Below are 288,358 nucleotides of genomic sequence, written 5' to 3'. Positions count from 1 at the left end.
GTGAAAGAGGAGTTACTTTATCTCTTCATCTTTCTTTCTAATATTGTTGCATAGAATAAATATCCATTTCCTGATTTCACTGTTAATTTGGCTCTATTAATTGTCTTGCTGAAAATGAGTGGATGGACCTGGCTTGTTGGGGCATAAGATGTGACATCCCTCCCCACCCCCTACATAAGCCTATGAGAAAGCATAAGATGTGAGGAAAGTTTTCCTGTTCAGAAAAGCAGGTGCCTACATATTATCACCCTGTCAGTGAGGGTGTTGTCTTTCTTCATGCTGGCTCAGCTATATTCTGGCTTGCTGAAAGCAAAAGGGGAAATTAAAGAGCATGTGCTGGGTATTTTGAGGCCAGTACTGAAGTGACTGCTCTCATTCTATTCATATTCTATCGGCTCAACCCACTACACTGTGAGTGGATCCAAGAGTATATATAGCAGAATCAAGTCTGCCTTTCCATCATGTATTCTGCCCAGGACCTGGGTGCTTCTAACAACACAGAAAGGTGGAAATTACAATATGAGGAGAAGAAAGTGTTGGTCTCCAACTTATTGGGATATCATGACTGTTTCTTCTTCTTGGAAAAGAAACCAGAAATATAGGTCAACAACATCCTCAGCCATTTAATTGCATCAACAAGATGTTGAAAGTTGGGATGCATTTGATGTAAATAATCTAGTAATTATTTCGGTGCCAATTGGCCTAGTGTCTATTGCTTGGAAAACTCAATGCTAAGTTTTAAGAATGGCTTTGCTTAATTCTCCCTGCAAAGAGTGATGAGAAAACATATGCCCAATCCATGCCATCTGTTGGTGCTGTTGATATAAATGAGTGGCAGAGTTCCCCTTAGTGACCCATAACTGTAATTTAAGCTAGATGCCTTGTGCAGCAGTCTAATGCTCTTTACAGACATAAGATAACATTGGCATTAACCAAAGCTATACATTACCTCACTGAGAAGTCAGTAGGAAGAGCAGAGGCATAAACCTGATAATTCAGCCTGCCCTTCAACATTCAAAGGAAATCACTGGAAAGAGACAAGAAAGGGAGTCGTCTGTTGTGCTGAAGTCAATTGCTCCTACTCCCCATTTGCACTTCGCACTTAAGCACTTGGTGTTATAAAGGACTTCCTGCCTGGCTCTTGGCCTTTGAATCACATATTAGGAGTCATTTCCTGCTGCCTCGTTGCTTTAACTGGACAGTGATGTTGGTGACATCTTTCTTAATGGCACATTCTCTCTTCTAGTAAATTCACTTATGGGACACAAGAAGGAATTAGTCAAATTCTGTCTTCGCTAATAGATGAAAGGTCTTTATAAGGCAAACAGATCTGATAACTTCACAGTAGAGAATTAAAGTCTAAGTAAATCATGAACTACCTAAGGAAATATAAAGAGATAGAAAGAAGAAAGGAGCAAGGTAAAGAATGTTCAAGTTTTTTTAATTTTAATTTTTTTATTTACTTTTCATTTTCTATTTATTATAATTGATTCATATTACATTCCAATTGTTATCCCCTCATTCTTATCTTCCCATTTCTACTCTCCCTCCCTCTTTTGTCCTATTTTCCTTCTCCTAGACCTCTGTCAGGGGGTCGCTCTTCCCCCACTGTCTGGCTACAGCCTATCATATCTCAACTGGGCAGCCTGCATCCCCTTCCTCTTTGTGACCACAAGGCCTCTCCGCCAAGAGCCAGTGATCAAATCATGGGTACTAGAGTTGTGTCAGAGGTTCAGCACCAGTCCACCTCCCCCCACATAGAGGATTAGCTGAACATAGGCTACATCTGGACATGTGTCTGTGTTCTCTCTATGTATTGTCCTTGGTTGGTGCATCTCTTTGTGAAGTGCCCCCTTGTGTCCAGATCTGCCATGTTTGATTGTCCCCCTGTGGAGCTCCTGACCCCTCTGTGTCCTTCCATCTAAAGGTCACGCTTCAAAGAAAGTACGGAAAGAATGAGCAATTTCTCACAAAACAAACCAATAAGTTTTAATGAAGAAGGGACAGATAGGAAGAAGAGCCAATAAATGGTACCTACAGTTACATATTTAGAATCAGGAAGTAGAACTGGAAAAATGTAAAAGTCGAATAAAGAGTTGTTGAATGTTGTAGAGAGCAGTAAATTTTGAACTCAAAGAGACCCACCATTATTTTTTAATTGAGAAATTATTGCATTCTTTGTCTTTATGAGCAACTGCTAATAACATCAAGCCAAGAACAATATAAAGACTCTACCCGGGCTTACAAACCAAGTTATTTATATGTAGAATTTTTCCTACAATGCAATGGAAATATAGTGATTTTGCTTATGGTATTCTGCTGATTGTATTGAAGTGCACCAGCTTTATTTATGAACTTTAAAGTGCTAGCAATAAGAAGAAATCTAAGCCACATAAACTATGATGGCAGTAAGCAAGATGGTAAGGAGAAATAGTAACACACAATGAAGCCTGTGAGTGTTGTCAAGACAGGCAGGATTTACACACATTCCTCTGTCCTTCTTCTGTGAAGTCTAATATTATATTTGTCCATACAAAAAAAAACATGTATTGCATCATGAAATGATGTTCCTTTGAGTGCATGATTCTAGCTCTTGTACTTATCTTATATTTATCACAAAACCTGGAGGTAAGTTCCATTATTACTCTTACTCAAGGCAAGAAATATATATCGCAGAGATATTAAGCAACTTGCCTAAGATATATAAAACTAGTGTTTAAGTATTACAGAAATTCCTTCTGCATAGTCAGGTGAAAAATCACATACATTTTAAAAGTAAATAAAACAAAATATAGTGTTTTGGTGGGTCCTTATTAATGGTTAAAACTTTTAGCTTTATGGGTGTTCAGTTAAAGTTATTTAATACCTAGACAAAATAATTAAATCTTCTAAATTAAAAATTACTCAAGAAAGAAACTAAATCTATTTTGAAGTAAAGCAGCATCTTTTTCTTTTTGTTATTTCATTTCAAACTTCCCCCTTAAAAGTACCTTACATAATCAAATGTATCCATCATTGAAAATAACTTTATATGAAAAATATTTCAGAAAGGATTCTTATTGTTCTTGATTTTTATCCCTATTGATTACCTTCCCTGCACATCAGTCATGCCAATTTCTTCTTGCTATCCTAACAAATTACCCACATATTTAGCAGCTAAAAATGATAACAATTAATAACTAGAAATCCAGACAGCATAATTCCTCTTTAACTCTGTTTGGAGTCTCACAGTGCCAAAGCCAAGGTGACAACTGTGTTGTCCTTGCTGGAGGGCTCAGCCTAGGGATAAGTCCTTCTCCAGGGTCCTTCAGGGTGTTGTCTAGGTTCTGCTTCTTATGGCCAAGTGACTGACAAGCGTGAGTTGGAGGACACGCTTTGTTCCTAGACCTTGCCTACATTTCCTGTGAATTCCATGTGGTCATATCTCTTGAAATTTCTCTGGCATTTTATATCTCTGAATTTTCCCACCACAAGTCTGTGTCTCTAGCACATGAGGAGTTCTGCTTTTAAAGGTTCATATGATTAGATTGAGACCACCCAGGTAAAACAGAATGCTATTTCAGTTTTATAATCAATAATCTGATTACATCTTTAACGTCTCTTTCTCCAAACTTGCTTATGCCAATATTAGGACATGAGCATCTTGGAACGCATAGCATGTACCTCCTACATGTTAAAAGTATCTTTTCTCCAGCTACCGAAGTAAATTCCAGACCTATAGCTTCTGCTTTTTCCTTTGTCTTCTTTTTATACCTACAAGATTGTACTATTATTCTCTTACTTTGCTTTAAGTGGGAAGAGAACTTCTTTTTTTTTTTTTTAAGTTAAGCTAGGATAATAAATCATTATCACATGATGACAGATTTTATAATAATATTCTGAAATTCAAAAGTATAATGAAATTTTCTTTGTATTTTTCCCTTACTGTATATTCAGAACCCTCCACTGTCATTTGAGAGGTGTTTAACTCACATAGCACAGACTCATTTTTCATGGAGTGACAGGAGTCTGTCTATAATATCTATAAACAGAGATGCATTTCTTTGGAAACCATTAAAATAAGAAAACAAGAACTCATTTTAGGCAGTTTTTAGATTATAGAATTATTTGCTATAGTGTCAATTTGATACCTGTTTCCTTCCCGTTTTATTTTGGTTTGTCTTTTGTTTTTAGTTTTTGGTTTTGGTTTGTTTGCCTTCATACTACTAAAGCATTACTTTACAGTGCAGCCCATTCGTTTAAGAAAGAAAACAGCGGTCTATCGAGCAGAGTTTTCTTGAATAGACCCAGCTTAGCTCGAAGGTCATTGTTATTTTTCATGTGCTTGCACCTTCTCTCACATTCCTCCAATGGCTTTTAACTGAAAAATATTTTCCAGTTCCAAGTTTTCAATACTTTTATCCTAGTTCAAGTCAGCATCACCCCCAGCCCCAAGCGTGCTAACTTCAATAACTTTCTGATTGCTCACCTACTTTAAGACTTGGTTCCCTAAAGCTGTTCCCTGCAGAGATTTCCCAAATGCTCACCAGGTCTTATAAAGTCCTTGCTTAAAGCCCTCCAGAGAGCTCCTGTTGCAAAAGCAAGTCCAAACTCCTTACTGTAGTTTTGGAAATTTTTTATATTGTCTACCTTTCATGAGCAGACAGACACATGCATATACGTGTGTGCAAACACACACACACACACACACACACACACACACACACACACTTTGCACAGAACTCTGAGACAGATGACTTCCTTCTTTTGGATTAGTGAGGATTAACAAGTCCACTCTGGCCTGACCTTTTTTTCCTCTTGCCATCTTCAACTCAAATGTCATCTAAGGCAGGCTGCACCATCCTACTTGCTCTCTGCTTCTTTACACAATAATGAGCCTTTCATAGGACAATTATTCTAACTTGTTCTACTTTGGTTTACATTTTTGTTGTTGCTTTCCCCCATAACCTGTTTCTTCACATCCCCTAGAATGGAGCACTTTGAGGACAGGGAACCCAAATAACTAGCTTGCTACTTCCTCCCAGCTTGTAACAACATTTGCCCTTCATTGACTACGTACTGGCTCAAAAATGACTTCCTGGTTTTAGAGTGATTCCTATTCTCAGAGTAAGATCAGTAATAATAATCACTAATGAATTATGTGCTTACTTAAAGTTACTAAACTAAATAACTTGAATGCATTACCTTATTTAATCATAGCAAATGCCTTGAAGGGTCTACAGGCAATATTTCTCTGTAGTTAGAGATGAAAAAAACTAAAGTTTTGGAAGGTTGAATAAAAGTTTCCATCCAAATAAATGCCTCATATTCAAACATTTTTTACTTAAAGAAATATACCTTTGCATTTTAGTCTACTGTCATCCACAGTTTCCAAATTCAATATTATAAGACTTCTAGTTTTATGCAATACATGACTCTGTAATAAAACACAGAGTCGTTATTACAAGCAAACAGATCTTTAAAGAAGAACACGGAGCCTTGTGTATCACTAATATCACGGGTCTTATTTATACTGAGTAATAGTATAGTTGACATTAATGATAATACTACAAATCTTTCCAGCATTCTATGCAGCATGTTAGACGTTATGCCTTCCTGTTCGCACTTTCACATTGCTGAGGAAATATTTTTATCAGTAGTGCAGAGGGTCCACAGGATCTGAGACTTGGACATTCCTCAATGCTGTTGCCACTGATGGCATCATGTAATGATGACACTTTGATTTGGTGCTTTCAGCTGCCTATGACAAACAAAAGGATCACAAGCCTCCAGTGAACCATTTTCATAGCAAAGGAACAGAATTTCAAATGTCCTCAACCTCTCTTTCCTAAGGGCCATGCTAAATTTGTCTTACTTGCTTGCTTTCTAAATCAGTTTATGACCCTGGACTGTGGTGGTTATGGAAAGGATTTACTAAAATATTTGTTCCTCTTCTATACTACTGTAACCTTTAGAATAAAAAATAAAAAACACATAGCAACATCTCTGGTCATCAGAGAAAAGCAAATCAAAACAACTCTGAGATTCCATCTTATATCCATCAGAATGGCTAAAATCAAACATTCACGTGACAATACATGCAGGCGAGGATGTGGAGAGAGAGGAACACTCCTTCATTGCTGGTGGGAATGCAAACTAGTACAGCCACTTTGGAAAGCTATCTGGTGCTATCTCAGAAAAAATGGGAATAGGGCTTCCTCAAGACCCAGCTATTCCACTTCTTGGAATATACGCAGAAGATGCTCCAGCGCACAACAAGAAAATTTGCTCAACCATGTTCATAGCAGCCTTATTCATAATCGCCAGAACATGGAAACAGCCTAAGTGTACCTCAGCAGAAGAATGGATAAAGAAACTGTGGTACATTTACACTATGGAATACTACTCAGCTATTAAAAACAAGGAATTCCCGAAATTTGTGGACAAATGGATTGAACTAGAAATGATCATAATGAGTGAGCTAACCCAGAAGCAGAGAGACTCAAATGGTATATACTCACTTATAACTGGACACTAGCCCAAGGGCAGGTCCCATGAAAGTCTGCACCTACCAGGGAAGTGGGATAGAGGTGAGAACATCCTCTTGAGACTCTAGGTGAGAAAAATATAGGGGATAGGGAAGTAGGTGGATCCAGAGGGTCCTAGAAACCTACAAGAGGAACATTATGATGGGTGGATCTGAGCCCAGGGGTTCTGCTTGATCTAAGGCACCAACCAAGGACAAAACGTGCAGTCATCATCAAACCCCTACCCAGATCTAGCCAAGGGACAGAACATTCTCCACAGTTAAGTGGAGACTGGGGACTGACTTTCACAGGATCTCTGGTGCCCCATATTTGGCCATGTCCCTTTGTGGGGGAGGCCCAATGGCACTCGGAGGAAGGATAGCGGACTACCAAGAAGAGACTTGATACCCTAGCACCATAATCAGGGGGAGGAGGTCCCCCTCAGTCACAGTCATAGGGAAGGGGATTGGGGTGAAAGAGGGAGGAGGGAGGAATGGGAGGATGTAGAGGATGGGATAGAAAATGAGATGTAATATGATTATTTTATTTTTCAATAAAAATGTGTTAAAAAACACATGGAGAAAATATTTAAATCTCTTGGTCAAACTAGAATCTAAAGCAGACAAGAATTTTTTTAAAAAGGTACCTATTTATATGTTTGCTTTTGACAGTTGTGACAAAATATATGTTGGTTGGGAGCAGAGGGCAGAAATGGAAAACATGAAATTCAATACAATATATATATCAGCAGGGAACTTTTTACTAGGAGAGCACAAGAAAGTATATACAACTACAGAGTATAATATTTGGACATTTAAACTTCTTCCTAGAAAACATCATTTTGACTTCTAAATATTCAAAAGTTGGTCTATCTCTTAGTTTCCCAAGAAATCTCTCAACAAGTATCAATTTTCTTAATACTACTTTGTGGTTTTCTATGATACAGTTTTCAAAAAACAAAGATTTATTCATAGTATCCAGAATACCAATGTGAAGTTCAGGGGTCAAGGCAAATGGGCTGTTTACTTAAAGCACTCACACCACTGAATCCTAACACACTCACTCTTCCCTGCTCTGATGTGAAAAGGCTGGAGGCCACACTGAACCTTCAAACACTCAGAAGCAGAGTTCTTGGACTGAAATTACAAATTGAAGGGTTCTGATACATGCTGCCATTTCTCTCCCTGAATGAGGAGAAAGTTCTCTTCCTTCCCAGAGGCCTTTAAGCCTGCAGAATATGAGAGTGTTGTCTTCAGGGATCAAAGAATAAGACCCCTCTGAACTATAAATTCATCAAAAATAGGTCTATAGATCTCTCCATTGAAGATGCAGCTGTGTTCAAGTATCGTAGTTCTCAGTTGATCTTTGTACCAGCTTCTGGCTTTCCACCTCTAGTCACTGAAAGCATCCACTTCTTGACAATAAAATATCAAAATATTTAATAAGTGTGACTTTGTTTCCAGATCAAATAATTGTGCTTTAAAGTACATAAATCAAAAATATATTGAAGAAAATTAGAAAGAGTTTTAGCCCTTTGGGCAAAAATATTTGTATTGTATTTCTTGATGAGAATGACAAGAAGTTAAGTTCATATAACTTTTAAAATGTATAGATTCATATAAACTTTTCCTTCCCACTGAAAGTTAAAGAATGCCCTCAACAATCTGAAAGTAACTTTTGTTCTAAGATGAGCTGTGTACAGCTTGTACATTGATATCCTGACCTATCTGATGAAAATGTGAAATTATTTTAACTGATTTAGTAAAATAAAATATTTGTCTCAACAGTCTTTACACAAAGGAGAAAGAGACATAGAGGGATGGAAACTGAATAACGACACAAAGAGGCTATTTAGCGCTCCTGAGGGGCCTGTTAGGCTTCCCCAATGCGGTCCTCAAAATAACTTGAGCTGTCCAAGTTCAGACTCTAGAAATAATGAGGTAATGATTCCCATCACCCAATATGTGGTAATTGGTTATGCCACCCTAACTAATGACTATAGCTACTGACTACAACTCAGTGATGATGACAAAACTGCAAGCTAAATTCTAAGAGGCTGTTGTCAAAACCACACTAAAAGGAGAATGGTTGTAAAAATGTGTTTCTATGAAAATAAGGATTTTTTAAATTAAAACATTTATTTCAGACCCAGCTATTCCACTCCTTAAAATATACCCAGAAAATGCTCCACCAAACAACAAGGACATATGCTCAACCATGTTCATAGTGGCCTAATTCATAATAGCCAGAACCTGGAAACAGCCTAAATGTCCCTCAGTTGAAAAATGCATAAAGAAACTATGGTACATTTACACTATGGAATATTACTCAGCTATTAAGAATAAGGAAATCTTGAAATTTGTGGACAAATTGATGGATCTAGAAATGATCATACCCAGTTAGTTAACCCAGAAGCAGAAAGTCTCACTTGGTATATACTCACTTATAATTGGGCACTAGTCCAAAAGGCATGTCCCATGAAAATCTCCACTTACAATGAGATTGGGATAGATGTGAGGACATCCTACTGGGACTCAAGGTAAGAGAAATATAGGAGATGGGAAATAGAAGGATCCAGAGGGTCCTAGAAACCTACAAGAAGAACGTCATGACTGGTGGATTGGGGCCCGGGGGTGTCTTCTCAAACTATTGCACTACCCAAGGACAATACAAGTAGTAAACATTGAACGCCTACTCTGATCTACCCAATGGACAGGACATTCTCCACAGTTATGTGGAGAGTGGGGACTGACTCTGACATGAACTCTGGTGCCCCATATTTGACCACCTCCCCTTGCTGAGGAGGTCTGGTGGTACTCAAAGAAAGAATAAGCAGGCTACCAAGATGAGACTTGACAGCCTATGACCATATAGTGGTGGAGGAGGTCCCCCTCAGTCATAGACTTATGGGAGGGGAATAGGGTGAAAGCAGGAGGGAGGGAGTAATGGGAGGATACAAGTGATGGAATAACAATTTTGTTGTAATCTGAATAAATTAATTAAATAAAAATAAGAAGAAAAAAGAAAAAACATTTATTTCAGACACTATGGTAAAATGAAATTTCATTATATTAAAAATAACAATAAATATATATATATATATATAATAAGCATCAAAGAATTAAAGAGAATAAAGCATTTAATGCAATAACGACTTTGGAAATATCTTGGTATTGTGCTTAGATAGTCGGTCAGCCAGAGGAATGCCTGTCTACAAGCCTGAGTATCTGATGTTCAAATCACCAGAAGCCATGTAGAAAGCCCAAGTAGGCACACTGAAACCCTACAGTAGGTGGACATCTCAGCTGAATCGATGAACTCCAGGCCCAGTGAGAGACTAATATATAATATAGCCTCAAAGATGTACTTAATGGCAATATGACCAAGCTGTATTACATATTGATGTTTGATGGGTCATAGTAACTAAATTCTGATGTCTAGCCTGAGTTGAGCATCCATAGAGACAAAAAGGAAGAGATTAAAATACCATTTTATTATGGTGGGGGAGGAGGTCCCCTTCTGTGACAGACCTGGGGAAAGAGAATAGGGTGAAAGAGGGAGGGAGGGAGAGAGGAACAGGAGGATACAAATGAGGGGATAACAATTGAGATGTGATATGAATAAATTTATTTTAAAAAATAAAAATAATATAAAATACCATTTTATATGGTATGCTGCCCCAAACTGGTCAAATAGCCAAACTAAGAGACTTTTTGTTTTCACAGAGTAGATGCTTTCTTAATATCTCTTCATCTATGGGAGCAAAGTGGCATTGCAAGGGTCTCTATGTTCACAGACTTTAGTGAGAACCACAAACTGCAAAGCGTAGATGTCAGACTGCTACCCATCCTTTAAGTCTCTCTTTTGTCTCTGTTGAATAAGCATAATATCAAACACTTAAGAAAGATTTTATATATATATATATATATATATATATATATATATATATATATATATTAGAGAATAAATTTTCTTCGGAAATTATATGGTCAGTAAACCCTGGCTCCAACGATTTCCCATCATCTTCCACTCTTCCATTGATGCCTTCCTAATATATGCATCTCCCACCTTAATGAAGTGCTTGAGCATAGAGATATATTATTGTTTATGTTCATTTGCATACTTGATATCAATATCTTTTGAAAGCCTTTAGGTAAACCATGATAAGTGTTACTTTCTTAAGAGTAAACCCAACTTTCCAAAGGACATTAGAAAAATACAAGAGACTGTAAAACAGTGATGTACTCTTATGCCTTATATTTCCCTATGGTTTTAGGAGATAAGGTTTGATGAAAGTCCCAGAGGGATAATTGTTAAATAGAAATAAATAGCAACTGAACTTTGTAGGAACTTAAAAGAAAAAAGGAAGAGGTAAATAATGAATTTTCTATTTAACCCACTCATGGGTCTGCAGTACAAGATAGACTGTGAATATTTTTTCTCCCTGTCTGCTGAGATAGTAAATTTTATGACCCTGTAAGGAGGCCCACTATGGTACTTCAGAATCTCACTCCTAACATCATCATTCCTATGTATCATGAGTCCCACGTGGTATTTTAAGTTTCTTATCTTGCATCTTAATGATAGAACCATGCATATTTCATGGTCAGGATGTTTCTTACTTAGCATGAGTCATAGGAGATAGTTGCCAAAAGCAACTCAAAACTGACTACAGTATTTTTTTTTTTACTTAATTATGAAATGGAAGATACTCTAAAACTGGCACACACAGAGGAATCAGTCACTTCCCAAGGGCAAAGAAGGAAAGAGAAGAAGACATTTACCAGGAATATAATCAGAAATCACTTAGAAAGTCTCATCAAGGGCCCTTATGTGAGAAAGGAAAGAAGGAACAAAATCTGATGCCTTTAATAACATTGGTAAGAAATGGGGAAAACGGAGAAAGAACTAACAGACTAGGATTGTGACAGTGAAACTATCGAAGTATGAATGGATGAACAGATTGGATTATGTCATAATTTTGACACATCTTTGTATTTGTTATGTATTGTTCTACCTACATTTAACCAAAATCATTAAGTAAAATAACTGAAATCCTGCAGCCAAAATATGTTAAATGTAACTGGACTCATAAAATCTGGTGTGATGATGGCATGTAATTTATTCTTTGGCTCATGTTCTTATGTTTCTTGAATGTCAAGAGTAATCAAAATCAGAGTTAGAATTGTGCAGTATAATTACCCATACCCTATCAGATCCCAGATACTAAAATATCACTAGCTCATGCAAATGTAAAGCAGGAACTCATTGTAAATTTGAAAGGCTGTGAATCTTGGTAACTAGAGCTCCAAGATCCCAAGGAAGCAGATGAACATTGGTGGGGCACTTCAGAGAAGCTGTCCTTGATGGAGTCACCATGCTCACAGACTTCCCTCGTGTGAGCATTACTGATAACATAAATTCTACACCGGAGAAAATTGTTATAGGAGACTCTAGGACAGCAGTTCTCAACCTTTGGGTCTTGAACCCTTAGTGGGGCCTGAAGGGTCACCTGAGACCATCTGCATATCAGATATTTACATTATGATGCATAACTATAGCAAAATTGCAATTATGAAGTAGCAACAACAATTTTGTGGTTGGGGTCACGACAGCATGAGGAACTGTATTAATGGGTAGCAGAGTTAGGAAGGTTGAGAGTCACTACTGTATGCCTATTATTAATTCAGCAATCCTAGGGCTCTCATTCATACACAGCTTATCTGGCTAAAGGGGTTGTGCTGGCTACTTGACACACCTTGACACAAGCTAGAGTTATCAGAGAAGAGGAGCCAACATTTGAGAAAATGCCTTCATAAGCCTGGCATGTTGGCAAGTCTGTGGGGCACTGTCTTGGTTTGATTGATGTGGAGGGCCCATCCTGCAGAGAGGGCCACCTCTGGTCAGAAGGTTCTGGGTGCTACCAGAAAGCAGAATCAGCAAACCATGGGGATCAATTGAGCAAGCAGCATTCCTCCATGGCTTCCACTCCCCTTACTGTCTCCAGGTTCCTGCCCTGACTTCCCTCAGTTGATGGACTGAAAGTGTGAGGGGAAAGCAAACTTTCCCTCCCTGAGTTGGTTTTTGTCATGCTGTTGTTTGTTTGTTTGTTTTGTTTGCTGTTGTTGTTGTTGTTTTCTTCTATCATAGAATACATCCCAACCACAGTTTTACCTCCCTCCATCCCTTCCACTCTCCCAGATCCACTCCTCCTCAGTTTCCCTTCAGGAAAGAGCAAGCCTCTCAGGGGTATCAACCAAATATGGCATAACAAGTTACAATAAGACTAGGCACAAACCCTCATATCGGGGCTGGATTAGGAAACCCAGCAGGAGGAAAAGAGTGCCACAAAAACACCAAGCTAACAACCATAACCTGTTTGCAGAGGACCTAGTGCAGACCTATTCAGACTAGGTGACAGATGCTTCCATCTCTGCAAGCCCCTATGAGACCTGCTTAATTGATTCTGTAGGCCGTGCTCTTCTGGTATCCTTGTTGGTCATGGTATTTTATCACAGCAATAGAAACAGTATCTAAGGCAGGGGGATAATGAAGTGTTCATTTACTTTGTACTGAGTAGATATATAAACTCAAGTCAAACTCTCCTGTACTCCAAGAAAAGAAAAGGAAAGGAAAGGCAATGTGCATGTAGATTAATTAAAATATTTCACTGGAGTACATTTAGAGACTTGTTACATGTCATATATTCTTAGGACTGGAAACATGAGAATCATCCAGAACCTTAGAAATCAGTTGCTGAGCTTACCCACCAAAGACTCATCTACATTTTAACAATTTCCAGGTGAATTCTGAGCACATTAAAGTCTTATTCTGCATTTACAAGAAAACTATTATTAGCCATTTATTGTTAGCATTAGATAACTCAAGGTCAGAACTAAATGATAGCAGGAAAATTAACTGATGGATTCTACTAAAAGTTTATTTTAATGCTGTAAACAATGTTAATTCTTGTCTTGGAATTACAAATATCTCTAGTTTCAGGGCAGACAGAAAATATTAGGTACTTAAAATGAAAAAAAAAATTTCCTAAGAAGAACATATAGGGGCTATAATAATATATGATAGTTTTAAGACTGTTACAAGAAACAAATATTCTGATTTAATTTTAATAACTCTGTCTAATTATATAATGAATGTATTGAAACTTAGGCAGTAAGAAATGAACAGGACTACATTTATATGTTAAAAGATGATGATGATACACAATTGGAGTCCACAAAGAAAAGCCACTGAGAATCATGTGAGTGGGATAACAATTGGGGGAAGGGATGATGTTCATCATAAACTTAGCAGGTGCTTTCCAAAAGAAGGGAACAGTGGTCGACTGTACAGTATTAGCACCTCAGACTACTAGGAGTTCATATTTTAGTCTAAGTTCTCTGTGAGGGCTTTACTTCTCTCCCCTATCAGTTGTTAGCACGTAGTTATCATAGGAAACTTATTGACAAGCTCATTTCCGAAACTGAGTCAGAGAGCATGCTAGTAGTGTTCCTGATGGTCCATGGCTGCAAAGTGACAGGTTTTCTTTTTCAAATTAGTCTTTGTACTGGGATTCTAGAGTCGCCTGAAAATAATAAATGCTTCAAGATGGAGAGCAGGGACTTTGTCCCTGCAGGAAAAGGCAAGGAGGTGAGTAGGCTGGAGGTGGCTGGAGGACAGGGAGCAGAATGCCATGGGTAGTCAGGGTCTTGACAGTCATGTGATTATGGACATCATGAGTAATAAATCAGGATCCGAAATTGTGTAAATCTGGCAAAAATCAGATGGCAAAGCATATTTGGGGAAGCCAATTCCTAGCCGCATTACCCAACCTATCGTTTGTGGATCCCAAACACTGGCCTCCCTGAACCTCTATTTCCTCCGACATCCTCTAGGTGAGAAGTGTTTGAAAGCACTTGCTTGGAGGTATTTCATCAGCGCTGTTTAAGTAGGGACCGTGACTTAAGTAGCAAAATCACAAAATCCTAATCAGTTTGTATGAGGGGACGAAGTGACGCAACTTGAAAAATCTAAGTTCTAACCAAGTCAAGTCTGACTTGTGTCAAAGGCTCAGATGCCCTATGTAGCAGGCAGAGACATCTGAACGGGGCTTCTGCCTTGCAGTGCTCTGAATATATTTGAACCAGGACTGGTAAAAGATGACGCTTGTAGAGAAGCCATAATAACACTAAACGGCTCCTTCTGTTCAACTGGCTCCCATGCAGAGTTACATGTTTGGAAATACAATTAGCGTGGGATAATTACAAGTCATACAATTGATGCCAGAAGACTACTATTGTGACATTCCAAAGACAGTGTTTGCAAAGCATTTTCCTATAAAGCCGATGTAAGTTAAATATAGAACTCTGGCTTGGTTCCACATAAATTATGGAGTTGGTCAGTCATGGAGACAAAATTACATTTAGAGCTCCCTCTGGCATTAGAAGAGGTGAAACTGAAAAGAGCATTCTCACCCACCATAACAGGTGCCCCAGATTCTTAATGTTGTTGTTTTCCAAATCGATTCCAAGTCAGGAGTTTCAAAATGAGCCCTCCAAAGCTTGAGAGAATTGTAGCAGTTGGCTGATAAGTTTCCTATTTAAGGGGCACTGTGCTTTGGCAGTCTGGCTAATTAAAAAATGATCATATTTCCTGGGATCTAATTTGAGATCTACACTCATAGCTGCATTTGATTTAATATCTTTGTGTGTTCTTCATTTTAGAAATCTTCTATCCATACTGGCTATGAAACTCACATCATAACTGGTATTTTCTTTCATTTTCTCCTAAGAAACAAATTTGTCTTCAACAATAAATCATACATATGCTGGAAATAATATCTACATTAATGATAATATTTTTAAGTGTATTGTTTTTATGTTCAGGTTATATTCATACTTTGATATTTAAGAAAACTAAAGGTTATTCGAACACTCTTGAAGATGGTAGTTCAGTCATCGATGTACAGTGGTTAGGTCAGTTTTTCCTAGAACTGAAGTGAGTTACAATATAGTTACCATGCAGCCTTTGTCCACTCATTCCAAAGCCAGCGGCACAATCAGCTTTAAAGGAGGACCCAGGTAGAGTTATGCCTTAAGCCAGCCTCAAAAGAAAAGCACAATTTTGTACCATTTCAGTTCTTGTTTTCTTTATTTGAAGAATATGTAAATAGGGAAAAACAAGAGGGATTAAAGGGAATAATGTACCCAAAATTAGCTCATGAGAACATTTACGTTCATTCTTCCAGTTTTCCATATTTAAATAAATAACTCCTCTGAAAATTGAAAATACACATTATTTTTGTTCATGTCCAATAAACATTTACAAAAATTGTTCTAAAAAATTACTGCTAAAACACAGTGTGAGGAAGACAATGTAAGAATGAGGAATATACAAAGTAGCCTAAATCAGTTAATGTAGTCCAACTGCTCTCAACCTGTGGGTCACGATCCCTTTTCCAAACTCCATCTCCAAAAATATTGACGTTACGATTCACACAGTAGCAAAATTATAGTTGTGAAGCAGCAACAAAAATAATTTTATTATCAAGGTCACCACAATATGAGGGCCTGTATTAAAGGGTCACAGTATTAGGAAGGCTGAGAACCACTAATCTAGTCAAAAAATGATCAGAATTGTTTTTATCAAGTCTTATTAACTGGGTAATTACTCATTTTCTGGCAAAATGAATTTAATATTACTTAATTTTTTAATTTGATTTACCCACTTCTTAATTTCCCTTCAAAATAGAAATGATACTTACATTTGAAATGCTGAGCATTAGTATACATCTGAAATCAGGGAGACTGTCATTCTTCGCATAGAATGGGAGCTCCATGTACTTGGAGAGGGAAGTAGAAGTGATGGATAGTTCAGATCCCTCAACATCTAATCCCAGGGAAGCAAATCTCTGTGAGTTCCTACAGTTCAATTAAGAGAAAAGTTGGTTTTGTTGGGCTTTGTTTTTGTTTTTATTGTTGTCATAAAATTATCATTGTGCCCTGTAATATGCCTGTGGCTATAGATACAGTGGAAGGGATTGTTTTAGTGCATTCACAAACCTGTTAAAATTGCTATAATATTCTGTTTTCTTATCCTCTCAACCTTGTGTGTAAAACCAGTGCAACTGGATAACTGGGGTTTTTTTCTCACCCTTTCCCTTTTTTGAATATTTTCAACTCCAAAAGAATAATAAATAAATAAATAAATTTTATGGACATCCACCTTTCATTGATCAAGGTTTTTGAAGGCAACCTTTTTGTCCTACTTAGTCTTAGTGAGCAAAAGAGCAGGCAGAAGGCACCAGTCACACACAGTGGCTATCAGCAGATACTAATGAATTAAATATCTCGATGCAGGTCGTATAGGTCTGCTGATCCCATTTCTGTAACCTATCAAGAAGTCTACAAAACATTTCTTGTGACACAAAAGATTTCTTACGATAAAGGATGTTAACAAGGCAGAATAAGCTTACAAGACTGTAGTTTAATTCCAAAATATTTACACCTCTTCTTGACCACAAACGCACTGACGAATAAGTGAACGCAGCATAAGCAGAGCTTGTTATCATTCGAAGCCTTGAATCTAGCTTCGTGATTCCTCATCTCTGTCTTTTTCTACAGGAGCAACTTAACCCAAATAGGGGTTGTTGCTTCAGCTTAGACGGTTGAGTAAGAAGACAAGATGAGCTGACTGCAGTCAGCAAGATATAAATAATTTGTGAGACAGCAAAAATACATGCTTGTTCTTGTAAGCCCTTGGGATTTGGGAGTTGGTTTGCTATCACAGCAAAGCTGGCAGCATAAAGTGACACCTAACACCGAAATTTTGCTATTCAACAAAATGGTAACAGACGGCAAGCTATATTTAGAGTCTAAAAATGGCTATAATCAGGGCATTATGGTGACCTGGAACACAGAATACATGTAGTGAACTTGAGACTTTGAGGCCAAATATTAGTGACATGGATTTGTTCTCCTTTCCATTGGATAGAACTAGAGGGAAAAATCACCCTATTTGCAAGTAGATGTCAAAGAAAAATTCACAGACACTCTGAGAATAGTAGAACTTGAAGATAGGGTGCTTTTAATTTACTATGAAAAAAAACTTAAAAAGAGAAACCCATTGTGCTGTTATATCTGATTAGGACTTATACCCAACATGACTAAACCTCAGGAAAATCATCTCTTACAGAAGCCTCTGGTTATTTTAAGATATACATTAGGTACACATATGTATATTTTTAGAAAAAAGGAGATACAGGTATGGTTATTGATCTATGGCCCCTGATGATATCAGAGTGCTCCTTTCCACTTTTGCTTTAAAGATTGTAATATCCGCTAAGATCCATGAATCCACTATCCCTGTGGAGATGGCTAGGATTATAGAACCAGGTGTTAGTTCTTTCTTGTTGATCTGACCTTAGGAGCTATTGGCTATCTCTAAGATCTGAGCATCACTATTGCACCTATAGACACAATTTTACACTGATCATTGTTGTTGTTCACAGCTGGGTAGAAATGTTGGTTGCTTTCTTCCCTTGGAAACTTGCATAGCAGCTTCTGGCACCATGAAAGCTAGTCTTCAAAGAAGAAGCCTTTAAGTCATATCCAATTTGTGTCCTCTGGGTCATATGTCCTAAGTGCATGATGTCTTCAACAATAAGAACTTACCTCCCACCTTTGGGACTCTAGTAAATTTTGAAAGTCTACTGCCACTTTCTGAAACCAATATATTACTAACTGCATTAAAAATATTTATCCTTATTATAAACACAAATAAGTGTAGCTCTCAGACCTCATCAGAGGAACTTCTTTTAAAATATACTCACCAGTTATAATTTTCTTCCTGCTTACTGTTGAATAATCTTGCCCTTTCTAGATCTTTCTGAATTCTGGCTGGCTGGTTCAACTCAAATGAGGCTCAAATTCCTCCCCAAGCTGACTGACTCAAACTGGCTTTTCTTTCACTTCTAACTGAGTTGCTCTACTTTGTTTGAAAGTAACCCTAGCAATCTGTTCTAATCTTCTGGCTCCTTATTCTCTGGCTTCCCTGCCTTTGCTGATTTGTACTGAACTGCATGAACTCAATGGTGCACGGTGCTTCCAAACTCTACTGTACTGTCTCCACAAACTCTACTGTATTGCTGTAGTGCACTTTCTTCCTCCTGTCCTATCTGTCCCTTTTGTCTGTCTGTCTATACTGTCTCTCTTCTCTCTTCCTATGATTACCTCTTTATTCTCTTGAGTCGCCTCTCTTTCCTGCGCTCTTCTCATGAGAGTTGGGCATAACCCTTCCTGTCAATTAGTGTAAAACCAGTGTTCCTCTTATTGTTTGTGAGTTTAGAAATTTCAAGAGATTTTCCTGCATGCCTAAGTTCATGTATCATTTCCCTTACATTTTATCCACTATAAATTCAGTTTTATATGTGATGCAAATATATCATAGAAAGTAACAAACAAAACTATAGTACTTTTCTGTAATTAAGTATGAAATTTCAGGTAAAGATCATTTATCTCCCATGCTTGGGTGTACAGTGGTAAGTTTTGAAACTAAAGATGCAATCACAACAGTGCCTTATCAATTATATGTTTGGCAGCATGGAGTATCACAGTTATTAGCACAATAAGTTTCTCCTACAGGTGCCTGCATTGCCTTTCATTTTGAAGAAGACACTTTCATAATCTCATTTGTTACACTTGACTAATACCTCATATTGGCATAGAAAAGGTTGGCCAATGACATTTGACTTAAGATTTTGCTCCATTAAAATTCAGCATTGCTTCTTATGTTAAAAAAAACTATCAGTTGATAAGTTTCCTTTTTTATTTTTATGGTTTTTGCTTATTAATTAGTTTATTCTGATCACAACGCAATTGTTCTCCCATCACTTATATTCACCCATTCGTCCCTCCCTCCCACCCCCACCCTATTCCCTTCTACTAGGTCCATTATCAAGGGGGATCTCCTCCCCCACTTTATGGTCACAGGCTATCAAGTCTCATCTTCGTAGCCTGCCTATTCTTTCTTTGAGTGCCACCACAGCTCCCCACCAACGGGAGGTCATCAAATATGAGGCACCAGAGTTCATGTCAGAGTTAGTCCCTGCTCTCTACATAACTGTGGAGAATGTCCTGTCAGTTGGCTAGATCAGAGTATGGGTCCAGTGTTTACTACTTGTATTGTCCTTGGTTAGTGCAATAGTTTGAGCAGATACCCCTGGGCCCTGATCCACCCGTTATGATGTTGTTCTTATAGGTTTCTAAGATCTTCTGGATCCTTCTATATCCCCATCTCCTATATTTGTCTTACATAGAGTCAGGAGTTGCGGGTATCTTATCTAAACAACAACAAGAAACACACCACAAATTCTTTGACTTTACTTAACTTGCAATTCTGTCTTTTAAAGAACTTCAATGAGTCATTTAACTCCTTTCTGCTTAGATTCCATGTCCCTGTTTAATTAGTGAAGTCCTAACTCAAGGTCATCCCACCCTAGACAATAAAAACAGCTTTCAGCCATCTTTGGTGAGCAGTCTGTTTTTTAGTAAACCACATTTTCTAAGCAGGCAAAAACAATTTATGTTGATGTTATGGCAACTGATGAGATTCTATTTGTATCAAAGGCATAAATACACATGATGATAAAATTTCTTTTGATGTTGCAATTCTTTCAAGTATCAGCCTCTATTGGTCTTGACCTCATTGGCATTGCACAGAAGAAAACCTTAGCTGTGGCCTCAAGTCAGGCCAAAAAGACTTGAATAAGTGAGATATTAAAAACTGGATTCTGGAAGAGATTTTCTTTTTGTTGGTGGTTTGGGTTTCGGTTTGTTTGTTTTTTTTGTTTGTTTGTTTGTTTGTTTTTTGTTTTTTGTTTTGTTTTTTTTTTTTTTTTTTGCATGACTGTTGAAGAACCAAACCATGCAACTTTTTTCCATGGTCTCTGTTCTTTAATTATTACTATTACATGTATATTACATATTAATTTTTAATTCATGTATTTATTTATTCACTTTTCATCCTGGTCATAGTCCCATCCCTCCTCACCTCCCAAACCCACCCTCCCCATCCCCTATTCCTCAGAAAAAGGGAGCCCAACTTCCAAACCATGCCATCTCATCAAGTTGCATTAGGATTGAGCACATCTTCTTCCCCTGTGGCCTGGGAAGGCAGTCCAGCTAGGGGAAAGCAATAAAAAAGCTGGTAACAGAGTCTATGTCAGAGACAGCCCCACCCCCCTTACTAAAAGACCCACATGAAATCTGAGCTGCCCATAGGCTACATCTTTGTAAGGGGCCTAGGACAAAAGGACCTAGAGGAAAGAGGAGCTCCACAAGACCAACAGAGCCAACTAACTAGGCCCCACAGGGGCTTGCTGAGATTAAAGTATCACCCAAGGACTGTGCATGGCCTGAACCATGCAAACTTTTAAACACAAATCTGGGAATCAGAACAAGAGGCTTCTCCATTGTGTATCCCTTTCTCCCATCTGTCCCTTCAACTAAACTACTATTAGTATTTCGTGATTAAAATGCCTCTAATTCCCAACTACAACTTCAGTTTAGTTTTGCTCTTTATCCTATTGCTCTTCTCTGGTGTCACTTCATGACTTGGTGGCTAGACCTCATATTTAATAAACTATTTTAACACATAAAGGTGCTAGTTAATAAAATTATTGTCATGCCAACATTTTTGTATCTTTTTCTTTCTGAAAATTAGCATAATTATAACACCACAGCAAGAAAAACCAGACATATATTGAATTATCACATTTAGAAACATCTTATAAGTAGAAACCAAAAAGATTTGATTTTGTTATATGCAGAATATGTCTCTGGGATACAATATTTATTCATATAAAGTAGGACGTTGAATGGAAAAGTCCCACCTAAAGGGATATGTTGAAGACTGTGTGCTTTAATATGCATAGATACTCAATACAATAGCACTTTAATCTCTGGCAATATTGATGTACAAGTCTTAACTTGTAATCCATAAATGAAATGAAATGTTATTCAATAAATAATGTAAAATCATCAGTCTTATGAGTACCAATTTCTAGAAGGAATCAAATTGAATCTATCATCTTTTTAATGTTGGAGGTCACTATCTATGTTTCTCTTAGCTTCAACAGACACATACATGCTCATCAAATACTTGTCATAGATCTAATTTTTTTATAATTTTATTTTAAATATTTATTTTTTATTAATTTATTCATATTATGTCTCAATTGTTATCCCATTCCTTGTTTTCTTCCATTCCTCCCTCCCTCTTGCTTTCACCCTATTCCCCTTTCCTATGTCTGTGACTGAGGGGGACTTCCTTCCACTCTATATGATCATGGGGTATCAAGTCTCTTGTTGATAGCCTGTTATCCTTCCTCTAAGTGCCACCAGGCCTCCCCATCAAGGAGACTTGGTCAAATATGGGGCACCAGAGATCATGTGAGAGTCAGTCCTTGCTCTCCACTCAATTGTGGAGAATGTCCTATCCATTGGCTAGATCTGGTTAGGGGTTCGATGTTTACTGCATGTATTGTTCTTGCTTGGTGCCATAGTTTGAGCAGAACCCCTGTGCCCAGATCCTCTTGTCATAATATTCTTCTTGTAGGTGAAAAGAACTTCCCCAATCCCACATCTAACAAAGGACTAATATCCAGTATATATATAGAACTCAAGAAATTAAACACCACCAAACCAAATAACCCAACTGAGAAATAAGGCTCAGAACTAAACACAGAATTCTCAACAGAGGAATAGCGAATGGCTGAGAAACACTTAAGGAAATGCTCAACAACTTTAGTGATCAGGGAAAAGTAAATCAAAACAACTCTGAGATTCCTTCCATCTTATACCCATCAGAATGGCTAAGATCAAAAATTCAAGTGACACCACATGCTGGCGAGGATGTGGAGAAAGAGGAACACTCCCTCATTGCTGGTGGGAATGCAAACTTGTACACCACTTTGGAAATCTATCTGGTGCTATCTCAGAAAAATGGGTATAGGGCTTCCTCAAGACCGAGCTATTCTACTCCTTGGAATATACCCAGAAGATGCTCCAGCACACAACAAGGACTTATGCTCAACCATGTTCATAGTGGCCTAATTCATAATAGTCAGAATCTGGAAACAGCCTAAATGTCCCTCAGTAGAAGAATGGATAAAGAAACTGTGGTACATTTACACTATGGAATACTATTCAGCTATTAAAAACAAGGAAATCCCAAAAATTTGTGGACAAAAGAATGGAACTAGAAATGATCATAATGAGTGAGTTAACGCAGAAGCAGAAAGACTCAAATGGTGTATACTCACTCATAACTGGACACTAGTTCAAGGGGCATGTCCCATGGAAGTCTTCACTTACCAGGAAGTTGGGCTAGATTTGAGGATCTCCTATTGGTACTCTAGGTGAGAGAAGTATGGGAGAATGGGGAAATTGTCACAGATCTTATGGTTGAAAAGAATGAAGTTAGAAATTGTTAATCTTACTAGAAACTGCTTGTCTACACAGCAAATTCACTAAGTTTTAAAACTGAAAATAACAAGATCTGAGGTAACTCTCTTATTCTATTTTATGAATAATAAAACTGTCATTCAGAAACATTGTAACTTACCTAAAGACAAGACAGCTACATTTAAGAATAGGTATCAGTTTCCTAGTATCTATTTTATTTTAAAGGCAAGAAAGAAATTTTGCTATTATCCCATAATATTAATGTTTCTGTTTGGCTTATTTGATTACAATATCTGAAAACTGTTTCTACAAGACAGAAAATCTCTGCCTTCTATTCATTTACTTTTCCAGCTTTACCAAGAAAAACACTGTTCAAACATTTACCTTGTCATTACTGCAGTAAACATAATCACCTCAAAGATGTGGCTTTTAGATTGTTGCATAAATGTAGCGTTATTGTGAAATCTGTTGCAGAATAATTTCTGTGTGTCACATTTGTGTAATGTTTCTTGTTTGTCTGAATCAAATTTGGGGCACCAAAATATCAATAAATATAAATTGTGTGTTCTTCAAAGAAATTTATACTAAACAGCACTTAATGTATACATGTTAGGAAACTGGAATGTTTATATGAATTCATCTACACACTCTTCACTTGAGTTTAAAATGTGCTAAACTGATAATTATATAATTATATTAGGGGTATATTGTAGATACTACTTTAATAGTGATTTCCTAGTTTCAGACACAAATAAGTTTTAAAATTTTATATATTCATAAATACCAAATAATAGAAGATGTGTTGGATTCCCATCCCAAGCAAATGTTTACTTGTGCTCTCTGCTTCAACAAATGCCCTTCATGTGGACATTGATTGAGAAGGCAATATTTCTTTATGCACATAAGCCTTCCTTTTTTACAATTTTTATTAAATATTTTTTTACATATACATTTATATTATTTTAAAGAGTCTTTACTTGTGCTCTGAAAATTCTCTTTAGTCAAAGAAAGCAGGACCGCACATTAAAAAGCAAATATCTCTCAATGGAAAAGAGCTGGCGGTGCCAGCATGTTGATGTATTTGCCCACTGAGCTTGGGTAAATAGGCCAATGGCCATGTGAGTTTGCAGGAACTGCACTGGGCATTTTTTCAATCCAGTCCTGTGCCTGCCTGAGTAGATGAGACTTATGAAGGCAAGTAGCCTACGTGTTCAGAATATATTAGTTCCCAAGCTTACAATTCTGGCTTGTTGTTTTACTAGGGTAAAATTAAATAAAAAGTTAGAAAACTCTACATTCCATTATATCACATTTCCTTGTGGCTCCACCTCTATAACTTCATTCCGTATTTCTCAGTCCACTTGCTCCCCTTTCTCTTTTGTCCTGGTTCTGTGCCACACTATAGGGAAAGGGGAAGGTCATGTAAATTGATTATTAAAGGCTTTGTTAGGAAGCCTTCATGTGACTTCTCAATAAACAATAAAAATCAACAAAGTATATGGAAAAGACAGGCTGTCGATTTTTCAATTTTTCCCTAACTCAACATGTTCTCAGCTCTCAATTATAATGGAGAATCATCCATTGATGCACATGTTTATTAAAACTCCAGTAAGAAATGTAGATGAAGACAATAGAGTTCTGTCACTAGACCTGTTGGATTTTCCATTACATGTTGCCTGAAAACATAATGATCAACACGTTACACTGAATTATGTGTTGAATTAAGTAATGTGAAATTCAATAACCATTTCCTCAAAGGTATGTAATTATTAAATCTGAATGTTAACTCTTCCCTGCTAATGAACTTATCTATTTTACCCCATCATATTCTAAAAGCCCCATTATTCCTGTCTGAGATGCAAATTATTAAATCTGACTGCAAGTATTAAATAATGTTAAATAAGTGACAAATATAGAATCAAGATTTTCAGTAATAAAAGAAAATGTACTTAGTTTCAAGTGGGTGGGTGGTTAAGTAGTGTGGTTTAAAAACGTTGAGACAGACCCTGAGAAAGGAGCAGAATTCTCTGCTGGGTGGAACTGTGTAGTCAGAGTTTGGCTGTGTGTGAAGTAGCCATGTGGTGAACACAGTGGACCGTGCCTGGAGACCAACTTTCATTCACTTTAACTCTTATATTTAGCCTCACTGGGGTGCACAAAGTGATACTATATTTGTGAAAAAAAGAGCTGAAATTGAACAACTTATCCTAAAGGTTTTAAACATAAAACTTTGGTTATCTTCAAGGCCCTGTGAGTATTTCAAGGCCAATCTGCACCATGTAGCTAGATGTTAAAGCTAAAATTCAACTTTATTTCACAAAGTCATCTTTATATAAGCACCTTTGCTTTCAACTCTATAGATCAGTTATATAAGGCTCAGAGTCTAAAGGACCCATATGGATTTCACAAGAAGCACTTCAATAAAACATTAACTCTCTATTTCTTTAGTCATTTGTCCTCTTTTTCCATTAGGATCTTTGTTATCAGAGTTATTGAACATTTTTACCTCATTAGCACTCCTCTGCTTAAAGTGCTCTCTCCTCTGTAAATGTGTCTTCTGGAAATTTCAGGGCCGTTCTTTTTTTTTTTTTTTTTTTTTTTAATTTATTCTTGTTACCTCTCAATGCTTATCCCATCCCTTGTATCCTCCCATTCTTCCCTCCCTCCCATTTTCCCATTATTCCCCTCCCCTAGGACTGTTCCTGAGGGGGATTACCTCCCCCTGTATATGCTCATTCAGGGCCATTTATAATAGCCATTTTCTTCCTGCAGTTCTCCATGTTTAAGATTGCTCCCCACTTCCTCTTCTAATGTATTTATCTATAAAAGTCAGGTGTGTTCCTGAACCTAATACTTTGAACTTAGTGGTTGAACTTAGCACAATCCAATCTACTTCTGAGTCAGTATAGAATTCCTGCTGATTTCTCTTTCAAAGACTTTATCAAACAGCACTTCCAAGTACCTTTTTTAGAAGCAGAATATGAGGCAGGAATTTGGACACCTCTGACTGATGATGACAATATTGTCAGAAGGAAGAGCACGGGGGAATCAGGCAAGGAAAGGAAAAGAGCTAAGCAGAGGTGGGCTTTCCTTTGGAGACTGGAACCAGTTTGATTCCATGTGGCCACTGCTTCAAGAAATGTTGACACTGGATCTTTAGAGCTAGGAGCTTGCCTTCCATACCTCCATATCTGTCATTGATTTCTCAGGAAGAACACATAACATCCCATACTGCCCCACACTGCCAACAGCAGTGAAGCCAACAGCTGTGAGTTATCAGTGATGGATGCTTGAGTCCTCCAAGGGGCATCTGGGTGGAACACCAAGACTGTCCATCACCATATTCAATTGTTGATTATAAACACAGTGACCTTCACTTCAAACTTTCTCAGTTGTGTTGAAGAAATTCTTATTTTAGTAATGGATTTAGAATCCATTGCTCTCAAGAACATACTTCTATTGGACAGTCACAAAGTCATTTAACAAATGTTTACAAAATCCATTTTTACAATACTGTACCATACATAAAAATGTCAACTATAGCCATAAATATCTTTGAATGATATGTTAGATGTTATAATATGGGGCAAGCTGCTTTCTGAATTTTGATTATCAGAACTTAACAATGTTATATACAGGGCTGAGGGTGTAGGTCAGTGACAGTGACACATGGTCACACTACTGTGAAAAAATACTACATATGTGCTCAAATGTAAATATATATGCACAGAATATATACACATGCATTTAGGCAGCCACACATACATACAATCTAATATAGAAATGAATATTTTGGTGCTTCCTTTGTAGCCATCAAGGCCCTGGAGGAGCCAAATAGAAGAGCTGGGGGTTATTTTGTTGTGGAGGAAATACTATTTAATGCAATATGAAAGCAGCTTGAGAAGATAAATTCCTCAATTCTTGCTTTGCTGAGATACTCTAAAAAGCAATACCTGTTGTGATTTCCTAGGTAAGCTCTGTGAGCCACAGGGGCATGCCTGCTGAGAGACCTGCTGGCTCCTTTTGAAACAATGGCTAGATGTGAGGATGTATCCTATTATTTCCCTCCTCATATTCTCCTCTTTCTTTCTTTCTTTTTTCCTTCCTTCCTTTCTTTCTTTACTTCCCTTTTCATATTGCTTTGAATGTGTTCTTGCCAAATGAAGTATATGTTTTTGTTTGACTTATGCTTTGTTTGTCTTATTACGCTTTCTTTCTCCACAATAAGTATCAGAATGTAAGTTCATGTACTCTTTCAATCACTGAGAAATTCTTATGATTTTTCCAAAAATCCACCTTTCATGAAAATACACACATAGTATATAGGTAGAGATATATAGATGATTGTATACATGCATACATATATACATACATACATATAGAGAGAGGGGGCATATAGACACAGATCGGAATTATCTCACATGGGGAGGTAATGCTCACATCAGAATCCCAATACCAGAAATCAGATAGTTCCTCTAGAATTTTTAATCTGGAGATTCTGAGAGACCACACCCAAGTACTATAGTTTAGGGATTGCCCTCAGTAGCTTGCCAAAACTTGACAGCAAGACCCTATGATTGACACCATACACTTTAGTCTCCCAACTTAGATAAATCAAGCTGGTTCTGACCCAAAAAACAACGCCCCTGGATTTTAGCTCTCATGGTGTTAGAAGGTGCTTTACAAGCTGTGTGAGGAGAAAACTTATCAACAATTCTACACAGCTGTAAATCCAATGATGTAATAGCTATCAAGGGTAGCCATCAGCTGTCTGATTGGACTTAAGGTCCACTCATGGAGGAAACTCATGTCTTTTACTGTAAACCTAGCGAATGGCACATGGTTGGAGAGATCACTAACGCAAGAGGAGAACTGAATAGTAACCTTTGGTTAAACTGGTATAGTATCCAACTGCCCTATAAATACTTATCCTTATCCATAGATAAGTGCTGCTCTCTCCCTCACCAAAGAAGCTTCTTTTCACAACAAATGGAGACTACTGTAGGCAATCACAGTCAGTCAAAGTGCACAGAGTACTGAGGAATGTCCATCCCCAGATGAGAAATCTGCCAATGTCCTTGGACCCAGAGTTCAGGGAACACTATGAAGGTGACAGGGGGAGAAAAAGCCTGAGAGCCAGAGGACTGGGAAGACTTCATCAAAGCAGTGTCTTCTGGACATGATAGAGACGTTGTACCTATGAACTCTCAACAGCCATGGTTGCCTGCAAATGACCCATAGAAGACTACAGCAGTCAGCATTGCAGCATGAGTAGAGGAAGGGCTCACAAGGCCCCACTACTTGAGGAGCTATAGGCAGTTGATGGATGCTGAGTCTTTCTTCAGGGAGTCTCTTTAGGGATGAGCCCCTTGACAGGTTGTCCATGCCAAAGTGGACAGCACTAAACACCTACATATGGGCAATATGAAACAGACTCTCATGGGAGCACACGTGGGGGGGGGCAATGGCTGTGTAATTATAGAAAAAGAAGACATAGCTGTGAGAAAGCTATGGGGATGGGAATGTGTGAAGAAATAGAAGAGGGAATGGAAGGACGAGATGATGAAAATACAGAATACTCAGGAATGAAATTCTCTAAAAATTTTTGTTTGTCACTGCAAATGGAGTAATCAATTAAACACTGAGCTCAGTACTGGCATCTTGGTACTAATTTTCTATCTCTTTGTGACTGAAAACAACTGTTACCCAATTTAAGTCTATGAGGAACTCTGAGAAGCTCTATTTCGTAAGACTAAGGCAGAGCCACATAGCCCCTTGTAATAACCTTACATGAATCACATACTGCCAAACTAGTCAAAAAGTATACTGGAGAACTTCCGCATACATTCCTTTCAGACAACTCATTGAGACCCAATAGTCATTCACTCCTTCAATAGCAACCACACTGCAATTGTCATCTATTGCTCAATCCTTTCCATAATCTTTCTAATATTTCCTGATGTGTTTTTTCTTAACTATGTTTGTCATGGGGGCTTCAGAAGAAAAATATTGATGGTAGGTATCTTGTGACTTATAGAAATGTGAAATAATTCACATTATCAGAAATTTACTTTAAATTAAGAAATTGGCCAGGCGTGATGTTATGTGCCTTTAATCCCAGCACTTGGGAGACAGAAGCAGGCAGATCAATGGGAGTTCAAGGACAGTTTAGTATACAACGTGAGTTCAGGACAGCCAAGGTTATGCAGAGAAACCCTGTCTTGAAAAACCAAACAAACAAACAAACAAAAGCCCCCCCAAAAAAAAGAAAGAAAAAGAAAAGAAAAGAAATAAAAGCAAGGCTAAATTATTCCTTTCCAATTTTCTAAGATCTTTCCATAAATATCAGCAATACCCATAATAAGCCATAAGAATAAAATAGCACGTTCATCAAATGAAGTGTCTTCTAAATGTAGTTTACATCAAAATAAAGCCAAGTTTTTATATCATCAATGATTAATGCACATTTTTTCTACTGAACTAATGTCATTTTACATTATAATACAGAAATACATAACAGATAAAATAAGAAGTGATATGACTGGCAGATAAAATGAAGTTCACTGCTTTGTCATTCTTAAATTAAAATAATTTCTACATTAGAACTGTAATTGTCAACTCAAACTTACCTTCATAGTCTAATCCCCTTACATGGAAGACTGACAAGGTTTAATTGTATGTAAATTGTAAATTTTGTGCCTTATGAGACCTGTGTATTTCTATAATGATGTTTAATGTCATGTTATATACAGTGAAAAGTCTACATTAATTGTTATATTGTGAATGTTTTTCTGAAAATCACTTGTTTTCATTTTCTTATATTTTGAATATTTAAAAGTGATGCATTGATCAAATTTATTTTAAAATCTTAATAATATTTAATGCAATTAACATACTATTATTTTTAACCTGCGTCTTCACTGGTAGATACTTAATTGCTTCAAGATAGTCTCTATGTCAAGCAATAATGCTGTAATAATCAATAAACCTGTTTTTTTAATTATGGATTGTATTATGTTAAAGCTGGAGTGCCACGGCATGTGTTGTGTGTGTTTTCCACTTAAGCAGTCCCTGCCAAATTGTTTTTTAAAGTCCATCTATAGATAAAAAGCATATTCAAAGGCTAGCTCATTAATTCACATTACTTAGGATCTAACAGTCTGAAGTAATTCTAATATCATTGACCCTGTTATTTTATACTTATGCAACCTTTCTATAAACCATCATATTATTTTTCATTTAATTAATGTGATGGTGACCTAATCTCTAGCATAGTCATTATTTATGTGTTATTTTGAGTCTCTTTCATTTACATATGAAACATTTGTTTAACTAATGATGACAAGCTTTCCAGAGCTAAAATGTTCCAAACTCACTTAGTCCAAAACTGAAGCCACTCTAAAGATTCTGTTGTTCATGAAATGTCTCAAAACTAATTTAAACCAAAAATTGTTTTTAAATAAATATAGACTATATATAAAATTTTACTTAGATAATATTAAGCTTAATTATTATGCTTCCATAAATTCATTTGTTTTTTTCTTCAGTTAAAAAGATAAGTGTGCAGTATGGATTTCTCTTCTAGAATCTGAGTTATTTTCTTTTTTATTGCTGATCAGAAAATCACTTTTCTGTGACAACTGACACAAAGTAAATTATGAAGCTGTTGGTTTATAATCTTTAAAGTTTATGTCATTACTAGCATTGTCTTTTTTTTTTTTTTTGTTTTTCTGACCATTTTTTGGTTTTGGCTTTAGGTTCAGACAAAGTCTTATTTAGCCCAGGCTTCCTTCTGTCTCTGGCCACTGAGCTTCATAGATATGAGCCACCATGTTCTTCCTACCATTGTCATTTAACATTACCATCAGTTAACATGATGAGGCATTTCTTACACACTATAAGCCATGCTATGTGCTCTACAAACTGTATCAAGATGCACTTACTGGGTTATATTGTGCCCCTGTCCACACACCTTACATAATACATTATGATTTCCTGACCACTAACCAAGTACCAGTATCCAACATCCTTCCCCTTGGACTGGAAAAGATTTGGATTTCTTCAACACAACTGAGTAGAAGGAAGACAATATGGTTTCCAAGGCTGCTTCACATGGGATTTTTCCTCTGTGTGGAAGTCATGTGTTCACGACCATGTGTTCACTGGCTATGATGAAGCCAGGTCATAGGAAAATGATAGGCAGACTAGCGAGCATTAAGAGACTTCCAATCAGCCCATCCCTGGTGCCAACCCTGTAAGTGAGAAAGTCTTTAGATAATTCCAGTCTTGGCCATGTATTCATGTCTAGAATTGAGTCTCCCAAGCCCCAATATAGTCAAGCAAGAACTAAAACACCTTGCTGTGTCCTGTTCAAGTGTCTGGCCAGTGAATGGATGAACATCTTAGAGATTGTTTAAGCTGATAAATTTTAGAGTAATGTATCACAATGGTAATTGAAACATAAATTATACTTTTAAAGTACCTATAATATTTTTTCTGAGCTGGATTATGAATCTTTTTTGTTCTTTTTTAAACATATTTTATTAATTTATTCATATTACATCTCAATTGTTATACCATCCCTTGTATCCTCCCATTCCTCCCTCCCTCCCATTCTCCCCTTACTACCCTCCCTATGCACGTGACTGAGGGGGACTTCCTCCCCCTCTATATGATCCTAGGGTATCAAGTCTCTTCTTGGTAGCCTGTTATCCTTCCTCTGAGTGCCACCAGGTCTCCCCATTCAGGGGACGTGGTCAAATATGAGGAACCAGAGTATGTGTGAAAGTCAGTCCCCACTCTCCACTCAACTATGGAGAATGTCCTGTCCATTGGCTAGATCTGGGTAGGGGTTCGAAGTTTACTGCATGTATAGTCCTTGGCTGGTGCCATAGTTTGAGCAGGACCCCTGGGCCCAGATCTGCCCATCATAATGTTCTTCTTGTAGGTTTCTAGATCCTTCTATTTCCCCATTCTCCCATGCTTCTCTCACCTAGAGTCCCAATAGAATGTCCTCCCCTCTGTCCCACTTTCATGGTAAATGAAGACTTTCATGGGACATGCCCCTTGGGCTAGTGTCCATATATAAATGAGTATATACCATTTGACTCTTTCTGCTTCTGGGTTAACTCACTCGTTATTAAGTCAATGTGTAATTACTACTTTTTAAAAGTCTATATTACCAGATAAACTAAAAACAACACAACGAATGGCTTCTAGACATGTTCTGATTAGAAATCTCCCCACTGCCTTCATGGAACTCTTCCTTCTACTAGAATTCCAGAGGAATGAATATTTACTTATCAAAAAGCATTCCTATATATCTTTCATATAATTTTATGTTCTGTCCAGAAACCCACAATTCTGTCATTTCAAATGGTCAAAATTTTCTAAAAATAATCAACACCTTTACCTTCTGAGCACTTTAAATATATGGAGATTGTGCCTGAAATTAGATGATTCTTGTTCAAATTGCCACTTAGGAAAGTAAAATAACCACTAAAAGCCTGCCCTTTCTAATAAAGTACATTTATTACAAAGGTTTTTTTTTTTTCTGTAATCGCATCTCAAAAAGTAGGTTTAAGTATACTTTTAGTCTCCAATATTTAGCAAATGTAACATTATCATCAGTTAACATAATGAAGTGTTTCTTACATACTATAAGCCAGATTATATACTCTACAGCCTGTACAAGTTTGTCTCTCCAATATTTAGCAAGTGCCATTTAACTATGACACATTAATATGTAAGTGATCACCTCCAACATTAGACACACCTTGACCCTTTTGTCCATGGAAAAAAAATGTTTTTGTCCTTGGAAAATTTATAGTGACATGTGAAAAGTTTCTAGAGAGTTTGCTGTGGAAATGATACTTGCTTTTACCCTCCTAGATATGAGTGGTGCTGTCCTGAGCTAACATGACTTAGCATTAATAAGCATTTCTGTTGCAACCACACCTGCACAGTCCTGCCTTATGAAAACTCTGTGAACTAACTCCTCATGTCTATTGTTGCCTCATCAGCCCCATACTTATCAAAAGGCTGGGATTTTTAAGACATAGATCATGAAGAAATGACTAATGACCAATCCTGTTTCTGTTTTAAGCTTTTCAAGAAAACACTCCAAAAAGGAGAAGAGAAAAATCTCAATTTTTTGTGCTGTTCTGAACAGCTTCACATATGACTTCAATGAGGCCCCACCTACCCAATGCTAAGGAGTTCCAGCTGCACGCGCCATGTCTATCCATGCATTGTCCGGGCTTGCTCTTCACTGTGTCTTTCATGACTGCTTCTGTCTCTCCATCCGTTCAGCTTTCAAACATTCAGATCTGTGCTTTTTTCTGTCATTGGTGTATGGAACTTGAAATATGTTCCCGTGTCAGAGAATCCCCCTCACATACAATCCAAAGCAGCCCTAATCCTCAGACCACCTTTTCTCCTTGCTATCTGAACCTGTACTACTAATGTATTCATTTCCTGTTTTCTGGTTACTTCTAGTAGAAATAAGCTATATATGCTTTCCTTTTGCCTAGTAACCACCGTTTGAATGAATGATTTTTAAAATTAACAAATGACTTACTCGGAACAGAAGTGGCATGGGTGGACCACACTATGGAGAAACCGCCTGAATTAGCACAAAGACCAGATGGAGCTGTAATGCTGACAGCGATGCAAGAAAGTAAATATTTTCTTCCCAGACTGAGAACTAAAACTGGACTGCAAATTGAACTGAATCAACTAGGACAAAAGACAAGACAGAAGATAAAATGAAATGTTTCAAAATTGTCCTCTCTGAAAGGCAGCATGACCACACTAAGGAACCAAGGAATGAAGGCAGCAACAGCCTGAGTGGTGCACAAGGCCCTTCCTTCTTTACAGCTTCAGCAAAGATGGGCATATAAAAACAAAACCACATGTAAGATGTGTTTTTATTTGCTTAAAATTTTAAATCTATTTTCACATACTGATTATGCATGCGCTATTTTATGCCAGTCACTCATATATTTCAGCGTGATGCCTTCTTTGTGTTTAAAGAACCCCTTGTCGTGAAAAATTCTGCATCACTCCTCAACTTCATCCATCAGCATCAAAGGAACCATGCTTTGAAGGGTATAGGAAGAAAACCCTAAGTAATAGGAGTGGGTTTTTATTCTGATCCTGCATACCTAAAGTAAAATAAATAACTATTTTAAATGTGTAATCTTCATTTTTAAGTAGCATGAAAATGAGTTTTATTCAAATACCATCTGACTGTTCTACTGTCCAGCGGATAACACTTTAACTCTCACCATGGCCTTAGAGTTGCAGTAGTTTTAATATTCAAACCTCTTAGTGTATTGGTGCCCTAATAGATGCTATAATAAATTGCTGCAACTTGATTTCTTACAACAACAAGAAGTTCTTTTCCCAATCCTGTGGAGACCAGAAATCTATAAGTAAGATACTGTCAGGCTGAAGAGATGTCTCAGCAGTTGGGGACACTGGCTGCTCTTCCAGAGGACCCAAGTTCAATTCCCAGGACCCTCATGTCAGTTCACATCTGTCTGTAACTCTAGCCAGGCAGTGGTGGTGCAGACACTTAATCCCAGCACTCTGACAGCAGAGGCAGGTGGATTTCTGTGAGTTGGAGGCAGCCTGGTGTGCAGAGTGAATTTCAGCACAGCTAAAGCTGAAACAGAGAAACCTTGTCTCACACAAAGAAATAACATCAAAAACCCAACTGTCTGTAACAAAACCCTCACACAGACATATATGCAGGCCAAACAGAAATACATGTAAAAATAAATTATGAAAATTAATAAGATACTGTCAGGGCTGGGCTATCTTTGGAGTGTGTGGTGAGAACCCTTATTTCTTTCATCTTCTTTTTTAAACATTTATTTATTTATTTATTTATTTATTTATTTATTTATTTATTCTCTTTACATCTTGATCACAGTCCCCTCCTTCTCCCCTCTAGTCCCACCTTCCCACTCTCTTTCTCTTTCCTCTTTCCTCTTCTCTTCTCTTCAGGAAAGGAGAGCTCCCTCCTTATACCAACTCACCCCAGCGTATAATGTCTCATCAGGACTAAATGCAATCTTTTCCACTGAAGCCAGATAAGGCTGCCCAGCTAGGGGAAAGTGATCCAAAAGCAGTCAACAGAGTCCATGACAGAAACTGCCCTGGATCCACTTGTTAGGACACCCACTTGAAGACCAAGCAGCCCATCAGTTGCATATGTGTCAGGGGGGCTAGGCCCAGTCCATGCATACTCTTTGGTTGGTGCTTTGGTCTCTGTAAGCACACACGGGCCTAGGTTAGTTGACTCTGTTGGTCTTCTTCTGGTGTTCTTGTCCCTTCGGAGTTCTTCTATCCTCTCCCTCCACCTCTTCCTTAAGATTCCCGGAGCTCTACAAATGTGACAGGGTAAATATTATATCAAAGGTTTTGTGTATGGGTTGGTGTCTCTCTCCCTCCCCTGGAAGTCCTGCCTGCCTAAGAGGTGGCCATTTCTTTCATCTTGTGAGTGTCCATATTCCTTGACTTCCTACAATATTTTGATGCCTGCCTTCTCTTCTGGGTGTCCCTTGTAAAGACTATTGTCATTGCATTTATGTTCAAGGTAGCAATCTAAAATTGCGATATGTTGTTAATTCAGATACAAGACCCCCGTATATGGATGTGTTCCAGAGATAATGGCATATACACAGACGGTCAAAAATGGATATTATCAATCCAAAGAAAGGTAATTAGCAGGTAAAATTAAAATAGCAAAATTGTAAAAGTAACATAATAAAGTCAGTGCCAGATAACTGGAAGTGGAATTCCATATGACTGAATATTTGGTGCAATTAATTGAGATAATAGGATATAACTTGTGATACTAGTTAAGTCAATTTAAGTATAATTTGTAGACTGTGTCATTAATCAGTTAAGGTTATAGTGGGTTTTGAGTAAGCTTATAGTACCAGATGTGTTTTGTCTTGTGTGGAGCAGACCTCTAATATAATCGCAAATCAGTTGATTATAGTTGCGATAGTTAGACAACATTTGTAGCAGTGGGCCTATCTCAGTTGGAATTATAAGAAGGATGATTTATAGCCGACTGTTGAGTTTTCTCCACAGCAGCCTACATAGTGCCTTACAGCACCATGAGTGCTAACCAACAGGGATTGCATTTCCTGCTCATTTCCAACTTGATTCCTCTTTGTCTGTGAAAACTACGAGACAGAGCTGGGGGCAGATTACACAAAACACTATCATCTAGATACAGCATGGCCATTGCAATCCCAGCAATAGACACCTGCACAAGATTGACCCTTCAACATCCCATCAGTGATGGAGGAATTAAACAACGCTCATCCATTCCTACCGGAGGACCTGCTAGTAGCAACCACTGTGGGAGAGGGGTATCATTTTTTTCAGTTGTGTAGCTGCTGGGAGACTAGGTGGAGAGAAACTGAGAGTCAGAGGGAGAGGAGGAGGAGGGATAAAGAGCACAATAGGAAGTTTTGTATGCATTAAACTTTTAGAAACTAGCCCCACACACATGCACAAACAATTATAATGCAAGTTTTTAAAAAAAAAAAAAACTAATTTGAAGATGCACATGAGGGCATTTATTCAACGTAATTGTATTGTTGAAATAGCATTTAAAAACTGTGAGGAAGACAAAAGTAGTTCAATGTCTATGGCTAAAGAGTTATGATAGATTCATCCTATAGGACTTGAAAACAAAGTGGGTAGATCCATACTTATTGACAAAAAATAGATCGTCAAGATGTGTGAGTATAAAGTAAGTCAAGAAGTGAATGCTATCTTGGGCTTTGTTTACATCACTCTTTTAGCCATAAATATTATATTTTACTTGTTGAAAACTTTTAAAGCTAATAAAAACATAAATGTATTCATCCTTCTAGTGGGTTTTATAAATGTTTCACTTCATAAGAAAATAACAAGAGTACTGCAACTGCGGGGGGGCATGTTGATGTCTGTGGTTCTTGCTGCCATGAAGGATCATGTTTGGGTCCATCACCCTGGTACACCCAGGGGTCATGTTGACGCCTGTTGCCCTTGTTACCATCAAAAGCCATGCAGATACCCATGGTCAGTGCTGCTGCCTGAAGCCGTGTTGTTGTCCATGCGCTGGGCTACTACTGGAGACCATATTCATGTCTGTGGCCTGGGTTGACCTGGAAGCCATGTTGACACCCTTAGCCTGTGCTATTGTGGGGAGCTATGATGCAGTCCATGGCCCATGCTACAGTAGAGGGCCTTCTTGATGTCCACTGTCTGTACTGCCTCTGGAGGGTCATGCTGTGCTTTTATGCAGCAGTGTCAATGACTGAAGACTCACATGTTAGAAAGAGGGACACAGAAGGCTTCTGTGGCAACCCCTATCCCCACTTCATCTCAAAAAAGTAACAACCTAGACAAAAAACCTTTAAAATTGTGATGAGAATGCTGAAGTGTATGTAGCTCTCCACGATTGATGGATTCTGGCAGGGGTACAGGTTGGGAAGGACTCAGTTTTCCTTAAGGGATTGGCCACCAGGAATTTGACCATGCTCTGGGGAGTATACAGGCAACACAAACTGGACTTGATTTTTCCTCTTCTGTTTCTTTTTGAGGTCACAAGAGTGATGGGGCAGATTTGAGAGGACTGCAGAATAAGTGCAATCAGGTGTAAGATGTGAGATTCATAAATAATCAATAAAACTATTATGTTGAAAAATAAAATAACAGAGACACATTGAAGATATTTGACATAAAAATGGCATACTAGAATCAACTTTATTGTGGGATTTAAAAATCCTTAAGAAATTTAAATTATTTTAAAGTTTTTATTAATTTAATATTATATTAGAATATATATTGTATGTATGCACGTGTGTGTGTGTGTGTGTGTGTGTGTACATTCCCATATGTGGAGGCCCCTGGTGCTATTCCTCATAAAGCCTCTCTGCCTTGTTACTTTTTGATACAGATTGTCTCCCTGGGGCCTGGGGTCAGGGAGTTGTCGATGAGGTTAGGATGGCTAAGCCCGAAAGCCCATCTGCTCATCTCTACTTCTCCTGTGCTGAAATTTCAGAATGTACCTCTGTGCAAAGCTTTTTTTTTACATGGGTTCTGGGCATAAAAGTCAGATGTTTATTTTTGCAAAGCAAACGTTTTTACTAGTTGGGCTATTTTCCTAGCCCTAGGATGTATTTTCTTTACCAGGAAATGTTAAGAGTCTCTTCCCACTGGTGTTGATTTTAAAGAAAGAAACCAAATTTGTAAATGTAGAAGTTATGAAAAAACAGCTGTATGACTTCTCTTAAGTTTTTCTACATACACAGAGAGAGAAAGAGAGAGAGACAGAGACAGAGACAGAGACAGACAAACAGAGATTTCTCTTGCTCTATTATCATTTGCTTCCAGGGCACAGCACTTCAAAAGGCTCAATATAAAGAATGTATTAAACCTGCATTTCAAACAAATTACCTTTGCCAGAAATAAATCAACATAAAAATATTCTTCTGTGGAACTAAGTTCACGCAAAGTCCTGTGTCTTCAGTGCATACATACCCGTGGATTACATTAAGGTAAGACCAGAATATCACACACACGCACACACACACACACACACACACACACAGACACACACACACACACACACACACACACACACACACACACACACGGGGGGAGGGAGAGAAAGGAGGGAGGGAGAAGGAAAGGGAGAGAGAGAGAGAGAGAGAGAGAGAGAGAGAGAGAGAGAGAGAGAGAGAGAGAGAGAGAGAGAAGACTTTGATGTTACATTTTATGCAGAACTGCTTGGTGCATATCGCTGCTTTGTTGAAGAATATTTTCTATGTACAGTGTTTTTCTCTAGCATTTTGCTCAAAGCCCTGGCCAGGTTCCTGCTTCCTGTTGAAGACAAGTGGGAACAACTGCTGAGTAATGCCTAGCAGGCTGCACACAGAGAAAACACTTCAAAGCACACTGAGTTTTCCCGCTGAAAACGTTTATATGAAAATAGTTCGTTTTCTGACTTTAAGTTTAAGTGAGAAGCAAAGTGAATCTAAATTGGTGGGAACCTTGAAAACTTACATTTTTCTGTTTGTCATTTAATAAAATACAATTGTCATCTGTTCTTTTTTTCTATGTAGTCATACAATAAACAAAAATAAAATAATAAAAAAGATATATTCATATCATCAAAAATCAGCAGATTGTGCTCAGTGTCACAACTGAATTTTCTCCATAAGCCCTGTATAATTAAAAAATAATGGACATTTAATATATCTGCAAATGTAAGAAAATTATTTAAGGGTTATAATGAATGGCAAATTATATATTTAATTATTTTATAAACTATATGTATATATACACATATGTATATGCTTCTATGCTTACCTAACCACTGCTGAGTTTGGAAACTATTATTGGTTTATTAAAAAACCTAAAAATTCCTAAAGAAACTCAATTATGCATTTATAAAATCATCTCCATTTAGTCTATAATGCACAAATTCTCATATAAAATTGATAACTCCACTTTGAGCATGAACATTCATGCCTTTAATCCTAGAACTCAGGAGGGGAGGCCAGGAGAATTCCCATGAGTCTGAGGTCAGCCTGGGATACTACCTCCCCATAATATGGATGGAATGGCTTATTGGTTGACAGTAAAGGAAGAAAAAAATGAATCTAAAAAATAAAAAAATAAAAAAATAGAAGGTATTGAAGACAAAGGACATTGCCAACATTGTCAGCAAATGAAACATTTTATGTTGAATACTGTGTGTGTGTTTGTGTGTGTGTACTTGTGTGTGTGTGCGAGCACACACGTGCAAATGTTCATATGTGTGCTCCTGGGGAGCTTCCAATAAATATACTTCATTGTGAAGAAAAAAGGGAGTATTTTGTTTGGTGTAACTTTTATTATACTTTTATTATTTTTCTGAAGTAAAGTATTTAAAATAAGAAATCACTACACTGTGTTCTTTAATAAGAAAGGAACTTAGTCTCCAAAATTTTTTGTAACCAAAGAGCACATCTGGGTCCTTTCAAGGCCAGTGCAACTCTGCTCTGATTCTTACTCCTAATTTCAAAACTGCAGAGGAAATGAAAATGGCAGAGGCAAATTTAGCAGTTCAGTAGTCAGAACCCAGTTGCTTTGTCATCAAAATAAAATGAACTATATTGGCCTTACATTCAAACAACAAAATGCCTTCTTCTCATGACCTTATCAATTGAACTGGAAATTGTACAAAACATATAAAAATGCATGTTTACCAGCTAAAGTTTTAATCTTAATAACAATAACTTCTATTTGCCATCATCTAAGACTTTCAAAGTACCTGAATTTCTAAATTATAGGCATGCAAATCTCATTCCTTAGAATCTCACAAAATGAAAAATGGAAAAATCAATAATTTCTTAATATAGAACCATCCTATGTACATAAGAACTTGCCTTGTCCTAAGACTTGGGACTTCTCATTCCTTCATGTGTCCAGGACTTGGCACAATTCTCACAATTGAAAGGCACATTACATAATTTCTATGTAATGAGTCACTTAAATGAACAGGACACATTCTAACATTATACTTGAGCAATATTTTTCTAGAGTTCGAACAAATAACCAACTCTAAACTTTGTAGAGGAAGCGTAAATATTGGAAAATTACAAAGCAATTTTATTAAACTTAGAATGGATATTTATATCCTAAGCTAAGCAGTTAAGATTCAACCCTGAAGATGAAGCAGTCTAACTCCCTTACTAATAATGGCCCCGAATGATTCTGAGGTCACTTTAGGGTTGACATATTAATGCAGAACAAAGTACCTACCAGACTCATTCACTAGAATGAAATATGTTGGCCTCACCAGATTTTCATATTTTGTGGTATGTATGTATATATATTTGTGTGCTGGGGTGAATTTAATTGTGAGAAACTATTATATTGCTTTGAAATAATGTTTATAATGAAAAGAAAAATCCAGGCCTTTGAACAAATGGCTAAGAAAGGTAAAGACTATAGATTGGATTTCTTTTTTTCAATAACTTGCAACATTAATCTAGAAAAAGGATATAAATTGTAAATCCAAAGGCTGAACTTCCTGCTATAAAACACACACATACACACACACACACACACACACACACACACACACACACACACACACACACACACAAAACCACAAGAAGACAGTGTAGTACGGAAAAGGCTAGGAAACTCAGGTTTGCGGTATACACATGCTGTAGGAGCCTTCAGCGTTAGAGACAACATACAAGGAGAAGTATGGCCATTACCAACAGTGCTGTTGGAAATAGCTTCATTTCAGAGGGAAATGTAGAGGCAGAAGGCAGAGGGAAGTGTTCCTGGAGCACAGTAATTCCAAATGAGCCAACAGTTTCAGTCAAGTGGACTAAGAACTGCTACTAGTGCCTCCAACTTAAAGCAGAAAGGGCACTGGGATCCGAAGGTTAAACAGTAGTTTGGCTGTTATTATTATTATTATTATTATTATTATTATTATTATTATTATTATTATTATTAACAATAACCATTGAGATACAGAGAAGAAAACTATTTTATTAAGCAATTTTATGTCTATGATGAAGACTTAAGAAAACTCAGAAAAATAGTAAACCACAATCATTTTTAAGCCACCAAGGAATCCTTTTACTTTCATGTAAAAACAATTAGAAAATTTGCTTTGTCTTGCGTAAACTATATATGGTATCACTAGGTATATTTTGTATGTTAAATTACCAAGGTACACAGTGAAATAATGAAAGAATTTGTAATCTTGTAAAAGCCCTCACCTTCCCATCCTACCATCTTGCAGAAACAATGACTTGAATTGTTTCTAGTTTAGAGCCGATTCATACATCTACATGTGTCTAGGCTATATAGTGTGCTGCTTATTGTGGAATCCATGAGTTTTACATTAGCATTTGCTTTCTTATTATTAAAGATAAATATCTCACAGTAGAGTGGATGCCATTTTATTTTAATGACATGATCGTTCTCCGTTATCTTCACATGATTTTCACATCAGCATGTTGCCAGGCCATTTTATGGAACATGGCAAATCCATTACTTTTGGCTCTCTTCTTTCATCTTTAAACAGTTACCATTTACAATACTCTGGCCCCCACACGTCGATCACTTCCCCCTGCTGGGGCTGCCTTGCCAGGCCACAGAGGAAGAGCATACAGGCAGTCCAGGTGAGACTTGATAGGCTGAGGTCAGATGTTAGGGGAGGAGGGGTCCCTTTCTGAGGACTAGCGGAGGAAGGAGGAGGGATGAGGAAGGGAGGGTGGCACCAGCAGGCAATGAGGGACAGGACGACAATCAGTATGTAAAATGAACAAATAAAAAAAAAAAAGAAAATGTAAAGCCATTTAATGCTATCAAGTGATTGGTTTTTAAAGTTTATTATCAGTGAGCCATGTCAATATTGAATAATTTAATATTTTTAAAATAAAATGTTTTGTTGAGAATTGCATATGTTTACACAATGTATTTTGATCATATTCTTTCCCAGAAATATGGCTAATGGTTGGTCTGGAGCATGGTTGGCCTACTGACTCTACTGCCCCATGAAGCTCCTTAGCTAGTGGTAGGGCTCAAAGCTCCATCCCCGACCCCTCCTCCGTGCTGGATGGTTGATGGGCTAGACCTTGTGCAGGCAACCACAGCTGCTGTGGATCCCCGAGTGCAGTGGTCCTGCCATGTGTAGAAGATACTGTTTTGCTCTATGTCTTCCTAATCACTGGTTCTTACAATATTTCTACCCCTGTCTTCTGGAATATTCTCTTAGCCTTAGGAATAGGGAGTGTAATGCAAATGTCGTATTTGTGATTGAGTACTCCACAGACACTTACTCTTAGCAATCGTGACAGGCATAGTTTTCTATGTTACAGTCCACTGTACAAAGCGACGTCTCTGATGAAGAGATGCAGGAGTTTATGGGCACAGAGAAATGAATTTAGAGGGCAGTTATTATGTCTATTTAGCAGACTAATATAGTGAACCAATATATTTAAGTTATTCATCACCTTATTTATACTATCAAGTTTCCTTTACCTTGGATACTTCCCACTTAGATGCCATTTCTAGAAACTTGTGTCCTCCCAGTCAAGCCTGTGCTGGTTGCACCCAGCAGACACTGTGCTGCTCACTTCCATATTGGTCCTGATGGTTCTGAAAACTCAGAGCTTTTTTTTCTTGGATTAGAACAGCATCTACCAACAGCAGCTGCCTTGAGTGAGGTTCTCATTGTAAACATTTGGCGCAGATCTTCTGCTTCAAAACTGATGGTTTGCATATGGAATTTAAAATCAGAGACGTGCTCTCTGTTGATTCTAAGGTGAAATCTACAGCCCAAGCTTGAAACGAACTATCAAATTCTGGTTCCTTTGTAGACAAGTGTTTTCTGCTTGAAAGTTTTTAGGATTCAAGTGCTTGGCATGACTGTCAGGGTTGCCTGTTAAAAGAGGGAACAAGAAGCCAGATGCTGCCTGGAGTCCCAACTGCTTCAGGGAACTACTGGAGCATCATTTAATTCAAAAACTGAAAGCCAGCCTGAGCAACAGTAGGCAAAATCACCTCAAAAAATAAATAAATAAATAAAGGAGAGAGATGGGGGGGAGACAAGGGAAAGAGAGGAGAGGAAAAGAGATTAAAAAATCAAAATGTTATGATGATAACATTACGATGGGCAGATCTGAGCCCAGGGGTCCTGCTCAAACTATGGCACCAGCCAAGGACAATACAGGCAGTGAACTTTAAACCCCTATCCAGATTTAGCCAATGGACAGGACATTCTCCACAGTTGAGTGGAGAGTGGGGTATGACTTTCACACGTACTCTCATGCCCCATATTTTACCACATTCCCTGGATGGGGAGGCCTGGTGACACTCAGAGGAAGGATAGCAGGCTACCAAGAAGAGACTGGATACCCTATGAGCATATACAGGGGGAGGAAGTCCTCCTCAGTCATAGTCATAGGGGACAGGAGTAAAGGGAAAATGGGAGGGAGGGAGGAATGGGAGGATACAAGGGATGGGATAACAATTGAGATGTAATATGAATAAATTAATAAAATATATTTAAAAAACTAAAAACATCAAAATTGTAAACAGAGAGACCACACTTAACTGATACCTGTGAGAAAAATGAAACCAAGCAGATCATAGATTTCTACATCTTTTTTTCTCATTTACCTCATTATAAATGCTTATTAGATCTATTGAATTAGAAAATTTTCCATCTGGTCCCAAAGAGATGGTGCAGCCATTAAGAGCCTTAGTGCTCTTCCAGAGGAGCTACACTCAGTTCTCAGCACTCATTCTGGCCAGTTCTCAATTGCATTTAACTCCAGCTCCATGCGGCTGACCTTCCTTCTAGCCTCCCTGGGCACCCAAACACACAAGCACAAACATGCGCACACACACACACACACACACACACACACACACACACACACACACACACTTAAATAAATAATAAAATAAATGGCTTTTACGGGAAAATGTTTCATTTCCTGTGGAAATCTCCTGAGTTACGACCTTGACAGTCTTCCATCCTCTTTTTTCATTGTAAAATTCCTGGTCTTCCTGTTTAGACAGGCTGCTATTAGATTAGATATGGAACCTGCCTTTTCTTACACAGCTCCCATATTCCTACCTTTTCAGGTCCCCTAGTTTCAGATCACCAGTGTCTCTCACACTGTGATGCCTCAAACTAATATTGTAAGGCTAGGTCTCTCAAAACCATTTTGACTTTGTAAGTATGAAAGTTCCTGGACTCTCTCTCTCTCTCTCTCTCTCTCTCTCTCTCTCTCTCTCTCTCTCTCTCTCTCTCTCTCTCTCTCTCTCTCTCTCTCTCTCTCTCTCTCTCTCTCTGTGTGTGTGTGTGTGTGTGTGTGTGTGTGTGATGTAAGTGCTGCCAATTAAATACACAGACATGCTACACCCTATGAGTGTTACAACATAAGCTCACCAGGCAACTCACCTTTCTAAGCTACTTTCCTAAGCAGTAAAATAAGATAATAATAGCTTTTACACAATTGTATGGGGATTAGCACAGTGAAGACAAAAAATAAAAAACACTCCAAATATTCCCTGAGAATAAAATCAAGAGCTCTGTGTTAGCCAGGTACCAGTAGAGTGAAAGTCCCCAATTGCATTGGAGTGTACGCAGACATTTGGTTAGATTTTCTACCCTTAGTAACTGCATATACTTGGACACTTTTTACCATAGACAGGTACATAAACCAGCTGACAAGGGAAAACAAAAAGTCTCTTGGTTTTCTAAACAAAGCTTCATCAAAGTTCCTTTAAACATCTCCTTCACAACCGTTATTTATCCTGTTGCTCCAAGTGCACATGCAATGTTGGCCTTCTGCATTCTGTGTACTCAAAGCACGGTGCTAGTGATGGCACCTTAATGATCTGTCTTCACCTCCATCTTGGCAGCACATGCTCACATCTAGCCAGGAAGTCTACAGAACAACTGTAAACCTCGCCTCACCACCTATGGGAGGAGAATAGGGTGAAAGCGGGAGGGAGGGAGGAACGGGAGGATACAAGTTATGGGATAACAATTGAGATGTAATCTGAATAAATTAATAAAATAAAATTTAAAAAGAAAAAAAGAAACACTCCCCACACACAGCCCAATAGCTGCCTTTGCGTTCAGAAGCATATCGGGCACTCCATTGCCTTAACTAAAGACATGGTTACTCAGAAGAGACTTGATACCCTATGAGCGTATACAGGGGGAGGAAATCCCCCTCAGGAACAATCATAGTGGAGGGGAATAAGGGGAAAATGGGAGGGAGGGAAGAATGGGAGGATACAAGGGATGGGATAACCATTGAGATGTAACAAGAATAAATTAATAAAAAACTTTTTTAAAAGACATAGTTACTCAAAACAGAAATAATTTAACTGCTTAATAAGAACCTGATAAACCAGTGTGCAGAACCTTGAGTGATAGACGTGAGTAAAATCTACTCAAGGAGAGTATTTCCATGTTAGTTAGACAGTTTATGAGTTCTCAGGAAGCGTGTTCTGGACCTGGAATAACACCTCATAAGCTATATGTCTCATCTGGCATCCATCCATTGCCTTTTGGTGACAGCATAATATCTACCTATGGTAATTGCAAGCTGGTGATTTATTTTTAATATCTTTTATATAGTTTGGTTGGGAAATTTAAATAGATAATAACAGCATCGAGTCTTACAAAAATGTAATTTTCCCCTCTTTTTTTGACACAAGATGGTTGCCTTTTTCAAAATAGAAAAAGAAGAAAAAGAACTTTCCAAGATACTTGATAACGTTAGGAAAAAAGATATTTAATAAGCTATTTCCAATTGAGTAATAAATCTGTCCTCTAATTGTTTTACATATATATCTTATTATGTTTCTATCTTACTCATCCAAGTAAGGCCTCATTTTAACATATGGTTCAAATCAATAAAACGTGAAATTGCATTGATTTTGTAGTAAATTAAGCAATTTTATTTCTCCTAGGCTTATTTACACGATTTTGTTGTTCTTTTTAAATATACATTGATACTCATTGGGAGCAAATGGGAGCCAAATAAAAACAAATGATTAGGTTAGACTAGTAAATGTGTCTGTAAGAGGGGTCTAGATATCACTGTAATATGGGGTTTATTTATGACTTCCACTAAAAAATAAAACATTAAAAATATATAGTTGTAAGATGAAATCTGAGAATCATTTTGATTTGCATTTTCCTGATGACTAAGGATGTTGAGCATTTCTGTTAAGTGTTTCTCAGCCATTCAATATTCCTCTGTTGAGAATTCTCTGTCTAGCTCTGTAGCCCATTTTTATTGTTTTATTTTTCTTTTACTTTTTAAATTATACTTTATTCAGATTGCACCCCTATTGTTATCACCTCACTTGTATCTTCCCGTTTCCTCCCTCCCTCTCTCTTCTGCCCTATTCTGCTTCGGGGGCCTACCCACCAAGGGGGCAGGAATATCAGGGTACTGCCTCAGACATAAACTCTGGTGCCCTTTGATGGAGAGGCCCTGTGGGAACACAGAGGAAGGGGATGCAGGCTATCCAGATGAGACCTGATAGACTGTGGTCAGATGATGTGGGAGGAAGATCCCACCAGTTAGAGGCTAGGAGAGAGGAATAGGGCGGAAGAGGAAGGGAGGGTGTGAATGGGGATTAGCGAGGGGATTACATTTGGTATATAACGTGAATAAATTATAATAAAAATTTTAAGTATATGGGTTTGGGGGTCAGTAAAGAACACTTAATGATTTTTGCAGAGACCAGTTTGGTTTCCAGCACCCACATGATAGCTCACCGTCATGCAACCACAGTTTCAGAGGATCTTACTAAATTTTCTGATCTCCATTGGCAGAACACACATGTGGTGGACATACATACACATAGGCAAAAACTCATACACATAAAAATAAATAGATAAAATCTTCAGTGTGTGTGTGTGTGTGTGCGTGTGTGTGTGTGTTAACCATGCCTAGGTGTGTGAGGATGGGGTGAACTGTGAAGGCTTTTTAATGCTTCTGCAACTGTTACAGTAAAGGAGCCATTAGTGTAACACAATACTCATCACTAGGTGAATATCATACTCAAGATCTCTCCCAGAATTATGTTCATTTTACAAGGACATTCACATCTTTAGATATGACTTCTCTCCTTGAGAACATATGGATTTACCAGCTGACAGCTCCACTTTGATGTCACAGAAGTCATGCAAATCGCACAAACGTTTGGGAACCAATTTCTCCCCCCTTCTCTAGGATACTGTATTCAATGAATGATGGCTTCCCACAAATTACCTTGAGTTAGCAAACCATATGCCACCTAGCAACATAGCCAATGATCATGTCTTATTAATTCTACTTCCTAGATAATTTCTTTACTCCCTTTTTCTTTCTACTTTTCCCTGTCACCAGCTTCTACCAAACCTCGTTATTCTCTCTACTTTAGTACGATTCTGATTGCATGCTGGGAGTTTTTCACTCTTATTCTCTCTTCAATGCAAAAGTTAGCATAATGTTTCTTTAAACTTTATCCCTGTCACATTATTTCCTTAGACTTCTTGTTGTTCTAAAATCCCATTACACCTCACAAGATAATCCACATGTTGTCCACACATTACTCTAGCCATCACATCCTTGAGTGTCTAATTTTATAATTTTCAATCATATTTACTGCTTTTTCCCCCACTAATAATTTCCATTCATTTTTAAGTGCCATTTTCTATACTGCTTTTTAAGAAGAGTTTTCCCAAATAGCCCAAACTAAATTCCTTTTTAAATTTTTATACTACCTACCCTTGTAACCGTGAATGCCAACCTCTCCAAGATTTCTAATGTTTATAATGACAGAGAAAAACATGTCAGCCAGAACAAAACATAGCATTCACACTAAACTCTGGTAGTCACTCAGCTTACAGTTCTTGTGCTCTATAAGAAACTCTGGTCACTGAGTGTGGTAATGAGAATTTCAAAGAGTTGACTGGCTCGTGAATTTATTTTGCCCAGTAACCTGGCATAGACGACTTCTAATTTTCCTGAGTTACTGACCCATATGCTCAGCCAACTCTTTCTTAGGTATCTCTAATTGAATGTCAAGGTATTTTAAAAAGGATGACTCTTAGGAATAGTTAAAAGAGATATGCTCTTTGGATTGTATTTTAGGAATCTTAAATTTCAAAAAATCACCAAAAATATATCAAGTGGCATATGAGTGTCTCCATGTCTTAAACTTAAATATCTCCAAAAAACTACTCCATATCTCCAAACTTAAACACAGTCTCCATGTTAAACAAGAATATTTCATAGTCTTGAACATGCATTTATTGATTACTGATCATCAGAGAAATGGATCTCAGCATCTCAGGACTCTGGCTCTTTAAGCAAAATATGGCAGCTGTCAGTGCAATGGTGGCTTTTAAGTTCTGCTGCTACCAACTCAGTTATTTTTTAAGATTTAGCAGAGTGTTCCCAGATAAATAAACAGTGAATTACAGCCAAGCAATTTACATTCTTCTTTAATATGAGGCTGGAGAGATGGTTTGGTGGTTAAGAGCACTTGCTGCTCTTTCAGAAGACCAGAACTCAGTGGCCCACCCCCATATCAGACTCATAAACACCTATAACTGAAATCCAGAGCAGCAGCTGGAACCCACAACCTCTAAGCATTCCCTGGAGCATTTCTCTCTAGGAATGTCTCGAAGTGGAGTCATCAACTTCAGAATGATGGGAAACATCTGTACAAGGATGTTTGTTTATCCCATGTTCCAGCAAGAATCATTCCCTCCTCTAGTGGACAAACACCACATGTTCTCTCGCAAATATGTTTCCAATCGACAAACACCAAAGACCCTCACAGAAGTCTGTTCCTCATCTCACACTTAGAACCAAAAAAATAAAAGTTTACATCCACTACAGATAATAATAGTGATGATGATAATATTAATATAAATGTCTATACACAGTATGTTTTAAGCCTGTTTTATATATTTCCATATTGAACTAGATATTTAAAAGACAAGTAAATTCATAAGTGATAGTCACTTAGGTAAATTAAAGGTTTACAATATTTGCATGAGAATAACAATTTTATCGTATACAATTCCCTTATATGCTTTGAACTCCATTTATTTAAAATACGTTTTAATAAAATGTTGGCATTTTGTTTCTAATGATTCAAGAGGAATTTTGACATAATAAATGCATTTTAGGAAATTATCTAGAAATTATTTAGGATTATGTCTATTGGCATTAAAATCAACAGAACATAATTGACATGTGATAAAACTGTGATTACTGGAATATAAGTGGTGTGTTTTGGAATAAAATCAAGAGAAATTATTTTAGTAGAAATGTGCTTACATATGGATATTTTGGATGCTTATGAAAATAGACTTCCATATTGCTTTTTCCAAACATCTTTCCTGCTGGTTATCTCTCCTCCCAAGCCATCCTCCATCATCCCTTCTTTCCTGGATGAGCTCGTTATTCCCTTCCTTCCCGCATGTCACCTGTGTTCTTCTTCTGGCCTCCCTCCCAATGGTCTTATTCTGGAGTCTACAGCTCTTCTGAGGCAAATACACAAATCTGCAAATCAGAAGCTCTGAACCACAGGTGATAAAAAACCTCACTCCGTATGATTTCTTACACTTCACCGATTTACCTGAAAATTTCATGATTTCAGCTTTCTTTACTACTGAGTAAAATTTTACTGTGTGGCCATTTCTGTTATCTGTCTATAGGTTGATAGATATCTCGGCTATTTCCATTTCCCAGATATGATGGGTTCAGAAACAAGGAACTTTGCATTCACGAATAAAATTCTCAAAGAATAAGAGACGCATGGGAGAATAGCAAAATAAAAGGATCCAGAGGGTCCTAGAAATCTACAAGTAGAACAATATGATAGGCAGATTTGGGCCCAGGGGTCCCGCTCAAACTAAGGCACCAGCCAAGGACAATACAGGAGGTAAACTTTAAACCCCTTCCCAGATCTAGCCAATGGTCAGAATATTCTCCACAGTTGAGTGGAGAGTGTGATATGACTTTCTCACGTACTCTGGTGCCTCACATTTGACCATGTCCCCTGGAGGGGGAGACCTGGTGGCACTCAGAGGAAGGACAGCAAGTAGCCAAGAAGAGACTTGATACCTTATGAGAATATATAGAGGGACGTAATCCCCCTCAGGAACAGTCATAGGGGAGGGGAATAATGGGAAAATGGGGGGGGGGAGGAATGGGAGGATACAAGGGATGGGATAAACATTGAGATGTAACAAGAATAAATTAATAAAATTTAAAAAAAAGAAAAAAAAAGAATAAATACAAATATCCATTAAAAATATGGGCTCATCTTTACATACAAAACCAAAGATAATGCCTGCTTCTGGCTCAGCATCCATATGTAGCCAATAATTCAGCCATGGGGAGGGAGGGGGTCATGTGAGCCCACCCCTGCCCAGTGAATGACTGTGATTGACACTCTCCAAAAAAACAGTTCCCTCTCATTAGGAAAAAATCTTACTTCCCATTATAAATTTAATTATTAGAAATCAATCAAGTTAATAATTTGGGGAAGAGCATCCCTAAGCTCTTTTGACTAGTCCTGCGGCTTTCTTTCACTTTGTGTCATTGTGTGGCTTTTATAACATTAGTGTTTGTCTCACAGATGCTTTGGGCAAATTTTCTTTTTCTTCCGGTTTTCAAAATAACATAGGGTTTAATATTAGTTCTTTTTTATTTCGGCAGAAGTCTAATGTTACTCCATGGATTTTTAATTTTTTTCTACAATAAAAGCTTCAAAATAATGTCCTATTATTTTCACCAAATTGTGTTGTAAAAGTATATGTCTACCATTATTGCTCAGTACATCTGCCTCCTCAGTAAGAAAAACTACACAGAGCAGCAAGCTATATTTCTCATCAGCTTTTTACACATTACTGTCCTGACACTGCCATTTGAAGGTGATATTTTTTAAAGCCATGAAATAAACTCAGTTTTATTTTATTGCTTTCATGCTGAAGTAACTATTAATAGCTGATGTCATAAAATGTGAACAGTTCAGTTGCTAATGTGACAGTTAATACCAGGTAGACTAAACTATGATGATGCTACAGAACATTCCTTCAAGAAGCATTAACTGGTTGCTCTACTGTGTCGGGAAGGTTTTATAACTTTGACCTTCTGGATTTTGTAATTTGACATCAGCATACAAAAGAATATATTAAATTTGGGTTATTTTTCAAAATAGTATTAAATAGGTGTGTTTATCTTGCCCTTGTGCTTTGTGGCATCTAAGAAGGCAAATATGAGTGTTTGCAGTTGGTTTGTTTGGTTTTTCCTTCTGTAAAACTGAAATACATGTTTGGGGAAAATTCAGTTTCTGAGCTTCCTCCATATTTTTAACAATGGATGATATCCTCTTTTGCTCAACAGTTAGGAAACAAAATTGATTTTACAATAAACACATGTACGAAGAAGCATCGTATGTTGCAGTGATAATTACTGATTGCATGAGTTATTCTCACAGATAAAAGTAGGACAGAAAGACATACGAATGACTTCCCAGATCAATGTTTGGCACTGTGTTTCTCTTATGTCTGCAAGGCATATTTTCTTCTCCAGTTGAGATTGATTGAGTCCGAGTCTACTTTGCCCTCTTTTAAGAATATTAAAACGACCCATTCAAGGGAACAGTGTTAGGCACCAAACACAAAGTTTTGCTTTCTCACTCAAAAAATCTTTTGAAAAATAGTTGATATTACTGAGTACTGAGTTTTTTCCCCCAATAAACTAGGAGCGTCTTGGTGTCCTCAATGCTGTGCCCCTCCTATGCTCTGCATCAAGTCTAAATACTATTTACTTAAACACACAAATACAAAAAAAAAAAAAAAAAAAAGAGAGAGAGAGAGAGAGTATAAGTAAATTCAGTAAACTAAGAGAGAGAAAAAAAAAAAGTGTCCTGAGCAAACTGTGAAGGGACCAGGAAGCTAGGAATTGGCATTACTTTAAAATTAATGGCCTAACGCTGCTAACTAGCACTTCCTGTCTGCACAGATAATTAATTTTATTCTTTCTCAAGTCTCTGATGAGGTTGACGACCAGATTGTTTGAGTTTACAATTAAGCTTAGTTGTTTTGCGGTTAAGATGTTTTAGGTCTAGATGTTTTAATTTGATAAAGATGAGATATGATAGACATGGATTTAAATTCAGAATTTTAGGAAAGATAGGAAAGCTGTTTTCTTATATTTTTGGTTGTGAGCCTTGCTTTTAACTGCTCAGCCATTTCTCCAGGCCAAAAAGAAAAAAATGTTTTCTTAAAGGCTGTCAAATACAAGTAGCCAAAACAATATAAATGCAACATTTATATATTTATATAATTCCTGATTGTTGTGTGGTTCTTCTTGCTGTAGGTATTTCCTGTATATATGTGTAATAATATAATTGTATATGAAAAAAAAGAAATTTCTAAAAAATGTAAATAAAAATAATATAAATAAATAAATAAAAGAATATTAAAATGTTTAGCTTTTCATTTTATTGCAAAAACTTCAAGCATGGCCACAATAAAAATCACAAAGTTCTGCTGATGCTTTCACTAACTGTTAAAATGATCTATATTTGACTTCCCTTCATGTCATTGTCCGTTCCTTCACATGACAATAATGATGATGGGGGGTGATAGCAGGACCTTTAAAATGTACATTAAACCACATACATGTGCATTATTTGGTAAATAGATATTTCTTCAAAAACATGCCTCTGTCAGCTTTCTTTTTTCCACAAGTTTCCCTTGCTGTTACTCATGAGCAATCAACCCCTGAGAAACAACTACTCTTAAAACTTTCAAGGCATTACTGTCCTTCATTCTGGGATTCAAATGAACAGAATTACTAAGAACTTATTCTTTTGTTTTTAGCTTTTTTTTTCTCTCAGTGTTTTGATAGTGAGTTTCATGTATGATGATGTATCAGTCAGTTTCATATTTTTGCTCACTACTATCCTGTTTCACATAGACAGAAAAGTATTCTAACTTTCCTTTGTTGAAGGTATTTTGGGTAATTTCCTTTATGTGTATAAAACTTCTAGGAACATTCATGAACAACCTTTACATATATTTTTTCTCTTGGATATAAACTCACAAAAACATAATTGGTAGAAACATGGGTGTTATTTTTTATGTACATGTCCAGGTGTATGTGTGTGCACAGGTGAACATGCCCTGGTGTGAGTGTGTGTTGGGGACCAGATATGAACATCTGGGGTCTCCTTCATCTTATTTTTCATTAGTCCTTTTCTGTTTCTACTGAATCATATTTGTAATGTTAAATAATTTTTACATAGTCTTGTTCCCTCACTGGTCATATTCCTATTTTCCCATTATGCATTTTATTTCTCTTTTTCTTTTCTTTTTTATTAAATATTTTATTTTCACATATACATTTATATTATTACACACATATTCAATAAACTACCTACAGCAAGAAGAACCACGAAACAATCAGGAATTATATAAATGTTGCATTCTTTGTGTTTTGGCTATTTGTATCTGGCAGCCCTGAAGAACGTATCTTTCTTATCTTGGTTTGTCTAAAATTCTGAATATAAATCAATATCTATCATATCTCATCCTTATCAACTTAAAACATCTATCTAGACCTAAAAACACCTCAACCCCTAAACAACTAAGCTTAATTGTGAATCTAAACTATCTGGTCTTCAACTCCATCAAAGACTTGACATTTCTCCCACAGACAAAATTCTGCCTAAAAAAAGAAAGACAAGCTTGGATGCAGGCAGAGTCAATAGCCAAATTCTGCCAAGACAGAGTAAGCAAGTCCTCAATAGTTCCTGCCTCACAAATATGTCTGTTAGATATACTGGGCCCGAAGGCTGAAGATGATGCTTCAATACTATAGAGAGTTTTAGGTGACTGTTCAGGCAGCAAACTGTCTCTGTCATCTTTTCATTTGGGAAGCTGCTAACTTGCACTCCCTGTATACTCAGGTAAATAAATTTATTCATTCTCAAGTATCTGATGCAATTGAAGACCAGATAGTTTAGTTTTACAATGAAGCTTATTTGTTTAGGGGTTAAGATGTTTTTATGTCTAAATATATGTTTTAAGTTGATAATGATGAGACCTGATGGATATTAATTTACATTCATTATCTTTCTTGAGTGTTACTTGCTACTAATTTTGGTTTTAAACAGTTTCCCTATAAAGAATATTGGTGTGTAGGCTGGTGATACCATGTAGTAACAGTGTTTATTTGGTATGGGTGAAGCCCAGTGTTTTATGTTAAGTGTACAAAAAAGTAAAGTAAAAACAATGTTACACTTTGCTTGTCACTTACAGAGCCAAGTACACTATTTCAGGCTGATGTCTATACAGCTTTAAGATCAGGCTGTATTGACTAGTCTTTGTTTTTTTTTTTAATTTAAGTAATTTATTCAGATTACATCTCAATTATTATCCCCTCACTTTTATCTTCCCATTCCCCCTCCCTCTCTCTTTCATCCTATTCCCCTGCCCTAAGTCTGTGACAGAAGGGGACCTCATCCCACACTATAAGATCACAGCCCATCAGGTCTCTTCCTGGTAGCCTGCTTACTCTTCCTCTGAGTGTAACCAGGTCTACCCACCAAGGGGAAGTGGTCAAATAGGGGCACCAGAGTTTGTGTCCTAGTCAGTCCCTGCTCTCCACATAGTTATGGAGAATGTGCTGTCCATTGGCTAAATCTGGATAGGGGTTCTAGGTTTACTGCAAACATTGTCCTTGGTTGGTACAATAGCTTGAACCGACCTGCCTGGGTCCAAATCTGCCAGCCTTAATGGTCCTCTTGTAGGCTTATAGGACCCTCTGGATCCTTCTATTTCTCCATTATTCCTTACTTCCCTCATCTAGAGTCCAAGTAGGAAGTCCCAGTATCTATCCCAATCTCTGGCTAAATGAAGACTTTCAGGGGACATCTCTGTTGGGCTAGTGTCCAATCATAAGTGAGTATACTAGTCTTTGAAACAGTTTAATCTCTTAACTGATAATCCAGTTCAGCATCCTCTCCTACACCTGGGCAGTCACATAGGGTCTCAGACACAGAAGAGTTCCACACTCATGTAAATGTTTCACTATCTTTTTCTTGAAAATGTCCTCCATGAGTTTTATCACTGAAAATGCCCTCCTTAGTGATCTATGTCTGGAGACAGTTGCTTTGGATAGTTTGCCAAAAGTTTTGATGGTTGTACACAGTGACAGGAAACGTTGACTAACACAGGGTTTTTACACACACACACACACACACACACACACACACACACACAGGGGTGCCAAGAGGGGAGAGAGGGATGGAGATAGGGAGGGAGAAAACCACTGTGTTAATGTAGACAGAGATGAAAATAGAAATTTTTATGGAAGATTAGCTTTTTTCATTTTTTTCATTATAATTTATTCAGATAACATCCCAATTTTTATTCCTTCACTTGTATCTTCCAGTTCCCCCTTCCATCCCTCCATCCCTTCATCCCTCTATCTCTCCATCCCTCCCTCCCTCTTTTACCTTATTCCCCTCCCCTAGACCTCTGACAGAAGGAGACCACTATTTGGTCCCATAAGAAACCCCCTTAGACAAGGTGTGGTAGTGCACACCTTTAATCCTAATACTCAGGAGGCACAGGCAAGAAAATTTCTGTTAGTTCAAGGCCAGCCTGGTCAACATTGTGAGTTCCAGAAAGAAGCAACCTATGTAGAGAGATCCTGTCTCAAAACAAAACAGAACAAACCAACAAAATATTTTCCTTAGTCTCTTCAAAAGAAAAAGAAAATCACTAAGCTAACTTGAACTTACTAAAGATTATTTTTGAATTCTAAATACACATTTAGGTTAGAACATAAGAGTCTGGAGTGATGGCCCCACAGCTAAGAGCCCATGTTGCTGAGGACACAGTTCATATCCCAGCACATACATGATAGTCCACAACTGTCATAACACCAGTTCCAGATGACCAAACACCCTCTTCTTATCTCCCAGATCCTCTACTAGGCATGCATGTGGTTCACATGTATACATACAGGCAAAACTCTCTCACATACAATAAATAAATAAATCCATAAAATTAAAAATTAGAAAATGGAGAGTGTCTACCTTTGTACTACTACTTAATTTTAGAACTGAAATTCAAGTTTAGTTTCATCTGACATTCATAATGATAACCTTTTCTTGCTGTGATGTGTGTAATACAGATTTAGTTTTTTAAAAATTATAAACAATGTTTGACATTCAGTTTACTTAAGGAAAATATTTGTTCACTATTATAAATAAATACAAGTAGTTTTAAATGCTCTGAGAGATATATTAAATGTACTTTCAGTATTCTGAGATCCAAACCTTGTCCAGCAGCTCCTGTATAGAACTTAAGTAATAATAGAGAAAGGTAAATTGATTGATGGTGTGTTATTTACACACATTAAATCAGATATGGGGTTAATTATGCTAAATCTAGGAGAGAAACTAATTGCAGTTTAATTTCATTTATGTTCTTTCTTATAGTAATTCTATTAGCATGAGAGAGAGGCCTCCTTATCCCAGTTGAAATGGACCATGAAGAATACAATCTCAGTTCTTGCATTTGCATTTAATTATTTTCCCATCGTGGTATTCACTCATTTCGATCATATATCGTCCTAGAAAGTGTCTCTGTCAACCCAGGGAAAGTGTGTGTCTGCATAAAGCTTTGTGTGATTCGTTCATCTAATTTAATATACTTCCTATCTGGAGATATACTGCCTTCTTTATCCTTAAAATTGCTGATTTCTCCTTAGCTTCAGGATGAGGCTAGACGCAGGTCTCAAAATTATTGGTTTTCTGCTTGGTGTCATATGGCAGTCCTCTAAATCCATGTGTCACCCTTCCCATTTCTACTTTGACTTGCATGATACTTGACTATTTTGTTTTAAGCCTTTTGGCTCTTTTCCTTCTTCTTATGCAAAGTAATTAATTTCAGAATTTTTCCTAATTATTTTTGTCAAGATTCTCAGAGGGTTTGTGCTTATGCTTCTTAAAGAAATCATTCTTCAGTTCACAAATTTTACCAACAAAGTGGCTTTTTCTTAATGTTTGTGGTGTTAACGATCATATTTCATTAGATATTTTATTACTTTTAGATTTTCTTTTTATAAGGTGTTTTCCAACATGTGCATGCATGTGTGTCTGGGGCAGATGTGAACATGAGTGCAGTTTCCCCCAGAGGCCTGAAGAGGGTGCCAGACCGCCTGGAACTGGAGTTAAAAGCAGTTGTGAATTGCCTTTCATGAGTGCTGGGAACTCAACTCAGATCCTCTGGGACAGCAGTGCAACTTCTTAACCACTGTACCATCTCTCCAGCCTATCAGATTAATTTCTTATGTCTATATTTGTTTTATTTTTTGTTTTCATTCTTTTTTGCAATCTTGAATAGAAATAATGTGTGTGTTTTAATTTTGCTTAATTCAGAAAAGTTATTAAGGCATATGATCCTAAATTGTCACTTATGTTAAAATGATATGTATGTGCAAATATAATGTATTTTCAGTCTTGTGGTCTTGTTTTCAAAAGAGTTATGGGATTTCTTATAATTTTTCAAGCACTTACACACGTTTGAGGATCTTAAGGAAGCTTTAACATTTCTAACAGATGATTTCTTCCAAACCCTTTAAAGGACAATGGAGAAGTTAATTCTCCTAATAGCTTACAGCTAGCACATGGCAAACCTCTAGGTTTCTCCATCTTTGTATTTCCACTTCATCTTTTCATAGAGCAACTATTCTTAGCAGTTATCTACCTGTTTCATTTATATTTTCTCTCAAAACTCAACATTAAGTTTATCTTTAAGATAAACATAGAAACAAGTGCTACCTCTAAAAATATCTTTTCATGCAACCACATGTGTGTGTGTATGAGCCTCTTCCACCCAAGACCACCACAGCTATGCTGGAAGTAAGTTTATTGACTTGCAAGCAAACAAGTAACTAGTACTCCCTCAGACTTTATTTTCCCATGGGTGTTTCCCCAGGTCTGATTCTTAGTATGGATCCTCTACGGACTGCATACCAAGTGAGCCTTGAAACATCCCGAAATACAGTGAGAGTAGTGCATACATTATAAACCCATAGAATCTCAAAACATTGAGCTGTTCATCTGGTGGCACATACTTTAAAGAAAGCATGCAGTTCCCTAGAAGCGGCAACTGTTTTCTTGCTTTCTTTAACAAAGGGAAGACTTTACATGCAGAAGCCAGTCGTTTCTGTTCAGTGTTTTTCCAAACCATGGTTGAATTGATTCATGGCCCTGGCTGCTCTGCTTATGTTTCTTCCTGATAAATGTAATCACAGAAGTTTCCACTGCAGTGCCAGTATAACCAACTTTCCACAGATATTAATAGCAGGAGAAGTAACTGCGCCCTCTGGAGAGAATAATCCAGGCTATTTCCAGCACACAGAGTCAGTTTTGGAAAAGACAGAAGCCAGCCTTGACTCAGATTCATAGATAACCATTCTTTCCTCTAAATCTATTCATTTCCAGGAAAAGGGCTCGTTCATCTGGGATGGAGAGGAAAAACAGTCTATAAAACTAGTGATTATGTTAACTACTAGTTGTCAGTTCACATCATAGACATCTACAATTTTTGTACAGAGTTGAGCTCATCATATTGCAGGTTGAAAATAGGCCTGAAGCAGGACATGTGCTGAGGTCTAGGGACATTAAACTCCTAGGCGCCAGAGATAACTCTCAAAATCCTGAAGATGAAAGCTTGAAAGACAAAAGTATGGCGAAACTATGCCAGGTTTTCCCAACCATTCTGCCTATGGCTGACTACAAGTTCTCCACTCTACTTGTATATGCAGTCTCTTGAAGATCTTTATATATACATAATTGCTTTTCAGACCAACTAGAAAAAGAACTTAGGTAGTGAGTCAAATGCATTAGCATTTTTTTTAATTCCTCTGAAAAATGGAAATTGTCGATCAGTTTAACAATTCAATCTTGAACTTAATTCTAGGTACAAAACCTTTTTTAAAAGTCTATGAAATGATGCTTTTAACAAATGGTAGGTATTTCCAGAGCATCTGCTGTCCTATATCTCTTTGTCTCTGTAGAAGGAGATTGGACCAGGCATCAGAAGACCAAGGGTAATGTTGCAGTTGTCAGCTTGGAGCGGCCAGCTTGGGGCTTTCCTAATTGTGCTAATACGAGTTTGGATTTCAAATTTACACCTGACTGTACAGTACTGCATTTCACCTCTCTTTTTATTTTATTTTATTAATTTATTCATATTACATCTCAATTGTTATCCCATCCCTTATATCCTCCCATTCCTCCCTCCTTCCCATTTTCCCCTTACTCCCCTCACCTATGACTGTGACTGAGGGGGATTTCCTCCTCCTGTATCTCAAAGGCTGTCAAGTCTCTTCTTAGTAGCCTGCTATCCTTCCTCTGAGTGCAACCGGGTCTCCCCATCCAGGGGACATGGTCAAATATGAGGCACCAGAGTACGTGTAAAAGTCAGACCCCATTCTCCACTCAACTGTGGAGAATGTCCTGTCCATTGGTTATATCTGGGTATGGGTTTCAAGTTTACGGCCTGTATTGTCCTTGGCTGGTGCCATAGTTTGAGTGGGACCCCTGGGCCCAAATCTACCAATCATTATGTTCTTGTAGGTTTCTAGGACCCTCTGGATCCCTCTACTTTGCCATTCTCCCATGCTTCTCTCATCTATAGTCACCTCTTTAAAGAATGTCACAGTTCTGTCTTTAACACTCACTCTGTCATCCAGCATACTAAGAACATTCTATGTTTCCTAAATATAAAACAATGAGATGAGATGCTATCATAACTCTGAGTGTATTAGTTATTCACATTAGGAACAGTAACAAGGCCATTAGGGCATGACAATGCCTCACATTCACTCTACACTGACAGCAGAAGCAGAAGCAGAAGCAAACAGGCATGGCAATGCCCAAAGAATAAAGTCGAAGTCTAACGCCAGTGATGCCTCACATACATGTTTGGTAGCAAGAATACAAACTAGAACAAAGTTCCATGGTGTGAAAGAACAGGGCATTCAGGTGTGTGGTATCTCAGACTCCAAAGGAAGTTGATTATGAAAATCACTCTTACTTTGAGAAGATGCTGAAAAATCAGAACTACAAGAGATAATGCTAGATCAATACAAAGACAAAAGACTCAGTTCCAGGAGCATTACTAAAATAAGGTAAAACGGGGCCTCAGAAGCACTAGATTTAGCAACAATTTGAATCATACCATGGCACTTCAATGAAGCATCTCCAAATTAGAATAAAATTAGGAGTACTTTAGTAAAACACCACAAAACCATTACCTTGCTCTTTTGTCTAAGCTGATCCCCACAGATAAGAGATTAGTATACAACTTAACATCTCCCTGGCCCTGATATATGCACGTGAATCCCAGACCTTATTTTAATTTGAGCACTTTAATTTTCACTCTTTCCTGATCACTAAAATGAAAACAGATTTCTTGCTAGATCTGGAAAAGGGAAGCTGTAAAAATACCTGGGAATTCTTGCAAAATAACAGCAGTTCCTATCTCCTCCACTAAGCATGTTTCTGATTCAAGACTGCACCACCTGGAATAAAAAAGACTCAACAACAACAAACACATTTTAAAAACTGCAGGAGTGTTGAAGCCTTCTCTAAGGGCTTAAATCAGTGTTTGTTTTCTTTTCTGTGCTAGCCTGTGAGGAGACTGTTTAGGTTTTATTGTTTTCCTTGGGGTCGGAATATAAACTTGGGCCTCTGTGTGAGCTTTACCACAGACCTGGATATGCTTTGGAAAACAATAAATACAGGAAAAAAATAGAATGAAAAATTCACTTGAGGTCACATAAGAAAAATAAATTTATAGATAGATGAGATAGATAGATAGATAGATAGATAGATAGATAGATAGATAGATAGTGTAAACATAGAACTCAGAAAATTTTACTTCTAGCCTGACTATAAAAACTACCTACTGTTGAAGACTAGGTAAAGAAAATATGCTACATTTACAAAATGGAATATTACTCAGCCTTTGTTTTTAAATTATCATCAGTATTAGCTGTATTATCAGTATTCCTTATAATTGTCTATTATCAAGCCTATAATTATTGTTACTTCAGTATAACTGGCTAGCAATCAATTAAGACACAGACACTTGTTATATTTTAAAATAGCCTTAGTTAACCTGGGGCAGGTTAGATATCAACCCTCTATACTTCCTCCCATAGTGGGGAAGGTATCACATACCTGCCCCAATCCCATGCCATCTGCTTCTAATAATGTCTATCATGCTACCTCCCATCCATAATCCCAAATATTTGTTAGTGTTCTTCATGTGAAACAAATCCTCATCCACGCCAGCCATATTATTCTCTTCCATCTAACCCATGGCGGCCTTCTTCTCCTTCTCTCCTCCTTGGGACCCTCCAGTCTTTGTTTGCTTCCTCTTCCCAGGATTCTTCTCTCTCTCTCTCCCTGCCCAGGTGGGATGACCTTTTTTATTAATCAAAAGGTGGATCACAGAGACAGCAAGCAGTAATTAGCATCAAAATACAGTAGACCATCCCCCAACAACGACATCATGAAATTTGTAGATAAATGGAAAGAACTAGGAAAAAATAGTGCCCTGAATGAGGTAACCCAGACCCAGAAAGACAAATAATCGCACTTTTATGGCACTAATATCACTTATATGCAGATATTAGCTGTTAAGTCAATGATAACCAAGCTACAATCTGTAGAACCACAGAAGTTAGGTATAGAGTAAAAGACTGGGGGTGGGGTGGAGATGGGGCAGAAAGATCTCCCTAGGAAAGAGAAATGGAACAGATATTTAAAAATGGATGGAGGTTGCTGGGATAGGAGGATACAGGGGAAAGGGGGAGAAAAGAGAAGGTCTAAGGACTACAGGGAGAGGCAGTAAAGATTAAAGGCTACTTAAAGTGTAGTATGAAAACCTAATACAGTAGAAGCTTGACAGAAGCATCCCTTGTCACCAAATGAAGCTTCCAGTAGCAGGACTGAGTTGCATGTAATTGAGTTGTTGGCCAAAAATGTCCCATGAGACCCCACAAGCAAGTCAACCGATAGTCAAGACAATAGGTTGCTCTCCATAACTGATGGCATGTCCCCATTGCAGAAGTCAACACTTTCACAGCTCAGTGAACATGGAGACATTGACTGGTACCTACATAGAGCCCTCCCCGCTATGTGTTAGTGTCTTTGACACAGGAAGGTACTCTGCATGCTAGCCAACCCAGCCACAAAATTTGTTATTTACAGTGGTGTGGTGAGAGCATATTCTATGGTAATGGTGGCACAAAGTTTGTGGGAGTAACCAACCTATAACTGAAGGTGGCCTCAAGCCAGGTAAAGGTGAATTCTCTGTTTCAATCACAGATTGATTGTTCCAAACCACACATTTAGAGTGAAAACATAGAAAATAATCTACTTTAAACTCCTCTCACTTGCCTGCTAAAGTGCACAACTTTCTAAAAGAATGCCATTGTGAAGCTTTCCTTTTGTTTTATTCTATAAGCATCCCAATCCCTTTCCAATGACAAACTTTATATGTATTAGTGTTCTCAATCAAGGAAGAAGCAGTATGGAACAGACAGATAAAGACGGAGTTTATTAAAAGACTTACAAGACCACACATGTAGGGAGGTCTACAAGTCTCAAAGCCTGCCATCTGCAACTTCAAAAGTAGGAATGCAGAAAGAATAAAGCAGGCCAAGTCTATAAGCATCTGTAATCTATAGTCACAACAGTAATGTAGTCACATTAGTTCTTTCTCTGTCGAAAGCAAAAAGCCTCAAGTCCTGGAGAACATCTGATGAGGGTCCTACAAAACAAAGGCCAGAGAGCTTGGAGTTCTCGTGACCAAGAAAATAAAACCCCACAGCCCCTGCATCTTTTGTTCTGTCTAGGCCCTTGCTGATGATATGGTGCCTGCCCACGTTGAGAGCTTATCTTGCCCACTCTTTCCACTTGTCCCCAGCCAGTCTCCTCTGGGAGCACCTGCAGAGCCATACCCAGAAATGATGCTTTGCCAGCAGCACCCATGTCACTCAGTCCACCCAAGTTGACGTCTAAAGTTAAATATAACAGTACACTGCTAAATATTTCCTTGCTGTTTGCTTCATAAGATCATTGAATTGCAACCAACTGCCACTTGACATTTCATAGGGGAAGATTCATGAGGAGTCATCTTTCATTTCACTTTTTTTCTCTCACGCTTTACCTACAAATCTTATTTCACAGATGTGCAACTGCGAGTCTGCGATTGTAGGACTAGCTAACTGATGTCAGTAAGCTCTTCAAGTGGAATAGATTATAAATATTGTTTCTTCTGGTTAAATGATTTTCACATTCTGGTGGATATGTGAAAGCTCACGGAATAAGAATTATAGAAAGAGGTGAGGGAACCCAAAATAGAATCAGTAAGTGAGAACTAGCTATCATCCAAAGGGGTTTGTGCTCCTGTGTCAACCCACCTGCTACATAGGAGCAAGAGATCAAAAAACCCTCTGCCATTTTTTAAAGTATTTCTTTCTTTTCTTTTTAGAATGAAGGATATCAAGATTTCTCCACAACACAGCACTATGCTCTTTTTAATGGCTATTCTAATTCGGCCTCTGCAGGACATTGGGTTAGAGCCAACACTTAAACTTTCGAAGATTTCAGGAACCTACCAGGTCATTGAATTTGCAAGGGTTCTGAATAAGATCAGGGTGATGCTTGAGAAATTACTTGCCATGCAAACAATACCTCATCCTGATTCTAAAAGCAAGAGAATAAAGCATAAAGAACAGGCATGTTGCCAAAGGTAGGTTCTACTTAATGTAAATATGCTATGCTTACTGTAAATATATTCCAAATATATTTACAATCACCATGCATATTTTGTAAAATTTAAAAAACATGTGAAGGTACAAAAATGTTGAATTTTGGACAGTGAGATAATCTAAGAAAAGCATCAGTCTGGCACTACACAGGTCCAGATAGGCTCCCAGGACAAGGAGCAAGCGGAAGACTAGAAGCAAAGCACTCTGTCTGGAACCATTGGCCCTGGATGGGAGTGAGCTCAATACAAACAACCCAAAACAGGGGGCAGCTCTGGCTGTCCGGGTGAGGAGCGAGCCAAAGGCAAACGTCAGACCACCACCATGGGGCCTGGACAGGGGGCTAGCCTGAGATCACCACCGCTCTGGCACTGTGGAGGCTGGGGAGTCACATCATGCCTGAGACGACCCGTGCCTGGTACAATAACACACAAGCAGGGATAACACTTCAGAGACCACTCCTAAGATGACCCCAGGCACTCGGAGACCCTCGGTGCCACTAAGAGGAGCAGATAAGTAATGGAGAAATTGCAAAGAAAGAAAAACAAGAGGCTGTGGGCACAATGAAGAGGCACAGAACCTCAGACTCGAGGGTAGTAAGGAACAGCTTGGAGTGAGCAGCTGGCGATGGTGGGGTCCTGGTCTGTGCGGCCACTGGGGTCACTTCTTGGCCTGTGACCTGCAGCAGCAGAGGTCAGTTACCACCAAAGGCCAGGCAGATGCTCTGGGCTGCTGCCCTAGGACATGTTGTCTGAGGGTTGTGCAGAAATGGCCCTAGTCCTCACATGGACATCATGAGAGAGCTGGTCCTGGGGTCATGACAGCAGAAGACCTGACCCCACCCCTAGCCAGACACAGTACTCAGAAGAGCAGGCTGCATTTTACACACAATGTGGGACCTATGGGTGAGCTGGCCCAACACTCGTCTCTCATGAGGTGGTGTGGACAAGAGATACCCTTTTGCCCCCGTTGCCCTTTGCCATCTGCAAGACCTAGCCCTGGGTCCTCAACTGCTGTAGCACTCAGCAGAGTGGGGCTGCACCTCACCTGGGCAGCACAGTAAAGCTGACCATGTGGCGTTGACAAGGAGGGGTGGAGGAAACACACACACACACACACACACACACCAAAAAACACGATGCCCACAGGCAAGCTGCTCCCTACCCCACTTGTCTGTTTTGTAGCAACATGGGACAGATGCCCTCCCGCCCCCATGCCACCTCTAGCAGGCACAAGAGCTGGACCCGAGGCCATCAGAGTGAGAGAGCAGGCCCTGCATCTCACCTGGGCGGCACAGTAGAGCTGGCTGTAGATGTTGGGGTTTCGGGTGAGCCAGCCCGAGGACGTGAGTGTGCGAGTGCTGGCCTTGTCTCTTGTCTGCTATGAACGATTGGATGAGGACTGAACATTACTATCACTTTAAATAACTTTATAAAAATAATTTTGGCACTAAAGAGGAAAGAGCAATTTAATTTTAGCACAGAGAGTGTTCTAACACTAAAATTCAAATCGATTGACAAAAAAAAAAAAAAAAAAAACAATGTTTTTCACACATGAACTAAAACTTCTTTATTATGTACCAAAATGAGTAAAATTTATTTTTTGTTTGCACAGGTCGATTGTCCCAGAAAGAAGATAACTATTCCACAAGAATATGCCTTCATTAGCTGCTTTGAATTAAGCTGGGATGGCTCTGACTTTGGTTTTAAACATGGGACCCCAATTCCTGCAGCAGAGAACCCAGTGTTAAAGAAACCTATTGAGTTTTTAACAGAGGCTGATATAGTGTGAACATTTCTGTTCCTCGCACAAATTCTGCCTATAATTTTTCTAGATTTATTTTGTTAGTTGACACCCAAAGTTAGTGTATTTACAGGGTGAGCACTAGGACACAGATGTTAGGACCTGAGTGTGAATATCTGGAAAAATATTCAAGTTTCACATTGAATACGATAGTAGAAAGTGGTTAGCTGTGTTCCCATGTATAGGCTCCAACCAAGGGACAAAAACTACATTAGGTATCTTGTTTTTCAACTGTTAAGAAGCAGACTGATCTTATAGACACACAAAATTATTTTCTTTTGGCACCCTGTCTATCATGAACAAAGATCTAAACATCATGTAAGAATAAATAAACTCAAGATATCATAAGTTATACCCATATACATTTAAAAACATAATGGTCATTCATGTTCTCAACTATTATCATAAGCATGTAAGATGGCATAATCAAATCATATCTCTTCTATAATAATTATTGCTCTCTGTTTAATCCTTTGAACATGACTCTACCTTTGGACTTGGTGTTAATATTTTCCAAAAAAATCTATAAACTTAAGCAATGTCTAAAATGAGTATTAAAAGCCTAGTGTTGCAGGCTGTTTAGGATAAATAAGTACTACAGGTTAACTGTTAGTTGATCAACTCACGGTCACGTCAATCACTAGTCTACTTTTATCACAAGAATATACATCTTACATGTGGCAGATAGAAATGATTCTATAGAAAGATAAGGTAGGATAATTAGATATGGTCTTCAAAACCCTCAGAGACATGCAGAATATGGCATTTTAAAATGTTTTTATTATTTTAAAGATTCACTTATAATGAGACAAGTTAGCTCCTGGCAACACCCAGCCTACCTCAAAGAGGATGATGAGCATCAAAGAACCTCCTTATGGAGATGGCTTCAAATGTGGCAAATCAGCCACTGGGGAAAATGTCCTCATTTCTACCACAGACAGAATTCTGCCTAAAAAAGGACAAGCTTGGGAGCAGGTAGAGTCGATAGTCAGACTCTGCAAAGACAGGTTAAGCAAGTCTTCAATAGCTCCTGCCTCACAAATATGTCTGTCAGATATATTGGACCAGAAAGCTGAAGGAAATGCTCCAACATTATGGAGAGTTTTGGGTGACTAGTCAGGTAGCAAACTGCCTCTGTCATCTTCTCATTTGGAAAACTACTATCCTGCACTCCCAGCATATCAGGTAATCAAATTTATTCCTTCTCAAGCCTCTGATGGAGTTGAAGACCGAGGAGCTCAGTTTTATAATGAAGCTTAGTTGTTTAGGGATTAAGATGTTTTTATATCTAGATAGAAGTTTTAAGTTGATAATGACAAGATGTGATAGAGATTGTTTTACATTCAGGATTTTAGACACATCAAGATAGGAAAGATGTTTTCTTCAAGGCTGTCAAATTCAAATAGCCAAAACACTAAACATTTATATAATTCCTGATTGTGTCATGTTTCTTCTTGCAATAGTTAGTTTATTGTATATATGTGTAATAACATAAATGTATATGTAAAAAATTTAAAAAATGTTTAATAAATAAAAAAATATGAAAAAATCCTAGTGTTTAAGAGGGTTATACACAATCACCCCACACTGCCAATCGCTGAGGCTCAAGGAGAGTCAGGACCGTAAAGAATTCTTAGCTATGTCCTTTTATCATGCTGATTGGACTATCATCAATTTGGATCGGTAGTCATGTTTAATGGATGTGTTTCCATACATGCAAACCCTGATGGTTGTGACAGACATATCAACACCCTGCTTTCATATTTATATTCTGAATTGAATTGTGACTGCAAACAGAACGTTCCTTTTTGTCATTTAGTATTGAGCTCTTGTTCTGGGACAAACTTGCCTGTAGATTTTGCTATTACACTTGATTCATAGTCTATATAATTGTACACAACTTCGTAAAGATACTCAAAACAGTGAGAAAATTCTGAACTCTTTACAAATGCTGCCTTAAATAGATGCTGGGTAAAACCAAACTGAATTCACTTACTGATGTTGAAGTCAGCTTTTTTTAATTTTCATTTTTATATTCTTGTGTTCCTATTATATGTCTTAGGATATAAAGGGCCATATTAATATACCAATTAATTTCTTAGCTCTGTTGTTATCAGTGAAACACAGGAAATGCAAAAAACACAGGAAATCCAACTATCTTTCCACCACTCCAAAAAAGGCAGGTATCTACACCCATGTACTGGGCACTTAGAACTGACAAGGACAAAGCTATAGTTATTTAATACTCTGAAATCTCTATTTTGAAGACTTATGATATAGCGGTCAAAATGCATTCATTTTTGTGGTACACATTGGGAATGGTCTTTCCCTCTTTATAAAAGGAAACTGGACAGATGTGAAAAGGACTGTGCAAATTTTGTTTGATCCTATTTAAATTTTTGATAATATAATATAATTATATCTTTCTCGCTTCCCTTTTCCAGTGGTTCTCAACCTTCCTAATGTTGCAACCCTTTAATACAGTTCCTTATGCTGTGGTCATCCAGACCATAGCATTATTTCCATTGTTGCTTCATGACTGTAATTTTGCTACTGTTATGAATCATAATGTGAATGTTTTGGAGATAGAAGTTTGCCAAAGGGGTTGTGACCCAGAAGTTGAGAAATGTTGGCACAGGATATCAACTGGAAACTGTTCATACCAGGAAAAGAGCCTCTCCTCACAGCACATAGGCCGTGTTTATTAGGTTCACATGGAGAAACATTTCCATCTCTCCACATGTCACTATTGTAAAAGGGGAAGTTGGCAGACTTTGCAGAGAAAAGACGATAGGAGTTCATGCCTCACTATCTGCCTCATTGCAGCCATCTACAAGTGGCCTGGAAGTCAGACTGAGTGCTTTTCCTCCTGATTCACTCTTTATGAAAAATGAAACATGGGGAAGCAAATTTTTATAGGAGAGAACTCAGTGAGGTCCTTTATGCTGCAAGTAGGGGTAACTGGCGTCACAGTATAGCCTATACATATAATAAATGTATTTTCTATGGAAATTTTAATCAGGCTCATGACATTTTAATGCTTTCTAGCTCCCAGGATTTCTTTATATAAAGCATAAGAGGAGGCAACAATCCCTTTCCTCTTTACAGAAAAGAAACACATTTTATTAACCAACAAATGATCAATAGAAGGAAATACGTGATGATGCTAAATTAATTTGCAGCTAAAGAAGAAACACACTAAGTAAAGCGTGAATACTAAGACACAAAATAATTACATTAACAGCATAAACATATAATGCTTTTTCATTTAATTTAAATAACAGATCACTTAATCCCTTAAAATATTTACGAGGTCTATGAGCTACAGTGTGGAGTTACATTTTTTTAATTTAAATATGCTGCCATTTAAGGATCTATAGTGAGAAAAATAATAACATTTCTATAACTTAAAATGTGCATGTCAAATAGTTAGTTAATATTGTACTCTATATCCCTAAAAAACAGATACTTGAATTTTATGGAAAAAATAAAAACTGAAAATAAGCTTAACAATATACTTCAAAAGATAAAAGAAGAAAATCCAAACATGCAGCAGCATTGTGTCATGTCACACGTGTCCAAGTAAAGAGAGTTGAAAGAGTCAAGTGTAATGGTACACACTTGCAAACCTGAGATAGGAAGAGTGAGGGCTTAAGGCCATGGAGGGATATAGAAAGGGTTGGAAAACAACAAATGCTATATGCTAAGACCTTATCTCTACAATAAATAAAAACAATAAGTAGAAAGTAAATACAAACATAATATGAATGGTAGTTTTTCTGATTAAAAATAGAAATAGTCTAATTAAGTTTAACCCACAAAAAGGAATACCCACAAATAAGAAATTAATATTCTAATAATATGCTATTGGGGAACATAAGAAACATATTGGAAAACATTGGAAAATAAGGTATTAATTCAGTTTTGGGGTACAATGAGAAGTATTTAGAAGTGTTCGTTAAATAAAAGAAACTAAATTAAAATAATGTTGTTTGTACACTTCAGGATAACAACTCAATGTATAGTAAACAAGATAATGAAGGATATGGCATCAGTAAAATGCACATCAAGGAAAGCATCTTCTAAAGAACACGGACAATGTACTCACGTCCTTCAGAGGCAGCTCACACACACAACTCAGTGCTCCCAAGGTTAAGGCAGGACATTGTGAGGTCAAGGCCAGCCTATGCTACACAGTGGGATTTAAGCCAGCTTAGGCTTCAGGATAAGTGCCCATCAAAAAATTTTTAAAAAGGAATAAAAATTAATATATTTTAAAATGTAAGAAATAAAATAACATGTCTGTTCTTATGTTTTACTGACGCCTATTACAATTTTAATTTAATTGTAGGAAATAACATATAAACATTATCTCTCCACAAAAACAAAGGAATGTTTATATTTCCATGCCTAGCTCATGGTGATAAATTAGTTATTAGTATAGCTGTCTACAATAAATATTGCACATCAGCTCCTTATAGAAATGTTACTTGGCATAGACCAAATGGTTACCAGAGCCCATATAAATTAAGCCTGGTCTCTAAACTTAATTTCTAATAATAATTAACAAAACAAAAAAAAAACTAAATTCAAGTTCTTACAATAAAAACCTATGGAACATTCCAACATATACTCATATTCAAAATGATCAGATTGTCAATTATGTGTCTTAAGCACAAAATCATTTAAAAAACATCTTGTCTTTTCTCTGTTTCCAAACCTTGTCAGCACCTCAGATCCATAAAATTGCATTTCTATTCTTTCTCAATTTCATAAAAAAAACATATGTCACATTTTCTACATATCTTCCCTTATGTTTAAACTATTGTCATTCAAAACATTCCCTAGGGATAGTTCTATGATCCTTTGGATTTGAAGCATGTATTTTTTAGAAGAATCTCTATATTTTAGTTTGAATATTTAGTTGTTATATTGAAATGTCAGAAACTCCCAAAGAACTACTCAGAATGTGATCTGACAGCCACTCAGAAACTCGTCTTTACGGGTGCTAACTCTCCTTCAGCAAACAGTAAAAATAGTTTATTGGATGACTTCTGATAGATAAAATGGAAGGAAGGCCTATGCTGTTCTGTTAAATAATTTAAATAACTAGTTTTCCATAGAAGCCAACTGTCACGTGATAAGCAGACCAAACTCTTCAGCTAATGAATGATGCCTGTAACATATCCCTGAAAGGCAGATGAGCTATTTAAATGTCTGGTGATGAGATCCAAATGCCGTAAGAGAGATGACTCAGTGGGACATGCCGCACTTAATATACAACATAGAAAACAAAATGTGCTCAGCCTGTGGGTTACAGATTTCTTCCTTTCTGTCAGGGGGTAACTGATAATCAGGGCGATACCAGAAGATAGGCTCAATTTTCAAAAAGTTGCACCTGTGATTTCAGCTGCTGCAGGTCAATGGCAGACACTGGAACTAAAATTACAGAAGCTGTAAAACTGTTGACAGCAGAACTGGATTTTATTGCTTTCACGGTCCAAGTGGATACATGAAAGAAGGCTTAACCACTTACATCCCAGTCTGTAGAGACATCAGGAACATGAAGCCACAATGCTCTGGCACTTCTTTTCACTTGTGTTAGTAGCTTTTATTTGACTACTAGGCAACCTTTTACTGTCTGGTACATATGTGGGTGTTTACATTTTACCTGTATTTCACAGCTAACGATATGGAAGCTTAGAGGAAAACAAATACAACCTCTTCAAGTCCCTTCCACATTTGCACAGTGGTTTGAGTGGGCCCATTAATTTCAAACCCACAGTGTTATAACCCTTTGCCTAGGACAGTAACCCCAGTGCCAGGAAGAGAGACACTCACTCAGAGCTTGATAGACATTCGAAATCCAGACACCTCCATAGATATGTCAATCAACTCTGTATTCGAAAAGAACTTATATGTGTTGCATGTAGGTTCAATTCAGATTTATTTTACACCTGAGAAAAGTCAACTGAACACCACAAATCTCTCTTCTGTGTGATTTATTTGTAAACATGCATAAAGAACTGCAGCATCCATGCTTCCTAAGTGTTCCTGAAAGGAAGCATTCTAGAAGCGTGGCTCGCAAGTGGAGGGTATCATATTTGTTCTCATCATGATTCAAGTGTTTCATAAAGCCCAAACCTCATCACCATTGCTTCAGCAGCAAAGATAATTACATCGCCACGTTTTACTTAAAATCAAATGTATTCATCATCTTATTGTGACTTTATTCATTCAACAAATATTTTCTGAATGCTCGCAAGACTCATTTCCAGATTTTAGCTACGTTTTAAAAAGTAACTGAAGGGCTTACTGAGCTACGGACTGCTGGTCCCCATTTCTCAAACCTTCTGATACTTAATGTTCTGACAGATACTCAAGACTCAGTGATGCTATTAGTCCACAGCCCATACATGCAGAATTACTCTTCTGAAGGTGTTAGACATTACTAGAAGCTCAGAAGATTAAAAGTGGGCATATGACATTATTTTTGAAACTTAAACACTGATTAGATAGCTACACTAACTACACTAATATTCATAATATATTAAATGACCAAGAAACAATAACAATAGCAGAAGACAGCTCTGTCACTAAGATGTTTGCAAATGTAGGCATAAGGACCCCCATTCAATCCCCAGAAACACACACACAAAGTACAAGTAAAAGCCAGCCATCATGGCCAGCACTCCCAATCCAGGGCGTTGGAGACAGCTGGGTGGCTTCGGCTCACTGGCCAGCCAGTCTAGCTGAGTCAGGGAGGACCAGGCTACTGTGAGATCATGTCTCAAAAACCAAGAAGGGCATCTTCTCAAGAACAATGCCAGAATTTAACTCCTGACCCACACTTAACACACACACACACACACACACACACACACACACACACACACTAAAATAATTGATTAATTAATTAATTAAATTGTATCTAAATAAGTCATATAGCTAATCCCAATACAGGTACAACATTTCTAGATAAAGAGTAAAGTGGGGTTTGGACGAAAGGCATAGCTGTAGTTGCAGCAAACTGTGGAGAGACACTAGATCCACAGAGCTTTATAGAGAAGGATTTTTCGGAATAAGATTTGTTATTATACACTAAAGTCGAAAGCATAAGCTAAAGAGCAGCTGCCTCCAGTGGTTTGCAAAAAGGAAATAATAAGTCTGAAAAGGGGGTAGCAGATGAATAGTAGGATGAATTTCATGGTGATGGATATTCATTTTTTAAAATGAGGTGCTCAGTATCTTAAGGAAATGAAGATATAACCAGTTCTGTATATTAAAAAGAGTGCGTGCCTGTAATCTTAGCATTCTGACAGGCAGAGGCAGGTGGATCTCTGTGACTTCAAGGCCAGACTGGCCTACAAAGCAAGATCAAGACAGCCAAGGCTACATAGAGAAACCCCGTCTCAAAAAAATACATATATTAATCTGTGTTACTGCACCAATATTTCTATAACCAATGTGTTCTAGATACGACACTAGAAGCCCAGGCTTCCTAGACTGACATTTCATTCCTGCCTCTGTACTGCAGTACTATGAGCAGAAAATGTCTCACAACTAGCACATGATTCAGTAGGGCCACACTAGGTCGTCGGCAAGGACAGCTCAGCTCACATCTGTGGAGGTATTTGTGTACAGGGACATGCAGCAGGTCCTGACACCTCTTCTCTGCCTGGCTTTTCCCATCTCTGTGATGATCTCAGAACTCAACATTATTGCAGGTAGATTTAGAGAGCTTGTGGCAACTCCTTCTTTACACATTACGAAACTCAACTCAACATTAAGTCAGAAGACCGAATCAGAGAAACTATGCTTTTAAATTATCTATTCAGATATATGTTTAAATGTGTCAGTATCCCCTTTGAATATTTCTAATTGGACAAGCATGTTTTATGTAAACACACACGATGTGCCTGTAAGGTTAGACAGAGACCAGTGTAGACGGAGGGAAAGAAGAGAAGGAAGTAAGAAGAATAGGACCAATCCATACAGAAAGGAAGCTTACAACGTGCAAACCTGCAAAGCAGGTGTTCTCATGAAAAGTCAGCCGGCTTCCCGTAACTGAAGAGACACTGACATGAACTTTATCTCACTGTCCCTGGCACTCAAGGCTAGAATTCTAATGCTGGGATTCATCTGTTCTAAGTTTTACGGCCATTATTGCATTGATCATGAAATGATTGATTAGAAGCACTGCACACTAATGTAGCCAGAAGATTCATTTCAAAGACTTGTAGAGGAAAACGTGGTGGTGGTGATAGCCACATATTGACTGAAAAAAAAAAAAAAAAAGTCCCTCTGCCTGCAGAGCTGAACTGAGGAACTCTTCCCTCTGACTAGTGGAAGGCAGTCTTACCTAGCTCTGCAGCAGTGGCCAGGGGCTGGAAGGCAAGGAAGTAAAGAAGTAAAGAGAGAGAGAGCATTCTTTTTTAAAAAATATATTTTATTAATTTATTCATATTACATCTCAATTGTTGTCCCATCCCTTGTACCCTCCCAATCCTCCCTCCCTCCCATTTTCCCCTTACTCCCTTCCCCTATGACTGTGACTGAGGGGGACCTCTTCCCCCTGTATATGAGAGCATACTTAATAAACACAGTGGTGCTTCTACTCTGAAGTGTGCAGTGAGCATTTTGCTGAACTGACCGAGGAATCACAGATCTCCTCTAGATCCCTTGATAAGACCACATTTACATTAAACTATGAGTTTCTGCACCAAGTACATGTACAGTGTCACGGTCTCCTGAAGGTCCAGGGACTCTGCAAGGAGAGGATCTTTAATGCATAACCTGGTAATAACAGCAAACAGCAAAGGTCACAGCAGAAAACAAAAGAAACATCACATGACCAGCAGCGATTATCTGAGAAAACAAAGCACGTATGCGTCAAGTTAAGAAAACTAATATAGTACAGTTTCTGCTGCAGAATCTCAACAGTCCTAGAGACCTGCAGCATTAGATATCTTTGTAGTAAAGGAGGCAGGGAAGCAAAACTGTAGAAAAGTTTGGGTGGGGACTCAGTCTTCTCCTGGATGAATCCTCGGATAGCTTATCCAGTCCCAAGCTGTCAGCCCTAACACAGACATGCAACACAAAGTGGAATTGGCATGATGTGTGTATACATATACATACATGTGAATATATGTAACAACAATAAAGGAGAGGTCAAGAATTCGAGGAGGCGTCAGGTAGGTGTTGGAGGAGTTGGAGGAAGGTGAAGGAGGGTCCGTGATGTTAACTACATGGTTGCAAAACTCATGGCTGAAATTCTCAAAAAGAAAATTATATAACTGTTTGAGTAAAAACAATAAAATCAATGAAAATTATAAGCTGAAAAGGAATCAATACAATCACACCAGTTAGATCTACAATGAAGTAAAAGAAAGAAAGAAAAAAAAACAACAAATAGGCTATAAAAATCAAACTATTGACTGATTTTAAAAGGTGAACTCCAGCCAGGAGTGGTGGTGGTGCACACCTTTAATCTCAACAACTCAGGAGGCAGAGGCAAGTGGATCTCTGTGAGTTTGAGGCCAACCTCTTCTACACAGTTAACTCCAGAACAGCCAGGACTACATAGAAAGACTGTGTTTCAAAACAAAACAACAAACAAACCAACAGGTAAACTCCAATACCGAATGGTTATCCCTCAAACTGTGTGTGCCAATAGCATTATATGGACTCAACAGGTTATACTTGAGAATGTATGTACATATAAATGTATATATGCATGCAATAACAATTAGTGTTTTTAAAAAGCCATCAGTTTTAAGGAGAGTGGAGAGGTTTTGGAGGGAGTAAAGGAAAGGGGAAAATGTTGTAATTAACTTGAACCCTTATTACTGCTGTTAATAATTGATTGCTTCTGAACCCTAAGTTGTAGGTAGGTAGTAATTAAGTAATTTTGATTTTCCTTTCTGGTATTTATTTTCAACTTTTATTTTGAGTTTTGACACAGGGTTTTGAAATCAAAACAAGATTGTAGAATTCTAAGTGTTCTTCTCCAGGCTATATGGTGCCGAAGATATAGGCCAGGATGCTACCTATTTCCCGAGTGAACACTTCTGGTTTTAGAGATATAATAATATCAAAAATTTAATGGTGAACTTTACTTTTATTTGTTCATAAACAATTTATATTGAGCAGTAATAAATGGTTAGAAATGAAAACAATGCGCTCAAATAAATAAAATACAGGCAAAATTATCATAATATACACAGTGACATCCCGTTTGGTGAAACTGATTTTCCTCATGAAATTGGGTGAGTAGGGAGGCAGGGAGGACCTGGAGCAGTTGAGGTTGGGGAAAAACATGATCAAAACATCATAAGAAAGAAATGTTAATAATAAATAGAAAATGTATTATCATGATAAAATATCATTTCAGGAAAAAATATTTCAGAAGAAAAATAGAGATAAAAATTTAATGATAACACATACTATGTGTAAATGGTTTAAATATAGAATTACCATATGCAGCAGTAATATAAAAACCATGTATATTCCATAAGCACATTTAGGAATATAAAAAAATCTGTAAAAGCACAATATGATTTTTTTTAAAGCTACTATGTATCTCTTGAATGGTTTGATTTTTCCTCTTGGAGGCTATAACATTCATAAATAGCTTTCAGCCAACTTCAAGCCAGTGAATATTAAGAATAATTCAATATATGATGGGAAAGCAAGAACATTCTCTGTCCTCACAGGGGCTGAAACACATAGATCAAACATCAGAAGCACATGTGATGTTTACAGTTATGTTACACCTAAATTATTTATGCAAATTACATAGCTCCAAACAAGGCGTGCTCTAATAAGACTTCAAAGTGAGCTAAAACATGAATTTTAGCTTCTAGTTAGTAAAGAACAGTTAATACATAGCATCCTCTGTCAGTTATTTTCTATTGCTATAAAGAGACACGATGGCCAAGGCAACGCATAGAATGAGTCGGGCTGGGAACAAGTAGACTACATGGCTGCCTTATTATGCTCTGGGACTGTTGTAGACATTTAGGCTCAGACAAGGCAAGTACTAGGATTTACACAGAATATATACTCAGATCACTTGCCGGGGTTAACTTTTAGGGTGGCTGACTTCTGGAGAGGGAGCAGTTGTCCTGGGGCATGAATGGCCAGCTCAGGTTTGATTAAGAATCTGCTAATGCCATCACAAAATAAGCATCTTCGAAAGCATCATTTAATGATAACATTGAAAAAGCTATTAAAGCTATTTGGCAGTGCAGAGATTATGAGTGATGCAAATATCAGGAGTATGGCTGCTGCTTTGTAACCATTGTGCAAGCTTTTTCAGTGAGGAATTAACCATTTTTAGAACTTTATCTCTTATCTAGGAATTTTAATTGGTTGAATAATTTGCTTATATTAAATATTTGCCTCAGACAAAAAATTAAAGTGATGGGTTGAATATATTTTATTAATATTAGTTAAATATAACCATACTTGTTTATTAATCTATTCCAATTAGCTTTGAAGCTTTGCTTCTTGACCAGGTTGAGTGCTATTTCACTGTGAGAGTCTATATCAATGACATTTTACTTGTGCACAAGTGTTCAGCCTAAAATTCAGGTTTTAAGGCCCATCTTTCTAAGAAATAGCATTTAATTTTTGATAATAAAAATAGTATACAACGGAGGATCCAAGATGGCGGCAAGCAGTGTGGACCGTGTTTGGAGGCTCCAGTGAACAATTCAGGGAATTGCACAGATTTCTGAGCCAGGAACACCGAGGTCCGAACATCATGGCAGCGGGAGTGCTGCTGTACACGGGAGGAGCGTGGATTTTCTCTGATCAGAGTGGCAGTGGCAGAGGCAGCAGCACCAGCGGCACCAGCGGCGGTGGCTGAGGATTGCAGCTCATAGCCTTCCGGTGGAGGTGATTGGTGTGGTGGCTGGTGGGAGTTGCTGCGGGAGAGGGAACTCTGGGCAGGATTTGGGACGCGTGGAGCCTTCGGACCCAGACTGGACTCGGTGGACAGTTCAGCCCCAGAGTCCCGGGTACTGGCCCAGCCCAGCAAGCAATTCTGCCCGAGGCACTAACTCAGCTTCGGCCACAGCTCCCCTGCTGTGGCGCAGACTTAGTGGAGCGCCCAGTTCCATCCTAGGCACCACCTCAGCTCAGCGGCAGCTCCCCTGTGGTGACACAGTCTGGGCGGAGCACTCGGTTCCACCACCGGCGCTAACTCAGCGAAACCGCAGTTCTCTTGCTGTGATGCAGCCTGAGCGGAGCACTCAGTTCCAACACTGGCACTGACTCAGTAGAACCGCAGTTCTCCTGCTGTGACGCAGGCTGGACAGAGCGCTCGGTTCCACCAGCTCTAAGACTCTGGTTGGACACAGTGTGCAGTTTGAATCCAGAATTCCTGGCTGAGATTGGTGGACAGTTCAGGTCCTGAGTCAATAACTGACCACAGCACGCACTTTGGGCCAAAAGGCCCTAGCTGAGCTTGGTGCGTGTCCCAGCCCAAAAATTCTGGCTGGACCCTGTGTGCATTTTAGGCTCAGAATCCCTAGCTGAGCTCGGCAGACGGTTAGGCCCTGAGAATCTAGCTGAATTCAGCCCATGGTTCGGGCCCAGTGTTCCTGGCTGGACTTGGCAGGGAACACAGAAGGCTGTGGATACCTTGGCCTGACCCAACGCTCATTCAGAGACCCAGAACAATTGCAGAACCCACAGCACAGGGGGGCTGAAGATCACTGGCTGTGAGAGACCAGAACAACAGGGCTAACCTCATAACATCCACACCAGTGAAGCTTTGAGCTCCCAGCCTAGGGAAATCGTGAGAAAACAAGTGAATCTATCATCAGACTCCCTCCATCCAACTGTGGAAGCTACCCAAAAAAAAAAAAAAAAAACAAAGACGGCAAGATGTCTAAAGGACAGCGAAAAAGCATATGCAAAAAAACCCAAAACAACATGGCGTCTCCAGTTTCCAGCTATCCCAAAGAAAACAACCCAGAGAACTCAAATACAACGGAAATACAAGAAAATGACCTCAAATCCTTAGTAATGAGGATGATAATGGAGGAAACAAGTAAACTTCGTAATCAAATGCAGGAAGACGCAGACAAACAGGTGAGAGACATAAAAGAAGCACATAGACTGTAACTGGAAAAATTGCAGGAAAATGCAAACAACCAAATGAAAGAAATAAATAAAACGGTTCAAGCTCTGAAGACCTATAAAGAGGCAATGGAAGAAACTCAGGAATATACAAAAAATCAGATGAAAGAAATCAAAAAATGAGTTCAAGATCTGAAAATGAAAATGGATTCAATAATAAACACACAGACAGAAGAAAAACGAGAACGTGAGACCTCAGAGAAGAAGGCGAGCAACACAGAGGTGAGCTTTTCTAACAGAATCCAAGAGATGGAAGAACGAATCTCAGGGCTAGAAGATACAATCACAGATCTTGAATCAACCATTAAAGAAAATGCCAAATCTGGAAAACTCCTGACACAAAACATCCAAGAAATTAAGGACACCATGAAAAGAAGAAATTTGAGGGTAATAGGCATTGAAGAAAGAGAAGATATCAGACTCCAGGGCCCAGAAACTATTCTCAACAAAATCATAGAAGAAAATTTCCCCAATCTAAAGAAAGAGATGCCTATAAACATACAAGAGGCCTACAGAACACCAAATAGAATTGACCAGAAAAGAAAAACTGCCCATCACATAATAATCAAAACACAAAACATGCAGAACAAAGAAAAAATATTAAAAGCTGCAAGGGAAAAGGGACAAATAACATTTAATGGTAAACCTATCAGATTTACACCCGACTTCTCAGCAGAGACCATAAAAGCCAGAAGGGCCTGGACAGAGATCCTGCAAACCCTAAGAGACCACAGATGCCAGGCCAGACTACTTTACCCAGCAAAATTATCAATAACCATTGATGGAGAAAACAAAATATTCCATGATAAAAACAAATTCAAACAGTACCTATCCACAAATCCAGCTTAACAGAAGGTACTAGAAGGGAAACTCCATTCCAAAGGGTCAAGCTACAACCAAAACTACCCAGGAAATAGATAACTATCCCATCTCAAAAACACAACTACACAAACGCTCGACTGGAAACAACATCAAAATTAAGACTCTTAACAGTCACTGGTCATTAATATCTCTCAACATCCATTGTCTCAATTCTCCAATAAAAAGACACAGACTAACTGAATGGGTACATAAACAAGATCCAACATTCTTCTGCATCCAAGAAACACATCTCACCCATAATGAAAGGCATTACCTCAGTGTAAAAGGTTGGAAAAAAATATTCCAAGCAAATGGTCACAAGAAGCAAGCAGGCATAGCCATTTTAGTATCGAACAAAATAGACTTTCAACCAAAATTAATCAAAAGGGATGAGGAAGGACACTTCACACTCATCAAAAGTAAAGTCAACCAAGATGACATCACAATTCTGAACATCAATGCTCCCAATACAAGGGCACCCACATTTGTAAAAGTTCTGCTAAAAAAGCTTAAACCACACATTGATCCCCACACAATAATAGTGGGAGACTTCCACACCCCACTCTGACTGAAGGATAAGTTATTGAAACAAAAACTAAGCCGAGAAATAACATCATTAACCAATGCCATGGGTCAAATGGATCTAACAGATATCTATAGAACCTTTCACCCAAACAAGAAAGAATATACCTTCTTCTCTGCACCCCATGGAACCTTCTCCAAAATTGATCACATCGTAGGTCACAAAGCAAGCCTCAATAGATACAAGAGGATTGAAATAATACCTTTTATCTTATCAGATCACCATGCTCTTAGGCTGCAATTCAACAACAACAGAAATAACAAAAAGCCTACATGGACATGGAAACTAAACAACTCTCTGCTAAATGACACCTGGGTCAGAGAAGAAATAAAGAAAGAAATCAAGGAGTTTCTGAAATTCAATGAAAATGAAGAAACAACATACCCAAATTTGTGGGATACATTGAAAGCAGTGCTAAGAGGAAAATTCATAGCACTAAGTGCCTTTAAAAAGAAATTGGAAACATTGCACATAAGCATCTTAACGGCACAACTGGAAGCCCTAGAAAAAAAAGAAGCAGAAACACCCAAGAGGAGTAGACGCCTGGAAATAATCAAACTCAGGGCTGAAATTAACAAATTAGAAACTAGAAAAACAGTCCAAAGAATCAACAAAACCAAAAGCTGGTTCTTTGAGAAAATCAACAAGATAGACAGACCGTTAGCCAAACTAACTAAAAGGCAGAGAGACAGTATTGAAATCAACAAAATCAGAAATGAAAAGGGAGACATAACAACAGACACTGAAGAAATTCAAAGAATCATAAGATCCTACTTTGAAGGCATATACGCCACAAAATTTGAAAATCTAAGGGAAATGGGCGATTTTCTTGATCAATTTCACTTACCAAAGTTGAATGAAGAACAGATAAACAAGCTAAATAGTCCCATTTCCCCTACAGAAATAGAAGCAGTCATCGATGGTCTCCCAACCAAAAAAAGCCCAGGGCCAGATGGTTTTAGTGCAGAATTCTACGAGACCTTCAAGGGCGAGCTAATACCGATACTCTTCAAGCTACTCCAAAAGATAGAAATGGATGGAAAATTACCAAATTCATTCTATGAGGCCATAGTCTCATTGATACCTAAACCTCACAAAGACTCAACAAAGAAAGAGAATTTCAGACCAATTTCTCTTATGCACATAGATGCAAAAATACTAAATAAAATACTTGCAAAACGAATACAGGAACACATCAAAGATATCATTCATCATGACCAAGTAGGCTTCATTCCAGGCATGCAGGGATGGTTTAAATATATGGAAATCCATCAATGTAATCCACCATATAAACAAGCTGAAAATAAAAAAAACCACATGATCATCTCCTTGGATGCAGAGAAAGCATTTGATAAAATTCAACACCCATTCATGTTTGAAGTTTTAGAGAGATCGGGGATACAAGGCACTTTCCTCAACATAATAAAGGCTATATACAGCAAGCCAATAGCCAAAATCAAAGTAAATGGTGAGATACTCAAGGAAATTCCTCTAAAACCGGGAACAAGGCAAGGCTGCCCACTCTCTCCATATCTCTTCAATATAGTACTCGAAGTTCTAGCCAGAGCAATAAGACAACAAAAGGAGATCAAGGGTATCCAAATGGGAAAGGAGGAAGTCAAATTATCCCTATTTGCAGATGATATGCTAGTGTACAATAGTGGCCCTCAAAATTCCACCAGAGAACACCTAAAGATTATAAACACCTTCAGCCAACTGGCTGGATACAAAATTAACTCAAAAAAGTCTGTAGCCTTCCTATACACAAATGACAAGCCACAAGCCACATTAGCCACAAGCAATATAAAATATCTAGGAGTTACCCTAACTAAACAAGTGAAGGACTTGTATGAAAAAAATTTCAAAACTCTGAAGAAAGAGATTGAAGATGACCTGAGAAGATAGAATGATCTTTCTTGCTCATGGATCGGGAGAATTAACATAGTAAAAATGGCCATCCTACCAAAAGTAATCTACAGATTCAATGCAATCCCTATCAAAATACCTACACAATTTTTTAAAGACCTGAAAGTTCAATTCTGAACTTCATATGGAAAAACAAAAAACCCAGAATAGCTAAAACAATCTTGTACAATAAAAGGTGCTCCGGAGGAATCTCCATACCTGATCTCAAACTGTACTATAAAGCAATAGTAATTAAAACAGCATGGTACTGGCACAGCAACAGGCTGGTTGATCAGTGGAATCGAATCGAAGACCCAGATATGAATCCACACACATATGGTCACTTGATTTTTGACAAAGAAGCCAAATCCATTCAATGGAAAAAGGATAGCATCTTCAACAAATGGTGCTGGTCTAACTGGAGGTCTATGTGTAAAAAAATGCAACTGGACCCATATTTGTCACCTTGCACAAAACTCAAATCCAAGTGGATTAAAGACCTCAACATAAAACCAGAGACACTAAGTTACTTAGAGGAAAAAGTGGGGAAGAGCCTGGAACATATTGGCACAGGAGACAACTTCCTGAACAGAACACCAATGGCCCAGGCCTTAATGTCAACCATTAATAAATGGGACCTCATGAGGCTGAGAAGCTTCTGTAAGGCAGGAGACACTGTCAAGAGAACAAAGCGACAGCCTACAGACTGGTAAAAAATCTTCACCAACCCTACATCTGACAAAGGTCTAATATCCAAAATATATAAAGAACTCAAGTTGCCTCACATTTGACCATGTCCCCTGGAGGGGGTGACCTGGTGGCACTCAGAGGAAGGACAGCAGGTAGCCAAGAAGAGATTTGATACCCTATGAGAATATACAGGGGGAGGTAATCCCCCCCAGGAACAGTCATAGGGGAGGGGAATAATGGGAAAATGGGGGGGGGGGAGGAATAGGAGGATACAAGGGATGGGATAAACATTGAGATGTAACAAGAATAAGTTAATAAAAAAAAAAAAAGAAATTAAACACCACCAAACCGAATAACCCAATTGAGAAATGGGGCTTGGAACTAAACAGAGAATTCTCAACAGAGGAGTATCAAATTGCTGAGAAACACTTAAAGAAATGCTCAACCTCCTTAGTCATCAGGGAAATGCAAATCAAAACAACTCTGAGATTCCATCTTACACCCATCAGAATGGCTAAGATCAAAAATTCAAGTGACACCACACGCTGGCGAGGATGTGGGGAGAGAGGAACACTCCTTCATTGCTGGTGGGAATGCAAACTAGTACAGCCACTTTGGAAATCTATCTGGTGCTATCTCAGAAAAATGGGAATAGGGCTTCCTCAAGACCCAGCTATTCCACTCCTTGAAATATACCCAGAAGATGCTCCAGCACACAACAAGAAAACTTGCTCAACCATGTTCATAGCAGCCTTATCCATAATCACCAGAACATGGAAACAGCCTAAGTGTCCCTCAGTAGAAGAGTGGATAAAGAAACTGTGGTACATATACACTATGGAATACTACTCAGCTATTAAAAACAAGGAATTCCCGAAATTTGTGGATAAATGGATTGAGCTAGAAATGATCATAATGAGTGAGTTAACCCAGAAGTAGAAAGAATCGAATGGTATATACTCACTTATATCTGCATACTAGCCCAAGGGGCATGTCCCACGAAAGCCTTTACTTACCAGGAAACTGTGACAGAGAGGAAGGCATCCTATTGGGACTCTAAATGAGAGACGCATGGGAGAATAGCAAAATAAAAGGATACAGAGGGTCCTAGAAATCTACAAGTAGAACAATATGATAGGCAGATTTGGGCCCAGGGGTCCCGCTCAAACTAAGGCACCAGCCAAGGACAATACAGGAGGTAAACTTTAAACCCCTTCCCAGATCTAGCCAATGGTCAGAACATTCTCCACAGTTGAGTGGAGAGTGGGATATGACTTTCTCACGTACTCTGGTGCCTCATATTTGACCATGTCCCCTGGAGGGGGAGACCTGGTGGCACTCAGAGGAAGGACAGCAGGTTGCCAAGAAGAGACTTGATACCCTATGAGCATATACAGGGGCACGTAATCCCCCTCAGGAACAGTCATAGGGGAGGGGAATAATGGGAAAATGGGGGGGGGAGGAATGGGAGGATACAAGGGATGGGATAAACATTGAGATGTGACAAGAATAAATTAAAAAAATAGTATAAAACATTAGCTGGTTAATCTGTGAAGTAATTGCTTTTGTCTTTTCTCAAAGACACTGTTTTTCTTGAAACACATTTCAAGGGAGGAAAGTGTATGGTATGTGTGCATATGAGGTAGAATGCTGTACAAAAAGAAACTGTACCACTAAATGTACACATGATGCACATGCATGTCTGTTACCTTATACATTGTTGACTATTAATTTTCTAAATGCCTTAAAATTCCATTTCATTAAAGTCAGAGAAGCTTGTGCAGAATATACTTAAATCTGGGGTGTTTTTTCATGGTTTTTCTGTTATTGGTTTCAGACTATTTCTCTAATTGCTTTACCCTTTCAAAGCAATTTCATGCAAATAATTTCATGCAACAGTAATATTTCTTATTAGAATAAGACAGGCCTGGGATATTATAGTTCTATTACCAAGTTAGTATGGGTAATGCCATGATATTTCCAAATTTATTTTTATTTATATGAATGTGCGTATCTATGTGATTGTATGCCACCTTTTTTGAGTGCCTTCAGAAGACAGAATAAGGTGTCAGATTACATGGAGCTCAAGTTACAAGCAGTTGACATAGTCACCTGACATAAAAGCTGGGAAGTGAATTCAGGTACTACAGAAGAGCACATGCGCTTAACTGCAGAGCCATCTCTGCAGCCTTCCATGACAATTCTTTACAGGTCTTTTATATGGTGCATACACAGGTTAGTAACACACAGTCGTAATTAGCATCCCTGATGTCCAGTTTTCCCCTAAAAGTAATATAAAAGAAGATACTTTCAAGAGAGAGTGTTATCTTTGAATATTCTCAAAAGTTCAAATTATCACCACAGTAGAATATTTCCCTTTTCTAACAGAAGAGGGTGAAAATAATCATTGTGTAAATGTAGCCAGGAGCACCTTCAAATAGGCTTATGTTCTATCTGGAAACAGACACAGTAAAGTGTGATTTAGAGTAAATGCCACATGCAGCGTTTTCACATGACAACCCCAGCAACTTCAGAGCCTTCAGCTTGTAACCTTGCCACTGAGAAAGCTGTCCAGTAAGGTTTTTCGCAGTAATGCAGACTGAAATCCGTCCTTTCAAACTAGAGTAGTTTGCCTCTGGAATCAAAGTAGTGTGCTCGGTCAATGCCGTGAACATGTGAAAACAACGTGTTTTCTATTCATTTCAACTTTTTCCATTATTTACTGAAACAATGAATGTGAAATGACTTGTTATTATGCTATAAACAGACAGTGGAAAAAATCAGACCGAAGCACATCCTAAAAACTCTTATTAACTATCCAGTGGCATGCTGTGGCTTTCCTATAGGATAATATTATTCATAGATAATTCATGTCTTGCTGATCATTAAAATCAAAGATGCTAGGAAGGTTACTGTAACAGGTACACTAAGAAACTCCCAATTATAGCCACAGTGTAGAAAGAACAATTTAATTAAAAACAAGCAAACAACAAACCTATCCAGCTGCCTAGGACAGTGGAGGACAGTAACAGCTGCAAAGCTCGTGAGGTTTTCATATGGGTCTATAGCAGGAGGAGGATGCTCAAACACTGGCACAGCAAAGTTGTTCGGGGACTGTGTCGGGCAGGCGAGGTGCTGACAGCTGTGCTTAGCAGCATTCAGGCAGCCTAACAGGGCTTCTGAGAAATGCTTAGGGTTCTGTTTCCTGGAAGAGGAAAAAAAAACAGACAAACTAAGGTGGATATCAAGCTGTTACCCTAAAATACTGACATCAACACTGCCATTGGGGGACTGGCCTTGTGATCTAACAGTTTCCATGTTTTGAATGTTTGTGTTACCCCAAATTTTGAACTTTAGCCAGGAGTTATCACATTAGGATGTGGGGTGCCTGGAAAAGTGGATTGTGAGAGTGGAGGGTCATCACTGGTGCTACAGCCCTCATAAAACAGCCCCAAACAATTGCCCTGTCTCCTCCACCATATAAGAACATAGTGAGATGTACCACCAGTGAGCCAGGAAGGGGTGCACAGCTGGACGGAATTTCCCAGTACCTTCGTGCTAGGTTTCCCAGCACCAACAACAGTAAGAAATTAATTTCTGTGTGAGCTACCTAGATTATGACACTTTGCTGAACCTTCCTAATTCAAACATTTACTGGGTTGATTAATGCCTCCCTGAAGTGTATGTCCCCCTTAGAACATGCAAATGTGGCCTTACTTGGAAATAGGGTCATGCAGATATAATCAAGCTAAGATGCTGTTACACTTCCTTAAGATGAGCCGTAAGCCATAGAAAATCCTTTTCATTAAAGGAAAGGAGCCTTTAGATGTGGAGATGCAAAGGGGGGCAGGAGTTCCATATAAATATAGAGGTATACATTAAAACCATGTGTAAGCCAAACATTAAAATTAAATCATGATAAACAGAGACTGTCTGTAGCTACCCAAAGCTAGGCAGGCAAGGTGGATGAAATGTCTTCTTCTCAAGGTCGTCAGACAAACCAACCCCACTGCGACCCTAATTTCAAGCCTGGACTGCCCAGACTGTCACATAACTGCAGAGAAACACATATCTTTTATCCACCATCAGCAACATTATGCAGAGGTTTCCAGCACCTGAAACTGAAAAAGGCAGAAGGTTTTTCTCCCTAACCAGAAAGGTCCAATGATCGCTTGATGATCATCCCTCTACTATAGGTCAGAATAGAACTCTTCTTCACATGTCTGTCACATAACATTTGTCAAGAACCCTTGCCCACTCTTATACTTGTAGCTATCTCTATGATGGAGGAGCTGCTAGAAGAAACAACTGACTCACCCTCCACAAGTATCATGTGGGCAGTTTTATCTGAGAATGGAGTCATTTGATTGGAAAAAAGAGTGTACAAATTGATAAAAATTAAACTACTGTGGGCCGTTTATTACTCACATCTTCTCATGAGGCACAGACAATTTCTGAAACAGGGTACCATTGATTTTGTTATGTCACTGACACAGGTTTGGCGATCACAGTGAGTCTGCCTGAAAGTCACTTTGGAACTGAATGACCTTGAGAAAGTCATAATACTTCTCTGTTTTAGATTTTAAACCATGGAAGTGAACACCACTGCTAAAGTTAACGAATAATATCAACATGTTTACAAATTCTTGACACATGATAAAAACAGAAAAGTAAACGGGTAGTTCTTTTCATTGCTTCGTCTAGATTTCTGTAAAGATTTGTCTACATGTGTCTGTGGTGTGAAAGAGTGTACATTTGTGTGTGGGTGTGGGGAACAGAGATGATGTAAGGGCCCTCCTCTGCCATCCTCTCTTGCTTTGAGGCAACAGAAGATGGCAGAACTTGGGCTTGAAGTAAGGGCTTGTATTTTCTTGCCTAGACAGAAAGCCAGCAAGGCCCAGGGATCCTGCTGTCTCTGTTCAGCTCAGAGCTACAGTTTGAAGCCCACATAACATGGCCAACTTGTCTTGTGGGTGCTGGATCAGATCTCAAATTCTCATGGTTGTAAACTAAGCAATCTTAGAGGCTGAACCATCTCTCCAGCCCTTCACATAGCTTTTTAAATGACAAGCTGCAATGTCTTTTTGTTAACCCCTTACTGACCCTAAAGTTATTTTCATACAATATATTCTGACGATGGTTTTCCCTTCCTCATTTCCTCCCCACTCTCCCTCCCCCTTTCCACCTTCATGCCTTCTTACTCTCTTTTAAGAAAAGAAACAAGCAAATAAAAATAAAATAAAAAGACAAACAAGAATAAAACAAAACAATCAAAAAGAAACCAAGAAAGAGTACTATAAACACACACCCATTAAAAAACTCAAAATTGATTTCCAAAGTGGCTGCACAAGTTTGCACTCCCACCTGCAGTGAGGGTGTATGTCCGTCCCATTTGCTCTACGTGCACACCAGCGTGTGCTGTCACTAGAGTTTTTGATCTTAACCATTCTGACAGGTGTAACATGGAATCTCAAAGTTGTTTTGATTTAAATTTCATTGATTACTAAGGACATTGGACATTTCTTCAAGTACTTCTTAGCCATTAGAGATTCCTCTGTCGTGAATTTTCTGTTTAGATCTGTACCCAATTTTTAATTGGATTATTTGGTTTGTTGATGTTTAATCTCTTGAGTTCTTCCTATTTTTTGGATATTAGCCCTCTGTTGGATGTGGGGTTGGTGAAGATCTTTTCCCAATCTGTAGGCTGCCATATTGTTCTGTTGACAGTGTCCTTTGCGTTTCAGTTTCATGAAGTCTCATTAATTATTGATTTTAGTGCCTGTGTTATTGGTGTTCTGTTCAGGAAGTTGTCTCCTGTGCCAATGTGTTCAAGGCTATTACCCACTTTCCTTCTCTCAGGTTCAGTGTACCTGGGTTTATGTTGAGGTCTTTGAACTACTTGGACTTGGATTATCTCCAGGGTGATAGGCATAACAAGGCAAGATTTCCAGTGGAGGAGCTGAGATACCAACCCAGCCACAAAATCTCCAACCTACATTTTGTCCTGCCTACAAGATATGCTGGGGTAAAGGTATCACAGAAATTGTGGGAGTGGCCAAGCAATGACTGGTCCAGCTTGAGACCCATGCCACAAGAGGGAACCCACCCCTGACAGTGCCTGGAGGGCCTGAAGCCAGAGGCTGGATAGCCCAGAGGCCAAAGATAGAGCCAAATACATCCAGAAAAAAAAAAAGGAAAGAAATAAAAGAAAAAGAGAGAGGAAGGAAGGAAGGAAGGGAGGGAGGGAGGGAGGGAGGGAGGGAGGGAGGATGGAAGGAAGGAAGGAAGAAAAAATGATTCCTAATGATATTGTACTACACTTGTAGACAGGACCCTAGCATATTTGTCATCAGAAAGCCTCCTTCCAGCAACTGATAGAAACAGAAGCAGAGGCCCACAAATTGGGCAGAGTTTGGTGAATTCTGAGGAAGAAGGGAAGGAAGGATTGTAGGATACAGAGGGGTCAAGGACAGCATAAGAAAACACACAGAATTAAGTAACCTAAGCTCATAGGGGCTCACAGAGACTAAGTTGACCATCAGGGAGTCTGCATGGGTCTGCCCTAGGCCTTCTGCATATGCTTGTGTAGCTTGGTGCTCTTGTGGAGCTCCTAACAGTTGGAGTGAGGGTATCTCTAACACTTTTGCCTGCTTTGGAGAGCCTTTTCCTCCTACTGGGTTAACTCCTCATTAACATGACGCTATGTGCCTAGTCTTATTGCAACTTGACATGCCATGTTTAATATTCCTGAGAGTCCGTTTTACCCTTTTCTAAAGGGAAGCAAAAGAGAAGTGGATAGGGGTTGAGGCAGGGACTTGGAGGAGAGGAAGAAGGAGAAACTGTAGTGGGGATGGAGTATATGAGAGAACAAATTTAAAGTTTAAAAAAAAAACCCTCAAAATTGGAAATTATATAAGAGAGAAGCAAAAGACCAGTAAGCTTGAAAAACAAATGCCCACACAAAGGAATATGAGACAGAAAAAAAAACTCTAGAAATACCATTAATTTTATTTTGTCTTGGCTATCTACTGATGTGCATTGAGACTGCATTTGAGTGTGGCTTTTGTATCCACTGAAACTCTGCTGGAGACAATCGTTTGTCCTTTAGAGAGGGTTGTTCACTGGAGATAACCTGGTAGTTTGGGAATAGAAACCTGTGGCTATGTCCCCATGTGCATATGCCTGCTCAGACCCTATTCACGCTGTGGCAGTCTCTGTGAGGTCATCTGTACTCCCATCAGTTCTGTTGTGTCTGGAAGACACTGTCTCCTCGGTATCATCCATCTCCTCTGTTCCTCACAGTATTTCCCCCTTCTCTTCCACAGAGTTCCCTGAGCCCCAAGGGGAGGGATTTGAGGATTTGGTTCACTAGGTATTTGAGACTGTAAATATTTATCTTTAAGAGAGAGGAAAAAATGAAAATCTCTTCTCTCCTATGTGAGTCTAAACCTCTAAAAATAAACTCAACTGGGGAATCTATAAACCTACCCAAAAATCAAGATTCCATCATTATTTTCTGAGTATGCTTAAACACTTAACTTGTACTTTGTGACCCTTAAGGTGCTATAATTATTATAATTATTAATGATATGTAACACTATAACCATGTCTGTGGAAAGCCTTGAGGACATTACTGTGAGTCCTAGGCATCCCATTCTTCACCACACTTGTGTATGTGTGTGTGCTTGTGTGTACTTGTGTGCATGCGGATGTCAGAGGCCAACTCTGTTCTCTGCTTCTACATCAGTCCCAGGAGCTGGACTCTGCTCATCATATCCCTTTATCTCCTGGACCATCTCAGTGACCTTAGCAATACCCTCCTTTAGAAATGCATTGTCCATATTCTTGTCCCTTAAGACATATTCTGTTTACATTTTATTATTTATTCATAAATCATGAGTAGTATTGTGGTCATTAAATATCCTAATGTTTCATAACACTTATATAATGCATGTTATGAGAAATTTTGTCAACATGGTTTGGTTAAGAAATGTCTAAGATAATAGTGAAGCACACCCTTGGTGTGTCTGTGGGGACTTTTACAGACAGGATTAACTGACGAGAAACACGTGCCCTGAATGTTGGTGGCACTATCCAATGGACTGTGTCCCAGGCAGAAGGAAAGGAGAAACATAGAGAAAGCCAGGAGAGTGGTGGAATGTATCTCTGTGAGGCTGGTTTGATGCAAATACAAGAGGAAGTTTATTGGTCCTATGCAAGGCGACAGGGTCTAACTTCACCTGAGGAAGAGGCGACCCCAGGAACAAGAGCACTGAGTTCTTACAGTTCTCTTAAATCCTATTGGCTACTTAACATGAGCTTTAATTCTATTGGGTAGTTCTAAAACTATGCCTCAGCTCGGGGGTGTTCAGGGCCAGAGGGGAGCTTGTTTTAACTGTCTCAGGGTGGTAGAGAGTGGGGTAAGTTCCTGTTTGTGCAGGCTAGGACTGTCAGTTCGGCAGGATGGAATTCCTCAGAGCCTGTCCCCTCCTTGACCTTGCTTCAAAACGGAATCAAGTTGCATCTCTCATCTCCCTCTGCTTCCTAGCCTGCCAAGATTATGAGCAAGTAGCCTGTGTTCCTGTAACCACAGTGCCATACTGCCCCTGCTGCCATTCTACACTGCACCATCTAAGTGTGAGCAGGAGAAAGCCTTCCACCATTGGATTGCTTTTTGCTCCGTGTTTGGTCATAGCAACTAGAGACGCAACTACTACAGTTGGGCGTTCTTAGATTTAAAGCCTCAAGATTTAAACACCTCTTCAAATCTAAAAAAGTACAAATTCTTGTTCTTTCAAAACAAACTTGGGCAAAGCCTAGTGGCTCCTGCCTGACCTCGAAGCACTCAGGAAACAAGAAGCAGAAGTATGGTAAAGAATTTAAAGTAATCCTTGGGGTATGGTGTCAAACCCTGTCTCAAGAAATAAACAGACAAAACGTTTGAAAAAATAGTTGCCCAAAATTTATCTCACCCGTTTTTAAATTTATACAGCAAGAGACAGGAGTGATGGCTCAGTAGTTAAGAGCACTGGCTGCTCTTAGAGAGGGCCCTGGTTCAATTCCCAGGCCCCTAACTCAACCTCTCTGGTCTCCACAGGCACCAGGCATGCATATGGTGCACAGACACACATGCAAGCCAAATACTCACACAATACATAAAATTTAAATTAATTAACTAAAGTTATACAAAATACACTGAGATCCTTGTTAATGGGGCCTAAGGGTCTCACCACGTTAAGATCTGAAAAGGTCAGGAGATTAAGTGAACATAGCTATGTCCTCACACAGATCACTGTTGGCTCAGTCTCCTACAAAGGCATGCACAAAGCAATGTGTTTGTGGAGAAAGTGTATTCCCTTAGTTCTTTACAAGTATAGGACCAGGTTATGAAATTCAGGTCTAGAAGTTTGTGGATCTTTGAAAGAAAATGAAAGGAAACAACAAATATTATATGATCCTTCACTTCATCCTACTGGCTCACTATTTAATTATTATTCAGGGTCATTCCAGAAGCTATAATCTCAATTCCTAAAATAAAAATTCTGTTCACCATTGCCATGGCATTTGAGAGACAGTGACAGAATATCTACCTAAAATTGATCTGGCTTTCTCTCTTTTTTTTCCCCCTTTCATTTTGTGTGGGACCCAGGCCATGGCATGATGCCACCAGCATTTCAGTGACCTAAACTTTAGTTTCCACTTCAATGGCTTGTCATTGGAGAGATTAAGAGACTAGAATGGGAGAGGTGGAGAGGTGACGCTTTGAATTGTTTGTCCAGCACAAGACAGACATTTTCAGATGGACCATGTCAGTGTTGCTAGTAGTAACTAATAGTTCTTCACTAAGATTGTGCAGTGAGACAGGCACCCACTAATCTATATTTACACAGTGTCCATTTCCTGGGAAATGTGGTGTCCTTCATGCCTGTCCCCATGGCGTTAAGTAGGTGTAGTCACTGAAAGAACCCTCTATTTCTGTCATGGTTTTAGTCCTATTAACTGAAAATTACAAACAATCTTTCAAAAACTATAAACAATCTTTGAGCTGTGACTGCACACCAGTTGTAAAACCAAAGAAACCATCAATAATAATTTGAAGAAGGTCCTCTGGCCTCACTAACATAAGCCTCATACACCTGGGATATGATTTCAATATTTTCTTTGGGGGAAGAGTAAGGGGTCAGCCTCTTAAGATAAGCCTGCAGGGAATTTCTGTAAAGAAGACAGAACTACCAATAAATCATTGATTACATTTTCTCCCCTTAAATCTGCCCTCCAAACATCCTCACTGCTTTCTCTACTTAAACTATTTCTAAACTTTCTGCCATCTTCTTGTTTACTTATCTGAAGAAAACCTCCATCCTGTTCCCATGATCCCTTTACAGGATTTTGTTTGTCAAACACATACATGAGAGATATTTCTAAGGAAGAGTCAGTAGAACACAAAGATGTCTTTGCTATCAGAGCAAGGGAGAAAGTAGTGTTTAAAGAGCCAGAGTCTGAAGAGATAGGTGACTGGTGGATATTTCAGTGGAGTTTTTCCTCTTGCACATGTGAGCGATGTGCGGCACAGATTCCTTATCGACAGGTTTGCTGCCAGCATAGGGTTCAGGACACTTACCCAGACTTCTCCCTACACACGGGAGAAACTGCAAAAGGATAAGTCAGAGTTTTCTAAAACATCCTTTTTGTTTTGCTCATTTATTTTAAAGTGTTTTTTATTTTATTTTATTGGCCATCCAGTTTATATTTCCATCTGTGTTTTGCCTCGTTCTAAAAGGTCTTTTTTGACAGATATTTGTCATGCACTTAAAGCTAGAGTTAAACTATTTTCACTGGGAAATATATTATTTTCTGTTCTTATGCTTAAATTGATGCTGGCTGCTCCAACCTGCATCTTGTGGGTGAATGTGGCTCAACATAAAACCATAAAGTTACCTGAAAAATTATGCCTATTGATTCTTACTGTTTTTTCTATATAAAAGAAGCTATCACAGTTGAGGAAAGTTGATCTTTATTATCCAAGCTGGTAGGACAGAAAGGATGCTTTTTAAAAATTAAGGGAAAGTATTAATAAATATTTTGGTAAGATGACCTAGTCAATTTAGAAACAATTTTCATTGAATACTGAGATATAGTACCCTATAAGTGTCATTTAAAAGTTTCAGGGAAAGATGTGATTTCCTCAGTTTTATGTTTTAGAAAGTTACCCAAGCTATAAGAGGAGAAAGAATTTCAAAATCTCAAGACCAAATGAGAACAAGTAGTTCAGAAGTGTCCTTTCCCAAGACACGTATTTTGAAGATAAGAATGATGGGAGTGCAAGATTGCTCAGGGGGTTAGGGTTCTTACTACCAAGCCTGCAGACATGAGTTCAGCTCCCAGAAGCCACATGGTAGAAAAAGAAAAGTGATTCTTGATATTGCCCCAACCTTCACATGTGTGCTATGGTATATGTGTACAGGTGTCCCTCCAGCACACGCAAAGTCTTTGAAAAGAAAAACTAAAAAAGCTTTTAAAAGAAGTATTAGTACTTGAGTACTTAAAAGCACTTTCTGCTCTTTAAGAGGACATGAGTTCAAGTCCCAGTACCCACAAGATAGCTAACAACCACCTGTAACTCCAGTTCCAGGGGATCCAATCCTTCTTCTGACCTCCAAAGACACCAGGAATACAGAGAGTGCACAAACTCACATGTAGGCAAAATATGCACAGGCATAAAATAAAATAAAAGTAAGTATGAGAAAACAGAATTGTAAACTCTAAACAGTCAGCAACGGCACTGAGACTCTGAACTTTTAAACATGAGCAATACCTGCTACACATCCTAAGTTTAACAATTATATACTAATAACAAAGTTACTCACAGAGCAGAAACAAGTATTCCTGACATGAAGGACCTCATTCTCAAAGATGAAGGGCTTCCAAACACTTCAGTTGGCTCTCAGTTTATTTCCATGAGGTGCCAATGGTTCTGTGCCATAAATAAAATACATTTTGAACTAGCATGATGTTCCTTGCAGCTCTATTGATTTTGCTTTCCATAATAGCTGTAAATAACACATACAAGCATCTCCATATGTTTTCGCCTTGCACTGACAATCACCATCTGCTCTCATTGAATAAAGGTCCTCCAAGAATAAACTTCTTACTTTCAGAAGTAAATCTTTTAAATCTATGAAGCATGTTACTAGGCCTCACAATTAACACAACCAGATAGATTTGGTACAATCTCGGTCTCCTGAAAACACAAATAATTCTTTGGATATCGCATAGGCTCCTATCAGTTGATAAAATCAGAACAACCTTTTACTCAAGCAAGGGCTCTTCAATAACTCCGTTCATCAACATCTTATGATGAAATGGGATTAACTTATAAACTGAGTCTTTGCTTTTATACAAGTACATTATTGCAGTCACTATTCTTACCCACTGTCTTTTTCTTCTAAAATATCCCATAATCACATATGTGAAATTGCAGCTTGTGATTCAGTGAATTGTCCTGTCCTGTGGGACAAGTCGATCAGGGTTCACCTGAAAGAAGGGGTGTGGATGGAAAGAGGGGGAACAGAGACATGAAAAATATGGAGCAAAGACATTAAATCCTGATCAAGGCTTTCTTTATTCCATGCAAGGTGGCTTATAAGCAAGGGCAGCACATGCTCCATTACAATCTCACTTCCCCCTATCCCCCAGGCAAGAATATAGGTAGTCCTCTGAGTAGTTCCCTTTAAAAATTTACCTATTGTCGAAGAAATTTAGGATTGTAAAAACAACTTGAAATGCCATATTCTGTGTATCTCTGAGGCTTTTGAAGACCTTATTCAACTAATTTACCACATATATCGATAGAGTCAAATCTATCTGTTAGACTTAGGATATATATTCTTGTGTTAAAAACATGAGTATTTGACATGCTCATGTTTTGTATCAATATACTAAATTCTATAGCAATGACTTAGACATAACCTGCATTATAAGTAATAATTAAGGCCTTGAGTTAAAGAGTAGGTTCAATCATCTAGCTTTTGTTTTATCCTCCCTCTATGTTCCTAAATCTCCCTTTCTTTCCTTTCAGCTCCCATCTCCTTGCCTACATATGCAAGATAAAGGCAAAAAGAGACATTCCTGCTTTTCCCCTAATTTTTTCTCTGGATAAGACCAATAATGACTTATGGCCACCTCCCAATGAGAATAAGCATTTGCAGATCAAGCGAGCAAACAGCAACCTGCATAACCCCTTTAAGGGAATGGGGCATCGTTCTCTTAAGGTTTCTTCAGGTTCAAATGGAGCAAATAATAGCATGGAATGGGCCCCCAAAAATTGGAGAGAATGGTTAATGAGTCTAGTGATTGCATTTATGGTTCAGTTTCGACAACAAGACAAGTTAACTCCTGACAACACCCATCCAACTTCAAAGAAGATGATGAGCATCAAAGAACCTCCTTATGGAGATGGCTTCAAAGGTGGCAAACCAGCCATTGGTCAAAATGTCCTCATTCCTGCCACAAACAGAATCTGCCCAAAAATGGGCAACTTAGATGCAGGCAGAGTCGACGGCAGCACTCTGCCAAGTCAGGGTAAGCAAGTCCTCAATAGTTCCTGAGCTGCAAACAAGTCTGGCAGAGATATTAGGCCAGAAAGCTGAAGATGAGGCTCCAACATTATAAAGTGTATTCGGTGACTGGTCAGGCAGTAAACTGTCCTAAGTCAATTTGCACATTTTGGAAGCTGCTGGTTCACTCAGGAGTTTTAAGTTTTATTCCTTCTCAAGTCTCTGAGGAGCATTAAAGACAAGATAGTATAGTTTTACAAGCAAGATTAGTTGATTAGGGGACAAGATAGTTTTAGATCAAGATAAAGAAGTTAAGCTATTAGAGTTGAGATAGGATAGATATTGAATCTCATTCAGAATTTTAGACCCAACAAGGCAGGAAAGAGACTTACTTCAAATGGGACGAATGCAGATGGCCAGTTCACTATGAATGTGACATGTATGGAACTCAGTATTCTCATGATTGTCACATGGTTCTCCCTGCTGTATGTAGTTTGTTTTATACATGTGTAATAAAATAAAAGTATAAAAAATTTACTTATTTCTTTCAACAGTAAACAATTCAAAGATACCCTAAACACAGCGACCTCCTTCAGCAAAGGTTGACAACTTGAAGGTCACAGCATGCAGCCTAAGCACAGGATTTCTAGCATGGCTGATTTTTTCTAGTATGGCTTCCCACAGTGAATAGTAATAAAATGCCTCATATGGGAAGTGTACAACAAGAAATGACTGCAGTTCAGTCAGCTGAAATAAAATATTATCAAAGAATTGTTTCCTGTCTTTTCCACTATACCATCTTTAGCACATTAATTTATCTTATAAATACTAGATTAAGACAACAATTTCTCTGAGAGTATTCTGCCTGCTTGAGACGAAGAGACTGGGAGAAGAATGGGAAAAGATCCTAGCATTAGCCAAGAAGCAAAGCTCCTGTATACAGGATCATTTAGATCTCATTGGTCATCAGTAGCAAGAAGAAAGATTAAGAGAACAAAGAACAGAAATCTTCTTGTACTGATTAAGTCGTACATCATTATTTCCCAGGACTATGTCAGTTTTTGTCTCAAACAAAGTAAGAATAAAATGATAAAAAAAAAAAAAAGGAGATAGATTTAGATTTTTAGTGGGCAATAATAGCTGCACAAAACAAGACATTCTCTATCATGATTCAAGACTAAATGTCAATTTTTTTCAAGTTAAAAAGTGTAAGAAGTAGCAGCTCTACAATAAGCTCAAAATGAAGGATTAAGGTTCCCTTATACTTTGTTGAAACAGTGTGTGTGTGAGTGTGTCCATTTTATTTAGCAATAAAGAAGTTATTTACTCTGCATTCAAGAAAATGTATGCACCTGGAGATCATCATGTTAAATAAAGTAATCCTGTCTAGAGAGTAAGGTCAGTGGTTAAAAACATGTACTGCTCTTACACAGAAGACCCAAGTTCAGTTCCCAGTACCCACATTAGGCAGCTTACTACCGCCTATAACTCTGGGACCCGTGTCACCAATGGATCAAATACTGTCTTCTGGGCTCTACTATTTTACATATGCACAAATATCTCTGTGTGTGTATATATATACATATATACATATATGATAGATAGAGATAAATATAAATAGACATAGATGATAGACATAATGATAGACAGTATATATGTATATATTATATAAACTATATACGTTAAGTGTATATAGTGAGGGAAAACAGATGGGAAATGGTCTAATGAAGTGAACAAGACATGATAATGGAGGCTGAGAGCACAAAATATGACGTGTTTTCTCTTCAAACTATCAAAAGATTTCTAGGTTTGGGATGTCTGATTAAAGCTTGAAAGTAAACATCATCAAAATTCTTACAGAAAAAAATGCATCGGTTTGTTGAACTGTATGTTCTGAGATCGACAAACTGAACCTATTGGGTACAACAGATAGATAAGATTCTATAGAAAGATAAGGTAAAATAGTTAGATAAGGTCTTCAAAAACCTCAGAGACATGCAGAATATGGCATTTAAAATGCTTTTATTGTTTTAAAGATTCACTGACAATGAGACAGACTAACTCTTGGCAATACCCAGCCTACCTCAAAGAGGATGATGAGCATCCTTATGGATATGGCTTCAAATGTGGCCAACAAGCCACTAGGCAAAATGTCTTCATTTCTACCACAGATAGATTTCTGCCTTAAAAAGGGCAAGCTTGGATGCAGCCAGAGTCAATGGTAAAACTCTGCCAAGACAGGGTAAGCAAGTCCTCAGTAGTTCCTGCCTCACAAATATGTCTATCAGATATATTGGGCCAGAAGGCTGAAGATGATGCACCAACGTCATAGAGAGTTTTTGGTGACTCATCAGGTTGCTAATTGTCTCTTTCATCTTCTCTTTTGGGAAGCTGCTAACCTGCACTCATAGCATACTCAGGCAATCAAGTTTATTCCTTCTGAAGTCTCTGATGAGGTTGAAGACCAGATAATGTAGTTTTACAATTAAGTTTAGTTGTTTAGGGATTAAGATGTTTTTATATCTAGAGAGATGTTTTATATTGATAAAGACGAGATATGATAGATATTGATTTACATTCAGAACTTTAGACATGAAGATAAGAAAGATGTTTTCTTCAAGGCTGTCAAGTATAAATAGCCAAAACACTCAGAATGCAACATTTATATAATTGCTGACTATGTCATGGTCCTTCTTCCTGTAGTTAGTTTATTGTATATATGTGTAATAATTAAATGTATACATAAAAAATTAAAAATATTTAATAATAAAAAAGAAAAAAGTATTTGAACAACAGCGTTTAATAGGAAGGCTCTTAATTACACAGAAGCGTAATGCTTAAATTAGAGTACACCTTTTTAACAGTATTAATTTGCATGAAGCAGGCCAATATTCTCTTTTCCTTATTAATCCTTTTCTTTTTTGCCCAGCTCTCTCATTGTTTCATCTTCTGAAAAAGGAGGTAATTACTGGTTAGACTGGAAAGAGGCTCCTAGACTACAAAGCGCCAAAATAAAAGATTCTCAGCAGGAAAGATAGGGAAAGAGTTCACCATTTTTTTTTTTTTTTTTTTTTTTGGACTCTGTGTGAGCTTCTGACATGCTAATAAGAATGCTTTCTTCAAGGGAATAATTTGTCTGCACGACCTTGTAGACTGTGCACATGAAGAGCTACATTTTGGAGGAGCTAATTTTTCCGAGATTTTAATTTTTACATGAAAAACAAGTGGAAAGGTTTCCCACAGCCTATCTTAGTCTTAAGCATGCACAAAGAGACTTGTTTAGCTGATGGAATGACACTCTCCTAGTGTCACGACAAGACAAACAGTAGGAGACAATAAATAGTCTAATATAATTCTTTGCAAATACAAGCCATTAAGGCAAAGAAAAATTCAATAAATTATAAAAATTTAAAGGAATAATAGACCTGAGAGAACACTGAATTTAATTCTCAGTTTAATTAGGAAGAATCCAATATTTAAGACTATATTTCTGAATGGCAAAGGTCAGAGTACACAGAGGTGTTCCAGTGTAATGTGTTAATCCACTTTATTTTTGCTGTATGGTTTTAGAAAATACATATCTCTCTTGTCTGGGCTTAACATAATGATCACTGCCTATGAGAACAAATATTTATATAAAAATTTAAGTCACTTCAAAAGCCAGTTTGACTGATTTGCAATTACTCTAACTTGCCTGCTGGCTAACAGTATTATGAATTTTAAAATGCCCACAGTAAGTCAGAGTATGTGGGTTTTATTATGCATAAAATGTTATTTGCATCAAAATTAACTTACAAAAGTTTACATACTTGCCTATTAAATTACGATATGCATAATGCAGACATTAAACTCATAAAGTCTGTTGAAGTTAAGCTGCAGCTGGTGACTAGCGAAGACATGCCTCTTTGCCTTCACATTAATTGCAAATAACTTTCATCTAGAGCCGAAGATTGCTATAGCTTCACAGCCATTTAAAACTGGTCCAAATAGCATATGTGGTTGCCACAGACTAGGTGAAAAAGTTAATGTTTCCATTGAAATGCTATGTGCTAATCATCTGAAATATTGTGCCACCATGCCAACTTCTATAATTGCTCATCAAACCTCTTCCAAATTACATGGCACTATATGAAGAGTGGCACAATAGGTATAACATGGGTCTATGTAATTAGTGATTTACAACTTACTACAAATTAAGTAGAGTTTATTTTACTATTATGTCTCTAAATGTTTTATTTACAAAATTGCCTGACTGCCATTATTTTGGACACATAAAAACCAACACGAGATAAGATGTTGCCATGAAATCACAACAGCTGTGTTTGTGAAGTCATGGGCGTTTCTAAAAAATTCAGTGTTAAATAGTTTTGTGTTACCATGTGCACCACTCTAAATTTTTATATAGTACCAAAAACCAATAATTTACTTCTTTTAAATCCTTTTAATGCTAAAGTAAAAAACGAATGCCTTAAATAATAGGTTTAATGAGGTGACAGAAACTCACCGTTGCTTCCTTTGCACAAAAAGAAAAGCAGGCGGTGGTCTCATGTAGTATGAAAAGCAAAGCTTGGAGGTGCATAGAGTAGACCTCGGCACTGTCATCAGAAGGAAGACACGCTGCATTGTAAGAGAAGAGAGTAAAAGACGGGGTGGAATGCGAAGACGTGTAGAAAGGAGCATGTAGGCGAGCCCTGTGACAAAGGCAAAGATGTCTGCAGTGTGAAGGCAGTAGAGAGGCAGGTATGGTGAACGTCCTCTAGAGGCACAGGCGTCTTAGGGTGAAACTTTTCCCTGTGTCTTTGTGATTCTTTAGTTAATATCAGTTTCTGGGGATTTGGCTCACCACTGTAGCCTTAGGCAGCTGTGTAATAGCTGGCCATAAGCCGCTCTTCATAATTATATCATGGATGAATGAGATAAAGGTCAGAGCCATGTTACACAAGATACAGTTCCAGTACCAGGAGGACTGAAGCTGTCCTTATGCTTGCTAGCAATTCACTTTCAACCTTCATTCTACTTTTTTTTTTTTTAGTTTATTTATTTATTTATTTATTTATTTATTTATTTATTTATTTATTCACTTTACATCCTGGCCAGAGCCCCATTCCTCCTCACCTCTCAGTCCCACTTTCTTTCCCTCTCCCCTATTCCTCTCCCCTTCCCCTCCCCTATTCCTCAGAGAAGGGGAGCCCCACTTCCAACCTACCCCAGCTCATCAAGTTGTATCAGGACTGCCTGACAAGGCAATCCCTCCAGGGGGAAGTGATCAACACCCCGGTAACAGTCCATATCAGAGAAATTCCCTACTCCCCTTACTAGAGGACCCACATGAAGCCTGAGCTGCCCATTGGCTACATCTTTGTAGGGGACCTAGGTCCAGTACATGCATGGTTCTTGAGTGATGCTTTAATGTCAGCAAGCCCCTCTGGGCCCTGGTTAGTTAGCTTTGTTGGACTTCTGGTGGAACTTCTGTCATCTCCAGGTCCTTTTTTCTTTCCCCCTACTTTTTCACAACACTCCCTACACATTGCCCAATCTTTGGCTGTGAGTTTCAGCATCTGTTTCAAACCCCTGCTGGGTGGAGCTCCTCAGAGGACAACTCTGCTAAGCTCCTGTCTGGAAGCATAGTGGAATATTGTTAATACTGTCAGGGGTTGACTCTCTCCCATGGGGTGAGTCTTGGGTTGGGCCAGGCATTGGTTGGACTTTCCCTCCATCTCTGCTCTAGCCTCTCTATCTTTATCCCTGCACATCTTGTAGGCGGGGTAAGTTTTGGGTTGAAGTTTTTATGGGTGAGTTGGTGTTCCCCTTCCTCTACTAGGAGACTTGTCTACTTAGAGGGTGTACTCTTCAGTCTCTATAACCCCTGATACTAGAAGCCTTTGCTAGAGTCACTCCCAAATTCTCCCAGGAGCTAGGCTTCATTCTAAACCAGCTGTTCTGCATTGTTCCCTAAAGATGCCTGCGCTAATAGCACAGTGACCTAAGATGGTGGGCTTCAGGAAAGTGATTGGATTCTGAAAGCTGTGCTTTAGTCTTTTAACAAATCCATACTTTGCTGAGATTATTGTGAGAGAGCTGAGGAGGAGAGAACAGTAGATGACCAGGAACAGAGTCTCTCTTGGTGCTGTCCCTGCCTCCACTACCTGCTCCACCACTTCCATCACCATGCCTCACTACAAACCCCAGCAAGGAAGTTGAAAACTGTGTGCTGCAATTTCTTTTTTTTTTTTTTTTTTTTAATTTAATTTACATCCTGGCCATAGCCCCGTCTCTCCTCACCTCCAAGTCCCACCTCCCTCCCTCTTCCCCTGCTCCTCCCCTATTCCTCAGAAAAGGGGAGCCCCTCTTCCAATCCTCTCTAACTCATTAAGTTGGTACTGTCATTTCTCAAACTGAAAACCAAAGCCTTTCCTCTTTTAGCAAACAGATCAGTGTCGACCTTTAAAAAAAAAAAAAAAAAAAAAAAAAAAAAAGAACCTCAAATGATTCTTACGCATTTTAAAGTTTGAAAAACACTGGGATAGATTTTGTGTCCTCCCACCTTTTGATAGGCTGATTTATGAGTTCATTAAAAGTTACATGCCCAATTTGTTGACATGGACCTCTAGTAAGGATTATAACAAAAGTAGAAAGGTGAAGAACTCTAGAAAATGCAATGTTGATCGTACAAATAATCCTTTTGATGAATATAGAAATGTGGTTCTTAATAAAACAATGAAAAAGCAGTTTTCAATGACCTAATGTATTTAAGAGAACAGGAATAGTACTTAATATTTAATGGGAGTTTTATACATACTAGATACTGTCCTCAGTCCTGTATATTAATTAATTTACTTACCATTTATTAATCATTCAACTTCTTTAAGCTCATACAATGGAAGAGATGCTATTTTAATTGAATAGATTCAAGAATCAAGACACAAGAACTTGAATAAACAGACCAAATTAAATCTCAAGATGAATTATGGAGACTATTTTAAAATTCAAATTCGGGTAATGGCCTTTCCTATTAGTTATAACACAGGAAAGCTGGGGGTAATTGTACCATTTCCCAGTCGCTCAGCTAAAATGATTCTTGCTCTAAAACAAACAAACAAACAAACAACAGAACAGCAACAACAACAAAAATCCATTCTTTACTTTCCTTATAATTAAGTCTCAATAAAAAATTTAAAGAATGAGACAGTTTCTCATGGCTAAGCTAGCCACTTGTGTACATACTAGTCCTATATGCAGATAGTTTAAAAATCTAAAATAAGAATCATAAATGATAATAAAGCCTTAAAAGGAAAACATCTCGGAAAACAGAAAAATGAATTCATCTACAGAAGAACTGTCTGTCCAGTCTTATCCTAGTGTTGCACTTTATGCTAATTAGGTCTTTAAAGTATGAGACACCCTATATAGATCTCAATATTGAATTTTTTTTCACCTGTTCTAAATACACCCAGGAAAAACCGCAGACTACAGCATCAGCCTCCCCCAAAAATATAGAATGGGAGAAATCTTTAGAGTGTAACAGAGCCTCCCCAAGCCACAGACTGCACAGTTAAGTGTGACCAGCAAACTCTCCTGATACAGCAAAAAGACGGCTCCTAGAAGGAAGAAATTCCCGTGAAACATCTGGCATTTCACTGGCCCTGGTTCAGCAACAACCTAAATATAAACACAAGGCACCAGTTTCCACTTCCCCCTCCCACCTCCACCTGGCACACTCCGATTTTAGAAGGCCCAGAACAAGCTGCTCTAACACTTCATCCATCTTTGGTTTTGGATCCTTGTGTTTTTCCTTTCATGAATGAGCCAACAAGAGTAGTATCTACCCTAGGAATAGCCCCAAATAAAGTTGGAAAAGGTATCCAAAACAACAGATGCACAGAGTATGACACACACACAAACAAGAAGGATGAAAATAAAAGGCAATCTGATATCTACAAGAAATCTTGTGCAATTACTTAATCCAAAGTCTACTTCTAAAAATCAATGATTTCGGAGAAACCAAACAAGCAGATAAATGAACTAAACATAAACAAACAACCCAGGACACAGAGAAGAAAGCACAAATACAAAGGAGAAATTCAGGAACATGGATAATAAATTTAAAAAGAAAAATGTGATTGTGATTTTTAAAAAATCAAAGAAAAACATTGGAATTAGAAAGCTCAGCTAATCAAATAAGAATACATTGGAAAGTATCTCCAGTAAACAGGTAGAAGACAGAATACTGGAATGGAAGACAAGGTTGAGGGAAGACTATATTTAGAAATCAATAGGAAAAATGAACAAGAAAGACCCTAGTTACAAGAACCATGAGACAATATTGTAAGTATAAACCCTGAGATTCTATGGTGTGGAACATGAAACTGGCATTTATTCCTAAAGTCATTTTAAAAATCTACTTAATGAAATTATAGCAGAAATTTTCCCAAATCTAGGGAAATAAATGGACATTCAACTCCAAGAGGTATTTAGAATCTAAAATAGACAGAGAAAAACCTCTTCACAACTCAATTACATTTATCATGACCAAAATACAAAGAAATCATTGTAAAAGTTCTAAGAGAAAAATGCCAGTTCACTTACAGTGGCAACTCATCAGAGCAACCTCAGACCTCTTAGCAGGAGACCTAAAACCCAGGGTTTCCAAGCCCTCAGACTAAATACCTGCTGACCAAATTTACTGTGCTTAGCAAAGTTATCTTTGAAATTAATGGAGAAATAAACATATTTCAAAATAATCACAGACTACTGCAATTCACAACCACAAATCTAACATGCAGAAAATAATTAAAGTCTGCATAAAGAAAAGAAAGACATTTTACAAGAAAGAATAAATTTCATTCCAGAGAAAGTGCTAAGAAAAAAAATCAATAGAGCCTAACTCAGTATACCAACAAATCCTTAGTCTAACCAGGAATAAACAACAATAAAACCAATTATGATGGTTATTTTTCTGTTGGCTATGACAGGATACTCTGACAACAAGCAAGTTAGGGGGGAAAGGGCTTATTTTGGTTAAGAGTTCTATATAGTCTGTCACACTGGGGAAGATATGGTAGCAGACACTTGAGACCATCTTGGCAGCCAAAAGCAGACTGGTCTTATTCAGAGAGAAAACAAGGTTGGACTCAGAGGTGTCTCTCTATTCCTTTATCTTTCTTCCTTAGGTTTGGAAATAAGGGTTGAAAAGATAGAAGGGAAAATAAAGAAATGTATACGAATCCTAGGACAAAAAGTAGATTATTGAATTTACTCCTCAAATTAATGCCTTAGTTGTTACTCACAAGTTTATTTTTAATTCACTGGAATAGAATTTTGTGTATTGATGCAAAATAAGTCTAATTTTGATACATTGCATAGAATTCAAATTTAATATTATTCTTCAGACATTATATATACACATATATGTATATATTTCTACTCTAATATGATGTATCGTACCCATATGACTCAACTATAATAAGAGGCTTACTTCCAATACTTTGAAAGTGCTATTGCAGGCTGCTTAGGATAATTAAGTAATACAAGTCAATTGTTAGCTGAACAAATCATGGTTATGTCAATTACTAGTCTATTTTATCACAGGAATATATATCCTAAGTATAACAGATAGATATGGTTCTATAGATAGACAAGGTAAAATTGTTAGATAAGGTTTTCAAAAACCTCAGCGACCTACAGAATATGGCTTTAAAGATTTTTTTCATTATTTAAAGATTCTTTGACAATAAGAGAGTTTAACTCCTAGCAACACCCAGCCTACCTCAATGAAGATGATGAGCATCAAAGAACCTCCTTATGAAGATAGCTTCAATGTGGCAAACAAGCCACTGGGCAAAATGTCCTCATTTCTGCCACAGACAGAATTCTGACTAAAAATGGGCAAGCTTGAATGCAGGCAGAGTCAACAGCCAAGACTGGGTAAGCAAGTCCCCAATAGTTCTTGCCTCACAAATATGTCTGTCCAATATATTGAGGCAAAAAGCTGAAGATAATGCTCCAATGCTATAGAGAATTTTGGGTGACTGTTCAGGCAGCAAACTGTCATTTTTTTTTTTCATTTTGGAAGCTGATAAACTGCACTTCCTGTTTTCTCGGAGAATTAATTTTATTCTTTCTCAAGTCTCTGTTGGTGTTGAAGACTAGATAGTTTGGCTTTACAATTAAACTTAGTTGTTTTGAGGTTAAGATGTTTTTAGGTCTAGATAGATGTTTTATGTTGATAATGATAAGATATGATAGATATTGATTTACATTCAGAACCTTCGACGCACTAAGATAGGAAAGATGTTTTCTTCAAGGTTGCCAAATACAAATAGCGAAAACATTATGAATGTAACATTTATATAATTCCTGATAGTTTCACGGTTCTTCTTGGTGTAGGTAGTTTATCATATATAATAATATAAATGGATATGTAGAAACAAATGAAAGAATAAGTAAAAAAACAAAAAGCAAAAAATAAAAAGACAGAGTAAATTAATCAGGGCCAATGGTGGTTGAGAGACTGAACCACCAACCAAAGAGCATGAAAGGGCTGGAGGTAGGCTCCCTGCACATATGTAGCACAGGTGCAGCTTGGTCATCATGTGGGTTTCCTAACAATCAGAGCAAGGACTGTCTCTGACTCATTGCCTGCCTTTGAATTCCTTTCCTTTAGCTGGGCTGCCTTGTCTAGACTCAGTGGAAGAGGATGTAATTAGTCCTGCTGTGACTTGATGCATGGGTTGGTATCACTGGGGTAAGACAGGGGTAGGATGGTACTGGGAGGAGAAAAGGGAGCAGGGCTGCAATCAGGATGTAAAGTGAATAAATAATTCATTAATATAAGAAAACAAACTTTCTTCAATGTCAAAGGTACACCTGAAAGAGATATTTTAAAAAGAAAACCAATATATCAAGAAAATAGAAACCAAAACCAAGCAGGGATAGTTATATTTACATTGGGTAAAGTAGACATCAGGCCAAAACTAGTTAAAAAAGATAAAGGTTATTATATATTACTACAAAAACAATCATGAAAATAAAACAACTGTAGATATATATGTGCCAGACATTGTTGTACCTAATAAGATTTTTTTAATAGTGAAAATAAAAAGTTAGGCAGCGACCTTAATACTCCACCGTCTTCAATAAGTAGATTATCTAATATGAAACCAGCAAGGAATCTTTAGAGTTAAACAGCACCATAGATTATATGGTCATATCAGACACCTACAGAATATTCCATCCAGCAGCTACAGAAGACACACTCTCCTTTGTAGCTCATGGGATGCTCCATTAAATAAAGTATTTTGGTCCCAACATAAGTAGCAACAAATACCAAATAACTAAAAATGATTTCTGTACATTATCAGATGATAGTGATAAAACTGGAAATCAATAACATACTTGGAGACTGAATGACACACTCCTGATTGTGATGTATTTTCCCAGGTAGACGTATAATTTACTTTTGCCTTATTCAAAGCTTTGCTGCTATTACCTTTATAGTGAGGTCTTATCTTGCATTTAAAGGTCTAACTCTTCCCATCACATTACCTACTCATGCCAACCCTCCCTTTTTTCTCCACAGCAAGTGAGAAATTTCTGATTATGTAATAATTTATTTCATGTATGACTGGGATATTGTGACCTAGCATGTTTTTATATGCTCTTCCTGATTTTTCATGTCATTTGATTTTAGGTGAGGCCAATTCGGGTATACCATCTTCAAATACACGATTTGTCCTATTACTCAAAGTCCATGCCCTGCATTCTGGCTAAATGATAAGTCATAAAAAACTTAGCAGAGTCTCTTGCATTGCCCATGTGGTCAAGAAAGAGGCTACATATTCTGAAAGGGATAGTTACTGACTAAAAGAGCTTCTGTCAACTAGAGCCAATTGTGAGGACCATCAACTTTAAAACCCATGATTATGAATTGTATCCCCAAGTAAGAAGTGAACTTCTGTTGTGTTGTTTATTATCTCTGCATAATTGAAACTATGTTGCTCTTGTTTATACATTTTCTCCATTAAGACAGGTTGTCTTTCTCTCTTAATATATGCATTTCCAGAACCTCAAATAACTCACAATTTATAAATTAATAAATATGTTAAATGGTTGCATAAATAATACATGAGGGATTGGTATCCACAAATACATAATAATGTATTTCTGAGTAATTCAACCTGTACACAAAGGTTTGTTTAATAAGTAAACAGGACTGCATTCTCACTGCAATGTGTGCTCAAATTAAGTAGATGTCTAGAGAAGGTTTAAAAAGGCGAGTATGGAACCATCTGCTCCAGCATCAGGTAGATCTGTTCAAAGCAGGGCCATTAGAATCCCAGCTATGCTGGGCGTGGTGGCGCACGCCTTTAATCCCAGCACTCAGGAGGCAGAGGCAGGTGGATCGCTGTAAGTTTGAGGCCAGCCTGGTCTACAAAGCGAGTCCCGGACAGGTCAGCCAAGGCTACACAGAGAAACTCTGTCTCGGAAAAAAAAAAAAAAAAGAAAAAAAGAATCCCAACTACATCCTCTTGGTAGCTGTTTCCCTTCCTTGTGAATGGAAAAGCCAAAACAAAAAACAAAAACACCTATTTCTTCAGAGCTTTGAAATTTTTTTCAAACAAGTCCTTCACTTGCTTGGTTAGAGTAACTCCTAAATATTTTATATTGCTTGTGGCTAATGTGAAGGATGTGGTTTTCCTAATTTCTTCCTCTGCAAGCTTGTCATTTGTGTATAGGAAGGCTACAGACTTTTTTGAGTTAATTTTGTATCCAGCCAATTTGCAATCATAGGGGAGGGGAATGGGGGGGAAATGGGAAGGAGGGAGGAATGAGAGGATACAAGGGATGAGATAACCATTGAGATGTAATATGAATAAATTAATGAAATAAAATAAGAAAAATTAAAAAAAAAAAACCCTCAAATTTAAAGCAATGACCAGAACAGAATGTCCTTTAGTCAGAACAGACCTTCTTAAAAGTAACAAAGAACTCAAGGCATAAAATATTAAAGATTTAAGTTCAGAAGAAGCAAAGGTCAAGATGAAACATGAAGCTGAAGGAAGGGATATTGTAAAAATGGATTGAAGAGGTTGACAAACTTTTCTGTAAATATCTTAGATAGCAGGTGTAGAAGGCCCTGCAGTCATCCATGGCCCTCCTGATTGTTTGTTTTTCTCTTGTCTTTGTGTTTGTTTTGGTTTGCTTTATCTTAGTTATAGTTTTTATAAAATGTAAAAAAAAAAAAAAAATACAATTACTTTCACGGACATACAAAAGCAGGCTGGAGGCTAAGGGCAGAATTTTACCTGTAAGCAAATTCCCATGTGTGCTTCTCCAGTCTATGTACTGTGATTATTTTCTTCATCTAACTCTGGGGAAAAAAGGCTCACATAGGCAAATGGTTAAAAAGGAAGAATATTTGGTAGCCTCTTAGGATAGTTATAAATGTTCTTTATAAATATCCAACATGTGATAGCTTCTTAAATATAGCTTGTAGAATCAGAAGACACATCAACAAACTTAACCTCTGCTACATCAAAATGTACAAGCCTGCCTTACACTTTAATAGTCATTTTCCTCACACATACATTTATATATATTTTGTCCTAATTGATTTCTATTCTTGTGATAAACACCATGACCCAAAGCATGTGAAGGAAAGGGTGTGGCTTAGATGTCCCATCATAATCCATCGTTGAGCTATATCAGCATAAGAAACCAAGCAGGAGCAGGGACACCAGCCATAGAGGAAAGCTGTTTACTGACTTGTATTGGCCACGTTCCTATACAAGCCAAGACCAACTGCCCATGGACAGAACTGCATATGGTAGCATGGACCCTCACATATTAGTCATTAGTCAAGAAAATGCCCTACAGACTTTCTCACATGCCAGTCGTACAAAAGCAATCCCTGTTGCCAGATGACTGTAGTTTGTGTCCAATTGTCACAAGAACTAGTCAACACTCTGAAATTTTCTGGAATTATTTCTTTGGAATACCTTGTCTTACTAAGCTATGCATATCTATCAAATATTGATGTTCTTGTTACATAATATTTTTAAAATTACATCCATTTGTATCACATATGACCCAAGAATTAAAGTCTATCTAAATGCAGAAATTAAACAGCTTATATAAAAATAATATCTAAATTGATGTTGCATATAGGAGTTATGTTTTAGATCTGAAACAAATATAATTTAAAAGTGAAATTATGAAAACAGGTAACACCTTTAACAATCCAAACAAAAGCCAGAGTCACACTACCAATATCAGATAAAAACCCCCTAAGCTAACAAATATAATAATATTTAACTGAGTTTGAAGTGACAATTCTTTACGGGCAAAGAAGATAGCCCAGTAGGTAAAGTAGTTTATAGGCAAGCATGAAGTCCTGAGTTCAAATCCCAAAAACTCATGTAAAAGTCCAGACACATAGCACAGTTCCAGTATTCCTAGGGATATGAGAAATGGAGACAGGAGAATCCCCAAAATCTCATAGTCTGGAGAACACAGCAGCCAACAACCAAGAATCATATCTCAAACAAGGTAGAAAAAGAGGACAAAACCCCAGGATTGTCTTCTGACCTCCACACATATGTTATGTATTCACAATCACACACGCACTAATGTGGACACACACTCAAACACATTATACATATACCTTCACACCATCCACATACACACACACACACACACACACACACACACACACACAAATATATATATATATATATATATATATACACACACACACACACACACAAATATATATATATATATACACACACACACACACATCACCTGTCATGTACAACAGAAAGAAACTGGAAAACATCCTTCTAAGTTAAATAAGTTTGCACAAAGTAGAAACATCAGTGTCTTACCTATATTTGAAATTGAACACAATTGAATTGTTTGTTTCAGCAGAGAAAGAAGAGATCAGTTACTAGAGGCTCCAACTCAGGCCTGGGGGAGATGATAGCTAAATAGTACAGTGCATCAATTTGACAGAAGAAATAGGTTTTTTTAAAGTCTATTGCAGTGTGATGAATATAGTTAGCAGTAGTGCATGATATATTTCCAAATTGCCAAAAGTAAATTTCTAAAATTGTCATCACAGAAAGAAAAGTATTTGCGGTGATGAATATGTTAATTAGCTTGATTTAATACTACATGAAATTCATGAACTATGACATCACTTTTATCATACACATACTCAATTATAATTCTGCCATTTAAAAGCAACTTGTTTTGTAAAGGGCAGACCATAGCATTAGAGAAAATCTTTGCAAATCGCATAGCCAATGAAAGACTTATATCTAGACCATATAAAAACTCTTGAAACTTAGTTACAAGAGAAGAAATGACACAACTGAAAATGATCTAAGGAACTGGACTATTCTCCAATCGTACAGATGTCCAAGAGGCACATATGCCTTGTCTAAGATGCAGATGTCCAAACACCAAAATATGTTCAGGGTCATTTGTCATCACAGACACACAAACCAAAACACCAATGAAGCACCACTACGATAGATATTCAAAACACACACAGGAAAGCCAGATATGGTGGCGTATACCTTTAATTCCAGCACTCCAGAGGGCAGCTTGATCCACAGAGTGATTTGCAGGCCAGTGAAGATGATGTAGAGAAAGCCGGTCTAAGAAATTAAAGCAGACAAGAGTGTTTACAAGGATGTACAGGAATTGGAGCCTTCATATTAAATGCAATATAGTGCAAATGATTTAGCAAAACTCTGATGGTACCTGAACAGTCTAAATGCAGAGTTACCATGTGAACAGTAATTTCAACATTCAGATATAAACAAAAATATTTGATTATGCAAAAAGAATATTTTTTGTTTATTTATATATAATATATTCTATGGTCTATATATTACTAATAGAAGTAAAAAGCTAGAAATATTTCTATGTTCTTCACTTGATAAATGGCTAAGTAATGTTAGGTATAACCACAGAATAGAAAAAATAAAATTATACAATAAAATGGACTGAAGTATGGATAAATGTCTCAAAGTGGATAAATCTTAAAATGTTCTAAATAAAAGAAGCCATTAATAAAGTGCTGAAGATGATGTAGTTCCCATTACATAAACTGTCTATCATAGGCAAATCTATAGCGATAGGAAATAGATTAATGGTTGCCTGGTACAGGAGATTAAAGCATGCAAGATAGGCAGTGACTGTTAATAGATCTTGGATTTCTTTCAGGAATGATAAAGATATTATAAGATTAGTTGTGAAGGTGGTTGTGTAACTCTGTATATACTAAAATCCACTGAGCTGAGTCTTAAATGTGTGAATTGTATAGTATATGAATTATGGCCCAACATACCTGTTAAACAAAAAAAGCTATACCTGAGATATGAATGTATTATATCAGTCAAGAAGTAAAGAATTAGGAAATGCATGAAAACAGCACAACTGGGCATGAGGCTGAGCATCCAGGGATTTTAACTGATAAGGTTATTTGGAAATTGTGTAAATACTGAACAGAAACTTTAGCAATGCCTGAGGATGTAGCTCAGCAGTGGAATGCTTGCCTAACATTCATGAGGATCATGAACATTTAACTCCTAGTACTAAAATAAATATATAACAAAGTAGCAATAAAATTTAATATTTGTAACACAGTACCACACAACTACTCACCAAGACACCAAGGTGTCAGCAGGGTCATGGGAGATGACACAACCAGGAAATTGCTTGCCATGAAAGCAGAGGGACCTAAGTTGGATCCCTAGCATTCCTGGCTTTCCTAGCATTCACATAAAAGCCAGGTGTGGCAGCTGCAATCCCAGCAGGAAAAGGCAGAGGCAAGAGTATCACTGTTATTTGCTGTGATGGTTTCTGCCAATAGGTGGTTTTATACTGAAAGTTCTACAGTAGCATTATCAAATTTGATTACTTGTGTATAGTTTCTAAATCCGGGATCTAACCAGTCTTATATGAAGTACTTAACAAATAGCAAACATTTCTCATTATATACATAAAAATATGGGAAAAAGTAATCATAAATATCTGGTCATAAGTGCACCCTTCAAATTTTGCAGTGATGACAGCTGTAGCAGTAGTTTCACTACTAAAAAATTTTTCAGAGCATTGAAAAATAAAAACGGATGTATAGGAAATTTGAGGTTAATAGAAGAAAAGGTGAGGAAAAATGAGACAATATGCACTTGAAGAAATTCATTCTTCTTCTGTCAGTTTTAAAATGGACACTAAAAATGCAAAATTGACATATAAACTGTGTATGTGGCAATGTCATATCACAGCACATTACAGTACATAATAACACATAATTATGCTCTAACACTCACCTATTATATAGAGAGCTTCTCCTTTAACTTTGACAGGTTAATTAAATATTACTTTCTGTGCATTTGTCCAGAACATTTTTGCTAAAATGGCAGTCAAGAAATAAAATGACATTACGCTTAAAGGAATAAACCAGTAGAGGAGCAGACATACCATATTTGCTGAGGTTTGGGAAATTTGTGCAATGAAAGAAAGGAAATAAATGAGTAGTAAACAGCCCTGGTGCCTATGAGGTGCTTGACACTAGAAGGCACAAGACATTTTAACAGGCAGATGAAGCATTTGACCTCAAATGTATTACCAGTAATTCTTCTACAAGTAATGAAAGAAGGTTCTGAAAGGCTAGGTTCTGTCGCGTTTCTTGTAGGCAGGTGCTAACTTCTCTACCCTTACTCCAGCAGAGCTTTCAGGAGCAGGCACAAAATAACAGGAGGGTTTTTTTAAATCTATGTAATAATGAAGACTGGCATCTGCAGATGCAGTTGCATCTGACTACCATCAGAAGGCTTCCAGGAAAAGAACTGAAAAAATCTTCTCTGTAGTTAGTTCCTGGGTGCTCTTTCTCTCCACAGAATACCCATGTGGTGGAGTAATGCTTCAGTAAAGCCCACTTGTTGGGAGAAACATCTTGAAAAATTAGCTTTCTTGCCATCTTTGTGGCCACTAAAGGGCATCTAGGAATAGCAGGTGCTAGAAGACGTATTTAATATGTAAGGCAGAAAGCCTATTTTACACAGTACCATTGCATGACATGGTAGCTGTTGAACAACTTCTATCATGAGATAAATGTCATTTTTTTTTTTGAGAACAGTAAATGATGGGTTTCATTGAATTTGCAATTTAAAGTAAATGTATATTTACTTATGCATGTATCACAACAATTATACCACATCTTCTAATTAGGCAAATTACTAATGCTAAATAAAATGGCTTCTTAAAGCAGCTCAGAGTCTATAGGAAAATCAGCGGATGCACAGTCTCTTCCTCACACACACCATAATTACAGTGATATGATAAATGATATCATAATGAAATGGATATCATTGGAGCATTATTTAGAAAAAGGTTAAATGTCTAGATGATTCTAGTTCCCAAAACAACATCAAGATCTTTAAAAGAGTCACTAATACAAGTGCATGCGCACATGTACACTTTCTAAAGTAAGAGAGGAGAAAATTTGTAATTAAAGCTATTGAGGAAGTTTCTCTTTAAAAAACTTATATTTGAACCCTGTTTCAAAGGCTACTCATTAAGCATTCATTGTTAAGACTCTAGTTGTACCAATAGAGCTTACTCCTGGTGACCTACAGTCACAGTGATTCATGTTCCTGATCTGGGCTATATTGGGAAGGTAATTTAAGTGGTTGGGTGGTTAGAGTAGAAATAGACTCTTGTTTGAATGCTTGCCCATAGGGAGTGGCACTGTTAGGAGGTGTGGCCTTGTTGGAGGAAGAGTGTCACTGTGGAAGCCACCTTTGAAGTCTGATATGCTCACGCTCTGCTCACTGTGGAACACAGTCTCTCCTTGCTGCCTGCTGATCAGGATGGAGAACTCTCAGCTCCTTCTCCAGCACCATGTCTGCCTGCATGCTGCCATGTTTCCCGTCATGTTGATAGTAAACTAAACCTCTGAAACTGTAAACTAGCCTCAATTAAATGTTTTCCTTTATAAGAGTTGCCAAGGTCGTGATGTCGTTTCACAGCATTAAAACACTAAGACAGTGATTAAAGAATTAATAACTGCTACAATCAGCCAGGGCCAGCAGCCATCTTGAGCAACTTTGCCAAGGTCACCATTGATGGCATCTTCAAGACCTAGTGAGTGCACAGTTCCCTCCCCACACACCCTAGTGATATGATATATCACAGTATAATGAAATGGATATAATTTGAGCATTATATCCTGACCCGTGTGTGTGTGTGTTATGCTATATACATATATGTGATACATTATCCCATATCTGACTCTTGATCTCTGGAAAGAGACAATGTTCAACCAAGTCTCCTTACGAGGAATTCACTGACTATTTTTATGAAAACCCATACCAAAATCTGAATATGGGGTTCTAGCAGTGTCTACCACATAAGAGTTTTTACAGGAGAAAAATAAAGTGAATTAAGTCTGTTTCAAAATGGAGAAGGAGGAGCAAGAGAAGGAAGAGGAGGAGGAGGAAGAGGAGGAGGACGAGAAGGAGGAGGAGGAGGAGGAGGAAGAGGAGAATCATGGGCCTTTGGACAAGTTTCATTAAAAGCCTAAACGAGTTGCACTTAATTAAGCACCAGCAATACGTCAACAGCTTTATGAAGCTGTTAATTTGTCTCATTTCACATTAATGAGCAGCATGTGTATGGAGATATAATGAACATTATTTTTTAAAATAATCAGTTTTTTTCCACCAAGGACATATATTAGTTTCTTAAATAATAAAGATTCTAAACAAATATGTGCCATATTAAACACTCAGAGTCTCATTTCAGCTCTTTTCATCCTAGTAAAATTCCATGGCCAGACACTCATTGCACTCAAGCCTATTTTACATATGTTACTATGAGCTGGCAGTGAGTCAGCACCTGGTGTCTTGTTTACCTTGATTTTTAAAATCAAGTTTGTGTTTATTTCCCTTATCTGACCATATCTGTGTAGACAATAAATGCTTGTTAGGAAGACAAGAAGGAAAAATCTGCTCATGTTCAGTAGACACTGTTTTTATTGTTTTTATAAATTTTTTTCATCATACTCCAATTGATCAAGTACCTGCAGTACAGATGATCCCTTCTTGAAATCATCAAACAGATTAATGAATAAATGAAATTAAAAGCCAAATACAAGTCTTATTTTTTTTTTCTGCCATTTCTTGTGTTTGCTTCTTCCTGATACAAAGTCTGGTGAAGATAGCCCACAATGGGTTGGCATTTAATACATAAGGAGGACCAACCTAAAATTTTTGATCCTCCTGCTTTGCTTTCACACATATTTCGATTGCAGGCATGCGTCACTACATCTGCGTGGTTATTTCCATTTTGATGCAAGTTCCTTCAAAGCTTTTTTTTTTTTTAAAGATTTATTTATTTATTATGTATACAGTGTCTGCCTGCAGACCAGATCTCATTATGGATGGTTGTGAGCCACTATGTGGTTGCTGGGAATTGAACCCAGGAACTTTAGAAGAGCATGTAGTGCTCTTAAGCTCTGAGCCATCTCTCCAGCTCCATCCTTATCTCTAACTTTCCTAAGAATATCAAGATACAACATAATAAAGGCAATTTACAGGAAGTCCATGCCCAACATCAAACCAAATGGAGGAAAATACAAGGTGTTTCTAATAAAATTGCAATAAAATAAGGATGTTCACTCTCCCAGCCCCTGTTCAGCACAGTATTTAAAGACGCGCATGGAAAGACAAGAAACAGATAAAAAGGGATGAAAATAGGAAGAAAAACTCAAATTATCTTTATTTGGAGATGATGTGATTCTATCCATAAAAGACGCTAAAGATCCCACTCCTCAGATTATAAATAATTTTAGCAAAGAACAGAATATAAAATTAACATGCAAAAATCAGTAGTCTTCCTGTAGGCAAATGACAAACACATTAAGAAAGAAATTAAGGACGCAATTTCATTTGCAACAGCCTCAAAATTTTTAAGCATGTTCCAATAAATCTAACAAATAAAGTGACTTATACAATGAAAATATTGCCAGGTGTGGTGATGCACGCCTTTAATCCCAGCACTCGGGAGACAGAGACAGGTGGATCACTGTGAGTTCAAGGTCAGCCTTGTCTACAAAGTGAGTCCAGGATGGCCAAGACAACACAGAGAAACCCTGGCTCAAAAGAAAAGAAAAAGAAAGAAAGAAAGAAAGAAAGAAAGAAAGAAAGAAAGAAAGAAAGAAAGAAAGAAAGAAAGAAAAAGAAATTTAAGAATATAGTCTTGGGGATTGGAAGGATTAATATTGCAAAAATGGCAATTCTACCAAAGTCAGCAGCAGACTCAATACAATCTTTACCAAAATTCCAATGCAGTTCTCCACTGAAATTGAAAAAAGAATCTTCAATTTCATGTGAAAATAAAAATGAGGCAAAATACCAAAAAAAAAATCTTAAATAACAACTGCAGGAGTATCACTATGTCATATTTCAAGTTATACTACAGAGCTAAAATAAAATAATAAAAAAGCGCATCAATCTGGCATAGAAACAGAGTCATTGATCAGTGGAATATAATTTAAGAGCCCCATTCTTAACAGGCAGCTGATTTTTGACAAAGAAGCCAACACATGGGAAAAATAGACAATGTCTCCGTCAAAGATCCTAGTCAAACTGGACAACTCGACAAAGAAAAATGCAGCTTGATTCTTCTTTCTCACCCTGATTTTCTTGAATCACGGACCTCATCATAAGACCTGATGCCCTGAGTATAGAAGGAGAAAGCCAGGTATATTTGTGAAACTCTTGGCATAGGAAAGGACTTTCTGGACAGGGCCCTGATGGTGCAGGCATTAAAAAGAATTAATAAATGTAACTTCACAAAACTAAAAGTTTTGCACAGTAGGGAATACCATCATACAAGTGAAGAGGCTGCCTGTACAATGGGAAAACATCCTTATCAGCTATGTGTTAGTACCTTTAAAAAAAAAGAGAGAAAGCAAAATATTTAGTTTAAAAGGGGTCGTAGGACAAAGCATTCTCAAAAGCTGAAATACAAATGGCCGAGAAACATTTTTTTTAATGTTCAAAATCCTTAACCATTGAAGAAATGCAAATTAAAACTACTTTGAGATTTTTTTTATCTCACCCCATTCAGATGGCAAAGGTAAAATAATAATAATAATAATAATAGTAATAATAATAGTAGTAGTAGTAATAGTAATAATAACAACAACAAATGCTGGTGTAGATGTGGTGAAAGGAGAACACTAATTCTTTGCCAGTGGAAGTGAAAACTAGTGCCCTAGTGGACATCATTGTGAAGGTTTCTCAGAAAGCTAAAACTAGATCCCCCACGACTCGTGCGTGTGTGTGTGTGTGTGTGTGTGTGTGTGTGTGTGTGTGTGTGTGTGTTAGAGAGAGAGAGAAAGAAAGAGAGGACTCCATGCTCTACTTGAGATATCTGCTCATCTGTATTTATTGTTGCTCTATTCACAGTAGCCAGGAGATGGAAACTGCCAAGATGTTCATGATGGTTGCATAATGAAAATGTGGTATAAATACATAGTTGATTATTACTCAGTATTAAGGGTAAAATTATGAAACTCATAAGCAAATGGATAGAACTGGAATCAATCATTTTGAGTGAGGTAACCCAGACCAGACCCAAAAGAAAAATATCACATGTTTTCTCTCATCTATAGATGTTGGCTTTGAATTTTCAGATTCATATGTTTCATTAAGAATGCCCCCAGAGAGAGAGGAACACTCCTTCATTGCTGGTGGGAATGCAAACTAGTACAGCCACTTTGGAAATCTATCTGGTGCTATCTCAGAAAAATGGGAATAGGGCTTCCTCAAGACCCAGCTATTCCACTCCTTGGAATATACCCAGAAGATGCTCCAGCACACAACAAGAAAATTTGCTCAACCATGTTCATAGCAGCCTTATTCATAATAGCCAGAACATGGAAACAGCCTAAGTGTCCCTCAGTAGAAGAGTGGATAAAGAAACTGTGGTACATATACACTATGGAATACTACTCAGCTATTAAAAACAAGGAATTCCCAAAATTTGTGGATAAATGGATTGAGCTAGAAATGATCATAATGAGTGAGTTAACCCAGAAGCAGAAAGAATCAAATGGTATATACTCACTTATATCTGCATACTAGCCCAAGGGGCATGTCCCACGAAAGCCTTCACTTACCAGGAAACTGGGACAGAGGGGAAGGCATCCTATTGGGACTCTAAATAGGAGAGACGCATGGGAGAACAGCAAAATAAAAGGATCCAGAGGGTCCTAGAAATCTACAAGTAGAACAATATGATAGGCAGATTTGGGCCCAGGGGTCCCACTCAAACTAAGGCACCAGCCAAGGACAATACAGGAGGTAAACTTTAAACCCCTTCCCAGATCTAGCCAATGGTCAAAATATTCTCCACAGTTGAGTGGAGAGTGTGATACGACTTTCTCACGTACTCTGGTGCCTCACATTTGACCATGTCCCCTGGAGGGGGAGACCTGGTGGCACTCAGAGGAAGGACAGCAAGTAGCCAAGAAGAGACTTGATACCCTATGAGAATATATAGGGGGACGTAATCCCCCTCAAGAACAGTCATAGGGGAGGGGAATAATGGGAAAATGGGGGGGGGGGGAATGGGAGGATACAAGGGATGGGATAAACATTGAGATGTAACAAGAATAAATTAATAAAAAAAAAAAAAAAGATTGAATAACACAAAAAAAAAAAAAAAAAGAATGCCCCCAGAGGTCAAAAAATTGCTAAGGCATCATGCACAGTCTTTGTAAAGGAAAAGAGATAGCACATGATGGTATCAAGTATTAAAGGGGAATACTCGAACAGGAAATGTTAAATAGTGCTGAGGAGGAAGGAAGAGAGTATGAAAAGGAATAAATAACACTAAAGACACATTAAAAAAAAAAAGTCATATGGAACCTGTAAAAAGCCTGCCTAAAATATACAAACAGCAGGCTCAAATACTTACATACACACTCACACACAAAGAGTTAAAGTGGATTTATGCTATAACAGGGCAACAATGCCTCTGCTGGACATCAGATGCTAACTAACAAAAAGCCCACTGCCAGAAGCGGGTTTCTTCTTTTGGAGTCATTGCTCCATTGGGGTTCCATAGAGCCCTAAACACAGCTATTGCCATTGCTCTTGGGTGTATCCTCTGTACATACCCCACCTATGCTGAGGGTACCCCATACTTGAGTCATAAAACACAGAGAAATCAAGCCGGTACTCACCTGGAAGCACCATCCATACTGGCTGCTTTCCATAGTGCTACAAGGTGCTATGCACATCATCAAAGGAGAAAAGTAACCGGCAGTCATACCCAGCTATAAACCTTGAAAGCTACAGTACTGACTCGCCTAGCAAAAACATGCCCAGTGTTGCTGTAGTGGCACAACCATGTGGGGATGACCAACCACTTTCTCATTGGATTTAGGTACCACTCCACAAAATGAATCCCATACCTGGCACCATTATCAGGCCAAGTAATATAGCTATACAGTCTATGGACCCTAAGAGAGAAACTACTGCTATTATTTTGCTAAATGTAAACCAACTCCTCAGCACTTTTTGCTATACCCATAAGTCAATGCTTTTCTCAGCCCTCACCTAAGAAGCTTCTGTTTGCAGTAGCTGATGATTAATATGGAAAATCATTCTTAGAAAAAGGGAAAAGAATAAGAAACTGCAGAACGCTCAATACTAAACGGAACATATATTCTACACCTTTTCATCCCAAGGCTCAGAGGCTACAGGTAAGAAACTCTGCTGATGTCTCTGTTCATTCTGTTCACTACTGGTCAGCTTAGAGTCAACGGGGAGCTATCCGTGGCTTAATTGTCCACAGTGACAGATATGGAAACATCCTCTTTACCTGTCTTCCTTGTATCACATTGTTCGTGTCTAGTAGGAGGCATGAGTTTATCTGCCCTGGAAATTGTAATGATTTACACCACCAACCAGTCCAACTCATGAATCTGAAGTTCTGGTCAGTTCTTTGCATATAATACTCTGGAGAGTAGCCTCAAAATATTTTTTTATCTCTGAGAAAATAAACATCTTATCATAAGGATTGTTTTCTATCTATTGTAGAATTGTTGGTTTGCATGTGCTCAACAGTCTCATGGGTTTATGTTTTACTTTATTACACAGACACACACACACACACAAAGAAGGAAGTCACCACTCAATGGATTTAATGCCATGAAACCATCATACAAATTGTTTTTCTCATAAACTTGGGGGAAAGTTGCTTTTTGATTGATTTTATTTTCATGATAAGTCTTTATTACACTCTGCTTTTTCCAAAACAGAATATGGTATTTAAAATAATCTTCCAAAAAATAAAATAAAATAAAATAATCTTCCATCAGGAAATAGAAGGAACTGGAGGGGTCAGGATCTCCACATGGAGCCAATGGAATCCAGGCAGAGGAGGTGGGTGCTGCAGAGACTGATGCACCAACCAAGGACTGTGCATGATGAGGACTTAGACCTTCTGCTCAGATGTACTAGATAGACAGCAAAGTCTCCTTGTGGGTCTCATCATATGGGGAGCAGGGACTATTTCTGACATGATTCTGACCCCACACATTGATCATTTCTCCCTGGCGGGTGGCCTTGCTAGGCCACAGAGGAGGAGGATACAGGCAGTCCAGATGAGACTTGATAGAATGAAGTCAGATGTTAGGGAAGGAGGGCTCCCATTTCTGAGGAGTAGGGAAGTATGAGGAACAGAGGGAGAGACTGAGAAGCAATGATGGAGGGGTACAAGGGTACAATCAGGATGTAAAGTAAACAACTCAAAATAAAAAAATAAAATAATCTTTCATAACTTGACCTTGTGATATTATGGAAATACTCCATTTTCCTTACTCAGGAGGCATAAAACTTGGGTAAATCATCTGCCCATAGACAAATAACCCCGGAAAATATTACCCATTTCTGAAAAGGTTCTTTCACTTATGCCTGCACTCTCTGTGCTAATTGTGCCTGGATTTTACAATTATCTCATGGTTGTAGTCAGCTTAATTGAAAGGAATGACAGAACTTTATCTTAGCTATAAATTGTGATCAATATTACTGAAATAGTATAATTTGACCTTGGTGAAAAATCCCCCTTTGTCAAAAGAAAGAAATAGCATCTTACTCAAAAGATATATGCCTCTCACTACTCATGTTTAAGATTAAAAATAAACGTGTAGTGATGGTTTCTGTAGGAGTTTGATTTTATTTTTTGATATACAACCTTACTGTGCCGCTTAGGTTAGCTTCAAAGTTATCTACCACTTATCTTCAACTCCTGAGTGCTAGGCCTATAGGCATAGATCCACATATCCTGGCAAATTGTACTTACGGGAATTTAGTCCTTAGTTTTTGGGGTTTTGTTTGTTTGTTTGTTTGTTTGTTTGTTTTCTAGTAATGGATACAGAATCTAGGTCCTTCCATTCTGCTAACTGAGATAGTTTTTGGGGTTTTGTTTGTTTGTTTGTTTGTTTGTTTTCTAGTAATGGATACAGAATCTAGGTCCTTCCATTCTGCTAACTGAGATAGCTTGTTGGCCTTTGATTTCAAACATAAACCTTCAAAAAGAACTTGCTTCTGGAAGGAGTGGCAGGAAAGTCACCATGTTATTTGATACAAAGGAGACTCAGAAAGACAGACATTACACATTTGCTCTATAAATTAAAAAGATGAAAGTCTGGAAAGTAGAAGGAACAAGACACAGAAAAGAAAGTAGATTCACAAGACAGAGGATGGACAAGGTATCGGGTAATCATGGATATACAGACAATCAGAGCATTTTATAGACATGTATGAAATGAATAGGGAATAAATATACACTAATAAAAGCATCTATTTAAAACAAAAGAATTTGTAACCAGTCTTGAACTTTAAAACTGATTCTGATGAGATGCTCATGGAGATCCAGACCTCTCCAGTGTAGTTCAATATCTGTTGAAGCCACCTAAGCTGCTCCTGCTATATTATCTTCCATTTACCCAGAGAAACCTTGCTGAGGGCTAGGATGCTGTCCTGACTGCTGGCTTAAGTATCTGTGCACTGAATAACAATGGAATCCCTCTAGGGCACATGGTCCTACTGCAGTGTGCAAGGTGCCTCTTCATCACAGAACCCAAGCAAATCCCTTTCTTGCAGTAACAGCAATGGAGCATCTGCAAACTTAGAGCCCTTTTGTTTTATAGGTGTGAGCTTTTCTATACCTTTACTTAGTACAATCTGTTCCTGGAGATTTGTTATCAAATTGCTGTTTCCAATTGTACAAGTCGGAGTGTGTCATCTGAAAATACGCTTAAACTTGAGGTCTTCGACTCTTCATATTTCAAGCTGGTTCCCATTGCATTCTCAAATTGAAGGGCAAACCTATTTGATTCGTACATGTTCAGAAAATCTTCATTTATCTTGAGGGCAATGTCACTACAGAAACTGCCGATGTTAGAGACACTCTTAACCTGCTTGTTGGGGTGATACAACCTTGGACTTTACAGCTATCACTGACAAGATGTGCTGTACAATATGCTGGAGGTAAAGCCAACGTGGTCAACACAATAGCAAGGGAAATGACTGTGTTCTACTCTGAGCGTTCTACTCTGAGTCTCGACTTCCTATGGAAGTCTTTCCACTGTATTTCCTGAATTAGTAGCCATATATTTATAATGACGCATACATATAAGGGACAGGGGTTAGAACTATGTGATTCACAACACAGGGAAGTGAGCGTTGAGAAATATATGAAAGAATAAAAATGTGAAATAAATGCTAATGTTGATCTGAAATTGCCACAAGTCAGCCAACATTTACTGAGTGCTAAGTGCCAGGCACCTTGCCTATAGACAGCATCTTATTTAAATGTACGGTGCCAGGGAACAAAGTTGGCGTCACCAACAGAAGGAACATGGGCTGGAAATCACAGGCTCGGTTTATAAGGCAGATTTCTAAAAATTCTCTTTGGATCATAGGAAGTGCTGGCATGTGAGAGAGCACAAAGTATGATATCTCTGTGACAGGGTTTTCCCAGAAAGATAAATCTACAGTCAGCCCCAGGGTGCAACTCTGTCCTGGTTGGGTCCTCTAAAGGACAGTGGGTGTACCTCTGCCCAAAAAAAAGTCTGTTCCTTATCTGCTACCAATAGGGACCTGCATAAATCCTGCAAACTGTCTACATTCCAGGAAACAGGCACATTCCAAGGTCAGGCAAGACAAATTTTAGTAACTCCTGGCAGGCTGATGAAACCCCTGTAAAGGTCTATGAAACAGAAGTCTGGAAGAAAAAAACAAAAAACAGGGAAAAAAAAAAAAACTAAAACAGACAAACAACAAAAAAGGTCAAATACCCTTTCAAGGTCACATCCCGGGAAAAACAGTATTCTAAGATGTCTTTGGCATAAACCACCTGAGCTACTTTAGAAGGAAATTTAATAAACCTTGAATTCAGTACCTGTCCTCCTTCCTTTGCCCCCAATTCCAATATTTTTTCAAGAAACACCTACTTTGTGAAATTGTGGGTAAACAATTTCCACCCAGTAAGGCACTCTCCAAGACTGATGCCTAAAATGTCCCTATGTACGCCTCCTCTGACCCTCACTTATTATCCCTCCATCCAAAGAGGTTTTAAACCGCAAGCCTAGAAAGGAGTCTATCCAAGGATGAAAAGTTAAGGGAAACAAGATCGTTTTCTTTAAGCTGTTCGCAGAAAGGTGATTCGCGTCATTTCCAGATTCCATGAGCAGATAATCTCCAAGGTATCAGTGGAGTTAAAGGGACGGGACTCTTTCCCTCCCCCTCCCTTCTCCAAGCATCAGTCCTTGGGAAGGGAGGGCACGAAAGAAGAGACTGGGAGGAGGAAAAGTGCAAAAAGCTAGAAGAGCCGGGTGCTGAGGGGAACCCCCCGGGGCGTAGGTCCTCGGGCTAACTGGCGTCTGAAACCCTCCCTAGAGCTGCGCCCCAAGCTGCAGCGCGCAGTCTGCTCGCCGCCCAAGAGCTGCCCGGACGCGCCTTTGTTGCCAGGGCAGGATCGCTGGGGCTAGGGACCAGTGCCCCTGAGCTTCGCTCTGGTGAGTAAGCTATGCGGAGCTGCCCTGGGCACCCGAGAGCGCGCGCGGCGGCGGACCTCTGGAGGCAATCCTATGGGGATGGTGGTGTGGCCCCAGCCTGGCAAGCCTGGAGGTCAGGGCCTGGAGGCAGAGGCGGGTGGTGACAATTTTTCCCCCTGCTACTTTGATGAATCCACACAGAACTGAAGCTTGCAGCCTCTGCTTCCCTAGGGCTAACTTAGAGGAGCAGGCAAGATCCTGGGTGGAGCAGGTGGTCCAGTGCATGGAGGGACCTGGTCTCTGACCCTAGGGAGATGTGTGGATTCCTGACAGTATCACCAACATCCCATGGGTAGGGTGTGAGTACCTAGTGAGCTTGCCAAGTGTAGAGGCTAGGATGTGCAGGCACCCAACTAGAGGTCTGGAATGTCATTGAATACATCACTTGGTCCTATCTGGAGATGATCAAAATGAAAATGATAAGATCTGTGTAGGAGTTCCGGAAGGGTGTAGACAAGAAAGCATTGGTAGTTTTCCAACTTTACTTCCCTTGGGTCCCGATCGGTGAAGTAAAGCTCCAAACATCCCCTCACCTCGCCTCCACAAACTTCCTGGTTGCTGCCGGGGGGGGGTGGGGGGGGGGGCTTACCTAAGAAAGGTTTGTTGGTCTTTTCTTGTTTACTGGAAGGGGTAGGGTAGCAGTGCGAGGATATATGTCCATGTACCTTAGAGGGGCTGAAAGAACCTCAGCTGCATGTCAGAAGTTAAGGAATGAACCGGAAGGATGAGGAGCTTGTATACTGAAGGCATTATTTGCGCTGCCTTCTGTATACAATTTTGTTTGGCCAACAACATGTACTGCCATGCATTTGAGAAAAGACAGTGAGATAGAGACTTCGTTTGTTTGTTTGCTTGTTTTTTTCCTGCAGCTAAATAGTTCCTAAACACCTCAGTGATTAATACAAGATGATCTGTGACCATTTAAGAAGACATAAGCAGGTAGCCTTCCCTCGGGTTTTTCTGGAGGACCTAGGTAATTGTCATTAGACTGCATTTTAGAAGGTACTAGTGCCCAGACGAAGAAAATTATATGTTTTGCAATGAATTTTGTTTCTGTTCCATTTGCATACGAATCTGTGAACTTAGAATTTACTGATGAACATCATAGTGATATTTACATTTGATTTGCCCTAAATTTCTGTTTATGGGAAGACAGACTGAACTTGCTGTCTTCCCCTGAAGGAATGACAGTCCCAAACAGCCAACGGAGACTGAGGAAACAATCCTTCTCCATGGCTTTCAAGTACTCCTCCTCCTCTTCCTCCTCCTCCTCCTCCTCCTCCTCCTCCTCCTCCTCTGTCCTCCGACTCTGTAACCTAAAAGCAAATACTAATATCATCATTTCCGGTTTCCTCATGAGACAAAGTAATTCTTGCCTCTGTCCATCCCATTCATGTCTGCTCAAGGTCAGTTCCATAAAGGAAAATTGTTGTTCTCTTGAGTTGCTTCAAAGATGATCTACTCGTCTTTGTATCGGGTGCTCTTCAAAGAACTCAGATGTTTCAGGACAGATGTTGTGCCTGCCTAGTATTCATAATGAGCTCCCAAATGGACTAAGTAACTTACTTTCTCATTCCTTGGTTCAGATGTGTCATCAGTTCAAGCTTCATTCACTTAGGCTTATTAAAGAGCTAATGGCTGTGTGTTCTACAGAAAGTGCTCCACTCTGAAAGCAAACCAAGGGTTTGTTTATTAGGATGAAGACCTAAGGAACACTGCAGTGTTTGCCCTGGTCTCTTTGGGCAATCTCCATGCAGAATATTGAACAAGCTCCTTTAAAATAAATTTTAAAAACACTCAATTACTTTTCTTAGAAGTTCTTAGACACGTTGCTCTTATAAATATAATCACAGAACTGCTGATCATGACAGCAATCCCTGTAAGGAAACATTTTGTTTTCGTTTAAAGTTTGGCATGTGTGCTTTTTTTTTATAGGCTTTCAAGATTATAGCATCTTCACTGACAGTAAGAAAATATCAAAAGTTCTCTTCTAGTCAAGATGGTCCTTTTTGACATGGCTATTACTGAAACATCTTAAGGGATGCTTGAAGGGCCCATTCTAGTATATTACTACTAAAGAAGCAATGTAAAACAAGTTAGAAATTATTTTCCCCATTTATTTTATGTGCATGGGTGTCTGTTGATAATGGGAATGCAATACCCACAGAGGCCAGCAGAGAGAGCGTCAGATCCCCTGGGGCTGGATTGACAGAAGTTTTTGAGCTGCCCTATTAGGAATTGAACCATAAATCCTCTGGAAGAGCAACCACTGCTCTTAACTGCTAGGCTATCTCTCCAAGTCCTGAACATAGCATTTTTAAATCGATGGCAGGATTCTCTTATTCATCGTTAATTTCATTAGTGGGAGGATGCTTTTCTAAGTTGAGAAAATGTGATACAATGGTTGCTACCAGATCGAGAGATCCCTAAGGTGGCATCTGTAGTCATCCAACACAGACACACCTAGACACTTAGTCCCTGTGCTAAAAATGATCTATCCTCTTGAAAATGTAACAAGAAATGTTTCTGAGCCAAGGGAGGCACATAAGTAGGCCAAAATGACATCAACAACTACACTTGAGTATTTGAAAGCTGAGGCTGTTCGGATCCGACAATCTCCCAGTTCCTCCTGGGTCTTTATCTTCTCTCAGCTGTAACTTGTGGCCCTTTAACACACAGTATGAAATGTCGCTTTGTGTCTGTGTATGTGGGAAGAAATCGTTTTTCTTTTTTTACATCAGGAAGTTTTTTTGTTTTTTTTTTTTAACCAGGTTATGGTTGTTGTGACGCAAAGCTCATCTGTGGGGACATAGAATCTGCAAGGAGATTGTCAGGGTTTCTTAGCATAGTCTTTAACCAGCAGTGACAACAGAAAATGGTGAGAAGCCGTCGGGTTTGGGATGTATTTGGAGGTGAAAGAGGCAAGAATTGACAGACTGATATGGTTGGTGATGAAAGGAAAGGGATCATACATAGTTCACGCCCAGGCTTATGGGTAGAGCATCTGGAAGAATACAGTTGTCACTGGGCAGCATGAGAGACTGGCAGGGACAAGTTGGTTCCATGCAGCTTATTAGACATCTGAACAGAGGCTTCATGAGGGTAGCTGGGACAGAGCTCAGGGAAGAGGTGGAGTTGGACATGAAGATCTGAGTCACCCATATATAAATTACATTCCAAACATTGGGATTGAGGGAGGTGGGAATCAGAAGACAACACATGTAGAGGACCACACAATCTAGCATGGTCCAAAACATGAATACTGAAGACTGTAGGAGCAAGGAAAAGAAATTAGGTAGCAGTGATCAGAGGAGTCAGGAGAAATGCCAAAATATGTGGAACCAGAGACATCAAAAGAGAAAAAGTGTGTTAAGAAGGAAGAAAGTTATTAGCTATGTCCATGGCTCCTGAAGGGTTCAGTGATGTGAGGACAAATAATTATTTCAGAACTTAAATGACCCTCGGGTTAGTCAGCTTTCCATGACTGTATCAAAATGTCTGAGAAAAATCAATTTTCAGAGGTGTCAATGCCTGGTAACTGGGCCCTGTTGCTTTGGACCTGTGAGACGCGGTGCATCGCTGAGGGTGGAGAGCCCTTGTGGTAATACGGAAGCAGACAGGGAAAGAGGTAGGGCATCAATACCCCATGCAAGGAAGGGCACACTGTTCCTGACTTCATTTCTACTCTGCCCACCTTCTCAAGGCTGCACTGCCTCACAATAGCCCTTAACACCTAGACATGTCTTAAGGGATATTCAAGATTAAAACTATCTCAACTGACACAGGATAGTGGTGAGCTCAAGCCTAACCCATAGAGAACTCGAGACCAGGCTACAGTGTTCTTTATTTTGTTTAATTTTTGAGAATCTCATATATGAGTGTTGCGTTTACATTACTTCTGCCCTTCTCTCTCCTTTTCCTTCTGCAGTACTTACGGAAATGTTCACATGAGTCATTTCAGTCAAAATCATGATGATCATAATGATGATTAAATATTGATTCATAACACTGAACAAAAATTGTAAGCCTACTGCTTACAATTCCAGGAATCTTTCTTTGGCATGCAGTTATATTTAGGTAAATTAATATCTGCTCAAAGTTAAGCAAACAATTGAAAAAACATAAATGTCTATAAATATTAAAGAAGCAAAATAAATTATGACTACCCATTCAATGGAAAACCATCCAACAGTTAAAATTAAGGCAGCATTCCATGTATTAAAATGAAAGCTCTTCTGAGCACATTGGGCATGAAGAAAAGAATCAGACTTTGTGGCTTATTATTAACAAAGAAAAATAAGGTTATGCACAAAAACTTGTGTACAAACCAAGAGACAACAATGGTGTGGTTGCTTGAAGGGAGAGGAAGTTTGTGGTAGAGCATAATGGAAGACTGACAATGTGAGGAAAGGGGCTTTTGCTTTGTTCCATTTTATTTTATATTCAATTCGGGGGGGTAATGAACACAGCATCTTGTACTTGCTAGGCAACCACTCCTCCCCTGAGCAACACTTAATGCCTTTGAATTATCCGCATACAGTTACCTATTCAAAACCCTAAATAAAATTTTACGCATAATTCTGAAACATGTCATTTAAAATAATATGAGGAAAGAAAATATGTGGCAGTGAAAAATGAATACTATATATAGCACAAATCTCTGAAAAGTTTTCAAAAAGAACATTAAAGGTGGGTTGGAGGGAGCCATGGAGGTATGGTTTTTAAATGGCAGCTGTTAATGCCTAAATTAAACTACAACAGAGTGAACAATTGACTTTAAAAAACAATAATGAAAAAGACAACAGGCAAGAAGATCCCTTTAGCACATAGTAGGGGTGGCATTCCAGGCATTTATGAGAAAAAGCGTCCATGCCTAGGAGCACTGAGAAAGGCACTTTCTAGAAACCTTCAGGTGTGGATCATGCCACATGCCCAAGCCCAGTGCTGCCTGAGTCATCTGTATAAATGGTTCCATAGTCTCCACTTCTAATGCTATCTCCCCTGTAAGCCTCTCATCAAAGTTTTTCTTATCCTTGGTTGCTGCTTAGCATCTGGCCAGCAGCCTGTGTGCTCAGTAGAGATTTAGTTGGTTTATAAAGTAGCTCCTTTTCCCCAATCTCCTTCACCTTCAGCAGGATTCTTCTCTACTCTGAATTGAGGGGACTGAGCAGTCTCAGTCATGCATCTTCCACACCACTTCCAGGCCCTGTCAGTTTATCTGCTAAGCTGTTTTCCATCCCCTAAGTCTCCCCTCCCCTCCAAACTTTAGCCTCTTCTTCATTAGTGATTCCATTGTGTACCTGTGCTATTAACATGGGACCATGCTTAAGCCACTCAGACGAGCAGAGAGGCTTCACGTGATACAAAGCTCCTCAGCTACAATCCTAGCCAGTCTGGTCTTCTCTTTGTTGGCCAGCTTTGAATGCAGGGAAACTAATTCACGCTTGCTTGCGTCACCATCTTGCTATTAATTTCTTTTGCACCACTGTCTCGTTTGCAATCCAACCGCCCCACAAACCTTGTATCTGCTGACTGCTTAATGAGATTTAAGAAAGGAAACCATTGGAGGATGCTTCTCCCATAGGCTCTGAGATTCATCTCCTCCCTTCCAAGCAGAAATGGCACCATTCTAACTCACTTCCTTCACTTGGAGAGATGTTTGTCTCTCTCGGTGAGGAAATTAAAGCCATGCATTAAAAAAAAAAAAAAAAAAAGTCATGCAATGCATCACCACTGCCTGACTCTCTGTATCTGTTTTTAATTGTATACTTCTGATTAAGATGTCCTGGGTGCTGACACAAGCTGCTTTATGGTTTTCATATCTGAGTCTTTCATTGATTCTTCCTAATTTCTCCTTAAACTTAGTAATCTTCTGATAAGTAAATAAGAAATAAAATTCCTGGCACTTTTATTAATGAAAAACTGCTACTACTGAGAGCAAGACATATGAAAGAAAGACACATTACAACTATTAATTTTATTTATATATTTAGTATCAGCTAAAAGTCTTGAAATTAAGTTTGACTCTTTATTTTAGCTTAAAAATAAAGATTAGCTGAAAACAAAAATGTCCCACCAAACTACAAGCAACCCAGGATGTAAACAAAAAGCAAGAAATTTCAAAAGAGAGTAAGTGTCCCACTTTCCAACAGTGTCCCTTAGTGCTGTGCCAGCTAGTTACCCTGAGTAGCATCAATGGTCCATGTCCTATGTTTGAGTAAAGTGTCCTGTCTTCTGCCTATCACAAACCTCATTAAGTTAAAACCACTGGAGATCAAAATATGACCAGCTAGTGATCTCCAGTCTACAGGATCATAATTATGTTCCCCTGATTCTTTTCAGCATTTAAACCCCTTGTATGGCATCAAGGAAACTCCTAGAAAAGTGAAGAAAGAAAAGAAGGAAGGAAAAAAAGAAAGAAAGAAAGAAAGAGACAGAGAGGAGGAAGAGGAAGAGGAGGGAGGGAGAAAAATAGGGAGGGAAGAGTGAGGAAGGGAGAATGGAGAAAGGAGAAAAGGTTCTGTTCCATCTTTTACCTCTGCACATTTTGTAGGCAGGACAAATTGTGGGTCTAAGGTTTTTTTTGGCTGGGTTGGTGTCCCAATCCCTCCACTGGAAGTCTTGCTTGGTTACAGAAGATGGCTGGTTCAGGGCCCATATCCCCCATTGCTAGGAGTCTTAGCTAGTGTCATCCTCATAGATTCCTGGGAGTTTCCATTACAGTAGGTTTGTAGCTTGTCCCAGAGATGCCCTCCCCAATCCATACTCCCCTTCATACTCCCTCAGTTCTTCCCCCACCTCATGGGATCAGGAGACAGAATGAACCAAAAGAACTCTGCACAGAGTGTCTGAGAGAAACTCCTCCAATATCCATCAACAAACTACATCACTGACTATGTCACAACCACTCTGGGTAGGAATGATTTTCTAGAAGCTTCTGAAATATTTCCGTTTTCTCTGTGCAGGGGTAACTGTCACTGTATCATTTCAGTTCTCTCAGACTCGTTCATGAAATTAAGAGGAAAAAAAACTCAGAAGCTTCGTTACAGGATCTTCTGTGCCTACGATCTCCAAGCCAGATGGCCAGTTCTTTTATATAACAAAATCTTAAAGGAACAGGGGGAGGAAATCCCCCTCAGGAACAGTCATAGGGGAGGGGAACAAGGGGGAAATGGGAGGGAGGGAAGAATGGGAGGATACAAGGGATGGGATAACCATTGAGATGTAACAAGAATAAATTAATATAAAGAAGAAAATAATATTAAATAAAATATGTCAATTAAGTAAGGAGTTACTAATATATATCTTTTACAAATATCCAACTTTCTACTCTCCCCAAAAGCTCTGCCTATAGTTGTTTATTTATTACCTTTTATCTTGTAAGTAATATATTAGAGTACAAGCACACATACTGAGAATTAGTGAAATAAAGGCTTGGGGAGTAATTTAAGTAATTGGAGATTAGTATATGAACATTAAAAGTCAAGGTTTGTGTGCCAGCATTTTATATTTATAATTTATATTTAAAATGCCCTTAAAGAATTTTATAATTATGCTTTGATCTTCTAATGCTTTAATTTTTGAAGCATTTTTAATACTTTATCAAATATATAGTGCATGACTTTGTTTTCTAGCTAGCCTTGTAAGCAAGGTTTCTGTGTACTGCCTCAACAGCCAAATGACTTCGGAAGAGACCAGTCTCATACCCATAAGCAAGTTTATTTTTTTTTTAAGATTTATATATTTATTATGTATACAGTGTTCTGCCTACATGCCAGAGCCTGAAGGGGACACCAGATCGCATTTTAGATGGTTGTGAGCCACCATGTGGTTGCTGGGAATTGAACCCAGGACCTTTGAAAGAGCAGACAGTGCTCTTAACCTCTGAGCCATCACTCCAGCCCCATAAGCAACAGTGAATGAGTGAGGATTTTCTTACGTGGTTACAGTATAAATAAACTGCAGGTTGGGAAGGCAGACCTGGCAGTGCTCTGCCAGAGCCTCCAGCTCAGCCACTGCAGTATAGCCTCCTTTTAATCTTCTCTGGAGTGCAGGCAGCTGTGTTGGACAAGCCAAGGACCCTTTCATCCTTATCATTCTGGTTGAAGTAAAAGCAGTGGCGCCTTCTCCTTTACCTTTTATAAGTACGTCTGGCTTGAATGTTACGGGGAGTTTCTATTTTGACAAGAAAATCCTGAACTTTGGTGGCCAAAGAATCATTTTCTCTGAAATTCATCTGTGGCTCCTTCTTTAGTTCTCGAATTGATACAAACAATCACAATCAACCATTTTTTTTTAAATGTTCGAAGATATTAATTTTTTACTTTATAGCTGTAATACGAGAAAGGATCTTCAAATGAAGGGTTAAAATCCGGACAATTTCACCAAGACTAAGCTCAATTCGATGTACATTTCCCTTTCTCCCAAGTCAGTTCTCACATTAAAAGTAAATACAAATTCTCATTGAACATTATTGCTACCCTCAGGCCCTGAGGCTATAGAGAAGAATCTGGTAGAATTGCCACATTCTTTTCAAAGCATGTAAATTAATCATGATGTTTTTACATTGTAAATAAGCAATATGGCGGAGCCTAAGGATGTTCATACTAAAACCAACATCACTTGCAGGAATGTGATGTTTGTCTGGAAACAACTAACTGTGGCAACATGTAAGTGTGTAAAATTCCTATTGAAAGATAAGGAAGTATGCGCTTCCTGAGAGAGGCATAAAGAAATAGTTTCAGATCCCAACACATAAAAGGGAAGGCTGACCCTGCCCTGGATAGAACAGAACTGAATCACCACAGGAAGAATTTAGAATTATACTACCTGGGAAGCTATGAATACATACATAGTATCGTGAGAAAATCATGCTTGGTGCGTTTTGAAGCTGCTTCCAAATATATTATTACATTTTATCTTCCCAGTATGACCGGCCTAATTATCTTCATTTTGCAGAAGAGTGACAGGATTCCGGAGAATAAACAGTTCACTTCACAGGGGAGGGCTGAGGAATAGTTAAACTTGGGGCATAATTTATCATTTCTACTTGGTCCAATCACCTTTTACCTTTAGATCTTTGCTATATGAGAGGAAACACACGCTCCCCGCCTTCTGCTTTACTATGTGTTTGCACAGCTCACTGACAGTTAGATGTAGGGAAATCATGTGCATTAGGAAGCAATTTTCTGTAAGTTTTTTGCAATCATGAGGACCTTAATTCCATTGCCAGAACCCATGCTTTCTTTTAAAAGACAGCATGGTAATGAGGGGGGAGGCAGAGACTGGAAGTTCTGGGCAGGGGGGTGGCGGGGGGCAGGCGGCTGGATAGCCTGTTTGGTGAGTTCCTGGCCAAGGAGATGATGTCAGGAAAAGTGAGAGGTGGGGGAGGCAGGGAGACAGAGGGAGACAAAGAGGGAGGAAGATGACCACTGCATGTGCACACACATACACACACACCAAGTGAAGGTGAAGAAGAGAAGAGAGAAAATAATTGCTGTTTATACCTAAAACCAAATATATGTGTGTGTGTGTGTGTGTGTGTGTGTGTGTATTGCTTGTCACTTTACATGCTTTCAATATTTGAAAATGCGATTTTATTCTAACAACGTTTGCATAAAACATGACTATATGTTTTAAAGGATAAAATTAAAATTTTCATAGTGCTGTAAGAGTATCCTCATAGAAATTAAATATTATATCTTGGTGTTTTTTATGTTTTGCTGGTGCTAAAAAGTATGTATTTCAGTTATTCTGAGACTGTTAACTTCTTCACAGGATTACTTTTAAGGTTGACATCACTTTTATGATCATTTGAAGATCTCCAATTTGAATTATTTAGCTGTTTTGGTTTTTTGGGGGGGTGGTTTTGCTTGTATTATTCTAGATATTTATGCTTTACCAAACTTTGGTATAACGGTGCAGCCTTGTTGAACTCATTCCTTGAGATATAGTAAAAGGACCTACGCTTAAATTATGTCATTTGCCTTTGTTTTTACTATGGTTTAGTTTTATGGAAATTTACGTGATTACCTAGATATTCATGCTTCGGTGATGTTATTTATTTTTTACACCTATGATACTCATCTTTATATTTCATATGTGACTAGTTTTTACTTTAATAGTTTTGTTTGAGGCAAGCTCTCATCCATCTCAAGCTGGCCTCCCTCAAACTTACTTGTAGCTGTATTAGTCAGGAAGAAACAGAACAGATAGGTAGGTAGAAAGATAGATAGATGATAGATAGATAGATAGATAGATAGATAGATAGATAGATAGATAGATAATGTATTAGGATGGTTTACAGGCTGTGGTCCAGCTAGTCTAACAATGGCTGTCTACCATTGTCCAAGAATCCAGAAGTTGTTCAGTCCATGAGGTTAGATGTCTCATTTTGTCTTCAGTATATGCCAGATCCAGAAATAAGCACTAATGCCAGTGCAGAAATGGACTTGCCAGTGAGAGCAGGAGCAAGCAGGTGAAGAGGACAAGCTCCCTTCTTCCATATGCTTTATATAGGCTGCCATAGAAGCTGTGGCCTAGATTTCAGGAGGATCAGCCGACCCATAATATCTGGGTTAGATGTGGGTCCTCCCACTTCATTGGTCTAGTAAGAAAAAAAATCCCTCACAGGTGTACCTGAACATTTGAGTTTTAGTTCATCCCAGATGTAGTCAGGTGAAAACCAAGAGCAGCCATCACAGTAGCAGAGGATGACCTCAGATTCTAACCTTGCTGTGTCCATCTCCCGTGTGCTGGGGTCACAGGTGTGCACCAGCACAGCCAGCTGCTACTTTGATTTTGTTTTGCGAAAAATGTCATCTTGCCTTCTTCATTCCAATTCTTTCAAGATAGGTTGTTTCATTCTTAGTATGAGATTATGTTATCTACCAACTATTTCTGTCTGAAGTGTTCCTTAGCAGTATTTTTGTTTTATGTTCTAAACAATAGAACTATATTTAGAGAACACTTCCATCAGACTCACTATATGGCTATGGTTCTCAACAATGATAATTAAATAGTTCATCCCTGAATTTTAATATTTTTTCTTTTGCTCCAGAAGCTCATTTTGTTGGTTTTATTTTCTTTACACTGTATGTATTTTGTTTTTCTGTCTGTTTGTAACAGTGTCTAACTACGTTGCCTAGGCTTACATTGTATTTCTGGGCTAAAGTTTAAGGTGATTCTCCTGTCTCAACCTCCTGCTTAGTTACAAGCACACCTTCATTATGCTTTGTTCCAAAAGTGATTTGAAAAACATTATTTTAAATATTGACTTGTTTTTATTTGATGTGTTTGAGTGCACACGTATGTGTGATGCCTTCAAAGACCAGTACAGGGCATCAGATTCCCAAGAACTAAATAACACGTGCCCGTGAGCTTCCATGTGGGTGCTTGAAACCCAGCCTGGGTCCTCTGGAAGAGCAGCAAACACTCCTTATTAATGAGCCATATTTCTAACCCCAGAAATTGTTTTAAATCTCAAACTTTTGAGGCTTTCTGTTTACAAGTTTTCAATTAATGTTTATCCTTACTACATTTTAATCAGCATAATTTTGAGATGCTTAACTGAGATTTCCTTTCTGTTCACACATGGTTAACTTTGATAAATCCCTATTATACAGCTGAAAGACAGTGACCCAGATCCTGAGTGACAACACTGAAGTCCAGAATTGCACTCAGTACTTGTCATCTTATTTTACATGTAGATACACTATTTGCACTAAAGCCACTTTGTACAATTGCATTTACCTATTTTCCATTGGACCTATTCAATTTACAGGCAATTGTCTATTATGGTGTTGGTAATAGGGCATTTAAAATTCAAGATGCAACTCCCTACATGAGATTTACTTCTTATCCAGAATTTGTCTTGTCTAAGACTAGCTTAAATTGGCTTTTTAGCCTTCTTTTTTTAGGTTTGCCTAAAATTTGTTGGCCTGAATTGCTTTACTTTTGGATTTTTCTTATATCCAAAATAATATTAAATTTTATTTTTACCCATTCTGAATATAAAATTTGATCATTTCCCATTATACTAGGTTAGTTCAACTTTGCTTAACTAGCTACTATAAGTATCAGATTCCATTTCACCTAAACCAAGCAACTTTCAATGTTTTCTTTTTTAAGGGGGGAGGGGGGAATATTAATGTTGTTTCCTTATTCTCTTGGGTGAAAATCTATTTTGAAATTTTGTATTTACAGTCAAATAGAATTTATACGGTTTCTTTTAGAAATTAGTTCAGCTTCTTCTATTTTAATTCCTTGTGGTTTCTGATCTCCTATAGCCAGTCAGGAAGTAGAAAGAGCAAAGAGTTACAAAAGCGCCTTTCTTAGCAAAATGCCCTCAGCTGTTCTATTCCTGCCATCATCCCCATACTCCACTCACAGGTGCCTAGCTAGTCTCTGTGAAGCCCGACTGTGCCTGTCTTCCTTAGGAGCCTCCCGAGGTCCCAGACAGACAACAGACCTGGGAATAATGCTGCCCCCAGGTTGAGATAAAGCTATTGTTTCTGCAGCTCTCCAGATGTGGCTGGTTGAGTTGCCCGTTCTCCAGATGTGGCTAGTTGAGTTGTCGCTTAAGTCCCACATTTCAACCTTTCAGAAAGAGATACATTTAAAGCTGCCATAGTTCTATCTCTGCACTTCTCATTAGGCTGCCTCATACTATTCCGACCAAAGCATCCTCAAAATTTGGTCAAGACGATATTAGACCTAATTTCTTTGATGACTCAGTTATTACCTTGTTTACTCATTTATAAGTTATTTCAGTATAAAGTTAGATGGATGAGCTACTATATACAATCTGGGAAAGTCCCTGAATTGCATCTTTTAACCCAGTTTGTCTACCATAAGGAGAAGGGAAGGTGGAAACCACACACAGGAGTTATTTTTTAAGAATCTGAGCCAGTATGTGTGTATACTGACTCATCTCCTGAAATAAATATTGTACCAGGCCTTAATCTTAGAACTTTAAAACATTCTCTTTCTCTCTTCCAAATAAATAGTGTCTTTCTTTTTAAGGTACCAGCAAGTTCTGGAATAAATACTTATCAATCATCCTGATCTGAGTCAATTCATTGACAAGGAAGGTGCTCACAGACGCACCTTCCTCCATCTTCCATTAGACTTTCCTTTAGAAACTGCCTAAACCTAAGATCAAAAATTCAAGCAACACCGTGTGCTGGCAAGGATGTGGGGAGAGAGGAACACTCCTTCATTTCTGGTGGGAATGCAAACTAGTACAGCCACTTTGGAAATCTATCTGGTGCTATCTCAGAAAAATGGGAATAGGGCTTCCTCAAGACCCAGCTATTCCACTCCTTGCAATATACTCAGAAGATGCTCCAGCACACAACAAGAAAATTTGCTCAACCATATTATAGCAGCCTTATTCATAATAGCCAGAACATGGAAACAGCCTAAGTATCCATCAGTAGAAGAATGGATAAAGAAACTGTGGTACATATACACTATGGAATACTACTCAGCTATTAAAAACAAGGAATTCCTGAAATTTGTGGATAAATGGATTGAGCTAGAAATGATCATAATGAGTGAGTTAACCCAGAAGCAGAAAGACTCAAATGGTATATACTCACTTATATCTGCATACTAGCCCAAGGGGCATGTCCCACGAAAGCCTTCACTTACCAGGAAACTGGGACAGAGGGGAGGACATCCTATTGGGACTCTAGATGAGAGAAGCATGGGAGAATAGCAAAGTAGAAGGATCCAGAGGGTCCTAGAAACCTACAAGTAGAACGTTATGATAGGCAGATTTGGGCCCAGGGATCCCGCTCAAACTAAGGCACCAGCCAAGGACAATACAGGCGGTAAACTTTAAACCCCTACCCAGATCTAGCCAATGGTCAGAACATTCTCCACAGTTGAGTGGAGAGTGGGGTATGACTTTCACACGAACTCTGGTGCCTCATATTTGACCATGTCCCCTGGAGGGGGAGACCTGGTGGCACTCAGAGGAAGGACAGCAGGTTACCAAGAAGAGACTTGATACCCTATGAGCATATACAGGGGGAGGAAATCCCCCTCAGGAGCAGTCATAGGGGAGGGGAATAAGGGGAAAATACGAGAGAGGGAAAAATGGGAGGATACAATGGGAGGGGATAACCAATGAGATGTAACAAGAATCAATTAATAAAAAAATTAGAAACTGCCTAAACTTAAAACACGAACCATACTTACAAAACTGTATGTTCTCCATTCTCAATCTTACTGGGGCCTCTAAATCTAAACCTTAGATCTTTTAGTTACTTACCTGAGGGACGTTCAATGGAGCTCTGTTATGAAGAAGAAATATCCCAACAAATAAGCACACAAATAGCTTGGCGTGTGGTCATCCTTGGCATAATTAATTTAAATGATAGTCTCACAAAGAACCGTGGAAAACTTGTGGATAGCAGAAAGGCAAAGGAAAGCTGAGGCAGCTCCTATTAGGAAGCATGTGGCCCAGGGTCTTTCAAACACCACCAACTCTGAAGAATACGCAAAAAGCCCAGTTTTAACACTTAAACCCTGAAGAGAAGATTTAAAGTCTCTGTGAAAGTCCTTTGGCTGGTGGTGCTCTGGTGAATATGATACAAGTAGAGAAAAAAGAAAGGCCCCGTTCAATTCACAACTTTCAGTGTAAATACCTCTCACTGTAGCCAGTTTCAAACTGCTCCTGTAAAGCTACTGAAAAGGCTCAGGATGAAACATGCCCAGCGACTCCCTTGAGCCAGCAAGAGCCAGAAAACGACTGTAATAATCTTTGTGCCACTTTTTCTATGGCTACCCAGGTCAATGGAGGCAATCTGAAACCGATAAAGGATGCCTTGTGGTTACAGAAATGCACTTTTGTGCCTAAAATAACAAGCATGCCAGTGAGGGGTGGATTCTTCATTTTTATATGGGGTGAGAAGTCATGTTGGTGCCAAAGATTGACCTCAGGTATGCCCAACTTGACAGTGGCTAACTACTCACTGGGTTGTCCTGTCAACTCAGCTTTCACTTCTAAAATGACTGAGCACTATAGGATCAGAAATTGTTCTCTTTGAAACCCAGTACTACCACCCACTGTATGCCTTTGGCATAGGTATTTAGCTAGTTATTTTTTTCTTGGTGATAAAAGATATAAATATTTGGAATGTGGACCATGTTTTGAGATATGCATTTAGGTTGCTAAGCAAACCTAATTAATATATGAATTACCTGACATTATTGGGGGTGAGGGTATTTAAAATCTAGCCATAATCAAATATGCAATACATTATTACCTGCTACAATCCCCATGCTATATAATAAGTAGTTCTGTGGAACCTATTGCTCCTGTCTCACGGAAATGCTGTGTCCTTGGACAGATCACTTTATTAGCCCTCCATGCCCTCTTTGTAATCACTATTCTACTCTGTTTTGATGAGTCCTACATTCTTAGACCTAATTGATTTATGGATAAGACTCTAAAATATCAGAAAGATTTATCAAGCATCATGTAATGATTTAAAATATGAGAATATCTGGCATATAAATAGACTAAATTATTTTTGCTTTGGTTTCTGTATTACTCATTTCTTTCTTTCTTCCTGTCCTTACTCTTCAGAAATTTGTAGTGAGGTCAGAAGATGGAGCACAATTAGGAAAAAGATTTCTCTGAGTTCAGTGTTTGTACACCTGTGCAGCCACCTTAATGACTCCATTATGTAGGAGTGATAGTTGCAAAGAGATGCAGGCACTTATGAGGAACACTATTCCAAAATGTGCTTTTCTTTCTATTGAAGTGTCAAAATAAGAAAAAAGGATTGAAGCATGTGTGACCAGGCAGTCACTTTCCTGACTTGATTCTGCCACATCAACCTGCAGCCTCCAAGACAGAGGAAAACAAAGTCAGGGATTGCAGAAGAGACGTCAACTGGTCTGTGCGATCTGCCACAAGAAGACTGTTCTGGAAAAGGTAGAAATAGTGAACTATAGGAATCCATGAGATAAAACAGCTTTTGGTGTGTAAGAAACAAGGAAGGTGTACAAGCCTGACATTTGACATGGTGTATGAAGTATTTTGAAGAAGATAACCATATTTAAGACATTTGGAATGAAGCAAATTCTTTATGATTTTTTTTAAGTTAAGATGTGAATGCAGTTTTATCAGGAAACACACTAAAGTAGTTGGGTACCACTAAACAATAGAATCATATTGTCTAAAATTTTCTTTTTAGTTATCATTTTTGAAGATGCATACACTATAGCAGTTGCTTTGCAGACAAACCCAAAACAACAGTGAAGAGAAAACATGGCCCTTCTTCACAGAAGAATGATCTAAGTTATACAAATTATCTCTCAAGACATTGAAACCCTTGGACAAGAAGAATAATATGATAATAGATATACTTTCCTACCATTATAACTGTCATTAATTCAAATTCATAACTTATCTTATGCCTCAGCAAAATTAGAAATCACTGATGCCCACAGACACCAAAGAACTGTCCTTTGTGATGCATGTTCATTGTCCTAGCAGCTTTCCTTATTAAAGCAAGCATGATGCCTGCAAGAATTTATTCCCCTATTTCAGTGATCCAGAGAAAGTACGCTGTCCTTTCTAATATGCAAAACATTAGGTAATGATCATGTTTTCATTAAAGAGTAAGTTAACCTACTAAGTGCTATGAAATGCATTACCTTGAATTATCGCTTCAGTTCCACTTGAAGATAATCTGCTGGAATCTGAAACATGACAGGAAGGCATGATTAAGAAATAGAAAAATTTGCCAACAAGCAATTGTAATCAAGAAGGAGGGCTTAGCTGGAGCATCTGGGGGATATATCACTCTCCTCTAGTGGCTGTTATTAAAATCACCATTGTTCCCCCCAAACAATCATTAACTCCCACCCTGCACTATCCCGGGGCAGCTTGCGGCTATAACGTCACTCACACAATTTCTCCAGTTCTTTTCAATTACTTTCTACGATAAATCTCTCTCAATCTTTTTGACATTTAAACTCTTGTTTTTATACTTTACATAATTTGATTTCAGTTTTATAGTACTGGGAAACCAGTGGGGTGTGATAAAGCAAGAGAATGGAGGAGTGATGGCATCTAATGTCCTTAACCCAACGTGCGAACTCTTCACTTTCCTTCGCCTTTTCCATCTTCCTGTCTAGATAGATTCATTTGTGATTCTGACTTTCTCAGTGCAGAACTTCTTGGCAATCCCATCCTATACATAATCTTCTCAGAGGCTTTTTTTCTGTGTTTCTGTGACTCTCAATTGTACGTTTATGGTTAATTTTGTTGCAAGTATGTACTGATCATATCTGAGGAATATGTCACCGTTTTCACTATGCCGTGAGCTTCTGAATGGCAGAGACGATGCCTATGACCCTATGCAGTGAGTGAATAAAACAAACTCTAAAAAAAAAATAATAAACAAATGCAGAAACTTAATACATGCTGACTCATTCTTAGTAATGTCTTGGTCGAGTCTCTAAGCTTCTGTGTGTGGGGGGGGGTTGCTTTTTGTTTTTTGTTTTGAGTTTGTTGCTATTGTTATTAAAGGACAGAAAGCTTAATGACAATTAACTTTATTTTTCAATAATATAGCACTGTATAAAGTAGATGTGTTCTGATGGTTCAGCAGTAGTTGAGGTCTGTAAATGAAGCAAAGCTAAAAATAGTAAAAACAAAAGAACAACTAATATATCGGCGCTGGATTATCTTCTTATAGAGCAAGACAGAGAGTCAGAACACTGGCAAAGTTACAGATTAGGTAAGGCCATGTTTGTTCTGGCAAGCTACTTCTTTTGTATAAGGATATAACAGAAAGAACTTCATAATCATGCTGTAAAGCTGGCTAGTTGGGGAAATCCGGCCATCATCTTTGTAATCCAGAGTTCTCAGGGGCCCATATAAACAGCTTAGTACCTACTTGGTGATATAGATAGATAACTCCACCATTATTTTTAGTCTGGTGTTCTGTTGTAGAAGCTTAGTCTAAAACAATGCCCACCTTTAAGTTTAATAATTTATCTCAAAATGGAAGGTAATAATTTTACATCACTTTTCTACTTGAAATCATATAATGTTTTGCTTTGCAACACAAAATTGATTGCAAAGTTATTTTTGTCCGCTAAGATTTTATGCACATTAAGTACACTAATTAGACATTATGGGTCTGTTGCTTTGCTGAACTTTCAAATTGCCAAATGTGCTTTTGGGTGGGTGTGTTGCACATACATGCATGTGTACACACACACACGCACACACACACACACACACACACACACACACACACACACAATGAATGGAATGAAATAAAATGTGATAAATTAAGTCAAGCTCTCCCATGCTTTTACCTTTACTAATTCCTACATTTCCCAAGAGATAAGAAAATATCATCCTTACTAGTTTGGTGGTCACACATTTGAGTGCTATCAAGGACATGGTTACTCTATTTAATGTAATAGCTTTCTGAAGCATTGCCTATCATTATTATTAAGTTAAGTTTTACATTCCTGAAAGCTGAGATACAATTTTGTATAAGGTATAATGATACAGTCACTCAAAAATATCTTTGATATTGGCAGAGACTTGCTGACTGTTTATAAGCAAGACAGAAAGCAAGAAAAAATGTGTGTGCTACAAAAAAATAATAATCAATCCTTCTTTCTAATCACATTCCAAAATTCCTCCACACAGGGATTTGCATGTTAACTAGCAAAGCTTTGTGAATTCCCAGTGCCTGTACTAGTTGAGAAAGATTCACTTGCCACAGTGCTGAGGGCCTGCTCTGGCTGTGAACTAAGCAATGCTTTTTGCATGATTCTACACACTGAAAATCATCACAGCTGTGTGTGGCCAGAGCAGGGCTTGTCCTTTATGGCTAGCAGCTTTTCCAGTGATGTTACTCTCAGTGACATGCAGGAAGTTTAAACACAAGAAGGTAAATAAACCAAAAGGTAAGGGTACCAATGTGCTTTAAATGTGTGCCAATGCTCTTATCACTCACTGATTTTGCAAATGCAGCCTTGATATTCTTGCTCATGTTGCTGATGTATGCTAAATAAAGCACAGCTCTGTCAAATTCAGGAGAGTTGAGAGAAAGGTATTCATCGTCAGAGTTGGAACTGTCAAGCAAAAACTCATCAGAACCTTCAGAAATGGCACTCTACTTTTCCAGGCTTCCAAAAAGTCAGCCAGTCTCCAAGAAGGAGAGTACTTGAGGCTTATTCTTGGTTGTGCTGGAGAAATCCACAAATATGGTCAAGCTGTAGGGTGACTGCATAGATCAGTTGCTGCTCATTTGAAGAGCTCTCAAAGATAGACACTGGCGAAAACATCAAGTATCGATCGCAGTGAACGGGTCACACCTTGTGAAGAACTACACTTAATAGATCTGGAAAAGCTTCAGGTGTGGTTTTATTGACATTATTGATATAAGTAGACTGTGAATTTTTGGTAGGAACTTCAGAGCCATTTTCCCTGTGTAGCTCTTGCTTTATCTTAGCTGAGTTTAACCAGTTACATCAGCAATATTCATGGGAAATGTGGTTGTACTATACACCACGGCCCCTTTCCTTTTATTATGCCACAAACATGACTGTTTATAGTGTGACTGTTTTTTCTATAGAATGACATGTATTATAGATGGTAGATGATAGATTATATAAACAGATAATAAATAGATAGATAGATAGATAGATAGATAGATAGATAGATAGATAGATAACAAGTACTGTGATTTGGAGGTTATTTTAAGTACACAGCAGGAACTCTATAAGTTACAGACAAACTTGACAGTACTTTAAGTAACTAACTTGAATGTTCATAGGTTTTGGTATGCACTGTTGGTCCTGTAACAAATCTCCTTGGATACCAAGAAATAAGTGCAACTCTTCCTGACTGAAATGTACTAAAGGAAGAAAGACAACTGAGACACTTCAGAGCCTCCTGTTTGACCTAGCAAGGCTACACATTTCCTAGGCATGTGAAAACCCTAGAAATAAATCCATATTTGACCCTTCTTGTCAACAGACCACTGAGAGAGGTGGTAGCACCAAAACCAAGGCATTTCCAACAGCAAGGCAGCTGGGAGAAAAAGTGCAAGGGAGACTGCCTCAGGTCTAAGTATCTTCCTAGAGACTCTTGTCCACAGACTGAACCTAGAGTGGTAGCGTTTTTTTAAGCCTCCCCTGATGCCACATCTCAGATCTTCCCTATCCTTACCTCTATGTTACTATGCTTTTCTGTTCATGTGTCCCACAGGCACCATCTACAGCCTACAGGTACGTCTGAATCCAGTGGGAATAAAACCTAGAGCGCATTTCAGGAGACATTTACTCTCAGGGTTGTGCGAGGCCCTCTCTAAACTTTGTGACTTGGGCCATGAGTTTTCATCACAGCACAGCAGACATCAGCAGGCAGGAACAAATAGTACACCTAAGCAGACTTACAACCCTCCCCTTAAGCTCTTCGAGAACTTGACTAACTTCAACAAAAAAATTAACTGGGGAAATTATAAACTTATGTATTGGCTACTTTCTGTTTTGTAAACTTGGGCATGAAATTCCAGAAGAGTATTCTCTTACATGTGAAACAATAGAGTTTACTTCCACATTTGACTGGGTGTCCTAGGTGATCACAGTTTTATTTCATTAAATTACACTACATAAAAATAATAATAATATACTTACTAGTCAAATGACATGAAAGTTTGGGGAATATGTTGCATCATAAGAAGTTCCTTTTTAACTTTAATTTGTGTGGTGTTGTTCATTTTCCTAAACCTAGTATGTATACAAGCATTTAAATTTTTTTTCTAAAGATTTTATTTTATTTGTTGGGCATATGCATTTATATTATTACACATAAATAAAAAATTATATACAGCAAGAAGAACCATGAAACAATCAGGGATTATATGATAATAACACTCATGATATTTTGGCTAATTGTATTTGGCAACCTTGTAGAAAACATCTTTCCTATCTTAATGAGTCTAAAATTCTGAATGAGAATCAATATCATATCTCATCTCTGTCAACTTAAAACATTTATCTAGACTTAAAAACATCTTAACCCCTAAACAACTAAGGTTAATTGTAAGACTAAATTATGTGGTTTTCAACCCCATCAGAGACTTGAGAAGGAATGAAACCTAATTACATGAGTGACCAGAACTGCAGATTAGCAGCTTTCAATATGAGAAAAAAAATGACAGAGACAGTTTGTTGCCTGAACAGTCGCTCAAACTCTATAACGTTAGAGCATCTTCTTCAGCCTTCTGGCCCAATATATCCGACAGACATATTTGTGAGGCAGGAACTATTGAGGACATGCTTACCTTGTCTTGGCAAAGTTTGGCAGACGACTCTGCTTGTATCCAAGCTTGTCCATTTTTAATCAGAACTCTGTCTATGGCAGAAATGAGGATGTTTTGCCCAGTGATTGGTTTGCCATATTTGAAAGGAGGTTCTTTGATGTTCATCATCTTCTTGAGGTAGGCTGGGTGTTGCCAAGACTTAACCTGTCTTGTTGTCAAAGAATCTTTAAAATATTATAAGCATCTTTAAATGCCATATTCTGTAGGTCTCTGATGCTTTGAAGACCTTATCTAACTATTTTACATTATCTATCTATAGATCATATCTATTTGTTAAATCTAGGATGTATATTCTTGTGATAAAAATTGACTGGTAGTTAGCATGACCATGATTTGATCAACTAACAAATATCTTGTATTACTTAATTATCCTAAACAGCCTGCAATAGCACTCTCAAGGTATTGGAAATAAGCTATGTATTATGACTGAGTTGTATGGGTTCAATACCTCATATTAGAGTAGAAATATATATAGTATGTATGCAGAATGATCTTAAATTTGAGTTCTATACCAATGTATCAAAATTAAACTTATTTTGTATTAATATACAAAATTCTATACCAATGAATTAAAAATAACCGTATTTGTTAGTAACAAATAAGGCCTTAGGTTGAAGAGTAGATTCAATAATATACTTTTTATCCTATCATCCCTGTGTATTTCTATATGCCCTCTTCTTTCTTTTCAATCCCTATCTCCATATCTATGAAAGAAAGATAAAGGAAAAGAGAGACATCCCTAAGTCCAACCTCATTTTCTGTCTGAATAAAACCAATGATAACATATAAGCAACTCCCAATGAAAATAAGCATCTGTAGCTCAAGAGAGCAAACAAAAACCTACCCAACCTCTCTGAGGGGAAATGGAGCATCATTCTCTTAAGGTTTCTTTCGCCTGATTTGGGGTCAATAGTACCTTTGTAGGGGCCTGAATAAAATCAGGGAACATGGTTAATCAAGCCAGGAATAGCATTTGTGTTCCACTTTCTAAATGTTGAGAAATTCCAGGCTTAATAGTAGTCCTGTGTGGGACAGTCTGAAAGCATTCGAATTTTTCATCAAAGTGGTAGAAAATGTTATTATTTCTTGGCTTAGTTCTTGAATATCTATATAACCAATCATAGTATCTTTTGCTTATTTTCACAGTCAAAATCAAACCTGTGTGTAGGCTTTATCTTTTTCAAACTTACTTTATTTGGGGTTCTTTAAATGCTCATACCTCCATTCTAATCCACCTACCCTAGATAGGAGATAAAGGATGTTTATGAAAACAGGGGAAGCAGACCTTGTTGAATTCAGTTCCTGAGAGCGATTCCCCTGGCATAGTCATCAGGCCCGAAATTCCACCAAAGTTGCTGCTGGAACCTGGAACAAAAGCCAGAACCCAGAACCCTAAAGCTCTCTACGGAGCCTCTGGAAGTAGAGCAATAAACAGCGAAACAATACCCCAAAAGTCCCAACCATCTATTGTGGGCTCATATATGTATCTCCTTTCAGAGTCTGTACTAGGATATTTTCAGCTGGCAAAAGCCAAGCCCCCCCCCTCCTACAAAGTGGTTCAAGCTCTAAGTGGATAAACATCACTTGTTCTCTCACAAGTCTGTTTCCCATCCCATACTTGGGATCAAAACAAAAACATGCTTACATCCACTACACTGGTGTATAGACCATCTACATTTGCTGCTCCCCAAGACCAGCTCCAGGAATGGCGAAGAGGAGAGAAGAGAGGTAGCTTTGCAGTAGGGAGAATTGAGAAGGCGGTGAATGGTTGGTTACGGGAAACAAACCGTTGGTTGAACAACTAGCTAAAGGAACCAGTTGTTGAGGAGAGGTTGAGGGATAGAGGAAAAAGAAATACTCAAAGACTCAGGTATATGTGGTACAAACCGAAGGTCTTAAAGCTCTGAAGAACTTTTCTTCTTCATCTCTGACTCACTTGCTGTCTGTCTGTCCAACTAACTATCTTATTGCTTGCTGTTACCCATCTTTCTACCTCCTTTCTTGCTGGTCCTCATCTTTCTAATTTTCTTCTTGCTTGCTATTACCCATCTACCTATCTCTCCTGCCATTCCCCATCTATCCATCTCTCTTGCTGTTCCCCATCCCTCTCTCTCGTTTACTCTCTCATGTCTGTCACGTGCTTTCCCTCTCTCCTTGGGCCAACCCCAGTGTTAATTGAAATGAAGTTCAATTTTTTTCATTACAGATTACATCATGAATTTTTTTTGTCATCATTACAATCACTAGGGCAATCAAAAATCAACAGAGTAACAAGGAAATACAAAAAGTTCTGTAACCTACAACAAAGCATAAAACAAAAATCAATTTTCAAGCAATGGTCAGCATGACCTGATCGTTATTTTTTAAATAATACACAGGACAGTTTAATCATAAATTTCCCGAGGCTAAAGCCAATGTGTTTACAAGGTGGTCATAGCAACATAGTTTGAGCTAAATGTTCTCTAAAGAAAAAAAACTTGACCTACTTCCAGTTCCAAAGCAAGAGGTGTCTTATCCAAGCGTAGGCTAACTGCCAAGGGGTCCTCTATTGTAAAATTTCTGTAAAGCATGATGATGCTCCAAGCCCACCTTCTATTACTCTCAAAGCAAATTCTAAAGAAATTTTTCAACAGCTAACAGTATCTAGCCAGGTACTGCTATGTCAAGGTCTTAACTTTCTTTCATGCAGGTTCTGCTTGGGTGCTCACAATCAGAGCAAAAAACTTTATCATTGTCTCAAGCCTTTGACCAGATGCCCTCTTTCAACACTCTCTATGGGGAAAAAAAGTTTTCCTTGTATGAATTTCCTAAGGGCTGAGAAATAGAGAGAAAAAACAGTTTTAGGAGAACTGTTTTTCTAAACAACACTATACCTGGACCATACATAATATTTGTGTGGCAGTGGTGATCAGCCGGAGATCTTTGGAACTTTGTCAAGCAACACCTGAATAACTCTTCTGGATGTCTAGAGATCATGCTGGACAGTCACAGGTCTCTGGAACTTTGTCAAGCAAAGCCTCTATGACTTAACTTCATGTCTGTGACATACGTTCATGGAAAAAGGCTAGAACTTTTAGTAAACTGAATAATGTTAATTATTCTGCCTTTGATTGTCTCTTCTTTTTTTTTTTTTTTTTGGCTATTCTTCAGTATCATCATGATGCAATTTGTTTGTTTGTTTTTCATTAATTCATTCAGGTACTCACTTTGCATCCTGATTGTGACCCTCCTCCCCTCCCAGTCCTAACATCACACCCCCTCCCTCCACAGTATCTTTCCTTCTTCTCAGAGAAGGAGAGACACACCCCATGTGTACCAACCCACCATGGCACATCAAGTTGCAAGCAGGACTAGGCATATCATGATGAAAAGTTTAATTAGTATTATATTTACATTATTACCAGCTCAGAGGAATGGCTAAGAGTTATAGACTTGAAAAGCTATATTTATTATCCATTTAGGTATTGTGAAGTTTGTTTGCATACTAACTCAGGTTTGATTTAATTTCATTTCATTTAAAACTTTAATTTAAATTTAACTCAAATTATAGCAAGTGTGACTAAGTCAAAATTCATTGTAAGCATTTATGGCTATGTGAAATAAACTAATTGTCTTACGATTGAAGATAATATCTATGTGTTTATTTTTTTTTTTTTTTACTTCTCAAATTGATATTATATTTCACTTTAAAGGATGTTTATTGGAAAGGACAAAGAGGGCAACAATTTATTGTGGGTGGAAAATTTTTCAGGAGAATAAAAAGGAAATTGTTTCTTTTCGTTGTTTGTTTGTGTGTATGTTTAATTTTAGAGGAAGCTGAGTTGAGATGGAGTTGGATTGTAAACAGCTCACTCATTTCTTACAAGATCAGGAAGTGAAATGAGGAGGGAAACCAGCAGTTGAACCCTCCACACCATGGTAAGCATTCACAGAAGTAAATTAGGGGGGAAGCTCTGGATTGCTGGAGAATGAGGAATAAAAACTGGCAGATCAAGAAACCAGAGCAAATTGACAGGAAAGGGGTGAGAAGAGCTGTGAGGCCTGCCTACTCACTAATGGGTACTGTTACAATAAAAAAAAAATGAGAAGAAAATATAAATACTTTATTCTGAGTCAAATGTGAGTTTACCAAATGTCAAAGATGTTGACTGATATATTTCAACATACAAGTTCACCATGTTCTGTGAACTTGTAAGATACCACAGAACAAAGCCACACAAACAAAGTCATAAATACAAAGTCATAATTCAGTATCTTATTGATCTCATTGGTAGGAACCTCAAGCGGGCAGGTCAATGCGACATGGGGTCTCTTCCACAGCTCTCAGGTGTCGTCTTTGGCTCCTTGCACTCATAGTTAGGGTTGTTGTAACCTATAGGGCAGCTGGACTTAGCTGTACATTTCTGGAAGTTTACACAACAATCATGAGAATGTTCAACCAGACACAAAAGTTAAGATACACAGGTGTTTGGGAGCTTAACGATAGCCAAGGTCATTTTGAATCTCTACTTGCAACATTTCTTCACTTCATAGCCGTGATGTTCTGCTTCTCCAAAGTTAATCAGTCTTATACAATCTTTGATACAAATACAAGGGACAGGGAATGTGGCTCAGTGATAGAGTGCTTTCGATGGATGTAAAAACCCTGACTTCCATACCAAGCATAGCAAAAATAGTAAAAACAGATAAACAAGTACTTTCATTTTTTGAAAATTGCAAAGGGAAGCCAGGAATGGTAACGCACACCTGTAATCCCAGCTCTAGGGGCGGCAGAAGCAGGCAGGTCTCTGTGAGTTCAAGGCCAGCCTGGACAACAAAGTGAGTCCAGGACACTCAAGACTATACAGAGAAACCCTGTCTCAAAAAAGAAAACACCCTGTCTCAAAAAATTACAATGGAGCTGGAAAGATGGCTCTACAGTTACTAGTGCTTACTGTTCCTGAAGAGGACAAAAATTTGGTTTGCAGAACCCACATCACATGGCTCACAACTGCCTGTAACTCCAGATCAAGAATATCAGAGACCTTTACACACACACACACACACACACACACACACACACACACACACACTTAAAAATAAATCTTTAAAAAGTTTTTAATAGCATATTAAAATATGCTTTATAAAAGAGAGGTGGCTCATATCTGTAACCCCAGGATTTAGACCTTGGGACAAGAGAATTACCTTGAGATTAAAACCATCTGGGGCTATATAGTGTGTCCAAATGAGTCTGGGCTACAAAGGGAGTTCCCCACTCCCAAAACTATGAGAAAATGAAGTAGATGGGGCTCCGTCCAAGAACCCCAGGTTACTGTTCAATTTCAGTAGTCTTTAACAGTAAACAAAAACATGTCAGCTGGAGCGTATTAGAAGAAAATGGGAGAAACTTGGAAATGAGGCTACGGGAACATTTGGGTGAATGGACATAAAGAGTGTGCATATTTTGTGAAATATTTATAGAAGATGAAAAGTGACAGCATACAGTGTGAGGAAGAAAGCCTACTGAAATTCTAATTTAAGAGTCATCAATAATAATTATGATTTAGAAACTCTTAGGTTTGTCATTATTTGGAAAGATGATAGTTAGCCTTGGTGGAATTAAATCTCGATTATAGTTCATAGTTCATATCCTCACAGGACTTTTCAAAGAACTGCACTAAGCCCAGCCATGTATGTGTTGCTCATGTTGCATACTGCACATTGTAAAGAGATGATTCGTAGACTATCTAATTTACAGCCAGTGCAACCTCTTTACAGTGCCTGTGATTCTAAATGTCACTGGAAGTCTAGCCTCATGGTACATCCTTAGCTTGGGAAGCAGTAGAGCTTAGGAGTCCTAGTGTCCAGGTCTGTTAGACACCCAGCTGGATGATGTCATTCAAATCAAATAAGCTTTTCAGTATCTGTTGTTAGCAAAATAGTGAAGATAGCATATACCTACCAAACCATACACAGTTGTCTGTTTTATGTATATGTGTATTACATTACATTATAGCAAGATCTCACAATATACTTCAGGATAGCCAAGAACTCAGTATGTCACCTAGGCTGGTCTGGGAATGGGAGTTACAGATTTGTTAAACCACAAGCAGAATTATGTGCAATATTATTAACTATATATCAAATAATAATAATAATAATAGTGCTTGCAGGAGTAGGGGATTCCCTTCTCTGAGAAGAAGAGGAGGAGAAAATGAGGAAAGTGGGTGGGAGGGTGAGATTGGGAGGAGAGGAGGGAGAGGGCTGCAATCAGGATGTAAAGTAAGTAAATAAACTAATTAAAGAGAAAAAAAATAGTTCATTCGAATCCAAGGGCCACAGATGGCCCTGGTTAAAGCAAATATGTCACAAAACAAAAGCAAAGTCACGAATCTCAGAAAGCATCTGCTAGCAAGAGGGAGAGGGTGGGTTATAGAGAAGGGTGGGAGATAAGAGTGGGCCAAGTAGAAAGTAATCATAATACACTATATACACGTATGAAATTGTCAAATAACAAAAATTAATTTAAAAATTAGTGCAACCTTAGAGTAATCATGCTGTCCTGTACATATTTTAATACATGCCATATTATGTAAACTCACATTACACTTAAATGATGTCTACTCAAGTGGATGGTCATATTGTGCTGTCTGTGACAAATATCTTCAACAGTTTCCACCATCACAGTTCTAGATAACAAATTTGGAAAAGCCCAGTGGGCAGCATTCTCCTTGAGATAGTTTATATATATTTTCCTTTTCATACTGTGTTGCTCCTCATTGTGGCAGACATGATGTTCCTGATTCTAGAAGGTCCTGTGTAGTCAGTCTCTCATCTTACGTCATGTCCAAAGACCTCTGCATGTTGGACACTTGAGTTCATTTTCCACTCTCTCACTTCATTCTCCACACTGAAGTTTTCCTAATTGGACTAATGGTTATAAAATAAAAATAAAAATGGAGCTATCCATGAGATTTATACCTCCATCCCTCAATCTGTCAAAACGTCTGGACTTATATATTAAAACATATAGGCAGCTCCTTTTGTATGTCTAATCAATACATCCAAATAAATATGTACCAAATCAACTTCTCCATCTTCCATCTCAACTCTTTATTGCTCAAAAATAAGCACAATTTTTGCCACTTGTTTCTCTGCTTCCTGAACCTTCAGCCCATCAGCAAGGCCCAGTGGTGTTGCATCAATATACATTGCCCATCACCTTTATAAAGTATCTACTTGGACCTCTGGCCCCTATTTCAACTTTATCTCACAAAACATACATATGTTCCCTTGTAGAACACAACCCTCTAACAAATCACATTTGTTTTTTAATCTATTCTCACTCTCTTGCTGGTAAAGAATTGTTTTGGGTTCTCTTTTCAGATCCATGCCTAGATAAGTGTAAATATACAATGAAAAACTCAGTAAAAGTGGTAAATGAGTGAATGTTTAGCTTTAACAAAATTCCTCAAACAGAAACAGGCCTGGAACCTGTGGGGACTCAGGCTTGCAACTGTGCGTGGCCATCAGTGGGCTAGCTGAGGAGGTGTATGCAGGTGTTTTAGCAAATAGATTCCATGTTTGTAAAATACACTGTTTGCCACTGTTTTTGTTGTTGTTGTTGTTGTTGTTTTTGCTACAAATGGCCTGTTATATTGATTTAAATAAGTTAGTCTGCCTGTTGTCACCGAAAGTTAGCTGTAGAAGCAAGTGCATTGGTCAGCAAAGCAAGGCAGTGCCTTTGCTTCCGTTTTGAGCTATCCACTCTAATCACCCTTCTGAAATCTAACGCTTGGAGATATTTTTTTTGTTGTTTCCACCAACAGTGAAACAATGGTGTTCAGATTGATAATAGTGAGCAGTATAAGTATCAACACCTCAAATTATTTCAAATTGTGTCATGGCAAGAGAAGGTGAAAATCTGTCACCGTACTAGATCCACTATCCTTCTGAATTGCTTCCTGTTTGCCCAAACAACTATTTGACACTTGGACATAATAAATGAACTCTCCGGTGTAATTTACATCTCCCAGCAGAAAAGTGGAATCTCTTTCACAACTCAAAAGTACTGTTTGAAATATTTAAATGATTTTAAATTATAGTTCTCAGAAACAATCTGGCTTGACCAGTCATGAATTTGTAGCCCGCTGTGTTAGTTGGTCCTACAATAAGTTAATGACAAAAAAAAAAAAATGCGCTATAGTAATATTTTGGTTTCTTGCTACTGCATCTAATGATTACTAAAACGCATCTCATTATTTCTAGGCGAGATTTATTCTCATGACAGTTGCTCCTCCTCTCATATTTTCTATGCTGTTGACAGCTCCTCCTTGCATCCATTCTTTCATGCCAGAAGAGTCACTCCTTAATGCCTGCTTTGCTTCATGTCATATATCAAATGAGTCACTGCATCCTCTCAGTTCTGCATACAAAGTGTCCCTGGCATCCAATCTCCTTGTTTTAGCATCATAGCTTCATGTTCAGGTTGAGGACATTTAGCCTCAAAGAGGTACATAGTCTTAGCTTCTGAATGCATTTTCCTCTGATGTAAAACCAAAGAGGGGTCAGCCCAGAGACAGGTCCCAAAGTCTTCTCTCTGAAAGCTACTGGGAACTGGACATGGTCATCTTGATGATGTGTACTGGGCCATGGGAGAACTACTTGTGGTCGGTGATACAAGCAAAAGAGAATTAGCTGATGATGACAGGCAGGCAGAGGTTTGGGTTTCTCCTTGGTTTGTTCTAGTGGCACGACCCTGGGGATTCACCTTTCTAGAACTACACATAAATCACATTTGACTTTGAGGTAATAATTCAGATGACATAGAGTGGTTGTGAGGACTAATGAGGGTCATATGCCTAGGAGGTGCTAGCTGACCTGTTTGGATGCGCAAAAGAACACAGTGTCCTTCTTAGAGTCTCTTACCACTTCTGGGCAGCAGCAAATGCAACTCTGAACCCTGCATGCTCTCCTAGCCCTCTGGCACTACCATTATGTGGGGACCAGGGATTTCCGTATTTCTCAAACAGTACAAGGAAGCCTTGTACTGTTGATGAGTCTTTATGCTGTGTCTTATGGTATCTGTTTGTCTCCACTCATCTCCGGATCCTAATTCTCCAATACAGTAATCTGCTTTCCATCATGGCATTTATATTGAACAACTCCCCTTGGGTCATAAGTAATAAGTAAAACTAAAGATGTGTTTCTTACTTAGCTTTCCCCATCTTTTCTCCTATATGCTTACTTGGTCTTCTCATAAAGTTCCCAATGGCCAATTTCTTTTATTAGAATACCTTTTCCTGCCTGCAATTTCAGTAAACTTTCAATTTTTCTAAAAGAATCCCTCTTCAGAAACTGCAAAACTTGCCATGCTCTCTGGAAGTTTGTGTTTCCTGTCTTAGTGTTAACCAGTGCATACTGAATATGTCTTCATGCATCTGCCTGAGTCTCTGCCACATAAATTTCCTGAATGGTTAAGAGTGTGTTTGAAGGTCCGTAGTAAGTAATAAATCATGGGTGGGGTCATCTTTATCCTTTTTGCCCTTAACTATTTTTCTTTTCCTAGACAGTCACGTTCTCATCTGAGTTGTCTTTGTCACACTGTTATTGCTTTGTATTCTGTATCATAAACAAACTTGATTTTTATGCAAAGCACCGTTCTCACATATTCCTGAACACCAAGACTTAAAAACCAGGAGGAATACTTGAGTACACATACTCTTATTTGCATGAAAATAGCACTCTGTAATTGAGAAATTTCAAAGCCCTTGTAGAATGAAAGATCTTAGCAGAATTAATCATATTTTGCAAGTTTGTTGAATAAATAAACTGAAAAGCAATCAATCATAGGATGAACAATTTTCAAAATAAACCTTACAATTTCTTCCCAATGTGTTCTTTTGTGTCTCCAGTTGGTGACCAAATTAAATAAATAAATAAAAGTAAATACGTCCAGCATGATGGTCCTGAGAAAGACTTCCCACTTGGAAAAACCTGAGCAATCTAAATGTATTCGGCATCCAGCTGATATGTGGTATTTAACTTTGGTAAAACCAGGCAAAAGGGCAGCATGGATTCACTTTGAGCCACTGTAGCCTGCACAGGACCCACCACTCTGAGATAAGGCCGGGAGACAGCACAGCAGGCAGAGCCTAAGTAGTTGGCTTCTGTGGTGAGTTAGGGTTTCCTATGGTTCTTTCTGGGAAAAGGAATGCAACTAACTGATTTCTTTCCTTATTATTCACATCATCAGAACAGCCTCATCTCTTACGTCTTTCTCTCAATAATCTGGTGGTATGAAATATGTCTTCTCACTCTGTGTCTTATACATGACTTTTCAAACCCTAACCTTGTTTAAAAAAAAAAAAAACTGACAAAGTTGGAACTTGTACCTCCTGACAACCTGAGCAGGGAGTGTCATTCAGGTTCTATTAGCTAAGCATAAAAATGTATTACTATAGTGCCCTGGGGGAAGATAAGAGTATTTTTAGCTTCTTTCCATTGCTTTAAAAGATGAATTTTCTCACAAATTCAGATTATAGATAAATACATCACTTAATTATCTATAACAATGGAGGATAGAAAATTAGGATCTACAGATAATCTAAAATTGTACTTTAGAAGCATATTAAACGTTTGTTCTGAATGACCTTCTTAACTTTCCTTAGAGTGGAGAATTCATTTGAGCTTTTTTCTGTCATTTGCACTTATGGTAACTCTTCCCTTAATGATCACCAGTGAAGTAAACACTAAGTAGCAAGTAGCTGAAAGTGTGCCACCAAAAGCCAAAGACATGACTCATCTACAAGTAAATCTTCCCTTGAGTTTTTACCATAGTCCTAGTCACTCTAAGACAGAATGAAATACAAGGCGTATTGCATGTTCCATGATTGAATCCATAACAATGGCAAGAGAGCATCGCCTCTTCCTGAGAATCGAGCTGCATCTCTGTCAGCCTTGCTTTGCAATCGACAGTATGAAGAAACCATATTAATAGAATACTGCTACTTAAATGATAGCTTTGAGGGTTGGGGGGGGGTGTAGCTCAGTAGCTAAAATGTTTGTTCTATATGTATGCAGGCCTATGCTGGGAGGCCAGGCTCTGACATAAAACACCGATTTTACATAGTGTGGCAGCATATGGCTGTAAACCCAGGACAAGGGAGCAGGAAAAGGAGAGTCCAGGGGATGGAGGTGAGCTCACTACCCAGCCAGTCTAGCCAATCAGTGAGCACCAGGCTCAATGAGAGATCCTGTCTCAAAAAAACGAAAATGAAACAAAAAAGATCATGATTGGTGGTAGCGGAGACGATATAGAATAATAGAAGAAGACACGTGACACCGACCCAAAAATGAGGGTACCAGAGAGGTTAATAGGATACTTTTATATACATATACAAAAATATCATAACGAAGCCCATTATTTATAATCAATATATGCTAATAGAGCTTCAGAAACAAATAATCCTCTGAATCCTGGGTGAACAGAGCAAATATTTCTTCAGCGCTTTGTTATCTTCAAACTGACTGGACTCAGTGTCTGGACACCATTTCCTTATTCAGAGCTTCTTTTCTCTGGGAGATCCCAGCAGCTGAAGCCTCTCCAGCTGTCCAGGAGCTATCAGATACGTGGATTTGGGCCCCTTGTTTAGAATTCTTAAGCTGAAAAGGGGACCCATTTGTCTTCGTCTGCAATCTTCCTTTCTGGCCCAGGTCTGCCTGCAATTTCACTACCGTTGCTGCTAGCTTCCTTTGCTTCCTTTGCAGGTTATTTTCAGTAAAGGAGGATAGGCTGGGGGCTCCTGCCTCCCTTAACTGCATAGACTGCTCCCCGAACTGAAACTAGAAAGATTAAATCTTTAACTGTTTTCTTCGTGAAGCGATTTTACAAGTGCTGTCCCTGAGCCTGCCAGAGCAAAATAGCCTAATCTATGCTCCAAAAACCAGAATTCTTAGCCTTGTTCCCAGCCTTCTGAATTACAGCCCTGGATCCAGGAAAATGGGATTTTAAAAAGCAACTCGAGTGACTCCTACTTATTATAAAGCACTTTTAAATAGAATCCTCTTTGAATTTTCATTTAATTGACACGTGGACATGGACTTAATTTTTACTCTGAACAAACCATATTTTTCATTTCACTGAATAAGTTTAGAATTGATATTTACGTGTTTAATGATTATGATTGAAGAAGGAAAATTATTTTATTCTGTCTTCTAACTTTACAGATTGGCTGTTTTACTTGGGAGTGTTATCTTGTTTTATATATGCCAAGAAACTGCTTTAAATTAATATGCTAAATGTTGCAGAGTACCTGCTAGCCACCTTCCTTGTTTATTTCAGTAGCTATAATTCTCAAACAAGTGCAATCTATGGTCTAGATTCTGCATCCATAGGTTTTGTGTCTGTAGACTGAAAATATTCCTTGAAAATTTTATCTGTAGCTAGGCATGGTGGCCCACACCTTTAATTCCAGCACTCGTGACACAGAGGCAGGTGGATCTCTGTCATTTCAAGGACATCCTGGTCTACATAATGAGTTCCAGGATCGCCTGAGAAAATCATGAGAATTTGTCTCAAAAACAAACAAACAAAATGCATCTGTAGTAAATATATACAGATTCTTCCTGACATTCTTTAGACAATACTGTATAACAAATATTTACAAAGCATTTATATTTTATGAAGCATTATACGTAGTCTAAAGCTGTTTAATGCATAGGAGAATATGTGTAGGTCATAGACATATATAATTCCATCTACTAAAAGGCTGGGACATCCGGGAATTTTGGTATCTTTGGGAGTATTAGAACTCACCCCCCTCAACATTCCAAGGGACAGCTGTATTTGAATTTAAAACTCAGGTTGGGATTCCTCTACAAAATGTGACTTCCTATATACATTACTATATAACCAGCAGCACTGTAAGATGTCCTGTGTGGCTATATACGTACATGTTCACTTACATACCAGATTATAGTCACCAGCAGAGGGCAGCAGTAACGAAGAAGGGAGGGAGAGGGAAGTAGCCTGGAAGGTTTAAGTAGCACTGAAAAGAGACTAAAGCCCCAGGTCCCTGGTTCAAGCTTCCTTAGTAATACAAATTCAAAGACAAAATAGCCAAGAATCTCAGGGCAGCAACTGCAGAGCAATAAATCCAAGCTCTAGGCCTTCTTTGAGTTTGATTGCACCAGTGATGCATCCTGTGAATCCAGCCTTGGCCATGACGTACTGGAGTATGAATGCCTTCGTACTGGGGTATGAGCCCCTGTTTACACAATTAAACACAGGAGCTAGGAATATCTCCTTCAAACAGCTTCCAGTTGGACGGATGCATATCAGAATAAGCAAAGCAAATCAGGCCCCGCAAGACAAATATTTTCACTGTCTGTAGACTTGATGGTGATACATAAAACCGTTTATGTATGCATGACCTGAAAGCAAAGTGAAATGGGAACAAGCAAGACTAAATAGAGGAAAGGAAGAAAGGGGATAGCGGGAGGGGCACAGAGAGAAACATAGTCAAGGTGTATTATGTAGTTGTCTATAAACATTGTTATGAAACCTACTACCATGCACAATGAATATATGCCAATTAAAAATAAATATTCTAACAAAGACTTCAAATCCCAGAAGACCTTACAAACGTAGGAATTATCAGTGCTCATCCTTCCAGGAGTGAGTCAGGCATTGCTATTCCTATCATAAAAAGAGCCATATCAGACACAGTCATTGTGGCTTCTTCAGAGTTAGGTCTTTGCCAGAGCGCTCACTAGCTAGCCTGCGCACTCCTGATCTGCACCTTGCAAAAATAGAGGCGATATTCAAGGCACTTTCAAAGCCTCGTATTGGTTGTTCTGTTGACTGGACAAAGGATCCTGGCTTGATAATTTTATAATCGAAGCACTAAGGCTACACCAAATATATACAGAAACTTCTTAGAACCTATGATATTCCTAGAAATTGCTTTCCAGGACTCTTCCATCAGTAAAAGTGGTATCCAATATCCCTATCACTCTAGAAAATATTCTGAAAAAAAAAAAAAAGAAAGAAAGAAAATATTCTGCCACATGCATTCCCTGCAAAGGATATACTGACCACTTTGCAAGGTTTTTTAATATTCAAGTTCAGCTTCTTTGGCGGGTAGTTGTGATTCTGGGCAGCCAATTCACAGCTTGGATAGAGAGGTCAATAGCTTTGCTAACAAAGAAATAATATTGGAAATAAACACTAAGTAATCAGAATCCCTGTTGCAGATTAGATTTCACTCATTGAAATTGTAGTTATATTTTATTTGTGGATGGGATTTTTGTTTTTGCATTTTGCTTTAAGAGTTAAATAATAATGGATCCTGGTGAATAATGATCTCCCAAAAGATTTTATTTTTCTGCACTTTGACTCAATATCAATTATTTAGAAAGTGATTTATTTTCTACAAGAGGTTCATATATATATATATCCCTGTCAGTTGTTGTAAGTAATAGAAGTAAAAGAATAGAATAGAGGCAAAAGTGTTTAAAGTGAACATATGGAATCCTTTAACATTTTAAATTTAATTACTTTGCAACTTATCAAGGACTGGTATTTAGGACTGCCAACATCTCCTATCAAATTATAACTCCAAGTTCTCTTAGTGATGCCCCATTCCAAAGAAAACAACAGCTGTACAGAAGCAATCCTCTGATCTCCTGGATACATCTCTGAGAAAAACCAATTCAATATGTGGATCAGTTCTACCCTATACCTTCTACAGCTGAAAGGCAAAGGGCCTCAAATAGGTGTCTATTTAAAAAAAAAAAAAAAAAAAGAATAAAACAAAGCCCCTGGGGTTCGTTTATTCTTTTTGTACTTTAGTATCTACCTATTCCTGTCTCCAATTCTGTATTCATATGTTAATGATGCTAATTTTTAAGAGTGTGTTGTTTGTTAATTGGTTAAGTGTTTAGATACAATGTCTCTCTACATAGCCCTGGCTGTCCTACACCTCACAACATACACTAGGCTGCCTGAAGCTCACGGAGATCCACCTGCCTCTGCCACCCAATGTAAGTGTTGTAGCTCTGAAGAGAAAGGTGTCCTGGCAGTCGAGGCCAAGGAATATCGCGCAAAGTCACACCATACAACAAACCTCACACAAGAGATTTATTAGGATGGTAAAAACACAGGAAGATGGCTGCCTCTGCCAGGATGAGAAACAACAGGGAACTGAGCAAACACAGGCTTTACATAGGTTTTCTTGAAGGGGTAAGATTTCCAGGATAAGTATTAGTAGGACTTCAAGTCCTGAGCCTGGAGGAACTCAGAGATTGGTGGATTGTTCAGGGATTGGAGGAAGTTTTTTCTTGTAGGGCGGGGCCTAGCCACTCTCCTATCTAGGGCCTGGGAACAGCTGTTACAGCTTTTAGAAAACTACCATTATGGCCATTAGCAAAGTATTGGAGAGGGCTGGCCACTGAAACTCCTCAAGTTAGAGACCTGGTCATTTTCCTGTCTTGAGGGTTTACAACATTTACAAAGAGAGCCCACTGCTGGGGAAGGTTTTCCCTGCCTCTGGAGTTGGCAGTGACTAGGCAACACCCAAGGGCTGGGATTAAAGGCCTGCATCACCATGCCCATCTTATATTTTACATTTACATTTTTAATGCAGAATCACTACAATGAAAGAATTTTTACTAGGAGAAAGTCATACTAAATCAGTGGAATGTGTGGCTACATTTATTTTGTAACACAAAACCCTTTTTCAGGTTTATTATATTTCTAAAGAATTGAGCATGGCATGGGTTCCTTAGCACAGGTTATAAGTTTTAGTAATTCATAATTGGATATTCACTTCCTATGGTATGAAATACCAATAGAATTTTAGTTATAAATTCCAACCAATCAAATTATCTTGTTTTAAGAAAGAAGAAAAGGGATTTGACTTTAGCAACTGCACTGCACAAGAGTCTGTTGCTAGGAAGAAGAAAAGCTTCAGAGGCCAAGGGAGAGGGTAGGGGAGGGTGTTACACCCAGGCGGTGGTGCTCCAGGAGGAAGGGGAGAGAAAACACCAGTGGGCTCATGAAGCAACAACATTTTTTATTATTCTCACCACGTAAACATAGTTACTGATGGATTGGGGCCACTTGACAAGGACTTGACTCAGGGGCCTTGTTTCCTCAGGCAGCCCCAGCAAGGGCTGAAGTGGGGTTTGTATGCATAAAAACTACAAGTATCGGAGTCAAGTTACAATCATAATTTTTACCAATGTTAACTCTGGGCTTAGGGACTTTTCAAAGTGTTCAATCAGTGCCAAGTGACATTGAGTGTAAATGGTTTTGCCCAGCCAAATTCACTTGTTCTTCCTGTTGTTAGGAACAGGGATTGTGTTTTGGATGACTACTGTGCCTTAGGGAGGGAGTTGGTCTGCTTACGTAAAACGGAGTCTGAAGTCAAAATGGCAGTACTTGCGACAAGTTCTCATTTATCTGCTCCCAAAAAGAGTAGCCAATGGCAAATGCAATCACAGCCCATTAAATATCTTAGGAAATTGTAAAAAAAAAAAAAAAAAAAAAAAAAAAAAAAAAAAATTAATTAATTTGAAAAAGAGTTTTAGAATCGCCCACAATGTCAGTCTTTTATTTACGCTTCTACATCAGTTTCGTGATCAAAGCTTCATTGTCTTTGTAGAAATAAGGCAGTTCCCGGCAAGTCAGGTTTTCATAACATTGCCGATCACATCATAGCAACAAGTCAAGGCCGCTTGACACTCTCCATCAAATTACAGCCCTTCGTTCTCTTTGAACTACAGTTTAGCAACGCCAAGAAGAGAGAAACGTCTTTTCCAACAGAGAAAACAAAGACCTGCAAGTGAGCATGATTGGGTCTTCCTGATTGGTCAGCCCGTGGCATGTTCACCCCCACCCCAGAAGCCAGGAGTACAAGGTCAGACTCTGGGGAAAAGGATGAAAGAGGACATAGCTCCCTGAGGGAAATCTGAGCATGTCACGGGTAGGAAGGAAACTGAATTGTGCACAGAGAGGACAGTGACTTGGCCTCTTAAATTTAACAGCAGAAAATGATGACTCTACAAGGACCCAACCCATCTAGATAACTTATTTTTATATTATTTTTCTTGTTGAAAACATGTTACATGTTGTATAACTATTTATACAACTTTGCCTTCTAATTTCCTTTGGAAATACTGCATATCTCTCCTTTAAGTGATACTTAGATTAACTTTTATTAAATTACTCTGAATAAGTATACCTCTGTGACTTAAAAGAGATTAAATATTATTTTATCACATTATAGTTATTACTATTAGAAAATACTTTTATGTCCAAGCCATAATTAACTGTACATTTCTGTTTGATTATTAATATTTTTACAAAACTGATTCAGACTGTGGGACATTTCCTTGAGACAGTAAGAAATATATTCACCTGAAATCTCTGGATTCAAACTTCAAAAAAGGTTCACTCAGGGAAGAATGCAGCTATGTCCCTCACCAAATAAAACTAATAAAGAAAATCTGATGTGTATACACAATAGAGTGTTTTTCAGCCCTAAAAGGAATGAAGAATGAAATTATTTTCAGGAAAGTGGATTCGATAGGAGATATTCATATTAGTTGAATTAAATCACTCTCAGAAAGACAGTCATAACATGTTATACATACTAGATCTTTTTTTTTTTTGTCTCATCTTAAGATTGTATTTTAATTATAACATTTCTCCCTTTTCCCCCCTTCCTTCCAAGCCCTCCCAAGAGCCTCTCCCTGCTTTCCTTCAAACTCCTGGCTCTCTTTTTATTAGTTGTTACTGTATGCATACGTGTATTTGTATGTACATTTATATTCTCAAATACAACCTGTTGGGTTTATACAATGTTATTTGCATGTACGTTTTCATGGCTGACCATTTGGCACAGTATAACCAATTGGTGTGCTCCTCTCTGAGGAGCACCACCTCTCCCACTCCCAGCTTTACTCAGTTTCCTATAGTTCCTGCTGTGCAGTTGAGGGCTCGTGGGCTTCCCCCCATGCAGTCTAGCCTGTTTGCTGACGCCTTCTTTGTTTAGCTCACATTCGGGTAATCATGTTGGTGGGATATTACTAGAAGACACAACCTAACAGCCAAATCCTTGATCCTCTGCCTCTTGCAACTAGATTTTATAAGCTACATACACTTACATATGTGCACAGGACATCGAAGTGGAAGACAAATTATCTTAGGGATCAAAGGAGACTAATGGACACAAGTGGTGAGAAAGGGGAAGAAGTGATGCAGAGAGTACATAATCTACCCTCATGAAACGGCCTGATGTAACCCAGTTTCAAAGATGCTTGGTGATATAGTAATTCCTAATCAATCTGTCCATTCAGGAAGAATGGCTGAGTTAGCTGGAATAAATGACAGAGCAAGACACTTCTAGTCAGAACACTGTCCTTCTGGTTTTCTGTCCCTCTCAATGGCAGAGATCCTTGTAGCTCCTTGGCTTTGAAGACAGACCCTTCTAGCCACGGCAGCACTTAGTCTTCTTTCTATCCCCCATCTCTGCATTTGGTCTCACTGCATGTATTTTTCTTGCTACTGAAAACTGTTCCTGTTTCAAGCCTTATCCTATTTTTTTTATTTAAATACATTTATATGGAGTAAATAGCACAGGACATAACTTTTGAGATTTTTTTTTAACTCAATGCAATGCCCATAAGAGCATCCCACTTATTGTTTATGCCAATGCTTTGTTCTCTTTGATGTCAGAGTGACATTTTTCTAGTCGAATTGCTGTACCTTTACATTTTTATTTATTTTTATATTATTTTTTATTGAAAAATGAAACCATTTGTATTACATCTCATTTGCTATCTCATCCCATGCATCCTCCCATTCCTCCCTCCCTCCCACTTTCACCCAATTCCGCTTCCCTATGACTGTGACTGAGGGGGACCTCCTCCCCCTGAATATGATGCTAGGGTATCAAGTCTCTTCTTGTTAGTTTGCTATCCTTCCTCTGAGTGCCATCAGGCCTCCCCATCAAGGGGACATGGCCAAATATGGGGCACCAGAGATCATGTGAAAGTCAGTCCCCAGTCTCCACTTAACTGTAGAGCATGTTCTGTCCCTTGGCTAGATCTGGGTAGGGGTCTGATGATGACTGCACGTATTGTCCTTGGTTGGTGCCATAGATCGAGCAGAACCCCTGGGCCCAGATCCACCCATCATAGTGTTCTTCTTGTAAGTTTCTAGGACCCTGTGAATCTATCTATTTCCCTATCTCCTATATTTCTCTCACCTAGAGTCCCAATAGGAAGTCCTCGCCTCTATCCCACTTTCCTGGTAAGTGAAAACTTTTATGAGACATGCCCCTTGGGCTAGTGTCCAGTTATAAGTCAGTATATACCATTTAAGACTCTCTGCTTCTGGGTTAGCTCACTCATTATGATCATTTCTAGTTCAATCCATTTGTCCAAAAAAAAAAATGTGGAGCACTTCACGAATTTGCATGTCATCCTTGCACAGGGGCCATGCTAATCTTCTCTGTATTGTTCCAGTTTTAGTATATGTGCTACCGAAGCGAGCACGCCTTTACATTTTTAGAGTAATATTCAATGATGGACTGTGATGAACTAAACACATGCCTTGTAGAAATGATAGGCAAAAATAGATACATTTGCACAACTTTTTGTTTTTAACACTGAGTCTCAGTATAGAACCTTGGCTGGCACAGAACACACTCTGCAGACCAAGCTGGCCTCCCAGTTCAGTGATCTTGCTGCCTCTGCTTACCCAGTGTTCAGATTAAAGGTACATGCCACCATGCCTGGCTTTGTGTAAATTCTGCCCAATGTGTCTCCTTTCATTGGTGTCTATAGCCGTAAGAGTGGTTTCATGGAATGTAGTTCACTTTTTCATCATTCATTTATTGTTAACCAGTTTTTATCACTATTAAAATCAAATCACTTTAATCAAAATTACAACTCTGGTTACAAATTACAAATTTGCCAGTGGCTGCAGATGCTGAGTCCGTGCACCATTTGAACTCCTCAGATACACGACGCTTCGTGCTTGTTCCTAATGTACTCTTAATATTAAAACAGCATACATGCTGTGCACAGTAATGGGCTTCACAGAGGCCTTTCTACACTATTTGTCATATTTGAACATCACTTCGATCATATTCATTCCCACTCAATTCTTTCTCCTTTCCCCTTCCCGTTATTCCTGTTTATTCCCCCCTTTTATCTCATCTCTCCTTGCATGTCCTACATACAGATATGATTTTATGCAACTACACAATATCTCTAGGATTCACAAGTTACAAAAAAACATATTTGCTTTTTGGAGTCTGACTTATTTCACTTAGTATGACACTGTCCAATTACATCCAATTTTCTACAAATGGCATGATTCCATTCTCTCTCTCTCTCTCTCTCTCTCTCTCTCTCTCTCTCTCTCTCTCTCTCTTAACATGGTTTCAAGGACTTTAATCCTACTTTCAAGTGTAAGAGAACCAAACATAAGAAAACAACCCATATAGACACAATGTTTTTCAAAAGGAGCTCTGGCAAAGTTTTATTAAAGGAAAACCTTCCTGGTTTACTTTTCACTATTCTGTCCTAGCATGCTTCTAATAATATCAGAATCCCCTGGGTCAATGATACCCAGTGTGTGTACTCTAGTGTTTTCCACATGCCATGCCCAATTCAATATTATTGCCACCGTAGTGATGGACATCAGTTTTAGCCAACATGGCAGAGTATTCTATTTCAGATTTCCTCACAGCTGGGCAGTAGTTGGTGAGGCTAACCAATTTTGCTTTGCTTGGTCTGATCATCTGCAGAGTCTGTTTGTATCCCAGGACGTACTTTCCAGTTTTCATGACAAGATGGAGCCTAGAGCTTTCAACTCCAGAGACTTTTTTGTCTTCTTTGCAGCCACCATCTTCCTTCTTAGGTCCGGGAAAATCGCCAACCAAGATCAGCCACCAAGATGGCGAGGGAGGGAGAAAAAAAAAGCATGATTTCATTCTTTATGGCTGATTTGAACTCGTGTGTGTGTGTGTGTGTGTGTGTGTGTGTGTGTGTGTGTGTGTGTGTATGTGTGTGTGTATGTATATGTGTATGTATGTGTGTGTGTGTGTTATTTTCTTGGTCCACTCATGTATTTTCATTAACGATTTCCACAGAAATGGAATTACTAACTCTAACGCACAAGTTATGTTTTGTTTGTTTGTTTATGCCCTAATGCCCTCCATCCACTCTGAAGGATTTCTACATGATATGTCCAGCTGAATTTCCCAGCTAGCACATCACACGGACAGAAGCAGAGCACAGGTTTTCTCATCCAGGACGGATGCTGCTCTATTACGTCATCTATAGAAAATCTGTTATCACATTCATCATCCCACACCTTCAGTCTGTATAGAGGCATTAAAAGAAATGTTCTATTGGTCCCTTCCTGACACAGAGACATTTATGGCTAAGCAGGAAGTCTTACAGAAGTCATAATACAACCGTGGCCTTTCCTTCCTTCCTGTTCCCACACTTCCTCACACCATGCTAACTAGTGCATTTGTTGGAAACAGCTATGCATTTTATGTCTTTCCTTTTGCATTTTTAATTTTTTATTTGTTACAAGAATATAATTTATATGGGACGTTATTGAACAGTGAAGGCTTTTATGAAAGAAAACTATAAGACTTCCAATTAATAAGTGTGGTATCTTTATTTGGCATCTTTGATAAGTGACAGAAGTACAAAAAAATAAAGTTAAATTAAAAATCTTCCTTAAAATGGATGGCATTCATTGGAGACAGTTTCATGTGATGAAAAGACAACGATGGTTTGTTAATACTGCTATTCTCTTTCAAACTTTAAAATAAAAAATTTTCATAAAAGTTGCAAAATAATGCGAAGGGGGTTTCTTGCACATCTTACCAGGCTCCCCTCACAACTGTGCATTGTGGAACTACAGGGCAGTAGCAGAAGCAGAAGCAGAAGCAGAAGGTGAGCTTCCACCAACTGTGCTTGCAGAGTTCTGCAGTCTCTTTCAGGTGTGTGGGCACATGTAACCCCTGCTCATGGGACACAGAGCTGCTACATCAGCATGAGCCTTTCACAATGACACCTGTTCTTCCGCCCCCAAAAGTTGTGAACCCTGCTCTGTCTTCCATCTCGTAGCTTTCTCCAGTTCATCCGGGATCTCTAACAGGAACAATGCTGCATGTAAGAATTTGAGGTTAGGTTTTCTCACTCAGCATAGTGTATTTCAGATCCAAACAAGGTTTTGTTTGCATCGATAGGGTGCACCTCTTTTTGTCGCTGGGTGACTATTCGTGGCTTTGTAGTTCAAGAGTTTTACATTGATATTGTTGGTATATGACTAATGAACTAAAATAAAAAGCAATCGAGCTGTTCACATGGAGTATGGAAATAATTAATGGGAAGAATTATTTTATATAAATCTAGAATTCCCTTTGATGGAAAAATTCTGACCAGTTAGGCTACCTAGTGAAACCCTGTTTAAAAAACAAAAGTAAAAATAACTTGAAAACCCTTTTTGTGGTGTCAGTCACAAAGGCTAGAGCTACTTTTGACCTTTGAAGATACATTGATATGTTTATATGGTTTCTTGTTTGGTGTGCTATTATTTAATATTTCATATTTTGCACTCTAGGATAGTACATGTGATTCCCATGAGTATATTTTACAGAATTTCTGGTGTTTATATTCTACATGCCATCTTGCCATGTGTTGTGACAAAGTGTAATCAGTATCTTGCCCTGAAAATCACTGGCCTTCTTCATTCAGGCTTGCTTTGTAAATATAGGTCTTTCCAAGTCATTGATACTTGCATATATATTTTTTCTCAGATTTTTTTATATCTTTTTATTTCTGCTTTAAAAATACTAATTTTTACATGGCATGAGATATATACCCTCAGAAAATATTTTATTGACAGTTTTGATCAGAAAATATTACCTCATGATTATATCCTCAGAAAACACATGTTTATCCATCAAAATGCTAGCATGTGGCTAAAATAGGCAACTGGTTCATTGGGCCTTTTCAAAGGGAGGACTTAGCATGTTCTAGCCTTCTTCTAGACAAGGTGACATTCTCCAGAGTACTGGACAGTAAACAGATATTGTGTCATATTAAAATGGTAAGAGGACAAAGGACAGAGAGTCCTAACTTCACACAACATTGCGGTTTAATAAATGGCATGAAGAAGCCGCAAACCCGGCAAGGGACTTTCCCAAGGCACTCAATTAAAGGACCACATTATCAGCCTTCGATTTGTTTTTTGAATTATAGATCCAGTGTTGTTTTCACAATTCAGTATGGGCTTTTCATGGTAGAAATGGAAGACACTGCGCAGCAGCAATCACAAATTCCACTTTGGCGTAATGTTTGTGAATATGACCTTGTTTTGATTCAAATTCTTTAAGGACAATAATCATGTCTTAATTACATATGAAGATGTACGGCTTTTGCAAGAAACTTCCATGGTTTCCTGGCACAGCTCTAATTTTAAAGTGATTGTGCTGGAACTTCAAACAGATAATGAAAGGTCATTTTATTACCACTTGCTCTGCAACTTTCTTGTCATTAAATTTAAAATGGCTCGTTAGTTGTTATCTTCAAAAATGTCAACTTCCCAAATAATTGTTGTTATTCTTCTTTTAAGTACATAGCAGACAAAAAAAAAAAAAAACCACAAGATAAAAACAGCAGAGTGTTTAACAAAATGGAGGAAACACAAGAATACAAAATAGATAAAATAAGACCAGTCGTTTAACTTGTAAAATATTTAAAATGTCAATCAAAATCAAAAAAAATACCATTCATATATTAATTAACTACATTTTGGGGTTAGTCATTAACATTAACAAAAATTCTCTGAGTGCTACCAGGTCTCCCCATCCAGAGGATGTGGTCAAATATGGGGCACCAGAGTTCATGTGAAAGTCAGACCCCACTCTCCACTCAACTATGGAGAATGTCCTGTCCATTGGCTAGATCTGGGTAGGAGTTTGAAGTTTACTGCACGTATTGTCCTTGGCTGGTGCCATAGTTTGAGCAGGACCCCTGGGCCCAAATCTGCCTATCATAATGTTCTTCTTATAGGTTTCTAGGATCCTCTGGATCCTTCAACTTTGCCATTCTCCCATGCTTCTCTCAACTAGAGTCCCAATAGGATGTCCTCCCCTCCGTCCCAGAGCAGGCTACCAAGAAGAGACTTGATACCCTGTGAGCATATACAGGGGGAGGAGGTCCCCCTCAGTCACAGTCATAGGGGAGGGGAGTAAGGGGAAAATGGGAGGGAGGGAGGAATGGGAGGATACCAGGGATGGGATAACCACTGAGATGTAATATGAATAAATTAATAAAATATTTTAAAAAGTAAAATAAACAAAAGGAAAAAAATTAACAAAAATTTAGAGAAGAAAACAATTAATTGAGACAGGCACTTTGATTTTAAAGCTCTTGTTACCCAGTGGGTTAATTGGCACACATTTATTAGATTTTTTTACTTTATACTACATAGCCACATATCTTAAAATGTTTACAAATTGGAATGAAGACTCGCTTCTAAAAATATATTTTAGGAGAAAAAAATCCATGTGAAATTAAAAGTATTTTATAATTTGTTGAGTCATTTCAGTTTTTTTTTTTTTGAATAGTTAAGATTTAAAGACTACTCAGTTTCCAGAAGAGAGTGTACATACTGTAACCTGAATGGAATAGAGAGTATCTTTCCTAATCTTATTGAAGGTGGTACTGATGCCGCCTTGTGGTGAAAGAAAGGGTTCTTTGTCTCCACCAATAAGAGTGCAAAAATGAATAGTTACTGGAAATTTGGGGAAGTCCTGTTGGAGAGTCCCATTGATAATCAGCAATCAGAACTCTTGGGGTTCTTAGTAGTTTTAATAAAGAAAAAAAAAAGACAGGAAAACTGTAAAAGTTAGGCACTCTGAGTTGTGCAGTCACATGTGGGAAGCACTTAAGTAGAGAAAGGATGACCAGAGAATTAGGGAAGGAATGCTTAGACTCCAGTTAGGATTCAAAAGAAAAAAAGACAGAAAAGGGAAAATTGCGGGTGTGGGTGGGGTTAGTCATGACACAGAAGTGTGGGCAGCCACAGCTAACCCTTGTGGTGTCTCATACGACTGTGCAAGGGAGGAGCTCTGGGAGGGAAAGTTGATTAAATTAAACACTACCAAACCAAATAACCTAATTAAAAATGGGGGGTACAGAGCTAAACAGAGAATTCTCAACAGAGGAATATTGAATGGCTGAGAAATACTTAAAGAAATGTTCAAAGTCCATAGCCATCAGGGAAGTGCAAATCAAAATGACTCTGAGATTCCATCTTACACCTGTCAGAATAGCTAAGATCAAAAACTCAAGTGACAGCACATGGTGGTGAGGATGTGGAGAAAGGGGAACACTCCTCCATCACAGGTGGGAGTGCAAACTTGACTTTCTGTCAGCAACATCTGTCCATTGATGAAAATAGGAGGCTGGAGTCCCCAAATATTATTATGCTAGGGTTTTTCCTTTCTGTTAGAACTAAAAACACTTTGTTTCGGACATTTGCTCCCTTAGCTCTTTTCTTTTCTTTTCTTTTCTTTTTTTCTTTCTTTTTTTTTTTTAACTTTGTAATGTGCTTAATACTGTCCTATCTGTCTTGAATGATCTTTTAAAATTCTTTTCAATTTTTTTTTTTTTCAAAATATGTTTGTTTGTTTGTTTGTTTGTTTGTTTCAGAAGATCTATCTTCAAGCCCCTGAGTTTCCTGCTGGGTTACAGAGTGCTTCCATTCTCTTGACATAGCATTCTAGCCCTGGATTTTTTGTTTGTTTGTTTTTCATGCTTCTTGTCCCCCATTACTGCTTGTGCCTTTGGTAGGTCAATGCTTCTGTCAATTTCTTTTCTTTTCAATTTTTTATATATTATAATTTATTCACATTACATCCTGATTGTTATCCCCTTGCTTTTATCTCCCTGTTCCCACCTTCCTCCCTCTTCTGCCCTATTCCCCTCCCCTAGACCTCTGACAGAAGGGGACATCCTCCCCCACCATATGACGACAGCCTATAAGGTCTCATCCAGATGGCCTGCTTTCCCTTCCTCCGTGTGCCTGCAGGGCTTCCCCCTTAAGGAGAAATGATCAAAGAGTGGGGAGGGCAGCGGGGGTGGTGGGGCGCACCAGAGTTCATGTCAGAGGCAGTCCCTGCTCTCCACACAAATGTGGAGAATGAGCTGTCCATTGGCTAGATCTGAACAGGGGATCTATCTAGGTTTGCTGCGTGCATTGTCCTTGGCTGATGCAACAATTTGTGCAGCTCCCCCCACCCCACCCCACGCCCTGGGTCCAGATCCTTCAGCCTTTATGGTTGCCTTGTCTGGCTCCTGAACCCTGAGTCCTTGCATCCCCTCATTATTGCTGGGACTTGTTGGACTTCTGTCAATTTGTTAAAACATCTGTAATTTGTTTTGTCCATGATGTGAAGTAGAGGGCAAGCTAGATTTCCTCCTAACATGATAATCAACTATCTTTATTAAATAAGCCATATATTTCCCCACCAAATTGATATTACATATATAATACATTAAATCTTTGTGTGTTATGAAATCTGTAGGATTATTATTATTGTATTAATTTTTGTCTCAATCTTTTTTTTCTTTTTTGGTTTTTCGAAACAGGGTTTCTCTGTGTAGTCTTGGCTGTCCTGAATTTTCTTTGTTGACCAGGCTGGCCTTGAACCCACAGCGATCTACATCCCTCTGCCTCCCAAGTGCTGGGATTAAAGGTGTGTGCCACCATGGCTGGCCTCTTTCTCTCAGTCTTACTGCACAGTTGATCTATTTTTTATATAAAGAACTGTTTGTTGAATAAAAATTTCTTTAAGAATTTTATTTTTTATTTACTTCATTGTTGTTAGGCATTTTTTTATTTTAGGTGTCTTAAACAGCAAAAACTTAAACCTTTTTGGTCTAAATTGTAATTTCCTTCAAAAATGCATTTTTAAAATTATTCATGTTTTTATATTCTTTATTGGTCTAATTTTCTATACTATGACATGATTTGAGCAATATTCTAATGTCTCTATTCTTAGAGATATTTATTAATGTTTATGTACATTAACTTTTACTTTTAAGAATCACATTTAGCATTCACTCTTCATTTCTAGAACTTCTTTTTCTACTCATTTTATCTCCTCTTTTTATTGATTATTTGTTTTATCATTTTTCTTGAAATCCATCATTCTTTGTTTTTTCATCTTTTTTTTAAGCAGAATAAACATATCCTTATCTCTTTTCTGGGTACAGCTTTGTTTTCATTTTTGGATTCCAAATTTAGTTTTTTATGTATTTTTATGTAAAGGGTTAAGTATTTCATTAATTACACTAATGTCTAAGTAATCCTCAATGATGACTTTTATGTTCTAAGTAGTAAAGATTTGGAAATAAATTTTCAAATTTTCTTATTTTTAGTAAGAAAAATAAACATTTATTTGAAAAATGGAATTAAACTATTAAATACATCATCTTTTATCTTTTTGTGGCTTAGCACCATCTTCCTCCTGGAATTCTACCCACCAAATTAGTTAGTTATCTCACTACTTACTATTCAACCAATGACTAATTTTCTTGCACTCAAATAAAAAGCAAACAAAACAAAACAAAACAAAGCAAAAAACTATGCTTGTTCCTGCATTGTTGTTCTTTGGGTAGGCTCTCTATCCCTACTTCCTCCTCACTCCTTCACACCCTGCTCTTTTCTTTAATTTGTTGCAATATTTTCTCAGGTATTCAGCAGGTCCAAGTTCAACCCATTATACATGGTTGTGAGCCATTATGTGGTTGCTGGAAATTGAACTCAGGACCTTTGGAAGAGCAGCCAGCTCTTAACCTCTGAGTCATCTCTCCAGGCCCATCACAAGTACTTTTTAGACACCACAAAGCATCCACACTAGCATGCTGGGCCTTCGCACCACCCCAGTGCTGAAATCCCACACACTTGATTGGCTGGCTGGTCAGTCCTACACAACATTACATCATCAGTCGAGCGACCAGCTTGAATTTTTTCCCCAGCATCTAGAGATGGTTGTCCATTCCTCCGTGAGTTTACCCAGTCTTAGGTACAAAGGATACTGCCTAGCATTCTTTTGACTCTCTGAGCAAACAAAACTTTAGACATCTGATTATTTCTTTCCTCCAACATCCTTCTTCTGTTCAGGAACACAGATGCATCAAATACTTCCTAAAATCACTCTGATCAGCCCATCCTTCCACAGACACACCAGACTTTCCCCAGAAGAAGTGAAGTACCCACTGTCCACAGTCTGTGTAGGGAATTAAGAAAAGAGAGTGAGTCTGTTTTGATAGACAAAGTGGAAGAAAAACAGAGTATATTAGGCTTCCACATCTTTAAAATTATCTTTTCCATCCATTTGTCAATTATAATCATTAATTGGTCTGTATAGCACAGATTTATATCTGTCCTTTAGAACATGCACAAAACTGCTTTCAGCAAAGAATTTCTTCCAGAGCTTACTAAAAAGGCAAATCTCAAATCAATTGCTAATAATAAACCAAAACACATATTTTTAAAAGAAATATTCATAATATGCAACTAAACATTTTCCCCTAAACATGTGCAATACAAATATTTGTATTTAGACAGATGTTATGTGGTAGAAAATGATTCAGCCTTCACCCACCCCATCCTCCAAGAATAGAGTAGAAGTCCCGTAGACTGCTCTTGTGGAATTTGACCTGTATGTCTCCTCATTAGCTTTTACCCTGAAAAGGTCTCAGAACACAGTCATGGGGCTGATGTATCAGTTTCTACGGACATTGACTCTACCAGATATACCGCCTACCTCACCCTATGTCTCTCCACACTCATTAGCATTTTTATGTCTTATGCTATTTTTCATGATATTGCTCTATTGGGAACTATTTTGTGAAATGAAGCAATTATTTCCCCGTTCTAACTCTTATTTCTTAAAGAGAACAATTAATATCAGTCAGATATGAGACAAGAGGAGAAGATTGTAGATTCTGAGAAGGAAAAAAAAACAACAAACCACTTGATGTTGTGCCAAATTAAAATGTTTTCCAGTACAGGGAGAAAAGCCCAAGGAGAGTTTTGTGGTTACAGAAAGGGACAGCCACAGATGACTAAGTCACTGGAGTTCTAGTTGCAAATGCTGACTGTGGTGTGTAGGATAAGTCCAGTTTTTTAAATTGACATTTCCCTAGCAAAACTAAAAATTAAAAAAAAAAAAAAAAAGGTCATCGCATCAGGTAAATACCTTCTGAAAGTAAAAATGACTTCAATGACTCCAATGCTAATTTGTTACCCACAATAATAGATAAACCAAAAACAGAAAAGTGAGGAATCATTGTAGAAGAAAGTATTTTGATATTTTAAAATATCAAACGCCTATCAAAATATCAAATGATATTTTAAATGCCCATGATGTCTATGCCATTCCACACACAGAATCTCTGAAAGCCTTCCAGAACGTTAAACAGGGTTATAGTTAGACATGGAATTCTGCAGTTGAGAATTCTACACACTGTGCTGTAAATCTTGACTTTTGTGTGGAGAGGAATCTTGATCCAGCGATGTGGCTACTCTAGCTGGGATACAGACACACACTCCTCTAATCCCAAGAGACAGAGCCAATCAGATCCCTGAGTTCAAGCCCAGCCTTGTATAGAGCAAGTTCAGGTAAAGAACAGCCTAGGTGTAGGTGTGGTGACACACGCCTTTATTCCCAGCACACAGGAGACAAAGGCATGCACATCTTGGAGTTCTAGTCAGATAGGTTCAGTCAATTGGGTTCAGTCAGTGAGTTGAGAGTGCACGAGTCGAGTTCACAACAGTTCAATTCATGGAATTCAGAGGCTCTCTATTCTACTTCCCTTTCTGAGTGAGACTTAAGCATCTTCCCTTGGGCCAACCTTGTTGCTTAATATTCTTTGAGTCTGTGGGTTGTAGTGTGGTTATCCTGTACTATATGGTTAAAACCTGCTTAAAAGTGAGTACACACCATGTGTGTCTTTCTGGGTCTGGGTTACCTTACTCAGGATGAACTTTTCTAGTTCCATCCATTTAGTTGCAAATTTCCTGATTTCTTTGTTTTTAGTAGCAGAGAAGTATTTTATTGTGCAAATGTACCAAATTTTCTTTATCTATTTTTCAGTTGAGAGATATCTAGGTTGTTTCCAGATGGTTGCTATTATGAATAAAGCTCCTATGAACATAGTTGAGCATATGTCCTTGTTGTATTATGTAGCATCTTTCAGGTATATGCCCAGGAGTGGTATGGCTGGGTCTTGAGGTAGAATTATTCCCAATTTTCTGAGAAAGCACCAGATTGATTTTCAAAGTGGTTATACTAGTTTGCTCTCCCACCAGTGCTGGAGGAGTAGTCTCCTTTTTCCACATCCTTGCCAGCATGTGCTGTCACTTGACTTTTTAATCTTAGACATTCTGATGGGTGTAAGATGGAATCTCAGAGTCATTTTGATTTGCATTTCCCTGATGACCAAAGACATTGAGCATTTCTTTAAGTGCTTCTTCACCATTTGGGTTTCCTCTTTTGAGAATTCTGTTTAGCTCTGTATTCCTTTTTTAAAATTATTGTTGGATTGTTTCATTTGTTGGTGTTTAATTTCTTGAGTTCTTTATATATTTTTGGATGTTAGCCCTCTGTCAGATGTAGGGTTGGTGAAGATCCTTTCTCAATCTGTAGAGTGCTGTTTTATTGTACTGACAGTGTCCCCTCCACGAAACTGTCCCTGAAATGCCGTTCCTCTGGGTTCCTCACAGGCACAGCATTGCCTTATTTGCCAGTGACTCCCAAATATTACCCTCAAAGCCTAGAGTTCAAACTCTACCCTATAAGAGGTGTCTCAGCATCTTTAGGGGACTTCTCAATAAAACTATTTGTCTGGGCCTGGAAAGATGATTCAGCAGTCAAGAGCACTTGCTCCTCTTCCAGGAGGCCCTGAGTCCACCAAACACCTGTGTTTGGTGGCTCACAACCACCTGTAACTGTGACTCCAAGGGTTCTGAGATGTTCTTATGGCCTCTACCAACACCCATATGCACAAGCACAGAGAGAGAGAGAGAGAGAGAGAGAGAGAGAGAGAGAGAGAGAAATATTTCTAAAGATTTATTAACTTAGATATTTTGTGTATATGAGCATTTTGTCTACATGTATGTACAACAGAAGAGGACATTGGATCCCATGGGGACTATAAATAAATGGTTGTAAGCCTCCATATAGGTGCTGGGAATTGAACTCAGAACCTCTGAAGAACAGACAGTGGCCTGAGTTATTCCCCAGCCCAAGATAAATATTTTTAAAAGAAAATTATTCATCCATTGCTGTTGTTGTTGTTGTTGTCGTTGCTGTTGTTGTTGTTTTACTAATACCATATTGTTTTTCTACTGTTGATTATAATAAGCATGAAAGTCAAGTAGTGTTATCCCTTCAATGGCACTCTTATTCAGTATTCTGTTAGCTCCTTTGTGACTTTTATGAACCCACATACACTTTAGAATCAATTTGTCACCAACAACAAAAATTATTTTCTGGTATTGTATTGACTTAATAAATAATTTGGAATGAAATAAAACTTGTCAATAACGAAACTTCCTTTTTGTGAATATAAAATATCTCTACTTTTTATTTAATTTTTTTCATCATAGATTTGTAGTTTAAGTCATAGCTATCTCGTGCATATTCTGTTAGAATTATACCAAAACTATTTAAATTAGGGTGGCATTAATATAAATCTCATTTTGCTTTAAATTTTGAATTAAACTAGTTCATTGCTCTTGTACAAGAAAGCTGTTAATTTATGTATATAACCTGTGTCTTACAACCTTGTTTTTTTTTTTTTTAAGTTTTTAAAAGTTTCAGATTGTTTACATTGCATAACAAGTCATCTGTGGAAAAAGCCAAAACTTTTTGTTTCTTGTCCTTGTCGTCTTGCTCAGGGCACTTCGTTGCCAGAAAATCCAATGGCAATGAGAAGAGACAATGCTGCTGTGTTTCTGAAATATTTAGCAGAGCATCTTATAGATTATAGACTATTAATTTTATGGAGTAAATGAATAAATGAATTGCCAAATGAAAGCTAGACAAATTACTAGCATATTTAATCTTTAAATGATAGTTCTTAATATATGTCTTGTAGGATCACTATAAAAAGGTCAGGGTAAAAGGCATAGTTAAGAAAATACAATTGTAGAGACTGGAGATAGAGCTCAGATGTTAAAAGCACTTGTAACTCTCACTCAGAACCTAACTTCTATTCCCAACACCCACATGGCAGTTAACAACTTTCTGTTGTCCAGTTCCAAGCCATTCAGAACTGTCTTCAAATCTCCATGAGCACCAAGAACGCATGTGCTACACGTACTTACATGCAGACAAACACACACATAAAATTAAATGTCTTTAAGAAAATATAATTTTGGAAGAATATAAATTTATTGTCTTTTTAGACTATCTATAGAAGTTGTTACTACAGTTGTTTTTATTTTCTCAGATGAGGGGATGAGATAAGAGTCATTCCCAAACCTTCCTTGCGCTTTCTGAGCTCTTGCTGATTGGTTCAACTCAACTTTCTGGCCTAAACTCCTCTCCAAACTGACTGATTCAAAGTGCCTTCTCTTGGATTCTGATTGAATTGCTCTGTCTTGGCTCAAACTAATTATGGAAATATGTTTAATGTTCTCATCCTCTGGTTTGTTCTGTCTTCATCTGGGTCTAGCTTGTTCTTTCTTCAACCTGCCTCTATAAAACTGTCCTGGGAAGAAACTCGTGGTTTAAAAAAAAAAAAATCTTCTCTCTCTCTCCCTGCACTGCTTTTAAGTAGCCTCTCTTTCCTGTCCTGTTCTTGTGAGAGTTGGGCATATCCTTTCTCTGCTTGTTCTGTCACATCTTTCTCTGATTTGTCACTTTCTCTGCCCCTCAGTCAGACATCATTTTTAAATATGGCTGCTTCCTTCTATAATTGAGCCTTACTTTCATTACTGTTTGGGATTAAATGTGTGCACTAAGGGTTTGTCAGCATTCTAGCCAGATCATACAGTAATATAGAGTGCATGCATTTCAGCAGATCACATAGACCTACAAGGCCTTTGGATGTGATCCCTTGGCTGAGCAGCCATGTTGCTGGATTAAAATTCCTTTACACAAAACTCAGAATTTTAAATTTCACTAAGCTGAAGTAGTATTTGGAGCTGTTTTCCCTCTGAAGATTCTAGGAGAGACCATATGTCCATATCCTCAACTTTTCCACATTGCTTTGTGTCCTTCTTCCTGCATCTACAAGGCAGGTAGTATCCTTTCCTAACTTTCTCCTCCTCCCTTTTCTATCACAATGACAAAAAAAATATTTAATAAATCTGGGCCCACTTAGGTAACACATCATAGCTGTCCCATCTCAAGATTTATAACTTATACCAGTATCTTATCCATTATGCAAATCTCTTATGTCATAAGATACAACACATGGACTTGTCATTGGAGAGAGGTGCTACTCTCCTATACAAGGTACATTTACACAGGCAGGGACCACTGAGCTTCAACTTATTTGGTCAGGATAGTCTACACATTGATGAAATCCACCAAATGCTAGACTAGCTTAAGATAAATGTGATTGCTACTCAAATTCCAGTGATAATATCACTACTATTCTTATTATCCAAATAAATTTCTTGAGTGAACTAATGCTGTGAAATAAAATAAAAACAATAATATTTACAAGTAATGAAGTGTCTACTTGATCTAAACTCTGCAATAGTGTGAAGTTGTAAAAGGAGAAAGGGGCATATAATCTATCATGCCCCATCCCACTCCTAACTCAGACCCTATTCTAATTACTTCTGGGGAGCTACTGTGATGTTTTATGTGTCTGCAGAGACATGATTGCCAATGGAGGTCAATAGAACTTCAGTGTCAGCAAAAAGTCATATTGGTTTGACCAGTGATTTTTCTGCTTCATCAGCTTGTTCTATCAGCTTCATAGACCTTTCATATCAATTCACTATATGGCTTACTAATGCAGAAAGTAATAATAATAATAATAATAATAATAATAACACCAACAACAATGACAACAACAATAGTGGTTTGTAATTGTTTCTGAAACATTCATACCAGTGCCATGTGTTCCATGAACTCTTTAACAGCTGAGCCATCTCTCCAGCCCTATGTTCCATCAGCTCTTTATTGAATGCTATTACATATATCTTCAAATACCAAATAATATTACCCGTATTTGTAGATGTGGTTTAGTTTTTGCAAATATCCATACTTATTTCCACAGTTAATATTTACCTGACAAATACAGACATCTTGTGTTTTTATACAGACATCTTTTGTTTTCCTCAATGGTGATTTTGAGTAGCCTTCATTTATAGCCTTCTTTTTTTTAATAAAACTAAATTTGATAGCTAACTGTATCTAGCTCCTTTGCCTGGACTGAAAAAAAAAAAAAAAAAAAAAAAACTCATGGATCTGACACAAGCAGTAACAAAATAGATTTTTGTGAACCACTTTCTCCAATAATGCATTTCTTTCACTGAGTTCAAGAAATTCTGGCACAAGAATTTATTACCACTGCTCATCACAGTAGCACATTAGTCCTGACTAAATGGTCAATCAGTCTAAAAGGGTACTGCACACTACTAAATTAGCTTGAACCAGATTTCTGGAGACAGGCCAATCAGGCCAGATGGTTTCTTAGTCTGCAGGATGTCATTTCACAGAGACCAATACAAATGAGATACTAATAGAATGCTACTTCTGCAGTAGAACCACAAAATTCCTCCTTTAAAGACGGTGACTTGACTGGTTGTTTTCAGCCAAGATCCTAAGTGATCACTGGTGTTACAAATTCAAGGGGAAAAAACTCTCCCTTGTGTTCAGCAAGTGAGGCACTATTTCTCCTAATGCTTTATTTTATTTTACTGGTATCAAAAAATAAGGTTATTTTCAAGCAATATATTCTAATCATAGTTTCCTCTCCTTCATCTCTTCTCAGATCCTCTCTACCTCACCACCCTTCCAACTCCACACCTTCTTTTCCTCTCAAGTAAATAAACAGCCAAATAAAAACAAAAAATGGACAAGAATATAACATAACAATAAACTAACAAAGAAATAATAACTGAATAAACTAACAAAGAAAGAAGGAAGGAAAACAACAAAAGAGCATGAGATATGCAGACACATACACACAACCCAGAAAATACAAAATCGACAATCATAACATACAAGCAAAATACCAGTAAAGAGTTTTAAGCAACATGAAACAAAAACTATCTTAGGGTTTTATTGCTGTGATGAGACACCATCACTACAGCAACCCTGATAAAGGAAAACATTTCATTGGGGCTGGCTTACAGTTTAGAGGCTTAGTCCATTATCTTGATGGCAAGAATCATGGTGGTACCCAGGCAGACATGGTGCTGGAGAGGTAGCTCAGAAATCTACAATCTGATCTGCAGGCATCAGGAAGAGAGTGAAACACACTTCCTCCTAATAACACTACTCCTATGAGGCTATGTGAGCCATTCTTCCAAACCATTACAAAACTAAAAAAATAGAATCTAAATAAATAAAAGCTCTTTGAGTACAGTTTGTATTCCTCATCTGCAGGACATTGGGCCAGCCGTTAAGCATAGTTTGAATACCCAGTGAGACACCCTTGACGAGACTAGTTTTCTCTTTGTAAGTGGTTGTTAATAGAAGATAGATTCTTGGTTGGGAAAGGAACTCATGTTCACTTCCCACCTCAGAGCTGGGAGCCTGTCTGGGTTGGATCTGTTCAGGCTTGCTGCCACAATCTCTGTAAGTTCATGTGTGCATCAGTTCTGATGCAATGGAAGACATGGTTTCCTAGGGAACATCCATCCCCCCCTCCACCCCCTCCCGGCTCTTACAATTGTTCTGCCTCCTTTTCCACAGAGTTTCTGGAGCCCTGAGGAAAGAGATTGATAAAGTCTTCCCATTTAGGGCAGATTGTTCCAAGCACATTGCTTAGCTATGAGTCTCTGTATTAGTTCCTAACTACTGTACGAGAAAGCTTCTCTCGTGATGGCTGAGTGATCTGCGGCCATAGAAGAATGCCACTGGGAGTCATTATAGTGCTTATTTCCTTTAGCAGAATAATAGCATTTGATGTTCCCCTAGGTCCATGGCCTATTACTCTCAAGATTCTTGGCCACTAAGTAGTACCAGATATAGGTTCCATCTCATGGAATAGGATTTAAGTCCAGTCAAACAGTGCCTGTTATTCCCACATTGTTTGTGCCACTATTTCCCCAGCCTATCATTTCAGGCAGGTCACCATTGTAAGATTAAAGTCATTGCAGTAGTCAGTAGGTCACCTGCTGCCTTTATATTTACCCCTAAATGAAAAGTTCCTACCTAAAACATCATCAATATTCCAGACACCATGTGAAGTCTAGGGATGGGGATGGCCTTCAGAATGAAAGTTCCTACCTAAAACATCATCAATATTCCAGACACCATGTGAAATCTAGGAATGGGGATGGCCTTCAGAGGAATTGCTTACAGTGTGATCTGCGGGTCCCACACCATTGATATCAGTTGGAGCTCTTTAGAGTTGAGACCTCTGTAGCAATGCAGATATATGAAATCAGAACCTATGTTATCACAAGATCCCCAAGAATTCTGTTTGCTACACTTAAATTAGGCCAATATAAAAAGTGATATATTTGAGGCGACACATATGTAATTACTCTGATATGATTATCACACACACACATTGAAATGCCACATTGAACTCTATAAATATATACAACTATATGCACATTGAAAACTGATGACCTGTATTAGAAAATCTGGACATACACTCCATGTTGTTCTACCAGAGAAAACAAGCATTGTGTCACTTGTACTTGTCCCACAAAGAACACACCTTTCTTTAAAGTTCTATTTTTTCAGTAATTTCGTGCACAATTAATTTTGTAAGTCCCTTGCATGCTATTCTGCTATACACCTGTTTTTAAAAAACTGACACAATTTCTCAAAGATACTGTATAAATTATATTAGTTAGACAGTATTTAATGAGCTATACAATTAGCTAGCGATATAATTCACATGAAGCTAAGTTTATACTGCTTTTAAACTCTGCTGTAACTTGCATCTTTTTTTTTTCTTTTTAAACATTTTAATCATTGTGTGGGGGATGGGGGTGCACATGCACATCTATTGCTATCAGAGAGCAGCTTTGAGGAACTGATCTCTCCCATCACCTTTCTGTGTACCATGGAGCTTGAACTACAGTCACCAGGCTTGCACAGAGATTGCTTTTGCATACTGATCCATCTTGCTGGCCATGTCACTAACTTTCACAAGTTCACCTTGTGTAACAGTTCTCAATGGTTTGGCAGCTCGTTAGGAAGAACGTCTATAACTTTCTTCTTTAAATACTGCTTCATGCTTTGGCCATACTAATGCACTTAATATATCCCAAGTACAATTTGTATTACTATTCAATGAAAAGATTGTTTAGGAAAAAACTGTAAGCATCTCAGAGAAGAAATTTGATGTCTTTGTACACCATGAACAGGCTGCAACAGTCCAGCATATGGCCTGTGATTCAGCATGCTGGAGAGGTGACATCTACAGTGCGCCAAGAAGTAGCTTCCCAGCAGAGCAGGCTGGCTGTTCCCCAGCCCCCCACTGGAGCTCTGCCTCCCCCTCATGTCTTTACACAGACAAGCACCACTGAGCTTACATTCCACCCACCTCAGCCATATCCTGATGAATACAAACAGATGCTGGATTGTGCCTGCGATAAACTCAATCCAAATTCAAAGCTCATAGTGGGGGTTGGGAGTAAATATTTCATCTGTGTGTTCTCGCACTGCAATCAAAATTATGAATATTTATATCATGCCCTTATTGGTGCCCCATGAAAAAGCCAATAGATTCCAGACCAAAACTCCAAAGACGACAATAACAGAAAGAATGTAAATATTTTCATATAAATTTTCAGTAAATATGTGATCCTTAAACGCATAACCTTTCAAAATTGACTGCTTAGGAAAAATATACAGTAGTCACTTAAAAATACTGCAAAATGTTTATTAAATAAAACTTTGTTAAGAATTGTCTCATAATAATCTGAATATTATTATTTAGCGTTATAAATATTTTAGGTAGCTTGTCTTTATAACAGTTTAAAGCAGACAATTGTAAAGAAACTTATCATTCTTTCATCAAGATTGAAAACAATAGCCACACTTTTTAATTTACACTACCAGTCAATAAATATAAGGATGTGTCTAAAATATGTAGGTCCACAGGTTACATTGGAGAACAAGGCCACCTTTTTGTTATTTAAGTGAGACATAGCAAATATAACTGTGACAAACTCTGTAGAATGAGATGAGTTTAAAATTTTTTCCACTTTCCTTTATGAATTTTTTCAATTCTGACATCAAGCCACATGTATGTTCAGACATGGCATTTTGGGGGTTTTTTTGTTCTTGGTTTTGTTGTTGTTGTTGTTTTGTTTTTTTGTTTTTTGTTTTTTGGGTTTTTTTTTTTTTTTTTGGTATTTTAAGGGAAAAAACCAAGAGATTTATTTTCATTTGTTTTCTTATTCCAACATCTTTAATCCAGAATTTTTCTCTTATCTTAGTCAGTAATCTGTATTTCTAAGGAAGTTTTTTAATGTTCATTATTTGAGAATACATAAAGACTCCTAAAGCAAATCTAGACAATCAGCCCTCTATACAATGAAAATCAGAAACTTGACAAGAAAAAGAATGCAGTACAATGCCTTAGAGTGGGTGTGTGTGAGAGGACTATAAGGAAACATTCTCTTTCTCAAGGGAAGGAGTTACTTTCTGACCTCAACTAGCCCAGAACAACACTCAAAGCCACACACAGATGTTATCAACCTATATCTAAAATGAGTTGTTTGGTTTAAGGTTGTTTACAACTTATTGGCTGCTTTAAGCAGTTGATAGACTCTCTTTTCCTCTCTCTCTCTCTCTCTCTCTCTCATCTCTCTCTCTCTCTCTCTGTCTCTCTCTCTCTCTCTGTCTCTCTCTCTCTCTCTCTCTCTCTCTCTCTCTGTCTCTCTCTGTCTCTCTCTCTGTCTTTCTCTGTCTGTTCTGTCTCTGTCTCTGTCTCTCTGTCTCTCTGTCTCTCTCTCTCTCTCTCTCTCTCTCTCCCTCTCCCTCTCCCTCCTTCCCTCTCAAGCCAAATGTTCATAGTTTAAGATTAAAACATGAGCTGATTAAGGACAATAAAAGACATGCCAAAGTGGTCATGAGAAAGACCAGGGGGCCTCAGCCATGTACAAAGAACTAAGACAACTGAGAACTGCTCAGAGATGGCAGGAATATTCTTACCCAGGAAAGAGCACAGCAAATGTTGACCTATGAAAACATACATGCAAGCAACATCATGCAGACTGAGCAGGTTATATTTATGTATTTAGGAATATATGTACATATAAATTATATATATACATATATATTCAATTATGAAAAGTGGCTATGAATCTGAAAGAGGGTAAAAAGAAGTATATGGAATCTCAAAAATAAAAGCTATTTTTTAAAACTTTTAAACTAAAAAAAAAATTAAAGCTATGTATTTAGCTCACCTTATAGAAGCTGGTTGAATAGGAATGTCCAAGGTATAGAAAGATTATTACATCTTTTTTCTTTTACTTTCTTTTTATTTTTATTTTGTCTATAAAAGTAGCTGGAGAGCAGGAAAATATGAATGACTCAAGTGAAACAGGAAGCAAATTCTCCTTCTTCCTTTTTTTTTTTTTTTTTTTGTTTCATTAAACCATGAATGGATTGTGCCTGCCTACATTGAGTAAGGCAATTTACTACGTCAGTTCCTCAATTCCGATGTTCATCTGGACCATATTATCCTCACAGAAATACTGAGGCATAGGATTTTAGCAGTTATGTGAGCATCTTTTATCCCATCAGGTTGACACATAAAAATTAATCATCATAAATATTGATGCAAAAAATCTCAACAAAATACTGCAAGCTGGATTTACCAGCCTATTAAAATTATTATATACCATCACAAGTTGGCTTTCTTCCTAGAATGCATGGATGATTCAACACAAATTTTAATCAATGTAATACATAATGCTAAATAAAAATACTACATGACAGTAGACACAAAAAGTGCAGGTGACTAACTTCAGTAATCTTGTATTATAAAAACATTGAATAAAGTAGAAAGTAAATTCATGATATTGTGTCCAATGCAAGAAATATGCACTCTTGCTGCTTTTACTCAGTATTATACCAGATTAATGAACCAGAGCAATTAGGCAAGGAAAAAAAGCAACCAAACTGGAGAGAAAGATGTAACATATTTTTCCACAGATAACTTTATTACATATACATGAGTTAAAATATACATACAGTCTCAAATCAAAATTTTGCCACACACAAGTTCTATAACATTAATCAATTGACATCACCTTTCCAAGGTCATTTCACATTGGTTGTTGATGATAATGTTGATGATGATAGTGGTGGTGTTGTCATTTTGTTTTTAGAATAGATAGAATGGTGTTTACCTCCACATGAGATGAGATCTCTGAGTTGTCTCACCTGATGATAGGCAATGCTTTTCTTTCTCCTATCAATTCACTAAACATTGTTTGCATCCCCGTGATTCAGGTACCAGAAAACCACTCCAAAACTCTTAAGAGAAGGTTTTCTTAATTACTTAGCAAAGGTTTTCAAAATATTAATTTTAATGTAAAAAGTAATAGTGGTAAAGCTATTACGATGTGCTGTGCATGTCAGACATGTCATATATTCTTATGTAATATGTCCTTGATATCAGACATGAGGAGAGCGTCGCTGCTCTTCCTACTACCAATGAGCTATCTGAGATTGGGAATCCAAACAACAACCAAAAGCCCAGATAGTAAATGCAGAGACTACACTGACTCCATGGCACAAATTTATAACTAACCCCTGTCCTATACGGAGCATGGAAGATGAACTTACATCTGTAAAGCAGGCTTACATAGAGAGGGCAATCACTAAAATTCAGAGTGATCTTATCTTTCCCATGGGAGATGGCAAGAAAAGAAATGGAAAAACAGATGCTAAGCAAGGATCCTTCTTCTCCTATATATTGCTGCATTGTCACCTTGTTTCAGGGTATAAATAGTATTTATCCTTTCTCTCTCAGTTATGATACCTTAATACTTATGACTTTAAAAGATTCTCTCAGAAGGAAGCAAGCATAGATTGAGTTATTGGTATTGGCTTTACTGAAGAGTGGAAATGAAGTGGGTTCTGAGAAATGGCTTGAGTTTAAATAGACTGAGCATGTAGGTGTGGGCTCAGAGGTAGACAGAGGAGAATTGCTTTATGAACGATAATAAAATTTGACTTTCTAGAACAGAGGTTGGGCTTTGAAATATTAAATTGAAATATGGAAAGAGTCCAGGGTACAAATTTAGGCCTCTCATGACCCAGATCATTAACTGTCAAATCACCTTGGAGAAGAATAGATATTGCTTAAGACTTTTGTCCCAGATTCAAGTTTCATGACCAACAGTCTCAGAAGGACCATGAAAGATCTGGGAAATAGATGATAAATCATCTGACCTATGTATGAGATACGTAGTTGTACAACATTCATGATGATTTCCACCAGAAAAGTGATAGCAAAGAGAATTTCTGTTCCCCCTCAACTAAATTGCTCTTTTTTTTTTTTTTTTCCTGAGACAGGGTTTCTCTGTGTAGCTTTGGCTGTCCTGGACTCACTTGGTAGACCAGGCTGGCCTCGAACTCACAGGGATCTGCCTGCCTCTGCTTCCCGGGTGCTAGGATTAAAGGCGTGCGCCACCACGCCTGGATTCCCCTCCTACTCTTATTTCACTTCTAAGTATAGCATGTGACAGAAGAACTATGTTTTTAATTATGCCCTTATATTTTTCTGTTTCCAGACTTAACACTGGTCAGCTGCATGCTTTGTTTTGTGTTTGTGCCTGCAGGCATACACACACACACACGTACACACACACACACGAGAGAGAGAGAGAGAGAGAGAGAGAGAGAGAGAGAGAGAGAGAGAGAGAGAGAGAGAGGAGAGGAGAGAGAGAGAGAGAGAGAGAGAGAGAGAGAGAGAGAGAGAGAGAGAGAGAGAGAGAGAGAGAGATTGGTCCTTTCCATAGACAAGATTGAAATCATTGAACAATTTCTATTAGTCATCAAATTTCTAGTTATGCAAATGTAAAATACATAAACATGTGTTAACCAAGATTTAATACTCAAATAATTACTAACTTTCATGAATGACCTATGGTTTAGAAAAAAAATACCATATCCCTCAGAATTAGCTTTTACCAAGGCTATGTCGTCATGTGTATAAGAACTCCTCATTCTTCCCTACTTCCTCTTCCGTCTTGTACATGGCCATTTCATGTTTCTAGCCAATGGTAATAATGCCTGGTATTATTTTCTTTAGTTTCTGTAAAAAAAAAAAAAAAAAAAAAAAAAATCCCTTCATAGGGATTCTACTGAGTTCTTTCCTGTTTGAAAGAGAAGGGAATCAAGTGTGTAAAACAAAAAACAAAAGGCAAAATAGTTAAGATTAACTTTTCTTTCTAGTGCAAGAAGTTGGCACCAGTGTAGATTCATTTCTGGGTCTTCAATTCAATTCCATTGATCAACCAGCCTATTGCTGTGCCAGTACCATGCTGTTTTGATTACTGTTGCTCTATAGTACAGTTTGAGATCAGGAATGGAGTTGGGGGTGAAAGGCACTGGAAACAGCCCACACTCCAGGTTCACTCAGGTATTTAAGTTTTATCCCTTCTCAAATCTCTGATGACTTTGAAGACCAGATTAAGCTTAGTAGGTTAAGCTTGGTAGGTTAGAGGTTAGGATGTTTTTAGATCAAGATAGATGTTTTAAGTTAATAGAGATGAGATATGATAGATATTAATCTCCATTCAAAAATTTAGACCCAACAAGATAGGAAAGATCTTTACTTCAAGTTTGCCAAATTCAAATAGCCAAATCACTATGAATGTAACATTTATAAATTCCTGATTGTCTCATGGTTCTTCCTGCTGTGTGTAGTATATTTTACTCATGTGTAGTAATATAAATGTATATGTTAAAAAAGAAACATAGTAAAAATTTTTAAAAGAAATATATAAACCAGGAAGTTAGAATCTCTGTAATAGCATTTCTTTAATAATTTTTGAAGCAATAAATTTTAGAGAACATATACTAATAATTCCAAAGCTTGGGGAAACATGTGGGATAGGAGGAAGAGGATGCATTTGTAAAGGGCTTTATATAAGTCTCAATTTTAGAATCACTTAAATGACAGGATCACAAATAAACCCAGATTCAAAGAAGGGAAAGAGAAAGTGGTGGAGGCTAAGACATACAAAGGACCAAACTCCCAGGCGTGGTGAGACATAAACACTGCTGTGCTGTTTCCCGGTAAATGTTCAGTGATGATGTCGTCTGTGGTAGCACATTCACTAGAGACATAAAAATAATTTAGACGTGACTTCTGAGGAATGTATAGCTACTCCCCAAACAATGACTAGCTAGGTATTTCTCAATAAAAAATTCAATCAAAAAAAGAAAGAAAGAAAAAGAAAACCTGACAAAAAACTTCAGAAATAACTTACCTGGGTTATTACAAATAAACTCAACAAAACATGTAGCTTATTCATTGGCACCTAAAATTCCAGGCTATCTTAGATAGCTCAGGTACAAAGCACACCCATGTACACTCATACAGATTGCAGGAGATTTCAGAGATGACACAAAAAGAGAGACATGAGGACAGCATGGATAAAGGGAGCAGAAAAAAAGAGAAAAACTAAGCATATATTGGTTTGCATTTGACTATATTTCTAATTCTACTTTAGTTTTGAAATTTCCAAAGCAAACAAACTGAGGGAAAATTTAACCAAAGACATTAAATTTGAAGATAAAATCCACTGAAACTGAATTGCCTGAACAGTAGCATTGATGTGGGTATAGACTTTGCAGGCCATTAAAAGAGAGAAGTAAAGTGTCCTTCCAGTATGGAGAGAACACTGAGAGGCAAAGGATGCGAATTCAGTGGATTGCCAAAAAGTATATCTAATCTCAAAAATGTTCATAGTAAGAAATCTGGCTGCTGGATTATGTTAGAAGCAGACCATATAAATGTAACTGGGAGAAAAGGCTTTGAATATCTCTTCATGTCCCTTCCTGATTTATACTAATCGCAAGCATCTTTTATGTAAAATTAGGACAATAAAAGTACTATGCTTCAAGAATGTTACAAAGTTTCAGCCGGGCGTGGTAGCGCACGCCTTTAATCCCAGCACTCGGGAGGCAGAGGCAGGCGGATCGCTGTGAGTTCAAAGCCAGCCTGGTCTACAAAGTGAGTCCAGGATGGCCATGGCCAAGGCTACACAGAGAAACCCTGTCTCGAAAAACAAAAAAAAAAAAAAAAAAAAGAATGTTACAAAGTTTCAATAAGATAAATAAGGGGCTGAGCTTTCAGTCCCTAGCATAGCACATCTTCACAATAAGAACTATAATTACTATTATTTTAGGAAGAACAGAAGGTGCATTCATAAAAGTTTAGATGACTGATGTTACAACACAAAAAAATTCATATTTTCCTTCTAACCACCTGCCATTTCTCAATTATAATGGAAGGCTGATTTGTCAAGTTTAGGATGCTCAGAGAACAGTCTCAGGTTTCTAAAACACAAAAGACCTAATTTTATCACCCTAAGCTTAAAACACACCTTTTTTTTTTTTTCCCCAAATTAGGGGAAGTTTTCACTAAGATTTGAAGTTTCTTTTTTTAAAAAAATTAAAATAAAATAAATAAACTTGCCTAGCCATGCGTGGTGGCACATGCCTTTAATCCCAGCACTCGGGAGGTAAAGGCAGGTGGATCACTATGAGTTCAAGGCCAGCCTGGTCTACAAATTGAGTCTAGGACCGCCAAGGCTACACAGAGAAACCCTGTCTTGAAAAAACCAAAACAAACAAACAAAACTTATCTATCAAACTTTGGGAAGCTACAAAGACAACAAATACAGAGGGTTTAAAAGGTCCTTTCAGATGAGGACTGTCCTGTCTCATGGTACAGACTACCAAAAAACTTGCTTTCTTGTCTTCTTTAAGTGAACCATGTTGAACTTGGCATTTGCCATCTGATAATTTAATGACCAGAAAAGAATTTCTTCCTGTACTTGCTAACTTGCTGCATGACAAGGAAAAATAAACTCAGCAACTCAACAGTGGTTCAGACACGGTAGCTTTTGCATTTTGTTACAAATTATACGATTCTACTGCAAAGATCTCTTTGGTTTTCAGGGAATAATGAACACAATTTTGTCTGAAAATACTATATAAATATCATTAAATGCTATATCAAAATTTTCCTGATATCAAATTCTCAAAACCAGAAAAAAAAGATCAGTTATTCTTTAATTATATTTCTTAGTTTATTGGAATACAAATTACAGTTTCAACAAAGGTGCCTGGTGTAAGATTTGTACCCTAGATTTAACAGGTAGCATGTCCAAATTACTGTTAAATCATTAACAAGTAATTTTGGAGGCTGGAATTCTTACGAGAGCAAATAAATGGGAAAGGACACAAACATTCTTTCTAGAAGAATTTATAACTGTATATGCAGATAAAAGAGGAGCTTGGCTGCTTACTCCCTCCCCTCTTTCTCTGAGTATAAACTGTACTGTGTTCAACAATAAGGGGAGAAATGATAGCCTTTATACAAGGGGAAATTTTCCAAAAATACCTTAAAGAATCCAAGATAATATCCGCATTCTAGGGCCATCATGTACCTCTTAAAATGATAAGAAAGGTACTTCTCTCAGCTGGAGAGTTGACTCAGTTGTTAAGGGAATTTCTTGTTGTGAAAGACCAGAGATAGATCACTAGCACCCACACAGAGGCTTAACACCTCCTAGGGCATCAAGCATGTATGTGATGCAAAGACATACGAAACACTTATGTACATAAAATAGAAAGTAGGGGTCCTCATAGTGCTGTTGGGGGAAGGAGAGCTGACCCTGCCCCTCTCTGGCCACCAGAGGACTCTTCTCAGCAAAGTTTTCTGTCCTGAATACAGACAGAGGAAGACAACCTCCCTGGGTGGAATAGCCACTAGGAGTTTGACCATGCTCCAGTGAGTATATGAACAGCACAAAATGGACTTGATTTTTCCATTTTCTTGAGGGTGGGGTCACAAGGCGGGGGTTGGAGACTGACATGGGAGGACAGGGAGGTGAGCATGACCAGGATGCATTGATGTGAGATTCCCAAATAATCATTAAAAAAAAATCTTAAGAGACATATAGGAGCTGGACTGATGGCTCAGCACTTAAGAACACTGCCTGTTCCTTCATTGGATCCCAGTTTGGTTTCCAGAAACCACACAGCAGCTTACAATCTCATGTAACTCCAGTTCCATAGTACTAGTCTCCTTCTTCTGGACTTTGAGGGCCCCAGGCACACATATGGTAAACAGGCAGGCACTCACACATACACACACAGTTTTTAAAAATACTGCTACATCTTAAAATACACACACCATAAGGCTATGGAGATGGTCCAGTGGGCAAAGGGTTTGTCCCACAAACATAAAGACCTGAGCTTGAATGCCACCTAAGAAGCTGAGCAAAGCAGCAGTGTCTGTAACACCAGTGGTAAGTGGACAATGACAGGAAGGTCCCTTGGAGTTTGCAGGTCAACCAGTCAAAACTAAGTCATCATCTCTGGGTTCAATGAAATCACCATCTTGGTGGTGAGCAATAGAAGAAGATTGTCATCATTATACTCTGGGTTCTACATATGCATGCATGGACTAAATGATGAATCGATAAACACATGTACACACATGCATCTACAACACAACACACCCACATTTTTTTTAAAAAACACACTTAGTTGATGGTAGTATAGGAATATACCTTGAGCAAAAGTTCAAAAATCTTTCTCAAATCTTTCTTTAATGACCGAGAGGAAAATGTTGTGTCTATATATTCACACACAGAGAGACATACACACAAGAATGTCTACTTATTGACATCTTAATTTTTCAAAATTATAGTTTCATCCTCAAATCTTCACAGAAATTCTATGTAATCAATGTCTGTCTAGGCTAATATTTTGTTGAAATGCAAATTTTTACTTCTTTCATCTTTGATTAGGTCCTCAATTGACTCATAATTTTGACAGATTAATTTTCCCTAAGCATTTACCACCACCTATAAACACAATTAATTCAATTCCCTTAGACACTTCAAATGACAATTGCAAATTTAACACAATCTAATTTCTCAAGCATTTCAAATAGCTACTAAGAATAATTTACAAATCTAACAAACAATAAGCTCCTTCAACAGCCAACTAAGTACTTAGGAGCCTGAAAAGGCTGATTCCAGAATGGTAAGGCTTTATTTCAAATCATCTTGTATGACACAGAGAAAACCTTTCCTCTCTCAAGTCATCCACTTAACATTACAAGAACAAAATATGTCACTGTATCATTTCATTTTAGCATCATCATATCAACATCAACTAATCTTGAGCCTCCAAATTAAAGCTTCCAAGTTTAGTATCATACTGCTTAGACACTTTTAAAATGATAAATCCAGCATGATAAATCATCTTGTCACATTACCTTTAGCACCTACAAACTTGGTACCCAAACACACCTAAGTGAACATAAACATGATGGGGTGCATTGCTAAACATTGCACATCCTATTCCTGGTTTCCATGCTGTCTCTTACTGATGTACTAATATTTCTTTCTTGCAAAATGACTTGAGCAAAATGGCATCTCAAACAAGACTAAGGATGACTAATGTCATGAGCACGAGAGAAATTTGAGTTTTCTTCAAGACCGTTCACCTAGAACATGTTTGTGAATCGTTTCTTACAGCGAAGAAACTTGCCAAACACTGTCCTTTTCTTGCAAAAGCCTCATGTGATTTTCTCTACCTTAGTAGAATTGAAGTCAGTATCCTTACACAGACTGAAAACAACCAGCTTCTTACCTACTTGGCTTCTGAACTCCTGCACACAACTCCCCTCTGTTAAACACACCATTTAAGTCATTTGAATGGTGTCTTTCTCTCTCAACATTGTCTCACTCTTTAGACCTTTCTTATGAAAGAATGGCCATAGTATCCAGCTGTTCCAGTCTCCAATTAGTCACTTTTGCCATGAATGTCAACTTTCTTGTTCACTTCATTCAGACATAATTATTTCAGGGATGTTTTCCAAGTCACTTGTCAACTTTACAAGTCTGACTGCAATCAATCTCTCTGATTGCTGTAAAATACCTGGGTGGGGATGATTCAAGGGCAGGGAGAGACAATTTACGTCAAGCCCACATTCCTGTCAAGCTACCAGCTCAAAACATTTTCAGTATCCCACACAGTATCTTATGTTCTTCCTAAATCCTGTAGAAATTGCAAGGGGAAGAATGACATTGAACTCACGTAGGTGTTTCAACCCCTCATTGACATCAGAATTCATCGATAGAACTGTGACTTCAGCTTGTATAACTGATGACTGGAAAGGAATACATTTTATTTAATTCATAAAATTTTACTTAATTACGAGTAAGCCAAAGATTTATGACCAGGGGAAATGTTGTTACAATAGATGAAAAGCTTTGAAAAACAGTAATATGTGTGTGTACCTGCCTACCTACCTACCTACATACATACATAAACAGATACATACATACATACGTGTATACATGCATACATATATATGGATGTAATATAATATGCTGTGAGCATCCAAAGTTTATCTAAGTTTGTTATCAGTACTTTCCCTAGAATATTTAAGTACATAAATCCTTTAATGTAGCAATTCTATTTCCATTGATCAGTAGGAGTTTTCTGGATCCAACTGGATTAAGCCACACAACCTTGATAAAAATGCTTTCGTCAGACTAGAACTGTGCTCATCAGTGTCTAACTAGCAGACCTTTTAACTCCAGATCTTATTAAACCTGACTGTTCTTTTTAAAATACTCGTGTATTCAAGAACACAGATCAAGCCCTATGTCTAATTTCAGATTTATCTGTAATTTGGTTTGACTTTAGAAACAGTCTTCTCTAACTTGTTCAGACAGTATGCAACAAAGACAAACAGAAAGTGCTAATTGAGTTGAAAGTGGCATCTCATGTTCTCGTTTTTTATTTAAAAATAATAAGCCTCTGGAGGCATTCCCCTGCTGTGAACAGTGAATGATACTTCACACCGTTTTGTTCAAGCATTCTTACACCAGATAAACACTACAGTGAGCATACACATCAATCTGCAGCCCTGTTCAATCTCCTTAGACTGTTCCAACCACCCACAATATTGGCTGAGAGACCAGGAAAAGCCAGTAGATATCCTGGAACTGGAGTTACAGACTGTTGTGAGCAGTGCTTTGGTTGTTGGAAATCAAACACAGAAGGGCAGCCAGTGTTCTTAACAGCTGACACGTCCCTCCAGCTCCCGTCTTCATTTTCCTTAACTATTAATTAAATTATTTCCAATCAAATAGAATTCTAACAAAAGTTATTTGACTACTGAAGCTGTTTTCCCTACTATGAGAAGTACACTTGGATTTTACTGAAATAACAGCATAGCTGGGTGGAGTGGCACACATCTTTAATCCCAACATTCAGAGTTTTTTAGTTCAAGGCCTTGTCTACAGAGTGAGTTCCACGACAACCAGGGCTGCACAGAAAAATCCTGTCTTGAAAATCTGGAGGGGGGAGGAAGAGGGGAAACAAAATGAAAAAAAGAAAAAAAGAATAATAGTAAATTTATTTCATAGGAACTGAGTTCAGCTAAATCATTCTTCCTAAACATTTCTAACCACAGATTTATCTTTAAATTGATTGTTATTTAACAGATTACATGTATAATTTTTGAACCTTTTTTTAGTGCGCATTTGTGTGTTTTTTGTTCCTCATAAGGAAATTGGCATTGGTGACTTTTTGACATCTTTCAAAGAATTTACAACAGGTGATAACAGTAAGATAGGGGTTAATTGTGCTGACAGCAAGAAACACTGGAGGAGAAACACTGACAGGTGGTGTAACAAGTAACTGAATTGTGGTAGTGATGAACTGACGCCCTTCCAAAAGTGAATCTACAAGGAGAGTATCTATTTTTTTTTTTTGAATACCAAATATTTTTATTGACTCTAAGATATGACAACGATTACAAAAGAAAACGTTAAGTAATCTTGAAGCACATTTTGATCAATACACACACACACACACACACACACACACGAGAGAGAGAGAGAGAGAGAGAGAGAGAGAGAGAGAGAGACTAAACAAGACATTTGCAGGTGACAATAAAAGCTGTTTGGGTAACTAAGGCCATTAAGACACACTGCTCAGGTAGTGAGAGTAGCTACCACTCTGTGCCAGAGCTCCTCCTGACCAGACTGCACATCACACTGCCCAGGGCCTGGCTGTTCCCCCAGCACCTGGATTCTTAGAGGGAAGGCACAGGGTGGCAGCTGGAAAGAGTCTCTGTGCTACTTGGTTTAACTAAAAGGGCAGAATTATTCACAGGATTTAATTGCAGGTCCATGTATCAGGAACAAAACACCAGCTATAACAGCTTCCAGCCGAGAGAGGGAGAAAGGAAAGGCCCACATCAGGTGCAGTCATAATAGTTAACAATTTTTCCATTAAATTTATCCCATCTCAGATCCTTTTCTTTTTTTAAAAAAAAAATAAATCTATTTATTTATTTATATTATGTATACTGTATTCTGCCTGCATGTACACCTGCACACCAGAACAGGGCGCTAGATCTTATTATAGATGGTTGGGAGCCACCATGTGGTTACCAAGAGTTGAATTCAGGACTTCTAGAAGAGCAGCCAGTGCTCTTAACCTCTGAGGCATCTCTCCAGCCCCTATGTCTAGGTGTCTTATACCACACATAGTTATAAAAAGATGTACTGAGGTACAAGGTGTAGCCGAGCGGCAGCAGTGTGAGGCTAGTGTGTGTGAAGCCCTAGGTTGGATTCTTATCATACTGGGAGGTGGGATATTAAAAAGCACTCAGCATTTTTAAAAAGCTATAAAAATACAATCCAGGCTAGGCATGGTGGCGCATGCCTTTAATCCCAGCACTTGGGAGGCCGCGGCAGGTAGATTGCTGTGAGTTCGAAGCCAGCCTGGTCTACAAAGCAAGTCCAGACAGCCAAGGCTACACAGGAAAACCCTGTGTACAAACAAACAAACAAACAAAAAATCCCCAGGGTGGGCATGTCATTAGACCCAGCATGCAAAGGCAGAAGGCAGGTGGCTCTCTCTAAGTTCCAGGCCAGTCAGAGATGGACAGTGGGACTCTGTGGATGTATTCATGGGTTTCCTATGGTTGTGGACAATGCACATGAGAACTTCAGAAGCCTTACATCCTCCGCGGCTCTGGACCATGAAACCTCTGCAAACTGTCCCAGGTCACTGTGCTTCTGTGGTGCGGCCTAGGCCGTGTATCTTTTCAGGAGAGTGTCTTAAAATGTCACCTTTAATGCTAAATTATAAATACTTTTTCAAGTAAAACAGGACAGAGAAACTCCCAGAATCATCAATTTCCTCCATTTTGGGTCAATGACATTGCTGGGAGCTATAGACCCTTCCCTGTCTGAGAGCAGTGTTCTTCCCCTGCACAGCTCAGCTGAACCCTCTGACTATTCCCCAGCTAACCTATGAAACTTCAGGCAGGGATGTAAACTGCAAGAGCCTTTGCCAGCTAGACGCATATGGCTTGACATACCTCTGTAGAGCTGAGATGGGGCTTACAGAATCCAGCTGGCCTTTTACCAGAGTGTCTCCTCACAGGGCCTATGTCAGGCATTTATCTTTCTATCACTCTATTGCCTGAGATGCCTGAGATAAAACACTCCCTGCATCCTTATTCAAATTGATTCACTGAATGAATACAAGTTATTTACTTTTTAAAAATGGCTTTTTTGTCTGTCATTCACAATGATTACTTACATATGGCAAGAGCTCTGGCTAAAACATCAAAAATAAATACAAAGGCTACATCAAAGTAAAGTCAGCATGACAAAAATCAAACATGGGATTTTAGTTAATACTAATTTGTTAATAAGATAATCAAGAAATGGAATGAAATGCCAGCTTACAGACCGAGATAAATGTCTGCTAACTGCATTATCTAATAAAGTATCAGCACCCAAAGTACATAAAGAATTCACAAACACAACATCAAGACAATATACAGTACAATTAAAACATAGACAAAGGCCATGGGTAGACATCGCTTGGAAGATGTTATAAAAATGGTCAAGGAGTACATGAACATAACCTCATCATTCAAACTCAGAGAAATGTAAATCCAAGTCACCATACAGCCTCACAGGCATTAGGGTGGCTGTCACCACATAGAAAATGGGAGCCACGTGTTGGTGAGGATACAGGGAACAGGGCCCTTGCACGCTACTAGTAGGAGCTAGACAGAGACAAACATGATGGAAAATAGTGCAGAAGTTCCTGAAGAAATTAAAATTTCCTTTTCTGAGGATTTGCCCTAAGGAAACGAAGTCAGTTATCTGGGAGCGATAACAACACTCCCCAGTTCATTGCAGTGCGACTCACAATAGCCAAGATAAAGTCACCCAGGTGTCCATCAATAGATGGGTAAACAAATTGTGAGGGGAGAGAGAGACTGAGAGAAAGAAAATATACTGGGATATTATTCAGGGCTTTTTCGTAAAAGGCAGAAAAATGAATGGTAAATGTTCCAATCAAAAGGTATGCAAGAAGAATTTTATGCTAAGTGCAGTAGGAGATCAGAAAAGAAAACAAAATAAGTTAGCATGATCATAGCGATATGTGAAATCTAAAAAACTAAAGCAAAAAAGTGCAAATACACAGATAATAGTGAATGGGAGGAAATGGGAATATATGGGCCAAAGGATACAAAATAACAGATATACAGGATAAAGAAGTCTAAAAGACTTTGAGACAAATTGAATATTAGAGTTTATGGCAGTATTGTGTGCTCACAATTTCTATGACATGAGTAGACTAAATCTATCTGTTCTAAACAGTAATGACATAAAGTAGGTGATCGTGTGAGGTGATATGGTCATCCTTTAATAATCCTCTCACTTTATCTTTATCTCGACATCCTGCTGTATACCTTAAATATATGCAGTGAAGTTATTTTAATTTATTATAATTTATTCAGGTTACATCCCAGTTGTTATCCCCTCACTTATATCTTACCCTCCCTCCCTCTTCTGCCCTATTCCCCTCCCCTAGACCTCTGACAGAAGGAGACCTCCTTCCCCACCATAGGACCACAGCCTATCAGGTCTCACTTGGATAGCCTGCTTCTCCTTCCTCTGTGTGCCTGCTTGGCCTCCCCACCAAGGGGAAGTAGTCAAATGGGGAGGCAGGACCCCAAAGTCCATGTCAGAGGCAGTTCCCTGCTCCCCCAACAATTGCGGAGAATGAGCTGTCCACTGGGTAGATATGAACAGGGAGGTTAGGTTTACTGCAAACACTGCTCTTGGTTGGTGCAACAGTTTGTGCAAGGCACCCTGGGTCCAGATCTGTCAGCCTTGATGGTCTCCTGAGCCATCTGGGACCTTCCATCCCCCCATTCTTCCACACCACTCTCACTGTTTTTATGAGACAAACACTATTGCAAAAGTGAGGTGCATATCTACTTAACTTCATTTTAGGAATGCTACAAAACTCTGTGGCCTGAAAATTGTAAGGATAAAACTGGAACATGCCCCCCACTTCATTACACATCTATTTTTAGAACAGCCTGTCGTGGAGAGGGTTGTTCGTCTAAACAGGATTTAGATAGCAGCCTGTTTCCCATGAAACAAGCAAGAATTTTGCTTAAGTTGCTTGTGTCTGTGCTGCTCATAATATCGGGGCTGTTTATAGACATCATTTAATTAAGTTAAGGATTTATGTTGCGCCTTTAGATTCTCAAGTTCTTATCTCTACAGCCAAATAACATTGAATGTTCTCCACAGTGAATGTTAATGAATTTGCTTGAGCCTTGCTCAATTGCAAAGAGGAATCCTCCTGGACATGATGCCGCTGAAACTGAGGAAAGCTGTAAGAAGGTCAGAAGACAGCAAGCCACTTTCTTTAAATTTTGCCTATGTTGGTATTTTTGATTTTAGCATATTGCTGTGTGGTACTATCATTTTTCTTTAAGATTTTCTCCAAATGAGAGTATTTTTCATTTCTTTGATTATAAATCAAAATAATAGTATGTAGGCATAAAATATGAATGTTGTATAGATGTGTGCATAAGAATGTGTGACAGACTACCCCCAGAGAAATAATCATTGTTAATCAATCTTTTTCACTTAATAGTCACATAATTTCTTTCTATTACTTAAATCCCTCAACTAAGGGTGTGAATTATATTTTAAATAATTTTTTTCAATTTTTATGCCCCATGTCAATGTCATCTTTTCAGACAAGATGAGATGGCTCCACGACTAAGAGCACACACACACACACACACACACACTGTTCTTCCAGTAAGCCCAAGTTCAACTCCCAGTCCACATGCTGGGCAGCTCATAACAGCCTGTAACTTCAGATCCAAGGGACGCAACACCTCTGGCCTCCTTAGGCACCTACACTCACTCATAAACATTTAAAATAATTGTTTAAAAAACTGAAGACACCTTTCATGTCTTTTTATTTCTTGGAGTCTTTTGTTCATGATGGTGGAGGTGGCAGTAAGCTTGTTTGTTTGTTTTTCAACACAAGGTTTCTTTATGTACTCTTTGGATGTCCTGGAACTTGCTCTGTAGATGAAGTTGGCATTGTACTCAAAGATCCTGCCTCTGTCTCTCAAATGCTAGTGTGCCACCACTGCCTGGCATTTGTAGGTCATAATAGATACAATGGCCCCATAAAAATATTAGCTTAACTCTTAACCTTAATCAGAGAAACCTCTTTGCAGTAAATGAAGACACTCCTAGCTGCATTGCACAAAGTGCTAAGGATAAGTGAGAGATGACTATGCATCCTTAACAAGACATTTACACCACCCCCTCTAAGACTTGGGAAAGGTTGCAGAAGAGGGGGCAGAAAGAATGTTAAGAGCTGGAATGTCAAACTAAATGTCATCCTCTGCAAATGACACAGCCATTGATATCACAAACTCACAGCATTTAGAGATATCTGCTTAGTCTACACAATAGTGGCTTGTCAATAGTCAGGCATGGGTAAGGACTAGCCTAAGGGTCCTATCTATAACGACTGAGCTATTTGCTATGGATCGACTTGTGTGTTTTTGTGTGCACTCACAGGTGACCTCACCAGTCTCCAATGGACAGTTCAAATCCTATCATCATACAAATGGTAAAGTTAAATGGGTCACAAAACACATCCAAACTTCGTGAATCTTGAAAAGTAGTGATAGATGTGAAAGTGCATTGATAGAATGGGAGAGAGAGATTAGAAGGGGTGGGAAGGGGGTAATTAGAATATATTAGATATATGAATAAAATTTACAAAGAATGAAACACTTTTTAATCTTCATTTATTACTTTCAAACGCATCAACCCATTTATTTTCTATAACAATTTTGCCCAAACTTTGACATACTTCATATAATATATAGAATCATTTATGAACACAATTTTCCAGGCATACTTTTTTCTGGCCTCCCTCTCCCTAACCACCACTTAAGGAAGAGAGAGGCACACACGGAAACTTCATCAGAAGCAAACACGTTTCTTTCTCCACTCCTTATGTTCTTTTACTCTGAGCAGGTGTCATTTTGTCTCTTAGATTCCATCTTTTCATCCCATTTGTCTCCACCCTGACAATCTTCCTTTACCGCATATTGGAAACATTTCCCTCTCTGTTCCACAAACCAACATTTTAATGTGTTGCATAAGCTTGTATGATACTTTCTGTGACTTAGTGGGTTATGGTGAGATTGTACGTATGTTTCTTCATCACTGCAAGCCTGGCACAGATTAAATGAGTTGAAGAATGAGTGAGTAGGTGGGCAGATCAGTAGATGCTGATAGGTGGATAGCTCAATAGATGAAAATCGGTGCACGGGTGAGTAGGTCGAAAGTTGGTGGGTGTATAGATAAGGTGAAGTGATTGTCTAAAATTTTTACCACGGGAACAGAAAAAGTGTTAAATATAGTAAGAGCCCAAGTAACAGGATGGTGTGACAGGGCTTTGACAGAAAATACTACAGATCTGCCCCAGTTGACTTTGACATGCAGTCTCAGGGTTGTGGAGTGGTGAAATAGTCTCTCGTTTACAGATCTATTCCAGTTGATTTGGGAGTACAATCTCAGAGTTGTGGGATGGTGACACAGGGTCTCTTGTTTACAGACCTACAGCAGAAGGGTAAAGCAGTCACTCATGTTACTTCTTCTAGTTCAAGCCTCATGCGTTATAGGTATAGGAAATGAAGCAAAAAAGTCTAAAATGACTGAAGACATTTAGTGATCCACATGACCTTTAGAGCCTTCACCTCAACATAATGTTTTTCTTATAAGCACAGAAAGAATGGACATAAGTAAGCTGGCATACCTCCTGAAACTCAGTAATAATTCATGTCTCATGATAGTATTGTAAAGATGAAAGGAGAATGGCTTTGTTGTCTATTTTTTACTCTTACTTTATTTTATGTGTACACCTATTTTGTCTGCATGTATGTCTGTGCAACATTTGAGTACCTGTTGCCCACAGAAGCTGGAAGAGGGCAAGAAAGCATAGGATACCTTGAAACTGTAGCCAACAGAAAGTTGTGAGCTACCAGATTAGTGCTGGGAATCGAACCCCGGTGTCCTACAAGACCAACCAGTGCTCTTAACTACTGAGCCATCTCTCCAACCTTCTGTTTACCTATTTTTTTTAAAGATTTATTTATTTATCATTATGTATACACTGCTCTGCCTGCATGTACACCTGCAGGCCAGAAGAGGGCATCAGATCACATTAAAGATGGTTGTGAGTCACCATGTGGTTGCTGGGAAGTGAACTCAGGACCTCTAGAAGAGCAGACAGTGCCCTTAACCTCTGAGCCATCTCTCCAGCCCCTAATTACCCATTTTTAATACTTTTGATTTGCATACTATTTTATTTATTGTCTTCTGAGGACAGTTATTTGTCTTCTGAAATGATTCCCATTAGAAAAGTTGCTTAGGCCAAGTATGGTGGCACATGGATGACATCCTAGCACTTTTCGTAGAAACGGGAGTATCAGGAGGTCAAGCCTCACTTCAGCTACATAATAAGCTCAGCGTTGACATGGGGACATAAGTCTCTGTCACCTCCCCAACCCCCAAAAAAATGAAAGGAAGGAAGGGAGTATAGATGGAGGAAAAGTAAGGAAGGGAAGGGGAGGGGAAGGAAGAGAAGGGGAGTAGAGGGAAGGTAAAAGAAAGTAAAGGAGGAGGAAAAAGAAGGGAAAGGAGGGAAGAAAGGAGAAAAGAAAAAAGTTGATTACAAATAACTCAAGGAAATTCTGATTCTGTTTTTAAAACTAGATGATTGAATATTAGACGTCTGATTCAGAAGTTACTTCTGAGGCATAACGGTTACTTTTGTGCATGTTTTTCTGCACCAAGAAGTCTACTCAGGCTGCTCACACAGACGTTTCCCATTTTGCTCTGAAGCTGTGGCAATATTCTCCTATGAGAAACAAACGGTTGGATATATTTGCCGTGTTCCAGGAAATGAGCACTGACATTAAGCTTTCTGTAACAGAACTAATTTGTATCTTCTGTGGCCTGATTTCAGCATTCTGAATTCTTCATTTCTCTAAATTAATATAAATAGCTGGCAAATGTTGCCCTTTGGCAGCACCAAGCAAGCCAAATATGTTACGCAAGCAAAGCAACTGATTTCCTGAGTCTGAGACACTAAGGGGAAATGCCTCCAGTGCTTCTGTGTCATCGGTGTTGTCAGTGAACCATGGTGCGCTTTAGCTTTAATCCCTTCCTCAGAACTCACACATTAACCCATCCCAATGTCCACACTTACCTAATCTTGGTCATCAGTTTCTCAAAATCTGTTTTACTTGTCATTGCATGGAAGGCAGATAACCTCTGACTTATTTATTTTCTTTTTTATTAAATACTTTTTATTTTTTGCATATACATTCATATTATTACACACATATACAACAAACTACCTACAGCAAAAAGAACCATGAGACAATCAGGAATTATATAAGTGTTACATTCTTAGAGTTATGGCTGTTTGTATTTGGCAGCCTTAAAGAAAACATCTTTCCTATCTTCATGCATCTAAAATTCTGACTGTAAATCAATATCTATCACATCTCATCATTACCAACTTAAAACTTCTATCTAGACCTAAAAACATCTTAACCCTTAAACAACTAAGCTTCATTGTAAAATTGAACTATCTCGTCTTCAACCCCATCAGAGACTTGAAAAGGAATAAAATTGATTGCCTGACTTTGCCAGGAGTGCAGATTAGTTTTCCAAATGAAAACATGAAAGAGACAGTTTGCAACCTGAGCAGTTGCCCAAAATTCTCTACAACATTGAAGCATCTTCTTCAGCCTTCTGGCCCAATATATCTGACAGACATATTTGTGAGGCAGGAACTATTGAAGACTTGCTTACCCTGTCTTGTCAGAATTTGGCCATCAACTCTGCCTGCATCCATGTTTGTCCTTTTTTAGGCAGAATTCTGTCTGTGGTAGAAACGAGGACATTTTGCCCAGTGGCTTGTTTGCCACATTTAAAGCCATCTCCATAGGGAGGTTCTTATTTTTTTATGTTTATGAAAATTAAAGTAAACATGATATAGATATACTCCATACTGTATATGTATCTTATCACATATTTCATAAAAGCGTGAAGTACTTAATCCATCCAGTAAAATAGAAGAAACAATTTTATATTTCTGTACATGTCTGTGTAGAGAATTTTCTGAGATGAACGTTAAACTCAAGGTGGTAGTTCAGTTGACAAGTATTGTGCTGTAAATGATAAATGTTCCCTGTAAAGAATAACCGGAATTCTTTTATCAAATTCTTCACTTGATATTGTCCTTCATGACACATATTATGTAGTTGCCTATTTCCATTATGTGCTATGGAGCTGTATTTGTTATCACAGCTGGATTCGTCCACTGATTTCCACTATTTTCAGGTTATACTCTAAATGATCTATGAGCAAAAGTTCACTTTGCTATTTTATGTATAGGAGTAAACATATTTGAACACCAGAGAAAGTTATGGAACCTTTAGGAGATGAGATCTTGCTGGAAAAGTATGTCACTGAAGGAATGCTTTGAAAGTTTATATCTTTCCCTCACTTGGGTACTCTCACTCTGTTTCCTGTATGTGGATAAAAATATAATCAGCCGGGCTTCCTGCCCCTGCCTCCACATTGATGGACCATCCCTTTGGAAGCATAAGTAAAAATAAACTCTTTCACTTCTGTGCTGGTTTGAATGAAAATGGCCCCTATAGACTCATAAGAAGGGCATTATTGAAGGAAATATGTCTCTGGGGGATGGGCTTTGAGGTCTTCTCTCTGTCTCTGTCTGTCTCCTCTGTCTTTGTCTCTCTGTCTCTGTATCTGTCTCTGTGTCTGTGTCTGTCTCTCTGTCTGTCTCTCTCTGTCTGTTTCTCTCTCTGTCTCTCTCTCTGTCTCTCTGTCTCTGTCTCTCTCTGTGTCTCTGTCTCTGTCTCTGTCTCTCTCTGTGTCTCTGTCTCTGTCTCTGTCCCTCTCTCTCTCTGTTTTTAAAACTAGATGATTGAATATTAGACGTCTGATTCAGAAGTTACTTCTGAGGCATAACGGTTACTTTTGTGCATGTTTTTCTGCACCAAGAAGTCTACTCAGGCTGCTCACACAGACGTTTCCCATTTTGCTCTGAAGCTGTGGCAATATTCTCCTATGAGAAACAAACGGTTGGATATATTTGCCGTGTTCCAGGAAATGAGCACTGACATTAAGCTTTTATTGTCACCTGCAAATGTCTTGTTTAGTCTCTCTCTCTCTCTCTCTCTCTCTCTCTCTCTCTCTCTCTCTCTCTCTCTCTCTCTCTCTCTCTCTCTCTCTCTCTCTCTCTCTCTCTCCCTGCTGCCTGAGGATCCAGATGTGGAACTCTCAGCTCCTTCTCTGACACCATGTCTACCTGTATGCTGCCATGCTTTCCACCATGGTAATAATGGACCTCTGAAAGTGTAAGCCAGCCTCAATTAAACGTTTTCTTTTATGAGTTGCCATGGTCATGATGTCTCCTCACAGCAACAAAACACTGACAACTTCCTTAAGATGCTTTTGGTCATGGTATTTTATCACATCAACAAAAAAGTAACTAATACATCCAGGAAGGACACATAATAGGTCAGACTGCCTAAGTGCTGGTCACTGGGGAGTGTTAGGACAGGTCTAGTAAACAATTAAAGCTGTTAAAGAAAACATCAAGAGCTTCCCTTACTGGTTTCTGGGCAGAACCATTCTCATCATGATGTTGGCTTGCCATCTTTGCTCTACTGTATTGTTCATAAGTTCTGCTGTTGGAAATCCAACAAAGGCTAGGAACATTAACATCAATATTGAGACATGCGCTTGGGAGCAGACCTAAAGCTTCTGTTCTTAAAGTGTCTAAATGCTGCTATGGTTAGCTGAGTCATCTTAAATCCTCTTAGTCAGCACTGGTAGCCCAACACTTTTTCTTCTAGATTTATTGTCCTACTGGCAAAATCCCCCAAGTTTAGCATGTACAGGTTTTATAAATTATGATGCATGTTTTCAATGAGCTCTTGACTTTTTCTATGCCATTGTAGAGCAAAGATCCAAGTAGATGCTAATCACAGCCAGGGGTCACAGCAATCCTGTAGTATCCCAGAAGGCCTAAAGCTGCTGGTCCTCACATGATGCTTCAGCTTTCCGAAACCGAGGGTATTTCCCATCACCTGCCATCTTCCCATCCGATCTTCACAGGACACCTTGTCTCTAGACCCCAGAGTAATACATGTGTAGATTTTGTTTTGCCATTTCCCACTGAGATACACGTCACAGAGACATATTAATCATAATTATGTCATTAGTTTCCAACAACTATCTATAACATGGTTGCTGTGTTCAGAATAAAAGTATAGATAGAGAAAGAATTTTAGAAGTGTTTAGAGTAACGTCTGGTTCTCTCTGCCTCCTCCCCCTATGCCTTGACTTCAGTTGTTCAGTGGGCCTCACGTAAATGGCACTTAGCAGATGCTCAGTCAGTGTCTGCAGGAGAGTGCATGAGTAAACGTGTGTGGGTGTTCATGAATCTTTAAATGCAAGTGCAAGCCTCTTCAAGTAGAGACTTATCTCTCAGCTAAATTACCTTTCACCTGCTAAGAAGAAATTAGTCTCCTGGAAACTATCATCAGGAAATATTTTATTTTGTCCTTTAAAGAGAAAGTCTTGCTAAAGAAACAAAATTAATTAAATTGAAACTTCCTATCCAAAAAGTAAAAAAATATTATTGCGCCTTGAAGCTGTTCACATAGATTCTGTTACAGTCTAGTAGCAGAGTCCATTTTCTCTAATGTCTTGCTTCCTCCTGCTTCTGTGAATGAGGACGAGAGTAGCAAGTTTCCTGTCCTTTGGAGCACATGCTGATCATGCAACTAGTCTTCATAAATGAAACGTAAGCTCAACCTGTTCAAACCGCTCATACTGTGCAAATAAATTGTCATGTGGTATGAAGTGGTTATACAGAACAGAGCCTAAGTTAGCCTGTGTTAAATGTTAACAAACAATAAATTTTATCCCTATTTGGTATTGCCTGTTGCCATAGTATAACCAAATTCATATGCTTCTATCAATATCTGACTAGATGCTACTTATAAGATCTATAAGATTGCACTGACTTTCACTAACAATGGGGAAAGTAACAGCTAAATGTATGCTCATGATATGATTTTGTTTGTTTGTTTGTTTGTTTGATTTTGAGACAGGGTTTCTCTGTGTGGCCTTGGCTGTCCTGGACTCACTTTGTAGATCAGGCTGCCCTCGAACTCACAGAGATACACCTGCCTCTGTCTCCCAAGTGCCGGGGTTAAAGGCCTGTGCCACCAAGCCCGGCTTGGTACATGCTTAAAAGACTGTACCAAACTGTTCTTCTCCTGCTCTTTGCTTTTAGAGGCTTACTAGATGAGTTTGAAACTTAAGGGGCCCTGGGGATACAGAGTTACCATCAGTTGGAAGGAGCAAGTTCATCTGTATAAAACAGAAGAGTTTTTTTTAAATATGATATAAGCTTGGTTTTCCTCTTCTCTAAAGAAACTGAACTTAGGGGGGCCTGCACAAACTGATGCACCAACCAAGGACATTGCAAGCAGAAAACCTAGACCCTGATGGACAGCTCACTCTCCCCATGGAGAAGAGGAGGGGGGAGCAGGGGACTTCTGATATTAATGAACTCTGGTGTCCCCGATTTGATCACTGCCCATTGGCAGGACTGCCTTGTGGGCACACAAAGGAAGGAGAAGCAGGCTATCGTAATGAGACCTGATAGGCTGTGGTCATATGGTGGAGGAGGAGGTCCCCTTCTGTCAGGGGTCTAGGGGAGAGGAATAGGGGGAAAGAAGGAAGGAGGGTGGTAACCGGAAGATAAGAGTGAGGGGATAACAATTGGGATATAATGTCAATAAATTATAATAATTTTTTTTTTAATTTAAAGAAGAAACTGAGCTTAGAACAAGAGGCCTAATATGGTCAACTCCACAGTATGCAGAAATCTTTCTTTCTCTCTTTCCTTCCATACATCGTCCATTACTTTATCTTTAGGATAATTTGACTAAATAGTTTCTGTCACTTCAGCCTCATATTTGACCATGACCCCTGAATGGGGAGACCTGGTGGCACTCAGAGGAAGGATAGCAGGCTACCAAGAAGAGACTTGATACCCTATGAGCATATAAAGGGGGAGGAAGTCCCCCTCAGTCACAGTCATAGGGGAGGGGAATAAGGGGGAAATGGGAGGGAGGGAAGAATGGGAGGATACAAGGGATGGGATAACCATTGAGATGTAATATAAATAAATTAATTTTAAAAATCTGTTTGGGTTTATGGTTCTAGAGAGATAGGATTCAACCATGGTGTGAAAGCACGGTAGGAAGCAGCAGGCACGGCATCAGAAACAGGAAGCTGGAAACTCACATTCTTAACTACAAGCATGAAGCAGAGAGTGCAAACTCAAATTGGTGCAAGACCCCCACCAGGTTGGCCTCTGGGCATGTCTGTGGAACATTTTTTGATTAATGGTCGATGTCAAAGGACTCAGCCCACTGTGGGTCGGGCCATCCCTGGGCAGCGGGCCCTGTGGTGTATGAGTAAGCAGGCTGAACAAGCCCTGGAGAGCAAGACAGTTAGCAGAGTCCCTACATGACCCGTGCCTCAGCTCTTGCTGTAAATGTCCTGTTTTGAACTCCTGGGTTAGCTTCCCCTCATTGTCAACTGCAAGCTGTACGATGAAAATGTCCTTTCTCCTCAAGTTGATTTTTGGTTGTGGTGTTTATCACAGCAACACAGAAGATAACTAGAACATTGTCTGTGTCCACTATAGTCACAAAGGCAAAAACAATGTTTACAGCATGTAGAAGCCACAAATAATATCTCTGTTGTTTGGAGACCTTAAATAATGTATTTTCTAGAACTACTGGTTCTGAGGTTTTATGTGGTTTTGCTTCTTTGTTTGTTTTTGTTTTTGTTTTAGGAACAGAGCCTCTTTATGTCTTTATGTGGCCTTGGTTGCCCTAGAACTCACTCTGTAGACAAGGCTGGCCTTGAACTCACAGGAATCCTTCTACCTCCACTACCCAAAGACTGGTGTTAAAAGTGTGCACCACCACGATCCAGTGAACTGTCTGATCTTTTAATAGTGAAAGAAAAAGGAATATGAATTTGTGTTATGTGAATTTGTTCTGATTTTCTTTATAATAACTTATGCATTTCTAGACATACAAGTCAAGAGGTATAGGTATTTCAACTTAATGACTGCATGTATTTTTGTATATGAAACAAATATTTATTTATGCCTACCTCATGAAAGCATAAGGCCACATACTAGAGATGCTCAAGTAAACAAAGTACATAGATCATTGCTCACACAAGGAACAGTACATCCAGTGTAGATATTATTGTAACCATTAAATAATTAATATTTAATGTGATTTCACAATGCATTAATGAAATTCAGATGCTTATTTTGAAAGTTCATATCACAGATGATTATGAAATGTATAAATAATTTCCACTAGCTCCTTAATAAATGACTTTATAAATTATATGCAGTGCCTTACATTGTGTGTACAAATATCAGTAATTTAAATAATCTTCATTAACTTTTAATTGAAAAGTACATATATATATATTTTTATCTATGTGGTGAAATTTATAAATCAGAAATGCTCTATTGAGTGACTATAACTATTTTAAAATAATAATAATACAGGTTGTTCATCTATTATTTGACATTTTTTTTTATTTCCTGACTAAAATTGAAATCTACTCCCAAAATAACCATTGTCACTTGAAATGAAAGAGTCACTACCCCATGGACCAGAAATAAGAGCACAGTTTTACAGCTCACCACCCAGTAGGAACATTAGTGCAGTGACCCATGCACCACAGCTTCCCACGCCCCACACCTTCTGATTCTCTTCTCTTGATTGGTAATGGATTTTGCAAAATTTCATTCTTCTACTAAATGTTTTATCTTTTATCATCTGCTTTTTTGTCCTGTAAGACAATAACTAAGTCAAATTAAAATGTAGAGCTACAAAGCCATATGTAATATCAGACACCAGGAGGTAGGAGTAGAGAGATCAACTATGTTAATTTTTTTTTTTAGTTTTTTTTGTTGTTTATTTGTTTGTTTGTTTGTTTTGAGACAGGGTTTCTCTGTGTAGCCTTGGCTGTCCTGAACTCATTTTGTAGACCAGGCTGGCCTCGAACTTACAGATATCCTCCTGCCTCTGTGTCCTCAGTGCTAGGATTAAAGGCGTGTGCCACCACCTCCCGGCAGGATACTTTGAAATACAGTTGTAAATGCAACATGCCACAACTAAGTTTACTATATTATAGATTTTAATGTGAAAATGTAACTAAATAAAAACAAATTGGTGGGCTAGCCAGGGCTACATCGTGAGACATCAACTCAAACAACAATAACATGCAAATAATATAAAATACACTGAATTTTGACAAACAATTATCTTTCTTCCTTTCATAAGCCTAAATTTCCATGAATTCTCACTTCTGGAATTTCAACATTAGAACCTCTCAAAAATTGAGCAGGGCACAGGTGGTGCACACCTTTAATCCTAGTACTCTGGGAGACAGATGCATGTGGATCTCTGTGAGTTCAAGGTCAGCCTGGCCTACAGAGTGAGTGCTAGGACAGCCAAGGCACGAAGAAGCCCTATCTCAAAAAAACAAAAACAAAGAATCAAAAAAATTATCTACTCAGTAATGTGACCATAATATACAATGGGATTTATTTTTAAATAAATTAATTTTTATTATCTTTTTCTACTTAAAAAAATTTTTTTTAGCAAGATTCTAGTCACAAACTGTAGTTCGAATCTATAATGGTTCTGACCAATGTTGTGAAAAATTTTCCCAAAAATTAGTAGGTTACAAAACACTGTGTAAAACAAAGAAACTCCATGGGAAGGGCATAAAGTGGGCAGCATGTATGCAATTTTCACGGAAGTGCATAAAGTAAGCAGCATGCATGTAGTTTTCGCAGAAGTGCATAAAGTGGGCAGCATGCATGCAGTTTTCACAGAGGTGAAAAACTGAACTTGCATTTACCTCAGCACACAGTCCATCTTCCCAGTGAAACACATCATGCTATAAAAGACGGTGTTATGTAGTTTATATTTCTTCTACTGACCTCTAGTTTCCATATTTTTGTAATAAATGTCTTTAATAACCAAAAAAATGTTTCAAAAATGTAAAACATGACTCAAAAAAGGCCTCATAGCACCTTAATTTATTAATATTTGGGTCAGTACTGGCATCTATTAGTACATATAAATTATGCAAATATTGACATTTAAATAAAAGTATACTATATATGGAAAATGAAACTTGAAATTAGCCTCAGAGGGATTCAGTGGGTTATCATTAGTCCAACACAATAAATACACTGTTTAATGAGCTCCTTAGACTTTTGAAATGCCTCTGGCTATTATTATAAACATGCTATTTACTGAAATGACAATATTTCACTTTTCCTGCCCATTGTTTTTCTTTATTCTTAATTTAAGTTTCAAGAAAAAAAATTTAGTAGTAAAGAAATACAATCAAGTAAAGAACTTGTAGCCTTGTCACCCAATGAATATAAGAGAAAAATAATCAAAAGTAGTTGATTATTGCCTGACAAGAATAAACATAAGACTGTCATTTTTCTAATGTTAGGTGTTAATACATACTGTGAAGTAAAAGTTGGATTTACCATGTCATTGTCACTGTTCTACTGCTGAGAGGAGACACCATGACCAAGGCAACTATTATTTTAAAAAAAAAGAAAAAAGCATTAAATTGGTGGATTTCTTACAGTTTCTGGAGCTTAGTCCATTATCTTCATGGTGGGGTGCATGGCATAGGAGCCATAGCTGAGAGCTCCATTTCATCTTCATAAAGAGAGACACTGAGTCTGGCATGTTCTTTTGAAACTTCAAAGCCCTCCCCAAGTGACACACTTCCTCCAACAAGGCCCTATCTCCTTCAACAAGGCCACATCTCCTAATCCTTTTCAAACAGGGCCACTCCCTAAGCATATATTCAAATATATGAGCCAATGAAGTCCTTCTTATTGAAACTATCATATAACTGCTATATGTGAATGAAAAGATCAGATACAATTTACAAGTATACATACACATATTCATGTAGAAGGAGGGTAAAAGAAACAAATAATTCTATCCCTAGATACTGCTATATATTTATTATTTTATTAAATAAAGTGGCTACAATGAATTTTTTTTTTTTTTTTTTTTTTTTTTTTTTTTTGGTTTTTCGAGACAGGGTTTCTCTGTGTAGCCTTGGCCATCCTGGACTCACTTTGTAGACCAAGCTGGCCTCGAACTCACAGCAATCCGCCTGCCTCTGCCTCCCGAGTGCTGGGATTAAAGGCGTGCACCACCATGCCCGGCTTACAATGAAAATTGTTGTGGATACAAGTGAGGGGATAACAATTGAGTTGTATAATCTGAATAAATTAATTAAATAAATTTTTTTAAAAGAAAGAAAATTATTGTAGATATATTTGTGCCAAGGAGCATACTTTTGTCTTTGTTTTCAATCATTTCTCTAAGTACTTCTTAACTTTTAGAAAACAAATCAGTGTTTTTAAATTGGCAGTTGATGATATTGCGTAACACAGATGGTTCCAACATGCTTATGGCGACTGTTTGGGATTTGTTACTGTTGTTGCTTTCCTTTACAATGGAAATAATACGATACACATTCAGTAGGAATGCTACTCAAAATGTAAGATGGTGATCTTTGCTTATCAATCAATATACAACACCCTTTTGTGACACTAAGGGGCAGAGACAAGCAAACACTTCCCAATAAGCCACTTACTCATAGGTTAAACAGCCAATTAATGACTGACCACAACTTTCAGTAGGTGTACAAAGGCATTTGTACAGTATTTTCTGCTTGGTAGTGAGTGTGTGTGTGTGTGTGTGTGTGTGTGTGTGTGTGTATTTGATGGTGCTGAGGTTGAAGCCAGAGCCTTGGACAAACCAGCCTAAGACTGAGCACATGTCTGGCCTATACAGTTACCTCTGCATTTACAGAGATGCAAATGACATAATGTTGTCTCCATGCCATTCACTGAGATTAATTTGATTTTTAATTACAGGAAGAACCATGATAAATGGAAATATTTTACTATCAAAACGTCTTTAAAATAGTGGGAGGGGGGATGAGTAGACAATTTGAGATGACATAATGATATGCAAATTTTTCAGATGAATCTTTCATTTTATTAACAAAGAATCTATTCTATGGGTCTGAAGTTATAACTGCAAGATTAAAAGAAAACCGACAATTTTCTTCTTTTCCTTTTTCTTTTCTTTTTTTTTTTTTTTTTTTTTTTTTTTCCTTTTTAGTACATGAGTTGAGACAGGGTTTCTATGTAGTCCTGACTGTCCTGGAATTCACTATAGGCCATGCTGGCCTCAAACTCACGGAGATCTGCATGTCTCTACCTCCCAAATACTGACATTAAAGGTCAAGCCTGGCTATTTACAATTGCTTTCCATTCAGTAAATTATAACAATTTCTAGAGATGCTATTGTGTAAAATAATCTTTAGAAGGAGAAATATTTGTGTTATCCATAGCCATATTGTGAAAGGAATATAAGCATTATAAAGGAAACTTTAGAGCACAGCGTTTACAACCTTAGCTGTGGAGACTGGAGAGATGGGTCACTGGTTAAGTGAGTTAAAATGACTCACTGGGGTGGGGAATGGAAAGATGGCTCAGTGGTTAAGAGCACTGTCTCCTCTTCCGGAAGTCCTGAGTTCAATTCCAGGCCATCTATACTGGGATCTGATGCCCTCTTCTGGCATGCAGGTGTACACACAAATAAGTACTCATAATACATTAAATAAATAAATCCTTTTTGTAAAAAAAAAAAAAAAATTAAGGATTCACTGGCTTCTCTTCCCTGAGGACTCAGATTCAATTTCCAGCACCCACACGGTGGCCCACAATTATCTCCAACTCCAGTCCCAAGGGATTCGATGGCCTCTTCTGGCCTATGAGTGTATCAGGCATGCACATAGTACACAGACACACATGCAGGGAAAAAAGTGTATATACTCACTCACTCATGTATATGAGTATATGCCAGAGTCCTGGCCCAGGACAAGGGAAGGGCTTGAAGGGGGTGGAGCAAGAACAGCAAGGGAAGGATCAGACATGGACTCCATTCTGTTTCATTTCATGAGAGGCAGACGGAGAGGAAGCACATCTCGGTGTGGCTTTACCTGCTCTGACGACCTGTGTCTCCTGCGAGCCTTGTTTATACACAAAATCATTTCCTCAGAAACTTTCATTATTGATTACATAGCTTTACATTTTCCTTGGTTACTTTAGTATATAGGAACTAGGGAAAGAAAGTGAGCAAATAGCACATTTCATAAGAACTAAAGATTAGCGTTATGATAAAAATCAGTTTTCTCGGAGCCGGGCGTGGTGGCGCACGCCTTTAATCCCAGCACTCGAGAGGCAGAGGTAGGAGGATCGCTGTGAGTTCGAGGCCAGCCTGGTCTACAAAGTGAGTCCAGGATGGCCAAGGCTACACAGAGAAACCCTGTCTCGAAAAAACAAAAAAAAAAAAAAAAATCAGTTTTCTCTTAACTCAAAGTTTTCTTAAGATCGGTATTGTAAAGCCTCATGGTTATAGAAATGCTGGATGGGATGAGGCTATGTGAGCTTGATCCTGCTTCAGTTGGGCACAGCACTAGTAGAATCAGAAGTTAGTTCCTACTCCGTGCACCATCAAACTGATCTTTCTAGAAGTCTAATCTCTCTGACTCTTATTTAATTCTTCTCCTTCCTCTATTTTTCTTTTATATTTGACATAAGGCCACCATTCTTTTTTTTTAATTTTATTAATTTATTCATATTACATCTCAATGGTTATCCCATCCCTTGTATCCTCCCATTCTTCCCTCCCTCGCATTTTCCCCTTATTCCCCTCCCCTATGACTATGACTGAGGGGGATTTTCTCCCCCTGTATATGCTCATAGGGTATCAAGTCTCTTCTTGGTAGCCTGCTATCCTTCCTCTGAGTGCCACCAGGCCTCCTCCTCCAGGGGACATGGTCAAATATGAGGCACCAGAGTTTGTGTGAAAGTTAGACCCCACTCTCCACTCAACTGTGGAGAATGTTCTGTCCATTGGCTAGATCTGAGTAGGGGTTTGAAGTTTACGGCCTGTATTGTCCTTGGCTGGTGCCATAGTTTGAGTGGGACCCCTGGGACCAAATCTGCCCATCATAATGTTCTACTTGTAGGTTTCTAGGATCCTCTGGATCCTTCTACTTTGCTATTCTCCCATGCTTCTGTCATCTGGAGACCCAATAGGATGTCCTCCCCTCTGTCCCAGTTTCCTTGTTAGTGAAGACTTTCATGGGACATCATTCTTATTCTTTGATTGTTAAAATATCATGCAGGCCCTTGTTTAAGCAAAGGCGGTCTGTTCTTTGTTTTCCTACAATATTAGAAAAGTCCTCGTCTGACAAGTCTGTTCAGGAAAGCAGGCAGTTCACTGGTTTCCTCTGTGTCACTGCCATGAACCCTGCTTTCAATATGATTCCTATCTTTATTATGATCTGTAAAGAGTAGACGAACATCAGGATTCCTAAACTTTGCCCTCAGGAAGGTACCACGGTCTGTCAACAACAGCCTGATCAAAATCTTTTCCTGTCCATGCTAGTTTTTTATCTCTGAAGCTGAACGTGAAAACCTAATGATCCAATTACAGTTTGTCAGCTTCTAAAATTTCCCTAAGTTTTTCTTCTTTAAGAATGTTTCTCAATTCTCTATATCATGCTTACTAATATCATTTATTAATAATCTAAAAGTAAATCTAAAGACGTTCTATGGAAAACACTTTTCCAATAGCGTTTTTTCCCAGGGAACTTCCATTGGTTTTATTATTTTTGTATTAATGCCAGTTTTTGTTACACTACTCCCACCCTAGCCTTTGGAGATAGGCCTTTAACAATAAGAAATATGAACCAAGGGCAGTAAAAGGTCAATCCAAGACATCCAGGCACTGGCACTTTGTTAAACAGTGCACCTGAGCGCTTGGCCTGGCCAAGTATATACATAAAATAATTTTTAATTTCTTAGCTTAACTTTTAGGGATGATGAAATAGTCCATTGCATCAGGGGATCTGTCACCAAGCCTGACAGCCTTAGTTTGTTCTCCAGAACCCACATGGTATAAACAGAGGACCAGCTTTCAAAAGTTATCTTGGACCTTTACAACACTGGCCCTGCAGTGCTCTTGCCTGAGCATATGAGAAATAAATAAACAAATGTAATTTTATTTATTTTAAAATTAAAATTTGAAGCCAAGAAAGCCATCAGTTGTTACCTCCTATTTAAAGATGTTTATGTTTGTCTAACATAGGGTAATAATACCTACAAATTATGTTAATTATTTTCTCTTTACTTTGACAAAATTCCTGATAAGAGCAACTTAATAAAGGAAGGGCTTGTTTGCCACATGCTGTGAGGGGACAAGACCACTACGGCAGGAAGCATGGCACAGGAGCATGAGGCAGCTGGACACAGTGCATTCTCAGGCAGAAAGCCAAAGACACTGGTATGCAACTTACTGTCTCCTTTGTTCCTTTACTCAGCCCAGGCCCAGGCTGTGAATGGCGCTGTTCATATCAAGGAAGAATCTACCTTCTTTAATTAAATCTTTCTGGAAATGTCCTCCCAGACAAGCCCAAAGGTATGTCTCCAAGGAGAGTCTAAATCCAGTTGACAACGAAGGTTAATAATTGTACTACTATCTGGGATTTTGATAAAGATTAGTTATACTAATGTACATGAAAATTAAACTTTGACATGAGGTAACTGTTCAAAAATATCTTACACAAATTTGTACTAACATCATTAATATGTTTATCAACAAGTATGGTTGTACTTGATAAATAAAATGATAATGTCTTCCTCAAATAAATCCATACGGATTAAGATTTATGTGGAACAAATAACAAAGTAAATTCGCCTTGGTGTAAGGTTTGAGAATGTCAAAACCAAATGTGGTATGTTTATTATGTTTGCTTATTTATCTGCTGTGTTTGCATGCTGTCTATGTGGATCACCCACCACAGCATGGAATGTGACTGCCAGAGGACGACACTGGGCAGTTGGCTCGCTCCTTTCATTTCCTCAACTTCCAGGAGTTGAACTCAGATCACTAGGCTTACACAGTGAGTGTCTTCACCCGCTGAGCCATCTTGCAGGCCCAAAGCTGCTATTTTTAAATTTTTACTATCATGAAGATAAAATGTTTTGTCAAAATGAAGATTTCTATCTGATATTATTAATATTTGTAGATCTTTATTTCATTGAAAAATCATACTTTAAGCCGGGCACGGTGGCACACATCTTTAATCCCAGCACCACCACCCACCTCTAGGTTCAGTTTTATCATGACTACTTCCACTGGTTCATTCAGCAATCCTGCCTCTAATTTTCAGCACTGTATGGTTATAATACTTATTGTGATCCAAATGAAACTGAAAGGAAAAAAAGCACTTTGACCCCTCCTCAGTAAGGAACTAGTCACTAAAATAAAGATGATCCAGGATATTGCATTGTAACCTAGAATTTGTGTCTTTGTCCAAATTACTTATTCATTACATCTGTTTATACATAAATTGAAACACCGAAGGAAGCTTTGGATTTAGAGAAGTTAAATTTTTATTCTGCTGGCAGCCAGTATCTTCCTTTTTATATTATTCTTTTCATATTACTATTTGGGTACTATTCCAGAAAGATTTTAATTTTCAACATTATTTGTGCTTTTCAACAGCAGTACCATAGTATCCACACAGATAGCAGTACTTTAGAACTTTGCTTGAATCATGACTAAACTAAACTACAACATCAAACTTTTCAGCAATGCTAAACTCTAAAACTTAAAACTGAGTAAATTTACTAAGATCTGTAAAAAGAAACATATTTATTTAAATTCTATGCCTGTTTATCTCCACACAGCTTAGGTTTAGAAACTGACATTTTTTTTTTTTTCTTGAAAGCTTCAGTTTTATTCCCTCCCAAAAGACCAACTGCAATCAAATGAGGTGAATCAGAGCTCATGATTTATTGTCTTCATAACGACATCACCTTAGAACTGGATCACTTGGCCCTTTCTCTTCTTATTGTCTGCCAGTTCAAAATGCTCGCATCTCTTAATAGCCATCATTCTCTTAGATCTGCAGTTGGGCTCAAGACACTCCAGTCTCCACACATTCTTCTTTGTAGTTTTAACCATTTTGAGGAAAACAGGCTTAGTCAGCCCACCATCGCCACTGTTTTCTGTCATAACACCACTTTCCCTGGGCATACAAAGGATCCTTGCCCTTCTTGTACTGGGTCACTTTGTGCGTTTAGTGCTTGTCACATGTGCAGAATGTCCAGCAGGTCCTGGGAACGTTCACCACATTCAAGAGAGCAATATCAGCTCAAAAATGAAAATGACATTTTTTTTTTCTTTTTGGTTTTCTGAGACAGGGTCTCTCTGTGTAACAGAGGTCTGGCTGCCCAGCACTGTCTTTGTAGACCAGGCCAGCCTTGAACTCACAAAGATCCACCTGCCTCTGCCTCTGAGTGCTGGGATTAAAGGCGTGCACCACCACACCCAAGTGAAAACAATAATTTTAAAAACAATTTTTCAAACCAAATTTCCAGCTTGATAGAATGTGAGTATATTTGTCCTTCAGACACAGACACAGACACACACACACACACAGAGTTGATTACACCCCATGGAGAAGAAATATCCTTTATAGGGCCATTATTAACACTGCCCTACTAATAATCCCATAATCCCATTTAATTATTTAGGGAGTGATTCATCACTTAAGTGCCTCTCCCTCTGACAGCTCGTTCAGTTACTGATAGCAGCTTCAAAGGATGAGTCTCCTTCTTGAGAAAAGAAGGTCATTTGGGGATGTAATTCCATGCTTCCATCACACAGGCTTCAGGAAATGACTCCTTCAGGAAGTTCTGCTCTGTGGAGGACTGCAAGGTTCCTTCAAGGCCAGTCTAGATTCTCAGGGAAAGAACTGACACTGGGGAGGTGAAAGAGTCTCAAGACAGGTTATAACGTCCCCATGAGAGCTGTAGTCATCTCTCCTCTGAAACTCACACATCCATGAAAACCAGACAACATTCTCCTAGTTTCTTATGGGCACATCCAGACTTCCAGACTTTTCTTTCCCACTGTGACTTCAAAGCTCCTGCCTTGAAATCTAACCACCTGATTCACCTTTTCTGAAGACCACAGCATTGTTATCTCTGATACTGTGTTTGACGGTCATAGACTTATAAAATTCTTTTTCTTTATTTTTGAACACTTCATACATGTATACAGTGAAGTATAATAATATTTAACTCCTTTCCCCACTCCATCTTTCCCTATATCCCCCAGCATGCCTCTCTATTTAAAAAATGCCCCAACATGAAATATTCATGTCTTTTTTAAATACAAATCCAGTTAGTGTTGTCCATATGTGGATCAGAATAGAGCCATGCACTGGAGCATAGGAAATCTACGAGTAGTCAAATTCTCGAAAAAAGAAAAAAGAAAAGAAAGAAAAATTATTCTTTCTATCCCAGCTACTACCCACTGCCTATAGTTCTTATCCATTGTGGAGTTTTGATGGGCCTGATCTTGTGCTGGTCTTGTACCAGTAACTACGGCTGCTACAACTTCATGTATGTGATAGCTGTGCCATGTCCAGAGACTGTATTGCATAGCATTCCTTAGTGTCCTCCAACTTCTACATGCTCTCCACTTCCTCTCCCACAATTCTTCCTGAGCCTTGTAGGGAGGGGGACAGTACCAATATAGATCTTGTTTAGGGATGAACACGCCCTCTGTTGTCCTCAGTCCTTTGAGCAGTTGTAGCTCATTTCATTTACTGTTATCCACCGCAGGGGATGCTTCTCTGATGAACACTGAGAGCAGCTAATGTTTATAGGCATAAGGATAAACATTTAGAACACAATTTGACAGCATGACTATTAAGCAAAATAACACTAGCAGTTCTACCCTAGCGAAGGGCCATAGATTTTAAGTTGGGTCGTTTTTCTTCTTCCTCATCAAGGGCCTTTGAGTTTCCAAGCATAAGGCCCTGCAGCCTTACAGTGTCCAGTTGGGACGACTCTTGTTTGATTTCTTGAGGGACGATCAACTCTCACAAACCCTGCCACGCCTTTCACTTCTCATACTTGTCCAACCAAATCCACTGGAAATCCTAATTCCAAAAGCTGGTCCTCTGACCCACATTTCCTTTCCTTTTTCATCTTGTTTTTTTTTTTTTTTTCAATAACCTGCTCTTGGCTTTCAGGTCACCAAGATGCCTCTGGTTTCACTTTCTTCCAGAAAGAAGTGACCTAAGAGTCAGTCATGTGAGCTATACTTTCACAAACTGCCACCGTCTTCAGATCCCCCCTGGCCAGGGAAGCCCTGATCTGGAAACGCTACCAATTGTCTGTACTGCTGCTGCTGCTGCTGCTGCTGCTGCTGCTGCTGCTGCTGCTGCTGCTACTACTTTTGGCAAAAGGAATTATTTCATACAACACTCTCCTGATTGTAGACTACAAGCATCACAGATAACTTTTATCTAAGACACACATCACAGTACTAAATTTATAACACCATCACGAACAACAACATATTAAAATCTATGCTGTGCTAGGCACTCTCCTATTAAGATGTATTGTTTTAATTAATCCTCCAACAACTCTCTATGACAAAGTAAGAGTTCTCTTTCTCAGTGGGCTGGCTGGAAGAAGCATGGGTTTATGTTTTTTAAATGACTGGTTTTTTGAGACTCTGATTCGTACTTTGTAGTTGCTATTGCTTTTTTTTTTTTTTTTAACTTTTTATTGGTTCTTTGTGAATTTCCCATCATGCACCCCAATAGCATTCCTTTCTCCATCCTTCCATACCCACCCTTCACCCTTGCAACCTCCCCCACAACAGAGAAAAAATGTGGTTATGGGAGCCATGGTGTGTTACAAGGTGACCCACAATATTCTTGTCCCTTTTGTCCACACTTCTGTGCTTGTCAGTGTTCATTGCAATGACTTCTTGGTCTGGTATGAGAGTGGCTTCTGCTACTCTTATCAATAACGGAACCTAACTGGGACTCTTCTCAGATATCCTGTTGTCCTGTGTCATGGCAATCCTGTAGTTTTGGATCTGTAGGATTGGCCCTTTCATCTACTACAGCTGTTCTTGGTGGGGTAGTTGTTGCAGTGGGCCAATTCAAAGCCGTGGATCTAGGCCTGAGTGTATCTGACCTGGTCAGCCCACCAGTAGCTGCTATTACTAATAGTACTTTCTTCTGTTTATTTATTTGTTAATGTGTGTGTGCATGTGTGTGCACACGTGCACACAGGTGGGGGTATGCATATGAATGTGCAGAAGCATGAGCACATGTGAGCACACATGAAGAGCAGAATAAGACATTTCATGTCTTCTGTTGGGCTCTGCTTTATTGCCTTGAGACAGAGTTTACTATTTAAGTTAGACTGATCACAAAGCTCTTAGGATTGACCTGCCTTCAACCCTAATGCTGAGGTTATAGACAATCACCCATGTCCAGATTTTTAGTGGGTGTTGTAGAATTTAATTCAGACCTGTATGCTTACAGACAGCATGCTCTTACTTGGCCCTCTCTTTAGCTCCCCTAATATTTCCAAATAAAAGGTTAAAACTATTTCTGAATTTATTTTGCATATTTTGCATTTTTTCATGCAGTCTCTGATAAGCTGCTTAAAAAAAAAAAAAAAAGTATGGCATGGAAAAAAAAAAAGCCAGGTACCAAGAATTGCTTTTTAAACTTATAATCAGCCTAAAGCAAATGGAAGCACAGTGAAAATCACTGATCATCACCTTTCTTCTCAATCCCAATTACTTTCTTCAGTTTTGTTGTTCTTTTATTCTTTTGGGGTTGTCCTGGACTCACTTTGTAGACCAGGCTGGCCTCAAACTCAAAAAGATCCACCTGCCTCTGTTTTCCCGAGTGCTGGGATTACAGGCATGTACCACCACACCTAACATGCGATAGTTTTGTCAAGTTGACACCCAATCTAGAATCAATTACTCACAAAGAGATTCTCAATGAACGATTGTCTACATTGGATTAGACTATGGGTGTATCTGTCAGTACTGCTTTAATTAAGATAATTGGAGGAAAGACCCAGCCCACTGTGGGTGGCACCATTCCAAGCAAAGAACAAGCAAACAGACATAATGCATTCAATTTTCTCTCTGCTTTTAACTGTGGATATGACCAGTTCCCTCAAATTCCTGTCATCTTACTACCTCCACATGTAGCCTGGAATTGGCAAGTAAAATAAATCCTTTCTACCCAAAGTTGCTGTTGGTTGGGATGTTTTGGTTTTTTTTTTTTTTTTTTTTTTTTTTTTTTTTGGTTTTTCGAGACAGGGTTTCTCTGTGTAGCCTTGGCCATCCTGGACTCACTTTGTAGACCAGGCTGGCCTCGAACTCACAGCGATCCGCCTGCCTCTGCCTCCCGAGTGCTGGTTGGGATGTTTTTATCAGAGAAACAGAAATAAAACTGGATACAAAGTGTGTGTGTGTGTGTGTATGTGTGTGTGTGTGTGTGTGTGTGTGAGTGAGAGAGAGAGAGAGAGAGAGAGAGAGAGAGAGAGAGAGAGAGAGAGAGAGGGAGGTTGGATGTTTGCACTATAGAGTGTGTGTGTGATTCAATGGTTGTGCTATAGAATTGGCCTTCCATAGGCATGTTTTCCATACCCATGGATTCAATCAGCCACATGGTGGGGGCGGGAAAGGGGGGGATGACAAATCTGTACCAAACATATGCAAACATTTCTTATTTTTATTATCTAAACAATGCAATGTGATAACCATTCCATAGCATTATATTGTACTAGGTACATAAGAAATATTGCAGTGCTTTCAAGTTAATGGAATAATGTGCTTGGGTTATTGCCAGCCACTTATGTGACGTACAGGGCTGAGCATTTGCAGATTTTGCTAACAAATGCCCTGCAAATACCACCAGAGGACATTTCTAGTTACACATAAAAATTGCCTCTCATGTGTATTTTCTTATTATTTGAGTATACTCTCCACCAAAATCAGCAGAAACCATATAAGCAAGCTTTAGAAGCAGTTACTGGAAGGCCTGTAGTAACAATTTATAGCAAAATTAATGGACAAATATGCCCAACTGGAGCTTGTGGATGTGTAATTCGTAGATGTCTCAGTGCAGGAACAAAATGATGTAGCACAAAAACTTGATTATACGGATAGGTCCCAAAACATAAGGTTATCATATAATAAATTTTTGTGAGCAAAACATAGGGAATCCAATTTCAAAAGCAAAAACTGAAAATTTTTTAAAAAGAAAGGAAAGAAAAAAACACATGCATTGTCAGCTAATGATGCAAAAGATATTTTTACAGCCACAATTGTTTGTTTGATTTACAGCTTTTAAAATCAACCTACTCTTTCCTACCGTAGTGTGCACGTCTTTAATTCCAGCACTCTGGAAGCAGAGGAAGGTACATCTCTGAGTTTGAGGCTGGCTTGGTCTATAAAGCTAGTTCCAGGACAGCCAGGGCTACAAAGGGAAACCCTGTAAATAGATAGGTAGACAGATAGATAGATATAGATAGATAGATAGATAGATAGATAGATAGATAGATAAAATCACCTTACTCTAGTCAAATTAATAACTTTAAGTGAAGTTAAAATGGTATTAAGTTCAATAATATGAAAGAAGAAATTCAGAAGCACATGGCAAGAGAAATTATCAGGAGTTGAAAATTCCTTTCACATAGTAGGGTGTTAACAACAGTTGTTTATTGGTAGTGATATTATATTTTACTACAAAAGCTACAAAACCAACCAGATGGATGCATTAAAAGTAACATTTTAACATTTTAAATCCTGATATAGATATATAGGGAACTTTGAACTTAGCTTCTGAGAAAAAACCATCTATATCCTTAAGTCATCAATCATTAACTGAAGACTGAAGTTCTTTGGGGCGGTTGCATAGAGCATAACCTATGAGCTATAAGGCAATCAGTAATTAGGCTATCCACAGGATTCATCTTTCAAATACGCCCAGTTTATCATACACAAACATTCCTGATAATACTATGCTAATATAAAAGTTAAACAGCCATCCCACCAAGCAGGGAACATTTGTTTGGGCACAATCGCTCCTGCAGGGTTCTGCTGGAGACTCTTCACTTAGGATGGATGAGGGTGCTTCAGAAACTTGCATGCTTGATCCAGGTGCACTGTGAAGGCCTTCAGCTGTGGCAGGCTGGAGGGATGACACTGATGGAGGTCCAGTGAGAGCACTGGCCATCAGCTAAGACTGTCAAACAGGCATGTATGAGCTCAGAGACAGTGCTGGAAGTCCAAAGGTCACTAAAGCCAGAGCCATGCACAGTCTTAGGTCCTCTTGCCGAGATGGATATCGACACAGAGACTAGAGAAGCCAGCTGTGTCGTGGGAATGTGACAGTGGAATTCTGGCGACTGTTCCCAAAGTTCCAATTTCTGAATAGTTTCATTGGCATAACCTTTGCACTACTGGGGCTCACAACCCCAAGGTGGTTAGTGGATTAGCTTATTAGGGCCTGTCCTAGGCTAGGCTCCTAGCAGAGCAGCTGGGTGTCCTGCCTGGGGATTGCTTCTGAGGCCTATCCCTTATCAAAGCTACCTGGTGACAAACTGAGATATCACCTTTTCCCAAGTTTTTGTAAATTATAAAAGACGGTTTCAGAAATGTTCCCAAGAGCAGTGAAATGGTGTTTATTGAATATTCCATTCGGTTTCTCCTTTTGGGCCCCATTCCACATTACCTCCAGTACGTTCAGATCTTCAGTCTCTCTCTAAGGTTTCAGAGAGCAGCTCTTGTCTATGTTATGTTCTTCTGGATCATTCTCCTGGGTTGAGGGTCCTCAACCTGGTCCCAGTTATTAACATGTGTCTTTGTGTGTGTGTGTGTGTGTGTGTGTGTGTGTGTGTGTGTGTGTGTGTTAGGGGAGGATTTGCTTCATCTATTTTCTTAAGGAACAAATTGAATAAGACATTGATTTAAAATGCAAACTCTTTGATTTTAAAGGCTGTGTGCCCCCTTGAAACCACAACCAGCAGCAAAAGGCGCATGTAATCCACATTCAGAAGATTTCTTGTGCCTCTTTGCAGTCCCTTCCCTTTGTCTGTACCCAGGCAGCTGCTAATCTGTTTGTGACACCTAAATGAGTCAGCATTTTGTGCTAACATTGTAAGACAAAATACCCACATTATGCCTGGAGCCTCTTATTTAATAATGAATTTTGAGATTCATCCATGTCATATGTATCTGCTTCCTGCTTTTATATTGATAAGTGGCATCCAACTGTATGAATGGCAGAGCAAGCTGACCCATTTTGTCTATGGGTGTATATCTTGCTTATTTGTCACCTGAGATTATCGTGAGTTAAATAGATTTGGCCTACACGTGTTTGGCTCGATGTGGACATCGGTTTCTATTTCTCATTGGTGCTTGATCAAACAAAGGGCTTTGATTATGCTACACAAGTGTTCTACCACTGAGCTACACTTCAACCTTAATCTTTTATTTCACACTGCTGAATTATTCTCCAATGTAATTGACATTTTATACCTCCACTAATTATACAGGAGGAATACAATTGTTCTATATTCTCACTAAAAACTAGTATTTTCCATACTTTTAATATTAGCCATTTTAATGTGTGGATAGCATTTTGTCATTTTATGTTAGATTTCCATGATAACTTTGATGTTAACCATACACTCTTAGATGCTGCCTGGTCAAGCGTGTGTGTGTGTGTGTGTATGTGAGAGAGAGAGAGAGAGAGGGAGAGAGAGGGGGGGGAGAGGGAGAGAAAGAGAGAGAGATCAATTTGAATTTTACATTTTAAAAATGTTGTTCATTTCCTTAATTTTGACTTGTAGAAGTCCTATACCATCCAGCGCATGGTGGCATATGCCTGTAATCCCAGTTCTTGAGGAGACAGAGGCAGATGGTTGAGGCCAGCCTGATTTACAAAGCAAGTCCAGGACAACCCAGGCTACACAAAGAAACTCAAAAAGAAAAAGAAAAAAAATAAAATAAAACAAAAAAGCCCTTTGCCTACTCTAGCTAAAAGTCCTCTGAGGGGACTGGACATTGCTAAAAGACCTGTGGCAAGCATAGCTAGAGTCACATAGCCTCCACAGTCACTGGTCAATCCCAGCTGGAGTCACCTGACTTCCCTGGACTCTGGTCAATTTCACATAGCCACAGATAGGATTCCCCTAGCAGCTTTTAAAAAGAGCCTACAGGCTCTTCCTCTGGGTCGCCACCGTTTTGTATGGATGGCTGACCCCTGCACGCAGGCTGTGTCTGCAGAATAAACATGTTATTTGAGTTAAAAATACTATTTGAGTCTGGAGTCTTCCTTCAATGATTTACACCGCCATCATTAATATGCCATAAGTATTTCCTCCCATTGCCATTCTGTAGTTTGGCTTTTTCTACCTTAATAGTGATTTTTTAAATTTTATTATAACTTATTCAGATTACATCTTAATTGATATTCCCTCACTTGTATCTTCCAGTTCCCACCCTCCCTCCCTCTTCTTCCTATTTCCCTTCCCTAGACCTCTGACACAAGAGGACCTCCTACCCCACCATATGACCACAGCCGATCAGGTCTCATCCACATAGCCTGCTTCCCCATCCTCTGTGTGCCACCAGGGCCCCCCCAACAAGGGGAGTCCATCAAATTGAGACCACCAGAGTTCATGTCAGAGGCAGTCCCCGCTCTCCCCACAACCTTGGAGAATGAGCTGTCCATTGGCTAGATCTGAACAGGGGGTCTAGGTTTGCTGCATGCATTGTCCTTGGTTGGTGTAATAGTTTGTGCAGGCCCCCATGGGTCCAGATCCTCAAGCTTGATAGTCTCCTTGTGTAGCTCCTGAACTTTCTGGGTCTTCCTTTCCCTCATTCTTCCATACGAGGATTAAATCTTTGATGAAATCAAATTTCCTAATTTTTCCCTTCTGTAGCTTGAATTTTTTAGCCTAAGAAAACTTTGCTTCGCCTGCAGTGACTAGAACTTTCTTTTGTGTTCCACATAAGATGTTTTGTAGTTTTGACTTTGTTTTCACGCCTGTCACTCATATGACAAATTTGTCCACGTACCTGAAGGGTCACCTGTCAATGCTTTCACATGGATAATCTGACATTTCAAAGACTCTCTAGTCCCTTGTAGGATTACACTAACATCTTCAAAAAATAAACTGAAGACAAGCATAGCTCTATTTCTAGACTGTAAAATAACCATTTGCATGTCTCTTATTTAGTTATAAAACATAGTTCATATATATAGTCTGCTACCAATGCCACACAGCCTTCAGCACAATAACGCTAGGGTAAATCTTAGAGTCAAACTTAACATTCTGAAACTGTTCTTCTAAAAACAGGTTCATCTCTTCATGGAAGTTTTAGAGACAACTTAACAGTTTCTAAAAATAGACTCTCTTATATCTTGCCTGGGACTATATTGACACCAGAAATAAATTTTGGAATAGTTGACATCTTAATTTTTCACTCAGTCTTCAAGAACATATCTCTCCATTTTTTAGGTTGTCTTTAAATTTCTCTCTAGAATGTTCTATAACTTTTAAAGCAGATTATCTGCATATGTCTTGTGAAATTAATTTCCAAGTAGTTTATGTTTTTTGTGTTCTTAGATAGGACTTTTAAATTGTGTTTTATCAGTCACTTGATGTTAATATAGGACACTAAACTTGATCTTTTTAAAAGTGTTGCAAAATTCACCAATTTTAAGTCACTTTCTAATTCTTATAGAGATGCTCTGTAAATAAATGTGTCATCAGCGAATACAGATAGCTTTATCTCTGCCTATTAGGTATGTGTTTCCCCAACATCTGTGACATGCAGTAGGGACAGGGTCCCTTTTTGTTCTCAGTCTTAGGGATATAACACTGAGACTTTACCAGAGAAGTCTAATTCTTAGTACAGATATTTTTATAGATGCCTCCATTTTTGTTGTTGGAGTGGGTTAGGTTTGGTTTTTGTTTGTTTATTTGTTTGTTTGTTTGTTTTTTAAGACAGAGTTTCTCTGTGTAGTCCTGGCTGTCCTAGAACTCACTATGTAGACCAGGCTGGCCTTGAACTGAGAGATCTGTCTGCCTCTGCCTCCAGAGTGCTGGGATTAAAGGCATGTGCCACCATGCTCAACTTCTATATGCCTCTTCTCAAATGGACTGCGTCTTCCAGCCCAACTCTTGTTGTCATAAATAAATGTTAAATTCTGGCAAATATTTATTTCTGAGTCTACTAAAATGGTGACATGCTTTTTCTCCTTCTGTTAATGTTAAATTACCTAGAGTGATTTTGTGATGTTATTATCACGTTGAGGACTAGAGACATAGCTCAGAAGTTAAGAGTTCTAACAGAAAGCATATGGACCAGAGTTTGGATTCCAGCACCCATGTAACAAGTCAGCATGGTCCTACATATATATACCACTAATGGCAGTACCAGAGACTGTTGCCAGACTAGTTTTAAAAAAAGAAATGCAGCCAGGCAGTGGTGGTGCACGCCTTTAATCCCAGCACTTGGGAGACAGCCAGGCAGATTGCTGTGAGCTTAAGACCAGTCTGGTCTACAAAGTGAGTCCGGGACATTCAAGGCTACACAGAGAGACCTTGTCTTGAATAAAAAAGGAAAGAAAGAAGTGCAAGCTCTAGGTTCAGGGAGAGATCCTGTCTCAAAGGACTGAAGCAGAGAGTCATTCCTTCTTCTGGTTTCCAGGAATATACACACTTAGAGACACACATACATACACACAACATACACACACATATACACATAGTCGCACACACAAAAGTTTCAATTGGTTCTAGTGTGTCAGTCTTTATAAACATTGTAGGGTTTGGCCAGTAACATTTTGGAAAGGATATTAATAGGAATTTCTTTTCCTTATTGTCTTTTCTGGTTTGGGTAGGAGGGTAATATTTAATTACCCCCAATGTTAAATTAAATTAGTTTAAAATATTTACTTCTTCTACTCAAAGCATTCATATAAGGTTTGATTTTAAATTTATAATTTTTTCTCTTTTAAAATATTTGGTAGAATTTATCATTGAGATCATATGTAGCTACAATTTTCCTTATGAGAAAGTAATAATAACTAACTCAATTTCTTCCATTGTAATAAGACTCTTCTTGTCATCTATTGTATTTTGGGAAGGTTGGGATTTGTTTGTATGTTTTAGAAAACTAGGGTCATTTGTGTTATTCAAGAAAATTGTCTGTTTTTTATATGTTACTTAATTTGTTGGTGTTCATTCCTCTTCCTAACTCTCTCCTATCATCCTAATGGTGCGGACATGACCTGCTTTGATGGTGTAGGCATGAGGTGTATGGAAACCCAGTCTATATTGATGAGTCTTCTAATTTAGTCTCACTCAACTTTTAATTTCTTAATTGACTATTTTAAAATAATTTTATCCCTTCTATTGATCTATTTTAAGAAACTTCCTTGTCAACTTCCTTCACTGTCTAATTGTACTATCACTTGCTGAATCAAATTTTAAAATTCTACCGTATTTGAGACACTCTTGTCCCCTTTATTTCTGTGTGCCCTTGAGAACACTGAGTCACCAAGTAGATGCATTCCCATCTTAAAATATAGTGCAGGGCCCCTAGGAAGCATTTCAAAAAACTAGACTTCCTCTAAACACTTTTCATTATGCAATGAGCTCGCACAAACTGAATCTCAGCCCGAAGATGATACTAAAGTCATTCCTACAAAGACTGCTACTGACAAACCCACCGTCTCTTCACCACTACCACATTCTATTACATCTCTACAGTGCTTGGCGCTGCTGGTCAAGATCTAACATTTTCGAGCCGGGCGTGGTGGCGCACGCCTTTAGTCCCAGCACTCGGGAGGCAGAGGCAGGCGGATCGCTGTGAGTTCGAGGCCAGTCTGGTCTACAAAGTGAGTCCAGGATGGCCAAGGCTACACAGAGAAACCCTGTCTTGAAAAAAAAAAAAAAAAAAAAAAAGGATCTAACACTTTCCTTCCCTGAGTTTCAGTGACACATCCTTTTGTTTTTGCTTTCTCTCTGTATAATCAGTGTGCGCACTATCTGCTTTGCAGACAGATAGGTATCTGCATAGCACACAGTGTTAAAACTTCTTGCTTTTTTATTTCTTCCTTCATTTTAGCTATAATTACTTATTTTACAATGTCTCCATGGATTTGATATCCAAATATTTCTATCTCTAAACTGTCTGCAAAATCCCAGGTTCATATTCTGCCAGACAAACATTTCCTCCACCTAATTCTAATTCCCCAAATGAGCTCTCTAGGAGCAAACTTATTAACTTAATACCTCACCCTGAGTACTGACTTGAGATATGTGTAGGGCGGTGTAGGTGTTAGTTTAGCTATGTGTGTGTTGTGTAGTCTCACATAACCAATCTCTTAGGAACTCAAACTGAAAACATTACCCTTACAAAGAAGGCAACAGTGTGTCATGGTTGCTACTGCAAACTCTGCGTGCTGATTAGGTCTAGTGTTTAATGTCTGCCGTGTGCTGATTCTTTCATCTCTATGGGTAGGGTGGGACAACAATAGTGCTGAAACTCTAGTATCAAGAAGATTCAACAAGACTGTCACTATAGTTATGTGTGTGTGTGTGTGTGTGTGCATATATATATACACATATATTGTTAAGTTTTAGCAGCTCTGCCACATGTAAATGCATCTTGGTTTCCTGCATGCCTTCAGTGCTGATGCCTAACAACTTGAGCACTGTTGTTTTCTCCTCTGTCACTTTAATGTTTTTTTTTAAATAGGATTATAATATATTGTTTCTAGAACAAATTTAGTAAAGTCTCTTTTCCTTCTACTTTGCATATTTCAAAAAGTTAATTTCCCAAATTAAAGAATATTGCAGTGGCAACAAGAGCCTGCTGTTAGTTATAAGAGAAACAAATGTAAAAAATAAAAAAGCATTAGTGAAAGGATTAAGATATTGATTTGAGGATATGTCATGCTGGTTTTGATAATATGTTTTTTTAGTAGAATAATTAAATCTATACTGGAGTGTGATGTGAGACCACCACAGTTTTTGCATGGATTATGAGTTTTACATAATAGGAAAGCTTGAGTAACCTAAGGAAGGAAGTACATATTTTACAGCACGGTACCCTGGCTGATTACAAACATCCTTTAAATAGGAGATGTGAGCAAGTTTTAACTTGCTCAGGTTCCATCTGAAAAATGTCTTTGATTCAGCAGCTATTTTCACAAAGTAAATTCGCCAAAGAACCAGCACCGACTCATCTGTGTCACTTCTCTACGGAAATGTCTATGTGCCCGTTTTACGTGTTCCCAGCATCCTTCACTTAAGGTAGAACCAGAAAACAAAAAACAAAAACAAAAACAAAACCTCGGTGTCCTTGCCATGCCCCAGATTAATTACAGTGGAATTTCCAGAGCTGGGGAGCAAGCACTAACCTTTTTAGAGATCCCTGGGGAGTCCTAGGATCAGGCCGCAAATTGAGAGCGGCTGCCATCCACCTTTCCTGAGGCTCCTTACCTCTGTGCGTGGTTACCAAGTGGCAGTTTCGAAAACATCCTAGCTGCATGAGAGAAAGCAGTGGTTCAAGTATCAGGCAACAATAGGCATCCTGTGGGAAATAAAAAAAAGAATCATTCCTGGTTTAGAGAGGTAGCGAAACTGATTTTAAATGGCTTCTTCTGAATAAAGAGTATGGGTTTAGGCAGAAGCCTGAAGACCCAACCAATACTGAATCCCAATTGTGCCACCTTAACTGTCTATGGAACAATAAATGAAATCACGAGACCTCTCTGGGCCTCTCTTTCCTCAGCTGTAAACGGCTATAATATTTTTTATGAGGACATTATGAAAAAGGCATCTGAGTAATGTCTATAAAGCCTCTATGTGATTCCCCTTGCCGTTCTAGTGCAACCACAAGACAGGTTATTTCCAGTGTTCCCTTTCTCTGTCGATTTCTTGGGCCCGCGTTTTATTAAGTTTAAATTACCGGATGCATAAACAGAGTGGACTGTTTGAAATCTGTACTTCTGATGTGGCGTCCCTGATAGGTAGGCAGTTCCTCATTGTCACCAGGTAATGCTGATACTAAACCAGAAGGACCTGGAACCTTCCTAAGCATTCCCAAACGTTGTTTTCTAGAACTCCGGGGTCCCACTATAGGAACCAGTAGGACAAATGCGTCTGGTCTCATCAATTACAGAAAGGCATTGTGCCGAATCCCCTCTGAAAAACCCAGAGAAAAATAATACACCGTGGCTGTTACCCTGGAAGTTGGGGAGGAGGGGCACCTCTTGGAGTTCTTAGCCTCACTAGTAAATGAATTTAAGAACGGTTTCAAAAGGAAGCTCAAATGTTAAACCTGACCTATTCTTCCCCTGGAACTGGTAGGTTGGAGGGACTGAGATGGGATTCTTCCCGACCCGTGTAGATATCCTGCTATGGGTGACATTTCCAAACGACCTGAATGCCCCACAGAGATCACATTAAGCTAGTGAGCAAGGTTCACTCTTCACAGTTCTCTTGAGATCACGCATTATGTCTCCTACTTGCACAAGCTTAGGACTAAACGGATGCTTCTGTCCATGGCTGAGAGAGAGCACCAGCGCCTGGAGAGAGGAGTGTTCCAACTTGAGGAAGAAGGCTCTGGAAGCAGGCAGGAGGATGGAGGGAAGCCTCTTTCCAGTCAGTGTGACCGCGCATAGACACAAGGGTTGGTTAAGGCCACTCCCTGCTTCTGATGCTGACTACCAAGGCGCAGCTATCCAAGTATTGAAGTCCAGCAATCAAAAGTCCCCTTTGGCTCACCTAATAACATGCCCAATTAAAATGAAATACCACATCCTAACACGGGGTTTCCCCCTTTACCTTTATTTTTTATTAATTTTTTTATTAATTTATTCTTGTTACATCTCAATGTTTATCCCATCCCTTGTATCCTCCCATTCTTCCCCCCCCCCCCATTTTCCCATTATTCCCCTCCCCTATGACTGTTCCTGAGGGGGATTACCTCCCCCTGTATATGCTCATAGGGTATCAGGTCTCTTCTTGGCAACCTGCTATCCTTCCTCTAAGTGCCACCAGGTCTCCCCCTCCAGGGGACATGGTCAAATATGAGGCACCAGAGTACGTGAGAAAGTCATATCCCACTCTCCACTCAACTGTGGAGAATGTTCTGACCATTGGCTAGATCTGGGTAAGGGCTTAAAGTTTACCGCCTGTATTGTCCTTGGCTGGTGCCTTAGTAATAGCAAAGTAGAAGGATCCAGAGGGTCCTAGAAACCTACAAGTAGAACATTATGATAGGCAGATTTGGGCCCAGGGGTCCCGCTCAAACTAAGGCCCCCTTTACCTTCATAACCCACCATTTTACGACGGTCTACATCTGCCTCCTGTCCATCCAGACACAGTCCTTTGTCCCACTACAGCCCCTCTTCCTTGTTCCCCTCCCCTTCTCCCTTGTCCTCTACCTCCTGTCTTTGTCCCTCTGGGGAAAAGAAATCTCCTTTGTGCTGAGATTTTGGTCTTATAGGTTCTGAGCAGGTACCATTCTTTTACACCGCCCCCTTTTGATATTGTTTATATAAAACAATAATGGTATTACTTACTCCCTTCTCTTCTTTGTGGAATGCATCCGAATGAAAAAATGAAATAGAAGAAGAAGGGTATGACTACTCCTAAAGAATGGGGAAGATTTTTATTGTAGAGAAGGAAGAAAGCAAAGGTGGGAGGGGCGGGCAGGAAGGAAGGGAAGAGTCCAGACTAAACACGGCCAGCAGATAAGACCGGACCAGGAGAGGAGCCACTGATCAAGGGAAGCAGCCTGGCCCAAGAGACTAAGAGAGCAGGGTAGCCCAAAGGGCTGAGTTATATAAAGGATTGGGAAGGGAAGCCCTTGGGAGGGAGGTGCTTGGATAAGGGGGTGGAGCGCGGGAGTGCTGGGAGGAGCCACAGGTACGGATGCTGGGGGATGCTGCCTTTGCTTCCGGAATGCTGAGATGGAAGGCTGCCACAGCATGGCCAAGGAATGACTCAAGTTCTCGCTTTGGCTATCAGGCTGTTGAAAAAATAGTGTCTTAAAACTTAGAATTTTCTCAGGAATCTCCTGCTAGGAGAGAACGTGGCTGGAGCCCTAGAGGGCATCCAAGAGGTAAAACTTAACCTTCTGGAGAAACATTTAGAACCAGTCAGATGGTCTTGCAGCTGGGGACTGACCTTGAAGGGGAGAATGGAACACATATTTGTGGGCAGGACGCTGCATTTAATTATAGTTTTGTAGATCTCTTCCTGTCTATTTAAACCCTACTCTTCCAGGACCCCTGCAGATGACTTTGGGGAGTTGGTGGATGCCTTTGTCATTCTTCTCAATGTGGCCATTTGAATAATAATTGCCTTTTTCTTCTTCTACACACACATATTACTCTAAACCAGGTTTGGAGGCAGAGGCAGGCAAGGTTCTCTGAGTTCAAACCTGGTCTACACAAGGAAACCCTGTCCCTCCCCCCCCCAAAAAGAACAGCCTAAATTTATTGAGAGCCTCAAACTAGTTCAGTTTGACTTGTTCTTCCTATTTCCCCAGATTCGAGGCCAACTGCAGCTACATTGTGAGCTACAGGGCAGCTTGAGCTACAGATTTAAACCTTGTCTCAACAAAATACAATACAGTAAATAAACAACACACCTGTTCTTTTTTTTTTTTATCACTGGAAGAAAGCCTGTCACTAGACAAACCCTCAAAGATAGAGAGCATCTAAAAGTCATTACAAAAATTTTAAAGAAAATTCTGAGATGACATGATAAATTAGAACATTATTATTGAGAATTGCCAACACAATTGTGGCTGTTTAGAAATTGTTTTATATACTTTAATGTAAACACATTATCTAGTGTATTATGAAACAAAAATGTTCTTTGCATTTCATATAATTATATCATTAAATGCACTATTATTTGTGTTTTAATTTAAAAATAGGGAATAGAACAAATTACATAATAAGGAGATAAAGCCAGAGAAGGAAGGTAAAATGTATCCAAATCCTACCAATTTTGCTAACAGGCATTAAGCATGCTAGAATTTTTTAAAAGATACCAATTTATCAGTGAATTTTATGCTAGCAGTATTATTTTTATTAGTATAGACATAACCTGTGCAACAATGTATCTACGACTTTGTTCATTGTTTATCTGAAATTCACTTTTAACCTAACACTCTGAATGACTTTAGCATGTTAGATATGCAGACTCAATATGCTGAATATACAAATTGCATTAAAAAGACATACATTTAACGTAAGTATGAATGGCGATATTTTTCCCTTTTAGGTATTAACATGCCACAGTGACAAAAAGAAAAGGAGAAACCACAGGAGGCAACTTGGGGTTTTTTTAAAAAGATAAAGATTAGAGCCTGTCTAAAAAGTCATAATAGCTGGTTGGTAGTGTCTTAGGATAATGAAATTCGAGGAGAATATGCAACTCCAAGAAGGATGCAAATCCTATAGGGAAGCCTCATTATACTTTGTATTAACAACTTTGGAAAATGAAGATGGATAGAATTCAAGTAGCCACTCATTATTTTAAACTACAGCTCATTTTTAAGCCTTAAAAATGTAGACAATATTGATTCAAACAAATTTAAACTGTCTTCACCATAAAACTAAAGATGATCCAAGATTAAAATTCATGAGCAATCGCCGGGCTGTGGTGGTGCACGCCTTTAATCCCAGCACTCGGGAGGCAGAGGCAGGCGGATAGCTGTGAGTTCGAGGCCAGCCTGGTCTACAAAGTGAGTCCAGGATGGCCAAGGCTACACAGAGAAACCCTGTCTCGAAAAACCAAATAATAATAATATTAATAATAATGAAGCTGGGTCTTTGAAAACTGTGGAACTTTCCTGAGCTTGTGCCAGTAAATGAGGAAATTCTGTCAAATTTTGGGTTCATCTCACAGTGCTGTCCTTGGCGTTGCTGTGGTTTTAATGGCTCTCACAAAGTTTCTATGTTAAAAGCTTAATCCCCAATGGAACAATGCTGGGAAGTGGGTCCTAGAAAGAAGTATGTTGGTTGTGGTTTTCCCGCCCTCATGAAAGTATTAATGTCACAACTGCAGGAACAGGTTGCTATAAAAGTGAATTTTGCCCACTCACTCAGTTTGGCCTTTCTATTTTCTGCCACGGGATGATGCAGTAACAGGCTCCTGAGAGACAACAGCCCTTTGATCTTAGATTTCTCAGATATGTTCATGATAATAGACGACAGATAAATGATAGGTAGATAGATAGATAGATAGATAGATAGATAGATAGATGATAGACAGAGATGATAGAGAGATGCAGATACATTTGTTTAAAATTGCCTACTCTGCTGCATTCTGTTATAGGAGCACAGAACAGACTATAACGACGGTGCCTTAATAAGCTGAAGTCCCGGTCTTAGGCATAAACAGGGGCTCCTACTGTCTCCACACCCCTACCTCTGTCCTACCTTCCTTCTTCTCCTCCAGCCTCCCACACGCTTAGCTTCCTCCTCCTCTGAGTTTCAGCAAGAGTCAAAGCAACAGTACACATCGTGCTCTATGGAAATGTGCCTGTTCTCCTTCTTTCCTGCAGCAAATGCTTCCACATCCAGTATCTGTGCTAAAGCTTTCCCTAACAGAGTTGCAATTTAATACCCCCCACACTAGTGCATCAGACCACTAAGTGGGTGTCCCTTGAAAATAATGCTCGGAACAACTTGTGCGATGTAATGTGCATATGTGTAAAGACCTCTTAAAATCACAATTAGTATCTTCCTTCTAAATACTTAAAAAAAAAAAATTTAAGGGGTGATGAAATGGCTCAGTGGTTAAAAGGATCCGCCATGAAGGCTGGTCACCTGAGGTCAACCACTTGAGACCTACGTGGTTGAAATAGAGCACTTACTCCCACAAGCTGTCTCTATACCTCCACATGCACAGCACGGCACATGTGCTCCCACACACATACACATATACATACACATAAATAAATAAATAAATAATAAACAGATGGAATACGATTAAAAAAAAAAAACGTGTTGTTAATGTTTTTTAAATTTTGGCTAAGCCTGTCTGATGAATCAACAAGTTGGTATCAGTAACCAGCAGAGAATGGCAGTGTTCTCAGAGCACAGTCCTCTGTGCAGCCATATTTATTTTGGGGAAAGTCATTTTTAAATGACTCATTTTGCCTCTTGATAGATCGAGACAAGTGTTCAGTGTGGAACAAAAGCCGTTGCCGCGGCTGATTACATAAATCCTCCTCAAACATTACCATCTCCCCTCTAATAATAAGTCACAAAGAGAAAAGAAGGATGAGGAAATAATTTCAAGTAGGCTCTTCAAGCACGCTTGCTGGCATCGGGGACTGGTTAGGGAATGAATCACTCAGAATATCGCTGGATTAAAGAGGTTTAATTAAGGTGTTAGAGTTAATATCAGTTTTTAAGCTAAAATGTAAAGACCGGGGAAGTTAAAACTTATGCGCAGTCTGCCACCAAAAGTCAAAGAAGAGCACTCTGAAGAACTCGCCCCCAGATCCTCAGGGGAGGTCTTTCCCAGAGGCTCATACACACTGCCGGGCTGCAGCCCATACCTGACCGCACCTCTGCCAGATCCGCCTGCCCGGTACTGGACCTCACACATTGGCATGGAGGACCAGGTAGCGTGAGAAGACTGGAAAAAGAACAAGCAGATAAATATATGTGTGTGTGTGTGTGTGCATGCGATACATATATGCATATGCATACAAATACCTATATGAAGCTTATGGTGTGGTACCTATAGACAGTGGAATTTTATTCAGCTCAAAGAAAAATGAAATCAAGAAGTTTGCAGGTAAATGGATGGGACTGGAAAACAATCTGAGCGAAATGACCCAGACCCAGAAAGGCAAACACTGCATGCTCTCACTCATGTGTCTCTTAGCATCAAGTCTCTAAATATGAATATCTGATTTGCAATATCTGTACAATCCAGGAAACTAAAAAGGGATTGTTGGTTGGGAGAAGGAAGAGAGACCTTAAAGGAGGGGGAACTGTAAAGCACAAGTCATATAAAGGTAAAAGGGAAACAATGGGGAGAGGGTTTAAGCAGAGGGAGGAATGGAGGGGGCAGGACAGAGGCGGGAGGAGGGACTGGTGGGGGCGAATAACTAACATTGAGGATGTCTGAAAAAAAAAAACTTACAGAAACCTACTATTTTATAAATGTCTTAAATGTGTGAATTATATATTATTTATGTAAAAGAGTTTAATCGAGGTTTTTTTTTGTTGTTGTTGTTTTGCTTTTTACAAAGCACCCAACAAATGGTTCTTAAAGGAATAAGCAGGAACAGAGAAATAAGAGCAGAGAAATAAAGGCTCTGCATTGTCCTGACATTCAAAGAAATTAGCAAGTGGTGTGAATAATTACAGCTATTTCAACTCACACACGTAGACCTGGTCCACACCCACATCTTAACTCACACACGTAGACCTGGTCCACACCCACATCTTAACTCACACAAATAGACCTGGTCCACACCCACATCTTAAGCATTCATCCTATGGGCTATTTGCAGCCATTTGAACTCACATGTGATACATAACACATTCTTTATTTCAGAGACAAATTCTGGCATTCAGCTGGGAATGAATCCATGTCGCTCAGAGTGAATGGTAGTTAAGAATGTGTGTTTGTTCCCATCGCTTGCTTGTTGTGTTTTCATTATAGAGATGTTTGTGATGTTTCTGTGCCTCTGTTGCCTTATCTATGAAGAAACATAGTGACTGCTCTTATCTCATGGAGCAACTTTCAGCAATAAATGCCTTGATATACATAAAATAATTCAGCACGTACAAAACAAAGACTCAAAAAAGATATTGTTGTTATTAATCTAACTTAAATATCCAACAAGAAGGTTTTCATAAGGTCTTGATAGAATTGAATTTGGAATCTTGTCTATTTAAGAAAGCTGTGTACGACCTGATGTTCAGAGGCTGGTGGCGTCTTGGGTTCCACATCTGGAGGGTGGGTCCAGGTGCTGCTTGCTTACAAACGAGAACTGATGAGACTAAAGATCAAAGGTCCCAAGAGGTCCCAAGTTCCCATTTCTCACTCAGTCTAAGGCTCAGAGCACTCACTCAGGATGAGGCCCTAGGCCTGGCCACTAGGACAGGCTACTGGGGGTCACAGGGGTTAGGGAGTGAGGGGGTGGGGATCGGAAATTACTTTCAACCACCAACTGTTACAATGTAGCTCTTTTAGAATGAGATTGCTGGTGTCAGATGGCCGTGGAGACTCTGGAGCCCCACAAGCCAGAGATAACCCTTCCAGCAGGCAGGTCTGGTGAGATGCAGGCTCCAGCAGATTAGATGCTTCACTGGGCGTTCAGCACTGAGCTGGCAGTAGTGGTTTCTCAGCTGCCATGGCAGTTCTGGCATTGCTGCTTGACCCCCGGGGCATCCAGCAGCAGTTCTCCCCCAGAATTAATGGAGTCTCAGACAGTCATGGTAGAGATGGTGAGCACTCAAGAGAGAGCACACCAGGCAGCCTTTATTTATAAACCTTGAGCAGTGGGGAGTGGTTTGTGGGGGTATGTGTCTGATTTGCTGTGACTAGGTTACCAGGATACTTAATCTACAGGCAGCAGTACAGTACCTCATTTACATGTAGTAGCAAAGGGTCCTATCACAAGAAGGAAAACATAGTACTAATTATCCAAAGGGTAGGGTAAGAACTTCTTACAATTAAAGGCCATTTGCTTAAGGCTAGGTTCTCCTTAGCATAGGGTGGAGTACTGGAGGAATACCCAGGTGTTTGCTAAAAACTGATTTCTTATCAGAAAAGGGTCGGGCCTGTAATCTCGCCTGTGGGATATGTGAAACTTCTTACAAGATCTGCGGTTACCAGATCAGGTGGAGTGAGAACCCCACTGAGAAAAGGGAGTCCACCAACATAGACCAAGTGCAAATGGCTGTGCACAGATGTCAGAGTTCAACCTTATCCAACAGAGTTCCACCAAGACCCAGCTGGTCCCTCATTAATATTATTTACATGAGAAAATAAACTATTCCCCTGGGAGCTGATAGTTTAGCCTGAGGACAATGAAGTCGGAACATGGCCAAACAGAATATAAATAATCATTAGATTAAAAATATTGTTTGGGGCTGGAGAGATGGCTCAGTGGTTAAGAGCACACTGTCTGCTCTTCCAGAGGTCCTGAGTTCAATTCCCAGCAACCACATGGTGGCTCACAACCATCTATGATGTGATCTGAAGCCCTCTTCTGGCCTGCAGGTGTACAAGCAGACAGAGCATTGCATACATAATAAATAAATACATCTTTAAAAAAAATAAAAATATTGTTTGTAATCAGGAGTTTTTTAATGCATCCTGTGACTAGATCAATACGTTGTCCAATTTTTATGCTGACTGAAGTGTGAGAAGCTTTTGGTCTTTTACTGATGAGACTGAAAGTCTTGCTAGACTAATTTTCACAGGAAAAATATTTGAAATACAGAAAGCAGCATGTATTCTAGGATAGAAGAGGCATCCGATGTGAGGTCTGTGTCAGGTAACGGATAGATGTCCCTAGCTCAACAAGGGCATACGCTGGCAACATGAATAAGATTGAGGGTGAAGAGTCTAGTGAAAGGCCATGTCTAAATTGGGCAGAGTAAATGATTTGTTGAACTTCTGCTTATAGGTGGCAAAAAAAAAAAAATTAAATTAAAACCCTACTGTGATTGGCTCTATTTGTTTTCCTGTCTTCTTTGTTGTCTGTGAATATAACTGTGGAAGATTAATTGGCTTTCTAAATTCATATTGGACAGGGTTCTGGTAAACTGAAATATAGTTTACTTGATATACTTATAATTCATATTTAAATGTCATGTAATTATAAAATATGATTAAATTTTGAGAGGATTTTTTTAATCATTAAGTACCATTTTGTTAAGGGTCATTTAGATGCCACAGGGTGACATGGAGAGAAATCAGTTGAATTATTCAATAACTCTCCTAATTTTTAGCTGGTCCTCTTTCCTATGGTATTTACTTTTATTATGAAAGCCCATGTAACTACTTCCAGACAGTTTGTCTCATTTTATATTCTACTCAAAATGAAATTTCAGGACAATTTCTTATGCCAAAATCAGGCAAACTAAAGTGGAAAGTTATTTTAGTTTAAAATATAGTAAATGTTAGTACTTTTAAATCTATTCTCATAACACTAAGTAAACAGCATTGCAAAAAATAACCCATTAAGAAACTATGCAGAGGGCTAGAGAGATGACTCAGTGGGTAAGACCTTGGCTTGTACTGAAGATGGCTCACTTGCTGCATATGCAGGCAGCCCTGAGTTCAAGTCTCAGCACTTATATAGAAAGCCAGTGATGGCTGCACATATGAATAACTCCAACATTGTGGGAGGCAGAAACAAAAGGTTAGTGGTGGTTTGCCAGCCACCAGCCAAGTCAAAAAGCAGTAAGCTCCAGGTTCAGGGAGAGACTCTGTCTCAAAGGAATAAGGAGAGTTATACAACAGGATACCTCCTCTGGTCTCTGAGCCTACTATGAGATACCATGTAGACAGACATGCAGACAAACACACACATACACACACACACACACACACACACACATGAAGGGGGGAAGTTTTGAGGGTTTGGTTTGATTTGGTTTGGTTTGGTTTGGTTTTTCAAGACAGGGTTTCTATGTGTAGCTCTGGCTGTCCTGGGACTCACTTTGTAGACCAGGCTGGCCTCGAACTCACAGCAATCCTTCTGCCTCTGCCTCCCAAGTGCTGGGTTTAAAAGCATGTGACACCATGCCCAGCAGAATTTTGAGTTTTTTAATTGAATCTGTAGCATAAAACATATGATGAGAGAATAGAGGGAATTGGAAGGAAAGCAGAAATTAATTAATCAGTCGTATTTTCCAAATGTGTCACTGGATTTTGAGTGAGCTTTTCATAAAAGATCACTAACCTTACTAAAAATGGTTGCAGGGAGAATACATAAGAACTGAAATGGAGGGCCAGCAAGAGAACTTAGCAAGTAAAGGCTCTCGCCAGCAAGACTGTCAACAAGAGTTTGATCTCTGAAGCTCACATGGTGGAAGGAAAGAATTGACTCCTCAAAGTTGCCCTCAGTAGATATGCCTTGATATGCACGTACATACATACACACACACACACACACACACACACACCAAACAAATGTTTAAAAAAATAATAAAATTTTTGAAAGATGAAAATAATAAACAAAATGACACACAAACAAGAAAGAATCGGAAGTCCTGTGTTATGAAAAATGCATGCAAGTGTTTTGTGCCTAGCCTGATGGTGCCTGGGAGTTCTGTACATCTCAGGTCATCTGAGCCAATATTCTCTCAGGAAAGAGTGGAGGACATGGGGAGAATGTGGGGGAAGAGGACATAATAGCCCTAGACCAGGAAGTCCAAAGGCTGCACTGATACAGCAATGAAAATAGTGAGGTCATTTATTTGAGAGTCTTCAGTGAGTAAGAATGTGAGAAAAAAAAAAAAAACAGGTTGAAGAAATTTTGAAATATTGTAGATGCTATCACTTGAGAGAAATTTTATAAAAAAAAAAAAAATAGACAATTATGGAAAACAGCCAGGATGATTAAACCCAGAGACAGACTCTGATGCTTTAGCATCCGCGTCACCTGGAAACGTCTGAAATGTGGATCTTAGAGCCTCACACAGGACATACTGAATCACAGACTGCAAAGCTTAGACCCTGGAATATGGCCTAACAAGCCTTCAGTGTTATTCTGAGAGCTGCTGGATTTAATAACTTTTGGGTTAGAATTTCTAGGGAGGACTTATATGTCATCATTTCTCTGGACTTGCCTGTGTTGCCCTATACAGTAAGTGTTGTGTAGATATGTAGACCTTAGTTTCTCTTCAGGGATGGGCATTCTGTAGATAGGAGACAATTTCTCAACTACAAAATGGCCTATCACTAATCTAGGTGGTGGGTATGCATGTATTTTCTGGCATTCAATTTGCTTCACTGCAGTTGGCTTCACGAGTACCTGAAAATCAAAATTAAATTTTGTTCTGGTACCCAAACACAGACAGATATAAAACAGCAAGAGAAATACATCATCTTTCATATCCTTATGAAATACTGAACATACAAATATTAAGATTGTAAAAAAAAATAAATTAAAAAAAAAAAAAAAATATTAAGATTGTAAAAATTATGTTATCAATCCAGTTCTAACAAGAAAAATATTTTCACCTTTATGTAAATGTGTTAAGATATGCTTATAAAATAGCAATTATAACTAAATAATAAAAATTTCAATTTCTACTTCCTGACCATCCTTCACTGAGATCCAGGTAGTCACAAAAACTTATGGAAGAAGTGTTGGGTCCTGGCCCACTGGAAAAATCAAATCAGGGTTCACCCTAGCCCCCAGGCAAGAATACAATAGCCTGAATTGCTCCCTGTAGAACTTCCTAGTTCTCTGAGTAGTTCCCTGTAAGAACTTCCTTGATCCTCTGGGTGGTTCCAAGTTGGAACTTCCTTACTTCTTTCAAAGGTAAATAGTCCAAGGATAGCCTGGAACACAAGACCTCATGAGGCAAAGGTCAGCAACTCGAAGGTCACAGCATACAGCCTAAGCACAGGATTTCTGACATGGCAGAATTTGACATAGCTTCCCACAAAGAAAAAGAAGGGGAGTAATGGGAAATAAAGAAACATTTACAATTACCTGAGTTGAACTGGGTGCCTGGTTTACGAATACTTGAGTTGAGTATACTCCAATTACTGTTCTTTGACTCTTTTCATACTGAGACTCAAACCCAGGGCTTAACACATGCTAGGCAAGAGTTTTACCACTGAGCTACATACATTCTCAGCCTTTATTTGACTTCCAGCTAAATTAAATAACAGACTAAAACAACAATTATAAACCACGGATGTAGGGTCCTCCTTAAGCAGCAATGTAATGTAATCAATGAAAGAGTGATTTACAAAGAAAACAACATTACTGTCAGGGTGACTGCCATTATGAGCTCTCCTAACTGGCAGTTCGCTTGGTAAAAGGGCTATTTAGTCATGTATGCCATAGTTATAATAGATAATGTCAGGTTATGTGACTCCAACTAATCTTATTTTGTCTTTTCAAACCAAATTAACTACTTCATTCCCAAAGACTACTAACATTTTTTTTAATTTTATAAAATGCTACATATAATATTTTTATTTCTCTCTATGTACCCTCTATATCATAGAATGAAATACATTATAAATAGCCTGTGATGATGTTCTCAAGTAACTTTAAATTAAATACAAATACATTTACCATTTTTAAGTGCTGCCTTTAATGTTCTCATATTACATTACAAAATACACAAATACAAAATATTAACATAAAGATAGAACTAATAGAGTTTTTTTTTTAACAATTTCATAATCATTGGGAATTTATTGGATAATTGGTTAGTTTACTCATAAAAACTGCCTTATGTGAGACCACTTTAATAAATGTTTCAAAAGTTACTATTTTTTAGTGTTCTCATTGTAATTTCTTAAGAAATTAAGTTAGGGGAAAACTCTGAACTCCAATATTTAGTCCATTGAATGCTCTAGAAAAACATGCACATATTCTTTAAAGTGTTAAACAAAACAGAGAAAAATTCTTAAAGCCTTCTCTGAACTGTGTTTCCCCCTCCTTTGTTACAGGTATTTGTTTTTTCAACTATATTAATCTTTTAAACAAAAAAAAAAATGGATTTTTTAAACTCATCAGATCAAAATTTGACCTCTGAGGAACTGTTACACCGAATGCCATCCAAAATTCTGGTATCCCTCACTCTGTCTGGGCTGGCACTGATGACAACCACCATCAACTCCCTCGTGATAGCTGCAATCATTGTGACGCGGAAGCTGCACCACCCAGCCAACTATTTAATTTGTTCTCTGGCAGTTACTGATTTTCTTGTAGCTGTCCTGGTGATGCCCTTCAGCATTGTGTACATTGTAAGAGAGAGTTGGATTATGGGACAAGTATTCTGTGACATTTGGCTGAGTGTTGACATCATCTGCTGTACATGTTCCATTTTGCACCTGTCGGCTATAGCCTTGGATAGGTACCGAGCAATCACAGACGCTGTTGAATATGCCAGGAAGAGGACTCCCAGGCATGCTGGCATCATGATTACGATAGTGTGGGTTATATCTGTCTTCATCTCTATGCCTCCTCTCTTCTGGAGGCACCAAGGAACCAACCGAGATGATGAGTGCGTCATCAAGCATGACCACATTGTTTCCACGATTTACTCCACGTTTGGAGCTTTCTACATCCCACTTGTATTGATACTGATTCTCTACTACAAAATATATAGGGCAGCAAGGACACTGTACCACAAGAGACAAGCCAGCCGCATGGTGAAGGAGGAACTGAATGGCCAGGTCCTTTTGGAGAGTAGTGAGAGGAGCTTTAAACTGGTCTCCACATCATACATGCTAGAAAAATCCTTATCTGATCCATCAACAGACTTTGATAGAATTCATAGCACAGTGAAGAGTCCCAGATCTGAGTTGAAGCATGAGAAATCTTGGAGAAGACAGAAAATCTCAGGCACTAGAGAACGCAAAGCAGCCACTACCCTGGGGTTGATCCTGGGTGCGTTTGTAATATGTTGGCTGCCCTTTTTTGTAAAAGAATTGGTTGTTAATGTCTGTGACAAATGTAAAATTTCTGAAGAAATGTCAAATTTTTTGGCATGGCTTGGTTACCTGAATTCCCTTATAAATCCAATGATTTATACCATCTTTAATGAAGATTTCAAAAAAGCCTTCCAAAAACTTGTACGTTGTCGATATTAGGTTAAAAGAAGCCTATTTTTGAAGGGTGGAGGCCCTATGTGTTTGGGAGGAAATAGCTAAATGAATGTAAAGTAATAAAACATTTAAATTTTTAGAGAAAATATATTAAGACTGCTAAACATAAATTTATTTTTAATAGCACAAAAGAAGAAGATGTAGTAATTTGATCATCATCCTAATGTTATCAAAATTAGGAAATAATTTATGCAGCTTATAAGTAATATTTTGTCTATGCAATATACCTAAAACCCTAACTGGAAATATATATATGTATACACATACTATTAATTACAATGTTTTTCTGGTGTATATTTTACAACTAGAGGATCTCTCAATTAACACACTTCCATGGATAATTTATATGTCATATCATTGCTTATTAATTCATATAAGAAATATTAATCACTACAATACTACTCTTACTGCTTCTCCATCTTATCTTAGCAAAGCTGAAGAGAAGGCAACAGAAGCTCTTAGCCTGGTAGAGTAGATATTAAACTCAGGGGCTTTGATATGGTCCTCCTATTTGGACAGTCAAAAGCATCATACAGTGGGCTAAATATGGAAAAATATTTCAACATCCCGAATGTTCCGCACATTTGCTATCTTCACTTTGTTTAATATAAAGTTTTAGGATAATATTTTGTTCATAATATCAGTATTTGAAATCAAATCCCCAAGCTTAGAAAGGTTTATTATACGGTTATTGTATAAGTGTTATATACATTGTCCATTGTTTAGGAATCAAACTTTAAACACTAAGTACCTTAAGTTACTCACCAAAACTAATATACTAACATTAAATTTATTTCCTCTCTACTAATGTTAGTAAGCCCAGTTTTTATAATATATCTTCATATCTTAAGAACTGAATGTTATTTCCTTTTTATTGTAGCGAATATAATAGGAATTATTAAAACTTTGACTTCATGAAAAATCTGTTTATTATGATTAGGAAGGACAACTTTTACAAATCAAGACCATTTTAAAAACAATATATTTGAAGAAAAACATGCTTCCTTAAGTTGCAACTTTGTGTGTATTATAAAATATTCTTTCTTTGTGGAGTGTTTAAGAGTACATTACATCACTTTTTATATATCTGTGAGGCACTGCCCTTGGTGTAACAGATAACTAGAGGTGTGATTATATATATATATATATATACATATATATATTTGTATATATATGGCAATGAGACATGTACTAGATAGAAGATACAAAAGAAATGAAACACAAATTCTTCCATCAATGTAAAGGAAAAACAATACAGAATTAAAATTAAACTGGAAGATAATAAACAAGGATCTAGCAAGTGAGTTATTTACATAGTTGTGGTTGTATAGAAATAAAACTGGGGCTGGAGAGATGGCTCAGAGGTCAAGGGCACTGACTGCTTGCTCCTCCAGAGGTCCTGAGTTCAATTCCCAGCAACCACATGGTGGCTCACAACCATCTATAATGTGATCTGATGTCCTCTTCTGGCCTATAGGTGTACATGCAGGCAGAGCACTGTATACATGATAATAAATAAATAATAATCTTAAAAAAAAGAGAAATAAAACTGATGACATCTAGCTAAATAACATTTTCATAAGCAGTATATCTCAAATGTGTATCAAATAAAGCAGCATTAGAGCATGTGCAAATAAAGGGGCATGGTCCATGTGGTGACAACATAAAGAACTCAGGCTTTATCACTCTAGGGTTGTGGGACATGCCAAGAGTTGCTAGCCATTTACAGCAACAAAGAAAATCAGACTGACTTTAGTGCCAAGAAAAGTAATGTGCTGTCAATTTTGTTACTACCATTGAGTTATCAATCATGATTTTCAAAATATTACAAGCTTGGGGAAAATCTGAAACAAAGAGGTGCAGAGGAAAAGCTTCTCTGAAGAGATCTGAGAAACAGGGAGAGTACACAAGATAGTGGGTTCTTACCAGAAACCAAGCCAATAGTCCACGTAATGGGTGGTGAAATGCTGCACTTGGTTCTGGCAGTGGAAATAAAAGTAAGGAAAAGGTAAGAGATGATGTGAAAATGGAGTCTGTAGATTACAACATGTACTGCAACAAGACAGTAGGATGGGCTGAGCTCCTAAAAGGACCTTTACCAGAAATAAGGCGACTAACTGACAAGACCTCCTGGTAGACATGACTTTTTCCTGAAGTATGGAAAGTTCAGATGTGCCCACACGCATAGGCACTACTGACCACTTCCGGACTGAGCAAAACTGACATATAGATGAGATTAGATTGCTCTCTGACCTCAGTATTTATAAACAAACGAGGCTCCCGGGGATGTGTTTTGTCCTCACTCCACTCCACTCCACTCTTATGCCTTGTGTCTTCCCTAACACTCTCTGCTCTCTTCCCCTTTAGCCTCTCACTTGACAACATTTGATTCTGTGACTTATTCAATCAAACAACTTTCCACTGCCTGTCACTGCCTCCCGAGCCCTGGAATTATGGCTGTGTGCCACCTCTGCCTTGCTGGGAAAACTCTCAAGAGATGCAAACCACTAACAATTTCAAGCAAAATAAGCCCGAGTACAAACACTGCCCTTGGATCTGAGTTAGACCAAATTTCAGATCAGGAAAAATAGTGTCATAAGTGACAAAGGAGTTGCACCAATCCCCCTTGTGAGCTCAGAGGAGAAACAAGTTCCCCTTGTCTGTGTTGTGGAGTCGTCATTTGATTGAAAGCGGCTGCAACACAGAGCAGTATCAGCTCATCCTCATCTGCCCTCCAAGCTTTGCCGTCACTAATGACTAAGTGTCAGTGATACAGCTTCAGTGTCTTTAAATGGTGGCAATGTAGGAGCTTGAAACCTCAAATTTGCATTTTCTTTGAAATATATACAGAACACATTACAGTTAACAAGACCAACTTCTCAAAATGTAAACACTTTATCCTTAGAATAAAAAATTTCTGTGTAGCTAAGAGCTGTCACAAAAGAAAAATAATACAAGGTAGTGGCTTCTTTTTTAAGCAAATAAGACAGACAGAAGATGAAAACATAAGTATCATCAGAGGTGATTAAATACAAGATTAAGGTTACTTCCTATTACAATCTTAATACAGTGGTACCATAAAAATTAATCAAAGGCTTTATTTTATTATACATCTAAATCTCTTCAAGTAAAAGGTATATTAAAAACAAAAACAAGAGACTAGGGAAATAATAAAGTTCAATGAGGGGATATCAACATTAGTAGTCCACTATGTCCATACACATAGCTACATACAGACTGTGTTTAAGTGTCACGTGCTTATGAAATGTGAGCTTTAAGTTTAGTTTAAGAAAATGAACTGCCTCAGCCAATGTGTTTTGCTTTGCTTTGTTTTGTTTTTATTTTGTTTTACAAGGCCTGTTACAAATATCCAGTAAGTAGAAAGTGATGAGCCTGTGCTAAAGAGCAGCCTTCCTTATGAATTTAGAAAGATCATTCTTACTTTTGATTCACTGAAGAGTTTGATTCCCCAGCTATGTGCACCTGACCTACCTAGGCTAAGCATCTTTCTTGCGTACTATGCCAGTAACAAATTCATCCCCTTGCCATAGCCTAAACCCCATAGTCACACCTTCCATTCTAATCTTGTGCCTTTTACCAAGATTTTTAAAATAGAAATCAGTGGGAAAGTATTTAAACCAGTTGCTACGAAATGTATTGATTTCCCTCATATATCAGGAAGGCAGACATAATCATAAACTCATCATTGGTATGCATTTCTACTTCAAGCAAAATACCATTCTCTCATGAATTTATAGACTATTTTTGAATTCTAGGTCAGAATTTCCTAAATTGTGCAGTAAGAACATGAAAGATTTTTTTCCTAATATATCCCAAAGTCCTTCAAAAATAATAGCGCTTGCTTTCAGATGCACCCCTACTAAAGTAATCTGTCACAGATGTGCTTCTTAGTGTCTTCCTAGTAACAATTCATCATGCTTACACCCTTAACTTGCCATTAAATGTCTCTAAAACCAAATTGATATTTTTGTCATGAATAAAGTTCATATTTTATAATGACTTGTCTTGGTCTTTTGAATCAGTTGACTTCCTCTCATTATTTAAAATAAGGAACTTGTTACTGAGAGAAACATCAGCTAATATTGCAATAATGTCTGGCTATTGATATGGAACATCTTCTCCAAAACATAGAAGTGTTTAAAATCTACCTAGGAAGGGTGGCATTAAAAAAAAAAAAAAAAAAAAAAGCCGGGCGTGGTGGAGCACGCCTTTAATCCCAGCACTCGGGAGGCAGAGGCAGGTGGATCGCTGTGAGTTCAAGGCCAGCCTGGTCTACAAAGTGAGTCCAGGATGGCCAAGGCTACACAGAGAAACTCTGTCTCGAAAAACCAAAAAATAAATAAATAAATAAATAATGCTGAGCATGGTAACCCATGCCTGTAATCCCAGCAGTCAGAGAGGCAGAGACAGGTGGATCTCTGTGAGGCTAGCTTGGTCTACAAAACCAGTATAGGACAGCCAAGGCTACACAGAGAAACCCAGTCTCAAAAAAACAAACAAACAAAAATATATTTTTTTAAATTTTTGTTCTTTTGGAGTTTTTCGAGACAGGGTTTCTCTGTGTTACATTGGCTGCCTGGATTCATTTTGTAGACCAGGCTGGCCTTGAACTCACAGAGATCTGCCTGCCTCTGCCTCCCAAGTGGTGGGATTAAAGGCGTGCACCACCACACCCAGCAACAAAAATATTTTTTAAAAAAACAATAAACAAGGCTACAAGAAGAAACTCTGTCTTGAAAAATAAAAAAAGATAGAAATCATAAACTTTCCTCTTTAAGAAAAATGTATACTATTCTTTTTATCAAAAAGAACCACAAATCATGTTCAAGTAGTTTCTAATTAAAGCTTGTGTGCAGTGTTAGTTCTAGTTTTTGCCATGGACAGTCCCACTTCTGCAGGAACTTCTGTCCTATGTGGACACAGTGAAGCTAGATTTGTCCCCAGTAGCTTCACTTTGTATTAATATTGCTAAAACATATACACTCAATGTGTATGCCAAAATCAAACTCACAGTTGATGTGGTGTATCATTATTATGTAATTCTTCTCTGTGGCTGAAGATGTGCCATGAGGTTCTCCCACCTTAACACAATTAATTTAAAAACAACTGTATCCACTCCCCTCCCTCTACATGCACACATAGTATTTATCTTCTCTTCCCTCTCCCTCTGCGTACACACATAATAATGTTTGCCTAGTATTGTTGGGCTTGGCTATGAGTCAACTCTAATCCTAGCAGAGGGGACAGGAATGTGTAAACACACGCCCTTTTATCTCTTGCAAAGCAAGGAGTTGTTACGAAGTAAACTAGGGGGGGGGAAATCCTCTTAGCTTAAAACACCACTGAGTTTAAAGACGAAGTAGAAAGAAGAGAATTTCTTTCGTGAGAACATTTGATTTCAGATTTTTTTAAAATCTGAGTGAGTAAACATCACCTTTGGTGCTTGTTACAAACACAGGCACATTGGTCTAGGAATTCAGCCCTCATCCCAAGCACTCAGCACTTCTCTTAGATTATTCCAATGAAGGTGGAGCCTGGGGCTTCAGTTCTGGACAGCAGTACTTTAAAAAACCCTAGTAGTTAAGTGTGGCACTGTGGCTATAGGAACTGAAAGTGAGATTAGTCTAACAGTTTAGTAAAAGGCTTGCCACTACTACTAAAGTAAAACTGCCCAAGTTGAGGTCAAAACCAAAAGCATTGTAAAGGATAACACATTTAGTTAAAAATAAATCAAAATAAAATATATTCTATTCTCAGTGACAATGTTGTTTAAATTCTCTATGGTATAGAGAAAATTCTTCATGACATAGGAAACAGCTTTTTGGACATATGATGTTCCACATTTAAAATCTGAAAAGGTAAAATTGGAGTCTCCATTCTTCCGATAACCATTAACTTAATACTGGGCAATCCTCATCCCCCTTCCCTCAAAGTAAGGTTGAAAGACTAAGGAGATAGTGAGAGCAGGAAAACGCACTCAAAGGCTAAAAAGGCTACAAAATGTTAAATCACCATAATTATTCCTTGGCTCGGTAAATCTGGAATGTGTGGAGGAATGCTGAGTGGATGTATCAACCGTCAATAAAGTGCTGGTTAGCCAATCAGCTGGGCAGAAGGACAGGAAGTGGAAGGCGGGGCTATCTGGGAGAGGAAGAGCAAATTTGGCAGTGGATGATGAGGAGGAGACAAATGGCCCAAGTATCATAGTGGCAAGTACTTGGGATATATGTATGTTATGAGGTTTAGAGTAGTTTGTTAGTTTATAAGTAGATTAGAATCAGTTTAGATTCTGCCCGGCTCAGAGTGCTGGCAGCCTTAAAGTACGTTTCAGTCTCCCTGTGTCAGTTATTTGCTTCTTAGGCATAACCGATACATTTTTAATGTAACAAATGAGTAAGGCCACACTTTGAACTTGCAGACCCTCTGTAGGATCCTATGAGTCTGGAAAGAAGCAAGTCAACAGCACTGGGCAGCTCCTCCCTCTCCTGGAAGCACCATGCCCGGCAGAGCAGAAAGACCAGGCTGGCCTAGAACTCACAGTGATCCGCCTGCCTCTGTTCCTGAGTGCTGGGATTAAAGGCATATGCCACCACCCACCCCCCACCCCACCCCCACACACATATCGGCGGCTATCTCATTTATCTTTGTAGAAAGATGTAATACAATTTGTCTGCCCTATTAAAACTGTAGCCAAGTACTCTCCCATCCAACCCCTGCATTAATTCTCAACGTTGGTGCATTCAGAGATGATTTTCCATATGTTTTAGGATTGTAGCTTTGCTTTTATCCATTAAATGGTTAAAAGAAATTTCATGCGAAATAAAAAATCTGATGATTAAAAAAGAACCGAGAGCTGGGCATGGTGGCGCATGCTTTTAATTCCAGCACTCTGGAGGCAGAGGCAAGTGGATCGCTCTAAGTTCGAGGCCAGCCTGGTCTACAAAGTGAATCTAGGACAGCCAAGACTACACAGAGAAACCTTGTCTCAAAAAAAAAAAAACAAAAACAAAAAACAAACAAAACAAAACAAAACTGAACCAGAATCCCAGATTAAATTACTACTAAATTATATAAACATTAATTTTTAAATATTTATTTATTATTTATACACTATTCTGCCCACATGTATGCCTGCACAACAGAAGAGGACCCAGATCACATTATAGATGGTTGTCAGGCACCACGTGGTTACCGGGAATTGAACTCAGGACCTTTGGAAGAACCGACAGTGCTCTTAACCTCTGGGCCATCTCTCCAGCCCAAATAGATTAATTTTTGAAGAAAGTAGTATTGTATCTTTATTGTTGATTCCAGTACATACAGACTCTACTGTGGCTTTTAGAAAACTCTGGAAAATGTCACCTCCTACTATCCTCCTTGGTCCTAATGAATGCTGTCTGCTCAGGTCTGGTCCCTCTCTCCCATGCCCTTATATCATGAACATAGCTTTTACAGCCTTCATCTTCCTCCCCAAATACCTTCTATTCCTCGCTGTTAAGCACAGGGCACATTCTACTGTTTGAACCTGGACTTCCTTTCGTACTTAAGTCAGTGACACAGAGCATTATTTCCATTTATTCCTTATTCCCGTTAAATATTCCAACTTTCTTCATGAATATTCAGTTTTCATAATAACTAAAATGGTAATTTTAAGTTACTTAAAAGATGTGTGCTTGTTTCTTTGAAGGTTTTGGGGACACGTGAGCTTGTATTTGCTTTGGCCTTAAATTCACAAAGATCCTCCTGCCTCTGCCTCCTCCTGCCCTGTGCCACCACTGCCCTACTGCCTGTTTCCCTTTTTTGAGACAAAATCTCTCTATGTGGCCCTGGATGTTGTGGAACTTGCTTTGTAGACCAGGCTGGCCTCAAACTCAGAGACCTGTCTGCCTCTGCTTTCCCAGGGCTAAGAGCAAAGGCGTGCCCCACCACACCTGGACCATTTTACTTAGTTTTTATTTTGGAACATGGTCTCACTATAAAACTCCGTGGTTTGCCGAGAGTGGTGGCGCACAACCTGTAATCCCCACACTAGGAAGCAAAGGCAGGTGATCTCTGTGAGTTCAAGGGCAGCCTGCTCTACAAAGCGAGGCCAGGACAGCCAAGGCTACACAGAGAAACCCTGTCTCGAAAAACAAAAACAAAACCTGTGGGCCACAAACTGGAGATCCTCTTGCCTGAGATTCCTGGGTGTTGGGATTGTACGTGTTTCTAACCGTACCCACATGGTCCCAAATAAACATTAATGGCAACCTCCTTTCTACGTAAGCCCAGTCCATTGCGCTGTGTTCTGACTTACATAACTGACTTAAACTGCTGGTTTTGCTTTACGTTTGTGTTTAATAAAGAAATACAAGTATGTTATTACAAGGAAGAGGCTAAAAGTTGACTAACATTAGAAAAGGAGTCTCCATTTTTCAGTTATTAGGGGATATCTTACTGACAATGAAATATGTGAAATTCAAAGGACAACAATTTTCTAACACATGATGATGTCAATGTTATTTATTATTTACCACTGGGAATCATTATTAATTATATATTCAATATGTAAGTACAAATTGCCTATTCCTAAATGTAATATTTTTATTACTACTTTGAAATGGGTGTAAAAAAATAAATATACAACAGAGTGTGGTGGCCCACGCCTTTAATCACAGCACTCAGGAGGCGAAGGCAGGTGGATTTCTATGAGTTCAAAGCCAGCCTGGTCTACAAAGTGAATCCAGGACAGCCAAGTATACACAGAGAAACCCTGTCTCAAAAACCAAACAACAAAAATAAATAAATAAATAAATACACTTGCTATCTCAAAATTAAGGTATTGACATCCAGCCCAATTCACATGAAATCACGCATCACAGCTTCTTTTCAGTGGCAATGGTTACTTATAGCAGGAGCGACCTCTGCCGTGAAGTCGAGGATACCATGAGTTCTTCAGTTTTGAAGGAAATAGTTCTCTCCATGGGAATTCTAGAATTGATGTCACTAGTGTTAAAACTTGAGGAGGAAGAACTTCATCAGTTTTACTTAGCTCAACCATCTTAACAGAGATAACCCTTGAGGTCTGCAGCCACTTCCCCACCTTCTTTCTTCTTTTTCTTTTTCTTCTTCTTCTTCTTCTTCTTCTTCTTCTTCTTCTTCTTCTTCTTCTTCTTCTTCTTGTTTTTCAAGATAGGGTTTCTCTGTGTATCCTTGGCTGTCCTAGACTTACTTTGTAGACCAGGCTGGCCTCGAACTCACAGTAGTCTGCCTTCCTCTGCCTCCCAAGTGCTGGGATTAAAGGCGTGCACCACCCAGCCCACTTCCCCATTTTACATGCTTATGGTCTGAGAGATAAACAGCTGCCCAAATACAAACGTGGCAACTCTTAAAACTGCACACACACCCCCACCCCTGGCTTAGCCAGGCGTGTTGAGTCTAGGACAGCCAAAGCTACACAGAGAAACCCTGTCTCAAAAAACAAAATCAAACATACACACAAAAACCTGCCCGTCTCCTCTACAAGCACCTGAAAAATCTGGCCAATCTTGGTGAAGGTACAATGTTTTAACTCTGACTACCAAATTGCTTTCTTCTTATTCTTCAAATGCCTTAGCTGTGCACTAACCCTCAAACTTAAGTATTAATTGTGTGCCCCTAAAAAAATGGAGAAAATTATTAATTACAAATTAATAATCTACTATATTTCTAATTTTACTTATGTTTAGAAATAGGAAACTGAATTGAACAGTATCTTTTATGTTAAGCTTGGTTTTTCTTTTTTTAATATCTTTATAAGTTTAAAGATTTAAGTCCTATCCATTCTATTTATTATACTTATATGTTTAAAACCCACATTCGTAAATACTTGCAAACACAGGAATATCATGTTCCTATGCAATGGCTACTTTGATTTTTTTAACAGACATGAAAAATGTCTCACTATTCTAATAAATTTGTAACAACATACCAAATACAAAAATCTGCTTGATTTGTTGCTGTTATTAAAAACAATGTTAAATAAACATATGCTGTAATTTGATGCTGCTTAGCTGAAAACAAACAAAAATGTGAAATAAAAACCATATTCTTTAAATAATTTGTGCTGGGTTTCACTTAATGATTTCAAAATATCCTATATCATTCTACTAAAAAAAATCTGAAGAGGGAGGGGAGATGGCTCAGTCAACATAGTGCTTACTGCAGAAGCTTGAGGACCTGAGTTCAAGTCTCAGTGCCCACATGAGCCATCAGGCACGGTGAGACCCATCTGTAATCACAGTACCAGAGGGGTGGAAAGGAGGGATCTCTGGGGTTTTCTGAAAAGATAGCCTAGACCAGTCTGTGAAACCCAGGTTCTGGTAAGAGACTCTGCCAAAAAATCAAAGTAGACAACCCCCAGGGAACTGGCCTCTAGTATCTACACAAATACACACATTTTCAGGTACACATGTACATGTGCTCCTGTACACACACACACACATCAAAATGGCTCAGCAGGTAAAGTTTATGATGCCTGAGGGTGCAAGCCTGATGACCTCTCATCTCTGAGTTCAGAGTTTCATCTCTAAACCCATGAAAACATAAAAAAAGAAAACAAACTCTACAAAGCTGCCCTCTGATCTCCACACATGTCCTGCGATACATGTAAACCCCACTCCTCCTCCCCTTTCGCATACCCACATGAAGACATCATATATGCCTACGCACACAGTAAAAATTACTATATAAAATTGAAAAGCTTTGGAGCCAGGTGTGGTGGCACACGCCTTTAATCCCAGCACTCGGGAGGCAGAGGCAGGTGGATCATTGTGAGTTCGAGGCCAGCCTGGTCTACAAAGTGAGTCCAGGATGGCCAAGGCTACACAGACAAACCCTGCCTCGAAAAAACCAAAAAGAAAAAAGAAAAAGAAAAGCTTTGAAAATTAACATAGAAACCTACAGATAAAAAAACCCAATGCACAGCTAATATATGTTTTAAGCATCTGATATTTTCCATCGTATCTGTAGTGATCCAGGTGTAAGGGAATCTTCCTTAATTACCTGGAAAACCTACAATCACTTTACCACTCCCTGGTTCTTCATCTTACCTCAACAAAATTAAAGACCTGGAATTTGAATTTTGAAATCTCAATTCAGGACAAGCACAATCAGTTTTCCAAAACAACAACAAAATATACATCAGTAAAAGTGGGTTTTGAAGTAATTACTAGATAATGTTCAAGCTGAGATAGGATGTGTTCTGAGGGCCACCCTTTCAAAAGCATTTTTGCCTGTAATGTATATTAAACAAACAAGCAAACAAACCAAAAAAACCTTTTGACATCCTTTCCCCAAAATAAACCTTGATTTAAAAAAAAAAAAAAAAAAAAAGGCAGGGAGATGCTGGAGAGATGGCACTGGTGCTCTTCCAAAGGTCCTGAGTTCAATTCCCAGGAACCACATAGTGGCTCACAACCATCTATAATGTGATCTGGTGCCCTTCTGTGGTGTGCAGACACACATGAGGCATTATGCTGTATAAATAATAAATCTTTTTTTAAAAGAGGGAAGAATATTGGCATTTGTGTGTGTGTACGTGTGTGTTCTATTATCCTTCAAGTATGTTTTCACACACATCCCACAAAGAAGAAATGTTTTCATTAGTTCTTGAGAGAACTACATGTTCTGGAGGAAGAAAATTGGATCAGACGTTTGCACCTATTCCCAAATATTAATGAACAAGTGATTGAACTTTCTGGAGGAAAATTTCACAGGTGTTTGGTTGGTTGGTTCTCTCTCTCTCTCTCTCTCTCTCTCTCTCTCTCTCTCTCTCTCTCTCTCTCTCTCGCCCCCCTCCTCCTCCTCTTCACTCTAGCATTCCACTGTAATGCACAGCTGTGCTGTTGAGAGGGACTCATTGGCAATTTCAGTCACCTCACTGCCACCATGTTAAGTTGAATCAGGAACAGGAAGCTGATGGACAGGTCATGAAGGTGTGCTGCTGCACATTGGCTTGCTCCCCCCATGGCTTACTAAGCCTGCTTTCTTATAAAAACCTAGGACCAGTGGAGGCCTCACACACAATGAACTGGGCACTCACTCCCTCACTAAGAAAATGTCCTACAGGCTTGTCTTTAGCCAGATCTTATGGAGGCATTTTTCTTAACTGAGGTTCCCTCCTCCCAGATGACTTTACATCACATTAAGATGATAGAAAACTCTTCAGCACAGTTGTCAAAGTGAAACTTTTCCAGTGAAACCCACTCCCAAGAAAGCTGTCATCTCTTTTTATTCAGGCACGGGATGGATATTTCTTGTGCTTTTCCAACTATTTGGGGAAAGAAAAAGATAAAGTACTTCTCACCAGCAAACCAAGAAATGGTATTTGGATGAAGTTTTCCTTTAAAAAAAAAAAGCCCTGCCCCCTAGATGTATTGCAGGTGTGGCTGCTGTGTCACATGTGCATCAGCAGGTGGCAGAGAGGAGATAGGCTATGTCTATGCTCAGTGTCCTGACCTATGGAATTTCTGAATGACTAGAAGCCTAACATTCCCTGAAAAAAGGGGAGCCTGAGATGACCACCAGTCAGTCTGGTGCTACGCAGGCCCTGGGAGCAAGCCTAAGACTAGAAGAACCCTGCCTGAGACTGAGGGCCCTGAAGCAGGAATAAGCCCAAGACAAACACCTCTCACATGTGGCCACCAGGGAGGGCCAGACAAGGAGGCAGCCTGAGACAACCACCAGGCAGGCGCAGCACAGGCCTGGGAGGAAGTAGATGGACTATGTCCGAGATAGCCCCTGCCTGGTGCCATAAGGCTCAAAGGAAGCATGGCGCTCCTGAGACCCACTCCTGGTCCTGGGTGCCACTCAGAGGAGCAAGTAAGTGGTAGAGAAATGGAAGAGAAAGAAAAATGGAAGGATGGATAATAGGCACAATGAAAAGAGGCAGAGCTGGAGACTTGAGGATAGTGAGGAACAGCCTGATGTGAGAGTAGCCAGTGATGTCACCTGGGACCATCGTGGGGTCCTGGTCTGTGCTGCTGGGGTGGGGTGGGGTGGGGTGAGGTCGGGTGGGGGTGCATGTCTCGGTCTGTGGCCCTGGAGCAGCAGGGGTCTACTACTACCAAAGGCCAGGTGAGTGTCCCTGGTCTGGATTGCTGCCAGGGGACATGCTGATGTCAGCAGAACTGGCCCCACTCTTCTCCTGGGCATCCTGGGAGAGCTGACCTTGGCCTTCGTCTGCTGTAGCACTTGGGAGAATACTGCAGCTTGCCTGGGCAGCACAGGAGAGCTGGCTCTGGTAGCTAGCTGGACGTTGCTGATGAGCTGTCCCAAGGGCGTGGGAGTGGGAAAGCTGGTAGGCTGACCAGCTCAGATACCTCTTAGGCCCAGATCCAAGGCTCTGAATTGTCCCACCCCAACATCTACCTCACTGATAAGCGATGAAACAGAAGAATTGGAAGGAAAAGTAGTCAGAATGCATTGCATCCATATATGAAACTGTGTAGTATCTAGAAATGAAATTAATAAAAAAGAAATGATAACTGTCTTAACATGAATGAATGCTAAAATATTGTCACTCTCAAATGTTCATGTTTTATGTAATTTAAATGAAATTTCTATAAAGAAAAACATCTGTACAGAGAGAAAGTGTAAGGTAAGAGAGCATAAGTGGAAATAGCTAACAGTCAGTGGGTTCTTTTGGAAATTAGCAGAAAAAAAAATCTAAGGTTGCACAAATGTGAATATTCTAAAATCATTAACTTCTTATGTTTTTATGAAGGGATAAAGATTATCATATTGCCTCCAAGTGTGGTGAGACATGCCTTAATCCTAGCCCTCAGAACCTAAGACAGGAAAGTGACAAGGTCAAAGCAAATCTGAGCTGATACCAGCACTCAAGAAGACAGAGGGAGGCAGGGTGTTCGAGGCCAGCCTGGTCTACAAAGCCAGTCCAGGGCAGCCAAGGCTACACAGAGAAACCCCTGTCTTGGAAAAAAACAAACCAACAAAAAAATTAGCCAGAGCTGCACGGCCAGAACCTGTCTCTGAAGACCAAAACCAAAGAAACAAAGGCAACCATCCTGCTCTTTTTCAGGGGTAGTTTCATTTTAGATAATTATGTCTCTCTAGTTATATTTGTGGAGAAGAAAGTAACCATGGCAAACGCGGCTATTGTTTAAATCATCGCTATTTAGGGATGAGAACAGAGGTAGGAATGTGGAAAGGTGAGCAATTGTTTTCCTCGGGGGAGAATATAATTCTGAGTGTTGAGCTAATGTGACAGTCCATGAGGAGAACCAGATTGCCTCATAGTCAAAGGCAGCAAGTTCTGTTTGTCTAGAAGAAAGCTATAGAAGTGTCAGGGAATAAGAGCTACAAAAATAGCCGGGCGTGGTGGCGCACGCCTTTAATCCCAGCACTCGGGAGGCAGAGGCAGGCGGATCGCTGTGAGTTCGAGGCCAGCCTGGTCTACAAAGCGAGTCCAGGACAGCCAAGGCCACACAGAGAAACCCTGTCTCAAAAACTAAAAAAAAGACAAAAAAACAAAAAAACAAAAAACAAAACAAAACAAAAAAAGAGCTACAAGAATAAATTTAGCTACTTTATTTTCCCTGGAGTCTCACACTTATTTTTATCTATAACAAAAAGTAGCCACACTACAAAGAAAAAGAAAAATCTTTCTTGTGTTAAGCAAATCTTTCTTGTTGATTTCAGATAATGCAAACATTAATACTTAGAGGTTTAAGCTTTAAGTGGGGGAATTGAGCTGCCATTTGCCGCCCTCTACAGATGAATCTAAAACTCGCAATGAGATTCAGGGGGGAAAAAATGTCATGTGTGAAGACATGCATTGAATAACAGTAAGGAACTGGTCTAAGTAAGCTATAGACAATTTCATCACTCAGCTATCAGAGGGCACCTACACACACCTCAGTGGTATATCCTACTACACAGAGAGACTGTGGTACAACCTACTGCTTTTACACTACAAAATATGCACAGTGTGAGAGCTAGAGGCAGCTGCAACACATGATAAGCTCACTTTTAAACACTCCCAAACATAGAAAATGAAGAAAAAGAATATAGGCCATTCACTCAGGGATAAGAATGTGTCAACTCCATTGTAAATCTATGAAGGCGCCTTTGAACGTGTGGCCCATTGCTGACTGGAGCCTCACGGTGTGGCATGTGACAATGTTACAATGCAGATGTGTGCTTGTAAACTTGAAACAGAAATATAGTATGAAACTGCAAAGAATTTTCTATTGCCGCTGCGTTAATGTCATGTGACTCAAACATACTGTGTGTTTGATGATTAAGAAATGGAGACTTCTCCCCTTTTAGTAGTTGAGGAATGAAAGGAAATTTATACTGCAATTGAGATAGAAGTTAAGCATTGACCTCGTTTTAATTTTTTTTTTTTTAATTTTAATTTATGTGCGTTGGTGTGAGGGTGTCAGATCTTGGAGTTACAGACAGTTGTAAGCTGCCATGTGGTTGCTGGGAATTGAACCCTGGTCCTTTGGAAGAGCAGGCAGGACTCTTAACCACTGAGCCATCTTTCCAGCCCCAGTTCTCATTTTTAAATAACAATTTAATGCACTATAAGATCTAGTTCCCCCTTCATTACAATTTCACTCTATCATCTTTAGCTGATTATCTTTCAGTTAAGGTAATTTCCCCCAGAATAAATGCAAACATTGACTTTTCTTTTCCTTTTTTTTTTTTTTTTTTTCCTTTTGTTTTGTTTACGACAAAGTTTCTCTGTGAGGCTCTGGCTGTCCTGGACTTCCTTTGTAGACCAGGCTGGCCTCAAACTCACAGAGATACGCCTGGTTCTGCCTCCCAAATTCTGCAATTAGATGTGCACACCAGCCCGATAAACATTGATTTTTCAAGTTAAAAAAAAAATCCATGATGCAAGAATGACACAGTAGAAATGTAAGGGAACATTTTTCTGATTCAAATTCTCCAACAGCTGAGAAATCAAGGTTGTGTTGAGGACAGATAATGGAAAACTTCAGAAGGATTGCTGGCCATGAAAATGGAGTTAGTGAGCATCTTTCTTTCTGAGACCCTGAGCATCCAAAAATCTTGTACTAGACAGAATTTTCTATTTAGGAAAAACGTGCAAGCTGAACTATAGCTGAGTACTGTGTTGAAAGCAGATAGTGCTGATGCAGCTCCAGTGAGTATTCCTGTCTACAACATCAGGAAAGGATACAGTGATCAGAACAGGACCACAGCTGAGAGAGGTCAAAGGGCATGTACACCAGCTGCCCTGGAAGAGCCATTTGAGATACAAGCGAAAGTCACTACATTGGATCACATCCTGGTCGCAAATACATCTTGATACTGATGTCAGGATGAAAAGAGAATCCCTTGGCACCATGTGAAATGAACCACCTGTCAAAGCTTACACCATACAGAGGCAGTTCAAATAATAAAAATGAGCCTTTTCCCAGATCTAGAATGGAAACGTCTTGAGGGGGTGGGCGGGGAGTAGATCTTCGATTTGTGAATTTAAAGAATCTTTGAAGAACAAGGATTATCTGCAAAAATAAAAAAATAAAATAAAAATAAAAATAAGCTTTATGCCTTCAAACAGAAACAAAGATTTCACCTAGACACAAGAGAAAGTGTGTTACATTTTCCACAGTAGCACCAGTGGCTAGGGGGCAAAAAAGAAATAAAGGGAAAAAAAAAAAAAAAAACAGTGAAAAATTCAGAAGTTTCTGGAGACGCCCTGCCATAGCTAGATGCTATCATCTACCCACCTCCTCACAGAGCTTCCTCCCTGCTCCTTCTGAGTGTTGTAATGTCTCAGCTCCTCTGTAATTCCCAGCGCTGCTCTTTGTTTAGATGGTTTCCCCACTATAAACTAGCACCAGGATATCAGTATTGTGTTGACTTTGGTTCTCACTGGTCCAGCACTGTAGCAGTCTGTGACTTCTGGTGGCTGAGCTACCCAGGCTCAGTAACATAAAACAAAACGAATGTGAGACAGCTAATTAAGACACTTTGAAGACACTCAAATGAGAGACCAGTGTCTTAAAAGGAATGCAAACCTGAAGCCAGGTAGTATTGTCAACTGTTCTTTACCGTGACAGGACTCCAGCTGATTTTAAGGAGTACTTGCTATGTGGTGCCTACTAAGACCCAAATGAAATTCCAAATTATCATTTGTCAACACAAATCTCTTTTCAGTGGGTCTTGCCCTGTTTGGTGTTGTAAACATTTTCATATATCCTTTTCCCTTTTGAACAGTGTTGTGATTCTCAATCATTCTGACTTAACATCACTAGGAAGAATAGAAAAGCCAAACAGAAAGACAGCAGGAAAATCAGAGACGCATTGAGTAAATGCAGAAGAAGAGAGAGGAAGAAGTGGAGAAGGGAGGGAGGGGGAGAAGGGAGAAAAGGAGGGAGAACACAGAAAGAAGTATTAAAGCATTACTTAGAGTAACGCTTTTATATTTCAAGCAAACACTGTTATTTGCTGCCCCTTACTGGTAAAACAATAAAACTGCTAAATCACATACTCATTTTAATGGAAATAAATCATTAACCACTATGAGATAAAAGGTCGTCTCAAGTAACCGAAGGCCATCTAAGAAGAGTCACTCGGGGAAGGCCCTGACCTATTAGCCCCTGACCAGATAACCATAATGAATGTTTACTTTAGAAAAGCCCTGAAAGGCAAGTCCCATATAAGGCTCCTGGCCTCTTTTGCTCAAAAACCTAGAAGTTAATATTGGCAGTAAATGTTGTCAATTACATTTCTTGACACAACAACCTCGCTTTACTCATCTTTGAGCAACTGTCTGCCAGATACTGTCATCTGAGTTCTCGTTGCTTGGCTGCCAGTCACTCAGTCAAATATAAAACGGTGATCCATGCTGAGCAGAAGCTAGCTCAGTTGCAGGTAGAACAGGAGGACGGGTGATTTTCTAACCTATATATTATTAAGCGAAGGCGCTTCATACTCGCTTTTCATGGCGCAGAGCATCAGAAAGGAACAGAAGTGGCAAGGAAAAAATGCCTCAACAGGTGTGGGAGAGTAACCTCACTGGAGGGTTCCCAGGCTCCTGAGGTTGATTTGGGTGTGAATGGATAAGACTGGCCTCGGTTATGAGTCGGGAATTCTGGCTATCAAGTACTGGACCTCTTCCTGCCTTCCAGTTTAACTACAGGAAGGTATGAATTTGGTAATGAAATGGCCACAGCTTTACCCAGAAAGGGACACAGACCAGTGCATAAACAGCACCGTGGATGGACTCCATAAAATGTGTGGGTCAATGAAAAAGGCAGATCCTAGGGTTCTCTTAGGTAGTATACATAAAGGGCCTGATTCTTTAAAGCAGAAGCACGACAGAGAAGAAAACAATGGTGAAAATCTAGAAAACATGACAAGATTGAAATGGAAATGAGCTATGAAAAAAAAAGCCGGGCGTGGTGGTGCACGCCTTTAATCCCAGCACTTGGGAGGCAGAGGCAGGCAGATCGCTGTGAGTTTGAGGCCAGCCTGGTCTACAAAGTGAGTCCAGAACAGTCAAGGCTACACAGAGAAACCCTGTCTCAAAAAACCAAAAAAAAAAAAAAAGAAAAGAAAAAGAAAAAGAAAAAACTAGGAAGAGCAGAGAGTACGTAAGACAAAGAATGAAGGAAAGTGTGTGTGTGTGTGTGTGTGTGTGTGTGTGTGTGTGTGTGTGAAAATTTAAGAAATGAGAACTTTGACCAGCAACAAGATGCTTTGAAGCTTTGTGTTGGCTCCCCGAAGTGCAACATTTAAAAGAACAAGAAAATAGGGGCTCTCTGTCTGTCTGTCTCTCTCCATCACCACTCCCTTTTCTCTTACACACACACACACACACACACACACACACACACACACACTACAACCAGCAGGATCAGAAAGGGTGGCTCTGGGAAGGGAGTTGCAGTCCAACAACTCCATTCAGATACATTTCAAATCCCCCGGTTTTAGCATCGTACAGCATCCATTGCTGTCCGAGAGCCTAGAGGGGCTCCTATCTTTCCTGGTGTTTAACAATAAGTGATAGAAAATATACTGCCTCATTTTTTTTTGTCTCCAGTTTCATCAACTACATCCCACTGAAAATAGAAAAGGTCATCAGTGACTTCCTAACTGAAGCATGCTATAAACTTAATTATTTGAGGCCTTATGTTGCTACCTTATTTCCACTGAGACTTTTTTTCAAAGCCCCATCATAAGAACAACCTGTTCTGACCATAGTAACTGAAATATTCACTGCCACACTGCTATGTTTCCTAGCATTATCCCTTTGGGGTTTCTATTATGGATAAATTCAAATACTTGAGTCTGCAGTGCTCCACCCACACTCACACAATCCCAGAAATAGTGTAGTCCCCATGAGCCATACTACAAACCCAGTAACACAATAAACACCTAGAGTTGTAGAAACAGGGCTTTCATTTCAACAACAGGGACTACCCAACACTCTCCAAAGTGTTGAGCTGCCATGAAATCCTCTGAAAGCTTAAATTTAAGAGCATAAAGACCAAACTCTTTTTGGAGCAACATAAAACTCAGAACAAAGCTCAGAAAATGTTGATAGGACCGTAGATGTATCCAACACCCAGCACAGTAAAATGCACCGACACAAATGATCGGCCTGTAAAGAAGCAGAAAGTGTGGCCCGATATGAAACTTCAAAGAACAAACAAGTTAGAATTAATAAGCAAGGTCACTTTTTAAAATGTAACTGCGTACCATGCATTCAAAACCATCCGTAGGAACATGAAGAATACTTGAAAGAACTACACTGAGATTTTAGAGATTAAAACTAGTGTGTGAGAGCCAGGCGGTGGTGGCGCACGCCTTTAATCCCAGCACTCGGAAGGCAGAGGCAGGCTGATTGCTGTGAGTTCGAGGCCAGCCTGGTCTACATAGTGAGTCCAGGGCAGCCAAGGCTACATGGTAAAACCCTGTCTCAAAGAAACAAAACAAAACAACAACAACAAAAACTAGCGTGTGAAATGAGCATACTGAGTAAACTTGCTGATAGAATCATTCATATTCTGAACAAGAAATTAGAAGACTGTTAAAAATATGCACATAAGCCGGGCGTGGTGGCGCACGCCTTTAATCCCAGCACTCGGGAGACAGAGGCAGGCGGATCGCTGTGAGTTCGAGGCCAGCCTGGTCTACAAAGTGAGTCCAGGATGGCCAAGGCTACACAGAGAGACCCTGTCTCGAAAAAAAAAAAAAATGCACATAGAGAAGATTGGAATTTTTTTAGATGTATGTGTAATAGCAGTGGTGGTGGTATTAGTGTGTGTGTGTGTGTGTGTATATATACACACACACACACAATATATATATATATATATATATATATATATATATATATATATATATATAAAATAGCATAGCGTAACAGAGCATAGCATGGCATAGTATAGTATAGCATAGCAGTATATTACAGAGGGCAGAAGAGGGCAGCAAACCTCCTAAAGCCTAGAGGCAGTGTGAGCTACCAGACATGGGTGCAGTGAGTGCTCATAACCACTGGGCCACCTCTCTAACCCCAGAATACTTTAAAAATGTAAATTATTGCTGAGGGAACACAGGTTAATCTGTACATACTTTTAAGTCACGGAAGGAAGAAGAGGAGGGGAGAAAAATTGTTTAAAGAAATATTGCTGAGTTTGTCTTCCAGACTGGATACAGACTATAAAGCCCCAAATCTAGGAAGCTCAACAAACTCAAACACAAGAAACAGAATAAAAACTACACCAAGGCACATCATAATCAAAGTGCCCCTGGCCAGGACAGTCTTAAATGAGCAGACAAAAAAGACATAATAATAGCTGCATATGGCGACACATGCCTGTGACAAGTTGAATGCCAGCTTGGTATGCGGAAAACTTCAGGCCAACCCAGGCTACACAGGCAGACTTGTCCTCAAATAAATATATAAATGTATTTATAGAGGTAAAAATAAAAAAATCTTATAATGATAGAAACAAGAGAAGCTAGAGGACAAAAGAGCAACGATTTTAAATCTTTGAAGGAACATAATTAATTATATGCTAAATAAAATTATTATTAAAATAAGGATAAAGACATGTTTAGGGCTGGAGAGATTGCTCAGAGGTTAAGAGCACTGGTTTCTTGTCCTGAGTTCAATTCCCAGCAACCACATGCTGGCTCACAACCATTTATAATGAGACATGGTGCCCTCTTCTGGCATGCAGGCAGAACACTGTATACATAATAAATAAATAAATAAATCTTTTTTAAAAATAATAAAGACATGTTCCAACATACAAAAAGCTAAAAGATGTCAATATGCTCACACTGTCAGAGTTATTAAAGGAAATCTTTCAGTTAGAACAGAAAAATGGCAATAAGCTCTGCACCAAGACCTAAAGAGCCCTAGAAATAACAAGTATGCTACAGAATATATGTTTTCCTGTCATTGAAAGCGTTTAAGATTTAACATAAATGGTTTTAAACAACAACAATCACAGCGTAGTGTGAGGTTGGTAACATACAACTCTGAGGGTTTATGCTGTACTTGAAATAGCATGTCATTTAAAGGCAGGCATGACAATGTAAAAGTTCATAGTGTAAGCCTTGAAACAACCACTAAAATGAAAAACAGACATGGAAAGAGTAGGGATAGATAAAAGAAAATCACATAAACCCTCAGCCAAATGGAAGAAAAAAAAAATAAGGAAAACAAAACAAATAAAAAAAAATACAATGGTCAAATAGAAATTAATATTAATAAGATGATATTTGAGTCGGACAACGGTGGCGAACGCTTTCAATGCCAGCACTTGGGAGATAGAGGCAGGTGGATCTCTGTGAGTTCGAGGCCAGCCTAATCTACAGAATGAGTTCAGGAAAGCTGTTAGAGCTGTTTCAGGGGGGAAAAAAAAAAGACATTTGAGCAGAATAGTATCCGTGTGTGTGTGTGTGTGTGTGTGTGTGTGTGTGTGTGTGTGTGTTGCTTAGCCCTGTTTTGTTTTTTGTTTTTTTTTTGTTTTTTTTGTTTTGTTTTGTTTTGTTTGGTTTTTCGAGACAGAGTCTCTCTGTGTACCCTTGGCCATCCTGGACTCACTTTGTAGACCAGGCTGGCCTCGAACTCACAGATATCCACCTGCCTCTGCCTCCCGAGTGCTGGGATTAAAGGCGTGCGCCATCACGCCCGGCCTCTTAGCCCTGTTAATAAACATATTCAATCTAAACTTTTCAAGTAATCTAAGCAAAAAAAAATTTTCAGGTTGGATTAAAAATTCAAGTTCCATCAGGTGGTGGTGGTGACACATGCCTTTAATCCCAGTACTCAGAAGTGACAGGGGGATCTCTGAGTTCAAGGCCAGCCTTGTCTACAGAGTGAATTCCAGAGCAGCTGGGACACACAAGTTGTTTCCAGTTGGTGTCACTGTTTTGAAAGTTTGTGGAGCCTTTGGGAAGTGGAGTCTTGCTGAAGGAAGCGAGTCCCTGAGAACAGGACTTGAGGGTTGAGAACCTGACCCCAGTGTCTGCCCATCCTCTGCTTAAAAATTCAGCGTGACCAGCCACCTATTATTCCCACCCCTGTTGCCAGGAGTTCCCAGCCACAGTGGGTCGTGCCCTCAGACTGTACCAGAGTCCGTCTTTCCCCCTTCAAGTTGCCTCTCGTCAGACAATTGTTCACAGCAACTAGGGAGATAACTAATACAGAGGACTATCTTGTTATCCCTCATCACCAGAAGTGGAGATAGATAGTTGCTCTAACATCTCAATTAGGCTTCCAAGCAAAAGGATCTACAACAAAGAATGCTCTTTCACAATGGTCCTTTTATCAAGGTTAGTAAACGTATCTTTCTCTATGTGATTATTTATCCAGTGGCAAAGCTTTCAAATATATGAGGCAAAGTTCATAGAACTACCAGAAGATTACTAACCACATCCACAGATGTCAGGGCCATTGCTAATGCTGCTCTAGAAGTCACTGATGAACAGGTGGATGGAAACATTGGTGAAGAATTAGAGCAGGGACGAGCCAGCTACAGGCAGAAAGCGGAATCTATCCCTCTCCAGTTCCCACCTGTCTTTGTAAATATTTTATTGAAGCAGAGAGAGGCGGGCCCGCTTAGGTAACGTGAAAGCATTCACACTTTTACGCTGCCATGGAAGAGTTCAGGAGGAAACCTGCAGTGCAATGAACCAGCTTTTGCTGAATAAAGACAAGAACAAACATCACTAAAACAACTTAACAGGAAATTTAAGGAAAAAAAAATTCTATAAATGTTTCTGCCTTGAGAGTAGTGTAATTATGACAGAGACACTGGGGCCCAGGATGTATGCCATTTTTCTGTTTCAAGTTCACTGACACATGATACAGGTCAGAAGAGCATGACCAGTTTGAGGTGCAGATACAGAAGTTTCCCTTCAACACCAGCATAACTCACAGCTCTGCTAAGCACACCTGGAAAACTTAGCCATATTCTGAACAGTAAAGGACTCTCATTTGATTCAGAAGCACTCATATTTATACTCAGTGAGTTCCCTGATCACAGTGAAATAAAAAGTCCAGGTCAAAAACTATTTTAAAGATCCCCAAGCATTTAGAAACTAATTGGTGGGCTTCTAAATAATTTATGAGTCAAAGAAACCCAAATAAAAGCAACAATTATTTTGTACTGAATGTGTATCTCATTTCCTTAAAAATAGGTTATTCCAGGTATGTCAAGTTTATTTAACATTCAAATGTCAAGCAGTTACTATATTGATAAACTAAAGAAAAAAGCTGTTAAAAAAAAAAAGAAAAAGAAAAGAAAAAAGAGCCGGGCGTGGTGGCGCACGCCTTTAATCCCAGCACTCGGGAGGCAGAGGTAGGTGGATCTCTGTGAGTTCGAAGCCAGCCTGGTCTACAAAGTGAGTCCAGGATGGCCAAGGCTACACAGAGAAACCCTGTCTCGAAAAACCAAAAATAAAGAAAGAAAGAAAGAAAGAAAGAAAGAAAGAAAAGAAAAAGAAAAGAAAAAAGCTGTATTGCCTCAATAGAGGTGGAATAACTATTTAACAAAATCCAACAGCACTCTCAATTCAAAACAAAAAGTTTTAGTCAAATGGAGATGGGACATCTTCAGCTAACAATAAAGATTTATGAAAAACCTCCAGTTGGCAAGACTCTTAAAGGTTATTTATCAAATGCCAACTATCTAGGATCCAAAAATAAAATAATACCAAAGATATAGAATCAGAACTTCTTTTGACCACTGTATTAAAAGTTCCAGCCAATATAAAATATTAAGAAAAGATTTTTTTTTTTAAGGAGCATGGAGGGCCAGGAGTGGTGGCACACACCTTTAATCCCAGCACTTGGGAGGCAGAGGCAGGCGATTCTCTGTGAGTTCAAGGCCAGCCTGGTCTACAAAGGAAGCCTGGACAGTCAGGGCTTGTTACACAGAGAAACTCTGTCTCAAAAAGACAAAAGAGAAAGAAAGAAAAGAAGAAGGAATGAAAGAAAGATGGTTTGAACACAAAATACAATTTTTTCTTCATTTTTTTTGTTTTGTTTTGTTGGTTTTTTATTTCCTGGTTTTTTGAAACAGAGTTTCTCTGTGTAGCCTTGGCTGTCCTGGAGTTGCTTTGTAGACCAGGCTGGCCTTGAACTCACAGCAATCCTCCTGCCTCTGTCTCCTGCGTGCTGGGATTAAAGGCGCACGCCACCACACTCAGCTCAATTTTCTTAATTAGACATTGATCAAAATCTAGATAGTAATCCTCCAAACCTATAGGACACAAGGATAAAACAAATATATCAATCTCCTATGTTTATATAATCATGGACTTTCAAACTGCTGGTAAAAAATTGGGTGTGGTGGCACACGCCTTTAATCCCATCACTAGGGAGGCAGAGACAGGTAGATCTCTGTGAGTTTGAGACCAGCCTGGTCTACAAAGGGAGTCCAGGACAGCCACGAATACACAGAGAAACCCTGTCTCAAAAATGAGAAACTGCCGGTAAAAGACAAAATGAAGTTTTCATTCCCTGTCTGCAACTGTAGATGTACAACTCCCATATGGAGAACAGGTTGTCCTCTGCACAGACAAGAGGTCAACAGTCCCATTGCTGTTATGACAATGGCTCCCAGTGAAGAGCCCTTTGTAATGAGACTCCGTTTTGTCATTAGGCACCTCTTGAGCCTGTCCCTAAATTCACCTCTATTGCTGGGAAAAACACAAACTTTTCCAGGAAAAAAAAAAAAAAAAAAAACCACCCTAGGCCTGAGCCAATCAGGGGACAGCAGGAAAGTACCTAATGTCCTCAGATGTTGTAGATAGATCGCTTAAGAATTTTGGGGTAGGCTCAACCAATCCCCTAGCTCCAATTCAACCTTACTTAATGTCAACCAGTCCTATAACTGCCAAACTGGAAACTCTTATTCCTTTCTGTAAGGACAATACAAACCCTATTTAACGACAGCTCAGTGAGGCGGTTCAGGGCTCTTGCTACTTACTCATCTAACGCATCGGTGGCCCTCAAGCTCAAGTTTGAATAAAGGCTCCTTGCTTTTGCATACAGCTTTTGACTCCTAGTGGTCTTTGGGGATCTAGCAATCTGGGCATAACACGACTGTGGTGGAGTTCTCCTAAAGTGTTATTCTTAATTATGATAAAAAAAAAAAAAAAAAAAACATTCAAACACAGAAGAGCCCCTTCCCTACTCCTTTTCCTTCATTTCCTATCATCCCCAAAGCTTAAGATCTTCTCCTCTCTTCTCTGCTCTCCTCTCCTCTCCTCCCCTCCCCTCCTCTCCTCTCCTCCCCTCCCCTCCTCTCCTCTTCTCCTCTCCTCTCCTCCCCTCGCCTCCCCTCCTCTCCTCTCCTCCTCTCCCCTCCCCTCCTCTCCTCCTCTCCTCTCCTCTCCTCTCCTCTCCTCTCCTCTCCTCTTCTCTTCTCTGGTGTGTTCTTTCTCCATTTGGTTTCATCTAAATGCAGTCTGTCCTCCACACAACTATTGAAGTTACCTTTTAAACTTCAGTGTGAATCCAGTCCTTCTCTGGTTTATATTTTTTACTGGCTCCCATCACTGTGAGGCATCTTCACTGTTCAGCATGGTATAAAATGCTAGTCCCACCTTGCTCTTCAACTTCATTTCATATGGTGAAATTAATTCCTACACTTAATACTCCAGTCAATTACATTTTCAGAATCCCTGTTCAGTTTTGGGGGTTGTCTTGCACTCAGCTAAATTGATACTGCTAGGCTCTGATCGCCAGAGTCTATTCCTGGAAGCCCGATTGAGAGCCAGAATCCAGAGTCGATGCAAAAGCAAAGGAATTTTATTGAGCCAACGCGCCAGGGTCTACCAAGATACGAGGACATGGAAGACGCTGTTCTGTAAATGGGAGGGTTTAAATACCCTTTACACATTCTCCCATGCTACTCTCACCTAGAGTCCCAATAGGATGCCCTCCTCTCTGGCCCACTTTCCTGGTAAGTGAAGACTTTCATGGGACATGCCCCTTGGGCTAGTGTCCAGATATAAGTGAGTATATACCATTTGACTCTTTCTGCTTTTGGGTGAACTCACCCAGATGGATCTGGGCCCAGGGGTCCTGCTCAAACTATGGCACCAGCCAAGGACAATATGTGAAGTAAATTTCGAACCCCTACCCAGATCTAGCCAATAAACAGGACATTCTCCACAATTGAGTAGAGAATGGGGACTAACTTTCACACGAACTCTGGTGCCTCATATTTGGCCACATCCCCTGAATGGGGAGACCTGCTGGCACTCAGAGGAAGGACAGCAGGCTACCAAGAAGAGACTTGATATCCTATGAGCATATACAGGGCGAGGAGGTCCCCCTCAGTCACAGACATAGGGGAGGGGAATAGAGGGAAAGCGGGAGGGAGAGAAGAATGAGAGGATATAAGGCATGGGCTAACAATTAAGATGTAATCTGAATAAATTAATAAAATAAAAAAATAAGAAAAAAAATACCCTTTACAGAAGCAGAACTCAGAAACTGTGGTTAGGCTAACAATAGGTGACCTTTTAGGTGAATGGAGGTCTGAGGTAGTAAATTCCAAGTAGGGTGGGATGGGGCCAGTAAATTCCACTATACTTACTCTATAAACCTCTTTTGACTCCCTCTAAATGATGACCTTGCTTTCCTTCTAAAGCCTTTTTTCCCCTTCAACACAGCACCTTCTCATATAGCTCATTTTTTTTGCTTGTTTGTTAGGTTAGTTTTGTTTTTTGAGACAGAGTTTCCCTGTGTAGCTCTGGCTATCCTGGACTCACTTTGTAGACCAGGTTAACCTTGAACTCACATAGATCTGCCTGCCTCTGCGCCCCATCCACCCAGTGCTAGGATTACAAGTATGTGCCACCTCATCTCTAAACTTCCTTACTCCTTAATACTACACTGTATGTGTGTTGTTTAGTTTTTATCAATGTGACACAAATCAAACCACATAGGAAGAGGGAACCAACCTTCCATGGAGAACTACCTCCATCAGATGGGCCTTTGAGTATGTCTGGGGGAGGAGACCATCCTCTTGATTTCTAATTGATGTAGGAGGTCCCAGCCCACTGTGAGGGACAGTGGTAATGTCACAGGGAGCCTTGGGATATTTAAGAAATGTAGCCAAGCAAATTATGGGGAGCAAGCTGGGAAACAGCATTTCTCCGTGGTCTCTGCCCTTAGTTTCTGCCTCCAGGTTCCTCCCTTGGCTGCCCTCAACAAGTGACTTGGAAACACAAGCCAAACAAATGTTTCCCTCCCAGAGTTTCTTCTGGTGATGGTGCTTATCACAGCAATAGAAAATAAAGTAGTTCATTATGCCATTTTCCCCTCTATTTCTTTCTTTCTTCTTAGCTTGCAACCTACCATAGTTCTAAAACAAACATTGTAGGGAATAATTAGAAAACAATTCTGTTTTGTTAGAGTACTATACTGAAACAACAGTACAGACACTTCTTCCTGTTTTTTTTTTTTTAAGATGGAAGCCAGGCCGGGCGCATGCCTTTAATCCCAACACTCAGGAGACAGAGGCAGGAGGATCACTGTGAGTTCGAGGCCAGCCTGGTCTACAAAGTGAGTCTAAGCCAGCCAAGGCTACATAGAGAAACTCTGAAACCCTGTCTCAAAAATCTAAAAAGAAAAGAAAAGAAAAGAAAAAAAAACAAAAAGAAAAGAAAAAAATGGAGGCCAGGTATGGTGGCACACGCCTTTATTCCCAGCACTTGGGAAGCAGAAGCAGGACGATCACTGTGAGTTCCAGGCCAGCCTGGTCTACAAAGCCAGTCCAGGACAGCCAAAGCTACACAGAAAAACTTTGTCTCAAAAAAAAAAAAAACAAAACAAAAATTAAAAAAAAAAAACCACAAGCTGGGTGTGGTGGTGCAAGCCTTTAATCCCAGCACTTGGAGGCAGAGGCCAGCCTGGTCTATAAAGTGAGTCCAGGACAGCAAAGGCTACACAGAGAAACCCTGTATCATAAAAACAAAAACAAAATACCAAAAACCAAACAAAAATAACAACAAGAAAAGGAGTATGCCCCATTAGTCCTTTAATACCTCCACTCAATACCACAATGAATCTGAAAAGGATTTAGGTAGGCCCGAAGAGAAGGTTCAGAGGTTAAGAGCACTCAATTCTCTTGCAGAGGACATGGCTGCAGTTCCTAGGATCCACATCATAACTAACAACAGTCTGTAATTTCAGTTCTCAGGGGATCTAATGCCCTCTTCTGGCCAATATAGGCACCAGGAATGCACATCAGGCACACATATATATGCAGGCAAACACTCATCTCAAAAACAAAACAAAACAAAACAAAAACAAAAACAAACAAACAAACAAAAAAAAACTCTCTTGAGAAGCAGAGGCAGGAGGATCACTGTGAGTTCGAGGCCAGCCTGGTCTACAATGAGAGTCCAGGACAGTCAAGGCTACACAGAGAAACCCTGTCTTGAAAAAAAAAAAAAATCTTATAAAAAAAAAGCCGTGAGTTCGTGTTTCAACATACTTGCTACCACCCTTCCCAAACTACTCCTAGAACACTGATATAATTTTGGTATTTTTCCCTTTGGGGGAGGGGTGAGCAAGGCACTGATCAGGCTGTCCTTGAACCCACAGAGACCTCCCTGCCTCTTCCTCTATACCACCTGGTTTAAAGGCGAGAGAGGGAGAGAGAGAGAGAGAGAGAGAGAGAGAGGGAGAAAGGGAGAGAAGGGAGATTATTATTCAAATGGCCACATTGAGAAGAATGACATAGGCATCCAACAACGCTCTAAAGTCATCTGCAGGGGTCCTGGAAGAGTAGGGTTTAAATAGACAGGAAGAGATCTACATAACTATAATTAAGTGCAGCGTCCTGCCCACAAATATGTGTTCCAATTCTCCCCTTCAAGGTCAGTCCCCAGCTGCAAGACCATCTGACTGGTTCTAAATGTTTCTCCAGAAGGTTAAGTTTTACCTCTTGGATGCTCTCCAGAGCTCCAGTCATTTCCTCTCCTGGCAGGAGATTCTTAGGGAAATTATAATTCTTATACTCTATTTTAGCCAAAGTGGGAACTTAAGTGTCTCTTTAGACTATAGTCATTCCATTGGGCGTAGATCCTAGCACTCTGGAGGCAGAGACAGGAGGAGCTCTGTGAGTTGGAGTCCAGCTTGGTCTACGGAGAGAGTTCCAGGACATCCAGGGCTATTACACAGAGAAGCTGTGTCTTGGCAAGCAGAGACAGGCAGATCTCTCCAAGCATCTATTGATCAGTACCTATGGCTCCTTCCAGTTGTCCCAGCATCACAGAGTACCAGTTGCTTCTCCCAGCACTTTCTACCACCCCTCTCCACCTACTCTAACCCTCTCCCTCCCAAGGGCTTCCCTTCCCCCTCGCCCAATCCTTATATAACTCAGCTCTTTGGGCTACCCTGCTCTCTTAGTCTCTTGGGCCAGGCTGCTTCTCTTGATCAGTGGCTCCTCTCCTGGTCCGGTCTTATCTGCTGGCCGTGTTTAGTCTGGACTCTTCCCTTCCTTTCTGCCTCCCTGCTTTCTTCCTTCTCTACAATAAAAATCTTCTCCATCCTTTGGGAGTAGTCATGTCCTCCTCCTTTTATTTCATTTTTTTCACTCAGATGCATTCCACAAAGAAGAGAAGGTAGTAAGCAATAATATTACTATTTTATATAAACAATATCAAAGGGGGCGGTGTAAAAGAATGGTACCTGCTCAAGACCCCCAAGACCAAGATCTCAGCACAAAGGAGAGTTCTTTTCCCCAGAGGGACAAAGACAGAGATAGAGGACAAAGGAGAAGGGGAGGGGAACAAGCAAGAGGGGGAAGGGATATTTGTCCTGGAGTGGGACAAAAGACTGCGACTGCATAGACAAGAGGTAGATGTAGACCATAGTAAAATGGTGCTTTATAAAGGTAAATGGGGAAACCCCATGTAAGGATGCAGCGGTTAATTTTAATTGGGCATGTTAATTAGGTGAGCCAAAACGGGTTTCCGATTGTTGGACTTCAATACTTTGATAGCTGTACCTTGATAGTCAGCCTCAAGAAAAGGAAGTGGTCAAATAAGAGAATAGACCTTGGTGGCTAGCTTTAGAATGTAATGTAACAAGCCTGGCAGTGGTGGTGGCCCACGCCTTTAATCCCACCCAGCACTTGGGAAGCAGAGGCAAGTGGATCACAGGGAGTTCAAGGCTAGCCTGGTCTACAAAGTGAGTCTAGGACAGCCAAGTTTACACAGAGAAACACTGTCTTGAAAAACAGAAAAAAGGCAAGGCAGAGGGAATGGGGAGAAAGGCAAAGCCTGCCAGAGCCACATTTGCCATGCTAGGACTGAACAGAGCCCGTTCTAGAAGGACAATACTAAATAGAAATAATGACAATAATGATTCTGAGGTAGACAGCCCCACAAGGAAAGAAAGGAAACATTGGTGGGTGCTAGAAGAGGCTAGGATGGGGATCTTCTGTGAAGTGAACATACTCACTTGGGATTAGGCTGGATTTTCCCAGAAATACAATCTGAGCTTAGAATTTGAGTACAGACATTTAAATTTGTGGCTGATTCCAAGAACATGTACAAAGGACTGCTGAAGTGAGAGGTGCCGAAAGGAAGAAAGACTCAGAGCATGCTAATGAGTTTGTTAGTCACTGTGACAAAATACCTCCCATCACCAACTTAAAAGGTGAGCACAATCTATTTGTGCTCACTGTTTAAAGGGTTTCAGTCTTTGATTGCTTTGAATTTATGTAGGCAGAGCATCACAGTGTAGCTGACCTGCTCATTTCATGGCAGCTGGGAAGCAGAGACACAGAGAAGAGTCTAGGTTGAAGAGAACACTGCTGTTGTTGGGAGCAGAGAAAAGGAACTTATCATATGTACTGCCATTTTGACTTCAGACTCCATTTTACCTAAGCAACAATGGTACCCCCAAACATACCTGTTACCAAGCCCCTCCGTAAGCAACAATAGTCACCCCAAATATAATGCCTTTTTCTTTCTTTTCTTTTCTTTTCTTTTTTTTTTTTTTTTCTGAGACAGGGTTTCTCTGTATAGCCTTGGCTGTCCTGGGCTCGCTTTGTAGACCAGGCTGGCCTCGAACTCACAGCGATCCGCCTGCCTCTGCCTCCTGAGTGCTGGGATTAAAGGCATGCTCCACCACACCCGGCTTATAATGCCTTTTTCTAACATCAGAAAGAACAAGTGAATTTGATTGGTTGGTCAAAAACCACTCACATTCAATACCACTTGGTAATGATGGAACACTTGGAAAGTCCCTAAGCCCTGAGTTCTGATTGGTAAAAATTATAACTGTAAATTGGCTCAGATGTTTGCAGCCTTTATGCATACAAACTCTAGCTCAACCCCTGCTCAGTGCTGCCAGAAAAATAAGGCTCCCAAGTCCCTGTCTGGTAGCCCTGATAGATCAGTGACTCGGCATCATCATCATTATCGATTTTGTTGTTTCACAAGCCCATTTCCTTGTGGCACACAATGAACATGGTATAACACTATAAGGACCTATTTTCCACGGCCTACTCCTCTATCTTGGCCCCACCCCTTCCTCCTAAGTATGCCATCCAATCCTGACTCTCTCCATGTGGTAATTCACTGATTAGGTCAGAGCTTTCATGAGCCAGTCACCACTCAGATCTACCAACTGCTTTCAATACATTTAAGTAACAATCATGCCAAACTGTAACTGTGAGCAAGTTATCACTTGGAAATAACCCTCCCTGGGGCCCTCTGGGAGACACAGAGCACGTCTCAGATTTGTTCTAGGCTGGGACAATCATGGCCACGTGTCCCTTATTGATGAAGAGTTTCTTCCATGGACAGTTACTCTGTGGAGATTTCAGTATGCCACCTATGCTCACTTACGCCACACGGCCTACTGAGAAACTAGAAGTCCTCTGGCTAAAGGTTATGGATGCTCCAAATTAGCAGTTATTACCATGTGTGGTTTCCTTACCCTGCTTTCTGCTGCTGTGTTATCCAATGAGTCCCCTAAACTCCAGATTGCCTATTCCTTATTACTGTAGCATGTAGTTTGAGGATGGAAAGTCTAAGATCAAATAGTCTCTAGTATTAGTACCTAAGGTAACTGCCTATACAGAAAAGTGACATCACACTGAAAGTGATCATGTGGTAAGACAGAAAAAGTAGGGAGACTCAAAGTCTCACTTCTGTCTCTACAAGAACTCACTCTCAGCCAGGCATGGAGGCATATGTTTTACTTTAGTCCCAGCATGTGGTAGGCAAAGAAAGGCAGATCTCTGTGAGTTCAAGTCCAGTCTAGTCTATAAAACAAGTTCTAGGCCAGCCAGGGATACACAGTGAGACCTTGTCTCCAAAAAATTCTAGCAAGAACCAATGAAGGTCCCAAAGATATTCCATTAATGCCAACTTAGAATACCTCCATGACCACTTCCACTAGACTCTACCTCTTAAACATTGTCATGCTGGGACCAAGGCTTTAGGACATGGACACTGGAGGCAAATACTTAAACCATATCCGATCTACAGCATATGTGAAATTTGCACAGGGGATGTGACTAAAATTTCTGTAACATACCAACCCTTGCAAAACACAGACCTATTATTCATGCTACATTAAAATCTGTTGTCTAGTCATTATTCTTAATTGCAGTGAAATAGAATGAGAAAGAGTTCTCACAATAGAAAAACAAGCTGACAAACCGCAGTTGGCTGGTGCTGGGGAATTCCAGATCTACCAGCGGCAGAGACTGGCACAACAAGCACTTGCTGGAGGGGCTGGAGACAGTTCAGTAGCTTTTCAAATCTTATCTGTAGCTTTCGTTCAGATTACTTCACTATTTACATAGGTTGTAAGGCCTTTTTCTGCTTGGAGCCTCACCCTCTGGGAGGCTCCTCCCTTCTGCATGTTCCTTCAGGAGCACATCTGAGTAAGTTCAGTGCAGTAGCAGCAGCCCTCTAGCATACTGCGTTGGTTTAGCTTTATCATCAGGCATATGGGAATACCTTAGAACTCCAGTGCACTGGAGGACTTTCACTGGCTTGCAATCACTGGCCTGTTGGTGAAACATAAAGGGGTGGGAGGGTTGGGGAGACAGAGAGAGAGACAGAGAGAGACAGAGACCGAGACACAGAGAGACAGACAGACAGAGGGAGAGAAACTTGAAACACTTAGTTCTCTTTGGAATACTATTGAACCAATGCTTAAAGGAAACATTATAGTTTGGACATACATATCAGAAAACTTGGACAAATTTTTTAATTGTTTAATCTAAGAAGCTAGAAAAGGAAGAATAGAGCAAATGTGATAGGAAAGGAGGAAAAGGTGGGGCAAAGGTGATAACAACAACAACAACAACAAAGCAGTATAAATCAAACAGAAACCAGCAATGAAAAGTAAATAAAAACCAAAGGATAAAAGCAGAAATCAACAAAGCGAAGCTGATTCTTTGGAAAGGTAGTAAAAACAGGCAAATAAACAAGCTGTTTCTTTGTTTAGAGTCCAAGACAATCTTTTGTTTGTTTGTTTGTTTTTGTTTTTTTTTTTTTTTTTTGTCTTTATGAAACAGGGTTTCTCTGTGTAGCCTTGATGGTCCTGGACTCACTTTGTAGACCAGGCTGGCCTCGAACTCACAGCGATCTGCCTGCCTCTGCCTCCCAAGTGCCAGGTTGTGACCCATCCAAAGTGTGGTTGGAAAGAAGGTTTCTATTATAGACATGAGGGAAGAGAAGAGCCAGAAACATCTGGAAGAGTCTAGAATTGAACATGACCAGCATAACAGGCCAGGCTATGACATGGGGAGGGGGAGGTGGGAGGAAGTAGACCAAGAGAGGAGCTGAGGACCACAAGAAGAACCAAGAGAAGAAGAAGGACAAAGAAGCCAAGAGAGCGTGCGCATGGCCAAAATGGTTGGGTTATATAGCAAAGAGAAGCTGGGGAAGCGAAGCTCAATGGCTGGAGATGTTTGCCATGGGATAGGAGGTGAGAAGTATGGCGAGGGCCTGGCAGTCAGAGGTCAGCTTCAGTCTGCTTTAATATGTCAATAGGCACCTCAGTAGCTATTTGTTCTTGGCTTCCTTGAGACCCAACAGGTTCTGCTAATAATGATAGCATTCTGCCTTCCCCTGCCTCTCTGAGTGCTGGGATTAATGTGTGCCACTGGGCCCCAGATAATCTCAGGTGTGTGTGTGTGTGTGTGTGTGTGTTGGTTTTTTGAGATAGGGTTTCTCTGTGTAGTCTTGGCTGTCCTAGAACTTTCTCAGTAGACCAGGCTGGCCTCGAACTCACATCAATCCTCCTGCCTCTGCCTCCTGAGTGCTGGGATTAAAGGCATGCACCACCACACCCGGCCATAATTTCAAATTCTTAAGAGGACCCTATCTAAGACAAGGAAGAAAACAGCCAGAGACATCTAGAAGGGTCCAGATTGAACTACATACACCCTGAGGCCAGGGAATGAGAGAGGCGGAGAAGAAAGGGGGACAAAAGTACCACGAGAGAGCATAACCCAAATGGCTGAGTTATATAGGAGTCAGAATCTGGGGGGAAGGGAAGGGAAGTTCAGGGGCTGTTTAGTTTTAGGGTAGGGAGCAGGGTATGTCAGCCAGGATGGCTTTATAATGGATACTTGTGAGTAGTGAGTAGGTTACTATGTAGCCGAGGGGCTAACATAGACCTAGATGACAGCATAGAGCTTGATAGCATATGAGGATCACTCGCATAGTTTACTGAAGGAGCCATATGGTCTTTTTTTTGCCAGAGCTAAGGAGAATGACTCTAGGAACTATTTTGTTTGCTTGTTTGTTTGTTTTGTTTTGAGGCAGGATTTTGCTTTGTAGACCAGAGTGGCCTCAAACTCAGGGATCCACCTGCCTTTGCCTCCTGAGTGTTGAGATTAAAGGTGTGTGCCTCTGGGCATGGTGGTGCAAGCCTTTAATCCCAGCACTTGGGAGGCACAGGCAGGTGGGTCACTGTGAGTTCAAGGCCATCCTGGTCTACAAAGTGAGTCCACGACAGGCATGGATACACAGAGACACCCTGTCTCAAAAAACCAAAAAAATAAAAATAAATAAATAAATAAAAAGTGTGTGCCACCCCTACCTGCCTAGGAACTACCTGCTTAAGTCTTTTAGGGAGTGCTGCCTTGTCTAAATGCCAGATTTTGGAAAAAGAAATGTCTTAGAATCTAACAAGTTTTGTACCCAAACAGACAGAGTTAAGTTTGTTGATCCACTTTGGGATAAAGATGGAACAAAATACAGAATACAATTTTCTGTTAGGAAAAGATAATTGTCCCAAAGAAATATTGACTCCAGAAGATAAACAACCATTTCTGGATGGATTTAATGCCACCTATACAACACATGGTTTCCCTCTTGGTACTGTACACCCCATCAAAAGCCTGTGGCTGGGGCTGGAGACCTAGTGGTAAGGTGTGACTGTTGACCTGGTAAATGAACAGGATATACTAGTCAAACAGAGTTCTAAACCACTCTTTATGACCACAGAGTGCTGCTGTTGTCAGCTTTGCTTCAAAGGACTTCCTTTAGCAGTGACCAGCAATAACTGTAGAGATTCACAATTAGACAAAGTACCAAAATTAAGTAATTATTGAATGTCCAGCCCATCAATAGGACATCAATGTCATGCTTCCAAGGCTCAAGGAACATCATGGAAGGGGCAGAAAGAATGCAGGAGTCGGAGGAAGAGAGGAGAGCTTTAGGGAATGCAGATTTCCTGGCAGGGCATGGCCCTTATACTCTTGAATTCCTAGAAACTATAACTATCTGCACAAGATTCTCCATCAACATCCATAGAAAGAAGAGGACTTCGAGGGACCCCACTCCTCTCTGATGATTTACCTACAATGATGGTTGATGGGAGAGAGACATTTTCCTCAGAGGTGTAGACACTAATAAGATGCCCATGCTCCTGTAAATAAACATGGTGAGAACCCATGATCCTGTAATGTGGGGTTCTCTGCCATCACCTCAACCAGCAGAGAGAGTAATGATCCTTCAGGGGCAAAAAGTTCAGTTCAACACAGCTAAGTAACCTGTGTTGGTTCGAACTTCAAGAGTTTCACCCTGAGTAGTTTATTTTTGGCACAAGTAAGCACAACACAGTTTAGTGTAAACTTTCCTGATGATAATTAACCCAATCTCATGTGAACAATAAAGTTTAAAACATGACTACTTCCCGTCTTTGCAAAGGACAAGGGACATCTTCCCTAAAGATGGGGGTCTATCGATTGACTGCATGTGAGATCTTCAATAAAGATGGGTCCTATAGACTGACAAGCTCATGATAAGGACCTGGGAGGATCTGCTGTGGTCCTGCCACACAGAAAGATAGCACAATAAGGTTACTAGGCCATTAACTTTGTCTGCTCCCAGGCTCCTGGGTGGATAACAGGTTCTGCATCCTGTTCTTTGAAGGAACAACCCTCTGTGTTTAACATTCCTGTTTCCCTAATGCTTATCTATGAGCACAAGGACCTCTGTGTCTCCTCATGTAAATTCTAAGGAAATTTATTAGGTCCCAGAGAGAGAGAGAGAGAGAGAGAGAGAGAGAGAGAGAGAGAGAGAGAGAGAGAACAAGTGGGGGATCAAAGTAAAGAGGGAAGGGGGGAGTAAATATGATCATAATATATTACATACATATATTTAAATGCCATAATGGTCACAATGACACCTATTATTATGCATAACATATTAAATTAATATGTACTGATAAATAACATTTGAAAAATTATCTGGGCTTTCTTTTAAAATTCATGTGGTCTTTTAAATTTTGCTAAATAAATCATTTGCGTTATAAATGTAAATTCTGTAATTTCATGTAGTTTTTACTTAATTCACACCTTTGCGTGAAGGAATAGCCAGCATGCATGATCACAGTGTATCATTTTTAAAAATCCTTCATTGAACTTTTTTTGTGCAGACCAGTACCAGCCTGGCCCAGACACTGGAAAGTGGGGCCTGGAAGATAGAGCACACAGGGCTGAGAACTTGGTTTCCTGTGTTCTTTATTTTCCTTGGAATTGTTTCACATCTTGCCTGTTAGAAACTTCTGGTCCAGTATTCTTCCAGAGGTGCAGTCTGTCCTTGAGGGTAGAGACCAACTGACTTTTAGCTCAGTGGGATTGCAGATTGCAAAGCCGGAAATGCGCACGCGGAGGGTGGGGTGAACCCCTCAGGCAGTGGCAGAGTTCACTCAAACTAGTTTCACTTTCAGTCACTCTTGTCTAAAAGTCTGGTTTGGCAGCGTCTCTGGTGGCTGGCAGTTTTACCTTTCATGAATCCTTAACAAAAAACTAGCATTTTCCACCAAGCCCCTTGTAACATACCAGCTAGGAAAGGTTCGTGCTAACTTGTGTTTACTTCGCTTGGGCTGGTGACCAAGCTATATTTAACAATGCTGTAATTAACAGAGTCGGTCTTGCCGCGTCTCACGGGGACACTCAAACATAGTTTGTTCTGGCTGGGCGTAGACTTGTCGGCTGAAGCGAAGTGTATTAACTTTCCTAGATTTATGTTCTGTGTGTGACACTTGCACAGTGTGTGCTTGATGCCTCAGCGCTTCCGCTTCCGGTGTGGAAGCCTATGGTCTTTCGTATCTGATTTGAGACCACTGAGCCCCACAGGACAGCAGCTGCCACAGAGCCTGAGATAGGACAGGCGCTCCGTAACGTGATACCGACAGCAAGAAAAGCAGATTGAGACTGGAACCAGGAAGACATTTGTTCTAATGGACAATGTTCCCATCTAAGTATCACAATGAGTGCCCACTCATTTTATGGCCTTGGCTGTCCTAGACTCACTTTGTAGACCAGGGTGGCCTCGAACTCACAGCGATCCGCCTGCCTCTGCCTCCCAAGTGCTGGGATTAAAGGCGTGCGCCACCACCGCCCAGCAGCACACACATTTTATGTATATATTCATCAACTTTACAAAAATAAAGATTCCTAATTTTTTATTTATTGTATTTTATTTATTGTGTTTATTTATGTTTGGTTTTTTTGAGACATTGTTTCTCTTATAGTCCTGGCTGTCCTGGACTCACTTTGTAGACCAAGCTGGCCTCAAACTCACAGCCATCCAACTGCCTCTGATTCCTGAGTGCTGGGATTAAAGGCCTGTGCTACCACTGCCCGGCTCAAGATTATTAACTTTTTTTTGTTGTTGTTTTTTTGTTTTTTTGAGACAGAGTTTCTCTGTGTAGCCTTGGCTGTCCTGGATCCACCTGCCTCTGCCTCCCGAGTGCTGGGATTAAAGGCGTGCACCACCACACCCGGCTCTAAGATTATTAACTTTTAAAGCTAATTTAGTACCCAGTTTAAATAACTTCCATCAGGTGAAACAAGGACAGCATAAATGTAAACTTAACTCTTTCAGAAACTCTCCTGCTTCTTTTATCGAAATTCAGCAAGCATTAAAATATGCGCAGAATTCCTCTTAGTCCCAACATAGCATCAAGTAGGAAAGGGGAAAATAGGTGAAATTCTCTATTTAGAATAAGAAGCTGTTAAAGGTGTGTGCCACCATGTCTAGCCCTGGATTTCACTTAGTTAGGTCTGGGCTGCCATTCAACTGACCTAAGAAATTCAAACTTGCTGAAAGTGGTGGTGCACACCTTTGATCCCCGCACTGCGGAGGCAGAGGCAGGTGATCTCTGTGAATTTGAGGGCAGCCTGGTGGGGGGGGGGAGGAGACAGAGAGAGAGAGAGAGAGAGAGAGAGAGAGAGAGAGAGAGAGAGAGAGAGAGAGAGAGAGAGTTAGTTTTAGGACAACCAAGGCTACACAGAGAAACCCTGTCTCAAAGGAAAAAAAAAAAAATCAAACTTTCTGAGTGGGGTTCAGACAGAAAAAAATTTTTTTTAAAGAGAAAGAACAAGAAGATGTAACAATTTCGCCATTCATAATAGACACAACAGTTTAAAAAAAGTTCTGGGGAGAGAAAAAAACCTCGGATCAGAAAGGGTAAATATTTTTGGAGGTTGCCAAAGGGATTGAGAACCACTTGGAGAAAAGACGGCAAGCAACCATTTTAATACCACAATTTCGTAGTTAACAGCAATGAGCAATTCTAAGGTGGGAAGAAAACTAGAGTGCGCCTTATGGTCCAATTGCTGTCCATCCGGCACCAACAAAGGGGATCACTTACCTATGTCTTCAGTATGCCAGGCAGGGAACTCGCACAAGATTCAGTGTGGTGGTGGTGGTGGTGGTGGAGAAGGCAGTGTGTCCACAGGAGCAGGAAGAGGCGTGAGCAGTATAGCTGAAATCCCTTCTCACACAGAGCTTAACACCCTCCCACCCCCATCGCGCTGATCAGCCCAGTAAACAGGTGCATATCAGCTTGCCGCAGGGAACAGGGCAGGGGGAGTACAATAAGGAAGCTCTAGCTAGCATTTGTCCCTCCTTGACTCCAGGGGGCGACATTTTGGGTTCCAATAACTAGAAAAGTGCTTGAGTCTCTAAGTCTT

At 38.8% G+C, this 288,358-nt stretch overlaps 1 protein-coding gene, 2 non-coding genes and 2 pseudogenes across 3 annotated transcripts; 2 read left to right on the top strand and 3 right to left on the bottom strand.

Moving 5' to 3' along the window:
• The first annotated feature begins 125,716 nt into the window (after nucleotides 1-125,716).
• On the top strand, nucleotides 125,717-248,826 carry Htr1f (5-hydroxytryptamine receptor 1F). Its single transcript, XM_051150123.1, has 4 exons — nucleotides 125,717-126,061; nucleotides 151,285-151,392; nucleotides 218,972-219,069; nucleotides 247,215-248,826. The coding sequence occupies exon 4, from the start codon at nucleotides 247,260-247,262 to the stop codon at nucleotides 248,358-248,360; it is 1,101 nt and encodes a 366-aa protein (XP_051006080.1). The 5' UTR covers nucleotides 125,717-126,061; nucleotides 151,285-151,392; nucleotides 218,972-219,069; nucleotides 247,215-247,259; the 3' UTR covers nucleotides 248,361-248,826.
• Nucleotides 166,910-167,016, bottom strand: LOC127193507 (U6 spliceosomal RNA). The gene has a single exon (XR_007831148.1). It is a non-coding gene; the product is annotated as a U6 spliceosomal RNA (small nuclear RNA).
• On the bottom strand, nucleotides 168,032-168,376 carry LOC127192802 (60S ribosomal protein L30-like; annotated as a pseudogene).
• LOC127193000 (60S ribosomal protein L36a-like) lies at nucleotides 220,474-221,668 on the bottom strand (annotated as a pseudogene).
• Nucleotides 248,827-260,774: 11,948 nt separating the features above from the next.
• LOC127193471 (small nucleolar RNA SNORA17) lies at nucleotides 260,775-260,908 on the top strand. Its single transcript, XR_007831124.1, has one exon. It is a non-coding gene; the product is annotated as a small nucleolar RNA SNORA17 (small nucleolar RNA).
• Nucleotides 260,909-288,358: the final 27,450 nt, after the last annotated feature.

The sequence above is a fragment of the Acomys russatus genome, chromosome 8 (genome assembly GCF_903995435.1).
Source record: "Acomys russatus chromosome 8, mAcoRus1.1, whole genome shotgun sequence".
Taxonomy (NCBI): Eukaryota; Metazoa; Chordata; class Mammalia; order Rodentia; family Muridae; genus Acomys; species Acomys russatus.
The sequence above is the reverse complement of the archived record's forward strand: the minus strand, read 5'-3'. Positions and strand labels throughout refer to the sequence as shown.

Coding starts and splice junctions, on each gene's coding strand:
- Htr1f (XM_051150123.1), top strand. CDS start 247,260: ATGGATTTTTTAAACTCATCAGATCAAAATTTGACCTCTGAGGAACTG.